General features: G+C 37.8%; 1 protein-coding gene across 2 annotated transcripts; it reads left to right on the plus strand.

The window, feature by feature from the left end:
* The first annotated feature begins 6,681 nt into the window (after positions 1–6,681).
* Positions 6,682–225,146, plus strand: LOC104146894 (potassium/sodium hyperpolarization-activated cyclic nucleotide-gated channel 1). 2 transcript variants are annotated; one of them, XM_068925895.1, is made up of 8 exons: positions 6,682–7,106; positions 29,348–29,771; positions 118,077–118,238; positions 140,124–140,342; positions 175,847–175,993; positions 200,874–201,114; positions 218,985–219,149; positions 221,584–225,146. In XM_068925895.1, exons 1-8 carry the CDS (start codon positions 6,733–6,735, stop codon positions 222,408–222,410), a joined length of 2,559 nt encoding a protein of 852 aa, XP_068781996.1. In that variant the 5' UTR covers positions 6,682–6,732; the 3' UTR covers positions 222,411–225,146. The 2 variants fall into 2 exon arrangements, with proteins under 2 accessions (XP_068781996.1, XP_068781998.1); XM_068925897.1 differs by lacking the exon at positions 118,077–118,238.
* Positions 225,147–288,358: the final 63,212 nt, after the last annotated feature.

The raw sequence follows: 288,358 nt of genomic DNA on the forward strand, positions 1-288,358 counted from the left end.
GTCAGCAGCAGGACACTTTCCAGCCATCTCAAAAAGCACCTTAACAATTCTGTTAACCTGAGCAAAGTTAGGATGCAAAGATAAACAAGATTGTTGATTTCTGAGAAATAAGACCTAGAGAAAGAAAATATTTAAAAGACAATGTAGTATCTGTCATAATATGCACACATCACAGCCAAATATTTGACAATATATACTTAGTTATTCTGTTTTATGCTCATAGTCACACGCTATTAAAATATACTACTGTAAAAAGCATTTATTTGGTCCTGAAAGTTTCAAAAGAAAGAAGATTAAAATCACAAGAACTTGATTCTGTGGAAGGATTATACTATTACGCAGTAACATTATATGCAACAGGAGGAAAAAGCTATTGTTAATGTGAAGTTGCACTCCAGAAGAATTAAAGGTATTTACATTTTTAGAGAAATAGTATATATTTTCACATATTACACAGAAGGAATTAGAGAAGCCTGAAAATACCTGCTGCCCAACATAGTATTTACCAGTCTGAAGAGTGTCATGTGACCTGTCACAGGTGTATGCACTGATTTTAGAACTGTTCATAGGATTAGGCCTTGGATTAAATAGGGTATCATGTTACATATAGAAATTATTCAGAAACATCTACGTATTTGTTGTGTCAAATTTTACTTTTTTCAAACCTATAAAATCATAACACAAATATTATTTTAAACAAAGATAAAATTAACATGGAATCCACTTACATATGAACTAATTGAAAAAAACAACGATTTTTATCATATTAAAAATTCAAAGGGCACTGTTGAAGCCATTTAGCTGGTCAGTTGAACATTTGTCAGGAAGTGATTTCTTAATGATTTCTAAAGCACTGCAAGTATCTGAAAATGCATAAGGTAGTTAAATTTAATAAACAATTACCATACACCAACTACTACAAAAATTCAGTTAGAATTTATTTTCCATCTTTTACTCTGATTTCATGGCAGTGTGGTCTCTAGAAAGATTGGGTAAAGATGTGGCAGGTTATTAAACAGGTAACAAACAGCAGCATTAAAATATTGCTCTTCAAAAAACAGAAGCATTCAGAGCACACAAATATTCTACCAAATTTAAAAGTGATTTACCTAAGTAAGAGACGTATCAGAGAGCTGGCAGCATTTTCTGTGCTTTAATTTCACCCTTAATTAAAGGGCGAAATTAGGTGAAAAGGGTGAAATTCCCATGTCCCAGGGTCTGGGACATGGGAAACAGTATAACCTTCCTGCCTCACCTTATCAGTTTTTGTTCTGAAGCACTACACTTAGCCGCTGCAGTAGGGCTTCTACTGCATTCAGCACTGGGCTAGAGGTGAATGTCAAGACTTTCTGAGAGGTGAAAGACTGCTGTGACTTTCGGTAAATAAAAGAGCTTGTAGTTCTGCAGTGTTATTGTAACTGAGAAGACCACCGAGTAGATACCAGTTCACGATAATTATTTTTTCTTCAGTACGAGAGTTTCCTGCTACCCAGTAGATCATCCATAGGAAGACTATACTTCTGCTTATATGTGCCACCGTGTGTTCATATCTGTACACAGAAGCATGTCCTGAACCCCAGATCATGTTTCAGAATCATTTCGTATTCATCCTGGTTTTGATGTAGGCATCTTCTTCAGAAGTTCTACAGAACATACACCACTGCTTAGATTTCCTTTTAGATTTCGCTCTTAACTGTCTGCGAGAGAACCATTTCCCACAAATCTTGGCCCTGGAAAACCTCAGAGCACTGCTTTTGGGAACAGGCAACAGGGAAGGGGCTCTTTTTCATACTTTGCTGCAGATTTGGGTCTCAATTAATTGGGTAGGCAATTCGAAATCTCAGAGGTTCAGCACATCTGCTCATGATGATCTTTACAAAAAATACTGAATAAGTCACTGTAGTCATATTTACTTCAGCATTCACTGTGAATGATTCAGAATGGACAACAGGGCAAAAAACACATAAATATGTGCACAGATACCATGCAACATTCATGCCTCCTTCAGTAAGTGCACACACTTTGTGCTAGTTTTCGTCAAGAGCTACTAATGATTACCAAAGTATGATTATTCCATTTTCATAAATACTATGCAACATTTCTGTAAAATTTATTGGCAAACATTTGTTGCTAGTAAATGCACATGACTGAATATTCATGGAAAATAACATAAGCAGGGTGGGTTCATATCAAAATGATTTTATTGCAAACTTCAAGATATGCAAAATGCCACACATTATGAATTTGGATTAATCCTCAGTTTATCTTGCACAGCTACTGCTATTATTGTAAAAATTATCTTGCTAATCCAGCTTCAGTGTTTGACTTGATGGTGATCTCCAGCTGAGAAATAATCTTAAATAAATAACTTAATAGGGCATGCAACTAAACCTTGAGAGACAATATCTTTGTTCTGCAGCTAGGCACATCTTACCGTATGGTCCCATGTAAGTCCTCTTACTTCTCTGTGTCCCAGTTTCCTCACTGAAAAAGCCACATGTGCTTCAAGACCTTTGGTGCTATTTTTTTCAGCTCTACAGCTGAACTGTACTGGATCTATTCAGGTAAACCCCAAATATATAGTACGAGATAACAGGAGAAGAAGGGGGACTGTATTTACCACAGACACAGTGAACAAAAAAGTTACTACACTTGGCAGAAGAGAAGAAAATCCATTTGGGGGTTTATATATTTAATATTAGAGTTTTATAGTGCTATCAACCACTGGCACTAATGGAGTTATAATAGTTTGATGGAGTCCAGTAAGTAATCAAAATAATTCAGTACAAAAACGTGAAAGAATCTACTACATTTTTAGTAGTGATCCAGTAATATAGGCACAGAAAAGAGGTATTAAAGAAAAATGTTATTTTTCTTGTTCTGCTACCACTAATTTCTTGGAAATAGTTTATCAGTTTTTCTCAGTTTTTCAGTGTCTCTTCTAACATAGAATCACAAATAAAATCAAAATCAAGTAAATAAAATAAAAAATTTAGCTATACCTTTAGCTAAAGTGAGACTGACCTTTCTGCCACACAAAGGGTCTTCAGAACTGGGTGGGGACACCCACACAGGGTGGGTTCTTCAGAACTATTCACACATGCAATGCTCCATTACTTGTCTTTCATGTGTCTTCTATCTATAAAGCCCAAATTCTATCATCTAAACTAACATGTTACCCTGAGCTGTAGGAAAGGTCAATTTTCTGCTCTACAAAAAAAATTAAGTTATTCTGACATGGAGAGGAATCCATTATCTTACAAAAAAACTACAGATTATGAAAATTCTCTATCACATCCTTCTGATCTCAGGATTATGGTTAAAAATTGTAAGATGCTTAGATGTTAAGGCAACTGAGACCATGAAAATTGCAAGACCTGAATATACACAAATAAGTATACACTTATTTTAGGCAGAAAAAAAAAAATCTGAGATTTGATCACAGGAAGTACATAATATCAACATTTCAGTTTTAGAAAGAAACTTGTACCTGTGTAGTTTATATATATGATGTATATGAGAAGCATACAGAGAATGTGTTACATATGTTGAAGGTTATTTTCTCTTATTCACATGTTCTCTAAAATTATAGGACATTCTGATGTAATAAACCACCTTCTGATAAATATAATGCCACCAAAGGAAACAAAATATTGCCAGATTCTTGCAGTGTAAAAAGATGGGGCAACTAGGCAGGAGTATTCATTCTGGTAGCTGTGCAGTCCATGCTAAGTAAGGACAGATAAACATTGACAAAATGAGACATTAAATACAAGCAAAAGCAAAATTTCAAAAAATAAGAAACTGCATGTTCTTTTTGCGTACAATTTTCATGACCCAGCAATGGAGGACTGCCACTCCTAATACTAGCCACTTTTCCTCCAATTAAAAGGATGTACATCAGAATCTCCTTACTGTAACAGTAAACATCTCCATTTCAACACTCTGGATTTACTCCACTGCAAGACTATTTCTCCTGTGCATGACTAGTTGTTTAGCATATGCTGGGAGAGACCATTCTGGTCAAGAGCTGTGTGCAAAAGACCTCTGAAATGATGAGCAAAGAGGAAAATTCCTTCTCTTAGAAAGAAAAGTTAACGTTGCAAAGTACTCACGACTGAAGTGTGGGAACTGTCACAGTGGTAAACTGTGCAACTAAGCAGAAGAACATAGTATGATGTAGCCCTTTTATCCCTGGCCTTTGTGGGTTTTTGTCTATCGTGATGTGAGCTAATTCTTTCACAAAGCTGTAAAAAAATAATAATTTCTTACTTTTTAATTATCATTTGGTGGCAGGCATTGGATGAGGGAAGGAGGCAGACAACATCTAGGGATAAACCAGTAAGAGGGTTTTGTCTATTAGCAGCTGTGAATGAGCCATCAGCAGCTCACGCTCTTCACTGTTTTAGGATAAAAATCACACAGAAAAGTATCACTCCAGATAACGAAGGTTTATGTATGTCAGCCCTCAACCAATCATGCTGCAAGCACGTACCTTCCTATGCAGGTCCATGCCCAGCCCCCATAAATCCATCCCAGTGTGTCTACACTCACCATCCTCTTCCACATTAACATCACGTTAATGTTAAGATCTTCCACTTTTGACAACGCTATCAGCACCTGAACCTATCGGGTCTGAGCACGCTAAGCATAAACAGTCTGTTACAGCTGCAATTGCTGATAGAAGTCCCTAAATCTAGTACTGAAACACAGTTCCCCAGTGCACCAGATTTGTACTGGTAGACCCATTTCTCTGTGAAGTCTTGTTTAAACAGAGGCATCAGATAACAATGAAGTGACAAAGAACATTGAAAATACAGGAGCCAAGCTTTACTAATTTTTTCTGAATATATTTTAACAGGCAAAACGAAAAGTGTAAAAATGTGTAAAAAACGAAATGGTCAAACTTAACTGGACCCCGAGACGTACACATATGCTTTAATACATACCTTCATACTTATGCTGGTTTATTTATAGATACTGTTATAATTCCTGCCATACCATCTGTGGACATTGATTCTCCTCCATTCTACAAGCCAAAAAAACTCATCACTGTTAGGGTTAAGTATCTACATCTTCCACTTTTCAGAGCAGAGACTAAAACCCTCTCCTTTGCTCACCGCTTGCAAACAGTTTTTTACCAGTGCTGCCCTCCACTGGAGAATGGGAAATACCTGATGCCTTCTCAGATGTCACCTCACTCCGTAACTCCCCCAAAATTATACACTAGCATTTGTGTACACCTCTGGAATCTGCATATTTTTCCAACCTCTCTTCCAGATGTCCCCAAGATTCTTTGTGTAGAGATGCCCAAAACAATACAAATCCTATTTCCGTTGAGTTTAATCTCATAGTATTTGGGAGCTAGCGATACCTCCTGCCTCCTGTCCACCAGGCCTTGCTCTGCCACGTATCTCCTGGAGGCCTCCTCGCCGTAACTCACACTCTTGGATTTGAGGTGGAAAGAGCTGAATGGGGACTCCTGATCCCTGTTTGCACAAAAACAACAACAAAAAAATCACCTCTTGGCATATGCACACAGCTTACTGTATGCACACGTGTACATCTACCATTTCATGCCTACAACTAAAGTTGAGTTGCAGGTAGGCACATCTTGGTCGCAACGCAGCGCGCCAGCCCCCGACCGCGCTCTCCCAGGAGGAGCTGCAGCCCTGCACGTTCGGTCGGACGCACAAAAGCCTACGTGCCACACGCTTACACACTTTCGCACTCTGCAGCGCGTCTTCAGTCAGCGTAACATTCACGGCAACAGCCGCTCAGTGGTAGTTAAATACTATCTCACCAGAGTGAACTATTTTGTGTGTGAAAACATATGTCAGTCAAATCCGGCCTTCTTTCCTCCCGCCCCCTCTTCCCTCCTTCCCCGCGCACCACAAGCACCGCAGAGCAAAGGGCTGGTTCTGATTTCATTTTCAGTGGTATATATGCAAAATACCTCCGCTATCTTCAGCGCTGTCACTGGGCTACAGGCAGACCCCCGCTTCTTGCTCTCTTCCAGCCAGGCTGCAATCTTATTTCGTGCCAAGACTCGGCGAGCACAGACTGTGCGCGAAGGCCCGGCCACGCAGCCCCCTCCGGAGTTTCCTCTCGGGCCGTTACTGCCCACTCGGGGTCGCGAGGCAAGTGACCACCCAGCCTCCTGCCTTCTTTCCGCCCGAGCCTAACACGGGCTCACCCACTTACTTCGCTTCTGTCGGAAAACCGTCCGACCCTGCGGGCGCTGCCCCCCGCGCCCGCGGCCAGGGCCAGGGCCAGGGCAGCCGCTCCCGTCGCCATGTGGCGAGGCCCCCGCCTGACCCAGCCGCCATGTGGCGGCGCCGCCGCCCCGCCGCGCCCGCTGCCCCGAGCCTCGCGCCAACGCCCGCCGCCGCCGCGGAAGGCAGAGCCGCCCGCTGCCGCTGCCGCTGCCACCGCCCCGCCCCGCCCCGCCCCGCTCCCCGCCGCCGGGCGCCTCAGCCCCTCAAGGACTCCGGGGCGCTCAATGTCAGGCGGCGCGGCCGCCGGCAGGGGGCGGGCGAGGGGCAGCGGTGCCAGCCCTGCGCGGGAGCGCGGCTCAGTGTCGGCGGCGCTGGCCATGCCGGGCGGCGCGGCGGCGCGGAGCTGAGCCCAGCGCGGCCGAGCCGAGCCGCGCCGATCCGCGCCGCTGAAGGGCACCGGCGGGGCGAGGGTCCCCCGCGCTTCCCCGCGGCCGGGGCGCGCCCGCCCCGCAGCATGGAGGCTGGGAAGCGCAGCTCCTCTCCCAGCAGCCGGGACGATGGCAGCGCTAACGCCTTCCCAGCCAAGCCGGCGGAGAAAGCCCAGAGCAGCGCCGGCGGCGGGGGCAGCGGCGGCGTGAAGGAGCATGGCAACTCGGTGTGCTTCAAAGTGGACGGTGGTGGGGCGGAGGAGCCGGTGGTGGGTTTCGAGGATGCCGAGGGTCCCCGGCGGCAGTACGGCTTCATGCAGCGGCAGTTCACCTCCATGCTGCAGCCCGGGGTCAACAAATTCTCCCTCCGCATGTTCGGGAGCCAGAAGGCGGTGGAGAAGGAGCAGGAAAGGGTTAAAACTGCGGGGTTCTGGATCATACACCCCTACAGCGACTTCAGGTGAGTGCGGGGCTCCGCCGCCCGCCTTCCGCGGCCGCGCTGCGCGGCTGCCCGCACCGCCGTCCGGCCCCGGCGGGGGCAGCGGGGCGGCCGCGGCCCGCTCCGGCCTCGCCCCGAGAAACTTGGGCGCAAGACGGCGCTGCCGGTGGCGCCGCGGCTGCCGGCCGGGGCCCCTCGTCCGTGGCTTCGGGGCGGCTGGCGGCGGCAGGCGCGCCCGCCCGCGAGGGCGAGCCTGGCTTCACGCTGTCGCCGCAGCGCCCCGCCGGCCGGCTTCGCGGCTCAAACTTTGCCTCTCGCCCTTCCCGTCCCCGTCTGTGCTGTGGGGCTGGGACCTCCCGGAGGGGGCGGGGGGGGGGGGCTACCCCGGTCTCCGCGGGGCCGACGCAGTAGGCGTGGGGCAGAGCTCCGCGCGGTAGGCGGGGGGGGAAGGGGTCCGCCGGGCCGGTCACTCGGGCAAGAAGCGGTTGGGGTGTCCCGGGAGGCGGGCGGCGACCCCCGGGCTGGGCCCGGCCCGGCCCGACGCGGCGCGGCGCTCTCCAGCGTGCTGCTGCTGGCGGCGTCGCCGGCCGCGCCGCCCCCGAGGGCCCCGCGCGGGCCGCGCCGCGCCGCCGGCCGAGCCGAGCCGAGCCGCTCACCTCCGCCCGGTCCCGCGGGGCCGCCGCGCCCGTCGGGTCGGTGAGGCGGTGGGAGACGCACGGGCAGAGGCCCCGGGAGCCGCCGGCGGAGCGGGGGTGGCGCGGGCCAAGCGTGGGCGAGCTCGTGGCGCTGCGCTCGTGCGCCGTGGCGCCAGCAGAAAGCTTAGTGTCACGTTCGGTTGGACACGCTCCTGGACACCGAGTAGTTATTTATGATTGACTTAGGATAACATCAGGGAAGCGCTTTTTTTTTTTTTTTTGTCAGAGTTTAAGTAAAATAACTTTAGCCAAAGTAGAGCTGTGTACGAAGCTGTGTTTTTTTTTTTTTTATTGCAAATAAACCAGTAAATGTCATGCTAAATTAGATTATTACTTTCACGACGAGCTGGATGTATGTAAAACTGGAATAGTCTCATGAGAGGCAGTGCAAGGAAATTCCCAAGGAGAGAGGTTTCCGTTTAAAAATGTATTTTAAACGAAGAGTTATTTCACTTCACTGTGTGTGTGAACTTTGTAAATTGAATGCTCTCTGTGATATTTACTGAAGAAATTTCAGTGTTAAGCATATTTGCTCAACGGATTCAATTGAGCAGTCTACATATATGTGATAAAAAATGAATCAGATTGGAGACCATTTTAAAAAAAGAAAATCCAGAACATTCAATAGTTACATGGATCTTTTAAGAAAAAGTAGGTTAAAGAGAACCTGTTTCAGAAAGAAATGAAAGGAAATACTTTTAAAGCCTGAGTTTCTTTGGGACTGTTCAGAGTGAGGTGTTACGCAGCGAGTTGTGCTAGCACCTTGCAGTCAAGCCTGAGAGCTGTACAGCTACTAGTACAGAGTAGGGCAGGCACTCAATTATGACTCAAAATCATGCTTCAAATCCCTGCTTTTTCCTAGCTCCCTAGAGGCAATAAACTGTACTAGTTCTTTTCCTGGAGTACCTTTTCCCCCTTGCATGCCAGCTCAGCTGCACTAGCAGGTGCATTAAGGGGGAGAGAGCCAAGAGTCCACCCCCTCCCTTTCTGCCAGCAGGAGAGGGGAACTAGCAGGTCACATCTGGTGTGTGGCTAGCATGCGTAGGGGATTAGGGGTGTCTGATAGCCTCTGACTTTCCTGCCCATGTACATGAGTAACTTTATTCATGTGAGGATTCCATTAAAATGAATGAGATTATTCTTGTGAGTTAATTCACTGTTTTCATTGTAAGCTTAGATTCTGAGCGCAGTACACAACAGAACAATATTTCAGGCAATATGAGATTATGAATCATATTTTGAGCCATGTAACTTTTAAAGCTGATATATAAAATAGGTGATAAAAGTATTGATTCTGTTTTGTTACACAAATATCTTCTAATTCTATCCTAATTCCTCCTGTGGGAAGGTTTACAGATCATAGCTTATGTTTATTTATTTTTCAGTAGAAGTAAATGACACTCTGCAGGTCTAAGGTCTGCCTCTTCTTAAATTAACTGTATTTTGTGGGTTTGCTTAATGTATTTTTCTTTTAATTAGTTTTTTTTTTTTTTTTGAAGAATAAAGATGAAGCTCACAGTTTTTCATTGGTCTTGATCCAGGCCTGATCCAGAGACTATTTTTTGCCATTAGGACTGTTTCAGTGAGAAATGCAAGACACTTATGTTGTTTCTCCTGAAACAATTTTAATTGTATAATAGAATTACCCTTTTTGGGTAGAAGTATTTATAGAAACAGAGGAAGTCATAATATATAGTTTATTCATCTTCTGGTATACCAGAGTAAATACATATATAAGGTTGGAGTTGTTCTCATTTATTTTTGCACGTAATCTTGTAATGATGCAATGTTTGCGTGTAGATAAGCTGTAAAGATTCCAAAGAGGTATTCTAGCTTCACCAGTATTTTAATAACACCAAGGGTAAGAATTACATTTACTATCAAAACAACAACAAAAAGGTAAAAAGCTGAATATTTTACAGTATCCAAATGGGAACAGTAAGGGTAAGTTTGTAAATGTAACTATTATTAGGGTATTTATAGCACATGTGAAAACTGACATCACCATCAATTCTGAGTAGATGTACACTTAGGAGAATATTGGGTTAACCAAGTAAGGTATGAGAAAATTCTGATATAGATTCTTGTAGAATTTAATTTATCTTCCTGTTTTTCTAGTCCTGAATACTTACCTGCTGAATAGGTTGAATACTTTGATGCATTGGGTTACATTAATCGACCACATTCACTCATGGTTTGTATGAAATTTTGTATGTTAATCTACGCACTGAAAAACATTTTGGTGTGTAGTTTGAGGAAAGGGTGCTCCTTCTTATAGTTTTTCACCCTGCTTTCTTTTTTGGTATGAACAGAAGAGTGGAAAAATGTGTGTATAAACTCAGTATTCCATGAATTGGTTGATAACATCCTTACTGGTTTTGATATCTAGTTTTATGATTCTTCGGTCTGTTTCTGCTTCAGAGAAGAATTTGCTTTTTGTCAGATACATATATCCTTGGAGAAATAAATTCCATAAGCATTACATATTTTTTCCATAAGAGGACTATTTCGTTCCTGGTTGTCCTTTACCAATCTTCTGAGGTTAACGTCCAATCTGAAAACTTTTATTGTTTTTGATGTGCATTAGGTGCTCAGCTTACATAACAGAGCTCTGTTTATTTCTTCACAGCTGTGATTACTGAGTCTATAAACTTTGACAAGAATTCCTTGTAACTGTATGACTCACAAAAGTGAATTTATCATAAGAGTTTTGTTTAGAGTTTGCTGAAGTCCTGCATGCTTTCTGTGAGATACCAAGTGCCTTCAGCTGGATCCACTCACAAGTATAAGAACAACCGCACAAGGAAGCGTTACAGAACTGGCCCCTTGGTCTCGCAGCCACAAAATGAAAACAGCAGAAAGACGATGAGACCGCCAAGTAACTGCAAATGATTCTTCTGCTTTCATACGTGTTTCTGTCATTTTGTAGCAGACCGATGATGGGCCTGGGGTTTGGGTGACATGTATGTTCTTGCTTTCTAAGTATGAGTGAAACTGTATGTGCCTGATTTGTCAAGTGAACACCTGCCAATTAATTACTCGGTATCCTTAGACACATCACTAGTTCCACTAACTTTCAGTGGTCTCGTTTATGTGTGTCTGGACTATTGGGTCCAGCCCTATGGCATCTCCCTCCCTGCCTGCCTGCGAGTACATGGATAAACTCGCGTTTCCGTAGAAATCTTGTGTTTATACCGCATCAATCAGGTCATCTGTAGTATGTGATCTAAAAAGAAAACAGAGATGTTACCTCCAAAGACACAAGAGAGAGGCACTTTTTAAAGAGAGAGAGCAATCTGAGAAAGAAGAATTGGGAATAAAACATGTGTAAAGAAATGTAGCCTTTACGCTCTGATGGTTACAGATGGTCTTTAATTTGATGTTTGGGAACAGACTTTATGTGAAAGTGGTGACAAAAGAATTTAACTGGTTTCAAGATGAAGTAAAATAAGACTATGAAATGCAGTTGTCTGACAGTGGTGGATAAGAAGGTGCAATGCAGGTGATACTAGAAGTCTTTCCTATACAGAACATTACAAAGCATGAACTGCTTTGCAACAGTAACAATAATCTATTGCCATTTTATATTGAGAGAATCGCTCTGGGTAACTTCTTATGTTTGAAGAGCATAGTGATAACAAAAGTATAAATAGAGCTAATTTTAAAACTTGAACAGAAATGTTTGGAGTATAGTCAATAGTAAAGCTGTGCTAGATTTAAAACTTGAATACCATGCATCTTAAAAAACATATTTTATATGCATTTTAGGATTATATAAACCTTTATCGATACTCTACTTATTATACCTATAGTTTAAATTTTAAGAAGCTTAGGGTAAGCACTCTGTCCCTCTCTTATCACGTCTGTAATGTCTCAGTTGAAGCTAATGAGATTTATCTTTTTGTGAGCTGTTACATACTTAAATTTACACAGAATAGTAGAGTTTGAAAGTAATTCTATTTGTGATTAGAATGAAATTTATTATATCATATTTTATATAATTTATATAGCTATAGGAATGTAAAATTAAGTATATAAGTCATGTTGTTTTATATTAAATAGTTCAGTTACAAATTGGTGTCGTTTTATAGTGCATACAATATGTCACTGGTAGTGTAGGTGTCTGAAATATCTGTAGTTTTGAATCCGGAAGGTAGTCATCTCAAAGTCTTGTTACATATTCAGGATTTGTGATAAGGTTCTCTTCCAGTATTCATACTTTTGAATTATTTCTAACATACTGATTATCAGGCATTTATAGCTATACTGTATCCATTCTTTGCACAAACCAATTTATTTTTATGACTGTGAAGCACGTTTTAGCTAGGGCTGTCCTTCATATATCTTTTTTTAAGTACTCTTGTGACAACAACCACTTTTATTTGTATTCAAATGCCCTGAAGCATAAAATGACAAATTTGTACCATTAATCTATCTTAATTCATTTTTAATATCAGAAAATTCATTCTGACAATTAGTTCTATTACATTTTATATTAGTTCTCCAGGTAAAACACAACTCCCATAAAGGTAAGCATTTTAAAGTAAATTGGACAGCAACAAAATGTTTTACTGAAAATGCTTTGATGTGGAAGATGGGCCAGAAGAGCATTAGATCCTTTTCATCTCGTTTCTATAATTTTTAATACTGCATAATGCCTTATGATTGTCTGCCACTGCTTGATTTGTTATGAAATCTAGTTGCCCAAAGCTAGCTACTGGCAGTTCTTTTTGTACCAGTTGTAAGCATGGATGTGTGAAAATGGATATTTAGATGCGTATGATGTGCTTCGAGGGCCATGAGGATCCTGTATTCTTGTCCCCTGTGTGATTTTCTTCCAGAACTGCAAAGGAAATCCTGCTGAGTCCATGCGAGGTCAGTGCAGGAGCCACTTACCTTCTGGGCCTCCACAGATTATGGGAAGGAGTATGCCTTTATTTGTGTAAAGAAAGCGATTCATTTTATTAATAAGTATCCTTCTATCTCTAGATAATATAGAGTTAGAATGCATGGCTTGAGCTTGCATATCTGTCTGATATTTCACAGATTTTATTGTGTCTGCTTTAATCATGGAATAACAGTCCAACAAACTAGTCTTTTACGGAGTTCATGTACGCAAAGTAATATTTACAGCAGAGAAAGCTCAGTAAGCTTAACTCAAATAAATAACTTCCCAGTTCTCTGGTGACCTTTTAGTTTAACTTGGAATGTTCTGAACATCACCTGCAGCACCTGTGAATAAGTACACAAGACATACTATTTTTCTGCAGGGTGCTTGCTTTAGAAGAGTCAATTTCTTTACAATCTAAATAAAGGCAAATGTGTGTGTCATTGCTTTGGGTCATGTTTAAAAAAAAAAAAAAAAGAAAAAAACAGCAAACCATAATGAAATGTCATAGAAATCCTATGATTAATTTAAAAGATGATGGAGAAGGGTTTATATTTGAGTCTTCAAACTTTCACCCAGGATGCTCAATAACATCAGACTCCCTTTCAGTTTTCTGATTTTGTTTTGACAATGGTGGGGAAAAAACTGCTTAATTATTATTATCTAGACATGTACTTACTGAAATTTAGACTTCATAACAGCAGCATCATACTTAGGCTCATGGGGAAAAAGTACTAATTCTGTTAGTCACATTGTTTTAGCAGGATTAAACATTTTTGAATGTTTACTGTCAGTTTATTTTTTAGCTAATCAAGTGATATAATTAGGTCAGTGCAAGGATGTTTTATTTTAGGTTTCTTGGACATGAGTATATGAAGGGAACTATATATTAGAATATGATGTAAAAGTATGGCATAGTAAAAAAAAAGTCTGGATCTAGGATTTTGTTTGGGGTTTTGGTGTTTAAAAAGCTGCATAAAATAAACACAGTGTTTGAGTTGCTTAGCTTTTTAAAAATATGAAGTCTTATTTAAATTTGGGTAGCTCAGTTTCTGATTATTCAGTCTAGGGTAGATTTTTCGAGGTACCCAGAAACAGAGACCTATGAAATAAGTCCCTTAAAAAGTATGAATCTTTATTTCAGTTTACCTAAGATAGGTGACATTGTAAAATCTAATTAAACTTTGTCAGTTTATTTTGAGAGGCTTGATTTGAAGGTACTGTAAGACAAAATAATATTTTTAGAGAGGATGGTATGATATGAAATTCAGTAGACAAACTTACTTCCTTTGATTGTAAATAGCAGTATCCATTCTCATCCGTGCTTTCACTCAGCAGAATGCTTGAGAGCCTTCTGTGTCAACATATAATTTTGAGAGAGAAGAAACTCTTAACCTACTTTACAATGTTTAATTTTTAACCTGACAGTACCGTTCTCGTTAATTGCTTGAAAGTCCTTTAGCTGTCTATTCCCTGATTCTTTCCCAGAGGCATGATTTAATTTTAAAAATCATAGTATATTCAGCTCTAATTATTGGATGGCTCATTCTAGACACATAGCAAGGCATGTTAATGACCAAAAAATGTATCAGCTGGAGTCAATGTCAGTACTACCTCAAGGACACTGTCATTTAGCTTCCATAAAATCTCTCTTAATATCTTTTAATCTGATGATAGTCAGATTCAGGCAAGCTGCATGATATTTTGATAGTCTTTTCTATTACTGCCTTGGTTAGCAATGCAACTGGAACGAGGCTGGAGTAAACTTATGCTCAGAAAATGTTCACTTGATTATCAAAGAAGTGCAATCTGTTCCCACTGTAAGACCACCATAAGACTAAAAGATTGTTCTTATTTATGCCAGTGAAATTCCCACAATTAGAGTTACAGCGTGTAGCTAAGAACAGAATTTCGTTCTTGTGTTAACTTCTGTTCTCCTTATGAGGATGTCTTATCTAATGAATCGTGTTATTTAACAAATAATCTAATGTGCTACTGGAATTTAGCATACTGCTGATATATTAACAAATATTAAAATCCTAAAGAAACATCATAATAAGAATAAGATTTTTTTGAAATAAATAAGATATTTCATTGTCAGCTGAAAAAGCACAGGTTCCTTTATGCTCACAGTCATAGCTAGTTTAATATATAAAATGAGTTGAGTCTCACACTATCAGGAATAAATCTTTTTTGAAATGATGTAATTTAAAATAACCAATCAAAAAAAAAAAAAGAGTCAAAACTTTTTTTAATATTTTATTATTTTTTAATCCAATTCTTTAGTCTAAATCTACTGAAGCTTATGCCTATGCTAAACTTTGAGGATGTGAAGAGCCCTATGAAAATAAAACATGCCCACAGCATTCATGAATTTGAGGATCAGATCTCCCAATTCTATACACAGCATGTGCTGGTTACCTCCAGACTTTTTTCTCCTGTCAGCAAAGTATTAAAGTATTAAAAGCATTAATGCTTCCTTGGCTAGTTGTGTAGTATCTTGCAGTACCTTATCAGATCCTCAAGGAAGCAGCTTTTTGTGGCATGACTGCAGCACTGGAAAGTGTTATTTTGATATGATCTGAACTTTGAGCAAGTCTGTAAATCACAGTAAATTTAGGGGAATATTTCATAGGCTCTAAATGTTAAGTGATTGTTCTAACTTGCTCTGGATCAAAGCTATGGGAGGTAGAGAAACTTTATGGTATACAGTAAGATCTATGCAACCTTGTACCCAGGAGATGGAATAAATGGCATAGATGGAAAACCATGGGGAAGTAATCAAGTTTTCACATGACTGCTGTGAGATTTTTCTCTCAGGCCATAACGTGTCTTCTGTCTGTCTTTTTACTCCGGGAAGACTTAGCTAGGAGATATTGAGCTCCTATGCTAACTTCTCCCTGGTGTCCAGTAGAGAAATTACTGCAAAACCAACACAACTAGGCAGTACTATCCTCTAAAACATCTTGTTACTGCCTGGCAGACTTGCAGGCTTCTGGGTTCCCCAAACACATCATGGACTATAGGTGCCTTGAGAAGTCTGTACATGTTCTTTGTTTGCATTTGATTCCTCTGTGAAAATAACACATAGGTAGTTTATCTGTCGTTCTGGTTGACCTTTTCTTTAGTGCCGGACAAACTCGGTAGCAAAACAAAGGTTTCTTTGCTAAGATTTAGGATTAGTCTTTAAGACGTAAAAAAACTGGGAAACAAAACATCAGTACTAAAATAAATAAAGCATATAACTCAAATTAATAGTTGGATGTCTTTCTAGTTATTTAGCTCACCAAAAATACTTCAGAGATGTTCCATTTTTCAGAGCTGTATGCCCAGTGTTTATAGAAACCTTGTTATCTAGATGACTCCCTAAATAGTGAATCCTGCTTTTTCTGTCACTTATTTATATAGTCTCTGATGGTCTAGTTTTCAGGTAGTGAAATCCCGCGACAGACACCTTGCAGTTCTTATTGCAAGAGTTTGCAATAAGAGTTTGCAAGAGCATGGAGATGTAGTCCCTGACAGATCATTTGGATAGTCTTTTTCTTTCTTTCTTTCTTTTTTTTTTTTGAACTTATTTCCCTCGTTCTCTTTTTCCCTCATTCTTTTTCCTTCCCTATCCCTTCCTAGAGATACAAGGTGGTTTGAATCCATTTACACAAGTGTAAATGTTATTTTGATGGTTTATTTAGATTTAGCTCTGCTATGTGGTTTTCCATCCTCGTTGAGCCTGTTAGCTAGGAGATATTGAGCTCCTAGGCTAACTTCTCCCAGGTAGTTTGAACTAGGTATTCTCCTGAGTGTCTTGAAGTTTGCAAATGTATACCCTATACAATTAAAACACTTAATTGTATGCACATTGTGTATTGCCCGTGATTTGGGCACATCAGCAGCTTTATATTCGGAACGTGTCTGATGCGATTGAAAGTGCTATTAACATAGACCTGGTAACAAGATACTGTGGCCAAATTGTCCATTCAAAGCATTTATTGACAGCTTGGGGGTTCTTGTGTTGCATACATCTATCGTATTAAAGATATAATTAAAGGAGCACACTTGCTGTAATATAAAGGGAGTGTAATGTCAAGAATAAGCAGCGCCAGATGGTAGGCAATCTAACAGAGCATTTTAAAAGGGTCAAAATATGAAAATGTCTGAAATCGAAAGGCTTATTAAGCAATAGACTTTGCATGTGTGGGACAAGTGAGATAAGTAACCTAATTTAGATGCCCACATGACCAAAATCAGCTTTTAATTGCATATATTCTGTCAGTGAATATCTGAAGTGTATGTTTTTATTTACTTATAGGTGTTTATTAAAATTAGAGCAGAGTATTAAATGTAATGATATATATTACATTACTCGGGTGCTGAAAAATTGAGTAGGACTTGTATGTGTATTTATTGTGTATTTATGGAAGCAGTGAATGTATTATGATGGCTGATCTCTCTGAAACAAAAGAAAAAAAATGCTGAAAACAATTTCAAAGTGTTTAATATTGAAAAGAATCAAATCTGATTCTTTCTTATGACTGTCTTATTTTGTGTGCATTCTGGTAATGTGGTAACTATAGAATGTGCATCCACCTCAAAACATATTACTTATATAGACATAAACTAAATAGAACACAAAGAATTGAATCCAGTTAAACGTCCTACTTCTTAGTGTGATATTTAAGGTTATTACCTATAAGTTTTAATTTTTTGGGGTGCTCTTTTAAACTGAAGATGAGAACTTGCTCTTGTTTCCTAAAGGTAACGTTTTTCCTAGAGCACAGCATATAGGCAGACTATGTCTTTTGCATGCAGGCTAATTTTCTTTTGGTAACAGATGATTCTCATTAGAACAGGTCTTTGAAATACTCTGTCAGTATACTGTCCGTCAATGATAGTCAGTGATTTCTACCTATCTCCCCCCCATTCCTGAGGACTATATTAACACTGCTTTCTTTATATGACCATGGTTGTTTCTAACACTTCTAAGCTGCAGCCAACTTTTTACATCCTAGGCAGGATAAATTAAACTTATCTTTCTGTAGAAGGGATGGATGAGCTGCAGTGAACTTCCCCTCCCACACTTCTTCCTCGTAGCACAACATGGTTCAGCTGTGTTTCAAGGGATGAGAGCTATTGAACTGGGAAGGCCAATAGGACCAGGAGGTACAATTAGTCTGCCTAAAATGGTAGCAGATGTTACTGCTGTGGCTACTGACTTGAAGCCTCTGTCGTACCTTTTTTAAATCTAGTAATTCCACCAAGTGTCACTGAATTACAGCTCATCTTAACGTCGAATGGATGTGCTGATTTTATGCCACCGGCAAAATGACTGAACAGAAAAAGATACTTAACTTGATTTGATATTTCCAGGACAAAATCCTCTGTTTCTGGGAAGGCTTTGAAAATATACATTTTACCTGGTGCTCTGCACACAATGTGCAGATCTTTATCTAACATCCTATAGAATTTAGAAGCCTATCTATCTGTCTTCAGATGTCAGGGGAAATTTAGGGCGTGGATAATTGTAAGCATCTGGTCTCAGTGCCTAAATACCTTCTAGAATTCTAGCCATAAGGAGTCTTAAATGATATAACTGTTTTAAAAATAATATCACTCATGGTTTATGCATTTTTCTGAATTAGTATTAGCATACTGTGGATATGCTTCATGTTCCGTGTCAGTCAGATCATATATTTTGATTTTGCAGTTTATAGAGCAATACTTTTTTCTAAGATTCTGATGATAACTTTTCACCTTCACTTTCTTGCTTTTTTTTCCCGCTAATGAATTATTAACCTTTATTTGAGTTTTCTAATTATTGTACATCTTTAGCTTAAATCTGTTTGAATGGTTCATAATTCTGTCTTCCAAAAATTAAACATAAATATTTGGCTAAATTAATCCTTGTCTTTCTGAGGGAATATTGGCTTGTGGCTAAAACCTCTTCTCCAATCTCCAAAGTACAAAGTTTTGATTTGCTGGAAGATAGAACCTCTTTATTACCTATTTTGAGTGAATATGGATAGAAGATAAAGATAGACATCTGATGTTTATCCACGATGGTAAAGGGAATAGCTTTTTTTGTTTTGGTTTATCAGAGTATCTTAATATAGACAGTATCATCTGTCTATATGGTAGTAAATAGCTTTCTTGTTACTTTTTCCTGTTGTTTATAGTTAAGGTCATAGGTCCCTGACCAAATTTTCTTCAAGTGCTTTTTTTAGAGCAGCTTATCAGTTGCTACAATTACGGCTAACTTTACTTGCAGGCAGACACTTCCCCTTGTCACCCTTAACCTGTGCTCTGTGTCACTAATCCAGAGAACTAGCACGGGAGCTGTGCAGAGTTATTAAGGAATATGGAATCCTTTGTTTGAACTCTCAAAGGCTGGAGAAAGAATTTTTCTACCAAGAGACTTCAAAGTCAATTGTGAAAAACAAAACACTCTACCAAAATATAGATCTTGCTAGTGGAGAAGTGAATTATTAAATAATTCTCTTTTATATTTTTTTCTCATAAATATTTATAGGTGAAGCATGTAACAAAGCCTGTGGTTAAGTTTGAGCTAGTTTTCAGGTCTTAACATCTTTTATCAATCTTTTATTTTTCAGGCTGAAAACTGACATGTTTCTTTGCATTTTGAAGTGATTTACTCTCTTTTTTTATTAAAAAAAAAAAGCATATGTGGGCGAAAAACTTTTGTCTGATATACATATTTTGTATAACGACTTTACTTTAGATGGTTCTATCTCAATGAATATAGAATAGAAACTTAAATTTTAAGTAAATTGATATGTTGGTAGCAAATATCTTCCAGTGGTATAACAAACATTTCATTTGACTAAGTTAAAACAGAATAGTTAACAAATATATCTCAAGCCTATAATCTGCCACAATTCAGTAAGTACTTTCAATACATATGTTTATAAATGTAATACAGATTATGTTTTTAGAAATAGATCGTGACCATACATTGCGGTATTGCATATACCTGTAACAAGCTGTAATAGAATCTAATTTTTAAATTGGAGCCATGCAAAGGATATGACTAGCAATGCTTCTGTTGGCAAAGGTACTGGAAGGAGAAAAGGCAGGGCAGAATTTTGTCACTTTGAATACAACAGCTTCTTTGTAGTCTATCAGGAGCACCTAACCTTGCAGTTTATCTCAGTTTTTTGTTGAAGAGGGGAGGGTTGTGGGGAAGGGGACTTTGTTGGAGGGAGTGATTTGTTGTTGTTTTCCCAAGACATTCGTTTGTTTGCTTTTTTTTGTAAGAACAACCAAAGCTGTTCCAATGAAAAAACCCTCTTGTTTCCTTATATTTAATTAAATTGTAAAAGAGCTATTCAGAAATAGCATTCCACTGCACTAGCTACTGTGTCAGAGACAGATTCTATATCCCCAGAAACTTAGTTTACACTCCAAACCTCCAGCCTTTGCTGGAGCTTTGGACATGAGCTTTCGCTCCGACCGTTCTGCATGAAGATTGCTGGAGCATTAGAAGGTAAATACCCTGGAAAGAAGACGAGGAGCAGAGGTAAAACTAAGAAGGTCACAGTTACTTAGGCCAATAACTAGAACATCTTTGAACATCATATATGCTTTCTTGTTTGCTTTGTTTACTTTTCTAGGTTTTCCTTTTTATTTTAAACAAGTGAATATTAGGTCTAGCTATGACTGTTCTGCCTAGCTACATGATTAGTTGATTTGTTTTGGCAATGCAGGCAGAAAGCTATGCTGTCAAAAGGATGGTAAATTGGAGTATGCACTATGCAAACTGGGAAAATTTAAAGAAATGTTAAAATTGCTAAGCAGAGGAAACAATTCTTCATTGCATCTGTTTAAATACTGTGCAAGGCAAATGGCTAGCAGAGAGACCAGGATACAAGATGAATAATGAAAAAGGTAGGGATTTGTGAATGTGATTAGAGTAAGGAAGAGAAACCTATAACAGCTACTTTTCATTTTTGGTGAGGGCAGGCATTTTCAGTGTATGAAGTAAGAAATTTTGTTTTGAAAGATGATGGTGACACTGGATATTGAACTTCAATGAATATTGAGCATTTTTCTTCCTGTCTGATCATTAATACAGAATTCTTAAGGTGTGTCACCATGTAAAGGGTATCATAATAAATATACATGGGGAAACATGTAAGGTGGCTTGGGGGAAGATTGCGAGACTCATTTCTTAAGATGTTTTGTGTGGTATACATTGTATTTTCAGTCAATGGATATTTTATATATATAAATAAATAAATTCAGTTAATATTAACTGAAATTAATACAATTTTCAGCTCATATGTTTGAGCATGTATACTCATCTTTCCTTTCATCCATCGCATCAGGAAGTAAAACTACTGAGCTCAGGCATCAGAAATGCAGACTCATTTCCATCCTCTGCTGGAAAGGATTTGCATAGCACTTCTGGTGTTGATTCTTTCAGTGTCACCTCTCAGAGTTGTTCTGCTTTGACAGAGCAAAACTTGAGAAGAACTCTCTAGTCCAATGGTTAACTTACTCATCCGGGAAGAAGATTATGATTTCCATTGTAGTCTGCATTTGTTTAAGCAAAGGAGAACATGTCAGCAGAGTACCTCACTTCAGGAGATACTGCATGCCTTAGGGCTCATGAATTTTGTGCTTAACTGGCTACAGATAGATGAAGAAAAGTGATACTTGTTTCTTAGACTTTGGTCGGTGTTCCTGGTATTGAGCTTTTTTGTGAAAGGGGGATGCATGTGGCATTGCCTCAGTGGCTTCTTATCTAGCTATCTTGTGAATATGATCTTTTCTTTTCCTTTGCTTTTCTAAAAAGGGTCTGAAATGTATTTTAATTCTTTTTTATCCAAGTAAAAGTAAAAATGAACAAAACCATTATTTTGGTTTGATCATAACCAACTATTTATTTTCCAAGTTATTTTCACAAGAAGCACAAGAGTTCTTAAAATATCATTTTAGTAATATATTATTTTAAAATGCTATTTTAATTATATTTAATTGCCTTTTGAAGCAAATTGTTTTATTATAATCCATAGATTTGGCTGCAGTAAACCATCTACAGAGTCTTAAAACAACACTTTCACTTATTTTAAAGAAGGAATTGACAATATTGTTCCATTCTTGACACTTACTTTCCTATTTGAAGAAACAGGGGCTTTGGAATCAAAGATCAGCCACAAACGTTTCTAAAGTGGAATAATAATTTAACTTGTGTATACATGCTATCTTGATTGCTTATACTTGTGTTAGAATTTTGAACATCTGAGTAGATATGTAAGAGGTGTATAAATATTCGGTCATGTATATTTTTCTTCACTGATGATGTAGTAAACAAAAAAAGTCTTCATACATAATCCATCAACTTATTCCATACCTACTTGTAATTCTTTTTCTCCTTCCCCCTATCTCTGTGGTGTTTTTCCCTTCAAAATACTTGAAGATTTCTTCATTTTTTTAGCTTAAATATAGTGTATTAATTCATGTCTGACTGTAGGCCTAGTCTTACTTGCAATGATCTTTTTTCAAGAAATGCTATACCGTATTTTACCAACGGAAAATTCATGTCTGAGGTTGCTTGTCAGTTCCTACTGTAGCTATACAGTTATATGCGTGGAGATAGTTTTTCACTTCCAAGTGACAGAACTAAATTATTATTAGTAATAGTAGGTATGTGAAATCCTAGAAATTTTAGTGGCTGATAAACTAAGTTGAAGGTCTTAGTCTTTTTTCTTATTGTGAGAAACATTCACCTCACTAAATTCATTTTACAAATCATTTGGTGATCATAGGCCCTTCTCCTTACCTGTCCCCATGAGAGGTACTGGTAGCTACTGAGGAGTGCCTTTCCCTGTCATCTTCTCTCCTGTCTCTGAGGATAAACAGAGAACGTGGACTTTCCCCCATCAGCAGAAACTTTAAAGATTACACTGATACTTGAGGAATTGACTCAATTAAAAAAATCTATTAAAGAACATTACTAACTTCTGTTATTCTGAGATAAACCAGTGAGTTAACATATTAATTGGCATGTTAGCCATAAGGCTTTGGCAGATTTCTGCCATTTTGTAGGAATTTTTAAGGTCCAAAAAAACCCCTCAAAACCTTTTTTCTTCTCTTTTTTTTTTGAGGGAGTCTAGGTTAAATTACCTTCCTTTTCACAGGATGTTTCGTTGAGAGAAACCTTCTGTAATCCATGCCAATGTAAGTTTTTTCAATTTCTGCTTAATATAGAGGCATCCTAAATATGATATTCCTAAACAGTACTTTTAAAATTAAAATCACTACACAATTCTTAATTAATGCATATGTTCCAGCATGAGAAATCACAGTATTTTGCAGATGAGGTATTTTTAGATCTGTCTCTTTCAAGCTATTCCTGATGCTTGTAAATTGGTCATTTCTAATCTGAGAATATGAATGCTTTTTTACAAGTGTGCTACAGAAAGTTTACTGTCACTTAAAAGAATTGATATGCTGGCAAGTCGTGTTTGGTTCAAGGGTTGGTAATACGAAATTGAAACAAATCAGTTAGAGTACCCACGCAAGACAGTGCCTCATATTGAGGGGTTGTAGTCTAACAGTTTGAGAAGATGGGATAAATTTCAAGGAAACACATTACTTGTGCTGTGAGGCATGCTGATGCGGAAGCAATTTTTGACAATCTGAAATATTTCTGTTTTGATCAGAATACAGGTCAGTGTAGAAAGTTTCAAATTTTTCCAGCATAAAACCCATTTGTCTGTTCTCACTGTTCCTCAACAGTTTTTCCTAGTCGGTAGCTGCCTGGCCAGGAGCACTACCCTGTATTTTGCTGAGGAGTGGGGCTAGAGAAAGAAGGAATTGTGTGACTGGGGAATTCCAGAGTAGTTTCAGAAATGCACTGAGAATAATACACTATTCTTGCCCAAGGTTAAGTGGAAGTCAGGCTTTAATTTTTCTACTGTAGTTTAATAAGTTTCTCTGGGTGAAAAGCAACTGCAAACATCAGATGTATTCAAGCACTGATGGTAGCGAGTTATTGGCTAAAACCAAAGAGTCACTTTATTAAATAATAATGGCATACTGCATAGTTTTCTCTTTGCTCTCTCCATCCTCCTCTCCCATATGCAGTGAGGGCAATATTAATCCCCTGCATTTTAGTTTTCCACTTCAGGAATCTAAGACTTAATTTGTGTAAAATATTTTTATGACTTTGGACAAAAGGTATTGCATGAGTACAAATAATGACAAATTGTTTGATGAAACATGCACTGATTGAATATTAGTAGAGTTTACTGAAAAATATGTATGTATTTGTTTAATGGTAATCAGTTGATTTTAAAGTCACTTTCTGTGGGCAGTACTATGATTTTCTTTTCTAGTAATTAAAAAAAACCCCAAAAAACTGTGAAGCATTCAAGCTTTAAACTTTGTGGTGGCCCTAACCAAATTCCATAACCAAAGCCTTTTGAAAGTAGTAAATTGATGTTCACTGGCTTCGCTGGGCTCTGATCAGGTCTCCCTGAGCATTGCATTCATCTAGTCATCTGCTTTATGCATATAATCACAACTGAGCAACACATTGCAAATCTCCATGGCTAAGTGTTGAACAAAAAACTATGTGTTTTTTCATCAGTTAAAGCTAATTTAAAAAAATCTGAAATTATAAAACTTGCTAATTTTTACAGATAAAATTTGTACAGCTATTGTTTAGATACTATATATATACATATATATATATGTATGTGCTCTTGTGGCCAAGAAGGCCAATGGGATCCTGGGCTGCATTAGGCAGAGTGTTGCCAGCAGGTGGAGGGAGGTGATCCTGCCCCTCCACTCAGCCCTGGGGAGGCCCCACCTGGAGTACTGTGTCCAGTTCTGGGCTCCGCAGGACAAGAGAGACATGGAGCTACTGGAGAGAGTCCAGCGGAGGGCTGCCAAGATGATGAGGGGACTGGAGCACCTCTCCTATGAAGAAAGGCTGAGGGAGCTGGGCCTGTTCAGCCTGGAGAAGAGAAGACTGAGAGGGGATCTCACCCATGTGTACAAGTATCTGAAGGGGGAGTGTCGAGAAGATGAGGCCAGACTCTTCTCTGTGGTGCCCAGCAACAGGACAAGAGGCAACGGGCAGAAACTGAAGCACAGGCAGTTCCATCTGAACCTGAGAAAAAACTTCTTCACTGTGAGGGTGACAGAGCATTGGAGCAAGTTACCCAGAGAGGTGGTGGAGTCTCCTTCGCTGGAGATATTCAAAACCCATCTGGATGTGATCCTGGGCAATATGCTCTAGAGGACCCTGCCTTGAGCAGGGAGGCTGGACTAGATGATCTCCAGAGGTCTCTTCTAACCTTGGCCATTCTATGATTCTGTTATTCTGTAATGTATGTGACTAAATTTCCTGAAGTTTTACTGGTATGTTTTTCTCTTTACAAAAAAAAAAAAAAAGGTTTTGTAGAATTCAGACAACTGTGGTTTTAAGCAAAACCCTGTAGCCTCAAGTCATGCAACCAGTGCCTTAGTGAGAGATGCACTTGATGTGCTTCACTGTGCTGGTGTGATTGGTGAGACCATTGACTTCTGCTAGATCTGTCTGGACGTGCCGTAAGACTAATAATATATCAAAAAAACAGTGATTCAAGGATATTGTGACTATTTCCCCATCCATGCTGTGTCAGTGGGCAGCAACCAGGAAGTAATAGGAAAAGCAAATAAAAATGACTTTTTATGCTGTTGTATATATGGTAAATTATGCAGCAAATTAACTAATTTAGAGCTGAAACTTCTTTCTTTAAAAATCACTTTTCTCAGTGTTGGATGTATAAGGTAGAAAATAAAATGCTTCTTAGAATTTGTAGTGGCTTACATTATTAAGCTTGGTACAAACATTAACTCATGAGTACTAGATAGTTCTTTATCACTGCTTGGGAAGGGACTCATTTTAAACACACTGTTCATCCTATCTAGGATAGCCTGTGGCAACAAATAAACCACCAAAACTTCAGTGTGTTCCCAAGGTATAAAAAGCACTGTTGTCAGTAAATTTTGAAAGCATAATAGATGTGAGTGAAAACGTCAGTGTGAGAGGACTGAGTCAAAATAGTTTTATTTGAAAATGTCAGTGTAATAATTACTGTGATCTTTTTATTTTTATGTAAAATGATTTTGTAACATATATATGTAAAGAAAAAAAGATTTCTTAAAGCTATCTTTGAAAACTTTTTTTCAATATTTATTAGACTTGCTTTCACCTGGAGATATTAGGACTGTCATTTAGAATCATTTAAAATTTTTCAATAATACTAACTCAATGCAGATTACCGTGTTGACCTCTGTTACTCTACTTAGCACAGCAACCAATAGTAGCAGTAGTGATTTAGCTTCAGAGGAACAGTAAGCTCTAGAGCTGTTTGCTAAGGGGAGAAAAATGATGGAGTTAGTTCTTAATTTTTGCGTCATTCCCTACAAGTCTTTCATAGGCCTTCTCTTCCTTACTTATTGTCAATGTTTTGTAATACCTTACAAAAATCTGGAACTTTGAGGTTCTGAGTTTTAAATTTACAATCATCCTTGTTTAAACAAAAATAGCAAACATAAATAAACAGGGCTAAAGTAGTTTGAAACACAGGGCTACTTCTGTGTCTCAGTAGCAGCTCATTGCACTGCCCCAGTGCTGAAGCATTTCAGCTTTCTCTCAGTTACATGAATAGGAGAATGTTCTGAACAGAGAGTCAGGGAACGCATTGTATTACTTTCTCTGCACAGGTCACAGAAGGGCAATACAGGGAGTTACATCTAGTTTTTCTCACCTGAAAGAAAAATATCGTGCAAGATTGCCAACAGGATGACATTTAGAAACATTTTTATGAAGGAAAAGTAATGATTCATTTTAAAATGAAGAATGAATCATAATGCAATAAGACTTTTTCTTACTAACAAATCAAATTGTACTATATTTTGGACTAAAATATAAACACAAAACTGATGCAATCTCATAGGCCTTAGCGTTCAATTACTGAAGCCCTAGCTTTAATATAAATTGCACTGACACTCAACATCAGGAAGTGCAGTGTGTTTTGTATAATCACAGTACATAATGATCCTTTAAGCATTGGGTTATCATAGGATAAAATCACCTGGTGTAGTGTTTTATTTTATTTTGGTTGAGTGGTTGGTTTTTGTTTGGCTTTGATTAGCCTTAGTAACCTAACTAGTCTCTGTGCTGGTTAAACTTAAAGGTCAATCTGAAGTCAAGCAATACTTTGATTAGGAGTGAGCCACAGATGGATGTACTTATCTCTTGTGATTAGTATTCTAGTTCTTTTCCATTCATTTTTAAGGTTCCTTGGAGAATTGTATTCTTCCAAATCACATTGACGAAATATTTTGATTGATAGCATTGTAAAAGTGTTTGTGGTAATTGTAACTATGGATCATAGTAGCAGTGATACATGAATGCAACTATTCCTTCTGTATGGTAATTCTAGGTTATTGAAAAAGAATCTGGTAAAGCAGTAAGCCTGTTAAATGAAATAAATAAATGACAAGCGAAATCTGGACATTTTTGCCGGTACACAGATATGATAATTAAAAATGCATACAGTCTAGATAAAACTCTGAATATTCATAGCAATTAGTCTTCACATTTATAGTAGGACTGAAAATGTACAAGACAGAAAGCACATTGCTTGTGCTACACAAGGAAGTACTTGTAAAGTCTATTTTATGAATACCAGTTAAAAGTACTTTGCTATCTACGCTTTCAAATGATAGTAAAGCCTCTTTAGATTTACCTTGGAGTAAAGAGTTTTAAAACTGAAAATTCTAATGCCACTTTCAATCCTATGTAACACTATGTTTTAGTGTTGTACAGTTACAGTTGTGTATATTCTCAGATCAGTTATCTCTAAACCGATAAATTTTTTCAGGAATAAACTTGAAACAAATCGAGTTTATAAACCTGGACTGTTTGAAGACTATAAGAAGTAGTTTATGGAATATAATATAATCCATATGTTGTGTACAAGTCAAGTGGTTCATGAAACTAAACTAGTGGTTCTGAAACTTTCTGAGGCCAATTAAACTATTATCTTCTCTCAATATTTCTTGCCAATTGCCACAGACGTTTATCCAGATGGGATGTCAGTGTCATGCCAGAAGGCTCACACTGGTATGGTGAAAGTTGGCTGGAAGTCAGTGCCAGGGTGCTGTGCTGGTAGCGTGTTCACTGCCTGGGCTCTGCTGTGATTAGTCACATCTTTGTGAAGCTCTTCCTGCCCTCTGGGCTTCTAGAAAGGGTAGTGAATCTGCAGAGAACAGTTGTTGATTTGTTTCTGTGTCTTCCCAGATCAAGTGTAGCTGAACAAATCATGTTGCCCTGCTGACCTTGAGCGCTGAGTGTGTATAGATCTCATGATATCTCCATTAGTAAATAAGATCTCAGTATTTTTTTATGGAGTTGTTCAAGCAACACAAAAACAAGGAAACTTTTCACAGAAATTTATTAGAAGTCATAGAATTTTAGGTTGGAAGGAACCACTGGAGGCCATCCAGTCCAACTGCCTGCTTTGTGTAAGACTACAAAGTTAGACCAGTTCTGAAATAGAACAAGAGGTCATCCTTTGTGTTTGTGTTTTCTAAGGTTCACTTCGATTCCTTTTGTTAAATAGTACCTTTCCATGATAATTTATTGTTTAGGAATTATCATCATTCATTAAAATCTGTTGGGTGTATATTACCGTCTCCTTGAAATCTTTCATCAGGATGGATGTGTATTCTATATAATAGACAGCCTTACTCACCATTTCTATAGTAGATACTAAAGTTGTGAGTCTGGCTCTTTACCATCTGTATTAAGCTCTGTTGTCAGCAGGGTTCAGAGGGGAGCCTTAGATACTTCTGCAACAGAACAGGGAAATACAGTATCCATTTCTTACTGTGAAAGTTATAACTATTATTATTCAGACCTCTTAGCTCTAAAAGCAGACAGGCTATCCAGGTTGTAAAAATGTATGAAAGTTCAATTGACGTTGTAAAAGTGGATGAAGGTTTTGATGTTATCTAATTTTTGCTTCTATTTTTTGCTTCAGTGCTTTTTTCCACTTCCTATAATTTTATTCCAGCACAGTAATGGTATGAGTACATTTGCAAAGAGGTGCTTACGTTTAATATGTTATCTGTTAGAAATTTGGGTTTCCATTTGGATAGAAGCCATGAAAAAAAAAATTAATCACATTGCTAAAGCACTTGGGATTGGCACTAGACATCAATTTTACTTATATAAACACTCTAATAGGTTTTGACAGGAGTTTGGAGAAGGCGTACCTTTCAGACATGCACCTTTCAGATATGCCCTGGAGTGATAAGCCATGGTACTGACTTTATCCTAGATGTATATCCTTGAGAAGACATATAATGAAATGTTTAAATTACTTTGTCTTCTCTACTGACTTTGAATATATCAAATAAGTTAAAGAGTTTTCTTAGAGTTAACAAAATATATGAGCATCCTCATCTATCTTGTGCCTCTGTACAACAGCCTAGCACAACTACTAACCTGCTATGCATCTTAAGGCAAAACTGACCCTGAGTTACAGTATAGTAATTAATTTGTATAAAACCAAAAAGGTAAAGTTGAGAGAGATAGAGACCATTTTTCTAAGCAAGTTACACCACATTACATCAGCCATTCTGTTTCTTCCTTTTTTTAGGTTTTACTGGGACTTAATCATGCTCATAATGATGGTTGGAAACCTTGTCATTATACCAGTTGGAATCACATTCTTCACAGAGCAAACAACAACACCATGGATTATTTTCAATGTGGCATCAGACACTGTTTTTCTATTGGACTTGATCATGAATTTTAGAACTGGAACTGTTAATGAAGACAGCTCTGAAATAATACTGGACCCTAAAGTCATTAAGATGAATTACTTAAAAAGCTGGTTTGTGGTTGACTTCATCTCATCAATACCAGTGGATTATATCTTTCTTATTGTAGAAAAAGGAATGGATTCAGAGGTTTACAAGACAGCAAGAGCACTTCGTATCGTGAGATTTACAAAAATCCTCAGCCTGTTACGTTTATTACGACTTTCGAGACTGATCAGGTACATACACCAGTGGGAAGAGGTAAGATATGTTATGTTTATATTTTTACTCACTAAGATCTTATTTTTCTAGATATAATAGTTGGGTCTCTCCAAAGAGCTACAATCCAGAATGGAATCAAAGGTTTTTACTTGCTAGCTGCTGTAGATACATATGGGTGCTAGTGGAAAGTCCTCTTTTGAAGAAAGCACGGAGGAGTTACCAACTTAGTCTGTTAACCATAGAGACAGAAAATACTGAAAAACACAATGGACATAAGCTCATACGGAGAATTAGTCAGTGATTTTAGGAGTTAGCTAAAGCTGCCTGTGAGTTTAGTGAATAGCACTTAGAATTGTGAATTAAATACTTCCGTAATCAAAGAGAACTTAAAATGCATGCTCATGTGTTTCTATTACAGGAGAAATTGAATCCATTTATAATTGAGTAGATTTCCTAGAACACTCATTGTCTGAAGGCTTCTATGTAGGTTGAATGTATAGAATACATAGTTAAAAAAGAAAAAAGTGGTTCAAATTTTGAGTCATTTCCTTCTAAACTGTCAGCTCCACTATTTCCAGACGTGACCTTATGCTGCCTGCCAACTTGGCACGGTGACATTTCCATGAAATTATGGCATTCCCTAATTTGGCATGCTCAGGGCTAGGAAGTATTTGAAACTCTTGCACATATTACCATGATTCAGTCATTTCATTTCTTGCCTGTCCCCGTTTCTGTAATTCTAAATATCATAATGTATTTTAAAAGGAAGCGCTAAAATACAGAAAAAAAATAACTGCTGATTTTTAAGCCTTTCATGCAACTAAGCATACTGAGAATTATTCTGTGAAGCTTTTTCACTGACACCATTAAAAATAGACTTGCATAAATTTATTTACTTATTTTAATTTTTTAAAATGAAATTAATATCGAAAGATTACTTGGTACCCTTTCTGGTGATTTTCTGCTGGTTATGTCCCTTTTAAAGCATCACATTGGCCTTTTACGGAAACCTAAATGCTAAGCTTTCTCACAAATAAAATCAGATTGTATTAAAAAGGCCTGGTCCTGCATGATACTCAACAACCTCCTGGAATCAGTCATTATTTTTATTATTATTTTTTGTAACTTCTACATCTTTTTACCTCTTGTGACGCAGTGTAGCTATATTTTTGACACAGAAATAGAGCATGGCAGTTTTGTACTCAGTTTAACTAAGGCAAATGATTAGGAACATCTTGCAGTTCTACCATAAAGCTGTGCTTTTGTCTCCTCTGTTCTTTGCAGAGAGACAACCTTCTGAAATGTGTTCAATGACATTATTTTCAGTCAGCTTGAGATAATAGCTTGCCACGATAAAACTCAACTAAGCAGTGAAATGAATACAGATCTTTTTTTTTCCCTGTTGTCTCTGTTGTCAAAGCTAAATCAAGTATTCTAAATCAACAATAGCTGAATCTAGCACTAAATGGGACTAGAAGCAACCAGAGGATCTAATCCGAACCTGTGATGCTTTCTTTGCCAAGTATTAACACACAAGTTGAGTCCCTGATTTCAGATTTGATAACATGTTATCATGCTCCCTGGATATTCTCAGGAAGGTGAAGGAGGATCTGAAGTAATACTCTTCCTTTTTTGTTTCTGAACCTCTAATAAAGCAACTATAAGCTTGTTGGCTTCTTTTAAAAAGAGGTTTTGATGACCATGGGAACATGCAAGTGCAGTGATAAAATGGATGAGATTTTGATAAATCCCCAAAAGAAATGTATGCAATGATAATCTCTTTAGCTCCTTTGAAATTTCAGAAATAAAGGCAGTCATACGCATTTTCATGTTTGACTTTTGCTATCACAATAGTTTATTATTATTTTGAATGTAGGGTATGAAATTGTTCTGCATGGCGATCCGTTTCAACTTCTGAGAAATTGTATGTTATAGCTCTGTAATGTTTTAAAATAGCAAAGCCAGGTAGGGATGAACTTTACTGGATTTTAAAACAATAGTTGGATTGTCCCATGGTGATAGTCAGTGAAACCTTTGATATTAATCTTTTCCGTGTTGTGGGTGTTTGTACGTGCAGAACAGAGAGCAACTGTTAACTAATTTGTTGATGACACAAAACTGGACCCTATTTATCTGTGTGTGGTTAAAAGGATGTAGTATTTTCTACATATGGGCTAACGTGGGTTTTAAATGTAATGCAGATTAATCTGAAATACTGCATATTTGGATCCAGAATAATGAGCGTTATGTCAAAAATATTGAGAGGACAATCAGCAAGCTCATTCTTTATAAATTGCCAAGAGGATACTTCCTGGAAAACTGATCGCTGAACAAACAAGGTTCAAAGCTCTTATCCCACGGTGGTGTTTTTAGGTCCTTAAACAGAAAAGACAGGTTGAAATTTTCTGGGCTTTTCCTTCCTTAGTCTCACGCTCTCTGAACTTTAAGATGAGTAGGCAACAATTTTAAGGCTTTTTATGTTATATTTTTGAAAACATATTTCCTTTTCTGTCTTTATTTGCACATTATTTCAATTCGTTGAAACAGTAACAAGCTGCTAACAGTCATTGACGTAAATTGTGCATTCCATATATATAATATAGTATGTATGTATATTGAGGTAAAAATGTATGCATCCCAGATAGATATAGATATCGATAGATATATATAGATATAGGTATATAATGCATAACGTATGTATTCCAGAAGCTTTCTATTTAATGGTTATGAGGGAACCGAGTTATAGCATGCAGTGCAAGATATATATAAAATCTGACTGATATATTCATATTAGTCTGAAGTTAATAGTTTATCCAAACAAATGACAGTGGAAGTGAGAAGAAACATTTAAACAAAGATACAGGAGATATTTTTGTAGGAATTCATTTACTGAATTTTCAAATTCACATTGTTCTTGACTTATTTTTTTTTGACAATATCTAATATGCTAGTCTTTTATCAACCCAGATATCAAGAAATAGATGATGTACTCATTTAAATAAAATTATATAATTTAGTATGCAACAAAAATTAGCTATTTAAATTGCTATTTGAAGAAATTATATTTTAGCAATAACTTTTTACAGTGGGTTTGTTTTTTATTCGGATAGATTCCTGAGAAAAATATTGAATAGGAAGTACTGGATCTACTTATTACTTAGCATAACTTTATTAAATTCAGAGAATCTCACATGAGAGAACTAGTACTGTTTGTCTGACGTGATCAGCAAGTGAATATGCAGAGAACAAGCCAGTGGATAACTTAAAATCAAACCCAGTAGAAGAAAATATATTTGCTTTAAATACAATAACAATAGAATATTGAATATTCTAATTCACAATTGTTTTTTGTAAAATGCTTCTAAGAGAGATTGTGACTGTTTAAGCTGCTGACCCCTGAACATTTCATATGGGCTTGCATGCAGCTAGTTAGCTATTAGTAGCTGCCTGTGCTTTTAGGCAACTAAACAATAAAAAATAAAAGATGTGAATAATGAAGAGGAAATATATTGTTATAATGAACTCATTTACATTTTAAAATAGAAATTTTTCATTTTTTCCCTTTGAATATCAATTAAGAGATCTCAAATGATATGCCATTTTTGCTTTACATTTACCTGAAATATAAATTTACTGATTCTTTCAAATCACAATATTTTTCAAAAGCTGCATGAAAAATAGAGTTTAGCCTAGCTTAAACTGTTATAATCGCAGGGCAGGAGGGAGTAGATGTATAAATGAATAAAATCTGTACTCCTGAAACTATACCCTAAATCTTAGCAGTTCTGAGATGCCTGGTAATTTAGAATTAGAACAGAATTTAAACTGACTGAATGCGAGAGGTGCAAAGAAGGTTATGTTTTGTAAAATATACAATGATTGTAAATTCCAGCCATATCTTATTTTGATTCGACCTGTACTGAAAACTGGTTTTCACTTTACCTAACCTTTTTAAGGTTGATGAACCTACATTGATGTCCGTTCTAGCCTTTGGTAACCCTCAGGTGGTTAATGCATCACGTTCCCAGAATTTCTGAGCATATCACACAAAAGTGTCTTATTCTACTTTTACTGTTTTATTCCCAGTCATCACAATAATACTGATCCAGCAAAGCTCATAAGTATAAGCTTGATTGAAAGCTAAGTCCCACTGAAGTGCTTAAAAATTAAACAAGTATGTAAGGGCAATACCAAATCAGATATTGTATTAAAAATTTCATTTGTTGCTTATGGGAGATATTATCCAATCATAATTATCACAGATCACCACCAGGTGTCCTCTCTTTTTTGTTCCTCTTCTACTTACTGCTAACAGTACAAAAATCCATATTATTTATATGCTGAGTTATTAATTTCTGCTTAAATAAAAATATCGTTACAGAATGCTTGTGTTACCTGAATAACAGAAGACTCTTGTCAGTCTCATGGGGAGTGGGGGGAGGAAATGTGAGTAAACATTTCCAAGAGCAAAGACGACCTAGGAGAGTCTTTTAAAAGTCTCTGGTGTTCTGTAACAAGGTCTCCATTTGATGTCTTCTGCCCTTCTACCATTGAGAGATGTGAAGTTGGAGAAAATTGCTATTTCCAGCCAATTTCTACAGGAAAGAAACAGAAAACCAACATAAGCTTTCCTTTCTTTCAAAAAGGCGTGCTTGGAAAATGCATTATGTATAAATTAGTGATTTACTGAAGTAGTGAATTTGTGAGGTTGTGTGGATCATTGAGGAAAATCAAAACCCTCAGTTATTTGGCTTTCATTTCATTTCATTTCATTTCATTTCATTTCATTTCATTTTTTTGAACAGGACTAAGTAAATATATAAATCGTGATGAGTTAGTCGAGTTGTTTCATGTGTGGATCCTTGTTTGCATATCTAAATCTTATACAGCTGATTTGCAATTTATGCTGTGCTGTATATCGGATAGCTGCAGTGTTTGGATGTAGCTTCTTCCTTACTCTGAAGTAAGGATGAAGCTGTTGTCACATGGGCTTGAGACATGGTGGCTAGCTCTACCTATGGTAGAAGACCTCTAACTTCATCCCAGCACTGAGGCCCGTTCCTATCACGTGGCTGCTTCTTTTAGCTGTTCTGGGTTACATGGTCTCATAGAGAGACCTCCGCTTTTGAGAAGGAAGGCATTTAAGAGGCTTATCGTTCGTTTTCAGCCCAAGGCCTGATGGCTCTGAAGTAGGTTTGTATTCTGCTATTAAGTGACATCGGCCAGTGGTTTACCTTTGGGTTTTTGTTTTCTTCTCAAGCCAAGAGTAATGTGTTGGTCTGTTAAAAATCAGTACAATCGGTAGTGTGTAGACTGGGGAAAGCACTGATAAACTATTTCAGTGTCCTTGCTTTGAAGGATTTTCTTATTTTGGATATGATGTTTTATGCAGCCTTAAAATCCACTTTTGGCCCCTGCGTTTGATTGGAAGGTTGTAGTCTTTCTGTTTGGGTGTGAGCTAGTGCATGGCACTCAATCAGGACTGAGCTATTAGAGTGTTTCTGCTTCAAGCTATACAAGTTGATCATTTAGAAATGTCAAATAGCATGTAGCACAGGATTGCTTAGCTTAGTTCCCCAGAGCGAACACGTTCCTTTTGTTCCTGTGAGTTGCACTAGCTGTCATTTCATTACTGGGTACGATCCACAGTGTTGGTAATCCTCGGTAATTCGATTGGGGTGTTGGCTAATGGACCATCTGTCTCTGTGACAGCATCTGAGACTAAGGTATTTTATCTGTAAACTCTGATCCTATAAAGCCAGAACCCTGACTACTAGTCCTTTTCCTCTCTCCACTCAAAATTAGAGACTGATTTTTTTTTTAAGCTAGGTGTGTGATGAAGAGAGTTGATACTCTGTTTTGATGTCTATTTTGAGTTTACTAAATATAATCGGTTTGTGATTTTAAATGGCACATATGTATAAAACTGAAATGATGTAAAAGATACATGACACAAATTACAATATAAGGCATTATAAGAGCAAAAATCAGTCTCATGATATATATGTCTATGCAAGTCTCAGTGTTATTATTAAACAATATTTTTTCTTGTCATGTGATTTACAAGCTTTCTCTCTGCTTTTTGCTAAATAGAGCGTGTCATATAGTCTTTTCTTAATTAGTAGTGTTCCAAATGGGAAATTATAATGGATCTCATTTCCCACAAAATTTTGCATTTCTATGGAACTGTCCATATTTTAACATTGGGTGGGTAGATTCTGCTCACAGTTATGCCAGTGCTTTCTCATTCAAATCAGTGAAAATTACGTGTTTGAGAAGAGTATGTATCATCCTAGCTAAAACCATGAAATATCACTGGTGTAGATGATGGAGCATGTTTTGCTGTGATGGTTTTGTTTGTTCATTTTATTAAATCCTGAATAACAACAGGAAAATATACATAACTAATAGAGATAATTAGAAAGCATTATGATTCATGTTTTCCTAATAATAGAATACTAATTGCCAAAAAGAACAGCAAATTTGTAGTGCAGGCAATTACTGAAATGCAAGCAAGGTATAATAGTCTGTTTTTTTTTTTTTTAATTTCCTACTCTATGATCTAAACACAATCACTTTCATGGAAAGAATAATCCTTTTCGCTGTAGAATAACTATAAGTGTTATGAGCGTAAAGTTTCTCATTTAATCTCATCACCCCCTTTTTAAGACTGCGGACTGAGCTTTCATGTGTGCATACACCCAGAAGAGTGTGGTGATGATGTTCTACGTGGTTCATGTGCTAGGGGAAACATGACCTAAGATAATTTTCCCTGAACTCGAATGCTGGAAGGTAATATTTCTTTCTTTACATGTGTATTTGTATGGCTTATATAGTAACAGGCATATTGCTGGTTGTCTAGGGTTTGCTACTTTGTGTCACTAAGAAGATAATGTCTTCACCCCTGCAGTAGCATTTCTTAGTGATTCCAGTCAATAGCTTTTGAAAATGATAGTACTGTGTCAGCTGGTCTTTTATGTTGAAATGTAACACAACTTTTTAAAAAAGAAGTTTTTGTAGTCTAATTTGTTGTTCATTAATTTTTAAGCCTTTCTGGAGATAATTCCTATTTTGCACGTGCTAGAACATGTATCCGTTATTCCTGGCAGCAAATTTGGAAGAGTGGGAACTCTCTCAACTTAAACTTTTAATACAGGTAAAAAGCTTCCTTGGCTGTGCTTTCAGGGAACTTTTTATGGGAGTTGCTGAACAGTGTATTAAAAACACTTATAGAAGAGTGATTTTCATTAAGAATTATGTTATTAAGTGTAATGTTTATGGAATTACATACAAAATGAACTGTGAGTTTCTAGTTTTAAAGTGGAAGAGACCTATAAAGTGGAAAATTTATCAGACAGTAGTATTTTAAAACAACATATATTATTGTAGTACTTCTAAATTCAAGAGTTGAAAAATGCATGAAAATGGCTTTTTATTAGACTGAGGAGCTTTAAGTTTTTAGGGTTCATGCTTGTAAACGTTTTGTCTATGATTAAGAAGCTTGGAAACTCACAAACAAAACAGAGCATCCAATATCCTGAATTCCTTGAGGAATTTTAGCCAGTGATGACAGCAATGCCCAGAGCATTGTCTTTCTCTTATTACTTGCTTTGATGTATGCCCATCACAAATCTAACAGGCCACCTTTTTCCTCTGCCTAACTGACTTTCTTGTTGCACAAAGGTACCTGCCTTAATGAAACGAGACAGGTCCTGGGAATACCACGTCCTGGGAATACCTTTATTATGAAGTCAAAGCATGTGTCTCCTGGCATGCGACAAGGCACGTCATCCTGTGGCAGATGACTGAACCTCCAGGCGCCTCCAGGGTGGCCACAAACCATGTCTGGACATAGGCCTATTGTGTGCCTGGTTTGCAGCCCGGGGGTTGACAGAGTAGTGGCATGCAGGATACACCCCACGCTAAGCATGAGACAGGCAGGGGACTTCGGCTGTCCCACGAGTCAGAGCTGCCAGCTGCCCACCAGGTTGTCCTGCTCCTGACCTAGAGCTGAAGAACTGTCAGAAAAGGTGGTTGCTGGAAAAGAGCTGTTTGGGCAGGCCGAGGTCTTGTTTGTGGTTTGTGGTTCGGGCAGTGCGATACCAGCGTTCCTTCCTATAGTGAGCATCTATATTTATATATGCACGTGCTTCCTCTGGTTCTCTGCAGTGATGAGGTAAGCATGGGAATCCGCAAATTGTTTCCAGATGTTTTCAATGTATTATAGCAAGAACAACCATTTTAGGGTTTGTTTTTTGGAGACTAAACACAATCCATTCATGTATCTCTCAGTTTTAATCTTTGTATTAATTGTGACCAGTCCAGAATGACTTCTAAATTTTTCAGCAACAGTAACTTGGCTAAAAGATATCCTCTGGTTGTCACTAATACCTTGTTAAGCACTTTCTTCTCTGTTTTTGTTTCTGTAATGCCAATTCTGGATAGATTTTTGCATGTAAAGAAGTCAATTGAATAAACATCTTAGATTTGAGCCCAGATTTTTCTACCTCTTCTTCTTTATGTAGCTACCAGGACAAGTCATTTTTAGGTATTGTCAGGGTTACGTTATGGCCATTTAATAGTGTCTTAAATAGTCTTACCTTTTAAATTAGTTTTTGGAAGACAAACTTGTAGTTGGGTGCCCAGATTACATGGTAAAATATGCCTAGTTATCAATTAAAATGGGAGATTCGTAATCCATTCAAACATACCTAATACAATTTTTTTTTTTAAAGAAAGCAGCAAGATGTGCTTCCAAGTCATCATCACTAAATGAAAATTGAGGGACAAATTATACAAATTATATTTTTTTTTTTATCTAATAAAAAAGTCAATATATTCCTCCCTTTTTATCATCTGCAGAGAGCAGCATGCTGGTGAAACTGCAGGTTTTAATTCAGGTATGTAGATTTCATGGGAGAGAATAGCCTCAGTTATCTCAGAAAGGTCTAAGAGGTAGAAAAGTGATACATCTAGAGAACTTGTGCTCTGCTGTGCTGGATAGACCATCTGTGCTCTATTGCCTGTGTTTATTCTCTCAATCTGTCATGTTCCTTATCTCAGGGCATTTGATCAAACAAGACTAGGACTGATATGATGCAGAATTCACTGCATATTAACAGCTTGAGGATCATTTTCTGATTATGATAGAATTTGACTAGCTTCTAATATAATAAAAAGCCTGGGACACTACTTGTTTAAAGAAGTTTCTATTGTTATTGCTGTCATTAACGACAATGGAATAGAAGTTTAATACCTGATTAGGAAGAAGGGTCTATTTTAAAAGGATAAAATAGTCTGAATTAACCGTTTATGGCATAAGATGCTACAGTATAATCCTACTTAGAGACTGCTGAGGAACATGTGGAAAGGCAGTGTAGAAATGGCTTTTCCAGCTACAAATTATATTTTATGAGTTATTTCTAACCTGAATCTTAGGGAGTTTATTCCAGGTAAGCACGACATTATCCTACGTGAGTAATAACATAATCGAAATATAGTTGTGACCTGAGAAGAACGGGAAAAATACCTGATACAGAGCGCACTGGTCCCCTTTGCTTCCAAGGAGAAATTAAGGGTTTGACTGTACTATTTACACTCCTCACCATACTCCACTAAGAATGTGCTCTTTCTCACTATTTTCATCTTCCTTAAACCAGTCCTGTGCCATGCCATAGACTTCCCATGCTACTAGGCTCATTGCGTTTTCCTCTTTATTACTTATTGTTACCTCAGAACAGTTTTTTTCCAGTCTCTTTGCTTTCAGAATCAAGGGAAACAAGCCTATATCGGCTTGCCTGGAAATGGTATCTTGTAATTGAACTCTCTTTCTTTCCAGTAAATGTTGCAACTCTTGTTATTGATCTGACAAGAACTGCTGTCATACAGTGCATCTGTATCACTTCAATCCTGGTTTTGTGTGATAAAATGTCTTATGATATGGAACATTGTAGATATCACTGTTCATCCACATGGGTATTACTAGGTGAGTAGTTGAGACACTAAAGCCTGTATAGTAAGATACATAGGAGAAACCATCTGGAAGAAGGTGAAAGCGGGTGAATAGCTAATTATGGTACAACTACAGTGATCTTGTCAGAGCCATAGGTGTCATGCAATTGGACTGCCTATAGAAGACAAGAAAGATTAAACTATCAAAAAGAAAAAAGTAGGAAAACCAAAGCAATGTGCATGTGCATATTTATGTTAATATTCCTCCAAGTGTGAGCACTTCTAAGAATAATCTATGCAGGTATGAATAGAAACAAAACAAAACCCTTCTATCTGCAGTCTTTTCCCATCTCTTATTTATTTTCCCTATGTTAAAATCAATCTGGAGTATCATAAATATTTACATTCTCTTTATCCTTTTTATTATGTTACATTTTTAGTAGTTTGCTGCACATCTTAGTCCTATGTGAATTTTTACCTGCATTTCTGTTAATTTTTGAATATTACAAATATGTATATTTATTGTTCTTTTCAAAATAGTAGAAAAAAATTTCAATCTGTTTATTGAGGCTATTAACAGAGCAAATGGCAGAGTAACTGCCAGATGCTGGAAATGAAGATGTCAAAATACTTTGCATGAGCATGAATACAGTTAACTGACCCTGCAACGTTTTTATCAAAACAAATCAATGAAAAGATGGCTTATTTTTGAAATAATTATAAAACAAGTTATAGTAGAACTTCACTCCTTTTCATTTAAGTGTCCCATTATTATTCCCATGAAAGCTAATAGAAATAAAATTAATCAAACCTCATATTTTTATATTTAATATTTTTCTGTTTATTAAAATAATGGATTATGAACTTACTAGTTCTTACCAACTCTTGTTTTACCATTAAGTCACTTTATATTTGAGGTAAGAGCATTTCTTTTCCTGATCAGAACAGCTAATACTATGTACTTTCTTATGACGTAGCAATTCCCATTCAGTCCACTGTAGCTGATTACCAGTGCTCTAAGGGATGATAAAGTAATTTTGACAACTTCGGATTTTGCCTTTGGGAAATTTTCTCTCCCCCTTTTTAGATGTGTATGGATCCTTTTCGTAAAGTGAACATGATCTAAATACCAACTTAATGCATGAACTCTTTCAGCTACCTGATAATTTTAAAACCACGTATGTCTAGGTTTAAAAACCTATAGAGAGCTGAGAATTGAAAGTAACTGTGATAGCTCCTGAGCTTGAATTTTGCATATTTGGTACAGAGATATGTGAACAACTTATTGTTTGACCTCTCAACTTTTTAAAGATGCTTTTAGTAAATCTGTTTCTTTCTCATTTCCTTGGACAGGCAGTGAAATAAAAATTATCATTTAAATATTTGGGTCACAAATTCAGAACTAAAATGCCAAAAGAAATGCCTAAAGTTCAGATTTTTAGTCCTATGTAAGTTATGTGAATGAGGAATTATATTTCTTGCCTCATTTAAACACTTCTGGACGTAGAGACCTAAATGAGTCATGAGCATGGTCCTATGGATTTCCTTCCTGTCTCTCTAAACGTTTTCATGTGAAAATGATAAAAGTGATGGAGTTGAAGGTAGCATAGACCTTTGAGTTCAGTCCACTACAGTGATAGATAGTTTGTGGTTGTAAGTTCAGTACTCAATTCATTTCTCCTCTGATTGTGTTCTTGCCATTTCAAACATTCAGAAGAATCAGTAAGTTGAAAAAGAAACAAGATTGTTTGCGGGGAAAGGCTAATAACTCACAAGACAATGTGTCTCTGAATTTCTAAGAAAAAGAGCATATTCAATTTAACTTCTAGTTAATCTGCTAAAAAATGCTTTTATGAATTTTGTCTGGAAATATTTTTGTTTTAACTATACATTCATGTTTGTCAGTGTGGAAAGGATGGCTTATCTCTGTGAAAATTACGACTATATTAGAACTATGCCTGATCAGTTTAGACAGCTAAGACATTGAGGGAATTTACACTGAAAATCATAATGTCTGATATTTTCTCTCAAGACTGTTTGAAGGTTTACTAGTCTTTAACTAGCCTCAACTTAGCTTTTTAAAAAATCTTTCCTTAACATTTGTCATCTTTTAATTTGCATTTACATTCTTGTGACTCCAGTTTTGACTGACATCTCCAGCATTGCTATAATATTTTCATGTAATAATGTTATTAATCAGTTAATTATGAAGGAATATTCTTGCTGGTCGTGCAGTTTGGTTGTCTTGTGGGTGTCCATCAGTCTTTGGTAATTGGACTGCTTAGATTGCAGCAGTTCAGGCAGATACAGAACCAGGATTCTGGCTACCTAAAAAAGTTTAGAGTCACACCTCTTTAGGCTTAGGCAATGGTTCAACTGGACTGTGGTGTTCACTACACTTTGGACTTAAGTGCCTCAAATTCACCTATCTTCTGCTTTAATAGCTGTAGTCATAAGTGTTTGCAATCTTTGCATCATTTCACCTCTCACCTCTTTGCATCAACCTACAATATTTGCATCATTTCACCTCTCTCTTTGCCTGTAAATAATATTTTCTGTTTCCAATATTCCAGTTGATTAACAGAACAGAGAGAAAATATTGTGGGATCCCAACTGTGTTCTTTTTGCTCGATGATTTGTACTTGAAAATTTATCTGATTTAGCAACACAGAGATTTTATTAAACAAGACATAAACACAGAGATTTTATTAAATATTTCCTAGCTTTTTCATGTTTCTGTTATTTTATATTGATAAGGTTTATCAAACCATAATTTATTAAGTTTGCTGCAGATATACTCAAGTAACCTCCAGCTGTTTTTTCACACTGGAAAACATGCCCCCAGACATTTATTCTGCAACATCTTTTCAGATATCCAGCTCTTGCTTTATTTTGTGGAAATATCTTAGCAAGACAGAAAGCCTGTATTCTGCACTCACAAGCAATAGCTGTGAAATGGCAAAAACTGTATAGAGGCTGTTACAGAATTTATTATTCTTCATCCTTCAATCCCATTCCATAGTTGAAAATACAAGACAAGACAAGTTTTAGGTGACATTTTTTAATTAAATTAACACAAATAAGCATACCAAGAAGGCATACTCTGCAGTTTCTTTTATATATATATACAGTTTGAAGCCAAAGAGAGAAAACCAGTTGCCTAAACTTTTTGTCATATTTGCTTAGTTAAATAGAATATTTTTACAGGCCATTCCCAATGAAAGATGCAGAATGTAGAGTTGTTAAAATTATCAATTTAATTCCTTGTTAAACATTACATTTTCCCCATAATAGCACTCTTTTGTTTTAAAAAGGGGAACAAAAACAAAAAAATCCACCTGTTATATGGTAGTGTCTTGAGGACAGAAAGTAGGAAACCTAAAATTCATTCCCTCCTCACCCTTATGGCAGAATTGGCCTGGTAAAAGGTTTGCTGCATCTTTTCTTGGCATTGGCACGCTTCCTTAGCTGAGCATACCAGGTTCACTGAGCCTAATGGAGGGCATGCCTCTGTCCTAATGGTGAGAGCGCTCCTATTAAAGGAGAGGTATCGTGTATATATATATATATATATATATGTACTTTTTTTTTTTTTTTTAATGGAATGACTGTTTCATGACACATATAGAAGGGGCAATGCCTCCACCCGACATTTCCAGCTGGCTAGCTGTAGGTAGATGTGTGTTCCCCATTATGACTCTGCCACCACCATTATCAACTCTGAATTTCTGAAGCGTCCATCTCTTCCCAAAATTTGGGCAGGGAGCCCAGACACTCATTAAGCACTGGAGAGTAAACATCTCAAAATAAGCTACCTATGGTCCTTCTGAAATTTGGCTATTTGAGCTACTCTCAAGGTTCTAGCCAGTGCTAGCATTGAGAATTTGCTTGTACACAGAAGAAATAAGACCTGGAGAAGAATGAAAAGATGAAGCTTATTTATTTTTGTCATATCACATTCTAAATTCTGTTCATCTCAACTGAATTCAACAAGGCCACCAGTTTAAATCAGAGGAGAATTTTGCCAGCTGCTGATAGAAAGTCTTGATTCTCCTCAAGATTTGCCTTGCTGACCTGCTTCGTTCATTTGCAAGATGAAAAATAGATGTCTGCTGAAAAGCTCTTTCAACTGTGGAACAGAGAGAACAGATCTAACCTTTGTGAACTTTTCTTTTTAAGTTGCTCTTGTGTTTAAGTAAAGTGTAAAGTAGGTAACTGGCAAAGTCTATTTCAGTCCTCAAATTATGTTACAGAGCTTTATGGTGATACTGCTATCATGCAATTCACTTGGATGATGTCTCAGAATATTTCTAAACTAGCAGACAAAAGAGCAATTAGGAAGAATTTTGTCACTTTACACTCTTTTTCATAGCAGATCAAGTATTTGTACTTGTAAAAACAGGGTTTTGTATTATGCTTTATGTAGTTTAAGAGAATTAAAAGGGAGCCCAGGTCGTTTTCTCCTCAGTCTTGCCTGTGAGGGGAAAGGATGGGAGGAAGAGTAGACGAGTTTTCCAAGTGAACAACTGGCTGCGCCACTGGTGTTTGCAACAGGGCTTTGGTTTCTATGACCATGGGACCCTGTTTGAAGATCAACAGCTGATGGGGAGCGATGGGATCCACCTTAGCAAGCGGGGCATGCGCGTCTTTGCCAACAGATTGGCCAGCCTGGTACGGAGGGCTTTAAACTCGGCAAGATGGGGGAAGGGGAGTGGTATAGTGGCAGGAGAGTCAGTAAAACACTGCTCAAGTCAGGATGCCTCCGGCGGGTGCATACAGCCAGGGGAGACAGCATGCAACATGGCTATGGAGGATCCTCTTGCACCTCTCCTGGGAAGCCTGCATGCTCAATTGGGTCTCTGAAATGCCTGTACACCAATGCACGCAGCATGGGGAATAAGCAGGAAGAGTTACAGATCTGTGTGCGGTCGCAGGGCCACGATCTCATTGCAGTTACAGAGACATGGTGGGATAGCTCACGTGACTGGAATGCTGTCATGGATGGCTACGTGCTTTTTAGGAAAGACAGGCCAGGAAGGCGAGGGGATGGAGTTGCCCTTTATGTGAGGGAGCAACTAGAATGTGTGGAGCTCTGCCTCGGGGTGGATGAAGAGCAAGGTGAGAGCCTATGGGTAAGGATTAAAGGGCAGGCTAACATGGGTGACACGGTGGTGGGGGTTTACTACAGGCCACCTGATCAGGAGGAAGTCATCGATGAGGCCTTCTACAGACAGCTGGAAGTAGCCTCACGATCACAGGCCCTGGTTCTCATGGGGGACTTCAACCACCCTGACATCTGCTGGGAAGACAGCACAGCTAGGCACAAACAGTCCAGGAGGGTCCTGCAGAGCACTGAGGACAACTTTTTGACCCAGGTGGTGGAGACGCCAACGAGGAGAGATGTAATGCTAGACCTTGTACTAACAAACAAAGAAGGTCTGGTTGGAGATGTGAAGGCTGGGGGCAGCCTTGGCTGCAGTGACTGTGAGAGGGTGGAGGTCAGGATCCTACGAGGAGGGAGCAGGGCTACGAGTAGGATTGCAAGCCTGGACTTCGGGAGAGCTAACTTTGGCCTCTTCAGGGACCTACTTAGGGGAATCTCATGGGGTAGGGCCCTAGAAGGAAGAGGGGTCCAAGAAAGCAGGTGAATATTCAAGCACCACTTCCTCCAAGCTCAAGATGCGTGCAAGTCCAGCAAAGCGGGCAGGAGACCTGCATGGATGAGCAAGGAACTCCTGGCCAAACTCCAACAGAAGAAGGAAGTGTACAGAATGTGGAAAAGGGAACAGGCCACTTGGGAGGAATACAGGGACGTTGTCAGAACGTGCAGGGATGGGATGAGGAAGGCTAAGGCCCAGTTGGAATTAAATCTGGCAAGGGATGTCAAGGACAACAAGAAGGGCTTCTTCAAATACATCAAGAGCAAAAGGAAGACTAGGGAAAACGTGGACCCACTGCTGAAAGCTGTGCTGCCATTCAGAGGGACCTGGACAGGCTGGAGAGTTGGGCGGAGAGGAACTTCATGAACTTCAACAAAGGCAAGTGCAGCGTCCTGCACCTGGGGAGGAATAACCCCAGGCACCAGGACAGGCTGGGGGCTGACCTGCTGGAAAGCAGCTCTGCAGAGAAGGACCTGGGAGTCCTGGTGGACAAGTTAAGCATGAGCCAGCCATGTGCCCTTGTGGCCAAGAAGGCCAATGGGATCCTGGGCTGCATTAGGCAGAGTGTTGCCAGCAGGTGGAGGGAGGTGATCCTGCCCCTCCACTCAGCCCTGGGGAGGCCTCACCGGGAGTACTGTGTCCAGTTCTGGGCTCCCCAGTACAAGAGGGACATGGCACTCCTGGAGAGAGTCCAGCGGAGGGCTACAAAGATGATGAGGGGACTGGAGCACCTCTCCTATGAAGAAAGGCTGAGGGAGCTGGGCCTGTTCAGCCTGGAGAAGAGAAGATTGAGAGGCGATCTCATCAATGTGTACAAGTATCTGAAGGGGGAGTGTCGAGAGGATGAGGCCAGTCTCTTCTCTGTGGTGCCCAGCGACAGGACAAGAGGCAATGGGCAGAAACTGAAGCACAGGCAGTTCCATCTGAACCTGAGAAAAAACTTCTTCACTGTGAGGGTGACAGAGCACTGGACCAGGTTGCCCAGAGAGGCTGTGGAGTCTCCTTCGCTGGAGATATTCAAAAGCCGTCTGGATGTGATCCTGGGCAATATGCTGTAGGTGACCCTGCTTGAGCAGGGAGGTTGGACTAGATGATCTCCAGAGGTCCCTTCCAACCTAAACAATTCTGTGGTTCTGTAATTACTATAGATTTTTTGGGTATGTGGAGAAGAGTTCATTCGATCACTAATCTTGTTGATGAATACATAGGTAGAAAAAAAATCCATTAAATGAACTCTTAAACATATAAAGAGGTATCAAAATCATCAGATGATTTGGCCAATGTTATTAGACTTTCAGTCTTGTAAACTAGACATAGTAAGCAGAAAAAAGAGTATTTCTGTTGGTGAATAAAGCACATTTTACTAAGCCTTTTATCCTTAAGTGCTCAATGTGAAGTGTTACGATAATGCATAGAAAAGCATGTCTCTGAAGGAGCTTGATGACTTAATCTACCCCCTGGTTGAAGTGTGATGAGATAAACTATCAGTAATTGAAAAATGAGATAAAAGGTGGACTAATGCTAACACAGATCTGCTACCTCAATGGCTAATCAGTATAAGGACAAGCAGTGAGCCATAATGGCTCAGAAAAATAGAGTATTATATTCAAAGGGCTAATGTAGAATCTGCCCACCTTAAGTACAATGCCTGGCATGGCATATCTTTTATTTCATACAGTTCTTCAAAACTGTATTTCCACTCTAAATATCAGCTTTGTGATTTCTCTTTGCTGGCGTGTAGAACTATTGCAGTCACCCTGTCAGCTTTCTCGCTGCACCAGCATTAGTAGAGGCTGCTAATCTGTTGTAAGTTAATATTTCTTTCACTATTTACAATTTCTTGCATTGAAATCCAGTTTCAAATTCAGTTTCTATCAGAACATGATTGCGCGCCCCTCTCCTATGTGTCCTTGGATGATTTTGCTTGTGCTATGCACCTTTTTTTTTTTTTTTTTTAATTTCCCTTTTCCCCAACAGTGGCATCTGTTCTGGGCTCCTGACTTGTAACTTCTTTGCTTGATTTCTTAAAGGAGTGAAATATGAGCTGTCTCAAAGTGGACTTCCAAACCTGAGATTTCTTAAATATGTAGCCAGCTGAAAATTTCTCTTCCTTCCATAGTTCTTTGTTTCCTGTGGTGTCCTTGACACATCTCTAAGACACAGGTTAGTACTGTCCTGTCTCAGCCAATTCCTAGACAGTCAGCAGTTTTTAAATTTGTAACCAGTTGGAGTTTGGCATGCTTAGGGTAATGTGAGCATAACCTTGGCGTAGTTGACAGCAACCCAGAATGGTATTTAATATATGCCAATGTTTACATTTAATACTGTTGTAAGTGATTTCCCTAGTGCTATCGCACCATTCTTCAACAAACTACTACAAAATTATTTTGTTCTTTACATTTTAGGTGTGTCACCAATAAAAGGTTGTGAGAATCTGCACTGATCAAAAAGGTTCACTACTTTGAAGTACTCTTTCTTTGTAGTGCGGGTTGGCTGTCACGGATCCTTGATCCAGCAGTGCACACACGTCTGTATCCTTTTAGCCTGCTTACTCCAGTAGCATCAGTGAGGTCTCTTTCAGCAAACTGTATATCTAAGAGTAAAGAGGTTTTTAAGAACTTAAACAGACTGTTAAAGATGAGTCCTTTTAGATGCTCTGTTGGTCTTATTCCCTCATCCCCATGCCAAATCTAGGGTTAAATGTGCCCCACATCTGTGGATTTGATATTGCTGCAGTTTTAGGCAAGTAGATATGTGCTGTTGTTGAGTGTGAGTACACCTGATAGGGAACTGCTGCGGGCTGCAGAGATTACTTACTCCTTTCTATTAATGTTCCTGTGAGCACAGTCTAATGCTAGTCAATTAAATGCTGTTACCTAAGTCTTAAGTTACTTAGAACTAATTTCTTTGATCTTTTTTCTCAGACAAGCTGTGTGTAAAATAAAGTATTTTATCTTAGGACAGTTTCTTACTGTACTTTTCTAAAGTTTTTTTAAGGAAAAGCAAGTTTTATCGATGTCATGAAACATTCAGTTCTGCTAAAGGGACACGGTTGTTTTCTGTGGTCTTCATTTTGAACTATTTGACAGACTTTTAGGTTTCAGGGCCTAAGACATGGAATATTTTGACGATAACTTGAAGCTATTTGAATCTTAACGTAGCAAACTCTGAAGAGAAGATAGGTTTCATGTGCTTGGGGGACATGCCAAGTGTCACTATTTGGAAAAAAGCTGATCAGAATTTTCCAACAAAGCAAGATTTTGTTCAGTATGGATTCTTTTTTCTTCATAATGTTTTCAATTCAGTGATTCACTGTGTTCAAGACATAAGGGAATCTCATGAATAGGTTTTTGTGGAGGGAGAGGAGACTGGAAAGGTAGCAGTGCTGTCTGCCATAACACCCTGCTAGAGTGGGGAAACTCCAGGATTTCCTTAAAGCTGCTTCCTGATATGAGTTTTTCTTTTCTTTTCCATTACTAATATGACAGTAATGGCAAATGCAACAGATGTGTTACAGAAAGAAAGCCAGAGAGCTTCAGTTTCTTGAAGAATGTATTTAATTTTTTTAATATTATTTCAGTCCAATATGAACTACATGTTTCATGTATATAATTTTTTTAGGCCTAGAGGTTATTTTGTCCACCTTCTTGTTTTCTTTGGGAGAAAGAAGTAGGGAAAGTACTGTAACTAGCAAAAGGAAAATCCTACTGCTAAATTATTTGTGATTGTTAAATATATTTTCAATACCAATTGGTAGGGATTTTGTTTTTTGCTTTCTTTTTTCCCCGCTATTCTTATGCATCAGACAATTCCTGTTCCAGCAGTAACAATGTCTGACCTTGTATCATGACACAGAAAAGTTACATGCAATCTTGTCTTAATTCTGGCAGTGGTAATTTAAGACTGTGAGATAATTAAAACTGGCATTTTCTGCAAATATGAGCTTTCAACACAGGATGCCAATTCACAGATGTCAAAAAAAAAAAAAAGTGGTAGGAAGGTGGAAAGGTACAATGACTACTCTTCAATAGGGGAAAACCTTCTCAGATCTGAATATTTCTGATCAAAGTAGAAGAGGGAGAAAGAGAGAGATGCCAAAGAGAACAATGTTCAGTAAATGAGAAAACTCATCTAGAATGCAGGAGGATCAGATAAAGTCCATCCCTGGCTATGTTCCTGAACCCCCAAGTTAGTAGTCCTAATTATCAGATGATTCTCTACTCTCTTTCTGATCTTTCCTGTCACTAGACAAGTATTTAGGAGTTAATTCATCTTTTTCTTATCTAAGATTGGTGAACTGGCCTCCAGGCTACTTGGAAAGAAATATCTTTTTGTTTTATTTTGTTGAAAAAATGTCTTGGACTTGTTACGATGTCCATAGAACTATATCTGTTTTTTGTTTGAAATTCTAGACACTCTTTGGATGAGGAAAACATTTTCTGTTCCTTTCTAAAGTTAGTCAGATAAGCAGATGTTATATCTGTATCCTATTTCAAAATTTCAGTATGAAATTTAAATTAATATATGTAATAATTTTTCTGCACTGGTATTTCCATTTCATATGCATTGAAAACTAACTTTTCTCCATTTGTCTTCCTCAGCTTTGCCAGTTGTCACATATCTGTAAGATGTTTGTAACCACCAGTGACAGAAGAGGTGGAAGCAGTTGCTTTTAAAGTGTCAGTGCTGGCAGCTCATGAAAAGATAATACTAGCACTGTTACAAGATGGCTGTTAATTGCTGGGAAAATGGTCAATGCCAATGTACTGTAGTAGTTCTAATTGTCTTTTTTATCAGTGAACTCTCTGTAAAGTGACTCAGCTTTATGATATATTTTGTACTGAAATGTTTGCTTGCTAATAGCCTTTCATATCATATCATATAATAGCCCATCATATCATATTCATTGTCTACCTGGACTTCAGCAAGGCTTTTGACACTGTCTCCCATCACTTCCTCATAGACAAGCTCACGAAGTGTGGGTTGGATGAGTGGAGAGAGAGGTGGATTTTGAGAACTGGCTGGATGGCAGAGCTCAGAGGGTTGTGGTCAGTGGTGCAGAGTCTAGTTGGAGGCCTGTGGCTAGCGGTGTCCCCCGGGGGTCAGTCCTGGGTCCGGTCTTGTTCAACGTATTCATCAGTGATGTGGATGAAGGCGCAGAGTGCACTCTCAGCAAGTTTGCTGATGGTATTAAACTGGGGGGAGTGGCTGACACACCAGAAGGCTGTGCTGCCATTCAGAGGGACCTGGACAGGCTGGAGAGTTGGGTGGGGAGGAACCTCCTGAAGTTCAACAAAGGCAAGTGCAGTGTCCTGCACCTAGGGAGGAATAACCCCAGGCACCAGGACAGGCTGGGGGTTGACCTGCTGGAAAGCAGCTCTGCAGAGAAGGACCTGGGAGTGCTGGTGGACAAGAAGTTAAACATGAGCCAGCCATGTGCCCTTGTGGCCAAGAAGGCCAATGGTATGCTGGGCTGCATTAGGCAGAGTGTTGCCAGCAGGTGGAGGGAGGTGATCCTGTCCCTCTCCTCAGCCCTGGTGAGGCCCCACCTGGAGTACTGTGTCCAGTTCTGGGCTCCCCGGGACAAGAGAGACATGGAGCTCCTGGAGAGAGTCCAGCGGAGGGCTACAAAGATGATGAGGGGACTGGAGCACCTCTCCTATGAAGAAAGACTGAGGGAGCTGGGCCTGTTCAGCCTGGAGAAGAGAAGACTGAGAGGTGATCTCATCAACGTGTACAAGTATCCGAAGGGGGAGTGTCGAGAGGATGAGGCCAGCCTCTTCTCCGTGGAGCTCAGCGACAGGACAAGAGGCAATGGGCAGAAACTGAAGCACAGGCAGTTCCATCTGAACCTGAGGCAAAACTTCTTTCCTGTGAGGGTGACGGAGCACTGGCAGAGGTTGCCCAGAGGGGTAGTGGAGTCTCCTTCGCTGGAGATATTCAAAACCCGTCTGGATGTGATCCTGGGCAACATGCTCTAGAGGACCCTGCCTTGAGCAGGGAGGTTGGACTAGATGATCTCCAGAGGTCCCTTCCAACCTTGGCCATTCTATGATTCTGAGATATCTAAGCAAGCTGACATCCAGAAAAATTTGATCATTGTATTTTTTATAAGATTTTGAAGACAATACACGAATTCCACTGAGTTTGATGTTGCTTGATTTCTGGTAGGAAAGAGATATGAGGTAGAAATATATTGGCAACTTTGAAAAGTCAGAATAGATTCCATCTGCTTTCCTCAGCCTGCAGCTAAAGAAAGGAATTGGGAAACGTGCTTCAACCTGTTTCACTGGGAGATATGTCATTTGTCATGAAAAATAACAAGAACCAGAGCCTCAATCCTTACGGCAGCTTTGACTGTTCTATTTTTCTTTTTCTTTCCGTTTTTTCTTTTTTTTCCCCTCGCATTCCAGTTATTGCTTTCCTTTCTCTCTTCTTTTATGAGGTAAGAGATAATGTACTAAATCATTTTGTTACTTAGGAAAAGTCAATTAATGGATTTTTTTTCTCTTTATTTATCTACAGCTAAGAGACATATGTATGTATGATGTGTGTGTATGTTTGCATAGATCTAGAGTGCAGTCTGACCGTGACAGAAGAGAATATAGAAACAAATTTTATGACACTTTGAAATGGATTGATTTCTCAGTGCAGATTTACCACGATTTATTAATTCAACTCATGCCGAGTTAAGTTATTCACTTCTGCTTTTGAAAATCTTTGCTTTTTGTATTTAGATGAGGATGACAAAGAAGTTGTAATGAAGATAGGACGACAAATTGATCTCTGTGTTCAGAATGTGCCTTTTAGGAGACAGTAGGTATAGTTGCACTCACAATGTCTTGTTCAGCAACTCTGTCTTGTGAAGGATTTTATGATTTTGAGATTTTCTTTGCCTCAGTAAAGAATAAAATGTGGAAATTTCCATTTTACCAACAGGAAGATTCAAGAAGAATATTCTTTGGTTCAGCTAGAATATTTTATTTTGACAAAAACAAATCATTTTGATTTCACCTTTATTTTTCATTTGCTTTGTGATAATATATTGTGAGGTTATTACAATTTTAGTTTTAATTGTGAGACAGGGCATTTCAGCATTATCAACACCTTAATTCCTCCTCCCGCTGCTCCTTCAGAAAATGTTCAAAAAGGTGTTGGTCTTTCACTTCTAAAGAAATTTATTTCCCAATATGAAAGAATTTTGTAATTTTTTAATCAGATATACTCCTGAGTCACACACAGTTGCATAAACCATAACATTTTTGTGCAGACTGATATTGGTGAGCATGCATTTGCTGAATTACAATGACTCATTTTCAGGAACAGATACAACCGATACTGCCTGGAACAGTTTTGATGCTGTCTGGCTTTTACTTTTCAATTATAGCATGCATTATTTAATACTTTTGTCATCTTAAGGGCTATATACCTTCTCTGCTCTTTGCAACCATGAAAAGCTAGTGACATGGAAAGCCTAACATTTACCATGCAAATGACATTTACAGAGAACTACTGGTGCCCAGTGTTTATGTCATTAATTTACCCATGGAATCTCTTACCTATAAATACCTGAACAGGTATTATTGTACTTTGAGGTGGGATTTTGCTGTTTACAGTCTGGACATGTGAGTGAGTGTGACTAAGAAAGTATCAGTGTTTTACTTTCCATTCATTGTTTTTGTAACTGATTACTCTTTTCGTAAGTGTTGGATTTTTTTTTCTTTTTCCTATTAATTCAGTTAATACTGCATCCTCTTGAAAGAAAGAATTCTCTGGACCATTAATATTATTAGTAGGGAGATAAAATAAAAGATTTTGATGTCTGCAGTTTAGGATTATCAAATGCTAGTCTTTCTTATTTATATTCTGGAATCCAGGATACCTTGTTGAGGGTATAGGTTCTCTATACAGTGTATGAGTAAAATGAAGTATTTCAGAGCAGGATTCAAAACAGTCCTAAAAGGTGAGCTCCCAAACATGTACGTTCAGCTTGACTCAGATGCAACTGGATAAATAATATAAAACACAGAGGACAGAGTAATGCAGAATATAGTCTGTAATATAGTCTTCAATATAGTCTGTAACGTGGTGGTAAAGGCTTATATTCTGTGAGGTGGAGGCAGATGTCAGCCTGAAAAGGGGATCCACCTCTATCTTCATGAAATAATCAGTCTACTAAGATACATCATTACTAAAACTAGTGCCATTATTAGCCACAATTTAATTCTGCGTGGAGCTGACTCCTGGTAGTTTGAATTAGGCTGCTTTGAGAACACCAATCTAATTGGCCTTCAGAGACTTAGGAGAAGAGATAGCTAGTATTTTTTCAAAATATTCAGAAGTATCAAGTTGAAAGGCAGCATTAAGCTGCACAGGCTGCTGCAGATCTGTACATAACTTTACATTTTATTATTAGCTTCAAAGAACCTAAGGCAATGGACAGCAGCTTTAGTGAGCCTTTATCCGTCATACATTTATACTACAGTTTGCATTTTATATCTCATTCAAAACCACACTTAATTTTATTTCAATTAAAATGACAACAAAACCATGCCACCCCACAGCTGTATGGAATTTCTAGAGCATGCTCTCCACCCTGTTATTAATTTTGACATCACAGCAAATAACACTGAAAATGATTTCAGGTTGGAGAAGTAAGGTCTATGTTTAGCTAAGGTTACATGATGTGTTTATTAACCCACCTGCTGTGCTTTGAATTCAGTCAGTTCCTACTTTACCGTGTTCTACTTGACACTAGGTATCCCATCATCTCAATATTATTTTCAGATTTGTCCTTTAAATTGCCTTTGAATACATTTTATCTGCATGGAACAAGAGATTACACTGTTATCAGAAAAAAAGTTTGATTATATGGGAAAACAACTTACTGGAAAAAGAGTGCCTTGGGAAATATATAGTGCTTCAAAGGTGTAGGTACATAAGCAGAGGTATTCCACAGGATCCTGTCCTGGGTCTGTCCAGGTCATATAAGTGAGGTAGGTGTAGATAATCCTATCTTGAGACAGACTGATCTCTTGGAGTCTTTCCAACCCATTACTCCTGTGACACAATGAGACTCATATCCTGAACCTGAGCTTTGAGTTTACATCTTTGTCCCTTTTTGCCATTAATCTCAGGCTGATTTTGAGTGTTTGGGCTTTCTACTGGCTTAAATTTCTTTGTTTCATTATTATAGTAATAATAGAATTTCAAATATTTCTACACTGTGTTTTGTTTCATTATTATATTAAGAATAGAATTTCAAATATTTCTACACTATATTTTTTTCATATTTTCTTTATTCTATCCTCTCTACTTCCTCCTTCACTTTCACCAGAAAGTTCATTGTCTTGAAAGGCAGGAGCTACTGTTTGTAGCTCCTAATATGACTCTTCACTGATATGACTTCTCTGTATACTATGAGGCTGTGGAGAAGAAGCGTATGATCTTTGATTTACAACTAATACAAGTCAGTGAAAAAGGGTAAGCCTATTTGACTGTGTCTGTAAAGAGTTTTTGTGAAATGGACCCGTTACTGGTTGTAAGATCTTTTTTTAGTAGTTCAATATTCATTTAACATTGAGCTCCATTCACTTCTCTATTAAGCAGCTAAACTAATCCTGAAATGCAGTAACTAAAGATTGGTATTTTTAAATTAATAAAATGGAAGCTGTTCATGAAGATAGCAACATGAAAGCTTTGGGGAAAATACATTGTCTTGATTTCTCTAGAGTAAGCAATTTGGTGTCATTAGACATTTAATATATACGGCCAAATTTTGTCACATCCATTACTTGAGTCATGAACTCCATGATTCATCTGTTTTCCAATAAATGGAGTAAAGTCTTTATGTTTTGATCTGGTGGATGAGCAAGTGAAATTGATATGAATAAACTGAACAAACTCATCAGTCGTTTCACAGGAGTAACTAAAAAGTTACATTAGCTCATTAAGAGCAATTTGAGAGAATCAGAATATCTAGTTTTAGTACTGCCTGATTCAAATGGTTGAATAAAATCTACCCCCCCCAAATCATGATATTCTAGTCTAATAATAAATTTAAATACAGTATCATAAGACTGCAAGATGAAAAATAGCTAATATCACAAGCAGCGCAGTTAAATTGCAAGAGCTGGCATCAAAGACTTGCTTCAGTTTTTGTATTATAATGGATAATACAATCTATGCCCTTGTCTCAGCTAAGTAGGACAGAGACATTCGCATCTTATACAATACATTGACAAGTTCATAAGCAATCTTGCATCAAATAGAATTCTGTATTTGTTCATTAATTGCACTATAGTGCTACCTGAAATACTCTGTTTGATGTTGAAAGTCACATTGTTTCTGATGCAGCATGAGTCTGCCCAAGGTTGTTAGCCGCTAGAGAAGTGAATGGAGGGCTCATTGGCCTATTTAGTTCACTGTAAAGTTGTTTTTCAGTACCTCCAAATTTTTCCTTAATATACTTCTGATATTCCTATTTATATACAGTATTACAAGTTAGACTGAATATATCAAGTCTATTAAATATTAGCAATTGCAGGCAAAGCTACTTAAAAGAAGCGTATTTATAAAGCAGCACAGAACAACGAAGAGAGAACACTGGCTGGAAGCGTACCAACAGCTGAAATATATGCCTCTTGATAAATTTACTTGTTGGGTCAATGGAATGCTACATATAAGGCTTATCACTGCTCAGTGGAGATGGAGAAGTTATGTATCAATTTCATTTCCATTTTTAATAAGGAGTAACAAACACAAGGTCAGATTCCAGCAAGAACTTTGAAGGAACAGTGCTAGTAATTTACTCCATGTGAGAGTTATCTTTTCCTACAAGTATTTTATTCAGTGATCCACTAGAGTGTCAGAATAATGTAGACTTCTGCTTTTCTAGGCTAACAACATAAGAAATGTAAGGAAAGTGACTGTTTATTTTCAGGCCAGGAACTACTGTGGTTTTCTTACACGTGAGAGGGAAAGGAAAAAGTAGGTAGCATATTGTAGGCAAATAATTCTGTTAGGTAGTGTCAACAAATTGAAATGAATTCCTATAATTTACATTTAGAATAAATAAATACATAAATGTTATCTCTGAAGTTTATTGAATACTCTCACTTATTTTCCAGTGTATGCCCTGAATTTCCTTTTATTGACTAATACTTCAAATCATATGTGAAGTTACGGTATTGGTATTCTGCAATTACTACTTGCAAAGTTTTTTGACATGAAATAAGACTTTAAAAGGTATATTATTCTGTTCTGAGAAGTAAATGTGTTTTCCTGATTTTGAAAGCAGCTCTAGGTAATTTTCTAAACAATCCTGAGTTTATCATTAAAAAAGAAGAATAAAATAACTTAGTTGGAGAACGCATGCATGAACAGAGTTTGCAGTGGGATTCTGAGCATTGTAGCCGAGCTAGTTTCTTCTGTTGTGAATTTGCTTAGTAAGTGGGATGCTCGCTGATGCTTAGTTTTTTGGATAAGGCAATACATGTGTGGTCTGGAGGACTGCTCTCAGTGCTGCGGCTTCACGTACTGCAACAAACTTAATCCCACAAAATCTGTTCTCTCTTCTCTGCTCGTGAAAATCTTACACAATAACTAAGCCATCCTAATAGTGCAGATCCAGCTGCCATCCTTTGCTGTACCTTCTTTTTTCCTTCCTAGTCTTCCCTTTGCTCTCTCCTTCTGGCTTCAGATGGCAATGCTGCTGCGTCTTGTAGGGACACTATTGCCCTAACATCCTTGTGATCGTTATAGGAGTTTCTCACAATCAATCCCATTTCCAGCCTGAGTGACAAGGACATTAAATTCCCTCTCTCAAGTGACTGGGGTGGATTCTAGACAGCTGTGTGGCTTTGAGCTCTGGGGAGATGGTCTTAAAGAATTAGCCATGAAAACCTTCTGCTGACCCACACTTCATGTGAACAACCAGAGCAAAGGCATTTGAGAAAACAATAAAGTTTTTGGCCCTGTCAGGAGTAAGATATGTATCACTAAGTGACACATCTTGTCCTGACTTAGTGTGGTGGGAAAGCGCCGTGTCTGCCTTGATGGGAGGAGAGCACTTCTGCTCTTCTTTGCTCTACTAGCTCATATACAGTGTAATGGATGCAGATGAGCCTTTGGCTAGACCAAGAAAAGACCTAAATTTAGACTGGCTGTAAATAAAGGAGGTGGCCCATGTGCACCATGTTCTGAGTGCTTGATCAGGTGTAAGGAGGAGGGAATGGTTATCACCGGGAGGCTAAAGAATCTCACAAATAAAGATTGCCTCACCTTGGAAGAGGTGTTGCTCGCAGACTCTAATATGGAGGAGTCAACAGGAGAATTATGGAGGAATATGCATGTCTGTATCACAGGAAAGAGCTGGGCAAGATGTAGTGATAACCTGGTGAGCAGGCTGCTTGCTTATTGCTATGCCTGAGTCAAGCCAAAGCTCCTCTTCTTCAGACATACTCAATTCACTCATAGTATCTTAGTATCAACAGTGTAGGTTTCCAAGCTGTAGAACTATAAATTACCTTTCACCCCTACTGTTTGTGTTGTTACATTGTAGTCTCTTATTACCTCAGAGGTATTTTACAGAAACTCTGTTTTCACATGGAATAATTCTTGGGTTCTTTATTGCTTCCTTGAGTAAATGTAATTGATTCTAGAAATACTGGTTTCCTTATTTGATCCCTGACTGTGCTTAGGTATACTACAGCGCAAATTTGAAGTTACCAAGATATGCAGCTAATAAATGAGATCAGAAATGTTGAAATTTGAAGAACTGTTGTATTACACTGTAAGCATGTCAGTTTGTTTAAAGATTCTAACAAAGAGATTAGTCAGTTGTTCATAAATATTAATATTAAGCATTCAAAAATCTTTTTTTTCCTGGTCACTTTTTATATGGCATTTTCCCAAATTTACTGTATAGAGACTGTTTCCCAGATTATTTCTGAAAACAATTATTCATCTGCAAGAACTGAAAGTGAAGCTGGCCTTCAAATTTCAGCTGATTTTCACTGAACAAATGGGTAACATGCTCCTGTGCTCCCTGGCCAGAAAAATGTAAAATTTTCAGTCATATTTCTGCTACAAGTATTCACAGCTATAAATAACAATTCTGTTTTCTAATGTCCTCTAGAAGGAATTTAGAATGCCCTGATACTGCAGATTATTCCTGCAATGCAAAAAGATGGTTGTGAATAGAAATGAAATGGATTTGACTGAAAAGCAACAGCAATATTCACTGAAATTATTTTTCAGTATTCACCTGCTTACAGACTTAATGTTCTTCTTCTCTCATTCATTTATAATTGCCTTTTTAATCCTTGTGGCACCACATTAATGTAGTCACTTCACTAACCATTTCGGAACCACTTCAGTTTTTGAAATAGTGAACAAAAAACCTAAACTAATTCCATTTACTCTACTCTGACATCTCATTCCAAAAACAATCGTTGGGAAAGGGCACTTGGAGGAATACTATCATAATCAGTGTTTCTCTTGCATTGTGCCATGAAAGAATGCCATCTGTGGAGCTGGGGAGGGTATTTCAAGAATGTCGTAATAAAATTTGGGGTAAAACAGAAACTGTGCATAGAAGAGTACTGGCACTACCTGAAGTTACACAGATTTTCTGGAATAGGATAATTCTCATGTTTTATTCTGTTTTGACTCCACTTCTTGACAGTTTTTCTTTTCTTTCTAATTTGATTATGCAAATGAACACCTGAGTCTCCAGCTACTCTGCTAAACTTGATGTTTTATTGCCGACTCACCATTCTGACTCACCTTTGATCCAGCAGTCTGTTTTGTCCATTTATTGTGAATTATCTAAATTTTAGATTTTGAATTCTCTGTAGCAGGGACTGTCTTCTTTTATTGTCTAAAATACTAGCACTGTTGTGTATTGGTTCTCTGCTGGGGTTTGCATGGACTAACATAATATAATTAATAACTGCTATTAATAACTTAATCTGCATTCCAATGGCTTACTCTTTGAGATACTGCTGTAGCCTTCAAGGTTAGTAATTGTTACCATTTATTTTCCATTTCTCTCGGGGCCTAGAGACTCAAACCAAGATCAAAGTTGTGTGGACACACAAGGGATAGAATTCATCTGATTAAATGTAGATGTCTGTATCAGGGAAGCCTCCAGCTTTCTACATAATAAAATAATCATAAGAAAATATTTGAGATTTTGCTATGTGTGAATTGTCGAAGTCACTACTTTTCATCCTTTTTTTTAACCATGACTTCCATCTGCTTTCCTTAAGCATATTTACTTTAATTTAGTTATTTCTGAAAGAAAAAAATGAAGTTGCAATTTTTAATGGAAAATGTGAGAAGTGTAATTATGGAGCTTTTAAGGTAAGGGCACTCTGTTTCAAGGCAATTTCTGATAGAAAGTTTCACAGTTGATTTTTTCCTTGTGTTGCTAATTGTGATCTAATTTCCTATTTAGTAAATCTAACTGTTCTTATTACGGATAGTAGTGGATAATAGATGTTAGAAAGTGACTCTTGCAAAGCACTGAGTACTCTGCCATCGATTTAGGCAGAAAGATGAATTTAAAATGTGGGTAAGCCACAGTTTATACAGCAGCATCATGATCTTTGTTTTGGTCTCCCTTCCTTTCTCAATAACGTCCAACAAATAATATACTGTTTTAACCAGTGCTGAGCATTAAACTTTTCTTTTCATGGGACTATCATCACCCAAGATCTTGCTCCTGAGATGTAATAGTTAGCTCAGCACCCATTGTTTTGGATGGGAGGTTAATACTTTTTGTGTATGTGTGTGTCGCTTTACGCTTACATTGAAATTCTCCTCTCATTTCATGGCTCATCATTACAACATTCTTCTGCAATTCTTCTCAACCTGTCCTATTATCATAACTAATTATTATTAGCAAACTTTGTCAGCTCTTTTTCCTGGGGACCAGCACAGGCTTCAGTGCAGATGGTAGCCCCTCTCCACCATGAGAACTGAGCATTTCTCCCAGACAGAGACGGGCTCAACTGGCATCATGCAGCCCTGTCCTCACTGAGGGCCTGTCCTTGACTTTAGGCACCTGAATTAGTTCTGTCCAGCTTCGAGGCACTTGAGGCAGAAGCTAGGCCTAGATTTTATGCTAAGCGTTAGATTATTTACATGTTAAATTTGGGTTCGATCCTGCAAAAGCTTGTGTTTTGTTAAGACTGTATAGCACTTCAAAAAAGCATAACACTGAAGACCATGGAGTAAATTTTCTTCCTGGGTTTCATACTGTTAGGCCTTTTCCCTCTTTGAAGATGTTAAATGTGAAAACTGCAGAAACAAGCTGCAGTAGAATTTAGCAAGTATATGTTGCTTTGCATATGAACAGTTCTTCAATGTTGCTTAATTTTGATCTTATCTGTTTAGTGCACATTTAAATGTAGCCAATAGCAGTTGGAATTAAGATATTGTTTATCTTCTTTCAGAATTGCCTCAGGCTTTGTGAAGGAGAACATAATGCTGTAGTTACATATGCCTTAATGTTTTAGAAGACAAGCCATTAATGGTATACTTATGAAACTGCATTTTAAACCACAACCAATATTTTTACAGGACAAGTAAAGAGATTTGTTTAATCTGCCCTATTTTTAAAGTGCTATTGCCATGTGACATAGGGTATTACTGTTAGAGAACTAGATAAACACATTATAGTAATTAACCTTCCTGGAAAGAGGGAGCTTCTACTTAAACAAACAGTACTAAAAAATAGTCACTATTGAATTATCAGCATCTGCTGGATAAAGACTAATGATCTCATTATCATTTCTTGTAAGAATATTGGACTGAATTCATTTGGAGGCAAGTGAATTGAATGCATATGAAATCAAGGGAGCTGACTCAGTCTTTTTATACCAGAACTGAATTTGGCATGTTTTTTCCCCATCTATACTTTTTATTAGCTCTATTACAAAGCAATAAGCTGCAAACAACTGAGCATCAGAATTTAGTCACAGAAATCTTAGCAAAAGAAGAACATTGTGCAGTTGTTTAAGATGTGATATTTAAAGTGTGACATTTCTGCTTTTTGATTCAATAAAATAATGTAGCTCTTTACAGCTTCTCTGACTCAAGAGCAGCTTGACATAAAGCAGTTGACATTTTCAAATGACTTCTCGGTCAAAGTTTTTGTTACATCATCATACTGATGAACTAGAATAAAATAGTCTTTTCTGAGACTGAAAATATTTTCAAAGTCTCATGTTGCCTTTGTAATTGTTCCAGTGTCACCTTTCCCCAAAACAATTGACTTGAAGTAGCATTGTTCTTGATGCCCATCTAAAGAATGAATGTTATGTTATTAAGATGAGCCTATTAAATGTGGGATGTGACAATGCAACAACTATTTCAATATTTGGAATGAAATGTAATCTCTTCCTCCTCTTCTTCCTCCTTTATTCTCTAACTTTTGTGTATGCTGTATTGTATCAACGAGGTAGCAGTTGAATAAAATATTTTCTCTCAATACCCTGTAGTTCCTTAGAAAGTTGCTTAACTGCTGCAGAGATTTTGCAGCTTTAGTGTCTCATTAATGTAGATCTCCATCAAGACTGAGTGAACCTCTGATGAAAACTGAACTTGAAACTGGCTAATGTGACTACACTGCTGCTTTTCTGAGTGTGAGTGCCACTGCTCTGTTAAAAAATGTAGCTATAAAAACTAACTGAGTGGGAAGTAACCTCACTGTGAAAAATGAAGGAAGAGCTCAATATCAGGTTGCATACAACAGACTGTTATGAATTTTTTTAAAAATAAAAAAAAAAGTGTAACATTGATGTTTATTAATTCATTTTTGGAGAGTTGTTTTTTAGGATTTTTTAAGATAAAGATTAATATCATGACATTATTTTAAACTTGACGAGCTGCTCTAGGTTTTATAGAGATGAAATATAACTTCACAGAGTGTTGATAAGCCAGAATGACCTTCTTTTAAGTTGTCACACAGCAGGACAGTAAGGTGCGTGAATATTAAGTGTTAAAATTGCTAAAAATTAATGGAGAAATCTTTTATTTTGGTCTTGGAAACACCTGATAAAATGTAGCATCATTAACCTGAAAGCTTCCAGCACATGGACACTCTCCTTCCTTCACCAGCATTTAAGTGGAAAATAAAGACTCAGTCGAAGCTAATAAATGAAAAAGTGGTAAGTCCTCCTTCCCAAATCATATAGTTAAAGGCTTTGTTCATATATTATTTTGCATATGCAAATATATTCAAATGCATGAATTGAATGAACAGTTTAATCATCCTTTCTCTGAATCTGTCAAATAAATGACACCTTCAAATACAAATTAATTCAATAATTTAATTGCAATGCAGTAGTTTTGGGCTACACGAGTTACAAATAGAGTAATAATAAGCATGAGGAGCATCCCAAGTATGAACTCATATGTTTCTGAGCAATGTGTTAAAGATGTCACTATTAGACTTAAAGCACATTCCAGATGGTGATTACAGCTGATTCGTTTTGGCAGTGAATTGATATTAGACTCAGGCTTGACAGGAAAATATTTAAGCCTTTCGACCTAACATGTAGTACACTCTGTTCTGTCTCTGTTACCATGGAGAAAATAAATGAAAAATGTAAACATCTGTTCAGGCATAGTTGGGAATCATCTTGCTATCTTTCCCTCAAAAAATGTTCCCAGAATTTTTCTCTAACTAAGGGTAGGATGTGGCTGGAATTTTTGTTTAATATGGGTACAGAATACTGCTTTACTACATGGAGTTCAAAGTTAAAATTAAGACAAATTTTATCAGTGTCACTGTAAATGTATGTGCACACCATTCCTGTCTGGCTGCCTGGCAATTTGCCTCTGTACACGGTCTTAGAGATGCACAACAAGCTCTAAAGGGTCATTTCCCTGCTAGGTCTCATAACAGCTGGTACATTCTGAATAGTTAACACATAAGTGTTTTATTAATGTAAAACTAAAGGATGCCAGGAATAAAGGATGTAATCCCTAGATGTATTTTTTGCAGTAAACAAATCAGAAAACAATAAATCCTCAGCACTCTGCTAAGTCTCTTGCTGGACAGGTTCTTCTCCCCACCCACCTTTAAAGACCTAGTTGGTAGTCATAACCTTAAGAAGAAAGAGTGTCCTCCATAAAAGGAGTTAACTGAGCATAAGTGTTTGCTCTGTTTCACTCTTGGCATTTACTTCTTCAGCTCATAGGAGTAAATATTTGCAAACCTTGATCTTTGCTTTACTTTACTTCTCTCCAAAAATATCTTCCTTTTCAGTTGGGTCTGTCCATAAGGTACGATTTCATCTGTAATTTTTTTAGTTGCCAATGTTGATACAGTTCTGATCTTTCCACTGCTATGTCTGTTAATTCTTTGAAGTGTGGTGATCCTCTGCTGACAGAGTGTTTATGTATTGCTAGATGTACTTAAACTTCTCCCTCAACTGTTTTTTAATCCTATGTTTTAAAAGATGTAGGTTAGCCCAATAATGTCAGCTTTTTCCCCGATACTGCTGTGAACTGCATTGGCTGTGCATGCAAGAGTCCAGGCTGGGCAGGAACTGCTTGGGGAGCAGCTCTGCAGAAATGCCCCAGGGTCCTGGGGGGCAGCGAGCTGCACAAGAGCCAGCCGGGGACCCTTATGGCAACAAAGACAAACCATGTCCTGGGCAGTAGTAACAGGATGGTAGCCAGGAGATTGGGGGAAGTGACCCTTCATCTCTATTTGGCACCTCTGTGACCGCATCCGGAATACTGTATCCAGTATTGAGCTCCCCAGTACCAGAAAACATTGATGTACTGGAGCGAGTCCAGAGGATGGCCACCAAGATGGCTGGGGGCTGAAGCGCATGATATACAAGAAGAGGCTGAGGCACTGGGCATAGTTCAGATTTTGAGGGACCTCATTGCTGTCTATGACTTCCTAATGGGAGGGGCTTTAGGAAGATGAGAGCCAACTGTTCTCAGAGGTGCACAGGATAGAATGAAGGGCAATGGATGCAAATTGCGCAAAGAGGAATCCAGATTATGTATTAACATTTTTTTTTACTTTTTTAACGATGCGGCTGGTCAAATACTGGATGAGGGCTCTCAGGAGTTTGTGGCATCTCATTCCCTTGAGATGTTCAGAACTTGACTGGACACATCCCTGAGCAACCTTATCAAAGTTAACCCTTCTTTCAGCTGAGGGTTCCTATGGAGGTACCTACTTACTAATATGATTTTCTGAACTCTATTTTTCTAGTTAGCTTTTTGTTTATATGCCATTAGTACATGCCCAAAGTTTACTCTCTAATAGAGACATGCCCATTTACTCTAACAGTTAAACTTGTCATGGCAAAATGCTTTCTTATGCATCTTTGTCCAATTGAAAATTTAAAAATGTTTTGTGCTTTCAGACTGATACCAATTTTTCTTCACTAATGCAATAGACAAAATCACAACAGATGATGTACTTTGGTCTTCTTGTCCCTTCTTGCAAGCTTGCAAAGCAATATAAATTTTTCCTTTCCTTGCATATTTCCACATAAGATAGGCATCATATTTTATACTGCGTTGGTTGCTACAACAATGTATGCATTTGTGTGTTGTGGGGTAGATTTCAGCTTTGGATTCCAGAGGCCTCTCTGTCTTTCAGTATTTTGGATTCTTTAAAATATCTGTTGTGTCAGAACACTGCCTACACATCATGAGCCTCCTCTCCCCCCACTCTTTTCAAGAATATGCCAGACTGGTTCTTCAGCTTTTAACCAGTCATAAGCTCTTTTATGTTTCCCTTCTTTTTATATTCTTTTTTAAAAATGTATTGATAACATTTCATTTTTATGCTGAGTGCTGTACGTCTCAAATGTTTCCTGTGTGGGACTATGCTGGCCTCCTCTTCCTGAGTTAACTTAAAACTATAACAAACATTAAAATTTACAGAAACAGCTACTGAGAAATAATTTTCTGTGTGTCTTCTTTTTGCTGCTATCTATTGCATGCAGGTATGCAGTGAATCTGCTCCTCCCCCCTTCCCCTCCCTCCCCAAAATGTCCAGAGAGTTTCAACTCTGGGACTTTTCCTGCTTGGTCTTCAGTATTTTCCTAATGTTCAGGTTCTTATCTCAATGCAAGTAAAAACTCATTATTTATAGGCATGCAATGACTGCGCATATCTATTGTTACGTTGAATAAGCTGACAAGAGTTACAAAACCATTATACCTGAAAGACATTTCATCATATGTCTAGGGCATGCATTCCCCATATTCCTGGTACTATGGGATGTCCAGTCATGACTCAGAGGGAAAGAGGAAAGATGCTTTAAGAGGCATTGGGGTCAGAGCAGAGCAGCTATCCTGAAGGATCTCAGAATTCAAGCAGTGTAACTTGAAGAACTTTTAAGCTCTGGTTTAAAATGTTTCTTAAACTCTGTACAGTTAGTTGTCATTTTAAAGAGAAGTTGTTTAGATAATGATTTGAAGTTGATGATAAAGATGGATACAGCTTGAAATAACTAACTCACTTGGTACAATCAGAGAATTTATTTGCATGTAGGTCTCTTGAATTGCACAGTCTCAGTTTTTCTTTGTCCCCACACAACTGATGTGAGAAGATAATGCTCAGATAATTTAAATATTTCATCAACATTCAGAAACATGAGACAGTGAAGAACAATATATTTTAAAAAAGTATATTTAAATAAAACTGTGAAGGAAAGATGATGCTAACTGTAATTTTGGTTTGCAAGGTTCAGTTCCAAAACAATCTTTCACACACCAATTGAGTAACCTAATTTGGGACTGTTAATATTCTGGCTTCATCTACTCCATCTGGTGGCTGTTGTTTTTTTTCTTTACATTGTTTGTTTCTTTTAAACAAACTATAATTTTTCTTTCAATACAAAATTAAATAATTCTTAAAATCTCAACATTTTTCATGAAATTTAATATTCTTGTTCCAGACCAGATCTTCAGTAGTCTATGCTTGCCTTCTGTTCAAGAATTAATCAGTTTAATGCAGTACTTTTTAATTTTGTTGGAGACTTCTTATTTTTGAGAGCATTTTACCAGATTTGAGTTCTAACAATTCATGTTCAGTGAATGATAAATGAAAAAAATTACAGAAAACTAAAAAATGTTTGTATATTTTTCCCATTTTCTCATTGGAGGAAATTTGGGCTCAATAATAATAAAAAGCATCTAATAATAAGTTCTGTTACGTTTTAGAGCAGTATCTCATGAGAGAAATGATAAATGTGACATTGTTAATGTCATTTTGACAGACTATCCAAAAAAAAACGAAAATACATCAGGACAAAAAGTGTCAATTAGCAAAAAAAGGTCTCTGAAACATAAGTGGATTTTCTTTCTCTAGATTTTAGACATCTATGTATGTGAGGGTGTTCATATCATATGACAGAAAGCAAACTTGAAACTTGAACTTATTAATATGCAGTGGTGCACATTAAAGGGAAGGTGTTTTTTCCTGACCATGAAAAAAATTATATGTGACAGATTAATGTTGCAATAAAGCATATACAACTATAAAAAACTGATTACCTGAGACCAGAACATGTGTATCAAAGAATAACATACACAGTATGATATGCCACTTCTGCACATTTCCAGTATTTGCATACCTTTGTTATGTTTCATTTTAAGGGGTGACAAAAAATAATCATTGTAAAGTGATATCTGTGAAATAGTCCCAGAACAGTAATTCTAGATGGCTAGTACTCCCCTAAACTGTACTTTTTATAAAAATGTGACTGTTATTATGGTGGTATCACACCATTGATTCTGACTAAAACCAGAACTGATCAGATGGCATTATAGTAGCCATTCATATTTTCCTGTCATACAGCAATAATATTTCTTGAATTTCAGCTGCTGAAAATCTTGATATTTAATGGGACAAATTTTCTCTGTAAAGGTTGGCTGCAGAAAAAGAAACACCAGCCTAATTGTCTTTTTCTTTTCTTTTAAATTATACTCATTCAGTTTCAAAATTCATATTTTTTGACCTCATGCTTTTCTAAAGTAATATTCCATCCTTGTTGTTCATTTCTGCTGCTAAGAATAGATGCACAATTGTCACATCCTTTGGCAGTTTCTCTGCTCTCTGTTGCTCATTCCCCATTCTCTATTTCTCAAGTGCACCAGCTTACGCAGCTCACAGCAATTACAAATTACCCAAGCAAGTCTAAGCCCCCACGCACTCCATTGTACTTTCCACAGCAAGATGTTGTGTATCAGAGAAGGGTACCCTGATTCCCTCAGTACCAGATATGATCAGCTAGTGGCTCAGCATTTCCTGTGTGGCTACACAGGGCTTTAAGGAAGTAAATATGCTCTGAATTTAGGTTTTCTACAGCAAAATGCAGACCTACTAATGTTCTGTTGTTAAATTCTACACAGAGTTTCTCTTTCAGGACAATTTTCAACTACTCTAGCTCAAAGGTAATCAAAGTAGAATTTAAGCTTAATTATGATAGTTCGACAATGAAAGACGTAGGAATTTCCTACATTTCCAGATGTAGGAAAATGGAGAAGGTGATAATTGAAAATGATCTGTAATCTATATAATCAAGATAATATGATTTTTAAAATTGGATTGAAATATTATTCCCTTGTCCTTCTTCACCCAATAATATTTGGGGGAAAAAAAAGCATTAGCTGTTTTAGAGACATTATTTCTACTGCTTTGTCTCTGTTAATATTTAATTGTATTTTTGTCTTGTTTAACTTCAGCATTTCAGAGTTTGCTTAGTTTGTACATCACATGGTTTTCTAAAATGAATACTTGTTTTTCTCACTTAGGGTATAAAAAGTTCTTAAAGCCTTCTGACATTACTTTGACCATTTTAAATGAGATATATTTAGAAAACTGCAATAACATTTACAGTTGACAGTTGAAATAAATAAGTAAACATCAAAGCACTGCAGTTTTGGTGTAGAACTACAAATAGAGAACCAACTTCTTATGCCTGTAATGGATGCATGTAATCACTAAAATTAATTTAGTATTTTTTTCCCCTAACATGAAGCTTTTCCTGAGTCTGAAAAGCTCTGTTTATTTCGTAAAAACAAATAAATATAAAGAAGGACTATGTTGAGAAGTAGGGAATGATGATAGTCTTAGTGCTTATGAAATAAAAGATTAATTAATTAGTATTAAACAGTTATTCTTTCAGCTTTGTTGCTATCAGAAAAGAAAATGTGTAATCTCATCTGAGCTAAGCTTGGAGAAGGATTTTTAAGGCTTCCCTCTTATTTCTTGGTATTGCTGAAAATCACTGAATCAAACAAAAAAAAAAAAAGGAGGAAAATTGTATATTTGCTCCTGGGAAGAAGAGCACTTGTTTTCTTAATTTGTGCATCTCAGCTTTTGCATTGCAGTTAACATCAGATAAGATGGCACATCTCGTAAAACCATTGCCATTAACTTGGGTGACCAGCCTCACTTAGGTACAGCAGTTGTAGGCTTGCTTGAGGGCTGGAGCTAAAGGAAGTATCCAATAGAAAATCTACCCTCAGCAGGATCTACCAGAACTATGAAATCCTCTTTGTCATCCTCCGTTCTAGGAGAGAAATAGTGGAGGAAGTGGAAAGTCGATCCACAATTGCTTTCCTTGCTCCTCGCAAGTAGCTGTTTCAGAGATTTCTAATTCAGGCTGCCACTCCCCCCTCCCTTTCTCTCTGTGTTTGAGGGTTATAGGAGACAGGCCGTCATCCCAAAGAGCCAGCTGAGATTTTTTGTTTTAGGAATTTGTTTGCATGAGCTCCATATATCCCTTTGAATTTTCATGGATGTTTCTAGATGGGCACAACGCACAACAGTCATGATTTGTATATCTTACCAGTTTATCTATCTTCTTCATTCAGTTTAAAGAAGGTTCATTGAATTAGGGGAGCTTTTTGTCCTTCACTACTTTTGTTACTCCTATTTTACTGTATTTTTTCTACGAGTCACAGACAAGTCTTTTTTTGACTTTTTGCTGTGCAAAATATTGCCCAAGGGAAGGAAAGCTACCGTATGTGTGAACTCATGCCTGAAGGCTGCATTATCAAATCACCGTTATTATGCCACAGAATGTTATCACACTCTTAGTAATGACTATATTTCTTTGCAGCAGGTGGGAATAAGCATTTACAACTCAAATGCTTGTCTTGAATGCATTTACATATATATACCAATATATATTATTGGTACTAATGTCTCATAAGTGTTGAAAGTTGTTTTTAAATGTAATTAATCAAAGATTTGTATTCAGACTAATTGCTAAGGAACTTTACTACGCTGTATTTTTTACCTGAACACTCAAAGTGAAATAACCAAGCTAATTTATTAAACATAGAAGAGAAAAAAAACATACATACAATTGGAAAAATACTATTTCAGTATAGAAAAATATTAAATATTTTACTGGTTTTCTTATGACATCTGACCTCAAATTTTACATTTCAAGTAAGATTGTCTGTAAAATGTCTCTTTAACTACAGGGCACATTGAAGTTAACAGAAGCTGAACTATTGATTTCAATGGACTCAGAAGCAAACTATATTGTTAACTGAAGGGTAATAAGAGCAGAAAATTGTTGGTTAGTCTGACAGTAGAGTTCATGCTGCTTCCTCTTTAGTTTAACATTTTCTGTCTAGATCAGATACAGTATGAACATGTTTGATAAATTAGAATAGCTGCAGCATGGAATGATCCCTTCTTGCTATGTGAAAACACAGAGGAGCCTTAGGAAATGAATGAGATTAGCACACTGAGTGACATATTCTGAAGGGCAGTAGGTGTAAATTGGAAAACTGCCTGTACTTTTATGCTAGAACAATTAGCAGGTAATGGAAGACCAAAATCTGAGTAGAGTAGAAAATAAATGCCTTTTTTTTGTGAATTTAAAAGGTTGTAAGAAATTATATTTTCATTAATACTGTATTTTAACACTGAATGATGATGGCTTGAAATTTCCTAATGAAAACTTTAACTCCTTCTTCTTGGATTAAACTGGGATCTGTTAAAGAACGGTGTACTGAACTTCTCCTTTAGATGCTTACCTGTGTGCTGTTAATATGTGTGTAGGCATAATTCTGCATCGTTTGAAATCCAAAATATTCTCCTAGACATCAAAATCAAAAAGTTGTTTCCTTCAAAATGAGAACAGGACTTATTACTTTCTTTTAAATTGAAGCCAGAGGAGACTGAGGTGCCAGAATTTTTCAGCTATATCTTAGTGGTTAGAGATCTCACCTAGATAATATGACCCAGGGTCCAAGGAGATACATACTGATAACTATCATTTTTCCAAAGAGTATTTTCCTGGCCTGGCATGAGGTACAGAGAGATATCATCAATTTTACCTAATATTCAAATTGCCTTATGTTTTTTTTAGGTGGCTACCTTTTGGAATTTAAATCTGAAAATACTGACTATCGTGATTTCTGTGCCTGTCACTCTCTACAAGATAGTGTAGGGACACTGTAGGTTTTATTTTATGAAAATTATTAAGGTCTCTGAGATTGCATCTCAATTTTTAGATCATACTAAATACCAAAGTATTCAAAAGCTCTGTATTCATATATATAATTCGGGTTGGTTTGGGTTGGGCTTGTTTTTCCTCAAGTACCAGTTAATCCTTTACACCACAGTCTTTCTTTGAAATAAGGCAATTCAGATTTATGAAGTCTGCATTTTATGAACAACCTGCAAACGCTTTTGTCAGGAGTAAGCATATGTCAAACTGCCATAAAAGTTCTGTTCCATTCTTTCATGAGTATCACTCTTGCAGCTGGAGCTGCAGAGCACTAAAATTTCATATTTCCCTGTTGCTTGTACACTTTCTTCCAACCACAGGTAACAATAACTCATCACTCGGTTCCACGGCTAGCAGGCAGTATAAAGAGATATATATTTAGAATATTAGAGTACTTGAAAACCTCCAGATGCACTATATGAAGGCTATTTGAAATGAAGAATAGAAATGGTAAGCAAAACAGCTGTGAACCAGAGAAAGGCAAAACTATTAGGAAATAATTAGCAAACAGTAGTTTAACTATTAAGAGTGCCTTTTTATCTAAGCTTTAGTATTTACACAGGACCCAACATTTGCACTAATTAGCAAATCATATGTCTTTGTAAAGTAGAGTGTCTCTAGTAGGACAATATGTTTCATCAGCATCTGTCCCCATATTGCCACACAATGTCTCAAGCCTATTGGTAGTTACTTACTTCTTTCTGATATGCAGTATTAATCTAAGCTTGTCTTATATAAAGCTTTAAACAGCATCCTCTTTGGAAAATACATCATAAATAAGTAAGATGGGATTGAAAGAGTAGCTGGTCCTTGCTGATCCGATACAGATGCTGAAATATGTGAAAGCTGAGCTGACTTTAAGCTCTATTTGTTATAAAACAAGAACAAATGTGTCAGTTACATCCTTCCCAGGCTGCCTTCTGTAATTTTTCTCCTGTTTTTGTCTTTTGCCCGTCACTCTTAGAGGTTCCTTGGCACAAGCATTCACAGGAGCTGCTCAAGATGGTAATTTGTCATTGGTATTAATCATTCACAAGTTTCTGTCTGTTGCAAGATCAGATGTTTTTCTGCTTTTCAGGCTTCTGCTTCCTCTGAACTGCCACCCTTTTCTCTGCACAGAGCCAGCTTCTCCTTAGCAGCCTGGAAAGCCTCCTCCCAAGCCCTGTCTATCTGTTCTCTCTTGCGCTGTTCCCTCTGCCTGGCATGGCACACATTTATCATATAAAAGAGCATGCAACTTCAATTTCTTTGGTCAGCAAGCACAGCTGTGCTCTTAAATGCGTTTCTGCCATATGCCAATAGCCTCTACTTGGCTGCCTGGTCTTCACATTAGGAGTGATACTTTTTCCACTAGCAGAGCCTTCTTTTAAATAGCGTTAATGTTATATAGTTAAGGCCTCAATTTTTTTGCGCCAGCAAGAGTGCCATATGCAAACTTACAAGTTCTGAAAGTACAAAATACTATTGAGTATTGAGAATCTTTTTCCGCTTCAGCCGAAGGACTGATTATTGTTGTCCTGGTACAATCCTTGGAAAAAAAAAAGAAAAGGAAAGGAAAAAAACCCACCTTCCTGTGATTTTTGAAAGTTTTACATGCCAAAGGGTCTGACAGGCTTTGACCTCATCGGTTCCAGATTTTCTGTGTGCTGGAAAATTTTTTAGTTTTTTTGATCTATTCATTTTCACAATGATGAGAAAAAAGCTTATGTTTTCATGCAATGTCATTTCTCTGGTAATTGGACACAGTATGCATATGCATGTGCATGGCACAGAAGAGGGTATGTTGGGGGGATTCACTTATTTCTTGCCTGACTATTTTGAAATTTTTGAGAGCTGTTTCATTTTAGGTCAGATTTTCTATCTAGATTATAACATAATGCTTAAAATAGTAATCAGTAAATATATTTTGTGTTCTGTGACAAATTTTTTTTTAATTAATGAAGAAGGGAAATTTTTCCTCTTCCTCCTCCTCTTATGCATTTCAGAATGAGAAGAAAGTATCATAGGATAAGAGGATAAATAAATATTGCTTTTTTAATCTATACTGTTCATCTAATTGCAGTAGAATTGAGATAAGCTTGCAATAGATCATAACTCCTCTAGATTTGGTGTGGCAAGTTAATGTATTTGTTGTTATATACTGCTTTCTGCTAAAAAGTAAACTTGAAGATGACTACTACAGCATATGCCATTTAGCTGTCAATCACTGTCAATCAGAGAGAGTGAAAGCAGGAGTGGACAGAAGCAATCATTTGGTGAGCTGAGAACAGAAACTGCACTTCTCAGAAAAAGATAGTGGTCTCTACTGGTCTCTCACTTATAAAACAGAAAGCTTGTTCAGTATTGCAAGGATAAAAATATTTGAATAGTTATAGGATTGTTCAGTTACTCATAACTTTATTAAGACTTAGTTCTACCAGTAGGACAGTAGGAGGGCAGTTTGGAGACTAAATGTTCCTCAAAAAAAGCATTTATGTTTCAGCTTTTTTGTAGAAATTCTGCACTTTTTTAGTATTTTTAAACAAAAATGTTTTTAATTTTTTTTGTTTTAGTAGGAGGTGAAGGGTTTTGGGGATTGCTTTATAATTCAAGATTCTTTTAATCCCAATAATGAAAATTTGGAAGGAGAAGTAATTGAGAATATTTTAGATCATTACAGAATGTCAGTGGAAATGCACAGTGTTACATAGTGATGGTACTTAAAAATTTCTAGGAAGGTTAATTGATATATTAGAACATATAATGTAGCCTAAATTAGAAATTAGACTGACTTAAACTTTGATGAAATTTGTACAGCTTTGTATGGGAATTTTGATGGAAAAGATGTAACATATCTCCAGGTTACATTTAGGTTGACCCTCAAATATATTTGGAAAATGTGACTCCACAACTAGGACAGATATTTTGATGGTGAAATCAGTCGCATTATAAGCAAGTGTTTTGGGATAGCATCATCTCTGAAGGAAGGAAGTTTTTACACTGTGCATTATATCTTACTTGAGTAAGTCCATCTGCACGGGAGACTCCACTGTTGCTTGATATTCAGCTGCCTTTTGATGTGCTGTTTCCTTCCTTTGTATTTTCAGTACTGACTCCAAAAGACAAGCTGGGCTGCTGTTTGATCAATGTTGGGGGTAAAAAAAAGCATATCGACAGAATAATTACTCAGGGCTGTATTTTAAAAGGTATTTTAACAGTTTCCTCTGAAAAGTTAAAAAAAAACCTAGATGTCTATGAAAGCAGTTTTTAAAATTCTTTATTCTCCACAAATCCATATAACTTTCTCCATAGTAGTTTTTACCAAGACAGATGAATAGCAGCTGTAACTGGACCTGTCACCTGTCCTGTGCTTATCTGATAAGAGGTCACTCTGTCTTTTTCTCATATGTTCCTTGCCCCAGATTAAATAAAGTAATGTATGTCTTATTTTGAGTGTTCTATAGTACTTTCCAATATTTTGACATTAATTTGATTTGCAATACATTGATTTTCCCTAAGCTTTGTGTATTATACCATACACATACTGATTTTTATGAGATATGAAAAAATCAAAAACTTTGTTTTGTTTTTAGATTGTCACTCAATCTTGTGAACTGTCACTTTATAACACACACAAAGCATATCACCACAATTTATTAGAACCATATTTTCTTTTCATTTTAAATCTTTATTAGTCTTTGTTTAAATTGCAGTGGTTTTTTTTAGATTTGGGATCTTTTTTCCTAATTTATCAGGACTTCATACTGGGGATAATTAATTCTTGAACATTTCTTACTCTGTGTTGATAGAATACAATTATCTACATAAAGTTCAATCATTTGGTATATTCGTTTTCTTTAATGTGAGATGGTTATAATCTGAACTGAAAAAGGCTGCCATTTTCCTCCTCACTTGAAAGCCCTTGCTACATTTCTCACTTCAGTTTTGAATTTGTATTACTTTGGCGAAAGTCTGGTCCTGCTGGAGTCAGCAGGTATCCTGCCATTGACTGTGATAAAGCTATGATTCAAACCTCTTTTCTCCTGGGTCAGTATTGCCCCAGGATAGACCCCAAAGCTATCAAATGACCTAGTGTTAATTACCTTTTTACATTCCTTTAAACAATCTCCACATAAATCTCGTTGTTAAGCATGCATCTATATTGTGGAAAGTTTTTCTTATTCCTAAGCACTAACTGAAAACCATTTCTCAACTAATATACACATATTTATTTTAAGCAATATTTATTGAAGCATCCTGAATAGTCTGTGTTTGGATGAAATGCTAATTTGATGTCAAACACTACAGTCTAGCAATTCTATTAATGATTTTTTACAAAAATAAGATTCCCACTCCTCCTCCCTATTGCCAAGTATTTTATTTGGATTTATTATTTGGATAGCTGTCACCCACAGTTGTTAATAAAATGTTTATAAAAGCAGGACAATTTTGGCAGGGAAAGATATGTTGCGTAATTGCGAACTGCAGATTTAAGGCCCTGACCCTGTCAGACTGAGACATGTACACTTTGAACATGCATTTGGATTGTTTTCATGTTGTTATTTGTATAGCGTGAATAAGAGCAGCAGCTTAGTGCTGAAGATGTGATATTGTCCTAACCTCTTCCACAAATGAAACACATGTTTCCTAGTGGGTTTAATGGAGCTTAATATGCCAACAAACTTACTACTGTAGTGCTAACAAGAAGCTACACAATATCATCACAGCTCCGCAGATGTTGATAGTGACTTTGCTAATGATTTCAATGAGGTCAGAATATAAGCCAAGATTGAAAATTCAAGTGAAACAAGCCCCATTTGACAGCATAAATTTACAGACTGAAAAACTGTAAACTTACTCAACCAAGATTAAGGTGAATTTATAGTGTAACTTTTCTCAGAAGCTCAAAAACAAGAAGTCAGGATCCAAAAGATACTCAAATACTTTTCAGCTCAGAAAGACACACACCCCTCTCTGCCCATTTTATTCCTGCATGAATCATCTCTAGTCATTAGCTGTTCTTCTCTAAAATGTTGGAAAATGAAGGAGACAGCCCACACTTCATTTCAGAAAAAAGAAAGTAAAAACACTAGCTTTCTCTAGCTTTTTGCACTGGAAGACTAGTGGAGTGGTGTGGTGGAGTTTCTTGTTCTTTTCATTCTTTCATGGCTGTCTTATCCAAACATAAATATTCATATCCATCCATTCATTCATATCCATCCTGTGCAAGAATTAGGAAGTATGCATGCAGGGAAGAAAGACAGTAGAATAATCACTGTCAGTCAAGTTCAAATCTGTATTTTAGACTGCCTAAAAATATGGAACAACTGGAGGTAAGAGAGTTTTTTGACCCAGCTGTGCAATTTAAATCAAGTTTTAAGTTAGTGTTCAAATCTCTCAAGCTTTACCATTATCATATCTAGAGTTTGTTCAGAGCAAAGTAGATATTTGGTGATTGGATATTGGGTTGGTTATTTGCAGGAAGATAATTACCTGAGAATTACTTTCAGGAAAAGTTAATTGATATGGGATTAATAACCTTTAAAGAGAATTTGTAGAAGTCAGGAATCACTAGGGTAACATTTTTTTACTTGACTAGCTTAGGAAGAATCACATTACTCAATGTTTTGATGATAAAAGCTGTCCCACAACAGCATTTTACATTATTTTAATTGTTGCCTTGTATGCAGTTCAATGCAGATTTAAAAACTATTAGAAAATTCTGTGGCTGTAGAGATGAAAATGTAAGCCTTAGACCCATCTTGATGGAAGATATTTTGACTAAACTTTGTCTTTTGAAAACTCAGCGTATAGTTTAATGACTATTCAATTCTTATTTCTTGTTATGCTTTCTTCATTCTGCCTCAAATAAACAAATTTATTAATAGATTAACTTTTACAATTATTTCAAGACCTCAAATTTCATGAGCACTTTTTTCCTCCTCAGTGAACCACACTATTTTCACCTGCAGAAAGATAATAAAAGGAGCTGTCATTGTAGCCCCTTCTATAAAAGAACTTGAAATATGCAGAGGCCTCTTAACCAGTCAACAAGTTAATTTGGATAACCTTAAAGAAACCTAGTGTTAGCACAAAGGAGAGAAGTTAGCCGTATGAGGCTGTCACTGATTCAAGTTGGAAAGTATGGATGAAATAAATCTAGGCCAAGCTTGAAGGTATAAAATGTTTATTAATAAAGAATAAGATGCTGCAGGTGAGGGAAACAGAAGGTCATATTTCAGGGATCTGGTCTTTGTTAACAATTCAGGTCTCTTGAGTAAGTGAGCTTGCATATCAAAGACAACTTTTTCAGTAGTACTATTACTGTTGATGACTTATTGTAGCACACAGCCATTCCAGTCCAAGAAGAATGCAACTTGTTGACAAATGAGGAAGACTGTCTGTGTCCCTCTGAGTTTGCAGTCTACAAATTAATACTGGAAACAGAAGACAGAAACTAACATAAAGATTTCTATACACGGAGCAGCATCCCAAATATTGCTGAAAACACTACTTGAAAAACAATAATTCAGACTGCTCAGTGATAACTACATTTTCTGACCTAAAGGATATGTGGCCTGACCATGCTGCTCCCTGCTGATCTATGAGATGCTGTAGCCAACTTCCGTAGGAAGGGATCAAACACAAAGAAGAAAAGAAGATAAGACCTAAAAAGAAGCAAAGATTATCATTTTAGCCCAATGTCTGTGCAACAGCAAAGAATAGAAGAGAGGTAGTTAGTAGGACTGAAAAAAGCCCTTTTTGCTGACACAGAGGCCAGAAGTGCGGTTTTATGTCTGGCTAACCTGTGTGTTGATCTATACATTATAATAAATCTTTTATTGTCTTGAGATTCTAGGTCAGCCAAGGTCTCCTGGAGAAAGTGAACAACACAGAGAATAAAATCATGGAAAATTAAAGGAAGATGAAAGTTTTACACTTTAATTTCAGTCCAAAGCAAGAGAATCTGACTACTCAAGAAGTCTGAAGTTTCTTTTTTTATGCTGTAGAATAGGACAAACAGCTAATTCTGTGTCCATAATGTTAGGACAATTATGTAAACAACTTTTTTTCTCCACTTTGTTCACCGAAAGAAGGGCAGTGACCAAGGTCAGTTTAGAATGCAAGGTACTGTTCTGTTACTGTGGGGTTATGTATTTGAAACTGCTGTTTTTTCTGTACATATGGGTAGCATTTTGGCTAAGTATATTCTTGAAATGTTTGCATTTGTCAGTGTATGGAAATACTGACGGAAAAGAAATTCACCCTAAAAGCAGTTAGGACTCTGAAATGGTAAGTTAAGTGAACTACGCTTTAAATAGCTTGAGAATAAAGAGAAAAATGTTTGTTTGCAAGTATGTGGGACCACCTCAGCTACTTTAATAATGATGCTAAGGAAGTAGATAGATTTCTGTATCTGTGCTTTGTTCTTTCTGCTGATAGTTGTAGACTGTCAAAATGCAAATCAATGAGAACAATGCTATGGAGAGCTGTTAGCATTAAATTCTGGTCTTGAAATGCAAACATTACACGTCAGAGTTATTAACAGAGGCAGGTGGCAAAATCGATGCTTTCTACTTCTGCTTCTGGCTGGGTAGCATAATAGCAGTGAAAAAACATGAACCTACGAACAAATTTCCTGAATGATTATGATACTTTTGGGTAGAGAGAGGGACTCAACTTGATAAGAATAAAAGTTTCCTCTCCTACCACTAAATGTCTTCTGTCTTGAGGTTGGAGAAGGAAGAGGCTGTGGGCAGCATACCTGTTCTTACATCTGTCATGAATCCAAATAATCTAGTGTGGATTGTAATTTGGAGACCCCTCATTATGATACTGCTTTGAGTGCTCTCTGGGTGTATGAAATGGTGGTATGAAACGTAAGAACTTTTACATTCCTCTTATTTGAGCTAGTAGATTTCTCCCATAGAAAGATGAATGAGCCTGATGAGTGAAGAGCAAGCCAAAAGAAAAGTTCTACGAGCAGTTTAAGAACAGATCTTATACAGGAAGAGATAACTAGGTAATGACATAATGGACTTCTAGGGCAGGTGCTTGAGGTGATAGATCGGCTGTCTTCTTGGTAAGCTGCTCTAACACCAAAAGCTTTAGCATCCATGGAAGACAAATGCATTAAGAGGGCTGTGTAATTCTAACTGCAAGTATCTTGTGAACTTTGGAAGGAATGGAATAAAGCAGAGTAAGCTCAGTTTTTGCCAGCTTACAAAATTAACAAACTGCGTTCAATGGAGCGTTTGGTACAAAATACTTGGAAGCTTTCTGACACTCAGGACATAGCCATACAGAGAAGTACAGTGAAGAGATAATTTATTGGTGCGGACTGCATTTCTGGATCTGTGTGAAATACTATGTTCTATTCTTTCTATACATGAAGTAGAAAAACTGAGCATTTATCTTTCATTTAAGGTAGACATAAAGAGAAAAAAAAGCAAGTTTCCATTTTAGAACTCCTTACTTGTTCTTAGTTGGTTCTGCTAAGCACTTTTATACGTTCTTCATGGTGGGAAGTGAGAAATAAAGAAAGCAATACCATATTTAAAAATGTATAACAAAGAAGAATGTAGGGCAAAAATGTTCAGTGACATAGCTGCATTTACAAATTGGTGAACAGAAGTAAAAATGCATTGAAAACAATTGTAAGTCAACAGGTCCTGAAGCAGACAGGACAGCTGGATATGGAAGTGTGAGCAAAGCAGCATCTTGATTTTAGAAGCAGCAACAAAACTCTACAATTAGTTACCTTGCCTAAAACTGAGAAGCTTCAGGGCAATAATAATTGATCTGTATTTCACTTTTTCTGTCTTTGATGTCAGTCATCGGGGGCTGAGTTTATAAATCCTTCTATACCCCATGGAGGTATCGCCTGGAAGCTGATATGACTGCATGGCTGAACATACAGAATTATTGCTAAGAGTTCAAAGTTCATGAGTTATACCCCTCAAAGATGATGAAATTTCCCTTAAGAAAAATTGTTGCCTTTGAATTTTGAGCCTCTGAGACTATTATTTTTCGAGGTTTGCATAAACCTAATAGAAATGAATGTAAAAGGAGCATAATTCCAGAGCATGTCATTAGGATATGAGGCTTAAAGGAGTGATAGCTATTAGACTCATGACGACTGTGACTTCTGGGAATGCCGAAGCCAGTCAGGAGAATGGCTGCTGGATCAGGCCCCTAATCAGCTTGATAAACTTCACTTGTATTTTCTTTTTTTGAAAAGATCACAGAGGAGCAGTAATCTGCTAAAGAAGTAAAATTTGTGAATTATGTTAGTATTATTAATCCTATAATCAAATGTAAACATTAAAATAAAAATTGTTATCCTCTTCTTTAAAACAAGGCCTAGTGCGCACTTGAAAATCTAGGGTTAATAAAATCCAGGATATGCTTGTACATCCGTTAGATTTGTTGAATCTAAGTTTATAGTGTTCCTTTAGTGTTCCTGTAAGTGTTTCTAATGGCTGGAAATGCTGGCCATCCACATCTGCACTGCTTCTGTTGTCTGCAAGGTAAAGTAGCAGATCTCAGATATAAAAGAGGAATTGTGCCACAGCTGGATATAATGGAGATGTCAGGTTTAATAATTTGACTTTGCAGACTGAGAATGTGATAGATTTCAGTGAGGTTATTTATAGAATTCAGTCTCACTGGCACAGAGTTGGGAGTTTCGGACATATTTTCCTTGGCAAGCAAGTTTTCTTTTGCATAGAAGGACCGCTAAGACTGTGAGCCTCAGGAGAGACTAATTAAATTGAGGAAGAAATGTCAAAGGAAGGAGAATTAAACTCATAATGAATGTCTTCTTACTTGGTTTGGTAATCTCTTTTTCTTCCTTCCAGTCTCCCTTCCAGCAACGTCACCTCCTTTATAGTTTTATACACCATCCGTTGAAATGTGTCAATTTGGGGAAAAAGCATGGGGAAAAGACAAATTCAGCAGGTCTCCATATTAAACATTGGCTGCTCTATGGTTTGTTTTCCATTTGAAATCTAAAGACAAACAGCTGTTAGCAAGCTTTTCAGAGTAAGCCTGAATTGTTAGTTTACATCTATAGTGGCCAACTTTCCCAATCTTCTTTGAGTATCTGAGTGGCACCAAAAGAAAATATAATTGTCAGTAATGTAGCTGTCAGTAATGTACATTATGGCAGAGCAAAAGGAGTGTCCTGTACCAGTCATACTTAATATTAATTCATTACTGAGAGTACAAGTACATATTAATATTCTTTTAACAAAGAAGAGTTAGGAGGCCTAGCTACACTTTCAAGTAAGGAGGTTTCAGATTGCTTGCTCTAATGGAAAATAAACAGTGAATTTTAGAAGCCATGTAGGAAAAAAAACTTATTTCATTTTTATCTGCTGCTGTTCTGGGTACAAAGCATTAAGCTTGGGCGCTCTGACTAGACAAGATCAACAGTGAACTCCTATCTTAATTCTTCCAAAGTCAATTGCAATTCCAGTTGTAGTACTGAACATTATCACTTATTGTACTGAGAAGGCAGGATTGAGGTTTTAATCAAAACTGTAGTTGCAGTTTATAAATTCACGGAACAGCAGACTGTCTTTTTGTCCTTCAACAAATTTTTACCTGGATTGATCCAATCCACTTCACTTGGATTGATACTGGCTGGACTGAAATTCCATGTTCTGTTAGGGTCCAAACTTCTAAAATACTAGCAGTTATTCAACTAGATTTCTGTTCCTGAAAAGCTGCTTTACAGTGTTCTCATCAAAATTACCAAATAAATTGCCAGAAAATAATGTGTCTTGTATCTCATTCTCAGTAATAAAATAAGGAAGGCATCATACATAGGTAGGCACTGCAGAGATTCATCATGCATTAATCTAACAATCCCTAGTTTAGTAGATTAACAGAATCTACTACAGAATCTCTACAACGGAATCTTGTGTTAACAGAATAAATTAATCTCCAGTTAATCAATGACCTTAATCTATAATCGATAGATCAGGTTGACCAGAGAGGTTGTGAAGTTTCCATTCTTGTAGATATTCTGAACCCGATGGGACACGGTCCTAGGTAGCCTGCTCTAAGTGACCCTGCTTGAGCACAAGGCTGGACTATGCGATCTCCAGAGATGCCTTCCAGCCTCAGCCCTTCTGTGATTCTGTGATGCTGTCAGTAATAAGTAACCCAAGAAAACTTTCTCAGAGTTTCTCAGAAGGACAGGTAAACTATCATCTTAGAGGAGAAAATCCTGTACCAAAAAAGAAGGGAGTAACTCAATATTGGACATCACTCTGAAGAGTTAATTATGGAATCTAAAAAATAGTCAGTGTGCAAATTCTAGTGATTGTCATTTAGCTATATTTTCCATGTGCGAACAAGACCATCAGAATTTAGGCCTTTATGAGGCTAGTCTTCTAAAACAGAAGTCTATCAATACACAGATCAGGAATATGCATTTAAGTTAAGGGAAATCTTAATGAAGACTAAAAACTGTTAAAGGACATCTTCCTGAATACCCAGAAAGCCATGATTCCACATTTATTCAGACCTGAACGGGTCAGAAAACGTCTAGGTCAAAAGGAGGTATGAAATCAGTGATATATGTATTTTGTGAATAAATATGTAAGTAGAAGGAAAAAAAGGAAGGCATTGAATAAAAATCTCAAGTTAAATAGCTGGAAACTGATAGGCAGGTCTGAAGAAATCATGGCTAATAGGGTTAAACATAATAAATATTCTTTGAAAATTTAGAAAAAGAAAAGTAATATAACTCAGTAAATTAATAGCATATCTGTTCTTTGTTCACTGCTGCTTAATATATTTATTAACAACTTGGATGAAGATATAAAACTTTGGCTTATAAACTTGCTGATGAAACAAAAATGATCGGAATACTATAAAATTAATTTTAATACTGCAATAGGGAATGTAATTGACCTGGAAACAGAGAACATCTACTACTACAGAGATTATATACCCCTATAGAATGGAAGGATTTCTTCTCAAAAGCTGCTGCAGGTAGACTTTTGAGAACATATCCTCCATTAGAAAAAGTGGTTTGAGGTGCCTGCCTTGACCTTTTTTACCTGACTTTACCTCATCAGTTGTGCCAGCGTGGGAGTTTGTCCTGTCACTCTGTAAAGCAGATGAGTGAAAAGATCCAAGCTCAAAACCAAAATAGACTTTCTATCATTTTTTTAACCCAGATCATCTCCCCGATCCATTTTATGGCAATGCCGACCAGTTCTCATGAAAAAAACATCAAAAAACAAAAAACAAAAAAAAAAGCAGGAACAAGTAAGTACTGTAGAAAGCCTTCCACTTATTGTGTACCCTCCAGAACAGGAAAGGACAGGAGGATTCCTTGAGCTATTTGGAAATGTTTGGTTAATAGTGTACCTTTGCAGTTATTTATTTCTTTCCTCTATTTTTTTCCTCTAACATAAAAACATTATCTGTCATGGCTCTTTCTGACATCTTTTTTCTCACCTAATGTAGGTTTCATGATTGTATATGGTAGGTGAGTATTTTCTGGACATCAGTCTCACTTGTAGACAACTGTAGTTGTCTCATCTATAGTTTTTGTCTTACACCATTGTTTAAAAAACATTCTTTTCAGGGCTTCAGGATCAGTCTCTCATGTAATTATTATCTTTTGCTTCCCAAGACTTCAGAGTTTAGAATAAGGTGATCATGAGTTTGTTTATGCATATCTACAATAACACAGAAATTATTTGTAAGTAGGACAGTCATGAAGACAGCAATTTGTGTAAAGTCTAAAGTGCAAGGGAGCCTTAGAATAGAAACATGACGCCACAGTCCTTTTCCAGGAGTATCAGAAAGTGCTGGCAATTAGATCTAACAAGGGAATGTTTGTAACTAACAGTAGAGAGGAAAGATGATCGGAATCTACATGAGCTGTAGATTTTGCACAAAAAGCAAAAAATAAGGTAGAAAACCCGCCAACAACTGTTAAACTGAATGGTTTCACTTTTGTCCTGAGCTACTGAGATGCACTTGTTTCTGGCACAAGGCAAGGAGATCTATGTTTTGTACTCTTCTGGAAAGACTTCTGTAGGTTCATTGGACACTTAGTTCTGCTTCAGTGCAAGTCAGCAAGCTGTCTCAGCAGTTTGTATTTCAGTCTACTCTCAAAGTAGAACCAGGCTACAGCATCCCCAACACTCTTGGCATTTACATTTTTTACACATTAGCTTTTTGTGCTTCTCAGTGTCTCAGTGTTCTGTGTCTCAGTGAAAAATCTTTACCTATAGCAGAGGGGAAAAATCTCTAGCACACTTTAATTTAAAATTCAGATAGAATAGGGAATTGCAACATTATAAGAAGTAGAGACAAGCTCCCTCAACCTTTTTAGAATTGCCTATTATGGCATAATTTCAGTGATACAGGACCTGGAAGCAGATGTGGCATCACAGATGCCCAGTTTTCTCCTCCATTCACAATGCAATTGCGTCCAGCTTTTAGCCACTCTTTCAATTTGTCTTTGAGGTATGGTTCTTTTTTGGATTCTTAACGTAAACCTCCAAACCAGAGCTACAGGGTCACAAGACAACACCTTATTCTACTGCTGCCTCTCTGTCACTGTCATCAAAGTGACATTCATCCAAAAACACCTAAAAAACTCAGCAGCAGTGTCCATGCTGGTTGCCAACTTGAAACTGAACTGTCTCACTGGTAAACCCTCTCCTTCTTCTCAGTTTACAAAGTTTGTTTATAGTCCATGGCAAAGGCATTAAGCTTCGGAGAGCATGTGATTGAAACTAAATTATAAGAAACATGTCTCTACATATATAATTGTGAAAAAGAGAAGGTATCATAATATTCATGTCTAATCGTCAGAGAGAAAGAGTTTTATTACAAGCATCTCCTCAAAGTGAGGAGGAGAGAGGAGTGACAAAGGAAGCTGGTCAAAGTCTCTGAAGAGCAAAAGCATATCTAGGGTGTTATGGGGCCCCTGTTGTGCTTCCCAGTTTCAGTGTCCTTTAGGAGCCGAATGGAGTGGTTGGTAATTTCTGCACTGAGAGCATTTGCGTTTACAAGATTATGCATGTACGGCCTTGCTGTTACCTCATCACTAGCAATTATTTTCATACTTATCTAACCTATCCTGGTTGCAAGGTAATCAAAATGCACAGTTATTTTGGAATTAGATATGTTGAGGTGTGGAAGCAGAATAACCCTGTTTGTATGGGGTTAAGTTTATGAGCCTTAATAAGCCTTATATGTATGTATTGGATACAGCATCACACAAACCTTTGTTGCTTCTAGATGTAAGCTTATATGTTTGCATAACACAGCTCAGCATTGTATGAATTCACTAGCTTGAGTACATGATACTTTGGAGTTGATCTGCCCCCTATACCTATATTGAGGTGTATAAAGACTACCTTTAAAGAAACAGAGAAACTTTAGGTGAGCATTTTGCATCACAATATGTAATTTATGGTATTTAAAGAAAATTTTGCATTTTCTGTGAAATGATAAGGTTGCTCTATTCTTATTTCTTCTCTGTCCTTGAGATGGCACATAGCATTCATTTGTGTGTGCTCTGCAATTCCCCACAATCATGATGTTTAAAAATGAGTTTGATGGCCATTGTTCATGCAATGTATACCATCTTTTTTCTTAGACCTCTCCAGTTCTCTTGAATAAAGGAGCAAATTTCTTCCAGCTCAGCAAAGTGTACGTTTGCAACCTGCTGTCATTAAACTGATAAAGCTGAATCACGGGAACTTTAGTGTCCCAGTCCCTGTCACTATTCTCTTATTCTACAGCTACAAAGAACATTGTTATATAACTAACATAATTTTTAGTGTCACAGCAGGCAGCTAGCAAAATGGAAATTGAGAACTGGGTTATTTTAGTTAGGAAATAGAATGAATATATGAGATTATTCAGATCTACTCTATTTACAAATATAAAAGTTTCAGATTTTGAAGAGCTTTGAAGAGGAGTTGTTCTCAGAAGCAAAATTCTCACTAACTCATTTAGGACAATAGGAAGTGTCACAACCCAGCTATCTCTAATTCTACTCTTCTGTTTTTGTGACTTTATTAACAAATTACAGTCTTTATCTCATAACCCCATGGCAGAACTTTTGGCTATAGTTTTTAAACACAGATGCTTAAAGTGGTGATGCTATATTCACATGTAGGCACCTAAATAGAAATGTCCTGATTTGCAGAGGTGTGATCAATTCTAGGTCCTATTGAAATCAATGGGAACTGATGAGTACTCAGTTCTTTTGAAAACCAGGCCATTTATATATAGGTGCCTAAATATGGCACCCAATTTTGAAAAGCCTAGCTTTAAGATCATATACCATCTTTCTTCTTTTGGTATCTGGGTCCCTGCTGCAAGGAAGGGTAAACGGGTAATGAAGAAACAATTGTAATGAAAAGAAGACTTATCGGAGCACACAGGAATATTTTTGTTTAGTTAGTACCCTGTAATTATAAAAATAATTTTGTTAAATCACTAAGAACTAGTTTCCACTGGTGTAAAATTTCCTCTCCTGTGTATTGAGAAGACAAAACAAAAGTGAATTGCTTCTCCTGTGCATCACTATCTGGTAATTATATTCATAATAAAGTAAAATTTAGATGGACGATATAGACCCAAAAAGCAACTAATTCCAGAAGAATACTTCTCTACAGATTTCTTTTTTCACTTCTGATTTCCAAAAGAAAAATAGATACTGGAGATGCATTTGCATACAAATGCTCACTCATTGACTCTCTTGCTTTCAACAGTATCATGAAAGCAACTTTCCTTAAAAAGTAGTTCCATTTTTCACCAATTTTTACTAGCGTCTTTAAATTTTTCACTCAGTGTCCTGCAAAACCGGAGAAGAATTATGAACTGTTATCACAATAAAAGCTCTGCTAGATAATATGGTTACAGATTTTTGTAAAGTTGACAACATTCTGAGGAACTCATTTCAGTAGTTCCATTAGCGTGCTCCCGAGGAAAGCATTCATAGCCTTTAGGCCAGATTTTATTCTCAGTTACACAACTATATGAAATAGCATATAACTGATTCAAGAAACTGAACACAAGCTGAAGCATTAAAAACAATCATTTGTCATGTAGGGCTTGTAAGATTCCAAAAAGAAATCATTTGGGGTTTATGTCAGGTTCTGTGAGCCTGCAGGGTTTGTGTTTCTCTACGTTTTTCAGTGCAGTCATGAGAACAAGTTACTTGCCTTTCTCAGGTTGTAGTTTGGAACACAGTGAAATTTATGAAATCTGTTTTCCTGTGGCTTTGCTTCATATATGTGGATTCTCCTACGTTTAATAAGGTGTGATCTCTGAAACTTTTTGGAGGTGAAGACTTCTCTTATGGACTTTACTAATATCTAATAATGTTTGCAGCCTTGTAGCCTTCCTCTTGGAGAAGGAGGAGAGATGGGAAAGAAAAGGTAAACTGCCTTCTTTTTCCAGCTAGCCATTTGCCTGACAGGTGTAGGAAACTGATATACTAAGACGTGTCCTTTTGTTTCCTCTTGTTGGATTTTGGCTAAAAATAGGGGACAAAGGGGAACAAAAAGATATACTAAAAAAATTACTACTTTTTTTCTTCAGGAAACTAAGCTAAAGTAGAATTTGATTATCATATTAACACCTGATTCTAGGAGGTGGGGTTTTGAGAAGAAATGTTGCATTGGTTGTGTTTTTTGTTGTTGGTGTCTTTTTAATCAAATGGCAAGGATTGAGAACACTTTAATAACATTCCTAAGAATTTTTCTCTCTTCTAACTCCAACTGTCTCTTCTGTTTTCTTTACAAATCACTCTTTGGACAAGGATGGAAAAAGTTCCTTTCAAAGGCAGAAGTACATATTTTTCCCTTATGGTAGGAGGCAAATTTTGAGACTGAATCACAATTCATTCCTGGGTAGAATGTTTAATCAGTACTGCCTATTTCAAGCTGAGCCTACCTATATATTAGGTTGGCATGGGCTTATGTAAAGCTTACAGCAGTGATGTAAGGATCATTTAATTAATTTCTGTAAAGTGCAGTCAGATATAAAACAAAACCTTTTTTTCAGTGTAAATACCACCCTTGAAGTAGGGTCTAGAAGATGGAAGTGAGGTCCATCTCAGTTTAAGGGCCAGTGACAAATGTTTTACTCTTGTCAGCAGCTGTGCCATGTTTGATAGCATACATGTATTTTTACCATTGCATCCCTTTCTCAAACAGTATAACGATGAACTTCAATGAAGTCAGTGGGAATTCAGTAATTTAGAGGAGGAAGGAAAAGGCTTGTTGTCCTTCTGATATACTTTGGAGCCTGGGAATATCCAGACACTATTGTAGGTATTTTTAATGGGTTACATGTTTTAATGGGTAAAATATAGACTACTTTCTGGAGAAAATAAAGCCAAGAAAGATAATGAAACAATGAGGTAACAAATTTCACATAAACTACCTGGACTATATTCATTCAAAGACCTCAACACTTCTGAGGAATCTGGAGTTCTTTCACTATATGAGGGTTGTTTGTGGAAGATGGGTTGTTATCTGATAAACTTAAGTAGTTATGTGAACTTTGCTGTTTCAGGACACATTTTCCTTTTCTCTCCTGGCCAAATCTTCTTGTTCAGAACAAATCGTGCATTGCTTTTCCAGAACAGGCTGGTCAGTAAGTGACCCTGTCATTTCTGTTAAGAGAAGGGCTGATCTCAGTTCAGACCTGCTAAGGAGATCACAACGAACTGCAGGAGGCTGCCATCTAAAACCTCAGCCTGGAGGGAGCAGCTGGTAGGATTCTGCCCTGAGAAAGGTGACAGCTAGCAGCCTGAGAAATTAAGTGAATGCCCTTGGGGAGGCCAGGTGGAGCTGAGAAATAAAATGATTCAAGAAATGTCAGGCTCACCACTTCCATAGGAAGATCCTTTAGTTGGCTATTTTACTTATCTGATAGAATTATCTTCTTATTCACTAAGGTCAAGCAGGAGATTCGATGGCATAATATTAAATGGAATATAGATAGAACTACAGGCGCTTTTACAGTTTTAATGTAGTCTCACTTATCTTCTGTGGTATGCCTTGGAATGCTAGTTATATAAAAGCAAAGTGAAGATACTGGAATCCCAAATTCTCTTTTGTGGGGTTAACTGAGAGAAAAGGAAGTATATTGACATTGGAGAGACCTTGGCAGTGTAGATTAATCTTAGGACATGTAACCATTTTTAGATTTAGAGATTGTTAATGGGGATATTGTCATTCTATAACATCCCTCCAGACCACACAGATGCTTAGCTCTCTTTGACTTTCTCACAGAAAATCTATTCTCTGTGCTTTGCCTCTCTAAGCCTCTCTGTTATTGTCATTGTCTTCAGCTGTAATACTGCCCTCGGAACTTGATTAGTTTCAGTGTCACATTGAAAGCTTATACATGTTTATGATATGTATTACTTGGAGAAACAGGTTCTTTATGCAGATAACATTGTTGTTTTAGGACTTATAACAATTTATAATGACAGGACTGCATGTCCAAAAGCTTGTCTGCCTTTCCAGCAGTATCAGCTAGTCTGCAATCCTTGTATTTCTTGTATCATTATATATTGCATCACAGCTGCAGCAAAATATGTGTTAAGCTATTTTAATTCAGTTAGAGTGGTGCATAACAATACTTTGGGAATACATATTTGTGTCTGTAACGTTTGTTAGAAGTTGCCAGATCTGGTAGCCTGGAAGAGGCAAGACTGCTGCAGCTCCTTGTCCCCAGGTCCAGTTTGTAGCAAGGCTGAGCGTGTATTCTCAATGGGTACACATGCACACAGGCACAAAAATCTTATATACCCATACACATGACCAGCCACACGAATCAACACAGACCGAAAGTGCAGCACTCACTGCGAAAGTGAAGCACCAACAGCACCAGTGGCCTTATGCTGTTACCCTCACTGGCTGATCAGGATGTAAGCCTATTATGGAAAATACATGCATATATGTACTCATATACAATATGAATCCCTCCCGTAGATGGTCTTAGACACTCAGTCTATCCAGTAACGGGCCCTTGCATCCCCCAGTCTCCCCAGTTGCAGGCAGCTGGGCACATAACCCCCTAAAGCCAGCACACCCAGTCCCGCTGCTGGTACAAACCCCTCACTCGCACACACGCATGCACACACACTGTGGATCCTGCAGTAACTGCTCTTAGACACTTAGTCTACCCAGCTGGCCCCTGGATCTCTGTCTCCCAGGTGACTCATGCACAGACACACACACATGCAAACATGTTTCCTTGGTACCCGGTCCAGACTTATGACCTTATCAGCGGTTGACCACCAGACCACATGGTCTCTCCAGCAGCTGCTGGGACCCCCTGATCCCTCCAGTAGCCTATGCACATGCCCTCTGGTCTCTCCAGTATTGAGTCCAGACCTATGGCTTCTTCGATACCTGGCTTCTCAGCCTCTTATCCAACTTGCTGGCTAGTCAAGCTCCATGTCCTGTAGCGATCGCACACTGACCTGCACACGCATGCAACCTACATGCTGGTATCCCCAGTTGTGGGCACCCCAGGCACACGGGCCTGATGACCCACGGTCCAACCCCAGGTGCTGGCACTCAAGACCTCCATGCACACACATGCACACAGAACAGAAAGCCCCGTCACCCAGGAAAATAGCTAGAAATTGAGTTTAATGAGAAGACAGAACAGACTGAGGTGATAAGGTGCAGGACATGGCCAGACAAGTGTATTGACCAACAAACTGTTTATTCATGGCTGGCCCCTTTTATTCCTTTATCCCTCTAGTTTCCTACCCTTGTTCCTTCCCAATCCCCCTTGATCCCTTCCTTTCCCTACCCTAAAGGCTCCTCCTCTAAACATCCCATAATAAGTCTTGTGCAATCCCCAAAAGCTGTTCCTCCCATCCCATAATGACTCAATTCGTCCAGGCAGTGGCCCTGGTCTGTACAGCAATGCTGCTGTGGCTCATGGCAGCTCACAGGTCTCCCGACCCAAGGGCTGATGCTCCCTTAGGAGAGCCTAGGCGAGGGCTGGGGCTCGTGTCTCTGCTGGGGTTGTTGGGGTTTCCCTGCCTGCCCTCGTGCCTCTGTACTCCTTTCTTTCATCACATCACCTAACATTGTTACTTTAAAAAATCTCAGTTTAACATCCATATATTCCTCATATCCACAGCACATTCAGCAAGGAGCACTCTAACCATTAGAACCTGTATCCGTCTTTCCTTTATTGATGCTGCAGGAAACAGAGCAAGGAGGCTCTGTAAATATTCCTTTTTCTTTGTAGGTGAGCCATGAAGCTTAAAGCATAATAATAGTGAAAGAGCCAAAGACCATTTGGATTACATTAGGAGAAGGATTTTTTCAACAGACTTAGATGAAAGTCTTCAAAACCTTTGAAGGTAGCACACTGAAAAGTATATATTATTCCGGACACCTGAGGAGGGGAAATTAGGAATGGCTAGGAATCAGAAAAAAAGGAAGAAAAAATCACTTTTAACCAACAGGAAATATCTGGGGTGGAAAACCCTGCTTCAAAAGTGATGTGGGAAAAGTGAATTAAATCAAAAAAGTGATTCTTCCTCCAAAATTTATATCCAATTTAGAAGCAACTCTGATGTGATCAGAGTAAGTATTCAGTATGGCATTCAAAACATTCTGTATAGCATTCTGAAGCCAGTTTTGTCTTACAAAAATTAAACATGCTTTTTAAAGAAATGTGTAGCTGGTTAGCACTTTTGAAAGATTTATTCCTTCTTAAAACTGCCACTGCTTTACAAAGAATTATTTGGAAGTTGCAGAAGTAAAAATCCCAATGGAAGGGGGAGAATATTTACCTACTTCCTCTATTGGCCTCTTGGGAAGAGAAGTCTGTGTGAAATTGTGAGTAAAATGGATTTCTCTACCCTCTTCACTTGTTTTGTTGGTCACTGAACTGTGAGGATATTCCTCCCTTCTCTCTCTTGCAACCTCATAGTTAAGTTACGAATACACAAACCACAAATGAAATATGTGTGCATGGAGTCATCTTTGTCATGTTGTCCTCCATAGCTTTCCCAATGATGGTAATGAGCAGGGCATCTATAGGAATCTTCTTATGATTGAAAAGAAGTAAGAGATAGTGTATCTGAACAGAAAAATGCCAAATATTCATTAAAAACACTAGAATAATCTAATAATAGTGTAAATATATTCAAAGTGAAATTAAATAAGTAATATTTCAAATGAATGACTGCAATATTATTCATATGGTTGTTCCTGAGAAACTGGACTTCATTAGTTAATACCTTAATGTCAAGCATGAATAAATTACGGTCAAATTTTAGTGCAAAATTATCTCTTGTGCACAAAAAGATGATACCAATGTATCTTAATAATAATGTTGCTTAATCTGGTGCTTCAGTGTGAGGTAATTGTGAGTTCAGAATAATGAGACATCATAAAAAGGGTCATTTTCAAGTTTTGGAGGGGATTTAGAGCAAGACAACATAAAATATAAGACAGTGATTGTTCAAGTGAAAGTGATTGTGTATATGATCTTGAATATTATATATGAGTTAGCAAAATTTAGTATATTTCACTGATTTTTTAATCCAAGTTCCATTGTCCTGACTGTCTTAATTGTTATAGATTAGAATGCATATTCTCCGATCCTGGAAAGGAGCTTTACCCTGTAACTACAACTTCTGAAGTAGAAAATATAATAGAGTTCTAAAAATTACCAGCAGATTTATTGGAATGTCTTATCCTGATTCCATTTCAAATCAGTTTGCTCTGCTGTGTCAGATGCATTTGAATTTGTTTAAAAGCCATTAGCCATTAGGTTATTTTATAGCGTCACGGTTATGAGAGATAACAAGTCGGTCCAAAGGTCATTTTGTGTATATTCCTGCCTGCAAAGCATTTTCTCATGACTCATAGTTTTAGTACATCGTGTGCATTTGTGTGTGAAGATATAGGCCTGCTCACAGCACACTGCTTTAAACTCTACTGTGTGTTCCAGAGCATGTGTGTGTGTGTGTGTGCATGCACGCGTGTGTGTGTGTGTGTGTGTGTGTGTGTGTGTGTGTGTGTGTGTGTGTGTGTGTGTGCACGTGTGTGCGCGCGTGCGTGTGTGTGCGCGTGCGTGTGTGTGTGCGCGTGCACGTACGTGTGTGTGTGTCTGTGTGTTCATATAGAGATACCCAGTGGAGCATACATGGTGAGCAAAAGTTATGTAACATTTAATGAGGAGCCTGCCTCTTACCTTCCCCAATTTTCTCTTCTTCTCTCCTCCTTTTGGGTCATTTGCTCACAAGAGAGCAGTGAGCAGCACTGCTGCCTGCATGACTTGGCTCTGGGTATACTTAAGGGATTCTCTGGCTCTTCTGTTTCCTTGCATGATAGGAAAAGTTCTATATTTATCTCTATTCTCCACTCTAAAGGTATCATTTATCCTGTCAAAGGGTAAACCTTCCGGATCAGGGGTTTATTCTGATTAATATATCACAGTGGTGTTCTGTGGTAATCCAGATTATAATAACATCCTGCTTCAGTGAAACAGAATCCAGATATATTGTTTTCCATATTACCAGAGGCATAGTAGGGAGTCAATGAACTATATGATGAGCAACTTAGGAAGTTAACTTAGAATGTGGTTGTGTTCTATGTAAAATGTTTGATACGTTTCTAAGTGCAAACTGTAAGTCTGTTTGAAAGATTAATGTTGAGGTTGCAGTTGAGAATTTTTTTTTTCCTTTTTTTTGGCTATGTGTCTTGAGGCTGGATTTTGAATTACTTGTAGTCTACTAATCGGCTTTATTGGTAGACGTGCTGAGAAAGCATTACAGTGGCCCAGGCAAGACATAAGAAACAAATGTATGGATTAGATTTCTGAACAATTTTGGGACACAGGCAGTTTGGATCTGTGAGGACTGTTTCATAAGCGTTGACAAGCATATTTAACTGCAGCAGTAATGAGCTAAGAACCAAAAGTCAATTATTTTTTCTTTCCTATTTATTTTGAGATCTCTACTTTTAATTTGTTAATTTTGTTAGACCTGGATATAAGGAGTATTTGGTATCAGCTTCCAGTGTCTGATATTTGTGGATCAATATGTGAATTTAGCTATGCTTTTTATTTCCATGTCAAAACACCTGGAGACTCCACCAGATAGGTTTGTATATGAATTTTTTTTTATGAGACCATTCCATTAAAACCTTCAAATGACCTGGGAGTCCAATGCAAGTGCCAAAGCTGCTTTATATATTTATTCTAAGTGTAATTAATTCAGAAGTGTTTATACCAGTTTTGAAATGAAACTAAGAATCATAATTCACAATATATTTTAGATTTTCCAGGGACTTCTGCATAGGATAATGGAAAGTGAAGTGCTAGTGTGGAATCCTATTTTCCTGCCATCTGAGGCTGGGTGAACTGACGGTAGAAAAAGAGGAGCTCTCTGCTGGTGTCTGCGACTGACTGTCCAGGGCTTTCTGACAACTCTGTGAAAACAGGGGATTCCTAATAAGGATATAAGAACTCCTTATACCACTTTGTGACTGGCTGGAGACAACCTAGATCTCTACAGGAGAGCGAAAAAAAATATTTGGCTGAAACTTGGTGCTAAATCCTTTATTTTGGACAAAGGACCCTGAAATTATTTTAGCATGAAAGCAGCTGGCTCCATACAATAGCAAAATAAGCGTTTAGCCACAGATCAGACATAAGGCATCTTCACTGGCTCTGCCCTCACGTTTTAGCAGATTACTAGGTATCTACGAAGTAGTGAATCCAGAGCTGAGATATTCCCTGTTGTTCAGGAGCAGCAGCTTACTCACTGATTCTTCATGTAGTCTGCAAGAAGGGTTAAGACAAGCAGGATTTATTTTGTCCTGTCCCAATCAGAACGTATATTGATATTGCTAAATACCATTGCCTGCTGCCCCAGTCCTTGAAATTTTATCTGGAAGGGCTTAACTTGACTCCTCGTATGTTTTGCCCCATCCTGCCTTACTGTACTGACATTTTTTTTATTAGGCTCTCCATTGTTGTTTATAGGCATTCATTGTTTCATCCATGCAGATCTGCAAGATTCATGTGCTTTGCCTTCTGCCACTTTTCAGTTTGGTCTGAGTATGGATCCCATTGAGAATGATAAGGAATAGATTACATATAAGAAAAAAAATCACAAAGCTTGTAACAAATTCTTTTCTTTTTTATATGAGGAGGGAGGAATTCTGGATGTGATCAGTGCCACAGGGTCTCAGAGCATAGGCTGTGAATAAATAAATAAACAGATGCATAAAATGCATTAAATAGTCAAAATTAGTCAAAAGGGAGGAGGACATGGCTTAGAGCACTACTTCAGAAAATGATTTTCGATGTGAAACTGTGCTACGTTGTCCCTATAGACCAGAAAAAGGAACAAACGGCATACTGAGCAGATTGACCGTACAGAACATGGTATTAAATTGAGACCACTGTATAACTATCAGGCCATATTGAAAAAATGACAATTTTGGAATGTGATGGAAACAGGCTAGCCTAGATTGTCTCTTTATAACCCTAAGAATTTCACTTTGGAAAAAATGAAGCCAATAATTCATTAGAAAAAAATTACCCTCTAAATATTTTTAATGAAAGAGAAGGTTGATTAGCAATATATTAAGGAGAGGTCCTGTCTTTCCCTGTAGTTTTAGGGCTTTCTGTCACTCAAAGAGATCAGCTCATCAAAGTCTTAGTTATTGAACATAATTTCAAATGTTGTTTTCCATTTATCACTTACAGTAATTTTAATTGGCCTTAACTGTTTTTATCTTTCAGTGTAGGGGAAAATTGGCCCTAAGAGAATAAAGGGAGGTTTTGTATAGATGATTAAACTGTTCCACTAGAAAATCAAATTGGTTTGGAATGATATACAGCTATAGAAATGCCATTACTTTAGTGAATTTTATGCAGAAACCCTCATACAAGGGCATAATTGGATTTGCAGGATATAGATGCAAAAGTACTGAGCCATTCAAAGAAGAGAAATAATGTAATTGAAGAGGCTTTCTAGATTGGTAGATGATGTAAAGTTTGGAGTCCTCTAAGATATATAACAGAGCCAGCTAACAGTACTTCAAACAGTGTGGATTTACATTTTAACGGGTGACAAGGCAACTTTCCAGTGATGCTAACCTAATAAACTAAGTTAAAATGATGGACAGACCCTGCTTTTTTTCCCCACTGAATCAACAGAACTGCTCATATGCTTAAAATAAGGTACTTGTTAAGTGCTTTCCTGGATTACGACCAGGGAACCCAGCTTTTTGCAGGATCAATGTCCTGTATAGCATCTGAAAAAGCCAATATTGCCAGGGACTATCAGTTAACTAGCCTTTTCCCCTCTTTTTAGCAGTATCTTGATTAATAGGATTTTAGTGCATTAATGTTGCTGTGTCATCTGAGTGCTTAATAATATAATATGAAGGTTCTCCTAAATGGCTCCACGTTCCCCATTTGCACTGACATTAGTGCTTTAAATTAAGACTTAAATCCTCTGTCTCATGCATATGCTTCTAGTTTCTTCTTTTCCAGCTTCTTTGGAGAAATTCATTATAATGCACTGTTTATGAGTAATGCTTCTGCTTCCTAAATAATCCATACAATTTCACAGATTTTTCAAACTTCACAGACATTCTGGTAATGTCTTTGAATTTCTTGAGCATGGAGATGAGTGGGTTGTGCTTGATAGAAAGGAAGAAACTGAGAAAAAAAACTATGTAGAACACAGATCATTTGTTAAATGACTTGTCTTGTTTTCTCATACTTTGCACTGAATAGACTCTGCCACTTCTACACTTAGAAATGGGATTTTTGGGGTTATATCCCCAAAAAATGAATGACTGCTACAACGCTGTGATCCAGTATGACTGAAATCAGGTAGACTAAATATCTATGATAAAATCATTCAGAATGTTAACACCAGCCTTTCTTGTTCCTGTGGTGTTTGTGAAAGTGATATCAGGATATTTTGGAGAAGAAGTGGCATTTTAGAATGGCACTGACACTGCCCTGTGTGGTATCTAACAAAAGTGATAGCACAGAGAGAGAGAGCAATGATGGCAAAAGTGATGATGAGGGCTTTTAAAATCTAGGTATAACAGAGGGCAAAAAAAGCTCATACCACACCGTTTGAAAATGCATGTTTTGCTATGGAACAAATTAATGTATTAAAGTTCTAGCTTGGTGAGACGCTGGACTGTTTTTGTGGGGGTGGATCCATACCATGTTCATAAATGTCATTGAGTGTGATGGGGTGAAGGCATTTCACATGCTAAAGCAGCCTGCTTGAAATGTTTTCATGAGTGTGGTCTGTTTGGTCATCCTAAGTTGAAAACAATAGAAAGAGTGAGTTCTGTGTTTATATTACATGTGTGCATACTGCAGTGTTTGCTATACAAAATCTGTCTGAAAAACGAAACAAACTTTGTCTGTAATTAAATCAGGGTTATATAGAACATTAAAGGCTCATTTTGGAAGTAGTGCACTTTTGATCAATTAACTGTATCTGAAAGCAGCCTTAAATAGATTAAGCCACCTTTCTATCCACAGTCTTTCCAGAATAATTCCAATACACCTCTTTTTTACCCAATTTAGAAAGCAAGGAAAAAAAACCCAAGAATTAAAAACTGAAGTGACTAAGTGTTGTCATTGACTTGCAGTCCAGCTTCTGAAGTGCTGAGGAATCCTTCCGCCTCTCCAATCTCCTGTTGCACGGGAGGAAATGAAATGTAAACTCAAGCATCTGAAATGGGGTTGCACATATCAGATATAGCCAGTTAAAATAATTCTTAGTTTTTCCACTGTTTTAGTAAGGTGGGAGTTTTGAGGCAGGAGGAGTTGTTTTTTCTGACTATTTATGTATAGCTTACTTTGTAATTTCCTGTGAGAGCAAGTGGTTTTAGAGTTATTGGCTGAAACAGAGGAAAGAACTTAATTTCATTGTGTTCCTGGAATTAGCATATGCCATGATCTCAGACTGGCAAAGCAGAATTACATAAATGTCCTTTTATATAGATATATATAGATATATATATATTGTGGAATGCAGTTAGGAAAAATAAACCTAATTCAGAATATTTGAGCTGTCAAAAGTTCAAACTCACAAGCTTATAAATACCCCTAGGTGGCACTACATGCTTTTTTTGTTCTAAAGTAAATCAAATACTTGATATGTAAACAAAAGGGAAATTATAACAGCTTAATACACCTGATGTTCTCTAAAATGTCAATTGTATAATAGATTCCATATTTTCTCTAGTAAAAGTGTTTAACAAGTCTTTTTATAACCTAAGAAATAAAACTGCTCTTTGTGAGGTGTGAGAATTGCCTGATACTATACTAGAGATTATTTAGAATTTTGTTATGAAAAATATTCATAGATAGTTGAATACAGTCTTCTTTAAAAAGTGTAGATATTTCACTAAAATATATTTATATTTGTTATTTGTATCATTTAAAAACACTTTTAAATTTCCCTGCTAAATCCATGCCAATAGTGATGGTAGAGAAAAATAGGAATGGACTGGATTTGAATAGTTTAGAAAAAGGTAAACCATTAGCATTAATTTATCTGTTTCATAAGAATTCAGGCTCTTACAATAAATTTCAGATAATACAAATTTAAAAATTACAAAGACATTGTGTCTTTTACTACATAATATGACAGCCATATGGCTCAAGATGTTAAGGCATTCAGCAGAATTTAAAGAAATATAGACTTTTTGAAGGTAAATAACAGGAGTTATATAAGACAAGGCTAGTTGCACTATATGAAGATCAATATGAAATAAACAAACTGTTTAATTGGTGAATCTAGAATAAATTGCCCTAGTGTTACTATTATTTGTATATGTATTTCTTTACATAAATATTTAGGTTTCTTAATGGAAATTTGCACATCATGAGTGGATTAATCCTTTCTGTCACAGCTAGTGACAGGATAGGAGTGTAGTATGTTAATTACTGTGTTCTTGTTTTTCATCTGTGACTTCATTCATTTTAATGAGGATCTATCCTAAAAAAAACTCTGGGCATGATTGCCCTTGGGTTTGTATGGAGATGATCCTTTTGAGTTTCCGTCAGCTTTGCATACGCTGAAAACATGAAGCAATGCAGCACCAGGACGTTGCTTCAGGTAAGTACCCAGACTGGCTTATTACTCGCATCTCTGTGGCACAGTCTAGCTGTCAAAAGAGAGTTTTGTCAACCAAGCACAGAAGCTAAATCTATTGTTTCTTCTCCTCTCAATCCGCCATAACAAGGAAAAAATCCCTTTACAGATTAGTGCAGCCTGAGTGAGACTCCTTTGGATCGCCTTTTGCGTGGAGCGAAGAACCTGCTGGGGCTTCGAGAATGAAGAGCAACAAACCCAACCAGTCTAGTAAAAGAGTCTCAAAAAACCTCTGTATGATGATCTTAGATAGGGCATTTTGATGCTAAGGATAGAACATTAGTCTTCCTAGATGTCTTTCAAATTTAGTGAAACAGAGACTTCCAGAAGGCAGTTTACATCATGCGACTTAGTTTCCCCCTCTAGCATCACTAGAGGATTTTTCTGTTGTTGAGTACCTAGTTGGCTCATTTAATGAGAATGGCAGGAGGATTAGGATTGGTCTGCATGTAAGATATTACAGAAGATACAGAACAGAGAGGTCATCTTTGGTCTTCTCCTTTGCTTTTTGTACAGAGATGTCCTCCATATGAATAGCTGTTATCACTGAACTCTGATTGTTAAATGATATATAGAGGTATAGATCTACATAAACATTGACATGGGACTTTCCAGTGTGATCACAGACATCAGCTATATTAATAAGCTTCAGAAGGTAAAGCATGACAGCTGAACTGTTAGTGAAAACAATAAGTAATCTCTATAAGCAGCATTTTGTAGCAGTCATTAGTAGTTTGTGACACCTGGGCCATTGTTGAATTAGCAGTGGTGATGGCTTTCCATTCAGTCCCCTTTCTTGGGGATAATCATTTCTATGACATCTGTTATAGAAGAACTGAAGTAATCAAAGCTGAAAAAGACAAATTAGTTTTATCTAAGTGGTTAATATTAGTCACAAGGCACTTCTGCAACTAATGCAGTCTTTAAAAAGAGTGTATGTGGGACCTTTGTCACACCACGTGCAATAATGGAAAAATAATTCTGAAAAATAAAGGTGATTAAAAAAAAAAACCTCCTGGATTAAAATGAAATAGACTATGTTTTGGAGGAGAACAAAATGTTCAGACATTCTGGGTGTTCGTTTTGTGCATTAAGCTGCATGGTATTTTTTCGGAATCCTTAATTAGCCACGTCTAGGTGATGCTGCAAGTTGGTTTAGCCGAACAGGTGTTATACCTTTGCCAAAGTTGGTGTAAAATAAGTAATAACACTGCAAGGAAACTTTGTTCTGTACCAGGCATAATGGACTGTAATTTAACTCTTGGGTTTCTGTACCCAGATTTAATAGGCAACAGTGTCCCTTTCCTCTCACATTTTTATGGAAAATAGTGTTTAGTTTAGGTCCACAGTACAAATAAAACAGTCTCAGTTTATTTTCTCTTAAATCACTAGGTAAAGATACAGGACTAGTAAGTACCCACATGACAATAGTCTCCAATTGGTTAGATAATATTGTGTCTCCCTGTTAATCCTATGTAAACTGCAAAAGATGCAAAATCTAATAATTTATCCCTAGTTTGCTTTTCAGAAAAGAACATGTTCACCATTATGGGCAATTTCACTGCTACAGATAAAATAAATGCAAGAAGAACATGTAGTATATAGAGTGGTATAATATTGGTGTCTAATGACAACAAGGAAATGTGTACAGTCTTAGTGCCAGGAGCAGGAACTCACACAAATGAAACTTGAGCTTTGATTTATTTTGATGTAGAAGACATATGAGGAAGGCAGTGAACTATAGTTTTGCTATTTTAGGCATAAATATAAAATATGCTACATTTAATAAAATAAGAAAAATTCTTAAGAAGAACTCAAATGCATATCAACCACAATTCTTTCATTTCTGCTCTCTGTGAGGCTGGCATCTTTACCATACAGTTGCCTGTTTCCCTCTTGCCTGCCTGTCAAATTCATCTCTTGCAGATCCCTTCTCCTCTAGTAACTGGGACATACTGACTGCCATTTAACTTGATTGAGCCACAAGAGGACAGGGAAAGTGAAATCCTGGATCCAGTGGGAGCAAATCCTATTGAATCAAATTCCTATTGAATCTGGGAGACATAGATTTCCCTTTCTGTATCTATTCTTTGTATTTTTTTAAATGTATGTACATCCTCGGAAGGAGCTCTGTGCATTCATGTAAAGTGTTTTTGGAAAGAGAAGAAAACACAGGAGAGGGAGGAAAAGAATCGTGTGTATTGAGTATGGAATCAAGCTGGTACTACATTTCTACATAGAAACAGTGTATTTGGCGAAACTCTGTTGAGGAAAGTGTGGCTATAGTAGCAGATTGGTTTCTGATTGCTTTAGAGCTTATGGCATGTATATAAAGCTGGGTGTTACTTCTAATAGATCTACACACATCACTGTCATACATCATCTTTATACATATTTTTACATGCATACATGCCACATATATATATAGAGAGAGAGCATATATATGCATTATATCCAGCATCAGAAAAAAAATTGTGCACTGTTTTTTCATTTTAAAGGTTATACTTATACAAAAGGTAAAGATCTAACAGTGCACTAATGGAATAACATTCCGATTATACTTTTATTGTTGCTGTTGTAGCTAACAGGGAAATACTAGGAGAGTAGATAATTGTTTTATAATTGTGTTTCCTAAAAAAGAAAGAATCAATAATCACTGAAGTGTAAAGGGAAGACAAATCAATTGAAAGGAAAACTAAAGTTTGAAAGGAGGACGTTGGAGAGATCTGATTGTGATTTATAGGGTTTAGTCTGTGATTACAAATGTTCTCTGTCTTTTGAAAATAATGATGCACTTAGATGGTTAGTTATTTATTTTTACTTTTAGAGCTACCGTTCATTTTACTCTTACCCTGATGCAATAAATGCTTTGATTGTTGAAAAAAGATTTAACTAGTTATTTATGCTTTTTTATATAAATAACATTTATCACTGTTTCCTAAGGCCTTTTTTAGTCCCCTGCATGATAAATGTAACGACACCAAGTGCTAACACTCCATAATCTTACAGGATTACAGGGGATGAGTATTAAATGCATTTACAGTGTGGGAAAAGTACCACCTCCTTGTGCTGGGTGCACAGGAAAGGATGTAGCAACCCCCAGAGGGATTTTAACTCTGCTATGCAGCTACTTTTGTTCCAAACAGTCAGTAGGGAGTCACGGGAAGAACCATAATGTCAGTATCTTTTGCTTTTCAGGAATAAACAGTTCTGCAATTGATATTATAAAGATGTGTGAATGAACAGAGTATATGGAGATCTTAATCATACTGTGCAGAGCATAATCTGAGTGCTTAACATGAGATATGTTAAAAAAGCAAGGTAATCACTTTATTTATTTATTTATTTTAAATGTGTTTATTCCAGAAATAGAAGTCAGATAGCAGCCAATCTGACTCTAAAGGTTTTCCCAGAATGATCATGATGATTTGTTTCTATTCAGCTATGACATTTTAATGTCTATAAAATACTTGAGTGACCCAGCAATGATTATTACTTGTTCTGGACACCAGATAGGGAATATTTAAAGGAAGGAGGAGAAAAAAAAGTACTTGGCATGTTGCTTTACAAAGAATGGTAGTTGTTTATTGTTGCTTCTAGGGCAGGGAATAATAGAGCAAGTTCCAGGCAGATGGACTAGCCAAGTGACAGGGTCGTATGGACAGGTGATAAATAGTCCAGAGTAATATCAAAATTGTACTTCAGGGAATATTGCCTGGTAGAGAATAGAGTAAGTGCTACTCTACATTCAGCAGTCTTTTAGAAAGCATCCTGTGGCTTGTTTTCATTGTTTATGGCCTTTGTCTGCAGGGCAAGGACCAAACAGACAAATGGTTCTCACAGCTCTGTAAAATCACAGCTTCTCCTTCTCTCCTTCCTTTCTGCCTTCTAGCAACACCACACACATGCACACACACACCCCACTCCCTGTAGAGGTACAACACTTATGCAGCTGGAAAACTATTCAGAGATAAAACAGTATGTAAGTTCAGCGCAGGGTCGCTCCGGAGCTCCTAGTATCTTGCTTTACTGCCTTGCTAGAAATAAGAGGGGCTGGTAATAAAGGAATCTGCCACTGTCGCCATGCAAATACTTCGAAACACCGTGACACTGTATGTAAAGGGTTTAACTTACTTGCTCAGTCATGGCACATGGGCAAACATTGTTGGCTGGAAAAAAAAGACAAATAACAAGTGTACTGGCATTATTAGCATATTACACAATGTTAGAACAAGATAATTGTCAACCTTAAGCCCCATTTACTGCTGTTCACTTGTACTTCGAGCAGTGCCTTTGATGGTAGGGCACACGCTTCAGTCTGCCTTTTTTTTCTGACCATCTTGACCACATGTTGGATGCTGTCACCCAGTTGTCTAACTGTGGTACTGTGCAGATGTCGTGCAATCTACCTGAGCCCATTTTTGCCACGTCCAAGTTGTTTTTCATAAATGCTAGTTACAATTACCTTCCTCTCTCCTGTCACTTTTGTGTTGTTTATCTTTCTCTTCCGAGGTTATTAGCTCTATAAAGTGCGAAACAGGCCTCTTGAAAGATTCAAAGCAGCTACTGCTTAGCTGATTCTGCCAAACAGTGATAAAAATAACTCTCCATTTCACTGTCACTCGGCAGTTGCGTAAACAGTGTTCTTGCTATTCAGTTTCGGTCACAGAACTGCCCCAGTGATGCAAACTGCAGCACTAAGAGTATATAGGATAAATATTTCCGGGATATTACCTTCTGTAAACTTAGGACTAAGTTAGTAAAAGTAGGATGACTAGAAAACATTTGCAGTTTTGCCAACTCTTCGAGTGATTGTGGGCCTTACAGTACTGCTTTTCTCTCTCACTCCCGGGTCCTGGAGTTGTGTAACTTTGTAAGCATCTCAGGTTTATTACTGCTTTTCTGTTCTTATAGCTATTTTTAGACTCCCACCAATTTCTGAGGGAAGCGTGATAATTTGGATCCTACAAGCTCAAACATAGGCACACAAATATGGACAACCCAAATCCTATTTTTAAATTAATCACAGGTTTTATGAGGTCACCTCGATCACAATTATATTTGCTTGGAGTTGGTGATACTGCCACTATGTGGTAGTTAATATGAAATACTAACTTCTCATTGGCAGCCACTGGATACAATTGCTATCAAAAATGATGAACAGAATTACTTGGCCTAAATTTGAGAGCCTTCTCTGGATGTTATTGGGATGTAAAGTTTATGCTCTTTGTGGGAGCACATAAAAAAGGAAAAGAGGATAGGGCGTGAGAACAGTGTATAGAAAAATCAGAACATTGTGAATGGACGGACTGAAAATGTACCGCAGAGATACTCTGAGGAACAAGAATAAGAATAAGAAAATGCACAGAAACCAGAGAGAAATTCTGGTCTAATTACTGCAGGTAAATCCTTTTCCTCCAGATGTTTGGTAACAGAAGGGTCTGACTTTGTAAACATAAGTGAGTCAGAATCTCAACACCAATTTAAAATTTTTGTAAATCCACAAAAAAAAGTGAGGATACTTTTATTTTCTTTAAAAAATGACATGATCCTGCTTTAGCGTGACCTTTCTTTTGTTTCAGATGTGATCTAAATATAAAAAGCAGAAAGGAAAAATGTAGGGAGGTTATTGCGCTTTGTATGCAATAACTCTCCCGAATAATGGATTGGATATTTACAAGTTAAAAACAAATACCAGATGTAAGGGAAATGGCTAGAGACTATCATTCTTAAAACTCATATAGCCTTAAAAATCAATTTTAAATGCTCTTTTCCCAAACTAATGCTTGTCCTAATGTTTATGTCACCATTGACACTATTTGTATGCATACTGTGGGCTCACAATTTAATACTGCAGAATGATGCTGGCTTTTTTGTTAACTTGAAGCCCAAAAGCAGAATAAAACAAGAAATACTAACATTCACATAGCTAAGATGCTGTTATCCATAATTAATGTTTGAGACAGAAGATTCAGCCTTCCTATATAAGGCCTACATAGGAACAAACCGATATAGAATAAAAGCATAAAATCGCAACCTATATTGTAGAGTAATGCACATGAATGGCAACAAGAAAACTCTCCATCTTTTAACAGCAATGTAAAGGGAATGGAAAATAAAACTATTAAACATCCCAAAGGAAATGATCTAAAGTTTTGTTTCTGTTCAAGGAAGAATAAAAATACGCAGGGGTATATGTGATAGTTGAGGATACAGAGACTTTCGGTGAAGAAGAGGGTATTTGCTTTAAGTTCACCCACTCAAGGTTTGCTTCAGTATACATCCTCCTCAGTGGCTGCCAGTCACTTAACTGTCATATGTGAGTTATGCTTTTGATCAATAACCGTTTTGATTCCAGATGGATTAGGGAGTCAGCTTCAGTGTCAGCGGACAGACAAAGTAGAAACATTAGATTGGAAATAAACTGTGGCGTTGCATACTGAAACCAGTCGGAAGCCAACAGGCAAATGTGGTCTGTTAAGGAAATATGAAACAGAAATAGGAAATATGAATAAGGAAATATGAAACAAAAAAATGTTTTTTGCTTTTTACAGCTGACAAACGAAAGTATTGCTCAGTGTTGCACAGCAGGACAGAACAGGCTGTACACTTAATCTCAGTACAACACGGAGTATCCTCAGCAGGAAAGAGGAGAGAGCACAGTTCCTGTGGGCCCCGGCTTTTTGTAGAGTAAAAGGACAGTATTTCACAGAAAGAGATCCACAAAGTGGAAGACAAAGTAAAATATCCATGTGCAATCCCTGAGTCACAATAATCTTATGAACTAAAAGAATAAATTATCAGGCCTGAAAAGAAGAGGCACTGTTACGCATCTTGGAAAAAGCAAGGGATATCACAGTAGAGAAGAGAAAACCAAGCCACTGAACACAGCACTGAAACGTAGTCTGTAATGTCAAGGAAGAGGTAGTGCTAACACCAGCCTGCAATAACAACTACCATGGTATGGGAGTGCTTTAATTGCTAGTAAAGTTGTAACAGATACAATATGAAGATGAGAGTCAGACAGTAAAAAGCTAGGTGAAGTGCTCTTGAGAGCAGATAAAATTCTGTCGCTTTTGCTTTTGTACACAATGGACCTGTAATTTGATAATAAGCCATAAGAAAGCAGAATTAGAAAGTGACCACTGAATTCATCTATGCAACCTAAATTACTAAGCCTTCAGCAATGCGTTCTGAAAGTAGGATACGACCCAATAAAGCTCACCATGAGTGTCCAAGCCTTTAAAGAAGGCACTTTCCTGAACCCAGTATAATCATGCTCTGTGGCACAAAAGGCAATAGAGTTTTTGGATGTACATTTGCATCTGTGGCAGAGGGCAGGAGACAGTCCAGCAGACAAACCTCTGGCAGTAGATCAGTTCACACCCCTATGTAGACCAGATCGCAAGGAATGAGTGCGCAGAGGACTGATCCTGGTACCAAGTGAAGGATGAACTTAAATATTGTTCTAAAGGAGGATTTTGCAACAACATTAACTAGCAGAAATGTTGATCTCCTAAATCAAAATACGTGACAGGAGAGAGATATTCCTGGGACAAATCAGTAGGTATATTATCTGGCCCAACCATGAATGGCCAGCTGGAGCAATACACAGAAATAGCACTAATTGTGTTAAAGATGTTTACTTGTATAATGTTCAACAACAGATCTCTCAAAAGTCATCAAACTTATACCTCATACAACCTCTGAGATGATGACTGCAATTTCAGCAAGAACTGCAGTAGGAAATTGAAGTCAGTCTTTGCAAGTGGACATCCTGTGCTTAGAAAGTGGGACAAAATACTCTGCAGGAAAACTCAAGTGATTTATAGCCAAACAAGAATTTGGGAACAAGACACTTTCATCTGATCAGCTAGAAAATAATAGAAAGTCACTGTTAACAGCTAAGAGAGCCAAAAAAATAACGGCAAAGAGACAAATAGAGATCCATATCTGGACATGATGGGCCGTCACAGTACATCCTCAGCAATAATAAACCAAACACGGAGTTTGCTAGATAAGCTTCCCATGAGAGGTTATTTGCTGTGACCCAACAGAGAAAAGCAGGACAAGGCTAGTTAAGCAGGCAGCTTGTTACACAAACGAGTCAGGACAAAGAGCACACAGGAGCAGATCCGTGCTGAACAGTCGCATAGCATGAAGAGCAGTGACAAAAGCTGACAGGTCGGAGAGGGAGTGTCATATTGGCGTGGCCAGAGATTCGGGAGAGGGGTGAACATCTTGCAGGTCTTTTCCTGACATGCCAAGAGTGACAGAAAAGGGAAAAAAAAGGGAGGGGGGGAGAGGGAGTAAGGAGGGAAGGAATATTTAATTAGAATGAGAAGAAATTATGTGGTATAGTTACTTTTCAGTGGAGCTTTCAGACCAGGATTCCCACTTTTTTGTGCAATTTCTAATTTATTGTTTATGAGTCTTAGTAAGTAATTATTCTATCTATATTAGTCATATTTTAGTATACATTTCAAATTCATAGGCTAACATGTTGTGTCCTTTATAAAGCAATCTGTCATGTTCTGCTATTCATCTGGCAAACTACAGGTTGACGTTGTATTTAATGAGGTACTATTTAGAAAGTATGTATGACCAAATGTAAACTCTTTTTGAAGAAACTACATAGTAAAAAGTACTGTGAGAGATACTACATTTTTACACATTAGGCTGCCTGTACGCTAACAGTTTTCTTCCTCAAATTACCTTAACATAACCAAAAATCTAATAATTCTATTAGTTTATGTTCTCAAAAAATAATGCCAAAAGAAATCAATCCAGGCACAATGTTTGCTCTTCAGCTCTTTAGCCTTATAACCGATAGCATTAAAACAAAATCCAGAATGATCATTTACTCAGTCCTCAGAAATGTTACCCATCAGAAGGAAGTAGCATTTGAAATAAAATTTTGGATATAGGCAGGAATCAAAGAACTCTAATAATACTCAAAAAGAATACTTCTTTCTTCTTACAGTAGTTCCTCTTTTCTGATATTACTTATATGACTTGTATTACTTGTATGTCTCTCCTTTGCAAACTCTCCCTTTTTCGTAGACTATCTGTAGAGATTTGTGGTAATACTTTTTAACTTGACTGTTCAGAATTTGTTGTAAATTATATTTGTGGATTTGTAAGCGTACACACACTCTTCATAGTGATAGTCATGTGTTTACCAAATGTTTAACACAGTTACAAAAATAGAATAATTTAGCATCTGAAATTTCTACACAAGGTAGTTTTATATGCTAAACCATATGAACATGATATTTTACATGAAAGGGTATTGTATGCAAATCTCCAAAGTAATTTGTTTAAAGCTGTAATATTTTGCTGACAGCATGAAAATTTTAGTAGACCTCTGAACTCTTAGTCTTATTTTTTTATAAAGATCAACCTATTTTTACTTTTAGATGACTGGAAAAATTTATATTCTAATAAATTTGGAATTTTTATGGAATTTATTTTTAAGGAATTTAATGTATTTCATTTATGGATTATATTTAATCTTAAGAACATAAATATATAACTATTAGAATATAACAATTCATGAAAACATGTTCTGAGGATTATTAAAAGGAAGATATTAAATGCTATTAAAATAAAGCATTCTGAATCGATTTGGTTCAGAATTTCCATTCCACAAGAAATTTAACATTAAGACTTTTATTTCAATTCCTTGTATATTTCTTGCACATTCTTTCCATGCTTTAGAAGATTAATCTCAGAAGCTTCAGTGAGATATCAACTTTTTTCCTTTAAATGTCCCAGAAGAAATATTCCTCATTATTTCAGTTGTTTACTGTGAGACCATTATGTTGCCATATTATAAATAGAAGAACTAATTTGAAGCTTAGAAATGCAAGAGTCATGCCTGCGTCAGAGGAGGCATCATATAAAAAGAACTGGTGGTTTTAGAACTTGAATGAATCATCCTTAAGGCTCAAATTGATTCTTTTTGAGGTTTAGGATGATGAGAGAGAAATTTTTCTTCTGCTTTTTATTCACACATTTTCATTTATTTCATAAGTCTAGTTCTGGCTGACATAAGAGAAGTTCCGTGACATATATGTGGCCTGTCATGACATACTGGAAATTTAGTGAAAAGGAAAAATGTTGAGAGGATTGTTTTACAGAGGCAATAGGTTCAGATAATTATTTTATAAACATGCAAACTTTCAGTTTCCGTGTGCCTCCAAATTTCTACGGTTTCTTCTACTTTCAAAAAGTACCTGATTTCTTCTCATATTCACGGAGTTTTGACATTAAAACGTAACTAAAAAAAAATCTACCTGAAGCTTAGGAAAAGATTAACGTTGAAAGTAGTTGGTTGTCCGTGTCCCATTGGTACGATGTTGATTGGATAATCTGTTGTTCTGTTAAATTATATGTATTTTTCAATACTTTCTGCAGCATATCAGCTTTGTGTTTATTCATTTTGACTGAATTTGAGTATAAATCTTTCTTTTTCTCCTGCTATGGCTGTTCCAGGTTGTTCCTAAAAACATGCTGCTCTTTAGATGCTGTTGTGTACCAAAGTCTATTCTTTGAAATATCCTGGGATGCATTTCATATTCAGGTAGCTTCCAGAGACAAGCATAGCTCATAGGCACAGCAGCTGGAGCTCGGGAGTCTGGAAGGGATCACAGGAAACAGTGTGCGTGCTCTGTTTTACTGTTAGATCAGTGCAACCAGATTGTGTTCTCGCCTGCCCATTCCTATATTTTAAATGCGTGAGCCAAAGGAACAGACCTTGCATGCTTTACAAACAGAAATTAAAAGGGCCTAGGGTTTCTGAGCTGAATAATCAAAAATGGTGTGAAATGCCATTTTATCTGACATGACTCTTTTTGTGAAGATTTTGGTACTTTTTAAGGATCTCCCTAAATTGTTTCATCACTTATAACACATTCTGTGGTAGACTTCTTTATAAAGTACATGCCTGATATTTACTATTTCTATTGTTTTATTTCACATTTAATAAGAATTAAAACGGGTTAAATAAATATTTTAAAACCTGAGAGCTTAGGCTTCTGAAGCTCATATTAATACCTAAAAATGCAGTCAGGTATCTGACTTCATGCACTTTTATTTGAAACATTGCAGGCAGTAATATTTTTCAGGATTTATGTTGCTCATTCTGTTGCCCTTTTCAGACCTGTGGGAGTCCCTGCCTTGGCCTTTCTGTGAGAGGATGAGCAAGAGAAAATAACTTATTTCTTTTCTCTTGTCGCTGCCAGAGTGCAGCTGCACATTAATATGAGAAACAGTTGCTCAAAATAAATCATAAATAATATTTTTAGGCACTTAGCGACGGCTAAGATAGGCTCTTCTAGAGCCTATCTTCCTTGTAGGATATAAGTAATTATATAAGATAATAAATGAAATGTTGCTTCTAGCTCAACTCCACTCACAAAAGTCTCTAGCTTGAATTCAGCGGTGCTTTCACTTCAGTTACGTGGCCCGTCAAGAAGCTTGAGCTGAAGTTCAGGTGATGCTGATAGTTGAAATAAAGTTGTATTGGAGCCTGAGGTATAATCCAAGGTAGCATACTGCACAACTCTCAACCTCTCTGCTCATGTACAGTGCAAGTATTTTTTTTGCCATACGGTCACTCTCAGTTAGATACCATAACTTAAGGATAATAACTTCAGCTAAATATTGTCATGGAGACAAGCTGTTAGTGTTGCATATTTGCTTGTTTCTCACAGCTATGAACTTTTTTTTAACTTTGCTTCACTTCAGCAATAAAGACAAAGGCTTAGGCTAGTAAGGTACATTCTGTCATCAAAATAAATAGAGAATGTGACCTCCTCCTCTGCAAAAACACAGTGAAGGTTAGCACTGTATTTTTTATTGGAGGATCCTAAGACTGGGTCAGCGTTGGCATGTTTTCTTCACTGTTGCACTGAAGTGACTGTTCCTCACTGCTTTGGTATCCAGATAGGTCACATTCATTAATCACAACAGGCTAATAAAAATACACATTTTGGCAGCGAAGTCTTGCCCTCTATGTGAAAGGTAATATATTAGTATGGCACTGGCAAATTCACAGTAGAAAATATATATGGCAGAATTTATATATAGCAAATAAATGTTGCTTCCTAGTTATACCTGACCTTTCCAAGGCTTGCCTAATTCTTCCTTCAGCAAAGTGGTTTTATTAATGCTTTTAGGTTTAACCTGGACTTAGCACAGTCACATTTAAATGTTGTTGAGCTGTTCTTTTTGCTTCACAGAAGCTAGCTTCCATTTGTATATGCCTTGAAGTGGAATAAATGGGTCTTCTATTATAAAACCTAATGTCAGAATGACTGCATCTAGAAAATAACAATTTTTAAAGGTCATATAAAATAGGCCACTCTCGGCTCTTTTTTCCAGATATGTTTGATTAAAACTGGTTTGTTCTGTTTATTAAATTACTGATGTTTTCCCTCCAGGGTCAACTAAAGCAAATGCAGATCTTTACATTTGTCGTCAGCTTAAGGTCACAAATACAACTAGATTAAATAGTGCTATATACCTTTCCCCACTACTGAATTATCAACTATGAATTATTTATTATAAAATTAACCATATATATCAGGAGTCAGTAGAGTGTAAAATGTTACCCTGTAGGCATAGCCAGGCATTTCAATCAATAGGCATTTCCATCTACTTTTGCAGATAGATTTTCATGGTAGAGTGTAATAATCTGCAACTCCCAAAGAAATTGGCTTTAGTAGAAGTTAGGTCATATCTATAGTGTCCCAAATGATATTTACAAAAAATGTCTTCTGAAATCGATTTGTAGAACATGAAATGGCTAGACAGAGAGTCATGCATGGCTTTCACTGGTTAGGGTAGATTGAGAGAGGGATGCTCAAAAAGGGAGGTTTTGAGCTCTCCTCCTTCTTCTGTATTATTTTATTTCCTGGGGACTGTATTACCACCACTATCTTAGAAGTGAAAATTTAGCTCAGGTAGGAAAGTTTGCATCCCATAATTTATAATCCTTGTCTAGTTGGTGCCGAAAAGGATAAGCCCAATAATTCTGAACTGACCTAGTGAATGAACCAAAAAACCCTTGTAATTTTTATTACTGTTATTTTTCCCCTGCAGTCTAGCCTGAAATTCTGTTGTTGTACTTCATACGGCTTTCAGGATGATCTCAAGAATCTCAGTACCTATGCAACTATTTCTGTCTCCCCACAGTGGCTATTTAATATTTCAGGCTCCACATAGCTTCCTTTAGTTTGAGCGTCATTTCATATTGCCTGAGGCACAATGCAAATCATAATTTGAGGATTAAGCCTGAGCTAGCTTTATGATCCTGAGCACCCTTAGTAGCTCTGAGAGGTTGCAAAGAAGGGGTATGTGAATGAACTCTGTGATGTGAGTTTTTAATACATTTTCCAGAAAGTCCTGAGATTTCCTTTTTTTTTCAGAAATAATTAAATTCTAGTTTTAAATCAATTTATATAAAAAGAACCTAAAAAATCAAATTGAATTAAAAATCATAACTCAACAAATATTAAATTCCAATATCAGAAGGCAAAAGAGGTAACCTAGTGTATTCCATGACAGCAGTTCCACAAATTTGGTATTCATTCTAGTTAAACTGTATGTGCACTGTTAACTTACTATGACAGCCCTCAAATGTTATTAAGCAAGTGGGCTGGCAAAACTGAAATAAGTTTTTCTGTCTCAGGCTCAAAAATCAGAGTTAGCAGGACCAATGTAAAGTATACACTGCATTATAAATGTGAGGAAGGAATAGTCTGCTTCCTGCTTCACACATGGGAATAAAAAGAGTCATTAATAAAGTGTGAGCAGAAACTGAGATAAAACATGTGAACTCTGACTTATGAGCAATTTCATACTGTCTGTGAGCAATATTTTGCCAAAACATTCGAAACTGTTAATCTACATTTCAGCCATTGTCAGAGGCATTGCTGGCTTTCTGGGCAAATATTTAAGGTTTCCAGGGTATTGAAAGAAGAGTATAAAAATAATAGAGGAAGATATTTTATGAGTTTTCAGAAATGAATTCATCAATCAGAATTTATTATTAAACACTATTTTGAAGTGTATGGAAACGATGAATGCTAACATTATTCCAGTGAAGAAAAAACAAGCACATCATACTAATGAAAACTATCAAGTGTAATTCAAATGAAATTGAGAAGTGAATAAAAAGCAGAGATATCTATTGAATATTTTCTATTATGTGAAATAATAATGTGGAGAGAGTTAGTTCTCAAGGGAATTTTAAATTGTTCTCAGTTGCAGGGTTGTAAAGTAACTCTAGTAATTTTTTTTTAATGTGTTGCCCAAAAGTTGCATATCTTGATGGCCAAGCTGAATATTTAGGTGTGGAGTTAAGAGTCTAAATAAAATAGCCACGTTTTCAAATCTGTTGTATATCTGCAGCTCCTGCTCACTTGCATAGAATTTATGGATAGTGAGCATTTAATGAAAATCAGGCTACTTATATTCAGGTATATTCAGGTACCTGATAATGAGTTTAAGAGCCTAATTTTAGGTCTGTGCAGGTGTTGGAATTTATTTTATTATGAATATTATCTTGATAAGACATCCCCTCCAACAAAGAGATTTGTCTTCGATATACAGGACAGCTGTACTGTGAAATAAAGACATTTGAATCAATCTGTGATTTCCAATTTCTTCCTGTCCTACTGGTCACCTACTGGCAAGTCACTACTTATTCAAATGAGTGGTATTAACCTCTTAACTTTCTATGTTCCGATTCTCTAAACAAACAATGTTTCACATACCTCCTTGGAGTTTTAATAAGGATTAATTCATTAATGGAGCCACTGTAATTTATATAGTTCCAAAAAGAAAATGCTATAAAAATAAGACTTCTTTTGTTACTCTTTGTTTGAATGTATCACAGTTGTTTCAGAAATGGAAAAACATAAAAGATTAAACATACAATGTATGATGTCAACTAAGCACATATTTCCATGGTAAGTTCCTTTTAGGAAAAAAATACCAAACTTCTTTTATTTACTGGGAGGATATTTGAATATGCTACCTAAAAGATTTTTCAACATTTACTTAAGATTTTTCCAATGAAGTAATTTTCTGTAATATGTATTTATCAATTATTAGAATAGGCTATACAAATATTGGGCTATATAAGCAAAAGATGAGCAATGAAACACTGCAATTAATGGGTGTTATTGCAGAAATGCTCATATAATATTACCATTCCCGAAAGTATCTAGAATATCTGTATGCATTTTTAATAATACTTACTGATACTGAATGCTAAGCCTCACAGAAGCTATTTCTTGAGTGAAAGTTTTCACAAATGATGAAAGGTTGCAGTGTCATATACTGACTGTTATAGACTTTTCCTTTACTGGATTTGGTTTCACATAAAATTTTCAACATATTATTGTTCTCTCAGTACATGGTTGTTACTACAAAGGCATATTCACAGAATCACAGAATCGCAGAATGGCCGAGGTTGGAAGGGACCTCTGGAGATGGTCCTCTAGCGCACATTGCACAGGATCGCATCCAGGCGGGTTTTGAATATCTCCAGGGAAGGAGACTCCACTACCTCTCTGGGCAACCTGTGCCAGTGCTCTGTCACCCTCACAGGAAAGAAGTTCTGCCTCATGTTCAGCCAGAACTGTCTGTGTTTCTTGTCCTGTCACTGGGCGCCGCGGAGAAGAGTCTGGCGCCATCCTCTTGACACCCTCCCTTCAGCTACTTGTACACATTGATCAGGTCACCTCTCAGTCTTCTCTTCTCCAGGCTGAACAGGCCCAGCTCCCTCAGCCTTTCTTCATAGGAGAGGTGCACCAGTCCCCTCATCATCTTTGTAGCCCTCCACTGGACTCTCTCCAGTAGCTCTTTGTCTCTCTTGTCCTGGGGAGCCCAGAACTGGACACAGGACTCCAGGTGGGGCCTCCCCAGGGCTGAGTAGAAGGGGAGGATTGTCCTTGGTAATGAAAAGGCAGATGCTGCTTTGAAGAAAAAACAACAATTACTCAGAATTCTATCCTGTATAACAGGATAGAATAATCCTTCCAAAGCCCAAACTCAACCCGCAGACCTCTTTGACTTGGCAGCGCCCTTTAATTTGAGCACAGTGCCGCAGCTGTTTGTTTGGTTTGAATTCTAGTCTTTCTTTGTAATAGATTTTTTGGTATGCTAGATCTAATGGCTCATTTGGGGAGCCTTACCGAGTCATCCCACAGTTTCACAGGGTAGGCAGGACGTGATAGATCCTTAAGAGCCAGGCAAGATCTCTGTAATGCTTAAATAAATACATCAGCAAATTCAATCACCCACATATTTTTTTCAGTGCATATTACCTAATTAAATAATGTGGAGCTTTTAAGATTTGTAATAAATATGTACCAGCACAAAAGGCTCTAAAAATGTAGGAAATCCTATATGAAGATACGAACTTTGCAATTCAAACCATCTCTCTAATCTGGATCTATGCCAAAAATGAGCTCCATCTAAGTGAAAGAGCTACACAATGGTCATTTTTCTGCAGCTATGATCACAGTATACATGCACAATATTTCATATTGCCTAAACCTGTAGTTACACAAGCAGGATGGGGATTCACGAGTCCTCTGTCTCTGAAAGTGTTGTTTTGTGGACTTTGAGATGTTTCGCAGAACCAGATTTCGCATGCTTGTCAGAAACACTTAGGTGCATGTTTTCAGAAACATTCTGTTTCTAAGTAATTATAGGAATGAAGGTGTTAGTGCTCAGTGTAGCTCTGATCATCATATTTGTGATTGATTTAAAAAAAAAAAAAACCACTCAGTATCCAATTCAGTGAATTATTCTGAAAATCTGATCTCTTACAGAAAAGCCTAATGAGAAGCTTGAGGCAGTATGAAAATTCTGTGGATAAGAACTGAGATGACCTTTGATTTTTATCCAGCTGTATTGTATAGATGTTATAACTTGCTTTTCTGGAGCAACAGGAAATTCTTCATGAAGTTGTGATCTCTGTGTAAAATATGTATAATTTCTGTCTAATCTTCTTAACTTTTACAGATACATATTCTACTGGAAATCCTACTTTCAGTGACAAAACTTCTGCTACTTTTCATGTCATCAGGACTGTATCTGCACTTTGTGGGTGCAGTAAACTATCCATGCAAATAAAGAGTAACCCAAATGAAACTGTGTTTTAGTGTTCCAAAACAGTGCCAGTCCTTGCTTTTTTTTTCTACTTATTTAAATAAAATTATTTCAGTTTTACATTTCTAATCTCTGAATTAATATCATGCTACTATAGCTATGAAAATAGCTATAACATACATTTCTAAACAGCACAGATTTATAATGGTGGTAGTTTTCTGTTTATTTTCATTTACAATAACTTCTAAGCATTAGTATCATCCCCTCAATTTTAACAGGAGTTAAATGGTATTTGGATAACACATGACATTTTGAATAATGTTACAAGCCTTTGTTTGCAACCTCTGTCAAACTGGCATTTGGAATGCATGCTCTTAAAATGCCCTAGCTTCAAAAAAATGCTTTGCACATAATTTAACATCTAGATATGTTTCTACTAAACATGTTTTATATTTTGGGTCTCAAAAATATGCCATTATTTTCAAACAAGCACAAACTGCCACTAACAGCAAATGATGTTGAAAGGTACCTTAACGTGGTCTCCAAATTAGCACTTGCACTCATTTACGGTGTGGATATGTAATTTTGGCTTTCAGTTTAGATTTGTAAAAGTCAGGATAGAAAAATTCCCTCTTCAGTATGTGAACTCTTTTTGTTTACAAAGGCCAAATGGCATGTGCAGATATGGAAGTCATTTATTATATAAAAGAATTTTAATTTCTATGATAAATGTTTTGTAAAGGCAAAGAGGGCTGTTGCAACTACCTAGATACTGCAGTATGCCAATGCCACAACTGATCTTCGTTTTTATTATTTGACCTAATATTGACCTCTCACAAGTGGTACAGCCTATCAGGAATGCAGTGTTGCTGTTAATGTCTCTTCACTTAACTGCCTTTATCTTTGGGGATTTTTTGCTGCCTTTTCTTCACACCTATAGAAAGTGTCAGTTTTTCTACCTCTAGGAATCTGATGTGCTTTTCAGCGCTAAGGGCTCTAAATTTCTATGTCAGTCTGTACAGTTAAATAGTATTTTCTACTTAAAATTCCATGAAATATCAACTGGACAAAACATTCTTCATATTCTAACTTGAACTCCTGGATACTAATAATTATGCTTATTGAAATATAATATACTATAAGAGTTTATGTGTAGTTTTTGCTGTAAGAGACGTTCAGATGCAAAGATTTTCGTCCAAGAATGGAACAATATATTGAAATCCAAATTATTATGGCAGTTTGACATAAACTTAGCTGCTACAGGTGTTCAGGATTCTTAACGTTTTAGGAAAATTGTCGATGATTTAAAGAAGTGAAATACTTCTGTGTCGTTTTGCTTGGTGAACTGATATTTGCAAATGGGATTAATAAAGACATATTACAGAAATAGTAGTTCAGAAATTTTGACAATTATTTATATTGTTTCCTCACTCAGAATTTGGTTCTCTCAAGCAGGTGAGAAATGTGAGAGTGAACCTTTCAGTCTGGGGCACTGAATTTGTGTCTGCCACATCTTTGTGAATATTTTAGTTCACCCAATTAGCAGACTAGTAGTGGTCTCACTACCTTTAAGAAGCTTCCCCACATTTTTTTTTAAGTTGTGAGACTTACTCCCTTTGAAAGGAATGGTAGGCTCTAAGAAAGTACTGTAGTTGGTGCGTTCTGATCCAAAATAAGCACTTTTCAGCAGCCTCCGTGACAATGGTATGCACCAAAGAGTCAGTTAGGTTAGCGCGGCTCTGCGCTCAACTTAGTGTGCCCAAATTAATGAACCTTACTGAGAGATCTGTACTATTTTAGAACTTCAGCACAATACTTCCTTGTCTTTAACCTGCCTGGATGAGAATAAATGATTTGGATTTATGTTTTTAACATGTTTCATCATGTAAATCATCCATCATTTTTGTCTACAGATATTCCACATGACATATGATCTGGCCAGTGCTGTGGTGAGAATCTTTAATCTGATTGGAATGATGTTGCTGCTTTGCCACTGGGATGGTTGTCTTCAGTTTTTAGTACCATTACTCCAGGATTTCCCACCAGATTGCTGGGTGTCCCTAAACGGTATGGTTGTAAGTATTGTTCATTTTTCATTGTGCTTTTTAAACATTATTTTTCTAAACAGTTAGCTTCAGGCTTAAGTGTAACAATACATACCTAGTAATACACACTGCTCTGCAATTTATTCAAGGTTGCTTTTTGGTTTTGTTGGTTGGCTTGCTAATAAACTATTGTTTGCTTTGTAGCCCTCATCACCAATAACATTATATTGAATCATTCTCAGTAAATGAACCAAATATTTTCATTGCAATTTATCAGTCCTCATTCTCTCAAAAAAAGCCACAAAAATAAATTTGGAAAGAGTTGACCAGTGCTGTGAATTTTGGTTGTAGTTTCACAGTACTCATGAAAGTATATTATCTGTATTTGTTTGATTGAATTTTGTCCTCAATTTGTTTTGTCAAGTAACTTCTGGGTTATCTCATGAAGCCATTTACCAAGTTTTTCCAGACTTAACTGTCCACATGAGCTTTTTCTAAGTAAACTATGGGAACTATAGATTTACTTGTGTGATATTTTTGTGTGTGAGTGAACAGTTCAAGGGCAGAATTTCGCTGCCTGCGGGGTATGCCATATTCATAAAGAAGGTAAACAATTTTGTAGTTGTTTGACATGTGGCTTAGAGATAAATGACTGTGAAGAATTAGGTAGTTATTAAGAAGTCAGATGATGAGGTAATACAGAGAACATTATAGTGGGAAGTACACTGATAAAGTTGTTGAAATGTGCTTATGCCAAAAATAAAACCAAAAACAACTGTCTAATATATTCCAGACACATTCACCAGAAGCTCTTTTCTTCTTCCATACTAAAATGCAAGGAAAAAAGAGAAACAGATAAAAAAACCCAAACATAGAAATGAGGCAAATTGAGCACCTAAAAAAAATTTTCCAGTTTTTACAATTTTAGAATGCATGAAACAGTACCTTTACTCCCATCAAAAGTAGATGGGTAACTTGCTCAGTCTCACATATTTCTGTTGTAGAAACATCATAATATTTTTTCCTTTTGGAATATGGTACTGCACATTACTGTGGGAGCTCGTTGACTAGGAGTGTCAGTCATACAGACAAGTATTTGCAGTCATCAAGTAACATCTTTAATGATAAGCAGCATGTTTGCTGACACCTCATTGTGCAGCTCTCCCCAAAAAGTAGTGGCATATCTTCAAAAATGGAATTGCTGTAATAAAAGTAGGTCACCAGGATGCTGACTGGCACATCTTTGCATTCTGCTGCATTCTGGATTCTGCTTTGTAATATCTTTCATTCACATTTAGAAAGGGTACGTTTTCTACCAGGCTGCCAAAGATCTGGATGATAATCATGCTAGAGAGTGAGAGGAAGTAAGCCTTGTATTGCACATGGTTGAAATATTTAACTTTTAAAGAAAATGTAACTATTAAATTGTCTCTCTTCCATAAAAAGAGTTACATTTAGTCTAAGAAGGCAGTGCACATTCACATGGAGACCCCTCTTTCTGCCTGCTCCCACTCAGTTTTTTATGGAAACAATACTCTCTCCTTACTGGCCACATACTGTTGGACAGATCCTCTTTCAAACTTACACGCTTTTTTCTCTGGCAGCTGAATGTGTTGCTGTTAATGAACACTGTGGGGTCATTTGAAAACTGAGAGGGATGATTGTGTGCGCAGCATGTGCATTCTTCTAGTCATACAGCAAGAGAAAGTGTTGTAGCCTGACAGCCTGGAATCGGGAGCATATCTAAGGCCGCTGTCAGGGTAGAACAATTGGACCTTTTTTCTGACCTCGGTAAGATGTTAGGAGACATTTCCTGGTTGTTTTCCAGACTCTGGAAGTAAATTCCTTAGAACTGAATACAGCCAAAGAAGCAATCAAGGAGTGTCAGTCCTCTGAAATGATAGAGGGAGTAGAAGGAAATAATAATAATAACAATAGTAATTATTGTTGTTGTTGTTGTTGTTGTTATCGTTGTTGTTGTTGTTGTTATTGTATGCCTTACTAGTGCATTCAGAGTCATACTGACTGCTAACTTTGGAATTTGGAAAAGTATCACATTCTTGATATTACAAGAACTTTGTGAAGTAGGGTATCATACTTCCCTGGTATGCTGTAGCATATAACAATTTAATCTGATCTGAATTTGAACACTTCTCTTACTAAAATGACTGCATTTAATACTAGGGTTTGGACTAGAACGCTGCTGATACAGAAAGTGGTATAAAACATCTTACTATTTCTTCTGGCCTGAACTGGTGATGATGGCCACCAAAGGGCAATTCTGCCAGAAACAGGAGATCTGCCTGTAACTACAGCAAACGTACCTTTCTATCAATGTATTCTCTTCTATTTACGGATTTTCCTCAGAGGTTTTAGTGGATTAGTAAGTTAAGGTAACTGCTTGCATCTAAACATTTGGAGTTTGGTTCAAATGTCTGTCTGACTCAGTTGTGAAATACGACTACTCTGAGAAAGGCAAAATTGACCCTCTTTTGAGTTTTTTTTCTTCTATGGAGTAAGGGAGGTTTTGTGAGGGCATTTCCTGGGCTTCACACTGTGGGTCCAATGTACATTCCTCAGAGTGATGTCATTGCAAGGGCTGACCTCCGGCTAGTACACCAAGCTTGCTTTGAAGTGAAATTTTAATAGTTAACTAAAGCATTGGCTTAAAGACTCATTTAAACCAATGTGGGCTGAGCCAGAAAAAGTTATTTTTTGATATGCAGCAGGACCAGTGGTCAATTGCAAGCCGGAGCCTTTGCAGATAATTTGATGGCAAAGGAAGTAAGGATGTCGTGAGGATGACATGCTGTCTCTTAAATCCGGAAAATATAATGTACTCTTCCAGCCCTAGTGGTCTCCTGTGTGCCTTGTGCATTAGTTGCTTTCAGCCTGCACAGTGCAAGAACTTTTTCTGAAAGCCTCTGCCTGAAAGCTATTTCTTCTGTAGGAGCTGAAAGCTATTTCTTCTCTAGGAGCTGATATTTGAAGATGTTCAAATTCCACAGGCATGCTCAGATTTTACTTTGGTAGTACTGTTAAGAAAAATAACATAGGTTAAGTGGAGGAGAGCCTAAGAAACTTAACTTCACAAGGCATTAAGGGCATTAAGCTGCATTTTGCTTACTGCCTTTGTGAACAATGAGACTGAATGCAGTTAAAGAAAAACAAATAGTTTGGATTTTCATCTTCGAAAGTATGATAAAAATGTCACAGTGGACTTAGAAGTAGACGATGAAATGAAAGAGAAAGCCTCCTCTGTGGAAGGAAATATGGTCACCATTGGCTAATACTGTACCGGCCTGCAGCCCAAGTAATTAAAAAAAAAAGTTCAGATGGCATTGAGATATCATCATCAATAATAATAATGAACCTAATTTGTATTTGTGCTCTCTAATGCTATTCCGTTTTCTTCCTTACCATTGGCCTTACAGTATTACCATAATCATGTTGTTACTAGAAGAAAGCCAGAGATGATATCTTCCTTTATTTTTCTAGATGTGCTCCCACTGGCCTGCAGCCTCACGCATCTTTCATACCATTTGACTGTACTGACCAATGCCCTCATTAATGCTGAGTTATAACTGACAGGTGGGATCATTTACTCTTCCAGAATATCATTGCACTTCTCTTTAAAAACAAGAAAAGCAGTAAATAATATGAAGGTTAGCCACAGATCTTCCCCCTTGCCAATTTTTTCTGCCCACCTTATGTCATGTTCCAGCTTATCCCTTATGGACAAAATAGTAGTTAATTATTTCTGCATGGGTCTGTCTCTGATGTAGGTGCTATTTTTTTTTTAAGTAGGATTGTGCATTTCATTCCTAAAAAAGAAGATCTTTTCTGATGAGGAAGTTTTACAGAGTGTCTGAATATCGCTTAATTTCTCCTTGGCTCAGAATGTTTAATATCTGCAGCTCCTTGTAATTTGTCCTAGGCTTTCTGATTTGCATTGCCTTAGACTAGTGTACTTTCATAGTGATTCATAGACCAAACGTCTTTATTGTGTCTCAGTTTGAGCCAATGGTTGTTTTGTAAATCAGGATTAACTGAGGCACAAGAATAGAAACCCCTCCAATCTTATCTTATAGTCAGCCTGTACCAGCTGAGATTCTGTATTTTGCATTGTTTCAGTTACACTGACTTACAAAAACACAGCATGTAAGTCATAAATGATGAAAAATTATAGCGAAGCCTTATCTGGGACAGAGTTTCCAAGCCAGCAGTGATGAAAGACGACATTTTTGCCACTGATGCCATCTGGCCACCTAAGCATGGTTGCCTGCAGTAGAGAAAGCATCCCTTGCACTAGATTAATTTTTCTTGTATGAAAAGTTTGTTCTTGCTTTTCATATTACCTATGACAAAGTCTCAAAGGTGTCTCTGAAGTAACAGTATCCAAAGACCCACAACCTCTTATTTTCCTATATGTGTTTGCAGTAATTGGTTGTACAGCTAGGAAAATATATGATCCTTTAAGCAGATATTTACCTGAAATTTCCATTTTTCCATTTTTTTGGCATATAATGTTCAGATAAAAGTCTCTCATGGAAGTATAGAATTTACCTGGAAGTATAGAATTTAACTTGGAGGTAGAGTTTTAAAAGCCAAAAGAGATTATTAAGCTTTTGAAAAGGGCTTGCTTTGCTGGCATTTCTCATGGCAATCAGCCGGTGTTTGCTCAGCAAAAACCCTTGAGGTATTCTTGTTTCTTTCTTTTGGCTTTTCCTTTCTGTCCTTGTAGTCAGATTGCTTCAACTCATGGGTTTTTTTAGGTTTTGAATTTGTTAGGAGGAGGGGTTGCATTATCTTAATTGCCCTTTGTGTGCGCATTCGCTCAAGGGCAAGGGAAGCCCAAAGTTAGTTAGTTACTTTATATTCTTCTCTGACAGTATCGCCATTGCAATAAGAGGGGTTTGGGAACTTCTACTGTCAAGTCTGAAAGCTTTTCCTATTAAATGAATTGTTTAACTGAAGACTTGATAGGGAAATTCATAATGCAGGAGATGATCAGTGTTTACATTGTGCTAAGATTTATGCTAACATATATATAGTATGCAAAAAAACTAATAACAGTAGACAGAATATTAATTCAACTTTAATTCTAAACATTTCTTAAGAATTAAAAGAATTAAATAAATATTTTGATAAGGTTTCACTTGGAGCGAAGGGCAATGAACACCATTTTCAATTATATGAGCCTGTAATTTTTTTCAGTAGAATCTCTGCTTCAGTCAGTGGAGCTGAAGGAATGGATCAGTCACTTGATGAGTTATTCAACATCTGATTTTCTCCTTTTTGATAATGTATTGGCTTAGCAACTTCTTCACTATGGTTGGCCATTAAGAGAACCAAGAAAACCTCATGATAACATTATAAGATTTTTCTGCATTTGATCATTTCATGATGGTCATCTTTTAATGCTTCTTAGATATGTTTAGAGTACCTTAATGTTATATGGCACAATACCTTAGAGCCATGTTTAAAACATAGATTCACTTGATTTCATTTGCAACGTTGAGAAATAAATCCTGACGTAAATCAAATCCCATGATCTGAAACTGAGTGCTCAGAAAACATGGAACATACAAGACCCCTTCCAGCTTTCCAGTCAATCTGCTTTATACACATGCAGACATTTAAGCAGATTAAACCTGAAGTAATTCAATAACCTGAAGTAATTCAATAACGGATGTAAAACTTTCAGAAAATTATGTAAATAATGTGTTTTCATAAAATAGTGTAATTGAATACAAGGAATGGAAAGGATTTTCTATAGGAGAAATACAGTAATATTCCACAAGATTTACAGCATAATCTGGAATGTGCAGCATCTTATTGTACATTACAGAACATACAGTACCTCATACGTATCATTGTACACATACAATATACATTATATATACATGATACAATATGCTGTATGTTATAGGCATTACATATTATACAAATAATTTATATTTGATTATAGGTGCATTATACAATATACATTATAGACAGCATTGTATATATATACAATATCATTATACAATATTCTTCATGAGTAAAGTTTGAAGAACATCTTCTAGATAGTCTTTGTACAGATATCTACATGTTACCTAAATAAGCAAGCTGTGAACAGTTTCTTGGATCAGTTTCTTGCAAACTTTAAACATCAAATGCCTCTTTCAAATATATTTTGCTTTTTTTCTACGCGAAAGAAGTTTATATCAGTTTCATTTTCCGCATGGGCAATACTATTGATAACATAATGAAAAAAACCCACTGTGATGGAGACCATCTCCAGTTCGTATACCACTTATCATAATTTGCAATGCTTTTTTCTCATGCAGGAGGAGCAATCTTGGCATTAAAAATCGGTATAAAATAGTTAATGTATTTTATCTAGCTATGAAAAAAAAAATATATTCCCTAGATTTTCCAGAAAATATTAGTGAAATTTTCTTAGTTGTTTCTTTCTCTTTGTTTTGCATGGCTGTAATTTATTACAAAAATTCATGACAATCTCATGTGAGCAGAATTGGAGTGGACAGGGATGTACACTTTCAGGTCTAGTTCATTAACACAATTTTACCTAAATTATACACTAGTACCAGTAATACAGTGCTGAGAGAGAATTACTTTGAAACAATCTTTTTGATAATCACCAAACTTAAATATTCTTTGGCACTTGAATGAATCAAGAAAATAGTTCCCATATTCTGCATAGATGACTCACCTTTTCCGCTCCATCTCATGCCTCATTTTAGTCCATCCAAGATGCCTTAATATGTAATAGAATGTGAGAATGTACATTTCTGTATTGCATTTCCATAAAATATTCTGATCCTTTTTCAATATTTTAATCAAAAATTTATGAGTGTGGTTCCTGTATTTTGCTGTTTTGTATTTGGGAGGGGAAAAAGTTAACTTGCATTTGAGGGTGGCCTAGCACTAAGGTCTAATATTAGTGCATATGATCCAAACAGAATTATCTGGATTGGTAGAAGCAGGAGATTGTATGACACTGTGTTATATGACACTTTCTCCTCAGTAGTGATATTTTCATACAGTCTACTCAGATTGCTAATTCAGTTTTAGGAAGGGTAATTGAGTAGTGGTCAGAAATAAAGGCATAGCAACAGCTGTATGTCAGTCTTTGCCATAATCCCTAATTTCCCTATCCATATCCTAATAATAAAAAACTATTTAATTTATCTCTTAGATACAACTAGAAATGGTATGCCCAGTCTAAACTCAGTTAAAACGGCAAACAGTATTATTGCTAAAACAAAATAGATGGAAGGATATTTGTGGCCTTTTTCTATTTATTTTGAATGCTTTTTTTTTTGCAGATGTTCAGAAATAAAGTTTATGGTGCATGATATAAACCTTTAGTTGAAATAAAATATGAATTTAATTCAAATTTACGTGAAGAGAAAATGCTGGCGCTCACCTTGAAAAAGTACAGTCATGGACAACGGACAGGAATGCTCAGTTTTCAATAGGCCAGATTTAGTTCTAGAATTTTAGTACCAGTTCAAACATCTCTCTATAAGCTCTCATGACCAGTGCCATTCACCTAAGGCTGTCTGACCCTTACCCTCATCTCTGTATATTAAATGGAGATGCAACACAGAACATATCAAAAGAAGTGCTTTTAGTTTCCTGTTATTCTCTAACATGGTTTTACGGTTGCAACAGTGCCTTTCTACTGCTATATATCCCCTCATTTCTGACTAAAGGAGTATAAAACTTAATCTAAAAGAAATGAATTAATTTCTGAATTGCATAAATTTGCAGGAGTGAGCTTAGGCTTTTGCAATCAGTATCTTTACAAACCAGCTGTTTATGGAGAGGATACCATACAAATGCTGACAGGAAGTACAGGTTGGAAATGCCACATGTCCTCAGAAATAATAGTATAACTTCAGTGCTCCTAGCTGAATGTATCTTGCAGATCAATGAGATATATTAACTCTAAACCAGCTTAGTTGAATTGTGAAGGCAAAATACAAAAAATATTTTATTTTACCCCAAAAAGAATTTGAGGAAGGAGAAAGAAATTATGAGGCATGTTTAAGAGAAATGTAACACCTGAAGCCCAAATGTCTTTTCTAAAACTATGAGACAATGTACTCACCCATCTCAAGATGATTTGAGGAAATAAAAGGTTGGCATGTGTGCAAATATATAAAAGCTAAAGGAGTTCTAGAGCTTAACAAAGGTTCTTGGTTTTCCTGCTTTGATTTTAAAATCTTTCAGACCTCAAGACAAAAAAACTTCATTTAAAAGATTCAGTGACAGTACTAACACTGAATGTGAATGAACAATTACATATGTGTGATATCAATGAAAAACTCGCCCAAACACAATATAACCTGTGTTTATAATCAGTAATGACTATCAGTTTTATTGTAAAAGACAGTGGAAAAACATGACCTGTTGTTATTTTGAAGAATGAATGCGCCTTTGATATACTTCCCTACATATAGTGCTTTTGTTCCTTTTCGTAGACTTGTTTTAAAGTTTAAGTCTGAAAAATGCATTTATATATATTTGTATATATATATGTATATATGTATATATATATATATAAAGATTTGTGTTCTTTGCAGTTTGGGAGTGCTGGCTGGCGTTTGTATTGCTAAGGAAGACTGGCCTCTTATCTGCAGGAAATTCACAAAAAGGATGTATTGAAACTCAGAAATAGTTGTTTTTGCAGCACTGCAATCACTAATTCCTAGCTTTAATTATAAAGAACAGAAACAAAACATTCTCTTAAAAATAAAAGAAAGGAATTTTTACTGCAAAATTTAGAAGTAGAAAATAGCCATATAAAGCGATTCTGTTCAACACCATTTTAAACCTAATTTCAATGAAATGAGAACGTCAATCTTAATAACTTTTTGGTGGGAATTATCTCATCTAACCTATTCTGTTTGAAAGTCAGCTAAAAGTTACCTGTATTTATATGCTTAGAGCATGCAAAAATGGTTATGCAATAAAAGTGATTGCTGTTTATCGCTCTTCAAACCTGATGCCATACATAATGCTTTTCCAGAGAGAGATGTGGTTAGCCAGATTATTAACATAATCAAACATTGACATGGTATTAGTTTCAAGTCAAACTGAACTGAATTTCTCTGAAGCGAATGATTTGATTACTTTGTTTCAGTGGATTAACTAAAAGTAAAACAGACTTCATTTGATTATAACTAAGCATATAATAGATACACAGCAGATGATTATTCGATTTTTCCAAGCAATGTTGTCATTTACCAGGTGCCCAGTAAATAAAAAGCTTCCAGTTAAGAAAGGTTTCCAAACATCTGCAAGTCAGATAACACAATCTTATGGTAATTATACACTATTATCACTAGAATATGAGTCCTTTAAGATGTTGCCAATTCAACATCCTTCTCAACCTTTTTTTAGGCAAAGCAAATGACATGTCTTCAAGATCTGAATATTCAAATATGTGGCATGAATCCAATAACTCTTCCTCTCGTTTTGTGCTCTCTATAACTTTATCCATATAATTGAATAATTATAAAGTTCATATTCTGAGCATTCTTGTGTTCTCATTAGATAGCTTTCTGTGTCTCAATTGCTCCTTCATGTGGTTTATTATACCATCTCAATTTATTACGTATTAAAGCCACAGTGCTGGAACTGAATTCACGTAGACAAATCCCCAGCACCCCTTACAGAGTCCCACTGGCTTCCCTGAGCCTTTGCATTGGCAATCTCATATCCCAGTCCAAATGTGAGATTCAATTGCAAGAGCAAACCTTAGATTGTAAGATAAAACCATAGCTTCAGAGAAGAGTCTGTCCTTAGGAATTTTGCTTTCATCACTGGGTAAGAGCAAGGAAGAGACTGGAAAATATGGCTGTCCATGAACTCACAAGAAGGGGAGCTTTAGGAAGCTAATGGAGGTGGCTTTAGCTGAATAGGATCCTGCTGCAGTTGATGGAGAGAAAAAAAATATCTGCTGGAGGTGATAAAGAGCACCTGCATTAAGCTTCTACACTGATTCACCGTCTGCAGGAGTTTAATTTTTTTGCTGACTGTGTTGGGAGCCCAGGGTCACTAGCCAACTGACTTAGGTGCCCAAGTCAGATAATGCAAGATTTTATTATGCCTTCCTCCGTGACTATCCGTTCTGTCAAACAAAACACAGGACAAGTTAGACCACTGGTTGCTGCAGCTACATGTATGTAAATAACATTAAATGCAAAGCACTGTTACTAATCCTCTCCATCCTCCATTGCTTATGGACCACTATGTTCTTCCTTTCCTCTCACCTTCAAAAATCAATCATACAGCTCCTGTGACTGACCTCCCCCAGTGCTTGTCCTGAGGGCTAGGTCATCTGCTTCAGTGTTACCTGTTTAAGTTAGAGCACTTTCATCTTTGGTATCTAGACTTAGAAACCTGAATTTCTTTAAACTACTCAGCAGGTGGATGTTACAGTTGCTCTGCAGGACAGTTTTGTAGATCTTCCTGTGATCAAAGGAGTACAGTTTAAATTTGTAAATGTAGAGAGATACTTTCTTACTTGTTATGTTACAGCTGTGAAGGTATTCCCTATTGCTTTCAAAGCATTTCTCTACAGTTAAATCGCATTACCACTGTTCTGTGAATGCTATCTCATAAATACTTATATAAATTATAAGTATTAATAAATTATATAAATTATAAGCAAGATTATAAAATCTTGCTGGAAGTAGATAATTTAGAAGTAGGAATGAATGTATTTGAAATGCTGTTTCTCTGATCAGCAACAAGGAACATATTCATTTGAAAACTATATATGATAGTGAAGAAAGTTGTAACCCACATGATAACTCTTCAGTTAAAAATAAAGCATCCTCTAGTGAAACAGTTCTATACAAAAGGTGGATATGAGATTATAATTAGAATTATGCATCAGTGGTTTTAGAGCAGCTTACTCTCAGATGGAGAATGCAAGAGGTTTGGAGAGAAGAGACAGGAAGGAGAGGAGGAAGAAGAGAAGAATACACAGAAGACAAAACAAAACAATACAAAACCTCTTTTGTCTTTGCATCCCAGGACCCAGGAAGCGTACCCAACTCCCAAGAGAGAGATTCCAAAATGCTAGTGGAAATTTGTTTGCTGTACAGTTCATACAGCACAGCACTATGCCAAGATGCTAAAGCGAGTCCTGAAAGCAGTATAAATACTTCTGTAAGGCTGCACTCAAGTTAATGAGCCCTGCTAAAGATTCAGCTGTTGTGAATTCATTCACATAAGAATGCAAGATTGACAGAATGGCCATATGGAGTCAGATCTATGGTCTGTCTGGCCCAAGCTCCCATTTTCAAGAGTGGCAAAGAGCAGATTCCTAGGTAAGATTATATCAAAACAAGCACAGAGTGATGTTTCCTTAACATATACTACAAGCTTCCAGAAATTTTCGGTTCAGGGACTTCTGAAGTCAGAACTGGTATCTTTGTGTTTAGCAGCCATTAATATGTATTTCTTCCTTTAATTTGTCTAATTACTTTTTTTTCCATAGAAATTTTATTTTTAGGCCAGAATTCTGCACATAGTTTCATAGTGTTGTGACTCTGCTATACTACTCTGCTTTTGAAGCTAGCCTTGTTGACTGTAGTTTGGAGTCCTTTGCATTGCACACTACACTAAGAGTGCCTAAGAGTGATAGAGTGAGCACAGGCTACTGATTATACAGTAGCATGACAGTTAGACCCTTTCATTCCTTTCAGAAGTTTGAAAATTTTATGATTTTTCATGTCTACTGGTTCTTCAAATGAGGCAAAAGGCAGCTTTTGAGGTATAAAGAGAGGAAGAGGAAGAGGAACTTACTCAGACATTGGAAAGGAGAGAAGGAAAAGGAAACAAAGTTTCCTCCAGAAGTAATTTAATTAGCTATATAGTTTTGAATATTCGAATGCAAAAGGTTATAACACTTTTTGCTTGTCACTGATGTTTTATTTGTTTTTGTTTCAAGTGTAGCTTTTACAAAAAGACAGTAATTCAGTACCAAAAGTTTGATCATGAGTTAGAGCATTCAACTTGCCCTCCAACCCCCATCTCTCAGCTTGGAAGAGAGTGCTCTAACTGCCCAGCAATAGGCATTTAGTTATGATTGCACTGGTATGAAGCTACCCACTTTACAGAAAAGAACTATTGTGGCAGGGAAAGTAAAGAAGAGCGAGCATCACATTTGGCCTAATTTGTAGGGCACTCATGTATTCCAGTTCCTGAACCCCAGACTGTTTCTCAGAGGTAGCCTTGGGTAATGTACAGAATCTATTTTTAGAGCAGAAGCTGGACCCTAGAAACCCCCAACGTCTCAGATGAGTGCTACAGGGTCATGCTCGCTCTGGTGCTCTGTCAATTCTTTCAAGGACAGCCGAAGAGCTTTAACACGGATAAGGAATGTGTTCCTCTCCTTCCAATTCAGAGTTTCAATAGTTGGTAGCCTGAAAGTTAGGACATTCTTCTATGATTTAGGTTAAACCTCCTCTGGTAGAGGAGGGAACTGAATTTTTAATAATTCCCCAATCTTTTTTTTTTAAATGAATAGCAATTATTTTGGGGTGGGGTTTAAGCTACTAAATCATTTTGTCTTTTTATTCATTATTATCTTGAAAGTCTTCCAAACACTGGAAGTACCTGCAATTTTAGGACATGTGAATGTAAGAACAGCTCATAGTGAAACTCAGTTGAGTTCTCAGTGAAAGAACAGCCTCTGACCTAGATCCAGCCTGGTTACTTTGACACCGTGATTTATTCTTTTTGTAGAGCCAAAATAGGATTTCAACTGTAAAACTCCTTTGCTTCATGCTGTCACTTCCTAATAAAATAATTCACAGTTTTATCTAGGACTATTTGATGAAGGACTGCAGTTTACCAAAAAGCAGTCTGGCCTCTTGAGGGCTCAGGTATTTAGTGAATTAATTTTCATGAAGAACTATGCACTAACTAGGGATAGCCTAAACTCTCAAAGGCATCTGATTCGGAAATAAATTGAAAAACTGACAAGAAAAGTGTTGCCTTTAATACCAGCTAACTGGAGAAAAACTCTTAAGATCTTAAAAACAGCACTGAATCTGTGCCTTAAAAACTATGTTACTTAAAGGGAAAACAGAATATAATAAAAATTATTTCTTTAGATTAAAGAGAAAATTGTTTGAATTTGCCTATGTGATACAGAACATCAACTTGCCTTGGAAAGAATCTATTTTTTAAAGCATAATGTAGTAAACTGGAACTCCCTGAATCCTAGTCGCAACTCTTATGTTGATTCTCGGTGTGAAAGTAGCACTGATTCACCTCAATTCATTTTTAAGCCTATTAAAGCATATTCAGACCCTGCATAGACACATTTGGTTTTATGAGTAGATTATATTAGTCCATTTTAATCTACTGTAATCTACAATTAAATATATATTTTTTAATTTCTAAGGACATGTTCCTAAAAATACTTACAAAAAAGATTACTTTGCCTGAATATATGTGTATATAGAACATGGATGAAAGTGCTTCTAGGGGAGTCAGATAGCAGGCTTTGAATATTATGAGAAGTTCTTAGTGAGATAGCATTGTGATATTATAATTTTATGTCTATCTGTGTTTATCTGTCTATCTACCTTTCAAATGGTGTATCAACAGTTTTCCTGACCTTTTGCTAATAATGGACTTCCCTGCAACTTCTTAAGTTAGTAGTTTTCTTCATTGCTTTTACATAGCTTTAAAATCATTCCGATTCACAGAGAATGGCAATAGCACTCAGAACGCTAAATGTGCACTCCCAAAAACATTTTATTTTCAATTGTTATTTTATTATTTGGGATCAGACAGTTCATATATTTTGCTGTCTAGTGTGAGTTGTCAATGGAATACAGAGATGCAATTTCTTCTGCTGAGTTCCCTTTTCTAAACTGGTTGCAAATATCATCTATGACAATGGAAATTCTACTTTATACTTCTTACTAAAGCAGCATACTGTGGAGTCACGAGTCAGGTTTATGTCACTGCACTCCTTCAGCTGTCTCCCAGAACTGTGCTATATTAAGCTCGCTTTATCATCTGCCTATTCTTGACTATCAGATAACTACTGTTGAAAATTCAAAGCTTTTCTCGGTGGTTGCATTGTAAAAGAATTTCATAAATGGCTGGATTCCGTGCTCAAGGTTTGTTAAGTAAACATATCCATCTCCTTTCGCCAACTGAAAAGAGCAGAAAAAAAGATATGGTATCTTTAATGCACTCAGAAATTGTAAATCTCTTGAACAGTGTTATTTCATATGATTTCAGTTTCTCATCTAAAAGATTTCTTGCAGGATTTACATATTCTCTCATTAGATGCACCATTGTTTTGTAATACTTTTTAAAGGAAAAGAAAAAAGAGTCATCTCTGGGATGCAGCTCGTGTTTGCAAAGCAAAACTGTGTTTAATGAAAACTTGGAGATGTACTTATTTTTTGTTATCACTTATAATAAAACCTTTTGAGATCTTTTGGGAAAGTTTCTGGTTCTTGCTTTCTATATTATCACGTTCATCGACAATGTGTATCTTTTTCACTCAGTCTCTTGTTTAAAGCAATGACTAAGCTTATTTCAGGATCAAAAAATAGCGTGATATAAACTTAATCAAACTTTGAATGAGAGGAAGCCAAATGCTAAATGTCTTCATCAGGTTATTACATTATTTGATAAATTTTGAAAAACAGATCTTGAAGAAGAAAGTGCAGCATAGGATGCTGTTATAATATCTTCAGTTTCAATTATAAGAATTTGAAAAAAACTTTTTTTTAATATTATGTAAAAATTAATGAACTTAATTGGAAGGGAGGAGGGGTGCTCTACAGTGATAGTAATGGCTACTAAAAAGTATCCCATCTACTATGTAGTTTGAAAATGGATGTATAAAAAGGTTACAACTACTGGGCAAGGCCTACAGCATTTCAATGTTCAAATTGCAGAAGCAGTTAGCATTCTAAGTGCTTAAAGAAACTGAAATACAACCCTTATTTTAAAAATAGCCAAACTGCTTCACTGCATTCTGATCTCACGTTTTGTGCAGAAGGGTATGAGAGAGAGGTAGAGGTACATTTTAGGAGCTTCCTTTGCTAGTATTTGTGTCTCACTTTGTTACTGACTCATAGACATAGGGGCTATATTAATACTAGTAAATTAAACATGCCTAAGTCTCTTTACTGTCATGGAGGCCGCTTGAATCCATAGCCTGCTTCCATACAATTGAACTTGTTTAGGTACCAAGACAAGATGGCCTCAAGTGAACTGCTAAATAGGAATCATCCATGACCTAACGCGCCTAAGCTGAGAGTGCTAACTGTCATGCTGGGCCCGGGAATTGTTTTGGAGAGTATTAATAGATCTAGCACAAAACCACAACTGTCTGAAAAGTTACAAGAACAGACAAACAAGTTCTAGCACAGGAGAATGTTTCCTGCCACTATTAATTTTGCTGTTAAATTTTCACATGGGAAAAAGAAATAGTCTTGTGCTTTTAACCATTTTATTTTCAACTTTACAAAAGCTTTGTTACAGAGCCTTTAAAAACTCTTATTAAAATAATATTTTTGTAATAGAATATTATTTTAAATAGGATTCATGCATCAAGAATTTTCTTCTGTAGTCTTCTGTGTTCGGTTAGGAAAAGAAGGTGTCCAGATAAAAGGGTGAATCAGAGAGAGCTGATTCATGGAGAAAAAAATAGAAAAAGTGTTTTTCCCATAAGGTTTAATTTATTATTTTGAGACTTTGTAGGAATTTCTGATTGTATCTCTGATTATATCTGTGAAAACAGAGCAGTATTGGGCAATGTACAGGGAAGCCTCCCCTGTAAGCCTGTGAGCATATGCATGTCTTCTCATAGGAGCAGTCTTTTTGAATGTAATTGGCCTGTTCAAATGAACATGGTAACTGATATATATGCGCAAGACCAGGCTGTATGCATAAGCCAAATGTTTGCACTTCTGTTGCTATTTATGAATTACCGCACTGCTTCCACAAAGAAAATTATTATTTCTTGCTACAAAAAAGTGATCACAGGTAGATATTCTTGCTGCTTGTTTTTAACAGGGGAATGAATGCATTGGGGGATAAACATTCAATTTCTTCTGTATCAAGAAAAATAATCAAAAGAGCAACAAAGATCTGTTATGATACTGTGTTTTTGTTTGAAGGCTGGTGCCAAAAACATAGCACCAAAACATGAATGAGCTGTAATGACAGTAAAGTCGTGTAACAACTCTCAAAAAAGGATATATATAGTATTTAGTCATTGCTTCTTCAGTCAAACCTCTTTTTTTTGTGAAATGTAATGCCAAACACTTTTTAAATTTTTTCTCCTCATACTGGTCTTGAAAGTATATGCTGAGTCATTTGCACCATCTGTTATCTATGCAAGTATTAGCAGAGAGAAATGTTGAGAAGGTTCTGAAGACATCTGTTTATTCCGTGGAGTTTAACAATCCAGATTTTTTTCCTTAAATCCCATGTACATGCACAGTTCCTAAAATACATGCTTCTTCCTGGAACTTCTTAAGATTTTTAGAATAACAGAGAATTTTTAGTCTCCCAAGTCTGATTTTGCCTTGCCTTTGTCTACGTTTTAGAAGACAACACGAGATTCTAAGTAGTAGTAGCTGTGATAAGGAATATAGGTTTGGCATGGTAGTAGATTCACTGATTCACCATTGCATAAATTTTGAAACAATAAAAACTGCAAAACTTCTCCATTGGCTGACTTGATTATTCATTGTGATATTCAAACAACTTCTTTGAAAGTTGAAATATATAGGTAATATTTTGGTGTCATTTGTTGTCTGAGATTACAGTGTCTTTCTGAGGTACTGTATAAAACCAGAGGCAGTAAATTATGTAACTGATTGATGAACAACTATGTAAGCTGTATATCCGTATCAAAATATATATATGAGTGAATGTTGAAAAGATAGGTTTTGTATAAGGGCCAGATTCTAATCTGATGTTAGCATTATATATGTATGTACATGGACATAACTAATGGACATAACTGCTATTCTGAAAAACAGGAGAGCAGAATCAGTTTTTGTAGACATGTAGACGGCAAACCAGAATGTGAGAATCTTTTGAGGTCAAAACTTTTATGGAAAGTTAAATGTAACGGTTGGGAAGATTTGTCCAGTGAAGTTAGTTGATGCAGGATTTGATAAGAAACACAGTTTCTTGCCCATATCAACTCCCCAGTAGGTTTGGTATTACTTGACCAACACCATGCCAGGGGCCTTTCCTGCGGTACACCGAGTTAGAGCTTCAAAATGCTCTCTGATACTTTCAATTTTACTAGCGTAGACATAGACTCTCTATATCCTGCCAAGATTAGCAGCTGTCTTCCCTTCTTCAGATCTCACTCACTTGCATGAGGACCCAAAGGCTACAGTGGACTTCTCTGGACGTGTACCATTGATAACAAGGAAAGCTCTTTAGGGTAGGGAATGGCTGCTGCAAGTCTGCAAAGGAGAGTCAGAATTCTGGGTCCAGGATCATTTCATTTAATTCCTAAGTCAGTCTTTGCTCCACAATTGTAAAGCATGCCCCTATAAACTGAGCAGAGTGTCTGCGACACATGCAGCTACTGTGATGTGAAAGGAAAAAGGAACCTGGTCAAAATTTGGAAACCACTACCGTTCCTGTAATAGCTTCCCTGTTACAAGATTTTTAAATCAACTTATATCTCAGTGCAAGGGTATGACTGAGGGAAGATAAGCTGTGCCTGAGGGAATTACTGCAGAGTGGGAGTAGAATTGATTTGTCTGACGACGACAAAAATCTCCTAGTAATAACCTCCATAGATTACAGTAACGTAGAAACACTTTCATATTGCAGCTGAGAAAAATAATTTACCTTTTCTTTTTGCCCCTTAAAAGGTCCCATTTGGCCTTTTTGTGATTTATTTCTTATGACCTGAAAAGTTAATGTTACAAAAAGGTATTTGTAACGGGTTTATGTGAAATTATGAGGTAAAAGATAACGTCGTCCAATCAGGGAAGAGGCTTGGAAACAGGCCCTTAAAAATCAAGAGTGCCCTGTGATGAATGTATTTGTTTGGATAACTGCTAAATTAATGCATATACTTACAAAACTAATTGCAAATGATCGGTGATTGCTGTTTCTACAAATGTGAGGATTTCTTAATGTCATCAAGCTAGATTATATAATCAATTCTTGGATAAACAGCTTTAGTATTTCTCACAATTATGGTCTTTAATAGTTTTTCCAAATTAATGTCATTTCATTTAGAACATTTAAAACTGATTACTGCTAATCTGGAACCAGTGATCAGCCTGTTGTCAACCAAGAAATTAAATGCTCCATTTTACAGAATGGTTGGGATTTTTTTTCATCTCATAGATTGTTTTTAATCTATACATTAGAAACAAAACATGACCATTTAGGGAGATACTTAATATACAATATATTTACATAATAAATATTACAATTATGTTAAAGAAAAGCTGAACATGTAAACACAGCAGTCTCTATTTCATAAGATGGGTTCCAGGTAATAAAAGGATATTATCTGTGAATGTGTTATGTAGAAATCACCTTATAAGGCAAGTGCAAAAATGCTTCATAATGAAAAAATCTCTGTATGCTAGTAACAGAGAAACGGTAACACCTCACTTTCATATAGCAAAGAACAGCACATTGGAGTCCAGTTGTGGAAAATTCCAACCTGTCACATTGAACAATTTTAAACTTGCTCTTGCCAAACCCTTAGGTTATACAACACAAACTGAAAAATACTGAAATAATTGTTATTCTTATTTTGTATTGTAAAATAGGTAGTAGCATACATGATTTATAGAATTTGACATTAGAAAGAATATTCTTTTTAAGTTATTTCTGTACTTTTATCAGCAAAAAAACAAGTAAATACTGAAATTTGTACCTTTCACACCAGTGTTCATTCACATCACATTTTAAAAAATCCCCTTAGAAACTAAAAAGACCAATGTTTGAGACTAACTCCACAAGAACCGATTGATTTGGGGGGGAAAAAAGAAATCAAAAAACATTGACAAATATTTTCAGCAACAAGATCCCCAGGCAGATCCAAGCAGAATTTAAATGATTTGTCAGTCCTTTTCACCAGGTCTTTTTCTTCTCCTGCTAAGCCCTTTCTACCCATCTGAGGACCAGCTCCTCAGGACCATCTCCTCTCAGATATCTGAAATGTGATTAGCCTGTACGGAGATAATAGCTAATGCTGACTATGTAACGAAATGGCTATTTGAGATGGCCCTAATGTGCAATCTGGATTCAGCTGTAATTCATGACTCTTGAGTTGTGGGATCCTACTTTGGATTATATATATATATATATAGATCGGTGTATGGTTGGATACACATCCATTTGTTTGGTCGTACAACTTTAGTTGTTTTTCTTCTGTCATTGCAGTTCCCTTATTCACTCATGCCACTACTTTTCAAGTAATATTTCATTTATTTTTCACTCACCTGATATATTTGTAGTAGAAATACTCACTGCCATTTTCTTATTCTCTCTTAAAGACGACAGTATTTTACTTAATATTGTAACTCATAAATTTGGAAAGGATCTCAGTCAAGAAATAAAATGAACCAGCTTTTGTATTAAATCAAAGACTTTGATGTAAAGGTTTAATTTCATTAAAAGAACTTTATTTGAGATTTATCATACACAGATATGATGGAAAAAATTAATAGACAAGATCAAGATCAGCTTAATTTTTTAAAATATTTTTAATATAGTAATGCTAAGAAGCACAGTTTAGGAGCAAGATCCACTGTATGGAGCTGTGCAAGAACTAAGTCATGATCTTCCAACCTCTTGAATGCTGTGGCTTTAATAACACCACTTGTAGCCTCCAAGTAGCGCAATCTTTTTTTTTTCCAGCAAGTATTTTGCCCAATTTAGTGTACATGAAGCTGCAACAGTCAGCTGCAATGAATTTGGTATAGTTCTGTAACAATTCCCATATTAATTACTTTCATCCAAATGAGACTGATACAAGCTGGAAGGAAATCCCTTCAAAATACACTATACCTCGATCATTATAAAGGTAATTTTCTTAGGAGAATGGGGATCTGGACTAAAATACCTGCCCTGACCAAGAAAGAGAGGAGGTTTCTTGTACTCCATCTGGGTATCTGAATCCCAAACTGGAGATTTTAAAGGGAAGCATCTCCAGTTCTTTCATTTTCTGAGTGTTTTTTACAGCTCCAGACCAAAAGGAAATTTATTTCGTCATTACCCAATGAAACCCATACCACTCTCAACAGTTATAGTTTAATCTAAGATAATTCTTTTTGTTGGTAGAGACACTGAAAAACTATCCTTTAGCAGTATTTACAACATAAGTTTCCTTTGTAAGGACAGAAGCAATTCACAAATCTGAAAAGCTTATAAACTTAGAAAATGAAACAAATGTAAACAGAGGAGTCACTGATTTGTAAATTGTTATATCAGTGAATAAATATTAATTTTGTCATCTGCATTCCAAGAATTGTTAGCTTATTCCCTGCTACCAGTTATTTTAGCTGATAGGGGTCTAGAAAAAGCATAGATGAAAAGAACAAGAGTAATTAATATCCCTGGCATTTAAGATGGCAAGAGAGAAAGCCTGAAGCTGTTTCAGAAGTGAAAAAAATATGAGCAAAGCTTTTATGGGTAGAACAGAGATACAAGTACTGATATTTTAAATGCACGTTTTATATATAAATGCGATTTGGAGATTTGTTTATGTATACAGGATTGTTACTTTTTTGTCCTGTATATTGTACGCTATAGTAGGTAACTGTTCAATCTTATTAATGCTATCCTTCTTCACTTCTTCATTTCTGAAATTGTTCTCAGTTGTCTGTGATAAATACTATGTTTTCTCATGTACACAGTGTGCCTCCAAGCACAATTTATTTTCCTGGGCAATGGGTTGATAAACAGCTATAAAACTGTTCCCATTTCATTCCTTTGGCAAAGGAAAATAGAAAAAGAAAATCTAACAAGCACTCCCACGGCTTTTTGGAATGTGTTAAAATACCTGCTTTCCTCTGGGAACAGCCCCTTTTACTGACTCTGTGTAAAGCTAAAGGAGGATGTTGACAGCATCTTTGCAGTTTTAAAAGCCTGTGAATGGGCTGCAGGGTCCTTCTGATCTCCTAGAAAGAATCCAAAAGGGGTGGCTAAATATCAAGATTGCAGGACCTAGGAATTTACCTGTTCTTTTGAGATGTGTTTCACAAACCGTGGCTATGAACATGGGTTGAACAAGAAGAACACATAGAGTTCTTTTGAATTGAGGTATTTCTGGTATAGACAAAGTATTACAAGAAGAACAGGATAAACCGGACAAACAACAGATAACATTACAGCAATTAACAACAAGTGTAGATTCAAGGAGGGTTTTTTATCTGCTTAGGAAGTAAAGCAGCTGATAAGATGAAATGTGGTTGTATATTAAAATGGACAGCTCTTTGAAGAGAAAGAAATGGGGCCATAGGACTATGTTCATGCATATTAAAACAAAGTGCCACCTTCACACACTTGATAAGTCTGCATGCTCAGCTTTTTCTAATCCTTCCTGCTTTGGAGTGTAAAATAAAATTGACCTTTAACCTCCCTGTAATTAGGTTAACACCCAAGTTTAAGAAAACAATCATGTATTAAAAATAGTCAATTTTATTTCTTGTCACTGTGCTAAGTACTATCTGACAGAATCTCTGATACTTTATCTAGTAATTAATTTAGAAGGAATATCTCTTCTCATGCACAGAGGATGCATTACCAGGCTGTTCCTTCAGAGCCTGTAATCTAAATGCCTACTGTATAGGTACAAAAGTATTTTTTCCTTCAGCTGCTTGCTGGCTCAGTCACTTGTCTCTTTTCTTGCAGAATGATTCCTGGGGAAAGCAGTACTCCTATGCGCTCTTCAAAGCCATGAGCCATATGCTCTGCATTGGTTATGGAGCCCGTGCCCCTGTCAGCATGTCCGATCTCTGGATAACCATGTTGAGTATGATTGTGGGGGCTACTTGTTATGCAATGTTTGTTGGTCACGCAACTGCCCTAATTCAATCTCTGGATTCTTCACGACGACAATATCAAGAGAAGGTAATTCATTTTAATGCAACTTTTTAAAGTTTTAAAATAGATTAATGAGATGTTTTAAATGTGGAAAAAGCTTTACAATTTTGCATGAAATAATCTAGAAGCATCTGAATCCTGCGGCAAATTTCACTGAACATGAAATAACTCAGAGAACACCATGGGCTAAATGTATTCCTACATGAACCTCGATTACTTAGGGAGCAGACAGTTCCGTGTGTCGCATGCACTGAATGAAATTTTGAATGTGAAATTTGCTTTAAGTTCTGTAAAACATGATGTAAAAACTCCATCTCCTGGTCCAGACTGTGCTTTACTCTGTAGGAACTTGAACTAGGTAGCTTGAATGAGGAACTTGAAATAGGTACCGTGGGTTTGTCTGTAGAGGTTACTGTCATTCCTTTGGACTGCAATATAGGAATAAACTTGAACTTGTCATAAGAATGGCCTTTAAATGAGGACCAGGCCCAATCAATTAGTGTTGCCTGGAACTACCTTAGAGAAGTGCTTAAAAGAAGTCTTTATTTACCTTATCAGAAAAGTGTTTACGCTATTATCCATGATGTGCTAGGTTCTCTGCAAGGACTGAAGAACACTAGCCTAAAAAGGAAAAGCAAAAGCAGCCAAAAGATAGAAAAGTAGAGACAGTTTAGGGGAAGAAAGAAATAGAGAGTTCTTTAAGAAAGAGAAAGAAAATTTGAGTTTGTTAGATTCCTTGTAGGCATGAGTGGAAATGAAAAGACATAAATGGGTACAGGGTGGGAACTTTCTGGAAGGAGCACAAAGATGCACGAATTAACATTGTCAATTCTCTGAACAAAGGCAGTGGCAAGTGTGGATGAATTTATGAAACCAGGTGCTGATGGTCAGAATGGTGGTATGAGGAAGAAGGGATGAGGATGGAACTCAGCAAAGGACAATAAGGATGTGCAGAGTTACTGAGGTGCTTAAAAGAAGCCAAAACTGGATGTTATAGTAAATGGGGAACTGGAGAGGACATGCCAGGAGAGAGGTCAGCTGAGCAAACTAGTCAAATCAGAGAGTTCAAAGGAGAGTTCAAATCAGCAAGTAAGAAACATGGCCTGAGCAACAGTATTTGGCATGCATCAAAAAGGGAATCCAGAAAGGCAAACTGGGCAGAAATCTCAGTGTGATGTAACACAAACCTGGCAGGAGTTATGTAGAGGAGAAGGTGACCCTTGCATGTGCTGAAGATGAAGAGGAATGGCCTGAGTTTGATGGGCAAGAAAAGATGCGAAATCCAAAAAGACCTGAGAGTAGAAAGGATTGTGATGTTTTCTTCGCAGGCAGGCAAAGGGAAGAGCAGATAAGAGCGTATCAGAGAAAAGTTTACATTCAGTTTTGTTAAGCTGAAGTCGCAGTAGGACAACTGGAGGCAGTAGCTCAGAGACAGGGAGAGATAAGGGATGTGATAGAAGGCCAGTAACAGAAAAATTAGCTAGTAGTTAACACATCAATCTCACGGTTGTTTAAAACCGAAGATTGCAAACACAGAGTTATCTTGAACGATAAGTGAAGATGAGAGGTTTAGAAAGAGAGGCTGAGTGAGCATCAGAGCCTTGAGAAATCTGAGTTCTGTCAGTGGCCATGTGAAAGCTCCATTTCAATGTACAATCCAGGGGCTAATCCTGCTACGTGATTTAATCGAACTGACTTGTTGGGACTACTCACATGGTCTCTTCTGCCATCTCAGAGGGAAGCAATTTTACCGGAACGGGACATTTATAAGGAGCTGTGGGATAGAAACAATTTAACCATAATGGAAAACGTAAAGAAGGAAACCTTAGACCTAGTATAACAGCTGTTTCGTTAGAGGTTAGGATCGACATATGTACACAAACATACACAGACATATGAAATCAGCATCAGCCTGAAAGCTTATCGTATTTGTTATCCTCAGACCTTCATTGTAATATCACAATGTTCTTTCCTAAAAAATCTGCCTGGTTACTGGCATGGTTACCTAAAAAATTCGAAGGGTATTGCTGTTTTAAACATTTTATGTAGTTCAAGAGGGAATCTAAGAAAAAGAAATCCATAAACAAGGAGAAGTCTATTATTTGTATAAATATTTTATTTGAATTTTTAACTCATAAGCACATTTATATCTGAAAACTAATGATATAGAACTCATTATTCTCAAAAATATTCATTTGTTCATATGGTAAGTTTGTAGATACATACATTTTTGAGTTTCAGAAATATTTTAAATGTATAAAAATATGCATATATTTAAAATTGTGTTAAGTAAAGTCAGTTTCATTTAGGGGTTATTGTGTAAATTAAAATCCAGGGAGCAGTCACGTGCTGTTGCACTTCTCATATTTTCATATAACAGCAAACAAAGCATTATATTTTGTTTTATTCTGGTTTTTTGCATACATTTTATTAAACATAGCGTGGAAATGTCTGGCATTTTTCACTTCCTGCAGTTTTGAACATTTGCATTCTCTTTGTTTTCATTTCTTATTTCCCATTGGTTTCCTGACATCGTAGTCCTAAGCCTAACATGGCATCCACAGTCGAGAATTAAAGAAATGAGCAAGAAGTTGTATGTTTCTATTTTATAGAAAAAAATTTCTCTGTCACTTTGGCCATCTTTTGCACGGCAATTATTATGTCCTAGGGCTAAAGCATATTGTAATTAAAGAAAATTTTCTACTGATTTCTGAGGCCCTGAAATCATTTGTATAGTATCAGTCATAACTACTATACTGACATATTTGCATGTTCTTACCCATTAATTTATCAGAATTTAATCAGATATTTTGAAATAAATCTATGAATATAGTCTAAAAATTATGAAACCATTACTATAAACTGCCGAAGAATATTGTCTATACATCTGATACTGTTTCTTTATTTTGAAAATTAGACAAATGGTTGTTTCAAAGACCATTTTGTGCTACTCGTTTTGTCAGCATATTTTCTAAGTTACTGGCAGATAAAAGTAGCTTAGATTTCACTTAACAGAAACTTGAGAAAAAGGTAAATCGAATCTTCAACCACAGGTTTCAGATTTTTTAATATAAACACAAAAATATATTTTTACTTAGTGCATTACTTTCTCTTCTCCTGGAATTCAAAATTGGATAAATCAGGAGGGAGTGACTACTTAGATTTCTTGGGCTTAAATGCTAGTATCTTTTTTTTTTTTTTTGCTGTTATTCTTAAATATGTAACACTGATTCTTAAATATGTAACACTGTGTATTTCATGGTTCCATGTTTCTGTAATAAGAGATACTGAAAATAATGGAATTAGCATGAATTGCTAGAGAATGTAGAATGACACCAGAGATGAAGAGGGAAGATGTTCTAAAATTCTCCTCTGGGTCAGATCATGCTAAAATCTTATTCTCCTTTTTTTTTTTTCCAACTGATTCTTCTGCTGTAGCTAAGATGACATTTCATAAATGTGTCTGTAATACCCAACTATGAAAGGATAGTTCTGGTGCTTCTTAAAATGAAAGTAGCTTAAAGTAACATATTTGCTGAAAACCCCACATCTTCCCTGTTCAGATCCTTCCAAAGCTCAGGCTATGCAAAACTAGAAAAAGCATTACAATTCAAAATGGAAGAACACAGGAAGGCAAGAAAGAGTTTTTGTTAAGCCAGATATGCCAAACACCGTCCAAGAGCACCAACTAAGAATTTTACCTGTGCCAAGCATTGCATACTGAGAGAAATCAAAGTATGGTTAAGAAAGCAAATATTACTCCACTGGGTTTACTGTTATGGGCCAAAGATATAATTTATAAGAGGAAATTAACAGTTATTATTAGCTGCCAAATGCAGAGGGGGGACAGTAAAATCACATATCAAGAACTGCTGTAAAAAAGGACAGATTGCTACATTCTGCTCACTTTGAGGAGCACTTCACAGATTTTTCCACTGAAGTGAATGGAAATATTCTTGGAGAAAAATATCTCTCAGAGTGAATAAGTATGTCAGAACATGGTCTCAGTGAGTGAAGTGCCAGTGCCTGACAGAGGAGAAAGACATGTCCAAGTCAGGTATATTCAATCCACATTCCCTTTTCGGTAAGAAAATCTGATAGACCATTCTACCTTAAAAAAGGACAGAAGAAATCAATGGCATCCTAGCATTCTCCCTCCGCAGTCTTTGGTATAAACTAGAGATGGATGCAATAGTAAATAGAAGTCATATTTCAATAATAACTGTTTTAACATTTTCTAATATCCAGGAAGTAACAAAGCATCTCAAAAAAATGTTTGTCTCTATTAAGGTAACATTTGAAAAAAAACTGAAATGCATATGCAGAATTTGTTAACCAAGTACTGTAAAAGAAAGCAGCCAAATAAACAGTCACTTGACACCATTGAAGTCACTTGAAGACCATTAGTAAAATACCTCTTCATTTGAATGTTTATAGTTTTTAATAGGAAAATAGTCACCTAATGCTTTGGATACTATTGAATAAGCTTAACAAAGATTGGTTAAAATTTCCTTTGTTCCAGTCTGTTGTAGTAGTACAAAACATCCAGGAACTAAGTCACAAACAAGCTAATAGAGTTGTAGTAGCATACAGATTGTGTCATATCCAAAGAGATTTTACAATTGTCTTGATAAAATGATAGCTATTAAATGCATTTTCATTAGGCTATCATTTTATATATTTTGACTGTTCTTTATTGGTAAGCAAGTCTAACAACCACACAAGGTTTCAAAAACAGAAGAAACACATAAAGCAGTTTTACCAGTTGCAAGTAGTAAACAGGCACAAAATTCATCCATCTGCATTTCATGAGAAATGGAAAAAATAGGAGATGCTGTCCTACTCTTGGGAAGATGCGTTAAGTCATTATTAAACATGAGGAAGTGTTCTGGACTTGACATCAACTTTAAATATCCCAAAAGACATCTCTTTCTAACCCTAAACTATGCTTTTAGCTTATCTCTTAATTTATAGTCTTTTAGCACATCTTCTGTTAAGTCAGTCACTAGACTCAAAGAGAGTACATCTTTTTAGATCTCAAAGAGAGGAAAAGATCTAAAGTGCTTTTCTACAGAGAAAAAGCATTAATTGCATGCGAAGATAATTTAAAAGCAACTTACTAATTGGTGTTGGGTATTTTTACTTAGACACCATGGTGATTTGAAGCACAGATTGCTCATTTTTAGTTTTCTTTTTAAGCATGCAAGTAAATGTTTACAAGCGAATAGCATAGGATTAAGGCAGGAAGACAGTTTTAGATTTTGCAGCACAAAGGCTTGCACCAGCTTTTCGAGTCTGCTGCGCACAGCTCTGTTTTGGAGATCTAAATTCTGCATATAGCGGATGGGGAGAGGCAGACTCTCCACAGTTCATACACAAGAGCCAGAAAGCTCGGTGAGCTGGTTTGAAGGAGCAATGACTGAAGTGTATTTCCATTTTCCCCGTTTTCCCCCATGCCTTCCCCTCCATGCGGCTGAGGCACATACTCCAGGCAGCTTACGCAGTTAGACATCTAAGCTCCTTTTCTCAAAACGGCAAGGAGGGATCACCTTTCGTTTCAGAGGCAGCCAGAAGAGCAGATGGCGGTTCCTCCCCTGTCGGTGTATCACCCTGGAGAGAGGAAACTCTTCCCAGAAGCAGCAAAAGCAGGTTCAGAGCCAACAGCTGCCTGAACCGTTCATACAGGAGTACGACCCTACCGCCACACACCAGGCTTTTTGTGCTGCCACAAGATGAAGCAAATGGAAAGGAAAGTGAAGAGGAGACTTCTCACCTCACTTCACCTCCCTTCACCTCATCTCACCCGTTCAAACTGCACTGCTTCACCAAAAAGTACAAAACGTTCATTGCGCCCGAGAGGGTTAAGGCAAATGAACGTGACTCTGTAGGGGACAACATGCGTGAGTCCCACCCCATTTCCAGGGGGACATTCATAAGTGGTTCCTAAGAAGCTCACAGGCAGTGCTGGTAGTGGGAACAAAACCTTAGTTTCCCTTTTTTCAGATGAATGCCTTAAATGCTGGGATGGAGAGTCATGCTTCTTTCTCTCTCTACTCGATGATTTTAGTGTGCAGCCGAGAGGGCCAAAGGCAGTGAAGTGCACTCTGCCATGAGCTACGACTTGGTATCCTAACACTCATCTGGGAGGTGATGTCTCTGCATTTTCTTATGAACACATCTTCTATGTTTTCTAAGTTTCAAATGCTTTGTGGTCAAAGACGAGCTGGAACAAGATAGACATCAGGCTCTTGATATGCTCATTAGTAGAGCTTTGATGCCTAGGAGACTTTTCTGGAAAATCTTAGACAGCTGTGAATAACAGGGATCTACAGATGAGCAAGAGTTTAGGAAGTGGCAGTTCTGGTATTAGGTCATCGTGTAAACACGTAGAAAGGGAGGAGGGGTGTCAAAAAACAGGGCCACATCAGTGTTTAATTAGGCTTGTACCCACTTTTGGTACATTTCTATGTACATATACATATACATATACATATATGCGTATTTTTGTCAGGTTTTGTCTTCCCTTGTTGGAGTCCAGAGATGGATGAGATGGAATGACTGTGAAGCAGATAACATAAAGCAGAATTTCTGATGCCTACATTTTTTATGTACAATTCATGAAGTAAGAATCTTTGAATTTCCAGTTGTTCTGGTGGTTTTGAATGCAAGAAACAGAAAGAGCATAATTTGAATTTTACACATCCAGATGAAGTCGAGATACTGGAATTTTAACATGTAGTGCATTGATCTGATCTGATAAGAAAAGATTCCCAAGAAATACTGGTTTGCTTAATAAGTTCGATTTTCATGCTGTTCACTTTTTTTTTTTTTTTAATTGACATCTTTCTTTTCTGTTGCTGCAAGTGATTTAGGAAAGCTTGAAAATAGTGTAACACAAAACTATTATCTGATTGGTCTCAACTCCTTTTCTTAACAATAGCACATTTTCCTGTATGCAGCATAATAGGTCATTTTATGTTCTGATTGCTGGAGTAGGTGAGCCATTTTGAAGATAAATCTTATCTTTTCCATGCAGTTGTGCTACAGTATATATTCCACCCCAAAATAATTATTTATTTTGGAGAATGAGGTATGGTTTACTATGACTCACAAGAAAAAAAAAGGAGGGTGAAATCTTGTCACTGAATATCAGCTTGTAATTTTGCAAGCTTTTATAAAATTTCATTAGCTTGCACAGATTTATATCAGATTTAGCTTCATCACAGTGCGATATTTTAAATAGTAAGCAATTTTTCATCAGTATTATGAGTGATCAAGTACAAGAATTGTTAAAAGTTTCCTATAGCTTCATACCTCCAGGATTAATTGAGTATTGACTGTGCTAAGAGCATTATAGTTATCATAATACTGAGAAGAGGAAAGTTCACTATTATTCTCTAAATATTTAGGAAAAAGTAATTGCATGAGCTTTTTTGGCTTGTTTCTGGTAATGGTAATTCTTCTTGGCTTTTTTAATTTTCATTGGAAATTCAGAGGGTCTTATAGTTACAAAAGAGTCTGGAAATCTTGACTTTTGGATTATTTATGTCTATCTGTCTGATGCACTATATCATCTTTTGCGGCTTTTGTGACCATCAGATGTCAGACTGCTAAATGGGTAGAGGCTTTCTGTCTTCTGTGAGCATTATTCATCTTTGTAGAAGGTACTGGGATTTCTTAGATTAGAGCAAATTATTAAAATATATTTGATAACTGTGGAATTACAAAACATTCCAAACGAAAATGAACGAAAGGCCACAGTTCAGAAAAGAACAACCGTTTAAGATATTCTATTTCAAAGGGTGCCTCCTGGTGTTCAAAAGGATATGCTTGTATCACTTGTTGATATGTTAATTCTTCTGTGTTAATTCTTCTACCATCATGAACTCAATCCTCTGACATATAAATGAATATGTAAACACAGCTACTAGAGCTCAAGTGCAGAGAGAGACATATTGAATGTGAAAATGTTGGCTGTGTCAGGATAGGGCCTTTACTAGCATCACTTGCTTTCTCTTTCTGTCAGCTCATTTATTATAATTACTTGAATTTTTGCTGGGCATAGTTGTGATATTTAATTTGACCCTAACCTTCTGAAAATTTGAAATGGAGAACAGCAGTAGATATTATTGCAACAAGTAAGGCCATTCCTCCCCCCACTGCGCAAACAATAATCAGAAGTTATTTACCTTAAAAAACACAGTAATAAAAAAAAAAGTGAAAACAAAATAAACAATTTCTTTCAAATGGAAATGAATAGTACACTCTGTTAGAGGGAACGGCTTTAGGAAAGGAATATAAATCAATGAGAATGTTCTTACTACACTGGTCTCCCATTTTGTCCAGATTCTTCATTATTGTGTTTCAGCTTCTCGTTACACTCGATCTTGCTGGAGTAATCAGGCTGGCTATTTTTGACTTGTATCTTTAAAAAGGCAGTTGGTTCCTCCCAATAGCATGTGCTGTGCAAGCCAACTGCTATCCATCCGGCTGCATCATACCTGTGCCAAACTGTAATAGACTCCCACTGCTTCTAAAATGACAGATGGGACTTACTTTGATTTATTGCTGTGTTGTGGGTAATTTACCTATAAAGTGTTCTGCTGTCTTGCATTATGAATTAGGTTTCTAACAGTTTTCCATATGAAAATGCAGCGCAAGCTCATTACAATTTCAGCCGTGTTCATGATGACTATATAAAATTAGCTCTGAAGATATGAAGTTACACCAGCATCAGATTTTATGAACAAACAGCTTTCTTTTTGTAGTAATTATTGTAGGGTAGGTTACATACTTAAAAAAGAAAAAGAAAAAGAAAAAAAAAGAAACAGAAACAGAAAAAGAAACAGAAACAAACGCTAAGAAACAAACTTTTGTTTTTCAAAGTCTGTGTTGGAATATAGCACAAATTACCTTTTAACAGGAGAGACTGTGTGATTCACACCAGATGGAGATAACTGGTAGCAATTATCCGAGTTACACTAGAATGATTCTGCTTGTTTCCTGTATGTGTAGAAGGAAATAATGCTCAATAATATATAACATAATATTATGGGTGAGAAAATAATCCTTGCTATGCCAATTCTTTTATTTCCTGTGTCTTGTAGGGGAAAAGGGGAAGAGGAAAGGATTGATTACTTTTATCTTCTACTTTTAAATCATAATTCTCTCCCTACTTCACCCTGTTTCCTGGGGTCTGAGTAATTAAAGCTGCAGCACATCTGCCTTGAAAACATTGCAATTTGTATAACCAAGACATGCAATATAGATTTATAAAGATTATGGAGTGCACAAGACAGCAGAAGGAGTGAAACCTTTTCTCTACAAAAGAATGTTTTACAGAGTCATCTAGATTCTAGTGTATGCTAAATTACTAGATTTGTCCAAGTGGTTAGTAACCTTGAAAAAATATTGTAATACTAATTTAAGAAGCATCTATTAGAGCAGAGAGTCAGTACTAAACATAAAAGTAAAATATTTTTATCTCCATGTGCTTTCATAATATTCCGTAGATTTACCTTTTCCAGCAGATTGCTGTAACTGGAAAAAAAAGCAACCCATCCTTTAGAACACATTTTTGTACACACTAAATATTTATTAAAAGCATAATGAAAGCAGCTCTTTCCATAAAAGCGCACAATACTATGAATTAGCATTGCACCATTCTTGGATAGGGAAACGTCATTTTCACATAATTATTTATATAATTTTCTTTTTTAAAAAGTATTTCTTCATTGACTGTTTTTAGTATAGGCAGAGCTGGCCACAGATATTTCTTCACTGCAGAGTTTGATGAAAACATAAAAATCATGTTTCATAAAAAATATTGTCCAATTTTAAAATGAAAAATGAAAGCAATTCTTTGGGTGGTTTTTTTTTTTTACACATTTGATAGGAACTGATAACAAGAGTTTAATGAAGTTAATTCCTTTAGTTAAGATACCTCCCTACCCTTTCTCCTTCCTCAACATGTTTTTTTTCTTCTTCTTCTTCTTTTCCCAGCATATGCTTTTCTTTTGACCTTGGAGAGAACTTAAGGGAGCAGATAATAGGAGAGGATTATCACCTGGCAGAATAGTCTAGCTGTCTTTATTGATGCTTCACTCTTGTCTAGCACCAAGATTTTTTCAGTATTTGTTTGGGTAGCATCAGGGTAGCCTCAGCAGATGAACACAGACCTCAGCAAGGAGTACCACCAGCACCAGAGGCAGTCCAGAAGGCTAACACAAAGGAAAATTGAGACAGGAGTACAAAGAGAGTGTAACTGGCATCTGTGCCTGTAGGAAGGCATCTGTGACTTCTGCCAGTGGTATAACTGTGGGGGAAAAGGGCACTAAAAGTAGCAGGAGCCAAAGATTATGTGAAGTGGGAAAAGTGGAAGGATGAAGAGGGGAAAGAACTGGGAGCTGCAGCAGGGGAGAGGCTGTTGGGTTATTTTGAGGGAGAATTGTGATAGAAGTAGGAGCTTGTAGTGGAAGACTTATTGATGGGCAATGAATTCATTTCCTGAGGAAAGCCTCAGGCTGGACAGTACATGACCTTATCTAGAAGAAATTCAGAAATGATTTGGTATGTATGTATGTCCTCTGTTTTTTTGTGGAAGGGGACAGAGATGAGCCTTTTATTTCCATCTGTGTTTTCCTCCCTTATTTTGAGCATCATCAGCTTCTAAAAGTGGGCAGTGCAATAAAATAGCAGAAGAGACTTCAAGTGAGACTGCTCAACAAAATGGTTAGAATTACCTAAACACTGACTTAACTCAATCAGCAGACAGTGAGATTTTGGGTTGCTTGTGATATGAGATATGAGAGATATCAGCTGATATCAGCTGATAGTCTGTGCTCTGTCAGATGGATTTGTAAGACAGCACCAACAGTATTTACTATTCAGACAGTTTTGCTAGAAGTCTGAAAAAACTGAAAGAAACTGAGAGAAGAACTATAAGAAGGGAAAAAGAGCTTACGAAATCTAAAGGACTATATTGGATCATTAATTTTAAAGCAAAATCTAAAAATCAGTAAGTGATTCTGAAACACAAGGGCACAATAAAACCACTAATATATGTAACTCAATAAATGAAGATATTCTATAATTCTTTATTACTGGAAGATCACATCATATATTAAATTTCTCTTTCCAACATACTTAAGAAACTGGTTCCTCCTCCACAGAGCTCATAGTTTGGGGAAGTTAGCAAAGATCAGTGTAAGCCTGCAAAACAGTTCCAGGCCCGGAAATGATTTGGGACAGTAGGAAAATGTCATCTTGCTTTCCAGTTGAAACCTCAAGAGATAAACCTCAGCTCTCCCCACTTTTTTTACTTTAGCTAGCCTTTATTTTCTTTCACAGTTTCTCAGCTTACCATTCCTCATCCCCAATCCCTATGCCTTTATCCAAGCTAGTCTGTGCATCTCGCAGAGAACACATGTCCTCTGAGAACACTATTTTTTGTCACAACCCTCCATAGAAACCATCTGTTTTATGGGGTTTGGAGAAGATAGGGCCATCATCTAAACCTTCCACCCAGTCCTGCCATGACAGGAGAAGAAAGCTTTCGCTGTTATTACGAATGCTGTGCCACTTATGCCAATGAAATGAGAGCTTCCCTAGGGTGCAGCAGTAAAATTAAATGGAATAATGTGAAAAAGCAGGAAAAAGCAAGAAAAAAAAGTGAATAATGAAAGCATTGTATTATGGAATATTCCATTAATATTAGATGTATGCCCCATTGCACGAAACATTTAAATCTGCAATACAGTTATCAATAGAGTAGGGCACAATGCTGTGGCAGATTGAGAAAACGACCTGTCTTTCTATCCCCAGTGTCTGAAGACAATGTACCTCAGTGAAATGACCTGGCTTTCCATTTAACGCCATTACTAAATGCGTGAAACTACTCAAAACAGAATTTAACTTTATGACTTACATTAAATACAACTTTAAACATACTTTCACTTGGTGGCATAGAGCACTTCTGTGTCAGCCATCAATTCGAAAAAAATGTAAATTGCAAACATGAAAAAGAAAAGAAAACATGAGCTTGCACTTGACTTTACTGCTGTTCTTGCTCTTAAAATCCTTAGATTACCACAGATATTTATTAATTACTCAACTTTAATTACTTACTCAAGTTATACCTAAAGAAATATTCTGTTCCATGGAATTAGCATTGGATAGCCCAAGTACTGTGTTTGATTGTTACCACTCAAAATAGTATTTCACTGTCTGTGCATGTTTAAAACACATTGATTTATACTGAAGATTGTACAAGATAAACTCTATGGAAGTTATATAAACAGTATGATAACTTCAGGGTTGATCATTTTTGCATTTTGACTCATTTTTCATTTTGCCTGCATACAGAAAACCATATGGCCCTACTTATGCACATGTGTAGAAACTCTCCTGTAAACCTGGAGCATGATCAACATGGATATTGGATCCTTGAGGATCTTACTAAAGGTCATTTCTTACTAAAATCCAAGTCTTTGTAAAGCACATATGAACAGCAGTGTTCTAATCAAAAGTTCTAAAAGTTCTAAAGTTTTGATTGAATTTTATAAGAATGACGAAAAAAAAAGTCCCTAGAAGAAACTTCTGGCATTGCCAAGCTCCAAGACTTTCCCTGAAAATATCAGGATGGTAGGACTTGCAAGTTTATTTTATTTTAATTGTTCTTTTAATGTTGATAAAGCACTGCATTTTCCTGCTACACTGCTTTATTCTCACAAACAGTAGAACCATTCCAACTGACATCTTCTTCTACATGAGACAGACACCTGACATGGCATATTTCACATAAAACAATTGAAGTTTAATTAAGTTATGAATATCTGTAAGCAGAAGCTTATTATGAGAAGTTTTGAACATCCTTAATAGGCATAGCTGTCAGCTCAGTATCTTTGACCTTACAATCAGAGCATAGCTTTGTCCTTGCCTCAACTTTCTGGCTTTGCTACATGCAATTGCTCTCCTAGTGCTAGTGTATTATAGTATTGTACTTATTTGTCTGTGAATATGACAGTAGTTATGCTGTGATTGCTATCTTAGAAATTACCGTAGGGTTTGTATTGTGTCAGGTCATGACTAACACCTGACTGATATCTGGAGGCGGTAATGAATTTTCAGTGATTGTGTAGCGTGTGTACTCCACTTCTGTGCCATTTACAAAAGGCTGTTTTATGCTGTGTTTGACATACACACTACTAATATTCACATTGTACTTTATAAGAGTTGATAACATGACAGGAGAAAAAAAGCCAGTTTTCTATGTTTATTCAAATAGAGAACGAAGGAATCTTTAATATTCATACATGGTTGAGAAACAAAATACAAGCAAAAGGTCCTGCCTTGCCTCAACAACTCATTATCTGTCTTTTTTTCACAGGTTGTGCAGTGCTTACCCTACACAGGATGCAATACTGTTCTCTTGGGAAGGTTCCCCTAATTCTGTTCCATTGCTGTTGCATGCAACTTTGCAGTCTAGACCACAGTGTCCCTTGAAAAAGGGTCTGGTGATCTTTCATGTACCTATTGCATGATTAACAAATAAGCCTCTTTCAAAACAAAAAAGTTCTTTTAAACAAAAAGAGACGTGAAAGTGCTGGGTTGGCATGCTGGTAGACCTGTTACCCCAGAGCTAACTGCACGAACTGCATTGCATTGCCAGCCTGCAAGGATCACCCTCAGCGAGGCTCCTTGACCTGCGGGTTGTCTTCTTTGGTCTGAAGCCTTTCAGTGAGATGTCACTGTCATTGCTGATAATGATAGCACAAAACAAAACTGGACAAAGATTGTCAATTTCATATATGAAACAAATAGCCATCAGAGGCTGTTGTTAGAACCACTGTTATTACAGTGCAAATTATTTTTCTTGCTGTGGAAGAAAATGGCTTCTTTATTCTAGTCTAAAAGGAGCTAAAATTTCTGCTGCTGTGCAGAGTTCTCCTAAAAATACATAAGATACCAAACAATTACCTAAATCTGATTTTTATTAAGTCTAAAAAAATTTAAGTAATCCTTAGATATTTTTGACTTTAGAATTGTTCTTAGATTTTTTTTAGAACCCTTTCACAACTTTTATGTTTTTATAGCCTCTTCTAGATATTTTTCTCACTCACAGAATCACAGAATGGTTTAGGTTGGAAGGGACCTCTGGAGATCATCTAGTCCAGCCCCCCTGCTCAAGGCAGGGTCCTCTAGAGCATATTGCCCAGGATCACATCCAGACGGCTTTTGAATATCTCCAAGCGAAGGAGACTCCACTACCTCTCTGGGCAACCTGTTCCAATGCTCTGTCACCCTCACAGTGAAGAAGTTTTTTCTCAGGTTCAGATGGAACTGCCTGTGCTTCAGTTTCTGCCCGTTGCCTCTTGTCCTGTCGCTGGGCACCACGGAGAAGAGTCTGGCCTCATCCTCTCGACACTCCCCCTTCAGATACTTGTACACATTGATGAGATCCCCTCTCAATCTTCTCTTCTGCAGGCTGAACAGGCCCAGCTCTCGCAATCTTTCTTCATAGGAGAGGTGCTCCAGTCCCCTCATCATCTTTGTAGCCCTCCGCTGGACTCTCTCCAGGAGTGCCATGTCTCTCTTGTACTGGGGAGCCCAGAACCAGACACAGTACTCCAGGTGAGGCCTCCCCAGGGCTGAATAGAGGGGGAGGATCACATCCCTCCACCTGCTGGCAACACTCTGCCTAATGCACCCCTGGATCCCATTGGCCTTCTTGGCCACAAGGGCACACTGCTGGCTCATGTTTAACTTGTTGTCCACCAGCACTCCCAGGTCCTTCTCTGCAGAGCTGCTTTCCAGCAGGTCAGTCCCCAGCCTGTCCTGGTGCCTGGGGTTATTCCTCCCTAGGTGCAGGACGCTGCACTTGCCTTTGTTGAAGTTCATGAAGTTCCTCTCTGCCCACCTCTCCAGCCTGTCCAGGTCCCTCTGAATGGCAGCACAGTCTTCTGGTGTGTCAGCCACTCCCCCCAGTTTAATACCATCAGCAAACTTGCTGAGAGTGCACTCTGCGCCTTCATCCACATCACTGATGAATACGTTGAACAAGACCGAACCCAGGACTGACCCCTGGGGGACACCGCTAACTACAGGCCTCCAACTTGACTCTGCGCCACTGACCACAACCCTCTGAGCTCTGCCATCCAGCCAGTTCTCAAAATCCACCTCACTGTCCACTCATCTAGCCCACACTTCCTGAGCTTACCTAGGAGGATGTGATGGGAGACAGTGTCAAAAGCCTTGCTGAAGTCCAGGTAGACAACATCCACTGCTCTGCCCTCATCTCCCCAGCCAGTCATTCCGTCATAGAAGGCTATCAGATTGGTCAAGCATGATTTCCCTTTGGTGAATGCATGCTGACTACTCCTGATCACCTTCTTGTCCTCCACATGCTTAGAGATGACCTCCAGGAGGAGCTGTTCCATCACCTTTCCAGGAATGGAGGTGAGGCTGACAGGCCTGGAGTTTCCTGGCTCCTCCTTCTTGCCCTTTTGGAAGACTGGAGTGACATTGGCTTTCTTCCAGTCCTCGGGCACCTCTCCTGATCTCCAGGACCTTTCCAAGATGATGGAGAGTGGCCTAGCGATAACATCCGCCAGCTCCCTCAGCACTCGTGGGTGCATCCCATCAGGGCCCATGGATCTGTGGATGTCAAGTTTGGACAAAAGATCTCTAACCTGATCCTCCTCCACCAAGGGAGAGTCTTCCTTTCTCCAGACTTCCTCTCTTGTCTCCAAGGTCTGGAATTCCTCAGGACTGGCCTTAGCAGTGAAGACGGAAGCAAAGAAGGCATTCAATAACTCTGCCTTCTCTATATCCTTTGTCACCAGGGCACCCGCCCCATTCAGCAGTCGGCCCACGTTTTCCCTAGTCTTCCTTTTGCTATTGATATATTTGTATTTGAAGAAGGCCTTCTTGTTGTCCTTGACATCCCTTGCCAGATTTAATTCCAACTGGGCCTTAGCCTTCCTCGTCACATCCCTGCACACTCTGACAACGTCCCTGTATTCCTCCCAAGTGGCCTGTCCCCTTTTCCACATTCTGTAGACTTCCTTCTTCTGTTGGAGTTTGGCCAGGAGTTCCTTGCTCATCCATGCAGGTCTCCTGCCCGCTTTGCTCGACCTCCCACTCAGAGGGATGCACCAATCTTGAGCCTGGAGGAAGTGATACTTGAATATCAACCAGCTTTCTTGGACCCCTCTTCCTTCTAGGGCCCTGCCCCAGGAGATTCCCCTAAGTAGGTCCCTGAAGAGGCCAAAGTTAGCTCTCCTGAAGTCCAGGGTTGCAATCCTACTCATTGCCCTGCTCCCTCCTCGTAGGATCCTGACCTCCACCCTCTCACAGTCACTGCAGCCAAGGCTGCCCCCAGCCTTCACATCTCCAACCAGACCTTCTTTGTTTGTTAGTACAAGGTCTAGCGTTGCACCTCTCCTCGTTGGCGTCTCCACCACCTGGGTCAAAAAGTTGTCCTCAGTGCTCTGCAGGACCCTCCTGGACTGTTTGTGCCTAGCTGTGCTGTCTTCCCAGCAGATGTCAGGGTGGTTGAAGTCCCCCATGAGAACCAGGGCCTGTGATCGTGAGGCTACTTCCAGCTGTCTGTAGAAGGCTTCATCGATGACTTCATCCTGATCAGGTGGCCTGTAGTAAACCCCCACCACCGTGTCACCCATGTTAGCCTGCCCTTTAATCCTAACCCATAGGCTCTCACCTTGCTCTTCATCCACCCCGAGGCAGAGCTCCACACATTCTAGTTGCTCCCTCACATAAAGGGCAACTCCACCACCTCGCCTTCCTGGCCTGTCTTTCCTAAAAAGCACCTAGCCATCCATGACAGCATCCCAGTCACGTGAGCTATCCCACCATGTCTCTGTGATTGCAACGAGATCATGGCTCTGCGACCGCACACAGATCTCTAATTTTTCCTGCTTATTCCCCATGCTGCGTGCATTGGTGTACAGGCATTTCAGAGACCCAATTGAGCATGCAGGCTTCTCAGGAGAGGTGCAAGGGGATCCTCCATAGCCATGTCTCGTGCTGTCTCCCCTGGCTTCATGCACCCACTGGAGGCATTCTGACTTGAGCAGCGTTTTACTGACTACCCTGTCTCTATAACTCTCCCCTTCCCTCATCTTTCCTAGTTTAAAGCTTTCCTTACCAGGCTAGCCAACCTGTTGGCAAAGTCACGTGCACCCTGCTTAGTGAGGTGGACCTCAACAAACAGGGTCCCATGGTCATGGAAACCAAAACCCTGCTGCCAACACCAGCAGCACAGCTAGTTATTACCTTGGAAAATCCATCTGCTCCTCCTCCTGTCCTTCCCCCTCACAGGCAGGATTGAGGCGAAAATGACCTGGGCTCCCAGGCCCTTGATCACCATCCCCAGAGCTCTGAAATCCTGTTTGATGGTATGCAGTTTGCCCTTGGTGTCATTAGGGCACACATGGAAGAGCAGCAGAGGGTAATAGTCCAATGCATGGACAAGTCTTGGCAGTCTTTTCATGACATCTCGTATTTGAGCCTCTGGCAGGTAGCAAACCTCTCTGGACAAGAGGTCAGGTCAGCAGAGAGGTGCCTCTGACCCCTGCAACAGGTAGTCACTCACAACAATCAGTCACCGCTTCTTCTTGGTTTTCCCACATGACACAGGGTCTGTCAGGCTAGTTGCTTCCCTTGAAGCCATGCCCAGCTCCTCCTCAGCCTGGAGAGCACTAAAACTGTTCCTCAAAGGCAAGTCTTCAGGAGGAGCAAGAGCCTTTCTCCTTCTACAAGAGGTGACCAGTTTCCAGCCTTCTTCTACAGTGTTATGATGTACTTTTTCACACAGCAGATTACAGATATTTTGTAAGAATGGATGAAACAGAATCCCTGGGATCATGACATGCAGCCTATTGGAGGCTGTTGCAGTTGTTGGTGTAGAAAGCTCAGAATCATAAGTACCAGTTAATATTGTGTGTTAACCTCAGTGATTTTAGTGAAAGCGAAAGACTTTTAAGAGAGTCTGATAAACAACTGAAGATGATCTGAAAGCATGAATAATAACCTCCAAGTCATCTTTATAGTAAAAGTGCTCTTTGCATCATGAAGTATGCAGAAGGGATTCAGACTACATGTATTAAACAATATTTCATAAATTAATAATACTTATTATTATGAAAGTTCCTGCTAGAATAGAGTTCTTCTGGTCTCCTTTAATTCTGCGGATTCTTTAAAAGATCTTAGTACAGCAGCCATCTAACACTGACTCAAGTGTTTACATTTTAAATGCCTGCAATAAGGTCGATTAATTCTGTCCAATGGCTCTTCTCTTCTGAGACAGGATGAGTCTTTGTCAGTATTTCCTACCACCTTGATTCTGTGTAAGTGGTTATAATTTTACTGAAAAAGTGAGGTGACATTTCATCATTTACAGTCCTATTTCTACTCCCATGAAGAACAAGAAACTTTCTTCCTCTCCCTCTCTCTCTAGCTTGAAACACATTTATTATACAAAGTAGAAGAGGTGTTGAGAGATGCCCAGCCTAGAACAGCAATTTCCTGATCAATATGACTCTGCATTGAAATGAGGGAAGTCCAGGCTCAGGTCATTTATTGGAAGTACAGAAAAGCAATACATCTGTAACTGAGCAACTGGGCTGTCTTTGCTTACTGAAGGATCTCTTTCTCTCTCCCTTTGCCTTTGGACAGATGTTTCTTGGCGTGATAAACATATTGCCGTGCGAGTTTTGAAATGGATCCATTTAAAAAGCAGGTTCTTTTGGATGAATTGGCATTTTCACTAAGTAATACAAAAAAGCTGGCAAGCTACAATTAGGCCTTATCAGAGCCAGAATTTCCGGGATCAGCAGCTGTATTGTGCCACTGTTTCTGTCTTACTCATGCTGGTACTACTAGTAGCATAGATGTTGGCACAACACCAAGCAGCTGTAACAATTACAGTGCTAATAAAACATTGTTTTTTTTCTTTTCATTACAACTATTTAACAATAGATATAAAGTAACCTAATTTCAACCTAATTATTTCCTTTTGTATATTCCTTTTTTAAATTACTGCTTTAAATTACTTCATGAGATAACTGGATCTCTGTGCAAGATGCTAATCAATTAAGCATGCAGATTTAGCTAAAGGCACTGTAGCAGGTGCCCAATTTAGTTTCATGCAATGTTTCTATATTATAGGATTGATAGGGTAAGGTCAAAGACGTGCCACAGTAAATCATGGTTCATGATAGGCAGACATAATAGGCATTTCTAAAAACCCGATTCAAAATAAAGGTGGTAGTTGACGCTTTTCACCCCGTGTTCAGAGTCTAAGCCAAAAGTAGCTGTAGTCTGCATTCAATTCCTGTGGACAGATGCCCACATCACAGGTACTTCAGCCAGCACAAATTCAGATTCATGCCAGTAACTGAACTGAGCAACTGACTGAACAGACACGAGCTGACCTCTTTTACCCCTATGATCCCCTTTCAGAGTGCATGCGGCTGTGGGATGGTTAGTTCTCCGTCATCTCCCCTCACTCCAGGCCCTTTTTTTAATCTATATTCGTTTTTTTGCAGGCACAGGCAAATTGAAAAGAAAAAAAAAAGTCCAAAACATTCCAAAGATGAGGAAAATTGCACAAAATGACTAGATAGGTATTAAATTTCACTTCAAAATTGACAACTTGAGAAGAGGCCATTACAGTATATCTGATATTTTTAAATAAGCTGTCATCTGTACAGTATTTTTCTCATTAAGAAAGAAAATCATCCTGCCTTAGACTTTATACAATTTCACCTATCGTAGCGTGGAGAAGAGATGCTTGTCCTTTCATTCCTGGGGCTTTGATGCTTGTTTCATTAAATCAGAAAGAGTTCTGTCATTGCCTCTCTGAAGAGAAGAAATAAGCTTGATTTTCACGATCCTTCCCTCCCCTCCTGTTTTTAAAACAGTAAAAAGCAAATTTGCACAAGATAAAAAACAGACTAAGAAAACAAATCTTATTCAGAAAATTCACTATAACTTAATCAATTTCCCAATTACACTAATTGAAAAGAACAATAATAAGAGGCTATGTATTTTGTGGCAGTCAAAAGGAAATGTTTAATTACTGTGTGCATGTAAAATGACAGCTTAAAGCATTCTTTAAGCAACAGTGCTCTTTGCGGGGTAATTAGTGAAAAAATAGAGAATAAACAGATGATAGCTTTTAGGCTAAACAAATTCATTTCAATTCCGGTCAGTGATAAATAACTATAAAGTGAACTATCACATCATCCAACAGGAAACTTTATATTTCAGTCTATAATTATTATGAACTATGTTTTCTTCTATGAATATATCCGTTTACTAAGCAGAGTAGCAGTAAAGAAAGCAGGCTGTAGTGTAGAATCAGGCTCTGGTTTCTTAGCAGATACCGCCATTTAAGTTCTTGACTATGTGATGAACAGGTCAGCTTATTATTTTGCTACTACCAAAATAAGATAACTAGGTGATTTTCAGGTTCACTATTTAGTGCCTTTTCTGAAGAAGCATCAGTGCATATTCATTTTTGGTTCATACAACTATAACCTCAGTTTACTGTTGTATGAGTAAATTTTTCAGTTAGTTCTAAGTTGATGAAGTATTCTCTTAGAGACTGTCTCTTTGTGCTCCAGCAGTCAGATCTTCGCTTCAGCTGGCTCATGAAATAGCCTGCCATTGTAGTCCAAAGGGCTACGCAAAATTGCAGAGGTGTATGAAATGGAAGGCATTTCATTTGGGAATGTCGCTGGGGAACTCATTCAAGAAATGAACAGGGATTTGAGTCTTGTCCTCGCCTGGAACAGGAAGATATTAGAACGTTCAAAACTTTCCTTTTTTTCCCCAACTCAGTTTCTAATAATCATCTAATAATCTGAGTCAATGCTTGGATGAAAGAGATTTTGATAGGATGACATGTACAAACACCGAATGTACAGTAACCCTTAAAAGTGGTATAGCAATATTTATTGATTCCTGTTAGAATTTTCAGTAGAGGACATAAGTCCCTTTTGGCCAATTGTATGGAAGCTCTCTGCAATCCTTTACTAAATAGGAAACAGGAGCTTTAAGGTTTTTTTTTAGTGGTAGGACAGAATCAATGAGTCTTCTCCTGTACAAATGAAATAACCATGCTGATAGGGAAGAAAACATGCAACGTACACTGCGATTTGCAAATATGGAGTAGCAGCTACTGAAGGTAATGCTTTCAAATGTGAAGTGAGACTAAATAGATTTTAAGCTTAAATACTTTGGGTTTTTTTGTCTAGAATTCCTTACAGGTTGGGAAGATTTTTTTTTTTGACCATTCCCCCATATCTGTCCTCTAGTAATCTAAAAACCATTCAGGTGCTCAACTAAGTGCAATAAATACAATTTTAGACCTATGTTGTGTTAATATAACATGATGGTCGTGCAATAACAAGGAATGCTTGCTATGGAGTTAGGATTCTATTGCTAGAGAAGATAGCTTATCAGTGAGCATGTTCTCCCCTTTTTCTAACTACCTGTACCTGAGGCTCCAGGCTAGAGACTTGGCATGAGCACACTAATACAGTGCAACAGACCCAGTATATTATTCTTTGGTTCTGTACCTGTGAGTCAAGGAGTACAAACAGTTTGTGAATGGTTTGTATGACTGACAACAATTGCAGAGAGGAGATAATAACTTTGGAGACTTTAGATCACCCAGCTGACAGGTACATTAAATAGCACTGTTTGCAGTTTGAGGTAGAAAAGATGCATGTAAAAGTATCCCGCAGTATCTACATGCCCAGGCCAAACTCTAGTAGTCAAAATATAAATGGGCCAAAAATAGGGGTTCTACATCTTTTGTAAGAATACTATTTTTACCTCATTTACAACACTGTATATCAGGAATAACGCTTGCAATTGGTGCGACATTTAAGGAGTTAAAGGAGAGAAAAATAACAGCTTCTTGAAAGAAAAGTGACAAAAGAAAATTGGGCAAATATAAGCAATGCAGTTCTTCTCATTTCTTTACCATTAGCCATAACTTAATGTTTTTTATTATTATTTTAAAAAAGAACCGACTTACGAGTTTAAACTGGAAGTTCTTGCGAAAAGAAAAAATATATAGCCTGCTGCTGTCTATGATTATCTCATAATATTCAGTTTCTTCCTGGGAGAATCACACCTTGTGGATTTTTTTCAGACATTATTTTTATTTATGCAGATTGGATTATTTATTCAGCAAATAGTCATGTGATATTTAGACACACACCATGCAGCTCAGCTAGTGGGTTGGGATTATAGAAATCGTGAGCTAAGAGTTCATTTTAAAAGTTTGTAAACAATCTATTATCTAATTTCTTAAATTAAATGAATGAGTGAAAAAAAGCAAATGAATATGTTATGTCCTATGACATATGATGGGGAGATACATAGCATAAAATGGGGGAAATGTGCCAAGTAAAATTACTTATTCATTTTTCCGCCGTCTAGTTTATACATACCACTTAATGGCAATGCATAACAGAATATTTAGACCTTAATGGAAACAGCTTAGAAAGTATTTTAGCAAAGCAGCTGCTTTCCAACTGAACTCCCATGTAAAGATAATGAACTTTCACAGGGATTTAAAAAGCAGGAAAATTGTTTCATAACATGGTAAACTGTATTTTTATAGAAACAATGTACCAAGATAAAACTACTCGAATAATCTAAAAATATTTAGGCTATTTCTTTTTATCCAACACTCACTTGAAAACCTATTAAGATGATCTGGTTTTTGAAATGTCATACAATCTGCCAGGCAAGATAAGGCCAAGAAATCTGAGTCAAGGGTAAAATCAACACTGAAAAGCTAGATAAAGGATAAAAATTTAATTTATACTGCTTTATAAAAATCAAATCTTTTCTACTCCAAACTCTTCTGTACTCCCATGGATTTTGTTAGTCTTTATTCATTAAAGTGTCAGTCTACTAACTGCATTTGCCTTACTTTGATTCAGAGATAACCTCATGTAGAACAGCTGTCTGTTTTTCCATAGGGAATTTGAAACACAAATATAAAATCCTTACCTGGCATTTTATGACTAAAGATTACTCAGTGCTTTCCTTTAGCATTTACTTTCTTCTTTTGATAACCAAGTTTATTAAATTTATTAAGTTTAATGATCTAACTTAAAATTTTAAAACACAATCATAAGGGCAAATGATTGAACTTGAAAGTAACCCATTAATAGTATTTTCCTATTAGATCACATACTTTATATATGTGTATCACGATAGAAGGCTTTGTATTTTATAATCTAGGATCTTTAAATAGATTTGAATTTTAAAATGTACATTTACAGTTAAAGTTGTGAATTCTTTCCACAGATGTAGGAGTCATTTCACCTAACATAGGTAATCAGTCAATGTTAGTCATTTAGACCTCATCTAAATGTCAATGGAGAGAGAAATAAACATGACAGAGGGGAGTTTATTCCAGTAATGCAGGACATCAATTTTAGAATGAGATGGATTGCCCCCTTTTATCTCTCTCCACTGACAGCAGGAAGTTTGGATAACTGGGTTAAATTAGACACTTGACTTTTAGAAAACAGAACTTCGGTATAACTTCGCAGTCGTTGTTGTCAGTTCACATTTTTCAAGACTGTTTAGCACAGACGGAGAGTGGTCTTAATTTTGTAATTCTGTAAGTTTCTGCTTAAAGCCCAATTTGGTGGTTCTCAAATCTGCTGCCTTTTGATTTGCTTGATTTGTTGAATGTAGTATTAGATAAACATTTACAAAGATTAAAATCATTTAAGAATTATTATGTGTAGGTTAAGGTTTCTGGAATCTTGTCTATGTGACACCTACTACATAGAGCATAACTTTTCATCTACAGAAAGCTGATGTGCTTTTGGGAATGCAGACCTCATCCTGTTCTCACCTGTTTAAAGGCAGCAGTTTTCTCTGCTTTCACCTGTACTATTGCCAGTCCTTCCCCCAGTTAGATTATGGTCTCATCACAGTGTTTTCCAGATATCAAGCTGGAGCAAGTTTAGTAGAAAGATGCCTTAAGGAATAATGCAGTGAATAGGCCTGTGTAAATCTTTAGGAGTGTGATGAGTTCAGTGACAATATAAAGCATAGAATGCTATAGAAAGATCAAAAAAACTATACCCAAAGAATCAGATGACCTTTGAAAGGTGAAGTAGTAGGAATAGGATGAAGTTCAGTAACTCAAAATGCAAGGTTTCCGGAGCTAATGCAAGCTTTTGCTATAAACTAGAAGATGATGGGTGCGGCATTTGCAAGTGGCAAGGGAAAAAGAGTAATCTGGGTGGTGAAGCTGATCATACCATGACTGCAAGCCACCATTTCAATGCACTAGGGAATGTCATCATAGGATGTTGGGGAAGAGATTTTTCAGTAGAAAGAAAAGAAATAACGGCACAAGGCAAGACAGTGGTGAGGCATCCTCTGAAATGTTGTGTACAATCCTAGTTATTCAAGTTGGATACAGATGAACTCAAACCAGGATAGATGAAAAAGAAAATAGCTAGTATGGTGTCTTCTGAGAGAAAAGCAAAAATGTACTTAGTCGAGACTGAGAAGAGATATGATTCCCATCTGTAAAAACACTGAGGCGAAATACTAAAAACAGAAAAGAGCTTTTAGAGATGCTGGATATTTTTTTCCTAAGCATTGGTTGATTTAAACTGTCTCCAAGTGTATTTTTACTGAAACTTAGAATAAGATTCAGAACTGTTAGTTCAGCGAGGTTTCTGAAACAATATTCTTAAAGAATAAACAGAGAGAGAAATCTAACTGTTCTTGAGATGATTTGATCAGTTTGTATATATCAGTTCTATGATCAGGGTTTGGCCACAGCAGGGGAATAAATTCAATAACTCAGGAGTCCTATTTGCCTAATGTAGTCTAAAATCCATGCAGATTTGTGATGGTTCCTCATTTGACATTCATTATTCAGAAGGGCCTCATCTTCATCAAATTACCTCCTGCTCTTTTTCAGTAAGTTGCTAATACCCATCTCATGCATATTATAATGCTACTTAGATTCTCCTTTTATACATGGCAGACAGGTATTCTCAAACAGTTTTAAGAACCCTGATATATTTGTTGCATCTAAATTGTAGGATAAAACTTGCTTAATTTAGCAGAAGGATTTTACAAATGATTTCTGATTTCTTTTTACCGTTGTAATCATTAAACAGGATTTGTTTTGCATATATCATCAAAATATTCATATTTGTAAGGCTGCGACTCTGACTAGATATAATTCTTCAATAAAGTAAAGCTCTATTTTGTCTTTCTTCTAACCTGTCTTTACATTAACCTCTTACATGGTATGTTAAAAATATAATTAATATTTTAAATATGTTTTGCTAATATACTCCAAGGATCAGGATTACATTTGTCCTAAAAGGAAAGAGAATTAACCTGAACATCAACATTTTTACATTTTTACAGACGTTTGTAGTTTCCTTGGGGGAACTTTTCTTAGAGAGAGGGAGAGGCCCAATTAGCAAGGACAAAATCATTGCTAACAGTCATGTACAACATGTAAAAGGTGTATAATTCAAGCTGGATTTTCAAGTAAAGGTTTAGATGGGAGACCCTAGGTCTCATAAAAAACTAATCAGTTATCAGAACTGTTGAGTGTTGAAATTTTGGAATAATCTGACTTTGGCACTTGGTCCTGCAGGGAATTGAAGCAGTTTGGGTGTGAACAGGTACTAGTAAGGTACAGGTGCCATACCCGTAAGTGTATGCTAACACTGAGTATGTCATTAGTTCCATGGTTTTCAACTGATACTATTCGTGTATCAGAGCGAATCAGAGCGCAGCCAACAGAGGCAGCCAACAGAGGCAGCGAACAGACGCAGCAGTTTGCGCAGCAGTTCGCGCAGAAGGGCGCCAGAAGGCAAAGAAGGCATCTCTCCATTTTGCACATTTTGCACAGTGGTGTGTCCTTCCCCGGGGCATGGTCATGACACGCCGCAGAGCACGTTCCCCAATGGCTGCGGGAGGTGCTGCATTGGCTGTGTCTGAGGCCTCAAGCCAGACAGACCCTCAGACAGCAGATGCAGCTCTGCAGGTGTCAGGCTGCAGGGAGTGCCTGGGGCCTCTCCGTGAGGCCTGGACTGACAGACAGCTCTCCTGTGTGAGGTGTGCTGTGGTTGACCAGTTGCGTCACCAGATAAAGGAGTTACGGGAGGAGGTTAGTAGGCTGCGTAGCATCCGAGAGGATGAGCGGGAGATTGACAGGGCGTTCTCGGAGACTGTTCAGCTCCGGAAGTCCCCTGCCCCCACTGCAGTGGAGTTGTCAGAGGGCTCAGCACCGTGTGTAAAGGTGCATCATAACGCTGTTGAAGAGGGCTGGAAGCTGGTGACCTCTCGTAGAAGGAGAAAGGCTCTTGCTCCTCCTCAAGAGTTGCCTGTGAAGAACAAGTTTAGCGCCCTCCAAGCCGAGGAGGAGCTGGGCATGGCTCCAAGAGAGGCAACTGGCCTGGCAGACCCTGTGCCGTGCAGGAACCCCCAGAAGAAACGGCGAGTGATTGTTGTGGGTGACTCCCTGCTGCAGGGGACAGAGGCACCTCTCTGCCGACCTGATCTCTTGTCCAGAGAGCTTTGCTGCCTGCCAGGGGCTCGGATAAGAGATGTCGTGGAAAGACTGCCAAGGCTTGTCCACGTGTCGGACTACTACCCTCTGCTGATCTTCCATGTGGGTGCTAACGACACGAAAGGCAAACTGCAAACCATCAAACGGGACTTCACAGCTCTGGGAATGGTGGTGAAGGGTCTGGGAGCCCAGGTCGTTTTCTCCTCAATCTTGCCTGTGAGGGGAAAGGACAGGAGGAGAAGTAGACGAGTTTTCCAAGTTAACAGCTGGCTGCGCCGCTGGTGTTGGCAACAGGGCTTTGGTTTCTATGACCATGGGACCCTGTTTGAAGATCAACAGCTGATGGGGAGCGATGGGATCCACCTTACCAAGCGGGGCACGCGTGTCTTTGCCAACAGATTGGCCAGCCTGGTACGGAGGGCTTTAAACTCGGCAAGATGGGGGAAGGGGAGTGGTATAGTGGCAGGGGAGTCAGTAAAACACCGCTCAAGTCAGGATGCCTCCAGTGGGTGCATACAACCAGGGGAGACAGCATGGGACATGGCTATGGAGATTCTTCTTGCACCTCTTCTGGGAAGCCTGCGTGCTTGACTGGCTCTCTCAAATGCCTGTATACCAATGCACGCAGCATGGGGAATAAGCAGGAAGAGTTAGAGATCTGTGTGCGGTCACAGGGCCATGATCTCATTGCAGTGACAGAGACATGGTGGGATAGTTCACATGACTGGGATGCTGTCATGGATGGCTAGGTGCTTTTTAGGAAAGACAGGCCAGGAAGGCGAGGTGGTGGAGTTGCTCTTTATGTGAGGGAGCAGCTAGAATGTGTGGAGCTCTGCCTCAGGGTGGATGAAGAGCAAGGTGAGAGCCTATGGGTAAGGATTAAAGGGCAGGCTAACATGGGTGACACTGTTGTGGGGGTTTACTACAGGCCACCTGATCAGGAGGAAGTCATCGAGGAGGCCTTCTACAGACAGCTGGAAGAAGCCTTACGCTCACAGGCCCTGGTTCTCATGGGGGACTTCAACCACCCTGACATCTGCTGGGAAGACAGCACAGCTAGGCACAAACAGTCCAGGAGGGTCCTGCAGAGGATTGATGATAATTTCTTGACTCAGGTGGTGGAGATGCCGACGAGGAGAGGTGTGCTGCTAGACCTTGTACTAACGAACAAAGAGGGTCTAGTTGGAGATGTGAAGGTTGGGGGCAGCCTTGGCTGCAGTGACCGTGAGATGGTGGAGTTGAGGATCCTGCAAGGAGGGAGCAGGGCAATGAGTAGGATTGCAACGCTGGACTTCAGGAGAGCTAACTTTGGCCTCTTCAGGGACCTACTTAGGGGAATCTCCTGGGGCAGGGCCCTAGAAGGAAGAGGGGTCCAAGAAAGCTGGTTAATATTCAAGCATCACCTCCTCCAGGCTCAGGATCAGTGCATCCCTCTGAGGAAGAAGTCCAGCAAAGCGGGCAGGAGACCTGCATGGATGAGCAAGGAACTCCTGGCAAAGCTCCAGCAGAAGAAGGAAGTGTACAGAATGTGGAAAAGGGGACAGGCCACTTGGGAGGAATACAGGGACATTGTCAGAGCGTGCAGGGATGCGACGAGGAAGGCTAAGGCCCAGTTGGAATTAAATCTGGCAAGGGATGTCAAGGACAACAAGAAGGCCTTCTTCAAATACAAATACATCAAGAGCAAAAGGAAGACTAGGGAAAACGTGGGCCGACTGCTGAATGGGGCGGGTGCCCTGGTGACAAAGGATATAGAGAAGGCAGAGTTATTGAATGCCTTCTTTGCTTCCGTCTTCACTGCTAAGGCCAGTCCTGAGGAATTCCAGACCTTGGAGACAAGAGAGGAAGTCTGGAGAAAGGAAGACTCTCCCTTGGTGGAGGAGGATCAGGTTAGAGATCTTTTGTCCAAACTTGACATCCACAAATCCATGGGCCCCGATGGGATGCACCCACGAGTGCTGAGGGAGCTGGCGGATGTTATCGCTAGGCCACTCTCCATCATCTTGGAAAGGTCCTGGAGATCAGGAGAGGTGCCTGAGGACTGGAAGAAAGCCAATGTCACTCCAGTCTTCAAAAAGGGCAAGAAGGAGGAGCCAGGAAACTCCAGGCCTGTCAGCCGCACCTCCATCCCTGGAAAGGTGATGGAACAGCTCCTCTTGAAGGTCATCACTAAGCATGTGGAGGACAAGAAGGTGATCAGGAGTAGTCAGCATGCATTCACCAAAGGGAAATCATGCTTGACCAATCTGATAGACTTCTCTGATGGAATGACTGGCTTGGTAGATGAGGGCAGAGCAGTGGATGTTGCCTCCCTGGACTTCAGCAAGGCTTTTGACACTGTCTCCCATCACATCCTCCTAGGTAAGCTCAGGAAGTGTGGGCTAGATGAGTGGACAGTGAGGTGGATTTTGAGAACTGGCTGGATGGCAGAGCTCAGAGGGTTGTGGTCAGTGGCGCAGAGTCAAGTTGGAGGCCTGTGGCTAGTGGTGTCCCACAGGGGTCAGTCCTGGGTCCAGTCTTGTTCAATATATTCATCAATGACCTGGAGGAAGGCGCAGAGTGCACCCTCAGCAAGTTTGCTGATGATACTAAACTGGGGGGAGAGGCTAACACACCAGAAGACTGTGCTGCCATTCAGAGGGACCTGGACAGGCTGGAGAGGTGGGCGGAGAGGAACCTCCTGAAGTTCAACAAAGGCAAGTGCAAGGTCCTGCACCTCGGGAGAAATAACCCCAGGCACCAGTACAGGCTGGGGACTGACCTGCTGGAAAGCAGCTCTGCAGAGAAGGACCTGGGAGTGCTGGTGGACAACAAGTTAAACATGAGCCAGCAGTGTGCCCTTGTGGCCAAGAAGGCCAATGGGATCCAGGGGTGCATTAGGCAGAGTGTTGCCAGCAGGTGGAGGGAGGTGATCCTACCCCTCTATTCAGCCCTGGTGAGGCCTCACCTGGAGTACTGTGTCCAGTTCTGGGCTCCCCAGGACAAGAGAGACATGGCACTCCTGGAGAGAGTCCAGCGGAGGGCTACCAAGATGATTAGAGGGCTGGAGCACCTCTCCTATGAAGAAAGACTGCAAGAGCTGGGCCTGTTCAGCCTGGAGAAGAGAAGATTGAGAGGGGATCTCATCAACGTGTACAAGTATCTGAAGGGGGAGTGTCGAGAGGATGAGGCCAGCCTCTTCTCCGTGGTGCCCAGCGACAGGACAAGAGGCAACGGGCAGAAACTGAAGCACAGGCAGTTCCATCTGAACCTGAGAAAAAACTTCTTCACTGTGAGGGTGACAGAGCATTGGACCAGGTTGCCCAGAGAGGTGGTGGAGTCTCCTTCGCTGGAGATATTCAAAAGCCGTCTGGATGTGATCCTGGGCAATATGCTCTAGAGGTGACCCTGCTTGAGCAGGGAGGTTGGACTAGATGATCTCCAGAGGTCCCTTCCAACCTAAACGATTCTGTGATTCTGTGATTCTGTGTATTTCATATCTTTATATGGTTTACTGTGTCAGGGGCTGAGTGTTGAGCTGTAAAGATTATTAGCACACTCTGAATTTTTTTCACTTGAAAATGCCAACGTGATAGTTATCCGATATCATGAGGAAAGGACCTGGTAAGCTCATTTTACATACTACAGTCTTATGAGAGTTCAACATTTAGTTTACATTTGTTTCACTGGGATATTGCCTGCTTTGGCGTACTGTTTTCATTTTAAAATACTCCCCCCACTTTGACTGGACATCATTACGAAAAAATAAAGACCCTAGTCCTCTCCCTTGCCCTGTTTTTCTGGGAGTTTTTTTTGTTTTTTTTTTAGGGGGCGGGAGGTTGCGTAACTATTATTTTCTAACCAACTCTGCTAAGGACCTCATATGATTGATGTTAGATTACTCACCTTTTGCTAGAGAAACACATGAGCAAAATTTTACTAAATACAATAAGCATATGAACATTTTATGGCTGAGAGAGCAAGAAGCAGTTATTACTGGATAGTTCTTTTGGTAAAAAATTGTGAAATATTATTTAACTTTGAAATCCACTTAGCTTTTGCCTATTTTGGCAATTTTATTTGTTAATTGTGCCGCATTTATGAACATTTGAATTTTAGAGAGGAATATGAAACACTGGGATAGAAATTTCTTAAATGATAGTAGCATAATATATAAATCAAATTAGTTTACATACTCATTTTAGGACAAACGGTTCAGTATTCACCTAAAAAAAGAGAGCTGTGGTCAGAAGAATAGTATTTCTTCCGTTCAGTGAGATACTGAAAATACAGGAATGCTTGTTTGTAACAGGTCCAAAACACAGCATTCCAAAATACTGTGGGTTTTTTTTTTTTCCCAAAGTATAAGACAAAAGTATGAGACAGGAAAACTAAAGTACTAAAAAAATACGCTCTTTGTACATGCAAAAAATATGTAGAATTTAATGAGGCAAGATACTATAGAAGCACAGTGGGATACAAAAATAGGTATTTATATGGGTAATAAAAGCATTTCAAATTGCATAAAGTAGAATATATAAGGCTTCTGATCTCCATACTTTGGCGTATGAGCCAACTGAGTCAGGGAAAAGAAATAAAGATGACAATCTTCTGATTTATAGCGGTCAGTTACATAATTGTGCATTAAGAGTTTTTTTAAAGCAGTCTGAAATCATTTGATTTCAATAAAACATACTGAAATTAACTGGACCACACTTACAGTTTTACCCATGCTTGGATGTAGTAATATTAGACCAAACAATGATTCTCATTTTAAAAGGTTTGTCCTACCTTTCTTTTGTCTTGGCATGTCTTCATGGAGCACAGGCTCTGCTGAAGAGCCTGGATGCCTCTTATTTCTCTCCTCAGTACCCTGGAATCAAAGGTAGAGTTCATCCCTGCCTTTTGAGGCCTCTAACATCCCATTTCTAAAGAATGTGAAGCAGAGTCTACCTGGGAAATCTGCATATGCAGAATCCCTTACTTCTTACTCCCTGGAGAATCTAGTTCTCTGCAGTGTCAGGTAGGAGCAAGGCTGAAAAGGCAACTTAAGATTAAAGAATAAAAAAGATTTAACACAATCATTTAGATGTTTAATGTTGTCTTTCCAGTGACTGGAGGTTCCCATGTAGCATGAGAAAAGCCAAAAGAAGAAAGTATTGTCAGTTTTGAGGGAACTTGCTGTGGTATTGAAATTATTTCACATAAGAGTAAAAAAAGGGCTTGAGGCACTTCTGCAAATGGGTAATTAAGATGTCACTTTCCTGAATAAACTAAAACAAAAAAATCCAAGCAAAATAAAATTTTCAGTCTGGGAGGGAAAAGATGCAGTGTGAGAAGAAGAGTCATTAGTGACAAATGATTCCATTCACATATGAAGACCCAGGTTCAAGTGTCAGGTCTCATGGGTGATTTGGAATCAGGCATAGGTCTTTTAAATCGATCTCAAATATAAAACTTGTGAATACACTGAATTTCTCTGACAAATTATCAACTTTAGATGTAAAATCTTGCTCAGACAAACCATGAGGAGTGATTGAATTTTCATATTTATTTAAAGAGTTCATGGTGCTAGTGAGAATTTTTAAATCTTTTTTGACATTGAATTTGAAATGAAAAAGATCATGAAAAAGCAGAATAAATATTTAAAAGTAAAAATGTCTCCACATCTACTGTTTTTAGTGTCAATGGTACCTAGTAAGAAAGATTTCTTCAAAATTAGCTTTAAACAAATGGACATTTTATTACCCAGAATGAACAAAACCATATTAATTTTGCGCTATCTTTGTATCTTCATTTTAGCACATGCTTTGCTACTAGTGTGTGAGATACCACACACACTTAGTGACAGCTAAGCTGGCAAATCCTCAGTATTGTCAACAACATACAATATGTTGAATAACATTAAATGTGCTTAGTATTCTAGAACTAAAAAGCAATCATGACTGGGATTTAGTTAGTGACAGATATCAGTTGCTGAAAAGAAAAGAACAAGTTAAAAGCTTTTGAGGAAACACCTTACATTAGTACTGTGGTAGAACGTAAAGAAGCAGGGAGAAGTAGCAGGAATGATACAGCCTGAGAGTCAGAATCACACTGAAAACGATTAGGCAAAGATTCTTTTCAGAACGGTAGTGATAGTATACTGTACACTCACAGGGTCGGATTTGGACATAGAAAGAGACCTTGATAGTATTTCAGATAGGTAAATATTTCTGGGAACAACTTCCTAGTTGTAGAATGGAAAACAAATGTTGCTTATAAACAGAAGTCCCTATTGTTCCATGTGCTATTAATTTGGAAACATTTTTGAGACCCAGTAGTAAAAGGCACTGGATTCATATTATTCTTATTATTTCTGTTTCCCTAAAATTCTCTTATGCAAGCATAATCTCTGGTAGAGAAAAGAGCTAGGCTGTGTGAGAGCAAGCACCTATTCAAATAGCAAATTGCTTTTAGCAGTTCTTCCTCAAGGTTATTTTGATATGAAAGTCCTTTGCAACTCTTGCAGTATATCCTGTATATCTCAGATTAATGTATATTTTTGATTAACAAAGATTATTCTTTTTAAGCATTGCTCAAGCATATCAGAATGCAAATAAATTAGGGTAGAGGGGTGGAGCTCCTGTGTGAAGGAGCATATTGCAGTCTTTACCTTCTCATTCATCCGGTTGTGCCCTTGTGTTACTCCACATGATATACTACTTGTCCTTCAGCAATGGAAGGCCGGACACAAGCATGAAGTAGGCATTGTGCAGTGCAGCATCTTCTCTTTGGCTTTGGTTTGAAGAAGCTGCAGAAAAGCCAGAGCACTGCACATTTTCTGGGATTTTTTTCACCACCTCAGTGAGATAATAAAGAGTACTGGGACATCTAAAATCCCTTCCCTCCAAGTAAATCCATGCCTAGTTTAGCTGCATAATTTTAGAAGCGATAACGTTGTTTATGCTAAGACATGACTGTCTTCTGGAGTCCCAGAACTGCCATTCTGTGTAACCATACACACAGCATGTATGGTTAAATTTCTCCTTATCAGAGCAGAAACCAATGATGAGCTCACAAATTTAAATCTTACTTTTAAAGTAGGGGGAAGAGTTCTTGCTTTAGACGTGCAAAATGGCAGTACAGGTTAAACCAGGTTTATGTACTCCTAATACATTGTTAAATAGTTAGTCTCATGCAAAATTACTTTCTTCTCATTTAGGGAATGCATGTTGTACATATGGCTCCACCTAATCTTATGCCACTTTGCAAAGCAAAAACTAATCTTAATTCCAGAGGACTCAATAGCCTTCAATTATACAAGTTTAAAGATCTCTGCTACAGTTCATAAAGACTGCATGTACATTATAAATTCATTTAATTGCTCTACAGAGATGCTGATCCTAATTAAGGCTTCATTGGTTTCTTTATTGAAAACAGACTTGAAATTGCCTAATTAAGCATGGAAAAAAAAAATTAGATGAAGACTGTTTACATAAGGGAACTAAGTGTCTGCCAAGCTTTAACTCACCTGTAAGCCTGGAAGGGATTTTCTTTTTCTACATCTCAGTACCTTATCTCCTTTGAGTGAGTCACAGATGGGGGGGACTGCGAGGCAAAATTCTTGTTCGGGTGGTATTTCTCAATTTGCAGTTAAGTTCTCCATTTTGCAGTTCTCCATTTTCTGGATCTCAGATATATCATACAATTTGTGTTGTACTGTACAGTACAACTCTGTGTATGTTAGCTTGGGGCTATCTTTTCTGCAAATTGTGCTTTTCAAGAGGTCTTCTGAAGCAGGCCAGCAGCTTTGGGAGCAAACAAAACAGGAGACAGGGCAGAAGACTGGTACAGACAAGGAAGCATAACACGGGTGAGGCAAATAGAGTGGGGTTCTCTGACTCTCTTGGGTCCTGTCATCTCTGTTTTACCCCACGTTTTTTTTTCTTAATGCCATGCCTAGTTTTCAGCACTTACCTCTATCTTCCCCTCATTCTCCTGAGGGAGTGCTTTCTACATTGTTAACTACATAGATTTTAATGTTGTTCTTATAAATAACCTTAACAAAACATACTTGTTTCTTGAAATTTCACACTTTAAACTCTGAATGCAGTACTAGAGAAGTAGATAAACATCATATTCAGTTTCCTTGTCTGCTGCCTGTAATGAGCTAAAAATGGTGTTTATATAGTTTTAGAACTGTATATAGCTGGGAATTTAGGGAACACATGACAAGTGTGAGGGTTTGGCTTCTAAGACTCATATATATTAATGTGGTTATTACCATCACCACTAAAAGTGATTTCCATTATTTTCGGTTGTTGTGTTGCTACCTGAGCAAAAGTAATACTAAAGTAACTGACCTTTTTGTAAGGGTCCTCTGATGTATATATATAAAGTTATCTTTATAAGTGTTCAGCACTGATAATTGCCATTTACCACCAAAATGTTCAAGCAGATCTGTCTCATTAATGTTGCTTTTGCAAACCCAAAGTCCTGATAACATAGGTTATACTCCTTACTATAAACCAACTGGTTATATTACATTTGTTTAGAATGGAAATTTTATAGTAATAGGAAAAGTTTCTATTTACTTAATTTCTTGGTTTCATGAAATTCCCTATAGCTATCCTCTTCTCACATTTCTGCATACTGTGCATATTGCAACTGTTTCTCCTTTTGTTGTAATCTTCTGAAATGGCTTTCTGATAGATTTGTTTTTATATTGCACCTTATCAAACATGTAACAGTATTTCTAGGTGTTCGTGTTTGAAATCAGCAAACTTGACTTTGCTGTTTCCTGACTTTCATGAACGTTCTGAATTCTGGATATATTAGAAAGGTTTTGAAATTTGCATTTCTTAAATGGATGCATGAATGAACTTGCATTTTGTAGATGCCTGTAGAAAAACTAAAAAGTTTTTCTGTTTTCTGATTTTTCTTTTTATTTTCCTAATAGTACAAACAAGTGGAACAGTACATGTCATTCCACAAGTTACCTGCTGAAATGCGCCAGAAGATCCACGATTACTACGAGCACCGCTACCAAGGCAAGATTTTTGATGAAGAAAATATTCTTAATGAGCTCAATGATCCCCTTAGGGAGGTAAGATTGAAGCGTCCGAGCAGTTCTTCATGGTATGCAAAGCTTTCATGTCTTTGCTGTTTCTATGTTAAAATGCTATTTCTGTTTCTATTCGGTAATATTTTAATCGCATTTGATCACCTGCCTGGTCATTAAATGACCAGGAGAATGAGCTTTGTGTTAGATTGGATTGATACAAAGAAATACACATCTTCACACCCTGCTCTGAACCAGTCTGTCAGTCATTGCCACACAAGGATGTAACAGAGAGTGAAATCCCATTCTTAGTTGTTGAGGCTAACCTCAGGTTACATGTTGCTCAGATTTCTCTTTACCCTCTTCCTCTTCTGTCATTCTTTAAAATAGAGAGAGATCAGACTAGAATGTCCTTGAATGAAAGCTTTGTTCTACACTCCCTTCTTGCTAACTAGAATATCAGTACAGGTGAGAGCAATGAAAGCCACCAGTCAAGGGAGAGCTGATTTATATTATTCGATGAGGCAGCATCCTTGGCTAAGAAGGTCTTTACTTGAGACCAGGAAGCTGAAAATAATAATATGAGGTACAATCCATCAAAACCATCTGTTTTATTAAAAATCCAATCTGTATTCTGTTTTTTTTTTTTTAATTATTATTTTCTGTTGTGTGGAAGCAGTTGGAATTTTCTTTCATAAGGTGTTTGTATGGGAGGAAGGCAAGGTTCATCTCGCTGAAACAGAGCTACCTACTTAATGGAAATACAGATCTGACTATCTTCTGTTGGGTGGTACTCATGCCTAACCTATTCAGGGATGTTATTTTGTGTTGTCAGTTGGCCGATATATTCCACTGAAGGGAGGAGAAAAAAGCAGAGGTAAAAAACAAAGTTGAAAGAGAGGAGAAGGCATAAACAAGGAAAAGAAAAGAAACAAGAAAAGGGGAAAAAAGAGGAGGAGTGTGATGAATCCTGTGTAATTTTCAGTGACGCCAAGTAGTGCCTTTTAATATCCCTGCCATGAGAGGGATGGTGCTGAATATGTGCATATATAACTCCCAACAGAGTGGGGGACGACATCTGTACTTTTAACTCCCTACAGAGCACAGGATGACATCTTTACTTTTGGAAAGATATGTGAGGGTTTATTCTTTTTTAGCAAGGTTTGCAGAATAATAAGAACATAAGTCTGTAGGGGATGGTCTGCACTGTTGAATCCAGATCTTTGTTGTGAAAAGGAAACATATCATATAATCCAATTCCAAACCCAATCAAATTCCATATTTAAAATAGTTGGCATATTAAAGCTATATCTATAAGAAATAATGCCATGCCTGTTCACAGGCTCTGAGGCCAGCTGGCACAGTTTGACCGTGTCCATGTTATTAAAGTCTCATAGTGGCCTCCCTCCCTACAAACTGCCAATTGGAAATAGTGAACAGTGCCCAAAATTGTTGGGTCAGTGCTAGATGGTCCAAGTCAAAATCAGACCAAACCGTGACTGTTCACAGTTTAACAGTTTAGATGATTGAATTCCAGTGCCTGGGCCCATTTAATTCCCTAACGTAGAGGTAGCCCCAGAGTTCTCTCTTTATTATTATATTGTGGATTTGTAAGTGTTTTGTAGAGGAGATGGAGGGCTCTGGGTTTTGCACTGCCTCTGTCAATTTACCCTGAGCTGCCCTTGGTGTCTTTTGAAATATCATATGAGAAAACAAGAGGAGAATGTACCATAAAAATCTGTCACGTAGGAGAGAAAAAGAAAGCCCAGAAACTATCCCTAGAGTATAGCAACAGTCAAAACATGAATCTTGGCCTCTTAAGAAAGTGGATGTATGTACAGACTTGGCAGTGACAGACATCAGAAAAAAAGTTTAATCTATATACTCTTTTAAGGAAAGTATTTCTCTGTAAATTCTAGTGCAAGATCTTTTACTGGCAACAATTTTCAAATGCACCACTAATTTTCTTTCTTTGCCTTCCATCTATTCTCCTTCCCTCCTTCCTTCCTTCCTCTTTCTCTTTTGTTTTTTTTCTTTCTTTTTCTTTTTTCCTCTTTCTTTCTCTCTCTCTTTCTCTCTTTCTCTATTTTTTCATATTAAGAATAGCAAGGCAAATTTGGTCAAGCATAAAAAACAAAAATAACTTCTGGGGAGAGATCAAGCATGGAAAATTTCAAAAACTAATGAGCCATTAAAACCATGGAATAAGAATTGAATTTCACTGAAAGAATGGCTTTTGGTTTTACTATGATTATGCTGTACTTACCATGATTCCTTTGTTTTCTGTATTGTACAGTAAGAATTTATCCCCCCAGCTTTCCTCAGAAGTTACAATCAGGTTGCACGCTGCCCTGATGACAACATAGTGGTTGTTCTAGAAAAATATCAAGAAAAAAGAAGTCTGGACAGTAGCAGTGACAGACAGAAGAGATTTCCCAAGGATTCTGTCTGAATCCTGGCAGCGGCTCGTGCAATGTGCCCTGAAAACACCACTTAGGTGTTTGCTTAGTTTAGCAGTTCCAAATCCTATTTATTATGCACACTTTTGTAGTGCCGGTAGTGACCTTTTGGTGTGACTAATCAATAATAAATTAAACCCTTTTAAAGACAGAGCACAATTCTTCTTGATCTTGGACAGCATGTCTAATGTTCCAATAACTGCATGAGGCTATAACATCCAGCTGATAGCACAGATATCCTAATTACATCATTCAAGAATAAATATTTTCTGCATTTCTTAAGTTCTTAATGAATTGTATATTGTGTTATACCTTCAGTTTAGTGTGGCAGTGAGAATTAAACATTCAGAGTCTTCATGGGGCATACTTAGCATGATGAATGCGGTTTCTGATGAAGATATTCAACTGAAACCATTATTTCCTCACTTACAATAAGCAGAGCAAAAGAAACTACGCAAACTACTTAATAGTTATAGCATGAATATCACCAAAAGCTATAAAAAAGTTGCAGTATTTTCTATTCTCTTTGTTCTCAGCCATTCAAGTTTAGTGTTTGGGCTGAAATTTCCCGCAGCTAGTCTCTCTTTAGAAGTGTGACTTTTTTTGTCCATGTTTTAAAAACTTGGCTTACTCATTTTAGTACAAAAGTAAGCAGGAAAATAATTATGCATTATATAAATAAGATCTTCCAGCTATTAAAAAAATTAGTTAAAGGCATGGAATTAGGAGTAGAAATCTGTGGTAAAATTAATTGTTACATGATAAACACTACTATTACAGCTGTATATACTTACAGCAGAGGTACGACTTTTTTCTGTAAAAGAGGATCGATGGTCATTTGACTGAGCTTTTGAAAATTTCATATGGAATATAATACATTTGATGAATGAAATAATAATAAGGTGAAAAAGGAGTGCTGCATATGTGTGAGTGGATAACTTTATTTAGTAGCCAAAAATATAGTCATGTTTATTATGGAGAATTACCTAGGGCTTCATACTGAAAAGGAGAAAGGACCTTGGACATTTCTAAATTTTGAAGTAGAAAAATAAATTTCCAAGGTGTTCATATTCTTCAGGTGTTTCATATTTGAGCAAAGCATACGTTTCCTAAGTAGTGACTGACCTGTATCATTTAAGGATAAGCCTGAACTAACAAAGAAACTCCCCTTAATAGCTGGGAACAAAGGTAGGCATTTATTAGAAAAGGGGACTTTAAAACCTTATCTTCACCGTAATTAAGTTAGTTGCACAAATTGAGTATGTTGGTCACATGGTAATGTAGCTAATTGGATAGTCTCCGCTCTACACACTCAAACTGTATGACCCACACATTGCCATGCGTGCTGTGCTGCTACCTGCTTGTAATAATTAAATATCTTTTCATTAAATTTAAAAATTTTGCTCTTACTGAAAAGCTTTTGCCTTTATTCACAGGTAGACTTCTCTGATAATAACTGTCTAGCATTTCTGAGAGTCAAATAGTCAGGAAACTCCTGGCAGTTACTTATTCTGTACAGATAGATAATTTAAAAATTGCTTTAGCCAGGCCATGCAAGGCTGTATTCTTCTGGCATAGCTTTAGCTATGTAAAAGTTCAGCATCAAGCCTAAGCTAATCATCTAGGCTCACTCTGCACCTCCCTCTCCCCTACTTACTGTAGAGAAAACCTAGATGACTAGCTTAGAGGAAAGGCTGCATCTTTAAACACCTGATGGTGTGATAAAAACCATTTTTGCTAACATTTGCAATTATCTCCCTCCCTCATTTCTTAAGGTAGCAACTAGCAATTGGTAACAATTTGCATGTTTCTCTCATATATATTTATATATATAGTCTTTGGTTCTACAGCAGACAGAGATACCTGTGAAGTTTTTTAGAGCTTCTCATTTCTTAACTGTGAGTTCTTGCAGCATACATGTTTGAAAATCATTTGGCATCACAAGGTCTTAGTCCCAAATGAGATCTTTGTAACTGTCATAACACAAATAAGAGATGGGACAGATGATGAGAAACGAACCATAGCTAAGAGAAATCTCTTCCAAAGTGGTACTTGAATTACAAGGATTAAAAGACACATATCACACGTAAGCAGTTTCACCTAAGAACAGAACATAAGAAGAATCAAACTCGTTTGGATTCAGGGTCCATCTAACCCAATAGCCTCCCTCCAGCAGTGGCAGGAAGTGGATACCCGGAGAAGAACAGGAAAAGGGAGAGTGTAATATTTCCCTTGATTACTCTCCTACACTCCAACTATTTTCAGCTCAAGGGATTTTATGTGGCTGATGTGGTTTCTCTATTTAGTATTCCTTGAAGTGTGCCTTCCAATTAAATATTTACTCTCTTCCAGAATCCATGTAATCTTTGTGCATCCACAATGTCCTTTGGCAAGGATTTGTGCAAGTTTATACCCTGCTGCATGAGAAACTGCCTCCTTTTCTTGGATATGAACCTCGCTTCCTCTGTCTTTTTTGGGTTTGATTCTTGGTACCAAAAGTGATGGTGCAGTCAATTCTTATCCACCCGTTGCCTGCTAGTCATGATGTTGTAGTTTTCTATGGTATCCCTCTTTGTTTTGTATTTTTGAGGCAAAAGAGTCCTATTCTATGTAATCTTTCCTTGCACAGAAGCCAGTTCATCTCCATGATCACCCTTGTTGCCATTTTCTAATGGCAGCTCTACTATAGCCTTTTTGAGATGAGACCACCAGATCTGCACCTACTATAATGATGTTGTAATAATATGAATTATTTTTACCTAATAATTCCTAACATTAATTTGCTGTTTTAAATCACTGCCATGCATTGAGATTACATTTTAATTGAACTATTATAACTGTAAGAGCTAAGTCCTAAGTGGTAATGGATATATAACTGTATGTTTTTGCCTATGTGCATCACTCAACATTCCTTTCCATCAGTAATTTCCAACTAGCCTATAAGAAGCCCATTTTAGTTTCTTTTAGCAAGCTTCAGTTGTACACACTGCCCTTTCTGAAGTCAAGCGCTGAAGTTCTTGGCCTTTATTGTTCCCATAGGGATAGTGAATGTAAGTACATTATGTTACCTGTTACAGACTGATGAATCAGGTATAAAATTCTGAAAAAGATCCAGCACACTGCTTAGTATCACATCAAGAGTTGCGTTTTGTGACGGTCCTTGTAAGAAACATACTCTCATAACAAGATAGTGCAAACCTTTCATTATTGGATTTACGATTTGCTAACAGTAATTGCATCTAAGTGAAAATAGGACTAAAAACAGATCAGTTTGGTACATGTGGACAAGTATATTTTTATAGAAAGTATTTAGTACTCTTAAAATTAATTTTAAAAATGGTCAGTTCAGTAAATTCACTATTCTTCCCAATTAATTAACTTTCTCATTTTCCCCATAAAAACTCACTTCCTTTTATAATATCTTTCTTTCTGTTTCATATTTATTTTTAGAAATCACAAAACTTTATAGTTTCATTGGAACTCTATGTCATGATCCTGTGAGCAAAGGATGAGACGTCTCCAGAGTTAATAGTATGAAGCCAAAATGTGTTGTGATTACAGCATAGTAAACATCAATCTTTTTTAATAGTGCAGTCATCATGTTTTTTGGACACAGGCCATCAAACATTAAAATAACAATAGAAAATCAAATGAGTTTATTAAAAAACAATGAAGTATCAGAGTCAATATTAAATTATTGGAAATTTCAAATACTTTGCTTCTATAATAACTTATGTCCATAAATTTAAGGTCATAGAAGACTGAGAGGTAATTGTTTCATTATAATCCACTGTACTTTTATGCTTTTTTTATATTCACTGAAGCTTGTGTGGGAGGCTTGAAGAGGAGAAGAATGTAAAACGCATCAGAATTAGAGATGTAGTCGCAGAGGAACTCATTTGGGTATATCTTTATACAGCTATACAGAGAGAGTGAATACCTCTTTATGTAGAACATTAAAGCTTTTTCACATAGATGCAGATAAAACATAGCTTTAGTCTGTGCTCTGGAGCACTGAAATCATGAATGAACTATGCAACACATGAATCTTGCAAAACAAATGATGATTTACTCCAGCGTTATTTATTCCATAAAAGCTAAAAAAACAACTATGCAATTTTTCTGTGTATGGTATGTCCAAATAATAATCAATATATACAAGGCTTAAACAAAGCCCCAAAAACCTCTTAGAAAAGACAATGATTAAGTTTTGTAAATTACAAAAAAAATTAAATAGGCCATTTTAATTTTGGAAATGGGCAGATGATCAGCAGTGGTTGAATTATTGTGTTTTAAGATGCTGTGTCCCACCAGGTGTGACATGATACCAAAGTGTACATTTCAAACATGACAATTCTTTCATGAGCTCCTTAAATATACTAATCAAAATCAAATCCAGAAATGTTAGTGCAGTAGTTGATTTGTTTCTTAAACGGGTAAATTATCTGAGAAAAGTGCCAGAAGAGTTAGATGCAGAATGCTAGTTAAGTACACCAAGCTGTGAGAGACATCAAAGACAGTTGTAGAAAAATAAGTCCAGTCTGTATCTGCTACTGTATGATCTGCTAGTCAGGCATCTGAAGAGCAGAATCAGAAAGAAAGGCCATCGCGGGCAACAATTACTGTTTTGTTCAGAGAGCAACAGCTAATGCCACAGGCGTGTTGTCCCACCGGGGAGAATTTCTCACCGCTGCCTCATTCAGCTCAGGATCACACTTCCCAGTGCCTGTCATGTCTCCATTGTTAAGGAAGTGAAAGACTGTTCCTGTAGCTGCTACCCAGATAATGTTAGGGGGAGGGGATGGGAAGAGGCAGGCATCTTTTTTTTTTTTTTTTTTTTTTCTCATTTAGCTTCTGCTAAAAGCAAGGAAAAGTTAATAGGTATTAGACAGTACTTACTGCAGCATATTCATTCCTATAAGAATTGAATGTACTATTGCAATTATAAATGGAATTGCTGATTTTCAAGAGTTTAAAAATAATAACAAAGGACTTTAGATGTCTTCTGATTTAGCTTTCTTTATGAAAACACATTCTGTTTTAACACTGTGCTTGCTTTTTCTTTGGCTAGTGTTCTCTCTAGTAGGATTTAGAAATTTTTGGTTTATTCAGCTAATACTCTACGATCTCTGCCCTAATCCCTGAATTATGACTATGAGTCCTTTCGTGAAAATGGAACAGAAGTTAACAAATGTTTCTCTGAATCCTTTAGGAAAATAATTGTAAACCCTTCTTGATCCAGTATCTGAAACTACATATGTTTTAATTCAAGATTAGGAGCTGCAGGATCTAGCTACAAGATAGAGATCTAATATTGTGCATCAGTAGTACCTGCCAAGGTTCTGCATTTTCCCCTAGTGTGCTTCTGAAGTAAAAAATCTTCATACCTGTGTAAGGGGAGTGTGGGCAGGGGAAGGGGGGAGCATCTTGCAAGTGGTGCAGAAGGGAAGGATGCAGCCCTGATCTGAGTGGGAAGCTGCTGTGCAGACAGGGCAGGGATGTGTGGCAGGAACGTGCCCTTGTCCCTTTCCAGTAAATCTCCTTAATGGAGATGGTGGGAAGGAACATCTTTTCCTTTTGTTTTCACTGTGAAATTTAAATTGTGATCCCAGATGCAAGGTTAAATTCTTTTTGCACCTTATTTGTTTAGAGTTGGTAAGAGTGCATTGGGGATCATTTAATACAGATGTTTCTGTGTTGAGTGGGCACCCTTAGAAGACGCTAGTGTCCATGAAAGTCACCATAAAAAAAGGTTAGTGTTGGAGCTTACCAGCAAGAGGAAATAAATGTGCCATGAACTGTCTGATATAGAAGAAAATGCATGTGCCTATTTTTATGCACTCACCGTGTTATGTTACTCAGCTCACATTAGGAAATGGTAGTAACAGCGTATAGAAAGGTTCACAGCATTTCTCATGCATAAATTTGGAGTTCCCTTTAAAAGCTTACGGCCTTAAATAAAGGCAAGGCAAAGAGAACAAAAAACAATAGAGCATAAAATCTTTTCTGAATGCACACTGATGGACCTATTTTCCGCTAGATACGCTGGTGATTTAAGAAGTTAAATCTTGTTAAAGCTGTGGGAGATATCCAAGTTAAAGCATTGCACAGCATGGCAATGCTAGATCCTTGTTTTGCTATTTTTCTAGTTTTATTTGAACAAAAAACAGTGCATTTTTCTAGAACCAGCACAAAACTCAGTGTCTAAACCATAGCTTTGAACTGTTGTAGTATAACATAAACAAATATTTCCAATTTTTCTCCAAAAACTGTCTTACTTCCAGGTAAGCAAAAGGTGGAGTACTGATTTTTTTTTTTTTTCTTAGCTCTTACTACCCGAAAAAGCAGGGGTTCTCCTCCTCAATGACAAAACATAATGTTTTTAAAGTGTAATATGCATATAAAGTCCTCTTTTGCTGAAATGTCTTTATATAAGAGATAAAATAGACATGGGGATGGAAAAAAATGGTTTTGTTTATTCACAAGGTGTGAATAAACTCTAACATTGCACCTTGGCTTTTCAATGAGCTGGTCTGTATTTCCTTTAATAGTGCTTGAAATAACTTGTAAATGGACAGGTAATGAAACATAGTGTAGATCTTGCTGCACAAGGTATTGAATTACACTTGTTTAAAGATAAGTATCTAACACTGAAGGAATTTAGTGTTTGATATTTCCAGTGATTAACAAGAATCACTCTTACCTTGGTGCTAAACTACTGTGATACACTACTGTTAGAGAGTACAGAATTAAAAGCTGGTGCAAAATGTGGAATCTGACGCTATGAATACAGGTACAAGCTTCCCATTAGTTCCTAGGCTGAGTTTAAGGTAATGGTTTTTATCTGTTGTGTCTCTGCCTTCAGTCATAGGCAGTGGTAACAGTGGATCTTAACCTGGCCTCGACTCCCAGCCTGTTCTGCTAGAGTCTGTTTGTTAATTTTCTAGTGAAAAAGTCAACTTTCCGTTTCCTTTTTTGTCAAAATTGAAAACTGTGGAACTATTGTGTGAAAGGATAATAATAAAGTGAGTAGAACACATACAGTTAGAAGTTTTATGAGCTGATCATTGCATGTTTGTGTGTTTTGGTTACTGCAGCACATTTGCAGCAATGGATGGTGCCTTACTGAAAGACTAAATTATTTTGTGCTTCATTGTAAAGTAATACCTTTGTGATTATATATATTATAAAGAAAAGGTTCCTTCTTTATAATTGACAATTTTCCTTTTAGCCTGGATTGTTTCAGCCAATTATTGATTAACTGTGCAATTAATGCTATTTAGCTATTTTCTCTTAGCTGTAGTCTCATGAATGTCACTTATATGTATTAAAATTAAGTTTACTATGTAGTGAAAAATTGTTTTCTCTACTAAACTGAAAAATCAAACTGAAAATCAAAGATGAATGTGTGCGTGCATGCATGCGTGTGTGTGTGTGTATTTTTTTCCTGAGAAGAAAATGTAAGAAAATAATAGAACTTGGAATCACTGGAAAAATATACCTGATCAGGGCGTATTCTATGGCAGCTGGATAACAGATTGTTTGGGAAATGTGATGGGTAATACAGGCATCCACAATCTCCATAACAACACTGTAGTTTCTCATCTATCACTCATTGCTACATGTTGTATAAATACTTGCATATTTATGTAAACACGAGTTTTCATAGTAAGACACATTTTACGAAGGGTAGAATGTCTCCCATCAGTAGGATCTGAAAATAAAATAGCTTGTGATTATTAGCATGTAGCACAAAATAAGGCACTACCAAGACAGAGTGAAATGCTGGCAATATTATGTGTAAATGCCTTAAAATATGATAGCCCTTTGAAAGGAAATAAAAGGCAATGATATCTGCAGAGATGTTGAGCAGAACTGGAGGGATGTGTAGCTTGCTTTGTCATTCTCTAACACCAGATACATTCTGTATAATATTGATACTTACAGCACTGTGACAAACTTAGAATGTGAGAAAGAGGTTAATACCCTTCCTGAGCCATTATTTAAAGTTCATAGCTGGCCTATTTTTAGGCCACCGTGTGAGAAGATGTTAGCTGAAAATAGATACAGATCATGTGTCCTTGCAGAATATAGAACATCAGGACATTTCATTTCCAAAGAGCATAATTGGGACTGGGAGCAGAATCTTCTTTCCTCTCACCTTTTTGCTTGTAGATTATAACTTTAGTTATACAAGTGCACACTTTTACATGAGTTATATTAACCTCTAAAATATTTAACTGAAATTAATTTCAAATGTAGTTCTAATGGGACACATTATGTTAAAAATTCAATTTGGACCAAAAAGTTGAGCCCTGACCAAATGTACACATGTAAATATATTGATAGGTCTATGTATATATTCGTAGATAATTAAATAGATAGATAAAGGGATATACACACATACATACACATCCATGCAAAACACGTGTATAAAATCTGTATATGGAAAAAAATGAGAATCCTATTACTATATAATAATCTGTCAATACATTTGCATAGTACTCTGTAAGTACATAGGTTACATTCCATACAACTGTGTGGTCATTATATTTCTAACTGTCACAGTGTATCTCCATACACATTTACTATGCCACCAATCTGTGGTTATCACATATGACCTTATGAAGAATGATAATGATAAGGCTCTTAAGGGCTTTCCTATGAAATAAAATCAATATAGTTAAAAGAATTTATAAAAGCAAAGATTAAGATATAGTCTTAAGATAATTTGAAAATCTTTCTGAATAAATTATAGGAACATATTTCTTATGGAAATAATCCTCGGCCTATATTTAATTCATGAAGTGGGTAATGTGCTAATACTTAAATACTATTAACAGTTAAATAAATGTTAAATTTTAGACCAGCAGATGAAGTAAAATTGTTTTTAAAAAAGAATATTTGACTGATATAAAAAGTGTGCTACTGCATATTCACTTACTTCCTGTGGTTGGCGAGTATCATGCATATGAGCTAATCAGAGTTTCTGAGAGCACTGTTATCATTAGGGTCCCTCGATTCTAGTGCGCGTCTAGTCCTGGAAGGAAAGCACAGGTGCAAATATTTAAGGTATTGGTGATTACATGCCGAGAGGAAGCACAGCATAGTTACTAAATATGGATGATAGAAAGGTACTGGTTTCTCGCCTGGCTTCTTGGATATATTATTTACATAGCCATTTCCTTTCTTGCTCTTTAGAAGAATGTAGTCAGAATCTACAGATACTAAGGATGTGTCCCCATGCATCCTTGATCTGTCAAGTCTTGACTGTAATTTGGCTGCTAGTTTTAACAAAACTCTTTCTTTGTTACTCTCATACCATACACTCTCATTTATCTTGTTTACGTTTTACACTAAATGGAGTTAGCGTCTCAAACATCTACCTAAAATTACTTCAACAGTTGTATTCTCTGAAGGCTTTTTTTAAACTTTTAATTTAGGGTATTTCACTATGGTACCTGTTCTACAGCTAATGCTATCCCCAATTTAAATATCTTTTTTCAAGATCAATTAACCATCCCAAGATTTGCCATTCTTAAGCTTGTCTGCTTACCAGATATTTAAAGAATCTGATGCATTACTTTTATTCTGGCTGCTTTTACTAATTCACATAGAAGGCAGGAGTAAACTAGTCTTTCTTCCACGTGGTCTGCTATTGAGGCTGTTCTTGCTTCACCATTCTTTACACCTCCTCTGCTGCTCATGCATCTCTTTTTCCTGCAGCTACCAATATTAGAATTTGCTTAAGAGTGCCACTTTTACTATCTTCAGGACTCTCTGGCTGTCACTCTATTAAGATATTCCCAGAGACTTCATCAGCATCTTTACCACCTAATTATCTGTCTTCTGGGGCCAGCTCTCCATGTCTCACCCTTTCATTTATAACTAATCAGCATCCCCATGTATAGCTAGAAAACTGGGCCCCAGATTCTGTGCTTTCGTTATTTTACTACTTTTGCAAGCTTGCAGTCCAGCACAGTGGCTGAATTTGGGTCATGACTTCCTTACATTTCTATCACAAGTTACTTACAAAGTAATATCACTGAGCCCCTGTGTCTGATCCTACTCTAGTACCCTTTTCAGTAACTTCATTCAGAAGGCAAATTAAAATGGTCTCATAATTAGCTTGTCCCTGTTCACATAGTAAACCAGTGATGAAGGCTGGATTCAGAATTAAAAAGGGATTGTGCATCCACTTTGTCTTTCTGTTTGTATCCTTCTGATATATATAGATATGTACATCTGATATATATAGATATGTACATATATAGCTGACATTGTAAATCTACTGAATTCTAACACACATACAACAGTCATTCAGGGTTCTGTCACACATCTCTCTAAGAAATCTAAATAAATCTTCAATTGTTTATAAATATTTTTCCCCACTTTAAGATGCTATTTATACATAAAGTAGCAATGTTTAGATTTTTGTGCATGTTAGAAAAAGCTAGGAGTTTGTTTATCCTGTGTCATAATATACAGTAGGTTTTCATTGAATACTTACAAATCAAATTAGAGGCAAACAGAAATTACCAAAAAACTGTGAACATAATTTCAGAGTGGATATTTCAAGCTTAGCTATCTGATTTGTCCAGTATAATCAGTAAAATTTAATTTAAGCCACTTAATCATTTTATAGAGGCTTTGAACCAATGAGCTTTTAATTCATAATAAGAAGTAACTGTTAACCAAGCAATTAAGAAGATAACAGTATTTCTGTTCCAGAGCTCTTAGAGTGCTTTAAAATAACTCATTGAACAAATCACCACTGATTTTTAAATAACTGTTTGCCTGGTTGTTGTTATTGTGACAGCTAAACTCTATATATATGGCCTAGATACAGTACATTCTCTTGAGAGCTACCTCAGTTACTGACTCAATTATTTTGGCTGTTCAGGTTGCAGTACACAGAGTTGGAGGAGGAAGAAGACAAAGAGGGAGAGATAAGATGGCAGAAAGAATTTCTTGCTGTTGCTGTAGAGTATATGATATAAATTCTCAGGGGCAGTATTCCTAGCATCAAATCCTGCTTTTGATTAAACAAGTACAAATTAGAATTCATCAACACACAAATTTATAGCCAGGCCATATCTTTGTATTTCTCCTAAGGCATGTTGAGCTTTTCCTGCCACCCAGTTCTTTTTTGCAGGATTGTATTTTACCCCCCAGTCTTTCCCCTACTGCCTTCAAACACAGACTTTGCATCCCTACCTTCTTCCATGCATTATTTTCTTCATAGCCTTCTCTTTCCTCAGCAAGGCAAACTAGATTGTTGAGCTATCACTTGCTGTTTTGCATTCTAACTGAAATATTTCTACACAACAAAGCAACCAAATCAAATATATTACATTTTGCTTAATATAAGTCACATAAATGTAAGTGTAACTGGATGCCTTTGCACAATTCTTTCTCTCTCTTTTCCCCCTCCCCTTGTCTCATTCTTTCTCTTATATGCAACTACTTTTCATTGCAATCAGGTGAGTCAAGCACTATCCTGAGAATAGCAGCACTTTTTTCTGCACGTTTCTAAAACAAAATAATTTTATTCTGGCAATTGGATGAAACCTCATTGACTTTGGTGGATATAATAAGTACTCTTTGTTCAGAATAGCTATAAGTAGCATTTGCTCTTCTTTTTGGAATAATATAGTAGAAAAAACAGTAGCTGACACAAGTTGCATACAAGGTCAATCACAAATTGACTGATGTTAGCAAATTATTTCATCATCGTTTCAGTACAAATGGACAAGAATGAATATGGTTTCCAGAATCATCAGATTGCCAGATAAAAGAGGTGACTGGAAGCTTCAGAGACAGTGGAAAAACAATGCTGTGAATTACATAAACCCATGAGCAAAGCAGACTAGACAGAGTTTTGCAATTAGCAAAGCCAGCTGTCTCCTGTTCCTTAGTCATTGTTTCAGAAGAACAGCAGGTTTTCTTCATTCGTTGCACAAGAAACATGATGACTAATTCACACCCTTCTTCTGTGTACTAACACAAGTTTCTGGAACAGAAAGGTACCAATAGGATTTTGTAAACTCTGCATCAATCAGCATTCACCTTTCTGCCACAATTTAACAAAACATATGTTTAAATATGTAGTCTCTTGTAACTTAATGGAACAACTTGAACATTCAGAATGCTTTGCTAAAACAGGACTTCATTGTCAAGTGTCATCTGCCCAAGATAGTGTTCAGTAAATATAGTGTTAGTGAGTATCACACACACAAACACACACGAGAGTGAAGATGTTATTCTGTGACAGAAAGCTGAAATAGTGATCATTATATTCATTTGCAAATTGCAATTTATTTATTCAGTTAACAAAAGAGAGCGGTTTCTGTAGCAACTGTTATATCACACAGCTCTAATTTCATATTACCTTATGTAATGAACTGTGGGTGATTTTTGTCTAAGCGCAGTTAGGAAATTTGTTAGCAGTAGTCACTGTGAGTGTTATAAATGGTAAAGGAAAAACTTCAAGAGGTAGAGTCTGGTGAACTAGCCCAAACTTTAGGTCCTTATCTGAATTATCAGAACTGTAGAGGCTTTCGAAATAAGCTAGCTATCTCACAATTACACATTTTCTTAAAATGTTGCCTGTATTTCTGTTCTCATTTTGATACTTCTTGTCCTTTTCCCTGCTGGAAACCAAAATTAAAAGCCATAGAACATTTCAGAACATTAAAAAAGATTAATGCTGAATTCACTTAAAAATTAGCCTAGTTCAGGAATGTATGGATGGTCGGAGGATTGAAAGGGTAGTTGGGTGCTATCTTTTTTCTTTTCTTTCTTTCTTTCTTTCGCTCTTATTTAATCTTCTAAATACATTAGAAGATCCAGAGAAAAGAAACATAAGATGCTCAGAACTGCTCCTCCATAAGCTCAATTAAATCAATTAACAAGCTGAGAAAAAGATGGATATCCTTCATCAGACTGACTTTATTGAAGGTTTGGCTGAACTATATATTCTCAAAAGGATTATCCTGTCAGCATTTGAATTTAATATAATAATAATTCTGAAGCATAAAAAGTGCCTATAGGGAGTTGAATAGAAAATTCTAATCCAGTAGGGAATGATAGAAAAGTATGCAGAAGGCCAACATTTAATCAAAGAAGCCAGGAAAACAATTGGTCAAACCTATATCCCTTCAGCTTGCAAATGCATAAAAAAGACTACTTTCTCTTAGGCAACAGCAATACCACCATATGTACTTTTTAAGGCTGACTTCTCTTTAGTTGAGGTGAAGAGATCAAGACAGAAAAAAATATCAACCAGTCTCAACTCAGCTCTGTCAGCATCCAAGCAGGAGATTTCATTCAACATTTGGCTGGAAAGCATATTTATTCTCCTCTTTCTTTTGTCTGTCTAAGTCAGTTAATCTCACAGCTGGCTGTAAGGTTTTCCGCATTGGGGAAACCTCTATGTGGATACGCTAAGGGTCTTGGGGACCTCAGGGGTTTGAGAATGTAAATACACAGGCTGTCCAGTGGTTTTCAAGGTAGCCAAGATTACATGGATTGCCTTTGCCCTGGAGATCACTGTGTTTTCAGGATCTGCGCTTTGTCTGTAGGTCAGACATGTAGGTTACCTCAGATCAGAGAATTCTTCGTCTTCTAAGATATAGCCACAGGGTAGCCATGTGCCTTGAAGCTAGAGGGCAAGGTCTTCCAAAGCCCAGATGCCCGCATTATGCAGCTATATTAACCAAGTATCAAAATATGAAAATCCTGAAGAAAAGAGAATTGTGTTTTTCAGTGTAACTATAGACATAAAACACAGAATCACAGAATGGCCACGGTTGGAAGGGACCTCTGGAGATCATCTAGTCCAGCCCCCCTGCTCAAGGCAGGGTCCTCTAGAACACGTTGCCCAGGATCACATCCAGACGGGTTTTGACTATCTCCAAGCGAAGGAGACTCCACTACCTCTCTGGGCAACCTGGTCCAATGCTCTGTCACCCTCACAGTGAAGAAGTTTTTTCTCAGGTTCAGATGGAACTGCCTGTGCTTCAGTTTCTGCCCGTTGCCTCTTGTCCTGTCGCTGGGCACCACGGAGAAGAGACTGGCCTCATCCTCTCGACACTCCCCCTTCAGATACTTGTACACATGGATGAGATCCCCTCTCAGTCTTTTCTGCAGGCTGAACAGGCCCAGCTCTTGCAGTCTTTCTTCATAGGAGAGGTGCTCCAGCCCTCTAATCATCTTGGTAGCCCTCCGCTGGACTCTCTCCAGGAGTGCCATGTCTCTCTTGGACTGGGGAGCCCAGAACTGGACACAGTACTCCAGGTGAGGCCTCACCAGGGCTGAATAGAGGGGTAGGATCACATCCCTCGACCTGCTGGCAACACTCTGCCTAATGCACCCCTGGATCCCATTGGCCTTCTTGGCCACAAGGGCACACTGCTGGCTCATGTTTAACTTGTTGTCCACCAGCACTCCCAGGTCCTTCTCTGCAGAGCTGCTTTCCAGCAGGTCAGTCCCCAGCCTGTCCTGGTGCCTGGGGTTATTCCTCCCCAGGTGCAGGACGCTGCACTTGCCTTTGTTGAAGTTCATGAAGTTCCTCTCTGCCCAACTCTCCAGCCTGTCCAGGTCCCTCTGAATGGCAGCACAGCTTTCAGCAGCGGGTCCACATTTTCCCTAGTCTTCCTTTTGCTCTTGATGTGTTTGTATTTGAAGAAGGCCTTCTTGTTGTCCTTGACATCCCTTGCCAGATTTAATTCCAACTGGGCCTTAGCCTTCCTCGTCACATCCCTGCACGCTCTGGCAACGTCTCTGTATTCCTCCCAAGTGGCCTGTCCCCTTTTCCACATTCTGTAGACTTCCTTCTTCTGTTGGAGTTTTGCCAGGAGTTCCTTGCTCATCCATGCAGGTCTCCTGCCGCTTTGCTGGACTTGCACGCATCTTGAGCTTGGAGGAAGTGGTGCTTGAATATTCACCAGCTTTCTTGGACCCCTCTTCCTTCTAGGGCCCTACCCCATGAGATTCCCCTAAGTAGGTCCCTGAAGAGGCCAAAGTTAGCTCTCCCGAAGTCCAGGCTTGCAATCCTACTCGTAGCCCTGCTCCCTCCTCGTAGGATCCTGACCTCCACCCTCTCACAGTCACTGCAGCCAAGGCTGCCCCCAGCCTTCACATCTCCAACCAGACCTTCTTTGTTTGTTAGTACAAGGTCTAGCGTTGCACCTCTCCTCGTTGGCGTCTCCACCACCTGGGTCAAAAAGTTGTCCTCAGTGCTCTGCAGGACCCTCCTGGACTGTTTGTGCCTAGCTGTGCTGTCTTCCCAGCAGATGTCAGGGTGGTTGAAGTCCCCCATGAGAACCAGGGCCTGTGATCGTGAGGCTACTTCCAGCTGTCTGTAGAAGGCTTCATCGATGACTTCCTCCTGATCAGGTGGCCTGTAGTAAACCCCCACCACCGTGTCACCCATGTTAGCCTGCCCTTTAATCCTAACCCATAGGCTCTCACCTTGCTCTTCATCCACCCTGAGGCAGAGCTCCATACATTCTAGTTGCTCCCTCACATAAAGGGCAACTCCATCCCCTCGCCTTCCTGGCCTGTCTTTCCTAAAAAGCACCTAGCCATCCATGACAGCATCCCAGTCACGTGAGCTATCCCACCATGTCTCTGTGATTGCAACGAGATCATGGCTCTGCGACCGCACACAGATCTCTAATTCTTCCTGCTTATTCCCCATGCTGCGTGCATTGGTGTACAGGCATTTCAGAGACCCAATTGAGCATGCAGGCTTCTCAGGAGAGGTGCAAGGCCATGTCCCGTGCTGTCTCCCCTGGCTGTATGCACCCGCTGGAGGCATCCTGACTTGAGCAGTGGATGGTATCCAAATGATGGTATCCAAGTTGATGGAGTACCCTATTGCCAGTGGAGTCCAAGTAAGGTGTCCATGTTAAAAGTGCCCTTGTTCCAGTAGGCGGATAGAAGGTTTATATCAAGAACTCAACTTGGCCACAAGTGAAGCACTAGCACTGCAGAGAGCTCTAGAGGAAGATTAATGTAACTGCAAAATGAAAAAGTCGTGGAAATGCCATTCAGAAAGAAATAAGGACATATGTCACTGAATGCCTCTGAGCAAAGCATTTTTAAGTGATGTAGTCTGTATAGATGATTAAATGCAGTGTATCAAAGCAAATTGAATAAAAAATTTCAGGTGCACCAGGAATTAAGAATATTGTATCCCATTGCTCCGTGTGGATTTTCTGGCATTAAACAAGTTGTGAGTTGTGTAGTCATTCCCTCAATAAGGATACTAATCCTAGTCCTCCTGACAGCTTATTGTCATAAAAATTGTAGAACTTAGTAGTGAGATGCCTCCTTTCTGATGAATTTGACTGTAATTGACCAATGGATTAAAAAGTGACAGGAAAGCATGAAGACGTACCGAGTATGTCACCTTAAGAACCAGCTTAAATATATTTAACCTGCTCATATACACCCAAATCCGTCAATATCGTGCTTTTTCCCATAGTTCCCCCTTACTCACTTTCTCAATAGTTTTTCCTTTGTGAATTATTGCTAGGAGAAAAAATAGCTTTCTGAATAAGCTGACTTACTCCTTTCAGTGACCAGGAACGTAAGACTGCTTTAGTTTCTTATTCAGTTCTTTCTCCTTTTAAAGCAGAGTGTAAAGGAGGGACACTCAGAAAAAAATTGCATTGTTAAAGTTATGCACCAGATTTTCACAGTACTATGTAGAAATGACCTAATGAAACTACTTTGCTGTGGCTACGTGTTTGATGGCCTACACATAAGAAGGACGTGGTTTGTTGTTGGAAGTAGTGGCTTTTATTTAATCAACTGGAATAGTGGACAACCTTTCAGACACACAAGTCTTTCAAGAACTTTGTCTACTTTTTTGAGCTACAACTTGTTCCAGTCAGTCTTGAAGTCCTATCTCAATCAAAAAATTTTGTCCTGAAGAAAGCATCACAAAAACTCTTACAGATGCCATCAGAGAAGTAGTACTTGGAAGGGCATAGTGTCTACCAAAAGAGTGTGTTTGTGATTAATTATTTTGTCACGCATAAACAAATTATCATGTGTTCTGCAATAAACAAACTCTTGATTTAGCAAATATCTTCTGTATTGCGTGTTTGCTTGCATTAAATCCATTTGAGATAGCGTACCGTGATACATAGGACAGGAGAGTTTAGCAGCCCATATTTCTATAGGAAAACAGTTTAAAAATATACTCTGTGTGCCTAGACCAAAATCACAGAATGGCATATCCTCCTAACAGTTTACCTTTCCTGATCTTTTCTCTGTAGTATCCTTTTTTGTTCTGATTCCTTCATTCCTTAAATCTGTAACAGCTAGGATCTGTGCAAGATCCTAAGAACTTAGGAGGAAGTTGTCCATGTCATTTTTCTGTTCTTGTAAATCTGGATCAGCTTGAACAGATTGAACAAAGCACCGATGTGGACAGGTATGGGCATAAAGCTGTTCTGGTCGGTGTCAGCCACATGCATCTTCTGTGGGATGCTCTTTTGACTGTGGGTTGCCAGAACACATCCCAGCCCAGTTCCCCTTTCTACATCCCTGTTACTCTCTTTCCTTGCCCCAGCTGCAGGGGAGACCAGTGTGAGCACTCCCCTGGCCCATGCCTGGCTCCCGTCCGCAGCAGCCTTCCCTCCAGCTCTCTAGCACTCTTGTACCAGGAGGCACAGCGTCAGCCAGGGTCATGTCCTGGTTACAGCTAAGACAGCCTTGTGACTGCCCCTGTACATGTCAGTCTTGAGACACGGTGGAGCAGTTGTCCAGAAATGGTAGGTGTACTGAAGCCATGCAAAATGATGATTTTTGATGATTTAATATCACCTAGGGAAAATGGTCAGGAACCCCAAGATGAGTAGTAAAGGTAGAAGGAGTGTAATTACCTGTCTTAATCTCTTACATAAAGCAAACCATAGCACCTCCTATTTAGTTTTTATGTAACAGAGATCAGTATTTGAACTAGATCAACACTCACTCCATTTAGGTCTGAATCACTCTTTCCCTTTAACCACTTTAGCAATATAATGCATTCCTAATCCTTTCCTAAGACTTCACTTGGTATTTTCTTGGTGTAGGGGTGAAGACGAAAGCTTTATTATTTGTTCTAATAAAGACATCATATTGTGGAGCATAAGCTAGTTGCAGTCTGGCACCAAAGAATTAACTCAAAGAAAATATGGATGAAAGATTTTTTTTTGCACAGAAAAAAGTCAACTTTTATCTTGATAGTTTGTTCTTCTGTTACCTTTGTTTTAAAACACCAAGCTGTTTCTTCTAGAGCTTTCTGAATTACATAAAACATGGATAATAATCTTTACTGTTTCTTTCTCCCTAAGATGGTATTTAAAGTAATATATGAGAACTTGAAATTGCAGTACTTCTTGTGATTAAGACTCACAGAAATGTTTTTTACTTGCTCTGTATGGTCTTATATTTAAATAAAAGAACACTATAGAAAAACAAAGCACTTAAAAATGACACATTTCCCTCTCCCTCAGTAATTTTCCACCTTCTAACATCTTAAATAAGGAAAGTTTGTACTTTAGCATAAACTTTCACAGAAAACTAATCAATAAAATCAGTGCATTACTAGACTATAATGGCTGAAATTACCACAGCAGGGTGGTTATACAGCTATGCTGGTAGTTTCATTGGGCAACTCAGACTGAGCAGATAAGGTGTGTGTATACATGCATGTATCTCAATATAGCTTATATAGGAAGAGAGTAAGATGGATGGAAGCTGTATCCTTAAGAGGAAATGCGATTCCAAAGGTGAAATGCCTGTGACTAGTGTATTTTGCTGTGTTTCTGCAGAAGAGAGCAATTCCTTTCCTTCTGGGTTTGGATGGGTCTGTGCAGGCCTGAATTCTCACCTCTGTGCTCTGCTATGAAGTTATTAAAATGTTACTTATAACTTATCTTTTTCTCCAATTTCCCTTTTTGTGTTCTTCATCCACTCCAGCTTTCAGTTTTTATTCTAAACATCTGTTGTCCAGTTTCTGTACTCCCATGCTCTTACTCTTTCAGGAACTTCTTTGAAGTCAACCTTACCGTCTCTTATTGCCGATTGTTTTAGGTCCTTTGCATTTCTTCTTTTTGTTTTCGTTCCATTCTCTGTCTCTCAATAACACTCCACCTAGTTTTGTTTTTTCTTTCTTTCTGATCATGACTGTAGTTGAACTTTTCACTCTCCCTGCCTTTTATGCGTTTATTCAGCAGCTTCTATACCATTTCAACTCAATTCTTCCTTTCATTACTGACTTCCTTTCTCTGCCTCCTAGATGTGCGAGAGGGAGGTTCTTCACTTCCAGAAATAGAAAACAAGCAGCAAGTCTACTCAAAAGTCCCTGAGCAAGGCAAGAAAAGTAATAGTTATTGGCAGCTTTCTAGCATCAGCCAAGACCACAGATAGGCAGTCTCATACAGAACCGAGAATGTAGTATAGGACTCCTGTGCAATGCCACCATACTGTGAGCAGTGGGAGCAGAGAATAACCTTTCCTTGTCAGAGAACCAGAGGCTGAAGCTTTAACTGGGAAAAGAAGTTCCTTGTTACTTATTTAGATTAGAAAGAGAACATCCCTTCCTCATCCCTTAGAAAGACAAGCAAGTCAGGTTGGATCTCTTTTTAATATTTGTCCTATCATACAGCATTTATATAAAGGGGTAACCTGAGACTACTCCTCTGGACTTAAAGAGTCAACAGAATTCACGGATTATAAATGCCAGTGACACATATCAGGTAGTTCAAACCTTGCAGAGCTATTGTCTGAGATTATTTTCAGATTCAGGCAAACAGCACCACATCTTGCCTCTATTTTTCTGCCTATTTTTACAAATAAGAAGACTCGCCCCCCCCCCCTTTTTTTTTAAGCTGACATTCTGATGTCATGTATGTAGTAGTAGTACCATACTATCTAGTAGCACCAGGAGCAGTCGTGTCTTTGTCTGTGCTCAGTGGGAGTCATAGCCACTGTTCCTTTCTATAACTAGGAGCCTCTGAGTTTTTACAAATCTCAGTGCTCTTTTCCTCCCATCTTTTCTGACTTCCATTCCGGCCATGTATTCTCTACATTTCAACTTTCTTGTAGCCCTGAAGAAGTATATTCTTGTCTCACATCCTTCTCATCTTGTCTTAATCCAACATCTTTACAATTAGCTGTGCAGTCTATACATTGTGCGGTGTTTCAGGCATGATGAAACACTCATAAGAAGGGGAACTATGGCAATCTGAGAGGGTGAAAGAGAGAGGCAGGACAGTGAAAAGTGATGAAAGGGGAGTGTTGTTCTATTTCCATTGCTCATAAATAATTCTCATATAAAATGTTCTTGATGAAGTCATATTCCCACTGAATTCAATTGGAGTTTAGTGATTGACTTCAAAGATGTAACATCTTACTCTTCATTCACTCTATCTTTAACCCAATAATTCTGGAATTAAATCTGCCTTAAATGATAATTATATAAAATTATATAATTTATGTATGTCCTTGGCTCATTCCAGAGGGAAAAAAAAAAGGAAGAAAAAAGGCATATATAGTGTGTATCTCAGTAGAGAGATGTGATGCTATTGAGAGACCAAGGTCAAAGGGAATCGCTCTATTGCTCTTTGTCAAAAGTCAATGTTCACTTCTGCTTAAAGACACTTCTATTTCCACGTTGTCATTATATAATAACACTTCCTTGAGGGACTGTCAGAAGATGTCATAAGTCTCTCCTAGGAGTAGCAAAAGGAAGTAATTTTTACCGTTTTTTTTTTTTTAATGGAAAATAAGTCATTGCTAGAGATAACTGCTTTCTGCTTCCCAGGTGCCTGGTGGTACATTTTGCTTCACATTATTTTTCCAGGTTCCACTGGATTTTTTTTGAAAGGGCATAATTTCTCTGGGAAAGGTGGTTGTCTCTTCACTCTTATATCATCTCCATGCTTCTTAAATGCCTTAGTAGCCAATGGCTTCCCTTCAAAGGGAGATCTCCACCTCCTTCCCTGATGGAAGGGGACTGAATTGAAGAACCCATTAAGCTTTTGTTCTTATGCTTAAAAATCTGTGGAATTATCTACATTTTTCCATCATGTCTGCTAGCCTGATATCAAACCGGAGTACAAGGAGAAGGAAGGAATTTATCTGAATTGTGGACAAGTGTATCTGAGTTTGCTGCACAGAGAGCAGGCTGCGTGGGATGTTTGTGATATATAAGCATGGGATAGTAGATGCATAGAAAGAGCAACGTCCAAGATGAACGTGAGGAGGCTTAAAGAGTCTCAGTTCGGGTGGGTGAGAGCGCTGGTAGCTGGGATGCCTCCTTTGCATCTGTCGCCAAGGCTTTGTTTGGTGTAAGAAATGCTAAGCATACTCTGCTGACACTGAAACAATATTTAGGTTTCCAGAGCAGTTAGGTGACTTCTGGCTGTATGTTTATTTTATTTTGTCTCTGAATTTATATGCAGATTATCATATATGCTCTTCCTGTCATGTTGTGGTTGCTAATTAAACTCAGTAGCTGTTGCTTGTCCAAACTCCTCTTGCAATATAATACCGATTAGTCCTAGTTCTTCAGTGCCCTCTTTACAGCTGTATAACAACTGACCATGTTCATTTTCCTAGGATACAGTAAGGTCTGCAAGATTAAATTTAAAATTCTTTCAGGAATTGTTCATTTTTTGGTTTAAGGTAGGAAGAACATTTGTAACTGTTTGGTGCTACTCTCACATAGATGCGCTCATACTTAGCTCTGTGAATATTAATAGTCTTGGTGGGAAACACCCTGTATTTGTAGCACCTAGGAAGGTTGTTCCTAGGACCTGTAGCAGGCATAGGAAGACAGTAGTGCTTTCTGGTCTACTGTATGTTCATTTCTTTGAAGGACAAGAGTGTATTTCTCTGTGCTTAGTGATATGAATTAAACACCAGGATGGAAATTTTTCTGTTGATTTCAGTTGGCTCTGCAGCCAACTATAATGTACATTTATACTACCACTGCAGTTGTGACTATCAATCAGAAGGACGTTACTGGTGTGATATTTAAAAACATGAGGCTAAACTTTCTACTTATATAACTTTAATCACTTAATAGAACTACTGCAGCACAATCTTATCCATATTCTTTTACAAGTTAGCAGCCAGTGTAATTCCTATTAAATTTTTATCTTTCTGTCACTTTTTTCCTTGAAAACCAAGGAGAATATTAAATAACCTGTGAAAATCACCTGAAAAAGACAACATTTGACCTTATTAAAACAAATCATTACTGCGCTATTGTTTCAGTCACTTCACTAGAAACAGAGATGAAAATTTAATGACAAGACTGAAAATTAGGCACAGAAAAACAGAAGAATCCAATATGTACATAAAAAACTTATTTGTGAAAACAGCAGAAAGTCTTTTTTCATTGCCCATCATACGTATATATTTGCTGACTATTATTATTTTGTTTCCTTCCCATTTAGGAGATTGTCAACTTCAATTGTCGCAAGCTGGTTGCTACAATGCCTCTTTTCGCTAATGCAGACCCAAATTTTGTGACTGCTATGCTGAGCAAGCTGCGATTTGAGGTGTTCCAACCTGGCGATTATATTATCCGAGAAGGGGCTGTGGGTAAAAAGATGTATTTCATTCAGCACGGTGTCGCAGGTGTCATCACCAAATCCAACAAGGAGTTGAAGCTGACAGATGGCTCTTACTTTGGAGGTGAGTAGGAAGAAGATGAATGATAACATTCAAGTGAACGCACTAGAATAAAACTTGTTCAAATGTCAGACATATAGAGACATCAGAATAAGTCTGCTGAATATCTGTTGCCTGGGTAATTCCAAAGGCGGGGAAGAGTGCATTAAGTATTTCTGAGTAATACATTTCAAGTCTGCTTACTATTGAAAGGATAGCTATTGAGGATACAGATAACCTTCCTGAAATATTTCCTTTGGTTAAATTGTCCTGAATTTTGAAGTGATTTTGAATTAAGAGTGCTGTTATTTAACAGGCTTTAATTTTGATAAAAATACAATAATTTGCACAGTAACCTTAAAAGTAAAATAAATAGGATTGAAAAGGGATACAAATTTTCAGTCATGAATATAAAGTACTTTTGAAAAGTAAAAATCACTGTAAAATTTACAAAATTAGACAGTGGATAAAAGACCATAGACCATTTTTTATATGGGATATTTTGGTATTTTTCGTGGATGTTTCAGACTGTTATTAGTGCTTTTTCATTGAATCTTAGCATGCTGTATTGATTAGCCTTCCAGTTAAAGAAAGTATAAGAAACTGCACTCCCTCTTTGACTAGATAGCTCTCTGACAGAAGTGTATTAAGGAGAAGCAGACATGAATTTTGGTCCAAATTAAATTCATCCAGGAATCCAAATAAAAAAAGATTTTCATTTAGGTGAAGGTAGCTGAAAATTCATATTTGAATGAAAGTAATCATTTATTTTACATATAGCAATTGACCAGTATGAAATTTATGTTCCTGTGATGGTGAATTATCTTTGTGAAATAGAATAGGTGTCTGCATCTTACAGTAGCAGCAAGGCTGGTTTCCAGAACCTGATTGAATGTTTGTGTGTACTGCCCATGACGGTTACAGTTAGTTGATTTTTTTGTTAATTTTCTGTTGAATACCATGAATCATCCCAGAATTGAGTCAAAAGCCTTTCAGAAAATGTTAAATTGGAAGCCTAATCAGTGGCATTTAGCTGGAACACTGAAGTGGAGAGCTTAGAAAAGTGAATTGGGCTCAGTTCGTGTTTGAATTGGGCTGTGGAGTTACTCAGCTAATCCCATTTTAGAATAATATACTGAAGCAACTCTTAATGATCTGACCAACAGGCCTTGTCACTCTGCAGTACCCTTTGCAAGGTGATTTGTACCAGTACTTGTAGAAGCACTTTGATAAAGAAGTCTTGTGCTTATTCCATGGGCTTAAACTGTAGATGCTGAAGAGAGGAGATTAAGGAGAAAGAGAAGGTAAATGCTGAGGATGAAGGAACAGAGCAACCTTGGTCTTGGTCCCCTATATGTTTAGCAGTGCCCCAGTTTATGAAAATGAGTTTACGAGAGCCTGTATTCTGAATCTGGCTATAATACCCTTCTGAACCAGCAGAGGATCAGAGGAGATTGCCACGTGAAAGTATTTTACATAACTGTCAGCCTGTTGTTACAGTCCAAATGACTACTCAGCTCATCCTGTTCATCCACTACCTTTCTTAACAGGAATGCATACAAAAAAATAAGCCATTTGCAATATCCAGGCACCACAAGAACTTATTACGCTGTGTACTGAAGTAGCATTGCTCTTGCAAACTGCAGAGACACCGAGTGCAAAAATGAGGGCAAATGCATCTGATACATCTGAAATGGGAATAGCTACTGCTGGATGTAGCTGGAGAGGAGAAGGGAGGAAGGGCAAGCATATGGGGAGAAAAAACCTGAGAAAGAAAGTGCCCTAAATCCTAATTCTCTCTGGAGAACTGTGTATCGGAGTCTAAGGGGAGCTTCCTGACCCGAGTAGCCAAGGATAGGTCTAAACAGCATTGTCAGTACCAGACAAAGCATGCACACTGGACAGACACAAGAAATGCTGCACAGTGGAACAATAACAAGCCGGAAGAACCTGTCTGTGTTCAAATTCTAAGATTGGTGACCCCTTTTTTGCCTAATGAAGACATGCAAAGTCTGAACCTGAGATACCATTTAAGCAGCTGCGGCTTATAACTTCAAGTTACTACTTACAGCCCCCAGCTGTTACCCAGTAAACATATATAAACACTCCAGCTCTCCAGCATGAGAAGATCAGACGGGGGGGGGGGGGGGGATGTTCAGACCTGAGCAGGTTTTTTTCAGTTTAAACATTTCCTGTAAAATGGAAGTGCCCAGAACCTATTGCGCAGAGACATTAAGTATTGGATGTTGGGCATGTCCCAGAGCATGGGCTTCCTAGGGAGCCTGGATCTGGGGAAGATTTCAGAAGGGTCAGGTTTCCCTGAGAAATCACATAGGGTGCCACAAATATCCCACCTTGCATTTGGAATATGTTTATTACTTTTCAATATTTTAAACTTTTAGGACTGACATCATTGTATCAACTCTAACACCCTGGTGTTGTTGAAAAACTGGAGGTTAATGTGAAAGCCAAGAGCCAAAGCAGTGTTAGCAAAATTTGGGAGAGATTTGAATGGAGACTTTCAGGAGGGTGAGAGCCTGGAAAATCGAAAGTTGCAGTAATAAAGAGGGAAACTAGTTGGAAGTTTGAGGACTGAGATGCTGATGAACACTTAAATTCTCTGGTCTAATCTTTTTTCTTAATTAAAAGCCACTCTTCCCTATGGATCTGGGTGTTTTAACAGTCTCATATGAAACTAGCTAAGTCTTACAATTGCTTGGAAATTCTCCTCAGAAAGAATGTGTCTGGCTAACCATTAATGGAAATGATTAATCAAATTACGTTTCAGCTTTGCTTTAGATTCTCAGTTGATTTTTGAGGGAAGTGCAGGGTGGTGCCTCCAGAGAGCCCTTCAGGGATCTGGGCTTGACTACCGTCAGTCCCTGTCCTCATCTGGGTTCAATGGGTTCTCCTGTGTGGAGGGAAGGAGTAAGTACAGGCGGCAGCCGTAGAGACAAACCACATTTGTTCCTTGGCATTGCTGTGGGAAGAGCATCCCTTAACCTTTAAGTGCTTTCACAAATCTAATCTTGAGCTTTGTATACAGGAGCATTTTTGGCCCGGCACAATGTAGGATGCTGATTTTCATCCCAACAGTTATTTTTTCTGCTGCTAATGGAAGGATATAATCATCCTTCAAATCTATTCCATTTGCAAGTATGAATTCAGAAGAAATTTCTGGTATGATTCTTTTTGCTCGGCTGTCTCTGTCCTCCCCCTGCTCCTCACTTTTGATGGAATATACAAAGCAGGCATCGGGGAAAACTGCCTTGAGTAAGGCAGAAAGGTTGACTGATCTACGTTCCACAAATCTGCAGTCAAGATACCAAAAAAAGATCTGCTAATCATTGGAGTAGCAAAGTAGATGATAAATATATTCAGAAAAAAAGTGTGATTTGAGTTTGGTTATGTTCTTTTAAATACTTGCAGTAATGACCACAAAAATCTTTTAAAGAGATTATCATAAATTATGTATTGAATAGACATGGATCAGTGGAAGGATTGTTTCATAAAGATTTAGGAGAGTCCATTTTCCTTTGCCTTTTGCTATCATTTAAAAAAACAGTAACTTTAATTCTTCAATGCCCTTCCTTATAAGCTCTGCCCTCCCATGGCATGCTTGCCTGAGTTTTTGTAGAAGGGACAAGAAATGGGCAATGGAGTACATGATACTAATTTTTGCTACATTGTTCAGTTATAGTTATTTCTTCATCAACGAAATGGTGTAGACCGTAGGCAACAGCGGAGCATTCCAGGTTAACACTCTATACCTCTTCTCCTTGATACGGCATTTCCACGTCTTGTTATTTTCAAGCAAATACAGCAATTTTCGGTTTTCCTAAAGATCTTTGTGAATTTCTGATGACTTCTTTCACTTTTCTCCTCTATTTTCTAGTGGCTTCCACTTCCCCAGTATTAACAATGGGACTGGTGCTACTATCAGCAAAGCAGTAAATATGTCTTTTCTCTTTATAAATCAGAGGAAATGGAACATCTGTCACCGAGAGTGACACGGTTTGCAGCTGCGGTCAAACAAGGTGGCCACCTTGAAATGAAAATATGAAAATTATAACCTTCACTTTTAGCTGTTTGTGTAGGACACGCACAGACAGAAAAATGTGAATGAAAAGGGTCAGGAGAGAGTCAAAGGTCAGGAGAAAGTGGGCTGTGTTAACACACAGGAGAAATCAATAGCGGAGGTCAAAAGAGACTGGGGAGTGGGTTGGGGTCAACAGAGAGATGAGGACTGTGTAGGTAGACGTCAAGTGGTAAGGGATGCAAAGAAATTAGAGAGAGAGAAAGCAGGAGTACAGGGTAATGTGGTGGGCATGAGGTTGATGGAAAAGAGAAGAAAACGCAAAGAGCAAGAAAGCGGGTGAATAGGGCTAAAGCATCCAGATGACAGAAAGCTGGTCATCTGCTTGTCACTTAAGAGTTGATGAAGGAGCAGGAGGTTGCTTATACCTACCCCTTTCAAATGGCAAACAGAGATACCTGACTGTATGTGTGTTTATAACTAGCTGAATTGTAAACCTGAATTCGATGCTCCTGTGAAGAAGAATCAGGAGGCACGTGAAAAGCTATGAGCAAATGTATTTTGAGGATGTTGTGACTGCTAAATTATTTATTTGTTTTTGTCATCTGGTCCATGATTTTGAATATGTGGAGTTTAAAATACTCAAAATGTGAAGTATTTATTAAGTATAGAGCAGTGGAGAATGAGACCCCAAATCTTTTTATTCTGTCTGTTTGTTTCAATACATGTTTCTCTTTCTCCTCTTTAATACCTGAGTATTTCAAACTTCTTCACTGTATAATTATGGTAGAAAATGGTAGGGAGGAAATTGCTGGGTTTTGGTTTTATTGAATCTTTTGAATGCCAGATAATTGTATTAGAAATTACTAAAAGACCTTTTTGTATTAGGAGGAGAGACTGGACAGATTGTGTATTTCTTCCTCATTAGACGAATACCAAATTGATAAAAGGCAAAGATTTTGAAGTCTTTACAGATGAAGCCCACAAATATGAGTCATTTACTTATAGAGAAGCATACAGTACATAATTTACCTTGGTTTTACAGAGCAGAAATAATATTTTAATATATCTAATGAGCCTAATACTAATCTCATTTACATTCATTGGTATAAACTGGTGTGATACCACTGATACCAGTGAGTTCTCTTTTTTGCTGGAGTCAATGTTATCAGAATGACTGCATAATAATATTATATATGTTGATGATTCAAAGCATCTTATGATTAATAGCAACAACAAACAAGGGAGAGTGACTCACTAACTAAACAGAAATTTGTTTTGGTAAAAGAATTTCTTGCTAAGAATTCCTTCCTCTTACTCAGTTTGTTCCCCATTTGAGCTCCTTTCATTCTATATTCTTAGGGCTCCGTTAGTCATCACAATAAGATTTTGTCTTCCGGATGCAGATACTTTTCCAGTGAATAAATAGTGTCAAAATCTGTAACTTAATGTACCTTCTCAGCTGTAGTTGCAACAAGTATGTAAAATAGCACAATCTTTCCTCTCTTTATCATACTCACTTTTTGTTGTAGAGAACCAAGGCCACAGACAGTTTGGTCTAGTTCAGTAGAAAACACAGCCAGTTTCTGAAAATGTGATAAAAACTGGCCTTTCCCTGTAAAATTGGGCTTTGCACAGCTGCTTCTCACTGCCCTGTGACTGTTCTGCTTGTTCATGGCTCGAAATGTTCTGTTTCCATCTTCCCTTCCTGCCAGTGAGATGGTGAGATGGAGAATGAGAATAGGTACTCTATGCCATTTTATGACTTGCCTGATTGTTACCACTGTGAGCTGGCATAAAGGTTAAAAGCTGTCCCAAAGCTACTGGAAAGTACTTTGATGAACAGCACTGGTCTCATGATGCCCCATTCCCCTTCAGCTGCCAGCTCTGTGGAATCAAAGGAAATAATCTGAGCATGCGGACCTGATCCACTTAAGTATGGCCTGAACTGCATTTTGTGCTTAAATGGCACATTAGATTGGGGCCGACACTCCTAAAAAGAGAAAAAAGAAATAAAACCACCGCTTTCCAACCAGTGAGCCTTAAGCAGAACTTCCAAAAGGAGGATTTCTGGGAACACATTCAGGTCTCTGTTGTCACTGTGTTTGCTTTCTTGCTGGTGGACAGGTGTCTGACTATTCACTGTGGGTCTCATCCTGCTCATCCTACTCTTGCTGAAGTCTCTGGCAAAACTTCCTTCCCCCCGAAGGGACATAAGATAAGGCTTGTGTCCCTACTATCTTTTCCATTCTCCATCTGTTTTCCCACCTGTGTTTATACAGGATTTCCTTCATACGATATTTTTCTGTTTTTAACAGAGCTAAGGGAATGCTGATATTGCCAGGAAAATCCAAACTGATTCCTTCCTTCGGTATTTTGTAGTTACAAGTAGGTGAAAGAGTGCGTAGGAAGTGTAGGTACATTTTTAGCAATTATCTTAGCTCTGGGGGCCCCATGAAGTACCCAGCTTGTGACATGTCTGTTGGGGTTCTCTCTCCCCATTATTTTTTCTTTTTTTTCACCCAGTGAGGATCTCAGCGGTATTATGCCACTTGGAGTAGCTCAATAAACCAGTCTGTAGACTAAGAAAAACCCACATTGCTAAGAAAGATTTTTTTCTAAGAGCTTCCACATATGTTGAAAATGAGGAAGTACATGTGATTTTTAAAAAATTTTTATGATAACTTGTACGAGAGTTGCTGAATGTCAATTTGAATATGTAATGATCCACTTCTTGCATTGTAATAGGAGAAAATATATGGTTTATTTTATTCTTTCAGAGGAAGATATTAGGAACTCTGCTGTATATCATTCTTTATGCAGCAAAATTAAATATAAAGCAGATTTTCACCCCTACTTCATAGAATTTGGAGACATACTACAGCATCTTTTCTTTTTCTGGTTATTTATTTTAACATTGGTATGTCCATGTAGTTCATGGAATACTTTAAATTTTTAAATATTTTAATTTTTTTGCTTAAATTATTGAATACTGTTTTAACAGTTATCCTTCCATACTTGAAATTCTAATAAATTGTATCTTGGATTTGCTTCAGTTTGTAGAAGACCAATTAGACCGAACTACTTTGACCTACCTATTATTTATGGAGCTTTTCCCTATTTCAGAACAGCAACTGTCAGTATATTTTAGACCAGTGCAGTGGAAAATAATACCATGGGAAATGTTGAGTCACTTCAAATTATATTTTGCCACTTCTTTTCTTCTAGGTACACTGTAGGTACTTCCTTTTGCTGAGCTACTTTTAAACATTTGCAGTATAATATTGATTACAGACAGAGAAAATGCTGTTAAAGTGCCCTATTACTCACTGCTTTGCACCTTGTAATTTTTACCTGGACAATACAATATGATACAGTTTTACATTTTGCAAAAATAGTGTATATGGCTACTCATTACCTAAAGTGGTGATGAATTAAGTCTCTCAGTATTCATACCCCAATCTAGCACCGTATTGAAATACATAATTAATTATAAGCGTTTTTTCTGAAGTGTGATTATTCATATTCTTAATGGCAAGCACATAGTTAAATGCTTTAAGGTAGGAGGATGTCATATCTCCATACCAACTCATTCATAAAATAGTTTTCAGGTGAACAATATTGATTTCTAAATCACTGAAATTTTTCTAAAAGTTTTTTTTTTTTCTAAAAGCCTGCATGAGGTCCTAAACATGAAATGCGTTTTTGGCACAGACTAGTCTGCCATTCTGGTAATACAACTTCTTTAGCACCATCATGGTATAGCACAATTCCTTGTGCTGCATCAGGACATTTTTTAACATAACAGTTTATACAAAAAATAACATGCAATCGGAAGAACTTTTTGCTATTTGGAAAGATTACTGTTCTGAAAGTCTAAGACACATTCTAAAAATTCAGAATGAAAATAATGTACTCTGCAGTGCCAGAAGGTAGAAGTTGATTTAGTTTTAAGAGTTCTATTAATTAGCAATAATTAAAACTTGTATTTAACAATATTAATAATAGTAACAATGCTAATGGTAACGTATACTATCTATATAAGACACACTTCAGCCCAAATTATAGTTCTAATTCTGCAAAATCGTAAGTAGTGTAAATGACTTTTAATTTGGTCTTTATGAGTAAGACACAACCAAAATGTCACATCAGTGTACCTTGGAAATCTGAGGTGACAAATATAGATAATGCAGAAGAATATTTTGCAAGTGCCTTCCACTTTTGCACAAAAGAATTCAATCTAAATATTTGTCTCCAGAATTCAGAACTGACAGCCTCTTATCATTTGTCTAATAATTTAATGAAAAAGAAAATGAAGTGCAATATTTTTACGGTCCACTTAAATTCAACTTGAATTGTTTAATTTGTAACTCTTGTTGTTTGCCAGAATCAAGATGAATATGGCATAGTACTGAATACATAAGGAATTCAGTGGCTGTTTTCAACAGGGAACAGGCATCCATCTGTACAAAAGTAGGCACAGATGAATGGAACAAAGTAACTTTGGGCCTTTGACTCAGCCAATACTATACCTATGTTTTCATTTAGGCACTTAGTTATGTTAAGCTTAACATTTTAAAAACATTTTGAAGATACAATGAATATCAGCCAAATTGTGAATTTTTCAAGATTAGTAAAAGAATCCTTTGATAAAGCAGAATGGGAACGTATGGATGCCCTATTATGTATGGCATTTGAGGTAGAATAAGGACTTGCATTTCTGCTTTGTTTAATGATCCTAAGTTTGTCTTCTATCAAACAACTTTCTCAAAAGGCTTGGAGAAAATAGGTAGGATATAAGAAACGTTGCTGCCTCTGTTTACTTTAGTCATGAAACATGTGGCCACAGCTATTTGAAGTATCTTCAGAGAGAAAGAATAAAAGGCAAGTCAGGAAAAAACGTAAAATAGCTCTTTAGGCAGACAATATGCCACTTTTTATAAATGCAATTATATTTTAACCATGTGTATTTGGCTCACTTTCTTGATGTAAAAGTAATTACAACTACCTTTCTGGAAAAAAAAATTATACTGTCAAGCTATATTAAGCAGATTACACTGAAATAAAATATATCAGTATTTACATAGAGGAAGTATGAGGACTTCCTCATACTTCCAAAAAATCCAAATCAGTCTTGTCAAAAATTATAGAAGTCATTACAGAATGGCTAAAAATGGGTGGGCTTATGGCATTCTTACCCATCTTGAAAATTAATTTATGCTCAAAATATCTTTTTCTGTATCAAAATTTATCTATATCACATTAAGTAATATTTTAAAGGCTCTATCAGTTGTTTTAATGAATTTCAGATGGTAGTAATGATGCCTGTGCTGAGTAAGTCTCAAAATATCCAGATTAGCATGTTATAATGCTGCTTTTCTCAGAGCTACTACAAAGTCATGTCTTAAGCTTTATTCATGGAAATCGACTGATATAAGACTTATTTGAAGAAACAGGCTTCTCAGAGGTTGGTGGCATAAAAGACAAATTTGGATCAAAATAATGAAACCAGCAAACTTTCAGGCTTATTGTCAAACTCCAAGTAAATATGAAAGGTTGCTTACCCGTTAATAGGCATTTAATTTAAACAATAAGAATTCCCCCATAAATCCTATCAAAGTTGTGGTTTGGTTTAGGTTAATGAACATTAAGTAATTCTTTTCAGAAGAATGATTTTTTTCCTCAGAAAACTGGTGATATCTCAATAAAATGAATGGAACTCTCTGCCAATGTAAATGCTACCAGAAAAGATAAGAATAGACTCTCTCTAGTTAGACCCTTTACCGTACTAAGCCTTTGATATATACACAAAGGTTAAGCAAATGAGGGCTTGTGAGAGAAACATGGAGGGAAAAGAGTAATGGAAAGAAATATAGCAAAAGAGCAGAACATCCTCCACCCATATGTTAGATCAGAAACATTGTTGAGAAATGCCCTTAAAGGCTACCTATCTCCAGCAGCTTCTAATTCATGTCTGAATGAAGTCTTCTGAAGGTTCCTTCTTCTCTCAGAGCAGCTTTGGAGACAAAACCTCTTTTTTTTCCACATGGTGATTGTGTCCATAGGACACATCTTTCTGGATGAAAGGGACCAATACAATACTTTTTGTGGGAGCTGATATTCCGTTTCATAACAGGAATAAAAAGAATAAAAAGCCTAGTATTACTTACCTAGTATTACTTACTGACTATTACTTGGTAGCGTAAGTATTCCTCCAACTTTGAAGCAAACATTCTCTTCAGTCCTCGTTTCACTCTCTTCCTCTCTTCAGATATATGACATGATAAATATGGAACATTCTCATGACGGAGAAATTATCTCAGCTGGTAAGGTTGCTGGCAGGGAGGGACAGATGTTTGCGGAGAGGAGTTGCATTCCTAACTTGCAATGAGGAGAGAATTCCACAAGTCAGTAAGCATGAATCTGTAGCTTACTGAATGCGATAAAGTTTTGCATTTTTTGTATATAATCACTATATTGTTAGGGATGTAATTCACCTCTTTGTAATCTTTTTCTATTACAACCTTCCTGATTAGGGCACATCTTCTATTTCTTTTATTTGCCCCATTAAAATAAATAAAAAAATAGACAATGAACATGCTTAGAGCTCATGTGTCAAGGACTTGAGAGCCAGAAATTTCAAATGATTGAGAACAAGCAATAAAAAAGTGAAAGAAACTAACCCATTTTCTTTTCTTGAGTTGGATGACTATATAAGGGCAACAACCTTCACAAATAGTTAAATGTAAGTTAGATTTAGGTAAAGAGTTCAAAAAGTGACAGGAGACTGAAACTGAAGCTTTAAGGAAGTTGTTCTGGATCCTTAATTGTAATTGGTTATGTTCAGTTCCCCCTCAAAATAGTAACAACTCAGAGCGCTATATCCAGACCTCCTTTATGAACTCTCTCTTCAGTTGAGGAGCCCTTGTATCTGAAGGCAATCATCATGATTTACAGACAATTGTGGTTGACAGGTTTAAAATGAAAAGGGTCATGCAGGCAGCATGTGCTATTGCTCACTCTAACAAACTCAGACTCTCTTGTGTGTAGCTCCATATTTAGTAGCGTTGGAGAAGGTATAGCTTTTGCAAACCTTCCTTTCCTCTCAACTTTTTCAGACAGTCCAGATTAAAGACCTGACTTCAAACAGCAGGAATTGTCTTCCTTCTTTCTTAGGTTCTCTCCTTTGCTGCAGTAATGTTCTTATTATGGAGTGATTGTATTTTAAGGTTTCTTAAGTAGAGGACTGAACACATGCATATATTTAGCCAAGGGTTACCTGAGCCTTTTCATTTCCATCCACTGTATAGATGTGGACTTGGGGGATGTCAATCACTTTTTTATCACCATAATCTTGATTACTGTGAATGTCAATGTTGTTTTACAAAACAAATGCAAAAGAAAATCTGCACAGTTATCTAGCATAGCATTTAATCATTATTTTGGAGAAAATAAATCACTGGTACTCATTAATTGGTGTAAGCTACATTCTAACTGTAATCAGAAGACCTGCTGTTAGTCACATTAAGTGTCTATAATGAAGGGCAGCATATCCCTAGGTTTTCCATTTTGTGCACTAGTGATGCTATATTAGAAGACAAAAAGAATATCTTAAAAGGTTAGAAAAACATAAAGATAGATATATTTGATGTTTTCCGGAACTTAAAAAGAAAAAAGAGGCAGGCATACAGAAGTACCTATTAAAGCAATCAAATTTTTATCATAGGAAACAGCTTTTGTGTTTCTATATTAGAGATGGTTAAGTCAACACAGAACTGGGAAATAGTTCCATTTCTGAAGAATGTGGTATCTCAGGAAAATTATTCATTAAATTTTCTTGAATAGATTGAAATTTATGTAGTCCTTTGCTAAAGAAAGAGAGTCTCTCTCACCTTACCTATGTTAAAGCTGGAATCAGAGTACCCCAGGCTAAAAGTTAGAGTCCCTTCCTGCGACCCTCTTGCAAGAAAGTGCCATTTAGCTAGTTTGTGGTCAGTGGACAACTTCAGAAGCTTGAAGGAAGAACTATTGGTCTTAGCACCATACTAAAGAGTTGCTGTTATGAAGGGTTAGGTTAGAAAGGCAGAATAACCTAAACCTGGTAGTTCTGGGAAACTTGCTCTGAAGACATACAGGACTTGCTATAAAAAGGCATAAAAGCATGGGTGAATCAAACGAACCATCATACATCAAAGTTCTGTCCGTAATACTTTAGTAACTTACTTTTTCTATAAAATAAATAGAAGAAATCTAATCCGCTGTCCTGTTCCCTTAAAATATTCCCTAATGGATTAGACCGGACTGACCCAAACCTTTAAATGGCTTTGATTTTCTATCTTTCTTCTGCTGCTGAAAGTTGCCAGATGGTCAAAATAGTTGCTTGCCCATTTACACAGCAATGGGTATGCCTGCTACACGATGAAACAGGAGTTCCCTGCTGAGGAACTGAAACAATAGGCAGCTGTCCTCAGCTGGATATATCCTGTAATGTTAAGTCTGTGACAGATGATAAGAAACCTGCTATAGCTTTAAAAAGGTACAAAGCTCTTAAGAAATTTCTGGGGTTCACGAACTCATAGAAACTGCTAATTACTTTTATGTTATTTCAATATGGAGAGCAGTATAAGACTAATATAGTAGTTAACAAATTTATTTATTACTACAACACATTAATTGCTGCACCTAGTAAAGTGAACTTTTGCTTTAATTCTATTCTTTGTGTCCTTGCAGAACAAAGCTGTGCATACAATATTAATTCACTGTATTTCTTAATTTTCTACATATTACTGTATACCATCCTAAACTAAGAAATCTGTTCCGTGCAGACAGGACCAATTTGGTATCCTTTAATGAACCAGCTAACTACTTGACTCTAACTGTTTCCTAAATCAGCACAATTTATCTGTTTGTGGACACATTTTGTCTGCAAGGCAAATGTTTATTGTTATTTTGGGTTTTTTTGGAGTTTATTTTCAATCTCTAATCAAACACGAATGTGACACAGAAAGTTGAATAATTACATTTGGAGTGTAATTTATATAGGAAATGAACTGAGAGTTAATGGATAGAAGTCACATTGACAGCTAAGCTGTACTGCTTCCCAGAGGAAAAAATTTTTTTCATAGATCTTTATAAACTGGAAACAGGAAATTGTTGCTAGGGCAGCCAGTCCAGGTAGACATCCAGCAAAGACTGATAAACTGATGCAATATCGCAAACGGTGCCAGAGTTGAGCTGCTCCTACACGCTCAGTTGTTTTCTCCAAATCAAAAATGTTTAGGGATCACACAGCAACAGGGGGAAAACTTACAGTGGCATATTGATACATTTAAGAACTGCGAAATTCATCTTGGTACCAAAACTCTTGCCCTTACAAAGGGCCAACTAATGCTAATTCCTCAAAAGTTATCATATGGGTTATGTCATTCATCCTCATGCAGTTCTCCCAAATCAGTCTTCCTCAGGTCTGTCTTTCAGGCATGTAGAACTTCCTGTCCGGAGTATTCTATCACCCTAATGCAGTAATAAAATGCAATCTATAGGGGCCCCATTTTACATGATAGAGGTATGAACAGTCATCTCTGGAAATTCATTCCGTTCCAAAACCTGAACCTAATGTTCCTGTGGAAATACTGCCACATATGTGTGCAACTGGTATGTTATTGATCAGTTTTGATTATTAGGCTAATAACCTTCCAAACAGGCTTAACTTCAAACTTCATCATTGCAGTTGTTACTTCAGTGTCTTGACAGCAGAACGTACTTGGAAATTGAGCCATTTTCCTTATTCTTTGAGAGCTACATTGTTATACAGAAAAGGTCTGATGCTAGCAGAACACAAATTGTGATTTTTACATATAAATTAATTGCATTTGTATAAAATATGGACCGTAGGAACAAATGAATATTTTTAGCATTGTTTACTGCTTTCAAATAGCCATTTCCGATAACACAGAGATTGACATTCATTTTAGAACGTTCCAGGGAACAGTTGTCCAAAGAGATTATGTAATTAAAGAAAAACATGTATAGGAGTTGAATTACAGGTTCATTGCAGACTCGCACGTAATTACTAATTGCAATTGAAGACATTTTTACTTTTGGAAAGGAAAGAGAAAAGTGTTTGACACTTCATGTCAGCTTGAAGGCAATGCACCATGCCAACCACAGATGGGAATATTAGTGAGTAATATGCTACAGCCACTTTCTTTTTATGCTAATAAAGAGCCTTGTTTGTCCAAGCTGTTTGAAAATAGTCCATGCCCTTTGTGTTTCACTGCACACTCCTGTGCCATTGTTTGTCTTTCCTAGTCCATTTAAATCAATTGAACATTGAGAGCATAACTGTTGAGGGCGCCTGGTGTACTTGATGCCATCATGGATATTTTCATTACTCTAGTCTCTTCAAAAAGCCTTTTTTTTTAAATTATTTTGATTTACTTAAAAGAACACAAGTGTTCGATAGGAACAAACATTTTGGCATTTTGTGTTCTTGCTCTCCAGTTCAAGTAAATGAGATTTTATATATTATCTGTTTTATTATGCTTGAGAGTTTCTCCCAAGCAAATAGCTAATAAGATTAAATGAACTCAAACGCCGAACACAAACAATTAACAAGCTCATTAGCACTAAACAATGCTAAACAAGCACACAGTGCAAATTATATCATTGATATATATATCAATGCAATATAGATGATGTATCAGAGACTACAATAAAACTCAAATCTGTCAAGAAACATTGCCAGAAAAGCATTTCATGGATTTTCATCTCATGATGCTTCTTCTGTTGGAAGGAAGTAGTTCATCTATTGATAGATATTATTCAACTACAGCGGAAAACCTGAAGCTCTCCCTCCTTCATGAATGGGCAGGCTCCACAGTGGCGCTCTCTGATCAGACTGTTCTGGATAGTTTTCATATCCCAATATAATTCGCTTACCTATTCTGACCCACTGTATTATTTGTTATTATTGTATCTAACTAAAAGACTTTAAAATAGGTATTAGAAGCCTTCCTAAAAGATATTCTCCAACCATAAGTTGTGGGTTGACATAGGATTCTCAGGACAGTGATTCTTTCAAGTCTGATTACTTGAAAAGAATAACAAAAGAGGAACAAAATAATGATATTTATTGCAATAGCATCCACAGATTTCACTGTCCCATGTTCAAATCCAGAACTGTTTCCTATGGTTTCCTTCCAGTCTTGTTATTCCTGAAGTCATCTAAAATACAGTGATCCTTGAACAACAATGATGAAACCAGTAGTTTCTGCGTTACTTTTTACACTCCACAAAATGCTTGGGATCCACGGACAGCATTTGCTTTATTTTTTGCATGCAATCTATTTTAAACTCAAGGAATTTTATTTGCTGAGTACAGCAAAAGACACCTCCATATGTCTTTAGTATTGCCTGCAGCTATTTTAAATGAATAAAGCTGAAAATCAAGAGGTCATTATTAGTCACACAGATTTTCCAGCTAGTTATCCATAAATTCAACCATGAATTGTAAAACTTTATTCTGCGTGAGATCTAAAGAATATCTTAGGAAATGGAGCAGACATTTGCTGCTTTTAAATGCTTCTTTTGGGCAAAATGGTCCTTTTCCCTCCTGTAACTAGAATACGGTGCTTGCAATCAAAGGAGCTAAATCAGTCTGATTTAGGGAAGGGAAGAGGAAAGTACTGACTTCTGTTTGACCTGGCTGGTTCTTTACAGTAAACTGTCTGTAGCTGTTTCACGGGAATCAGGTTTTGTGGGGTCAAGACTCTAATAGTAGCCATTAGTCTTTATAACTTCTTCCCAAAGCTATAGGAGTTTCTAAGTATATTGAATGATAGTACCAGTCCCCCATTAATGTACTTTGATTTATCCACTATTATTTAAGCATCCTATCCCCCAAGCCTTCAGAGCTGAGTAGCTTGTGGGCAGGAAAGTATCAAACCTCCACTCTAGTATACAAGGTAGGATGAAATATACTCTTTTCTCATCGCAGCTGGAAGAACCCACACTTCTTGGGGAGATGAATGCGTGTTAGATTATACATAGAATGCGTGTGCATGTTCCATATAGCTTTCTTCAAAGCTCATAGAAGCTAATTAGAATGTTTTTTTAGATTTCAGAGGATTTTGGAACTGCAACTTTGGTATGCAAAATCTGCACAGTTTTGACAAAGATACTTTCTAGAGGAAATTCTTCAACAAGAAGTATGAGACCAAAAACCATGAGGGTTCTTTAGAGTCTGGATTAATAAAAATGTATTTTATTAAGAACATTCAAAGAAAGAATGAAATAACACTTTACATTTGAACAAAAGCCTGCAGAATTCCTTATTTTGCTAATTAAGAGTATTTGTATTTCCACACTTTCTGGAAAATTACAGTTTCTGATAGATATATAAGCAGGAAACAGTCTCCTAGCACACTCCTAGTATCCTAGTACTTAAACAGCTGTGACCAAACATGAAGTCATGGCTCTTAACCACTAGAACTGCGTAGGGAAACTATTTCCCACCCTGTCTGAAGCCTAGAATTCCTGATGCATCTCGCGTTTTCTCAGTCCGAAACCTGAAAACGGGATTGACTCAAACATTTCCTTTTGCAAATGACTTTTTAATTTTGTTTTGTTCTTTAATATAAAATAACTTAAATATTTAAATAAAATACCCATTGCGATCCAAAAGAAAACATTTTATTTTACTTTTTAGGGAGTAAGCATAAATAGACAATTTGAACGAAGTTTCCGAATTGTTTTTAATTGCGGAGTTTCCTGCAAACGGCTTCACTTTTAGCTAACTGGAATATCTGATGAAATATACTTCTGACTTTACCTTAAATAGCATTGTTTTGAACATGATTGTTATTTTAGGCAATACTAAACTTCACTGAACTTTTCTAATGTAAATTTTCATTGAAAAGAGAGGGGAAGGTGAGAAGAATTCTATATGTAAAAGGTTGCATATCAGCAATACTGTGAGTTGGTCAACTTTATAGACATGTGAGGACTAATAATTATATAACATGTCTGATTTTTGAACACTTTAACTGGAAAACTTCCCTAAGAGGAATTCATGCATCTCTCTTAATTCCACCCTAAATGTTTTGTTGTAATCCTATGATGCTGACTTTGGACTTTATCCAGTGGGTCTTCGTGTGGGTTCAAGAATCAACAATTGCAAGATTGGGGCAGGTTTTGGGGGACTTTGTGTATGGCCATGGTAACCTCTGTTCCAGAATGATGAATTCCAGTTGGAAGCATTTGCAGGGAAAGTCTACTAGACTGGTCAAATGAGAAAAAAAGTCTAAAATGATAAGCTTACTCTCCCAAAATACCTAGGGCATAAAAACCAACGAGTGAAGGCACTTCCATGCTGAATATATTTTTTCTCAGAATAGTTCTTATATTCAAACATCATTATATGATATGTTAGATAAGTTTAGTAACGCTGGTGAATGATTAAAGGAATTGGTCTTTTATGTCAGCTGACTATTTCCAACAAAATCAAGAGAATCACTTGGGTTAATTGGGTCAGCAAACCATGTTTGACAGCTGATAGATTATTTCTTACAACTCAAAGAAAAATTATTTTTAAAAAGTTTGATAAAATCATAGTCTAGACTGAGAAAAACGATAAGCCGATATCTTAAAGTAGATTCATTATTTTTTCAGAGTAGCAAAACTAGAATCAAACACCTTTCAGAACTGCCGCTGCAACATTACCTAAACAGTAGTAGAAAAATTGTCACGGAGTACTGCATTATTATTTGTTAGCACTGAATCTCTTCCTAGCTGTTAAGTTTCACATGGTTCACTAACCTCTTTGTTTCCTGAATGTGTTGAATTTTTATCTCCCCAGAGATTTGCCTTTTGACCAAGGGCCGTCGAACTGCCAGTGTACGAGCTGACACATACTGTCGCCTGTACTCCCTCTCGGTGGACAACTTCAATGAGGTTTTGGAAGAGTACCCCATGATGAGAAGGGCCTTTGAAACAGTAGCAATTGATAGACTGGACAGGATAGGTATTATTGTTTTTCTGTAACTGGAATTCTTAAAACCTTTTTACCTTCTCTTTTCCTTGAGTTGAAAGATAATGCTTGGATTAAACCCTTCTTTAAAATTTCAGTTCTGTTACACTAAAGTAAAAATTCTGTTGATCTATGAATAAGACATATCCAAAGAAGAAATTCTGCAAGATCACTTTTAAATAATATAAAACTTTGAATCTTAGAAAGCTCTCATACTTCTCAGACGTTTATTATTTTATACTGTCATAGTCCTCAGAGGTTTATTTTGTATACTTTAATAACAATTGATACTGTTTATTAATACTGTTTATTTATTTTGCTACTTCATACTTCATTGGGTTTATGCAGTTTGAGTGAGAAGCAGATGACTTTTTCCTACATAAATAGTTTACAGATGATGTCTGTAACGCTGGGAAGAGGTGACGTTTCTCAGCACTCACAAAACCCGTGTTTGTTGAAGTGAATTAATCTTTTGCAGCAGAGCTCTCATTTTCCTCACAACACGGGCACTGTTAGCATTGATGACTGCACACTGGAGCTACTCAGATCTGCTTGCAATCAAAAAAGCAGGCCAAAGATATCCAGGTGAACCACAGAATGATATAGTGGATTATCAAAACAGGGTGTGTAAAGTCTGCTTTTGTGCAAACAGACATTCTGGATCTCTCTAACAGGACATACTAGATAAAACACATGGGCTTTGGTAGGCAGAAGTGCACACTGGTCATAATTATTGATTCTGGTTTTTAAATGCACCTTTGCAGAAAAAATCGTTCATCCTGCATGATGCTGATTCCTCAACTTCACAAGTAAATTCCAGTATGAAATTTTAACAGCAGTTCCCCAACAGAGCAATGCAACACTATAGCCTGAGCAACACCTCCTCACACGCATGCATACATACAAACATAGGTACATTAGTGTAGCAGCCAAAAGAATAAAATCATGGCAGATTTTGTCTACACTGCTAATGGAGTGTGTTGTGATTCTCACTACTAACTTGAGTTTTTCTAATGTAAATTTTCATTGAAAAGAGAGGGGAAGGTGAGAAGAATTCTATATGTAAAAGGTTGTATATCAGCAATACTATGAGTTGGTCAACTTTATAGACATGTGAGGACTAATAATTATATAACATGTCTGATTTTTGAACACTTTAACTGGAAAACTTCCCACATCACTCTCTTTTCAATACAAATGTTTGCAGTAAAGAATTGCATGACACTGCTATTGTGCTGTTGCTGCTAAGCAGAAAAAGTAGGTTTAGTAGAAGAAATATTGGTGTTTTATTTAACATAGAAAGAATAAAGAAATCAAATGTGTATATACAGTTTCTAATATTTAATAGATTTAGGGCAGTATTTTGCAGATCATGAACACTCGGTGCATTAAGTTTTCTAATCAAGACTATTCAAACTCTTATAATGTGTCTCTCGAAACTCTCTGGAAAGGTAGACCAATCCTAAGAAATACATATTTAAAAAATATTAGTAGTAAAGTCCAGTCTGCTCTTGGAGCAGTAATCCAATCTGAAGTGCTGTGGTTACAATAAGAAATCTAGACAGGACAAAAAAATAAAATGTAAACTGTCTTATCTAAAAAAAACCCCAATTCAGTGGAATTGTATTCCTGTGTGTTTGATGACACAGAAAAGTATCTGCCTCTTGCAGATACTGAGAGTCATCAAGCAAACACCATCCTTAGAGAAAACATCAGGACAGAGCTTACAGCAATCTTTATTGTGCAGCCAGGTGTCACATTAGCAGTGAATTCAGATTAGTTTGCCAGCATTTAAAAAGGTGATTTCTTGCAAGCTAGTGGTCATTAGTTACTAATGTCTAATAATTAGTTCCAGGGAATGTCCTAAATGGCAGCTGTATTTATAACTTATGTAACAGCTTAGTGTGCAGGGAATTAGGATGGTTTTGTAATGGAAGAGAAAGATGTTACACATGCAGAGCCTGGTCGCTTTTTCCACCCTGTTGTTCAGTAAATTACCATGGTTACATTTTCAGAATAATTGTAGTAACAGTGTGCACTATAAGTGAAGAGTCACAGAAAGTTCAGGTATCTTTGAACATAATGGTGCTATTAATGCACGCAGTTCTGGTGCAGAGAGAGCAGGAATGAGCTGTGCTTGAAGGCCAGCGGGTGAGAGCTGCGTTTGCAGCGTGCGCTCCCCTGGCGAGGCTCGGCAGTGAGGGACCGGTTCTTTGATGCCGGACACCTGGGAAGATCGGTGTCACACAGCCTGCCCGAGCAAGCTCATTGCCATCCTGGGTTATGCTCTGTGCCCAGGGCTCGGCTTGGTGTTTTCCCAGGCTTTTAAGCTGCTGACATACCCCTCAGTAATAGGAGTGAAAATGCAAAATAAGTGTGAGAATCCGCCCCTGTGCTTCAGGCTTGCTAACTCTGCTTCTTTGTAAAGGAAAGAAGAATTCAATCCTGCTGCAGAAGTTCCAGAAAGATCTCAATACCGGCGTTTTCAACAATCAGGAGAACGAGATCTTGAAGCAGATAGTGAAGCACGACCGAGAGATGGTGCAGACTATCGCCCCGGTGAGCTTGCAGCAGCTGCCGGCGCTGAACGCTAGCACCTCCGCTGCGGCATCGTCATCACGCGTCAGGACGCAGTCTCCCCCCGTATATACCGCCAGCAGCCTCTCCCACGGGAACCTGCACTCTCCCTCGCCGAGCACGCAGACCCCCCAGCAAGCTGTCATCCTCTCGCCGTGCTCCTACACCACGGCCGTCTGCAGCCCCCCCGTACAGAGCCCGCTGGCAGGTCGAACTTTCCAGTACGCCTCCCCGACCGCTTCGCAGCTCTCCCTGATGCAGCAGCAGCAGCAGCAGCAGCAGCCGCCGCCGCCGCCGCCGCCCAGCTCGTCGCAGAAGAACGAGGTTCACAAGAGCACGCAAGCCCTCCACAACACTAACCTGACGCGGGAGGTGCGGCCCCTCTCTGCCTCGCAGCCTTCGTTGCCCCACGAGATTTCCACTCTGCTCGCCAGGCCGCACCCCACGGTGGGAGAGTCCCTCGCCTCCCTGCCGCAGCCGGCCCCGGCCGCCAGCCTGCCCCCGGCCGCCCGGGCCACCGTGCCCCAGCGGGTCGCTCTCTTCCGACAGATGTCGTCGGGAGCCATCCCCCCGAACCGGGGGGCCGCGCCGCCCCCGGCTCCTCTGCCAAGGGATTCTTCCACAGTCTTAAGCACAGATCCCGAGGGAGACAAACCACGTTTTGCGTCAAACTTATGATCCCTGGTGACTGTGAAAAACAGACTTTGTAATGAACTGAGAATCGTCCCAGGAACTGTTTTAGCCTATTTCCTGATGTACCCCAGCAGTCTACTATGAAAAAAATACTTTAGACAGCTTTGCCCTACATAACGAATGTAAAAATTATATATATATATATATATATACACATATATATATATATAAAATATATATGTATATCCAAAAAAAGGAGTTAAGAAAACCTATTTGAATTCATGTCTTCCTTTCTCATAACCATTAAAGGAGTCTAAATTCTGCTGTAATATTATTTGTTTTTAATGTGTCAACTTTAAATCAGTCTAACAGATTTCTCTATTTATGGAAAGGTTTCCTGTTTTCATGGGGAAATTGTCAACACAGTAACAAACTTCAAACAAGTACAAAAAACAAAAAAAGATCTAACTAAAACATAGCGCTAACTGAGTAATACTCTGAAACCTTCATTCTTTCGTTTATTCGTACACATTGTTAATACTTTCTTGTGAAGGATTCAGTTATTTCCCATTGCATTTCATATTTTAGTGATTTCCATTCAGGATTAGATTGAAAAATATATATTGCAGACATCTGCAGTCAAAAGGCTGGCATGAGCACTCCTCTGGATAGACTGTAATCGGAAAACATGTAAACCGTTCTGTTGTTTCAGAAAACTGGGTGGACTTCAATCTTCACATTGCTAAAGACTTTTACAAAGACTATAAATAATTGCCACTGTAAATAACTTTTTAGACCCAAACAAAAATAGCTGCTGTGTGGTGTACCATTACAAAGTCTTTGTTTAGGAATTTAGGTTCAGCTCTTCACTTCACAATTTACAGTTTTAAAATTTGTTGAAGCTAAGTGCAACACAACTGTTAAATTGTAATGCAATGGCTTAAAACCTACAATGTTACTTTTACATGCAACGTTTTATGCAAAATTGTACGCTTGATCCTGCAAACCGCTTGTACTTCACCAGTACCATCACTTTTCTCCTCCTTGCCCTAAATAGCATCTGAAAATATTCCATGCATGCTTTGAAAAAAAAAAAAAAGACTATAAAAATAGGTTCAGTCAGCCATTGTAGGAAAAGGCTTTATGGTATCTTAGAAAATAATGAACATTCATTAATTGTGTCTACTTTAAAATTCCTATAATGCTGACTTTGAATCTCTGGTTTAAGTCTAGAAGTGAGGTTTTTCATTTAAAGGATTATTTGTAAACCACAGCTTGATTTAGGCTTTCAGGTGCTTTCTGTGTCTTCACTGTAGTTTTGTAGTTGACTGTGGTGTTAATTTAAAAAAAATAAATATAATATAGCATCAAAGTCTGTCTGGAAATGCACGATTTGCTCTGTGTATATTGTAATTAAATGGATAGTATATCCTAAGGCATGTAGTGTCAAACATAGCCCATAGATATGAGATTTATTATTTTTTATGTCTTCAAAACAGAAAGGAAATGGTGACAGAAAGCAGGGTTAAAGCATACCGTTTTGTGAACTGTTTATTTTGTTTGCTCAAATCTTTGCATTATCTTATCCACAAAACAAGTCTTTTCATAATCATTTGTGCCTGATTTGTCACACTGAATAGAAATTGAAACTAAGTGTGTCATAATTTAACTCACTGAAAAATCAGCATTATGGCTACGATGCAAGCACATATTCTGTTCTTTAAAACCCAACTGACTCATGTTAGGGAAATAAATGCAAAAGAGTTCTTCTTTTCCTATTAATGCTGAGCTTAATGATGCATGAAAAAATTAAATAACATCACAAACTACGTAATGCAGTGAATCCAGATGTACTTGAGAGCCAAGTAAATATTCAGAGCTAACAGAGCTTGAACCCATGCTGCCTGTTACACCTTTTACTAAAGTGGTACATCAAATAAAAATTTTAAAAAATATTTCACCAGTTTTTGCTGACTCCCACTCACCAGTACAAATCAATGTAAAATTAACCCATTGATATGCTGCTGCCATTAATCCGAGTGGCCCAGAGTAGTATATGAGGAAGCAATTGTTTAAAAATGTTTAGGACATTATGGATACGCTGCAAGACCATTTATTTATCAGTACAATATCCCTCATTTTGTTTTAGTACTAACAAATTCTGTCAGTTAATTAAGATCATATTCTGATCTTGCAAACTGTTTAAGGTTTACATTTGATAGGAATAATGGGGTTAGTAGCGAAATATTTTTATATATATTTTTATTTTATTTTAAGCACTATAAAGAAATATTAACTCACATGGTCTTTCAGTGAAACCATAAATAATTTTTAATGACTTTGTAATAGAGTGGACAATATCTAGGATTTGTATGTTAATTCAACAAAAATGGTACAGGGTATAAAATTATATACGTATATATATATATATGTATGTATGAATGTATATATACTTAGATTAAGAAACAAACGATTCACATTCCTGTAATATAAAGGTCCATTGCTAGTTTCAGAATTGAATTATTTTCTCTGTACATAAGTAAGCCCATAAGTATGGAATCTCACATCTGTACAGGATGAAATGTATTAATGAAAAAGGTTGGATCTTACTGCTGCTGGGAAGACTATAGATCTGATTCTTACAATAACTGTATGATCAGGGATGAGTTAGATTTTTTCTTTTGTCTTTGCTCAAAGCCATAAATAAATATATATAAAAGATTATTAATAAATTGAAGAAAATATATAAAAAATAAAACCATGAATATTTTTTGGGTCCAATATGTTTATAACTGAGCAGGTTTCGCTTTACCATGAAAGAACTACTTGCTTTTGTCTTTTCACTGTCCTTAGGCCCAAATTTATATGCGCTAGGTATGGGGAGGTGAGGAGAAAACTGCCAGAGTAATTATGTGCAGTAATTGTGGGATGTTCTTTTGCCTCCTTGCAGGTGATACTGTATTTCTCACTATTCTCCAGTTTTACATATCAGATTTGCATTATGATTCCCCCTAGGCTCCAGTTGGAAGACAGCATGCCGTGCTAAGGTAGTTCCTGCTGAAAGGACAGTGGCAAAATTGGATTGAGCAAAACTGCAGAGAACAGGTACAGAAGATGCCAAATGCCAAGCCTACAATCATTTTTCAAATTAGCCTGTACATGAAAGGTACTTTTACCATCTCTCCCCCAAGTCTCCAGAACCCTACAGAGATCCTGATACTGAATCATGGTGCTCAGCAACCCAAGGTCCAAGCGAAAACACATCTCCAGTGTTGGCTGCTTCTGGATTCCACAGTTACTGAAAAGTTTAAATGGCCATAGGCAATAATTCACATAGCTAGGAATCTCATCCTACATTACTGACTGATCTTACATTTACTGACTGCTCTTTATAGGTTCCATACTGTGCTTGTCAGCACAAAATCTGAGACCTCCACTGAGCAATACAGGAGAGCATAAGCATTGTTCATGAATTTACTTTCACCTTTTCTTTAGGGAGCCAAATGTGTGCAGTCAGTATCCTGTTTTGTTCGTATGGTGTAAGGGTTTTAAAGGGAGAGACTTGCCGTTGAAGTAAGGAACAGACAGTCTTCAACTTTCTTGTCAAAAGCTGCAGTGTATCAGAGGTCGATAAGGGTAGACTTCAGTCTTCACTCTGGACAGTTAGTCATTTTTGAGTGTTCTAGACTCAGGCCTTGTGTGAATTTGATTTTTATTTCTCTACGAAGTCAACATACACAATGGATTTGTCGTGCTTGTTACACCACCAACATAGTCTGCATTGTTGAGGAGATGCCTGCAGCATTTTATATTAATTGGTTTTGTTCTAAGTGCTAGAAGATTTATGTCCGATTATTCCTCTAGTCCAGCCAAGATGTGATGTAGGCATTAATAACTGGTGCCAAGTCATTGTCACCAGAACAAACAATCTTCTAGTTAAGTAGAAAAGACAGGCAACAATATTAGAATGGTCTTACAGAGAACCCTAAGTATTGCTAAATATGACCTGAACTGATCAACTGGCATCTGAAGCCTTCATCAAAGGAGATTATATTGCTGTTGCAAAATTTTGATTTTTTTTTCTCTTGCAACCAGTGCCCTTGCTGCTTATGATTGTCTTCATCCAACACAGAGTCATTTTTGCAACAGAGATGTGTACCAATATTTGGCGACAGCGCTGTATTTCAAATGTATTTCGTTCATTCTCGCTGATATCTGCACGCTGATGTTGAAGAAAGATTAAGAAAAAAAAGTTTTTTTCTAATAACCTTATAAAGGAAGTGGTTCATTTTACCAATTGCTATTATGCTGATGCCTTCCTCCAAGGTCTTCAATAATTTTAATAATTCACTTGGACTTTTGGTCTTATCTCTCAAATATTGGTCTCCTGGCCAGAAATGGTGAATGCTGTCAAAAAATCCAAAAGAATAAATTAGATTTCTACTTTCTTTTCTCCAGTACCAAGAAGTCATTCATTAGATTCACCAGACATTTCAGAATATAGGTTGGCTGTCTCGAGGCTTTTGCTTCTGTTTGTATCTCCTTTTTAAGATAAAAAGATGTGGACACAATTTGTATGTCACAATTAAACTCTTGATTGAACTAATCAATTACCACACAGAGAAATAAACTCCCTATTTAAAGCATATGATAATCTTATGTCATCTGGCACATAACATCAAAAAAAAAAAGCTTTTAGATAGTGGCGAAAGGAAAAAATTCATTTATGACCATTGTATAAGTGAATGAAGATAGTATGTGTCCTTGATCCCTGTGTAATAACAATGTGGGTTAGAAGAAAGATAACCTATGAGCCAGCAAGTGAGAAACTGTATCTTTGGGTTTTTCATTTCCTTTTTTATTTGTATACATTAAAATGTCCCAGAGCAACAAATCTGATTACAAATATAGTATCTGTGACTTTATGAACCCTTTAGGTTTTGATCATCTATAAGTAAGATCTACAACTACATTGTTTTTGGTTCTTATGAGAGCTGAATTAGTCTGAATGAAGATGTCTCACATAAGACATCTCCCAGATATGGAGTTTGGTAAGATGAATATATTATAACTTTTGTTTTCTTGTGCAGATCTATGATTGTACAGCTTGCTAACAAATAGGAGGCTTGGCATTGTTAATAGTTGGCTAAAACTGACGTATCTGGGGTGAACTTCCACGGTGTAGGCCGTGTTATTACAGAAGGTAGCACTGAGCACAGAACACCATATGCCTGGGTCCCAGTTACCCTAGTTATTTCAAAACTATTGTTGCCAATGAGGTCATGTATTGTTTATTATAATGCTATTCTGGGTCACTTCTTGCTCCCTCATCCTGATCCTAGTAGTCCTGTGCAAGACAGAGGTATGGGATATCTGAAACTTGCAGAAAATTTTCTGCCTTAAAACAGCTTCTCATAATTTCAGCTGTGCTAAGTGGTAAGATACATTGTGCCAAGTGGAATGATTGTCCTCTTTTTTCCCAAGGTGGTCTCTCACATATTTGGGGGATGACTTCTCAGTAGTAATGGGACATACGGAAGTCATTGCCAAAGAGCAATGCAAAGAGCAAAAGTGACAATAACAGCGAGTAGAAGAAAGGCAAAGAGAAGTGCCAGGAGCAGAATGATCTCCTTGAAATAAGGCATTTGTGCTGCGATTCCCTGAAGGACATGAAAGGGACAGGGGAGGGAAGATAACAAGGCTGCCAAGGAGCTCTGTCATGAGAGTAACAATATAAGCGCGAGGAACTGGAGAATAGTCAGTCTTTCCTGTGCTTCTGTCACAAATACATGGACTTCTTTTAGGAAATTTTTTTCATTTCCCTTGAGAACTTAAAGCAAATAGAGCCTTGTTCCTGGTTGCTTCTGTTGATATCAGAGATGGGTATTCTGGATGCTTTTCATCCCTGACCCCATGCACCCTTGTAGCATGTTTGATGGAAGTTGAAAAAGGCTGTGGTAAATTTTTTATCATGTTATAATAGCATTACACTCTATGTCTAACAATTACTTTTATAGACATGGAAAATATGCTCAAGCGTTGTCCACAGAGTTAATTAAACTTCATGGTAAGCTGATGCAAGACGACTATGAATGCGTACAAACACCTTAGAAATGACAAAAAATACTGCTTATCCGGATTTGGTGGAGGCTGTGACGCAGTATAACCAGCATGTAAGATTTCCAAAGATGTGTCTTCCAAAGATCTGTTCTAACTCAGAAGAAATCTTACCCTCCCACACATTCCCTATCTTCCACATTTGCTGTGGCCAGCTTATCTCTCATTTCTTTTTTTGCACATCCTGTAAGTCATTTCTTGGCTTCTGGGAGTGAAGCCAAAACGTCACTGAACTGGTGGTGAAAGACAACAAATCATGACAGTACTCCACAAAGCTATGATAATCTTCAGAGTCTTGGGCAGCCACAGAATATAATCAGAGCAGGTGAGTTGTCTGCTTCATAGTGTGCCCTGCATATATTAGGGCTAAACAGAGTCATGCATTATTTTGAAATCCATCTAGAAAACAACATCCAGAATATGATTGAATTCTATCTGTTTGTACATTAGGTTTTATTTTAACTCTACAGTTGGGGGAAAAGGGAATTCATTATAGATAATAACAGCAAGTGTAATAGAAGTAAATTTACTACCACTGACTATATTTACCACCCTAGAACAAATGAATACTGGGATGAAAAGAGGTGTGAACTCACTTAACATCTAAGAACACTCATACACATTCTATTTTGTGATAGAACATCTTACATTGATAAACATCATGAAAACTTGTTAAAAGTGTATTGGCACTAGCGCTCCGAAGCTATGCCCTTACAGCAAAATGATGAGAAGGTATTCAGTAGTGTATAAAGAAAAAAAATTAAAGATAATGAATTAAACAAAACTGAAACACAGTCACTAACATAAACCTAAAATTCCTCCATCGGCTTTTATGCAGACAGCACCGCAGCCCAGCCTTCTCCATCTTGAGTGTGAAGAATACACATTAGGTGGGTTGTTACAACTATCTCTGATCTTCAGCCTTTGCTAAGTAGATGCAATACCAGTCTCAGTGGCTGACAAGACAGTTTGTCAGCCAGCAGAAGAATGCTGAAAATCAAAACTATTGATTCCAAATTTTAGGCCTAGGGAAATATTTTAGCCAAAAGTATTTGCTAATCTTAAGTTGTTGCCAGGTATTAAAATATTAAATATAATAGTTTAGACACCTCATTTTAGATTTTTTTCAGCAAGTAGTATCTATCACCCTCATTTTTTCCATATACTAAGATTGAAATCCCATCAATATGGATTTCTCATATTTCCTTTTGGCACTAGACAGTACTGTTTAAACAAATACAACAAAAAATCCTTAGCTGATAGAACTGAACAGAGAGATTTCTTTAAGAGACAGAATAAAGAAATCTGACACTCTTCCATGCACTAGCAACAGCACTTCACATCTGCTCTCACAGACTCACTACGGTACCAGCCCTTCAGCTTTGGTGCATCTGCCATGCACAGGTTTACTTTATCCACTAGCCCTTTCTCCAGCCTTCCAAATTCCAGCTTGACTTTTGATTCTCTCTCCAGGACAAATGCAGGATATGCACAGTGATTATGTGCATTTTCACACGCTTCAAATGATGCATGTACATACTCTGTGTGGATTGTGGGATAGGTGCACAGTCCAGCTGGTGGCCAGTATCTCATGGTGTCCCTCAGGGATCAATACTGGGATCAATACTGTTTAAGGTCTTCATTAATAAGACCTTAATAAGACCTTACACTGGTAGTGGGATAGAGTGCATTCTCAGCACATTTTTCAAAAGCCCCTATCTGAGGCAGGAGTGGGAACCAATATGCTGCAGGGCAGGAATGCTGTGCAGAGGGACTGGAAAAACGGGCTGGTGGGAACCTCATGAAGATCAACAAGAACAAATGCGAAGTCTTGCAGCTAAGGTGGAATAACCCTAAGCAACTATAGGCTGGAGACTGACTGCTGACTGTAGCAAACAGCTGTGCAGAAAATGCCCTCAGGGTCTTGGTGGACAACAAGCTGAACTTGAGCCAGGGTTGCACACTGACAACAAAGACAGCAAATGGCATACTAGGCTGTTTTAGCAAGAGCATAGCCAGCAGGCAGAGGAGAGTGATCCTTCTCCTCTATTCAGCACTTGTGAGACTGAATCAGGAGTACTGTGTCCAGTTTTGGGCCCGTCAACACAAGAAAGCCATTGACAAAGTGGAGTGAGTCAAGCAAAGGACCACCAAGCTGATCAGGGGGCCAGGGTAAGTGCTGTGCAAGGAGAGATTGAGAAAGCTGGGCTTGTTCAGTCTTGAGAAGGGAAGGCTCATGGGAAACCTTACTGCTCTCTCAAATTACCTGATTAGAGGATGCAGAGAAGTGGAGCTGGACTCTACTTGCAGGTGCACAGTGATAAGACAAGAGGCGATGGACATAAGCTGGAACTTAGGATATTCCAATTAGATATACAGAAAAACATTTTTACTACGAGGGTAGTCAAACACTGGAATAGGGACACACAGAGGCTGTAGGATCTCTGTCCACAGAGGTGTTCAAGACTCAGCTGAATATGGTCCTGAGCTAATTAGCCCTGCTTTGAGCAGGTGGTGGGACTGGATGAGTTCTGGAGATCCCTTCCAACCTAAATTATTCTATGATTCTCTGATTGTAATCTGCTTGCCGCCAGCACCAGCCAGACAGTCTGAACAAGCTTGGTTCCAATGGCCTATGCCACAAGTTACCCCCACACCTTCTTTGTCATTAATATGGAGCCTTTTCCGGGCATGGAGGTAGTAGAGCAGTCCTCGTATAAGGAGCTTTAGACAAAGCGGACTTCCACGAAATCTCACTTTTATGTAAAAGAAAGAGAGAACAAGAAGGATGTGAAAGAGTAGAGAAAAGGAAAAGGCAATAAACAAAATGTCTCAGGTAATATAGTGTCCTTCATGCTGAAAAATGCTTAAGTAAAACTGTCAATTCTTTCCTCAGGCGGTGTAATTTCTTCATGCAGTCATGCCTCTTCTATTCACTTTACTGACAAGTATCTTTACTATCTCTCACACTTAACACTACAGTACCAGCAGGCTGGTCTGCATTCTGTTCTGTCTCCTGTTACAAACCAGACCCAAAACTGTCAGCAAACGTGTGATTATAAAGCCAAAACTCAGTCTTCATTTGTAGCAGCTGTGCCACAGTCAAAATTAAAGCTGAAGTAAGCATTTTTTTTATAAAATATGCTTCTGTAAGGGTTGTAACCTAGTGTTCTCATGTGTGGTACAGAAACCAGTGTAAACATTCACTGTCACTGTTTGCACGCAAGTTGAATATGGCCCTGCAAATTTGTTTGGTATATGGAGTGAAATGAACTATTTTGTTCAGCTACAAATCAAATTGATTTTGTGTGTGAATAGATTATTTGTGGCCCAGAAGCACTGAAAAATTAAAGATAGGGAGATAAGGGGAGCTAATATCTGTTTTACATGGGGACAAGACTTCTGCTGGTCCTATGCTTCTTCCAGGTATGCCTGGATTGTGTTTCAGCTATTGCACTTCATTCAGACAGTGGCTCCCTTTAGGCTTCAGAATACTTGGTTATCAACTATGTTTCATGCTTGAGGATAAAAGCTGTCTCCTGGTTGATGGGCTTTGCTAGCTGAGTGGCATCCTAGTGGTTTCCATAGATGGAAGTAGTCTTAATTACTGTGATAGCTTTCTCATTTCAGAGGATGGACACGTAACATTTTGGAAAGTTTCCGTTCAGTCCTCAGAACTCGCAGCCAGATACACTTGGTAGTTCACAATATCTGAGCTGGCTGAGAAGAATTCCAGAGACGAACAGCTGCCTGCTGCAATTGCAGATTGCTGTTGGTAGCATCTCATTTAATTAGGAGGTTAAATATTCATTGGTTATTTACATCAAGCAGTGGTTTATTTTGTGTTGCTGCAAGTTTATTTTGTATTTCAAACCTGGTGGTAGACTCTCTTCATCAGGGAGGCCTCAGTCATTGTTAGGTCTCCACAGCATAATTCAGTACTCACACTCAAGTAACTCATTTAGTTACTGAGTGTATAACCATGATAACCGTATAACATTTTAACACTTGCCTTCAGCAGATCTAGTTAGCCAGGTGAAATGCCGCACTACTGTTCATTCAGAGTGAGCTCCAGATACCTTTGCAGAGTGTTACATTGTGCCGTGGCTGAACATTTTCTACAAGTAGCCAGAAAGAAATGTCTGCTATATTCCTGTTGGCTTGTGTATCATATCAGAAATATGGATTCAAATGAATCATCTTTCTGAGGATGATACATAAGCCAAAAGGAGCAGAGCAGAAGTTTCTTATCCCAAAGGGAAGACTTCAGGCAATGTATCTGGAAGGGAAAAAAACAACTTGTGCTTTGCACAAATGTGATTTATAGTCATTGAGACACATGAGATGCAGAGTCTCACACAGCCTAATTTTTACAGGCACTTTTTTGGTGTAGAATTACTCTTCCAAGAATGCTAGGGTTGCCCAGTCAGTTACATCTCTGACTAGGTGGAATCTGCATTTATTACAGCCTACCAGTAACTGCAGAGCACTCTGTTACACTCCCTGGTCCCAGGTAGGAATTTTTCATTTCACAGAGCCCACAGTGGTCAGCTTGCTTTAATTTGAGCAATAAAAATTTGAGGATAAACTGAAAATTAAAATAATAAAATTATTTGTGTATCTTGTCACAAATGTTAACTTTATGTATGTAGACTGCTGAAATTTGGAGATCTGTCTTCATAAACTTCAAGATATATGTGTAGGGAGAAGCATACTATTGGTGGGCAGGTTAGAATGAAGACACTACCAATCTCTTATTTACGATTTCTTTTTCCGTGCTTGTCTGGTGTGGCTGTCACCCTTGACTTAATTTCGTTCTTCTTTCTGTAAGTTAGCAATAATATCCTCTTTCATTGCCTTTAATTGCTTTATTTTGTCATAAACCTGTGCTATTGGTTATTAAGTTCATTTTTTCTTAACAGGTACTCAATGATTTACTTTATTTAAGACTAACCTTACATCTGTGAGGATAATTTGCAAGCCTTTGTGATTAGTCAAAATTTCAGATCAATCTGGTGATTTTATTCATTGTCATCAGCTTTACTGATTCTGCTTAGCCTTAAATACATTGTTAGCGCACTGATGCCAAAATAGAGGCATCTTAATAGTTCTCCTGGCCCAGGTGCAGGCAATTAGAGTCTTTACTCAAAAAAAAAAAAAAAAAAAAGCCATCTGCCTTAACTGCTGATGTACAGGAAACAATTTATTCTGTGATGTGAGAGCTGCCCTGGAACTTTTACTTCTATAGCTTCCATCATATGCAACGTTCTGAAAGCAAATCCTTTTAACTATATAGATGCTGATGAGGGCGTGTGGACTTTTTGGTTTTCCTGTGGTAAGATTATGAGATTACCAACAGTTCCTAAAACTGGAATGTGAAAGAGGAAATGGGAAATGTCAATTTTACTGTCAATTTTGTCTGTTATGTAAGTGTGAGTGGATGTTGTATACATCTGCACTGAAAGGTAAATATAGTCTCCCAGGAAAATGCTTTAGGTGGGAAAGATACAGTTTCTGTCTATACAGTCAGTGGATTGTTCATCCTATGAATGAGATGAGCTACCCTGCTAACAGAAGAGTTTTATTTCTTAATTTTTTCTACATGAGAGACCCTACAACTTAGGGCTGCATTGCTACCTATCCCTGTTCCAGCAGTATCAACCGAAGCCTGTCATGCAAGCCTAGGAAACAAATGATATATGGAATTTTAGTCACTGTATTTTAACTTGCAGAATCAACCACTTGAACAAACTTCCTAGCAGAAAATGTTTCGTGAGTAAATCTGAAGTTGTGCATAGTTTGTTTCTAGTAAAACATCAACCTTTAATTTGGCATGAAAATTCTTGTTGGAAGAACAGTATAAAACTTTGAAGCTGCACAAAGAAAGGAAAATTGTGACATAAAACAAAATGTTTGTGAAAATGGCTGTGTCCGTTCTAGGTGAAATAGAAGTCAAGCAGTGAGTTAATTACGTATCAGGCACAGTTCATATCAGTGAAAGAACAGTTTAGTGTTGAAAAAGCAGCATCAGCAAAGACCTGTTAGTGCAATGGAAACTGAGAAGCTGGGTGTGATTAACTCAGAAAATATTGCTGTCCTTTCTCCTAATTGCCCTCTCTGTGAATTACAGGTGGATCATATCTTCAATGTTTTTTGTAGCATCATTGAAGTCTCATTATGGCAGCAAGTGTGGGCACTGGCTTTAGTGATAGGACAGGCAGTATTGAGATTTGAGGTTTCTAAAACTGAAGAGAGATGAGTTAAAGTGATATTTAAATTTCTTTTTAGTTCTTGGTAATTTTTTTTCCTCTGTAAAATAGCAACAGAGAAACAAAGTTGCTTGTCAACTCTATATGATTAAAATATATATATTCTGATATAATTTCCATTTGTGTCACCCAAGAAAACTGCAGGAAGTGGTGTAAGTTTTTTCCTCTCTTCACATTGGATTCATTTCTTTTTTTCAAAACACGTTTAAATGGTGCTTTGGGGCACTAACGATGGTGCCAAATGGCATGCACTCTGCTGCTTATAAGGCATTTCTCTTACTTGAAGAAGTATGTTGTCAGCTAATTAGTTTATAGTTAATCAGGATTCTCTTCAGGGATATATAGGTGGCTATCTTGAAATAAAAAAGGAAAACTATGCACAGGAAAGTATAAAATACACATTACCCAGGCCCAGCAATTTGAGGGGAAAAGGACTGATGAGATAGCTGCATTTTTTTAACATATAAAAACGAGATTAGAGGAGATCTCCTTTACCCCGAGGTGTGTGTCCTGTTGAGTCACTTTATTAGTTAGGGGCTTTATCCCTAACTCTTCCTATTGAAAGACCATCGTAGAATTTCACACATGTGATGTTTAGAAACCTCCATCTAATATCTATCCTACAGTTCTTTCCAGACAGTTTATATATTGTGAAGTTCCTTTTTGTTTTACAGATAAAACTTAATATTTTCCCAGCTAGTCAACTTAACTAACAAAGAAAATACTCCCAGAATAATCTGTGAGACAAGGAAACATCATTACCATCAACTTACAGATGAGGAAAGTGAGGAACAGAGTAATAGGACTAGAAACTGTTGTCAGAGTCAGGAGTTAAACCACGTCTTTGCTTCTGAGAGAGCAATAAGTTCACGTTGTCTCAGACATTTCAGGAGGCTTTTACTATAGCAGCGTTGCTAACGGGTATCATACACCTTCCCCAGAACTCAGTCTGTTGCCCCCCCCATCCCCCAAAAAGTTAGTTTGTGATGTAAACCCTGAAGATCATTCTGCTTTTGTGATGGTGGTATACCAAATATGAAGCCCCTGGGAGAAAAATAGGGAAGATGATAATAGATACGGAGTCTCTCAAAAGGAATTCATCTGAAGAGCAAAGCAACAGTTTTGTGAGCCATTTGAATTTGAAGTTACCAGACTCCAATATAAAATACCACAAGGAATAATAATTAACTGAATGTGCATACATTAAGAACAATAATAAATTAATTTCTGGTGCCTGTTAAATGTTAAACACATCTGCTTAAATGCAGCCAGAATTATCTACATGGATGTAAATAATGTAATTAAGATCATGTAACTAGACAGTTTATGTTAGGAAATTCAGAGTTTGATGTCAGTTAGGTACCACATGTGCCCCATATTTCACGGCATGATGCTAAGTGGAAGGAATAGCTTTTAACATTTCCCCTAAAATACATTTATCATCTTGAAACAGTAAAATGAACTCCTCAGGCCCAGATGCCCCCTTGGATTTAGGCAGCTGATTCCAGCCAAAAATCAGCTCAAGAGGCAAAAGGCATTTAAATAGGATCATCTAGTAATAAATAAATAAAATATACATAAGTAGTGATAGTAAAATAATAATCATGGCTAAACATACTTAGTACCATTATTCCAAGCTGCAAAGGAGTAACTGCTTTGCAGAAGAGAATTAGGAGATAGTAATTTATTGTTTATCAGATTAACTTGGATGTTTGAAGAACAAGGTGTCTTTCACTAGTACTCCTTATTAACCATGGCGTATATCAACCACATTTGAGATCTAGCAACATAAAAGGAAACCGTGCAAGCAGAGCACAGGGAAGCACCTCCTTGCCTTTCAGCCGCTTCTGTCAATTCACACCAATGCTCTGCTGTGTCACTTGTCAGTTCTGTGCCTCTGACATGGTGTTAGGCTACCTACCAAGAGCATGAAGACTAAAGAATCACTCGTCAGTGAAAACTGATATGTCAAAACTATCAACAACGTCCAGAGCTATCTTGCTTCCCTTCTGCATCTTGATTTTAGAGTTCCCATTTTAGATCACACTCTGCAAGACATTTTGGTGAAGAGGAAGGTGAAAAGCAGTCTTTCAACAAGAGAATAAGTAGCTGCTTAGAAAATTTTTAAGTAATGGCTTAAAGCAATTTTTTTGTGTTTAGTCAAAACCTTTTGCTATTTTGAATCTTCCTAGAGAATTAGTGACAGCTGTATATGCCTGCATTTTATACCTAAATGGATTCCTTTTTAATTCAAACAGAATCTGAAAGGATATGAAACATATACTTAATGGAAGTTCTTATAAATTTTTTATGCAAATAACATTACCCACTAGTGTTCATTATAGTCTTCCTACTATGATACAATGTTATTGGTCATCACTACTTTGAATCTTGTGATGTCTTGCTTTTTTAACAGCTCCAAAACTTAGATTCATGAATCTATCAGAATTCCAGCTTCACTAAATGTGTATACATATATATATATATATATGTACGTACATATTTATATACACGCAAGCAAACTAACTCTTACTGTTCTTGAATTGAGCTCATATATGTGCAGGGAAACAAAAGGAGCTCTGAATGTGTTATAGGCAGTGTCATGATTCTTTAGATTCTAACATCTAATATATAGATTTTAAAAACCTAAATTTAGTACTACCTGTCTTATTTGAAGGCACCAAAAGCCTAATAAAGACTTCCGAACCTAGTTATTCGCTGACTGCAATGAGGCCTGCACAGTAGTAGAAGGAGAGGAAGCCAGAGTAGCTTTCGCCTTTGCCCCTGACTGCTTTGCTTCGCAGAATGACGGAATGGCCGAGGTTAGAAGGGACCTCTGGAGATCACCTAGTCCAACCCCTCTACTCAAGCAGGGTCATCTAGAGCACATTGCCCAGGATAGCGTCCAGGCGGGTTTTGAATATCTCCAGAGAAGGAGATTCCAGGAGCACCATGTCTCTCTTATATTGGGGAGCCCAGAACTGGACACAGTACTCCAGGTGTGGCCTCACCAGAGCTGAGTAGAGGGGGGAGGATCACCTCCCTCGACCTGCTGGCAACACTCTGCCTAACGCACCCCAGGATCCCATTGGCCTTCTTGGCCACAAGGGCACATGGCTGGCTCGTGGTTAACTTGGTGTCCACCAGGACTCCCAGGTCCTTCTCCACAGAGCTGCTTTCCAGCAGGACACCAGCCTGTCTTCAGTATGGTGCTTCCTGAGAATTATTGCCTATTTTGGAGCCCTGATATGATCTGATTCTTTAAACTCTGGCTATAGACTGATAAAAGGTTATATTTTTGTCATATCTTGGGCTTGGCATTCAACCATTTACTACTTTTGCACTAATTTGATTAAATGTGCATTTGCTGCAGTAAGAGAAAATTCAGCATTATTAATGGATGACAGAGAAACTCCTTAACTGCTTGCTGCAGCAAATCTGCAGCTGATAAGGATGTAAGCAGCTATCACATTCTAAATTCAAATTATTTTAATAGTCTAAAGAACCAAAATATCTGTGAAAAGGAAAAATATCCTTTAATTATATTCAGTGCATTATCTTGATCTGTGTTTACTTTTCAGTGAAAAAAAAATTGATCTTTTTTATTACCACTGGATAAATAAAGGGGGACTTTAATAGAAGGCCTAGTCTACAGAGTTGTTATATACATATTATATACGTTATCAGAGGATGAAAGTTTGTAAACGATGACATTATTTTGACATATTTCCTTGAATTTTTTTTTAATGAAAATGCAATTATTTGCAAGGCAATATTAATCTTTATAGATAGCCATGTTCTAGGTCATTCATACAAGGTATTCCAGGCCTCCACATGCTGTGCTCTGTTGTAATGTAAGGGTCTCATCCATTGTTGACTGACTTGACTAGGACAGCTCCCGATTAATTCAATGAGAGCTGAACTGAGTCTACAAAAGGTTGGATTTATTCCCTTACAGTAAGGAAGCAAACAAGATTTACATAACCTGTATTTCATGAGCATTGGGAGAAGAAAAATAATATGCACACACACATATGTGTGTGTACACTGAGTACATGTAACCGCTTCTTGCCTACTGTTTTGGTTCCTTATTCCTCCTCAGAAATGCCTTCCTTATTCCTAGAGATAAGTGAGATGAAGATGTTAATGACAAGCAGATTTGTTTCCTCAGAGGTTTCACACTTACTATTTTACTACTATCTTCTGAAAGAATAAAACCATTCCTGACTCTGCTGTCTGAAGTTTAGGCTGTGCTTACACATTACCGGTTTTGCTCGGAGCAATTGTTTTGAAGTGAGCCCCTGATCATCTGCTGTACTGGTTCATTTGCAGAAGGGTACATCCAGACTGAACTCTGGGCGCTAGCACCAGCTGCTTCAATATCCTGATCTGCTTCTGCTGTATCAAATTCCTTGTTTCATGCAGATACAGCCTTTGGGGTGAAAAGGGATTGGGTGGCCTCTTTTACTTTTTCAGTCTTTTATCCTTGGACATATCACATTCAGTCATACTGGGATGAATACTTCTGTTCTTTGGTTTTTGGTATCTGACTTCAGATACCGGGGCCAGTACTGTTTAACATCTTCAGTAATGGGACAATGGCTTATGGGACAGAGTGCACCCTCAACAAGTTTGCAGATGATGCAAGGTTAGAAGGAGTGCCTGACAGACCAGATGGTGGTACTGCCATTCAGAGGGACCTCAACAGATTGGAGAAATGGGATGATAGGAATCTCATGGCAGTCAAAAGAGGGAAATGCAAAGTCCTGCACCAGGTAGGAAAAAACCCTGCACCGGTACCGGCTGGGAACTGACCACGTAGAAAGCAGCTTTGCTGGAAAAGGCCTGGAGGGCCTGATGGACAGGAAGCTAAACATGAGCCAGTAATGCACACTTGAGGCTGGGAAGGCCAAAGGCCCCCCTAGGTTGCATTAGGAAGAACACTCTATTAAGCACTGATGAGGCCATATCTGGAGTGTTGGGTCCAGTTCTGGGCTCCACAATACAAGACAGACATGGAATTACTGGAGTGAGTCCAGCAAGGGGCCACAAAGATGATTGAGGGACTGGAGTGTCTGCCATGCAAGGAGAAACTGAGAGATCTAGGACTCTTAGCCTGGAGAAGAGAAGGTTCAGCAGGGATCTTACCCCTGGGAGATGTAAAGGAGGCAAAGGCAGACTCTTCTGACTTGTGCCCCATGGCAAGACAAGAGGCAACGGGCACAAACTGAAACACAGGAAATTCTGTCTGAACATAAGAAAATAGTTCTTTACTGTGAGGGTGACTGAGCACTGGAGCAGGTTGCTTGGAGAGGCTGTGGAGTATCCATCCTTGGAAATACTCAAAACTCAGCTGGACTTGGTCCTGGGCAGCCTGCTCTAGCTGACCCTGCTTGAGCCGGCAATTGGACTAGATGATCTCCAGAGGTGCTTCCATCCTCAACTATTCTGCAATCTTGGCATGGAAAAGGTACTTCAAACTTCCCCTTCCGGCTCTGGAGCAGATATTTCATTTTTCCTCATCTCCTCTCCTTTTATGCTCAAGGGCACTGATACTCCAATGCCAGTTCATCATGAGCAGACATATCAAATCCATCTTCACTTTTGGATGCCAGGTAAGAATTCTAGTATTAGAGTCATGGAACAAAAATGCATCTCTGCCTATACATCACTCAAAATAAATTGAAATTGATCATAAACTTTTAATTTCGTAGTGTCACAGTAACAGGCATTTTTCTGGCTCAGAATATCACTTTTCAGTTATAAGCTGCAGGGAACCTTTTTAGCTCGATATCTTTATATCTCTATATCTTTAAATTCTGCCTGCAGTCTGGCAAGACTCACTGAACATGTTCCTAGTCCTCCAGCTCAGAGGAGCTGAAGGGGAGCACAGGGAGAGCTGCCCTCAGTTTGGGCAGCAGCCAAGGTGGAGGAAGACCTGAGGGATGCCGCTGCTGCGGAGACAGAATAGGCTGCAGCCATCTGAGAGGCAGCCGGTCGCAGTGGGTAACAGCCATAATCCTTGAACGCAGGCTGCCGCAGAATGCAAACTCCTCTGAGGGCCTTCTAATCCCTTCCCTTTTCTTACTCAGAGTAAAAGTGTAATAGATTTTTCTTGATGGATTTAAAGGTGTCTTGTAGGCAATAAGTCATACGACTGTATTGACAAGCCAAGAGCCTGCAAAGTGCTTCACAGTTCCTTGATGAGCATCTTAGAGAGCCAAACCTAAATATCATTTCCAGAAGCCATTATATACTTCCACCCTAACATTTGGAGACACTGAGTGACTGTGTCTTGGCAGAAGATCCCGAACATTTATTTACATTAATTGCAATAGTTCCTAGGTTGCAGATGGGTAATGCATGATTTTTCCTCAAAAATATGCACATTTTAGGAAATGCCTGCTCTCAAGACCAGACAGCTTCTCCTAAGTGAGTCACCTATGCCTCAACCAGAGCAATGCTCTCAATTTTCTTAGTAGTACTCAGCTCTAACATGGAATTCATTCTTGAGGACACATTCGAAATACAAAACAGCAAAGTCAGAAGCACAGCTGATGAAAGTCTACAGCTCAGGTGCTAACAAGCCATATGTTATCTTCACAGACAAGTCAGTGCTTTATGGGGCCAACCCTGACTCAGGCTCTGTCACACACACACTGTAGCGCAAGCCCATGGCGGATCATCAGATCTACAAAATTGACACAATGTGGGCATGGCCACGGCAAGAAGTCACTGCAGTGCAGCGCTGCTGACGCAGTTTCGTGTCGGCAGCTCTGTGGTAACTTAATCTCACCCCTTGGTAAAGTCAAAGGAATGCCCCCCTCAGTGAAAAATGGAAGACGATATCTCTCACCATAGGGTAGGAATGTGCACACAGACATAGCTGAGACAGTGTCAATTCATATCTTGTCCTCGCTCATGATAACACGTTTGCGTGCGTGTCTCCTGCAGTGCACTGAGGAGGCTGCTCGCACTGCAGAGACACAGCCCAGAGCATCCCACTTCATCTCCTTGTCTAGTCTCTTTGTGGTGTCTGTGTCTGTGTGTGCCTGCATGCACTCCCTTCCAGCTTAACCAAAGAAAAGCTTTTAACAATTTAGCTAGATACAGCTCCATATAAAAATAGTCTGCGCTAGCTTAAACCAGGCTTCTGTCACTGAAGTGTGCATCAGTAACATACAGAGTCCCAGGAAAATGTATAAACAGGATTTGGGGGGTATGCATACCTGTATCTCTGTTTTATTTAAATATTTAATATTTAAATGCATATGTATTGTTGGTTTAAAAATATTAATACTGAAGAAAATGTAATCATTGCAGACTGTCATGTTAATAGATTATGGAACTGTTATCTATTGTTCAATTAGTAAAATTTTCTAAAAAGCTCAACATGCTGACCTCCGAGTTACTGCAAAAATATAGTTCTGCATATCAAAAAGAGAGCTGGCTGCTTTAGAAAATTTGGTCTTTCTTAGTTATTGCAGTAAAACCCTTCAAAAATCTAGCCTGGAACATTCTGAAAATCTGACTCTCCTACTGTAAAGAGGGGTGAGTGATCTTAATCTAGTATAGTGAATTTAAGTTAGAACAAGAAAGGACGTATGTCTGTGCTGGGATCCTAAGCGAGACTAGGGTGACTTTGATACATACTGGTTTGTATAATGCATAACTCAGGTCTCCATTTTTTACCACAGAGGTTCATTTTTCCCTGTAGTAACAGTGGTTGTCTAATATCACTGTTTTTCATCATCATTGATGTCCTTTACGAAAAAATAAATATATACTGTTGGGAGTGGTATTGATTTAATGGAATAAAGTTGATTAAAGGACAAGCAATGATTCAAAGTGTTGGCAATGAGTAGATGTGTGGGATATAGTGGGGAGATGTTTGAGCAAAAATGAATTGCTGAGGAATATTTTAAAATGTGCCAGGACTGTTTTGAAATTGGTGAAATCATAAATAAACTAACAAAACAGAATGGCCCTCTTTAATACTAAGATTGAATGTTAACAGGCAACAGGCAGGAGGAGACTGCTTTCACGACAGTACTGGAGGGAGGCAGTTAGAAGGTAAGTAGTTATCAGCATTCCTGGAGGTTTAGATGCTGTTTCCCTTGGGCTTGATCCATGGTCAAAAGGAAATTTCCATTGACTTCAATAGACCTGTCCTCTTTTAATAATCTATTGGGTTTTTTAATTCACCATATGGCTGTTAATAACCAGATCACTACTAATAAAGCTCAGAAATTATATTAGGAATTCAACCGCCAAATTAGATGCAGCCAGCTAAGTTAGAAGTAGAACAACAATTAACAAAATATTAGTAAATGTAAATCACGGAGAATCTTGTAATACCTTTACACTCTGCCAAAAGCACAGAATCTTCATTTCCTTTTATTAAAAGCCTCTTGTGGTAAACAACTAAAGAGCGCCAGCAATTCCTTTACTCCAGCTGTCTTCCTGATGACATGAATACTTGGGAACTGACACCTAATCTCAGTGCCATCCAACTGTAAACAAATTGTGAAACCTTTATGCCTGTGCAATAGTACATAGTCATCTCTATGCAGGCAGATATCCAGATTGTGTGAGTCTTGCCCCTTTAAACTAGTATGGTTTTGGCCAGATATAGAAGAGTGCAGAACAAACTCAGGAATTTGAAATAATTTTCCTGTGTTTCTTTTTGGGTCAGTAATAACAGCTTAGAGTACTCTGAGTGTTAGAATGTGAATAATAATGCTGATTCCCAGCATTCATGTTTTTTCTTTGCTCCTTTCCCCTCCCTCCTATTTCACTCCTCATGAAATAGGATTTCACTCACTCTTGTCTGAATAGATCAGACAGCTTTGTCATGTTCAAACATAAGACTACGGGTACATCTTAAAAATCTGTTTCTAATGTCCATTCAAGGTTGCCTGTTAATTTTGTGTGTGAGGAACCGATGAAACTTCCATTGACTATGTTCCTTATTCAGCATTTAATATTCTATATGTCAGCTAAAATTAGAGGTTTTGACACACATTTTTCATTAGTATCAAGCATGATTGCGACACAGCTAAAACTTTGTAGTCCCTTCCAATCTTCAGTTTTCAAAAAGCTGTCTACTTGGGTGATTTTGCTATTTTTGGAACTCCTTTCTCCCAGCATTCTAAGACTCGTATTTAAAAACCCAAATAGATAAAAGTCTAAGTAATGAAGGTTTATTTACATGAGGTGAATTGGTCAAATTCAGACTCCTTCCCTGCTGTAAATATTCTAAGTGTATTTTTTAATATGCGTTATCCCTATATCTTTTAGAAACCATACCTTCAATAGGCTGAGAAAGTGCGATATTTATTGGCATTGATTTCATTAGCAATCTAAATCACTTTAGTTGACATGTTTTGGCACTGACTCTTGAAAACTCCTCAGGGTGATCTCACTGAGAAGGAAACAAGCACTGTTAACTCACTGTTTTAGGCCGACCTTCACAGAATTCACCTTGACTGGGCTGCCTTGTCGTGTATGAGGAGAGTTAGGTGCCTAGGAATAGGCTCCAGTTCAGCCCATGACTGAGCAGAGGGAGGCTTGACCCAACAGAAAATTTCAAGGAGAAAAGAGAGCCAAAGCGCTCCTCAGAGAAAGCGATGCTGAGCCGCATATTTCTTTCTAGGCCAAATAGAAGCATTTTCCCCCATTCAGGATTCATAGCTGAGAACCCTCATCTGGCACCTATACAAAGACAGGCCTTCATTTCTGGCTGAAGACTAGGGCTTTCTGCCAGATAAATGAATAAAAAATCATCTATAAAGGACTCCAGCTCCTCTAATTGGACAGCAGCATGACGGAGATGTTCTGCTTCACAGGATAACCCTGAGCACCTCTATCCCCGGGGTATTGCATCGTGAGATTTTCTTAATACTTCTATCTGAAGCTGGTCCATTGTGTTTATCTCATAGCCTGCTACATAAGGTATTTTCCTAGAAGGAGATGCAAGATCTAGATTAAAATCCCTGTTTCAAGGGAAATGCAGAGACTGGCTTTCCCACATCCCAGGCAGGCGCTTGTGCACACTACATGGAGGAGTATACGCACAGGCAGCGACGGCCTCCCTCTACTTTCTGGACTGTGCTGTGCAATTTTGTTGCTGATCTCTTAGGGCTGAAGTGTGAATTAGATGCATAGCCTATCTGCTTAGTTGTAGTTAATGTTAGGCGCTGTGCTTCCCCATCACCAGGAATTTATTCACTGGGGAAAATAAGCAAGGAAAGCCTAAGAGTCTAGAAACCTTACATGTGTGGAATAGCTAAGAGGTTAAAGCAGGGCTCCTGTGGATACCACCAAGGTCCATGTGTAGGACCTGGGCACCTCTATTCCCCTTGGGAGTCTAACCCCGTGCTCTTCAGGCACAGTTTAGAAGTCAGAATGAGTTTTAACAAACACATTTTTTCTGCGTAAGTCATTATCAATTCTTCACAAATGATAAATAATGGATCCTTATACTTCTTTGTAAGGGGTTCTGATCAGCCAGTGGCCATCTCTGTGTGCAGCAATATCTCTTCTTAGTGGATGTTAAGCTCTTGATTACTGCTTCTTTTTTAGTTTTCTGTTTTCCATGTCCTATCTTCTGTGGCAAAACTGTATTTTAATGTGCCAATGCTGCAAAATACTTGATCCAAAGTGACAGTTGTCAAAAAGCAGGCAATTTTTTTCTGATTTGAAGGCTTCAATTAACAGCATTATAGGTAAACTATTACTTCATCAGGCATTCAGAGATATTGCCCTCATTGGCTACATGACATAATATGCTTGGACAGGACTTGAACTCTGATTTTTCCTAACACATAGCTGAGCTAACTGTTGCTAGTGGCTTTTGATTCAGTACAATTTACAGATTTTAGTGATGATAAAGCCATCTCATCATCTTTTTTCTATTTTCTCTTTGTTCACAATGATTTCCTGCTGGTTTATGACTTGCTGGATTTTTATATCACTCCTTTTTTATGTCAGGTTTTATGTGTTCCGTGTGAATAGGCTTTGCATGGAAAGTTTCCCAGGCTTTAATAGCTCTGAATGTTCAATGTTAATGGCTGTTTGCTTTGCGTTATCTTATTATCTACAGTTGATGCGCCTTGAACTATAAAAGCCAGCATCTCCTTTGAGATGTATATTTCAAATATATGTGCAGAAAAATAGCTTGTCTCCTTTAGTTGTAATTTTGGTGAATGCTGCTGAGTGAGTATTTCTCTCAGTTACATTTGTTTGACTAGTGCTCAAAATAAGACAACCCACAGAACAGAAAAAGAATATTCCCTTCATTTCTTTCCTTGAATGATGTGGTTGATTCTGAACAGAATTTCAATCTGAAACATGGACAATGCCTATGACTGATTCAGATTTGGAGATCTGCTCCAGATTAGCATTCAAGAGCGTGGTGCACAATGCAGGGTGTCTGTACCTTAAGGCCTGCCTGGCACCTAGAAACTCTGACTAAATAACATGTGGGCTGGCGTAAGCCGCCCAGCACAGGAGCATGCGCAGCGCGGCTGCTGTGACGCCTGGGAGCTGCGCCGGGGGCAGAGCTCAGAGGACACACATCAGCCGTGCCTGCAGGGGAGGACTGCCCGTGGGCTGGGAAATCTGTCTGCCTAGCAGCCAGTGGTGCTCACCTGCACAGCAGCATTAGCAATTGTAGGTGAGGTCCAGCTCATGAGCAGGCAGTGCTCTGTGCATCAGCCTGAATCTGACGGAGCATCTGGGGACTGTAGCCCACGGGCTGTGATAAATGTCAGTAATGAGACCTCAGATTCATTGAGTGCAAGTTTTGTCAAAGACTCTCTTGTTTTTCTTGCTCCCTTATGCACATAAACAATACCTACCTCTTACATTTTGCCAAACTTTTAAGAAAAGAGAGCTTAAACCACTCTTAGTGGTGTTGACTCTTAAAAGCCATGTTCTGCTTCACTAATTCACATCTATTTTCTGCTGCCCTGATTTTTGCCTTACTCGTTTTCATCCTTGCTGTATGAGCATATATCAACTTTTCACTCTCAGTTATCTGAAGCTATTTTTTAAAGAATTTTTTTGACCATCTTGATAGAACAATTTGTTCGGTAAGAGAAAGACCACACTGATGTATACATACAAGTCATTTGAATAAAATGACATGTTATTACATAGTATTTATGACTCATTTTATCCATTTCTTCTTGATATTTGTATAAAGAGCTCTCCTATTCATGACACATTCACAGAAAATGGGCAGTTACTCTTACTAATGTGTATGCCTAAAGCTTTGCAAGATTTCCTTGAAATGCCTAATTTCCTCTCCTTATTAATAAAATCTTTTGTCATTAAATTGTAGAACAGAAACGAAACAGAGAGATTTCGATGATCGATCTTTGCTAGAAAATAAAAATAGCACTGTTACTGATTTTTTCAGATGAAGTTTCCTCTGAATTTTCCTTGATCTTTAAAGAAGAAATTAGGTCCATTTCCCAGAACTCCTTTGTTTGTACAATTTTGTATCTTCCACGAAATTAAGTGAGAATTCTGTGTACTTGAATGAGGACAGATGCCAAATGCTTGTAACTGAGGGAGTTTTCATAGCAGTATTAAGAAAAGTGTCATCATCATTATTTTGCCAGGCAGTAACACACCACTCATCATTAAACTATTCACAATTAATGACAACATGTTTAACTGGAATAAAGAAAATAGTATACTTTTGGACTAAGCAATGATCCTCAAGCTACTTAGTAGTGCATAAAATGCGCTGCTTCAATGAAAAATAGTTACAGATAAATCCTTGCACCAATTCTAATTCCAGCTCTGACTACTGGCCACTTATGTGGGTTTTTTGACAAGCACTTTGCCTTTTGTCCCTACACAGTTAAAAATAGCTGTTTCTGTCTCTGCTTCTTCAGTCTATACTGCTGTATTTGTCCTCCCACAGTGTCATCAGAGGATGAGCACATACATTTTTCACAATGTTTTATAACATCAAACTCTAACTCAAGTATCAGCTACATTTATAAAACCAAGTTACAGTTAATTAGGATTGCATGAGAAGTAAGAATAGAATTCGCATGTCTTTTCACCAGTAAAAAAAGAATCTTTGGTTTTATATTGAGTTAGTTAACATCTGGCAGTTCATATAAGATCCTAAAGAAGACAAGAGGATCAGCAGTTTTCAGAAAAGTTGCCATTCAAGAAAATATCATAATTTATTTTAGAACTTTATTTCACTATCTTCACTAGGATTTTAATTATTAGTATTGGTTAACCTCAGTAAAAAGTGCACCTTTCTCCTAGGAGAGAAGAGGCCTGAGATATAATTGCACCTTAACTAGAATCTAAGTGAAGCTGTTAGAACATAATTTTAGTATGAAGGATGAAGGTCTGAGAATGATCTGACAAGTTCCACTGTTCTTACCTGGCTTAGTGAGGAATTATGGCAAAGATAATGTGCAGCATTACATGCATTCAATTTATTCTCCTTCTAAGAAAAATGAGGATAGACAAGGAAAAGCAGAAACTACTTTATATCTCTTCTTAAGCGTTAGTGAGACTTTGCCATTAACAGGCTTTCTCTCCTCGGGAGTGTTCTTCAGTAAATATGAACTATAAGTACTGTATTCTGTGTGTGTTCATTGTGCATATCACATTTAGGCTCTAATAATCTATGCCTCTCTGATACAAATGTCATAAGATTGGAGAAAATTAATGTACTAAATAGTTTTTATTTTGTTCATGTACAGATTCCTCGTCTGTCAACAAAGCTGCAGTAAAATTAAATATAAAATACTTGACAGAGTAATAACGTTTTATTTCTGCTGCAAGTATCTTTTACCTGCAGAAATATGTACTTCTTTTCAGGAGTAAAGATAATAGCCAAAATCTCTTATCTTAGTGTAATCTGAGAATAGAATTTGGTTTTAGTTATTAAAGAGGGCATATAAATGCTCTTATTATTTATGACTGTTTACCTAGTGTTGAATCAGATAGGCCAGTTAATAGATTTTGAAACTTATGAGCATTGAAAAAATGCTTTTTCATACTTTAATTGTTCCGTATTTCATCTGCTATACATCTCCTGTTATTTCTAAATATTTCCACGTCCACTGTTTCCATAGATATCTCTTTTGACCTTGATATTCTTGGCTTCCTGTTGTGTCATCTTTTTCAGGTGTAATTTACCTCTGCACCTACTTCAGGCAAGGTGAATTTTAGTGTTCACATATATCCTTTGATTTAATAGCACAGAACTGGACAAATTGCTTGTTACAGTATAATCTGTCTCTTCTGTGTTGTTGTGTGTGCTGTCACTGAAGAGCACAGGCACCCTGGAATGAAGGGCAATGCAGACAGAAACGTGTTTTCAGCACTGGACAGTAGGCAAGTTGAACTAGATGACACGGTGTCCAGGTCTGGAAGGACCTGCTACCTCGATGCACAGGTGGGTCTAAACCATGCAACACAGAAAAGCCCGTGAGCGGATGGTTTGCATATTCTTATAGGTGGACTGTTACATGGGGGCATAATTGATGTATATGTACAAATCTTACTCACTAGGTAAATCAGCACAGGGACAGGCCAATGTGATCATGAGCTTTTGCTTGTTTCTTTTTCTGTTGCATTTACCAGATTTCCTTGTGTGTGTGCGTGCGTGTGTGTGCGTGTGTGCCTGTGTGTTGCCTTCTATTTGTTCATTACTCTGCTCTTTACCGTGAAACTAATCTTTGCCTTCAGACACACAGTGGGGAAAGGTGAGCAGCCTGATGGACCCTTTCTCAGGAACATGTTCAGCAGTGGTGGAATCCACTTGGTGACATTGTTCTAATTCCTAATGACCTCCTCTCCCCTCTGTTGTTTTTATTATCTCCCTCCTTTTCAGTGGCCTTGAGAAGCTTTAGGCATTTATCATATAAGAGAATTAGGATGAACCTGAGCCAAGCATAGGTGGGGGGAGGGGGAGAGGAGAGGTGAGGAAGGGAAAGTTACTCCAAAGACTGCTATAACCGGTAAAGATTCCTTTGATTTTTTTTTTCTCATTCTTACAAAGACAGGATTTTTTTTAATGATCAGGGATTTTGTAGGGGAATTTGTCTTTTAGGTTCAGTGTTGCTCTATACATTTTAAATTGATAATTTTAAAAATTGTCTATGGTGACAGACCTGAGCAGGTCAGCTGATCTTCAGCTTCACTGAAGACATACCAGTGACATGTGATTTAGCCACATTCAGGTTTTTCCTCTTAAAATAGGACTCAAATGTAACAAGTTAATAACCAGATGTCCTTATCCAGGAAGCACTCCAAAAGATGAATGATTTCAGTGCAAGCACTTAAAGAGATTGGGGCTAAAGCCACGATTTTTATTTATCAGATGATCTGGCTCAAGAAAGACGAGCTAAAATAGTAACAGTATTGAGGACTAGGTCTGGCTTAGTAATTACTTTCATCTTTCTATAGCAATTTACAAGGCATGTATCCTCCCCCCTCTCCTACAGTGACATAAAGGTCTAGAGAGCATGTGGCAGCTTTCACAATGCAATCCAGCCCTCAGATCAACCAGCCGAAGTCTTTTTCTGAACATCCATTTCATCCCTAACATTAACAAAATAATTAAATCTATTTGAACAAATGACTTCATGAGATTTTATTTTAAAAAATCCAATTACATATATCTTAGAGTTTTTAAGCCTTTGCCTTTTTCAGCCCCCCAGCCTGGGAAATATTGAAAATGTTTGTGTGGTTACCAAAAAAATTATTAACGATAAAAGAATTTTACAGGGTAGTTAACAACTTTCTTATCTAACTTTTGCATGCACCTGCCTTTGATATTGTACTACGAGTCAGCAGAAAAAACTGCAACACTGCAAATTTATTTTAGCACTTAAAACAAGACACATCTGGGACAACGCACACCAGTGTAAAGTATCAAATGTTATGAGACTCCCAAACAGCAGTACTTGCAAAACGAGAAATAGAAATAGGCTGGGATCATTAAAGAGCAAAATTATCCTAGAACAGTTACACAAGTAGGAAACTGTTACTTTTTTGCACACTGGGCACTTATTCATTTGTTTATCATGCTTTTTTAAGTGGATTCATTAAGCTTTTGCCTGCATTTCTGGGAATGAATTGATCTTTTGTCACTGAACTGAAGGTTGTACTTATTAGGGAAAAACTAATCAAAATTTACGTCTAAATCATTCCTCTTAAATCTCGGTGAGGCTTCAGCCTCGTGTGTACGACCCTGTGCTGGTGAGATGCTGTACATCGTAGAGGGAATGCTCAGTCATTAGGTGGTGCAACGTGGCACTGAAAAACACCAAGCCTTCTTACTAGAGGTTGTACTATGTTTTTAATCCATGCATAATCCAGCTAGCATTAGCACTGCTTCTAATTAATTGAAATTAAATGCACAGATGCAAGAAAAGATTCATGCTGCTTAAACACATGGTAACACAAATACATGTCATAGTCTGAAAAAAGCATACAGATTAATGAATGCCTTAAATTTTAGAAGGTCATGATACACTGTGCCCTCCTCCGCAAACATCCAAGCTAACAAGGAGGCAGAGTGAGTGTGTTTTCGCTGTCTTGACTTTGAAGTGTTGTGAAGGGGATATGAGTCCCCTGACTAATGCAGCATCCTGCTTTGAAGTAAATCCCTGTTAAACACGTAGTCAAGAAATGACCAGCTTTAAAGTCCCTCGTCTTGGAGAGTACTCTGTAACCACTGGCAGTACAGCAGCAGCAGCAGCAGCAGCAGCAGCAGCAGCAGCAGCAGCAGTCAATTGATCCCACAGTCATTGCAAAGGACTAAAAGGGGGAATTGTATTTTTGTGCCTCCCCATCATTTCTGTGTAGCACTGGGACCATTATGCCCTGTGAGAGGAAAAACTGTTCAGCCAACTGTATAGCCTCATCCAATTCCCAGAAATCTTTTCAGTAGGCTATTAACACATATCATCATACATGAGCAAAGATACCCTGTGCTCAAAACCATATGTCAAGGGTGCATGGCTTTAAAATAAGAGACAGTATAGTTATGAGGTTTACAGAATTAAATAATTCCCTTGCCCAGAATCAGTGAGAGGTTCTGGAAATTTGCCTGAAAGCTTATTTCAGCTGCAAATGCTCTCAGTTACTGGTTTTCCAACAGTGGCCTGCTCCACCTAGTCAGAGACTTACTAACTTACCTGCATGTGGAAAATATTTCCCTGATGTGCACTAGATGGATTAATTGATTCACTTGGTTAACTTCTTTAGAGAAAATTTGATAAAAGTAAACAAAAGCCACAAGAAATCAGTTGCAGAGAACTTCAGCTAATATCTCATCATGAAGGGGCATAAGCATTGAAGCAGGCAGCTTGTATGAGCTGTTATTCTCACTGACTTCAACTACCTACAGGTAGTAAATAAAATATACCATCTTAGCTCATCCCTGGGTTATGTCTAGACCAGGAAACAGATTATCTTTTGAAATATGTTAGCTCATTCATTTCACAAAATTAATTTTTTAGAGGTCAGGTTAGAGGCCTGTGGCTAGTGGTGTCCCCCAGGGGTCAGTCCTGGGTCCAGTCTTGTTCAATGTATTCATCAATGACCTGGAGGAAGGCACAGAGTGCACCCTCAGCAAGTTTGCTGATGATACTAAACTGGGGGGAGAGGCTAACACACCAGAAGACTGTGCTGCCATTCAGAGGGACCTGGACAGGCTGGAGAGGTGGGCGGAGAGGAACCTCATGAAGTTCAACAAAGGCAAGTGCAAGGTCCTGCACCTAGGCAGGAATAATCCCATGCAGCAGTACAGGCTGGGGACTGACCTGTTGGAAAGTAGCTCTGCCGAGAAGGACCTGGGAGTGCTGGTGGACAAGAAGTTAAACATGAGCCAGCAGTGTGCCCTTGTGGCCAAGAAGGCCAATGGGATCCAGGGGTGCATTAGGCAGAGTGTTGCCAGCAGGTGGAGGGAGGTGATCCTGCCCCTCCACTCAGCCCTGGGGAGGCCACACCTGGAGTACTGTGTCCACTGCTGGGCTCCCCAGTCCAAGAGAGACATGGCACTCCTGGAGAGAGTCCAGCGGAGGGCTACCAAGATGATGAAGGGACTGGAGCACCTCTCCTATGAAGAAAGGCTGAGGGAGCTGGGCCTGTTCAGCCTGGAGAAGAGAAGATTGAGAGGGGATCTCATCAACGTGTATAAGTATCTGAAGGGGGAGTGTCGAGAAGATGAGGCCAGACTGTTCTCAGTGGTGCCCAGCAACAGGACAAGAGGCAACGGGCAGAAACTGAAGCACAGGCAGTTCCACCTGAACCTGAGAAAAAACTTCTTCACTGTGAGGGTGACAGAGCATTGGAACAGGTTGCCCAGAGGGGTAGTGGAGTCTCCTTCGCTGGAGATAGTCAAAACCCGTCTGGATGTGTTCCTGGGCAATATGCTCTAGAGGTCCCTGCTTGAGCAGGGAGGTTGGACTAGATGATCTCCAGAGGTCCCTTCCAACCTAAACGATTCTGTGATTCTGTGATTCTGTGATTTTATACTAAGTGTGTTTAAGACAACCTATACCTAAAGGTGTGAACTTTTATGTATGTAGCTTTTATAATAAGCTACATTCGGAGAGATTCCTCTCTCATATGTTGAACAGTATCTGTCCTGCCCGTAGAGCCTTGTGCCTGATTTCATCCTGCCTTACTCTGTTAGAACTTAATTGGTATAGTTGCATCATATTAACGTATTGAGGCAAACCTACCGGCAAGTAAGAAAGTGATAAATGCATCTGTGACAAAGATCAGTAATGGAATAGCTATCGGCTGTAGACTGGTAATGCAGTGAACAAAAATCTCCGCTTCAGTTTCATCTACCTTTGCTGACAAATTATAAATAATGTCAATTATCATACTAGAGCAAACAAAGAATGATTTGGACTTTGTAAAATCTGCTCTGTGTAGCAATAACTGGTTTAAGGATAAGCTACCGGCATCCATCCAAATATATTTGTAACTATTGTCGACAGGAAAGCACAAATCTACTACATTTCATTTGAACAGAGGTAATTGCAACATACGTCTTAGATATTCTAGAAGTCTTAAGCTCTTCGAATACTAAATAGAGTTTCAGTGAGCTGGAACCGCGCTTTGAATCTTATCACAATTCAATCATTATGCTTCTAGCTTTTACATATCTAGCAGGGTCAAAAGTACATACTGAGGTGTACATGACTAGTTCTTTAATTTTTTCCAAATTAAACTTCTATTTCCATTTTTTCCACACCTAAAGCAGAAATATTCTTGCAAATGGTCCATACCATTGGTGCTGAGCTTAGACGTTATGCATTGTAGTATGAGTGTTGCACTTCACAGAAAGTCCTCTTCATGGAACAAAAAATGCAACGATGTGTGAATTACAGCCCCAAAGCTATATAATTTTACAGTGAATGCAGACTGCAGTTTTCCAATTGGCCAAAGGAGGCGACCAGTTGTAGCAGAGAGCGTGAAATAAATTACTCCTTCCCCTAAAATCAGTATCTTCAAGCCGCTGGTCATTATTTAGTCTACTGAGGAAAATGAACTACAAAAGCACTGACTGTGCTGGTATTATTGGAGTCTGAAGATCTGTTTGTACCTCCACATTAGTACCTTGTACAGTTTCTGAAGAACTTCCAGTAGGACAGTGTCTCTATGATTTTTACTTCTGAAGATAGTAGCATGAACTCTTTTTCTGAGTAGTTGTACTGAAATTTGTAATGCTGGGGATTCACAATCTTTGTTAAATTTTACTCTTGTCATTTTCAGCAGATGCCAGATCTGAAAATTCATGTTTTAATTTTGGGATACCATAATGAGACTATGTAGATAAAATAGGAAGGCTTTATTCCACATTTATTTGGAGATACTTACCCACAATTAATCTTTGAGTTAAACTGAGAAGCTGAGCTTCTAAGGTAACTTATTTCACTCCATCTTATTAACTCATTTATTTAATTTACCACCTCCTTCCCCTTTTGCTAACACCTCCAAAATGTAACTGAGTTAAGGTAGCATCTATTTTATACTGAGTGCTCGTTCTTTCCAAGAGAGTTGGAGATGAAAATTATACAAATGAGATGTAAACTACTTAACTGGGTTTATTTAAACAAAAAAGGTCACTCCTGCTTAGTTTCTAGCACTTTCTCCAGTTTCTTAGTGTGCAGTAGTAGTCAGAAAAGTGTGTGCAAAATGCTGCCATCAGGTGGCTTCATTTTTATGTTATCATTTGTCTCAGTGAACATCTTCCACCCTCCCTCTCCTTCCCCCTACCCCAAATTGATTGGTTGGAGCAGTAGCTCCCAATGCAAGCAAGAGTTGCTACATGTTAGGTCAGCAATCTCACACCTTCTTGAAAGACATGACAGTCATTGCATGCTAAATAAGGAAATAAATAAATTGCCCTATGTCTAGTGACTGAAGGAACTGTGAATATGCACCCAGAATCTGCAGACATAGGCAGTGGCCAAGCCTTCCTTCTAAGCTTAAGAGATCTAATTTTAAAAAAGCAAAGAGTAAGTGATTGATTGATTTGCTCACAGCTGCATGTCTGGGGAAAAAATGGCAAATCACCACAGAAAAAAAGACTTACAAAAAAAGCTGCCAAGAAAATGCAAAGGAAAGAATTAGAAACATGGCTCTAAAAGCAGAAGAGCAGAGCTTTTTGTCTGAGTGCTAGCTGGAAGGCCTCTTGGATCAACTAGCAAAGAAAGAGCTTCCTGCTGTTCGAGCCCTGCCATATTGCAAGGGCTGCAAGTCTGGGAGATCAGCATGGGGCAGAGTTGCAGGGCAGGGTCCATTCCCCCATTCCAAGTCAGGATCAGCTCATCCGTAAAACAACCCTGGCAGATGTTATTTTAGCTGCGTCTTAAAAACATCTAGAGATTGTGATTCTGCAGCCTCACCCTGGCAGATGTTATTTTAGCTGCGTCTTAAAAACATCTAGAAATTGTGATTCTGCAGCCTCTCTCTGTCAAGCAGTCTATATCCAGTGCTACAGTAGCTAACTCACCCTTCCTTTTTGTAATTGCAAACCTAAGCTTCCATTGGTGTTATTTAATACTGGTGCTTCCTGTCCAATTCCCAAAGGCTGTAGCATATTTAGCTCTTGATTTTCGTTGTCACCTTTGCTTGATCATCTCTTCTCTCTCGAAACTACCCCAGGATCTTCAGTCTGTTCTTGTAGGTCATATTGTGTAATTTCTTCTACTGTTTTTTTTTTTTTTTGCATAACTATGTTCTTTTGCAGACAGGATGTTGTATATAGTCAGCATAAATATTTTTGCATCAGTCTGATGTCCACATCAATATTTATTCCTAACATATCTGCAACAGATGCAGAAATGCAGGATACCAAACCCAGTACACATTCATGGCTCAGAGGGCCTTGTAACCTCCAATGCAAGATTTTGCTCATAGTGAGAGAGCTGGAGAAACTACAAAATAACAATAACGTACTGAATTTCCAGTCTAGTTATACAATAGGCCTTGGTCTTTTCATCTGACTCTCAGTGTAATACTCCCTATGACTGTTAGCTGGTTGATACTGGGGTCACCTTGATCAAAAAAAAAAAAAAAGAAAGAAAAAAAATCCAAAGCCCTTCTTCTCTATCCTCCTCTATCTTTAGAGTAATCAAAAATATGATGCATTGCTTTATCTTATTCATTCTATGGGTATAAATGCGTGAAAATATTACTGAAAAAGTAAGCTGTAATGTGAGTTCTTAACTATTCCACAGTAATGGCCTATGTGCAGTCTCTTCTCTCCTGGCAAATGTGAGGTCTCCTTCTACTTGATGAAAGAGAATTACAGTATCTTGCGCTTTGTGAAACATGTGCATGTGTGCTTACCGGATGCTGTACGGACTTAATAACGTTTTCCAGTAATTCGATAATTCTGTACTGAATTCACTTTCAGCCCTTGACTCAGAATCCTTTCAGGTAAAAGAATGTATGCACTGGGTACGGGCCTTGACCTTGAGCTCACCGCAGTTGTAAGATCTTTCTTCTTGTGACCCCCCCTAATGCCATCCTGGATGACAGCCAGACAGTTTTAAAACTATATGCATGTTTTTTTTCCTTTAGAACCTCAAATGCAGGCTCTGATGATACTTTTTTGCTTTTCTATTTGGATTCTATCATAATAAATTGGTATGTAGGAGACTGCTTAAGGAGTTTATAAAATTTCCATCACTGGAGCTTTTTAAGAACAGTCTAGGTATAGTCTGTCAGGAGTGGTTAGGTACAGCTGATGTAACCTGGAGATAAAATAGGTGACCTTTATAGTCCATTTCCTCCCCCTTCTTCTGTGATTCTATAATTGGCTGCTGTGAATAAGAAAGTCAGTGACTTTATTTTTCAGTACAAACTTTTCTTCCCAAAACTAAACTAAAATGCATTTGTTCATTTGTTTGTTTTTCCCTATGGGTAATTTGAAGTGTCAGGATATTTTGTTCCAGCAGTTTTCAGCTACAAACTCCACCTGGGATATTTTTGGCACGATCAACATTTTCCATGATGATTTCCAACCCTCATATAATATGGGCACAGCCAGTTTCCACATATTAATCATTTGCAAAATAGTGCAAAAAAAAGGAGCACATCTTTTTTGCATCTACCTTACCCTACTGGATCTCTTCTACATTGCAAAAATGGAAATAAAATTAGAAGAGAAAAGCAATTAAAGCAAACTGACCTCTAGCTCAGCACAGGCTTAATACCAAAGCAGAAACTACATGCAAATAACCTTAGGTAAAAATTACTGCTGCCTTCAGTGCACCAAAGAGAGTTTATTTTTGTGTATGCAAACTTGAGTTACTACGTGCATACCAGCTTTAGGGTTATCTGAGATCAAAGTAGCTCATAATTTAAGAACACTTTGCCTCAAACCTAAGTTTTTATAAAATAAAATATAAAACAATGAAGAAGACTATCCCTTGCTAAGGATTTCAGGACTGGAAAATGTGCATTAAGTATTTGACTAGGAAGTTATGAAGGACTTTTTGGATCAAGAACAGACTTCTGCTCATCTTGCTCATACAATGACAGTATTCAGAGAAAAATTGAGTTGGTTTCTTCCTAGATAACATGTAAATGCTCTAATCAGTCTAACTGAGGTAATAAAATATCTTGAAAATGTCTTGAACTACTATTTGTAAAGTAGATCTTATATAAGGGCACAAGCATCTTTCTAAATCTTTTTTGTATATTGTTACTACAAATAAGATACAATCATTATAAATGAGGAATTTAGGAAAAGTTAAACTGTTTGTCGTGGGAACCTAGTTTAGCCAAAGTGCTGCAGTGGATTTGCCTACAATTTTCCCTTTAATTGAGTGTGCTGCAACCACTTGCTTGGAGTCTCTTGAAGTCAGACTTTCTCAGTAGAAATATACTAGAAGAAGGTCACCTTTTAAAAGGGAGAAAGTTCAATCTTCCTAGTAAAAAAGGGTTCATATCAAAAAGTTTCAAAAAAAAATCTCCCCTGCCTGGTGTTGGATCCTTTACCCTTGATCTTAGCCCAGCAACTTTCCTGGGCTTCCTTGGTTGCTTGAAACCCTGCATAGTCCCTGTGGGTCACTAAGGAAAGTTTCTTTTTTCCTCCTCACCCCGAGCTTGCCTGTGTACCTGCTCCTTCCAGGTAAGGCAGGCCCAAGGCAGGCTCAGCCCTTCCCGGCCCCCAACCCTTTAGGCCAGTTCCCACAGTTCCACCCCGCGGGCAGCTCTCTGGAGCGGCTGAATAGACAGATTTCTGCCTCACCACACACACTCAACCAATCAGCGAGCAACAAAGAAATAAAACAGATAGGATTCATTATATTGTTTTTGTTTTCCCCCCCCAGGCCATCTCACTTGTACTCCCATTTATGTGGCTTCTCAGTTGCAAAACTGAAGGTGAGAAAGATGCTTCTGTGTAACAGGTGAATCAGTAAGTATTTGCAAAGTCTTGGCCTTGTGACTATTCGACTTTAAGGAGAAACATACATTCAAGTTGGAAACGTTTTTTAAAGGGGTCATTTGCTTGCCATAAGAAATGATGAGAGGTGAGAAACTTCTCAGATTTTGTACAAAAGAGCACATCAAGTATCAACTATGGAAACAAAAATCAGAAAACATTCTCAACATTGGAAGTTTGTGTGTGCCTTATTCTTACCCAATCATGCAATTAAACATTGCAATGATGTCCAAGGAAATATATTTAGTAATCTCTAAAACTGAGCCAGCTATCTTACTTTACATAGTTTACTTCATGTCAATTAAAAGTGTAACTCCTGATGGCCTTCATAATCTTAAAGTTAACAGAACTGAGAGATTTCTCAACCAAGAAAAACAAGCATCTCCAGAGACTTGCTAAAATAAGTGCCTAAAATAGATAGGATGAATCACTGCTTGGACGTGACTGTTTTTCTTCTTTGATGAGAGATGGAGCATAAACCACTAGCGTCGGTTTAGGCATCTTTAGATATTTCACATTAGTTGAGATGAATTCTATCCTAGATGTTCCCAACAGATGATACACAGATGTTCCCAAAGATACGTTTCAGCTTTGATTTTTCTAGGTGGAATGTTACTGTCATTCTTAACATACAGATGTTCAATGTGGGGGACTGAAATCCACACCAGAGGTGACATTAAATGCAGTATAAACACAAAGCAAAAAAATTTTTTTTTGCTTGCAGAATTCTATTTTTCAGATTTCAATTTTAGAAGAAAGAAGCAAGAGCATGGAAGGAGATCCTAAAGTAATGCATTTCCTCTCCAGCTTAGCTTGATTGATTTTATGTATGAGGCTTCTGTGACTTGAAGGAGACATCAGAAAAATCCAGAGAAACAAAATCACCTTTGAACAAAATATGAGGGTCCTGGAGACAACAATATGGTGCCATAGAGTACCAGAGACAAGGAGCTTGTGGCTTCAATTTCTCAGAAGGAAAGTTTAGTAATTGTTAAAAATATCCTGGGATTCTGGGATCACATCTTAAATAACTTATCTTGTCTATTTTGGTTTCTGGGATCTTTTCATCCTTCATACGTCAAGCACTCAGCATTCAGCCCAGCGTGCTTGTTATTGATCTATGAAAAATCTTGCCAATTAGCTAGAATATTTGTGGAAGCATATTTTAATACATTTTTAACATTAGCATCCATGTCCCTGGGCAGGAAGGCAGATATGAGAGCCACCAGAGGCTAGGGTAGATCAAGGTCAGCCTTTATAACTTTTGTAATGAATTCTGGAACTTGTACACAGAACTTTTTAACCAAGGGGCAATCATAAATTAAGGGAGTTAAAACTTGAAAATAACTTATGTCCAACAAAAGGCTCTTTATAACTTGATTCTTCTTTAGGGAACACAGAGACGGTTACATAACAGCAGACTAAGATGTTAAAAGAAAGTTTTCCCAAACCAATTTTCCCATGATCTAGCAATATGATATCTGTGACTCCAGCCATCACTCTAACACTCTAGTTATAAACTGGTTTTATTAGGCCTTTGAGCAGTTATACTAATACAGAAGTTGGACAAAACTACATGAAGCAAGTTTTACATTTCCTTTTTACTCCAGGCAAAAAAAATAACAAACATTTTAGATGTATGTTTTCTGAGAGAGTACAAGAATAATGTAAACATTGAAAAGAATTTCTGACCATTTTTCCAGTATTTAAGATAGAATATTCAGAAAGATCCAGACTTTGCCTTTGACGAAGTAATTAGATTTGGCAAGCAAAGGAATTTTTTCCATTTAGTCTGATGTTTATAAGGACAGATAGTGGTTTTGCAGTTTGGACATGAGAGAGAATACAAAATGAGAAAGAAAAGAGACCTGAGGGACAAAGCCGCGTACTGTTCAAACTCAGAACCGACAAAATCAGTACAAGGAGTTGTTCATGCTGTAGCATAAAATGCAAGATAAAACAATGCCCAGAAGCATTACTGTACAATGGTTTATCTACCACAGTACTTGCAAAAACAGTGGCAATATATTCAGTTAAAGAACTAGTTTGGTCCTCAGGCACTGGCATAAATAATTTTCATGTCTTTGCATATTGGACGTCAATACTGGCTAAACGTAAACCACTTATCCCCATGGCTAAAAGGGTTTTAACCAAAACAGAAAACCCTCCAAGGAATTTAGTCCTTGTTTGTTTTCAGATGCAATTATATGATTTGCAGATTGGGCACAAACCTGGAAGAGATCTGTTTGATCCTGACACTCCTTCTAGAGCAGCTGACAAAAACAAAGTGAGACAAAGTCAACTGTTTGCGCATGTAATGGAGAGTAGATCTTATTTGTTCTCAGTGTTTCTTTCCTTTACTGTATGTTCTGGTTAAATGATGTGATTGAGCAATGACAAAGAGAGCTACCTGCTTGTCTTGCCCAGGCTGCTGCACACAGTGCCAGACATAACCCCCGGAGGAAGGGGCTGATCGCCCTGGCCCTTGCTGCAATGCCAGACAGAGCAGAGAGACATCGTCAACCACAGGTCGGCCATTCGTGACGAGGTGGAAGGGCTCCCAGCAGAGCAAAGAGCAGTCACCAAGCCAGCGGTCAGAGGCAGTGGAAGGGAGAAGTCTCAATGGGCCTATAGAGGATTATATAGATTTATAGAGCAACTAAGAGTTGCTTTGAAGGAAGGGAGCTATCTCTGCAACAACCCATTTTATTTCGACCTATTTAACCCTATTTTAACCTATTTAATCCCAATTTTATTCTAGTGTGTGTTCTAAAAAAAAAATTCAGCTTTATTGATTCAAAGATCTGGGAAGGTTTTGGGTGTATTCACTTAGAAAAAATAATGCAAACAGTTCCACTTCAGAGAGCTGCCCAACTCAAGAGTCTCATCATAGCATGCCAACCAGTTTAAAAAAGGAAGAACAAAACCTACCTTTCCAGCACTGGAGGAAAAGCAGATTGTGATTGGTCAAACTATTGCTGAGAATAAGACAAGCAAAAAATTACTAAGAGTATCTGGGACAGTGTAATCATAGCCTTCATTACTCTGAGAGAAAGAGAGTTGCCAGGAAAAGCTGGGATTTGGTTAAACATTTCTAAGTAGTTCTTTCTAAAGTGAAACAAACTTATGTTTAATGAACACACACAGGTCATTTGGGAGCAGAAATATATGAAATATGGTAAAGATGGTTTATATAGGCCTCAAATATATAGTGATATTGAGAAACACTCATAACAACTGACCTTACTAGTAAGTTAGTGATAAGTTCACGTGTGGGACTGGATGAGCTGGAATCAAATGAGGTATTTGTTCAAGACATTATATAATTGCCTTATTTTATATTGACTAACTGATATTATACATAAGTAGGTGACTATGAAATTTACACCTAGTTTCTTAACATAAGCCTTCCATTTCAATGTTTGACAATGAACCAAGGACATGACTTTAAGCTGGTCATGGTGAGACTGGATATACATGTATATTGTAAGTCCCAGCTGGTCCAAGACGCTAATTGAAACAATAATGCTGCCGCTGCTTACAAGGCCGCAGAGATGATGTGTACCCTGTCACAATGTACATGGACTAGGGCCAAGAAGAAGGGGATGCGGCATAGGTCTGATATTTTATTCTGTCAAAAATCAAGAACGGGAATTGCTAGCACTACTGCTGCCTGATATGAAATCCACCGTGGACTTGCAGATACAAAAGAGAACAGAGAAAAAGCATCCAATTTATTGCCTGGAGCTGGCACAGCTCCCAAAAAGAAGACATTGTACCTATTTTCATGATGGGAAGGAATGGCACAGCCCCTTGTGACATCAAAAGGGACGGAGTTTGAATTAACTCTTCCTTTGCACACAGAGATAAATGAAAAAATGGGCAACTTCTCCCAGTGCAATAATAGCAGAAGAAAAGAAGTCTGAGTTGTCTATTTTGCCTGCAGAGATTGAAACCAGAAACAGCTCTAGCAGCTTGAAATAGCTGAGCCTTGGGGAATGCCATTACCAGAGTCAGTGGCCCGACTGCTCCAGGCAGCTACTGTGCTGACATCTTTGGACAGCTTCAGCGAACTGTGTGATAGCACAGCACAGCGTGGAATTTAATAAAACCTTCCATTTAGACTATTCAAGAACTTAGCAGTAGGTCCCCAGTTTTAAAATCTGTGTCTGCTAGTTATGTTTTGCTTATGTTAAGCTGAGAAAATAAGGTAAAGGAAATGGTGTATTTAAGAAGTTCTGGTATGAGCTATTTGGAACTGCAGTCATTAACAACACTTCTTGGTGCGACCTAAGCCACTGAGGGAGGCAGACTTACCTCTGTCAGTCATCTTAGTGCTGAGTGGTTTCTGAATGCTCAGCAGACTCAGCTCAAGGTCATGAAGTTAGGCCCTGTAGCTCTACTGCACTGTGGTACTATTTGTTTGCTAGAAAAGACTTTGAGGTCTGCTGGCATCTAGTCCCAGTTGCCTCACGACCTGTCAGGCTTCCTGAGGCTTTATTCGGGGTAGCTACAAGAATTAAAGGAATTAGTCCTCTATCTCTGTTGCTACATGGCTGTGCTAAGGGGTTTGCAGAAATGTAGCCTCCGCCCAGAGCTGATGTAAATTTCTGACGAATGCATCAAAACCCCAGTTGTGTCAGCACAGCTGCACGTGAGATAATTAGCCTGTGTGTGACAGGCTGCAAACTAAACAGAGCTGAGGTTCGGGTTCTAGCTCCGGCTCCCAGTTGTTCATTTTGCTTAACAGTCATGCTGAGGTGAAATATTACAGGTCAGAGACTATTCTCACTTCTCAGTATGGATCAGGCCACTTTGCACACCAGGTATGCACTGGTATGCACAGGACACTTGCCCTTAGGCCACAGACCCTCCTGGTTTTTATCTACCTGAACATCCCTGTGTCTAATTTCACCATGAGGGCTGCATGTCTGTGTGAGGCTGGACAGACACTAGATCAGTACTAAAGAGCTGCTATACCTTTACAGAAAGGTCTGTTTTTCAGTAGTCCTCCAAAATGGCTGGCTGGCTGCCAGCTGTCCAGTTCCAATGCTTCCTGCCTAGGTTTTTCCTTCTTCCCACAGATCCCCAGTGCCTAATGAATTTAAACTCATCCTGCTCTCTTTCATCCACATGTATCGACCCCATAAATCTCACTATCTAGTCAGATTTATGCTATCATATTTGTTACCATAATGAGTCAATGATGACCACTCTTAGATTGTACATATTAACTGCCAGATAAAACATTTAAGCACTTTTCTTAACAAGCCTCTTGCTTTGAGGCCAGGGTAACAATGGATCGGTAGGGCAAGCTTTGCCAAAACACACTCTAAAGCTCCAATATTGCACAATGGTGATAAAGCATTTATCGGATGATTTTAAATGATGATGATGATCATCTACTTTGTTCAACACATTTATTAGAATTACTGTTCAACCATTAACTAGCTGGGTCTCTAATACAGAAAGATAAAGATTCATTTAAACATTAAAATGTTGGAATGAGGCCATAATGACCGAGGAGGAAGACAAATCTTATAGCTACTGAAACAGCGGTGAAGAGAAATATTTGAACCCATGGGGTTATTAAGATGTCTTAATAAGGTGCTTGTTTTCCAGCCATGTTTTCATTTATTGTGTATCAGTGAGGATGCTTAATATTTATCCTTATTCAGGAAGTTCAGAGGCAATCATCTGGAAATAGTCTTTTTTTTCCCTTGAATTGTTTACCAAATTGTAGGTAATTAGAATCGAATGTGGGGTTATCTGTTTCCTCCAATTTCCTGCTGCTCAGTACCATCTACTAGTTAGTGGAGGATATAATTATAACTAGAGAGTGCTTGAATGACTTCTGGTAATTGGAGTTTCAGTAAACCTTGCCAGGTCACCCAGCAATATTAGACAGACATTTAAGTTATTACTCTCTTGACAATCAGCTGACTTTTTTCAGATGGTAAAGTCACTAGATGAGTTCACATGTTTCTTATGATGTGGTAAGGATATCTTATTTTAAATTCCTGAGATACTTACTATTTTATACTCCTATGACTGTTAATGCATACAGCAGTACTATAAATCTTCTGGAAGTCTTGAAAATACTTGGTTATTTTCTTGAGAATATAGAACTATATTACATTTCTACTTTAGCTATCTTTTCTGGAGTGTATGCAAGTTACGGTATAAAAGAAGCCTTTATACAAACACATTTAATAAAATAAGCAAACCTTTTAAAGATTGTCATTAAAACAAGTACTGAGTCCTAAGAGATCCTCATTCAGGGCATTATCTGCTTTGATGTTAGCACATCTTGGTCTCAGTTCTATTGCGCTCTTTTGTGATTCCTGCCTTGAGATGGCTTGCATTAGCTCGGATTCATGAAAATTCATGGTCTTTGACTGACTATCCATAGGTAAGACTGCTTGGGGCTTTCTATAGTTCTGCCATCACACATCTGCCAGCTGCATTTCTGCCTGACTGTTGGGAGAGGTACTGAGGCCCATGGTGAATCTTGCATGGTAATACTTTTCGTTCATTTCTACAGAAAATCTGTTTGTATCAAGGGCATGGCCACACATCAAAATAAAGGTGCAATAGAGGCATGAAGGAGGTGGGTTTAACCTTTCTAGCACAGAGATGATGTGGCTTCAAGTGTGACACAGCCTTCTGGGGACACTGGGTATCTGTTCCTATGTCTGGTTCGGGCTGAAAGGCACGCCGCAGTTTCTTTGTACCAAGATTATTATTTCATCTACCAAGATTAAAATTAGCACACTATTTAAACCACTATTTAAACAGCACACTATTTAAACCACCTATTTAAACCACCAATCATTTTGTGGCCTACAAAGGGGGAAGAAAAGAGAAAAGGCTTTGTGTAATTCGTTAATAACTAAAATTCATTCAGATAGCTATTTCCAACAACGTTGAGCCTCTTTCAGCTTTACCAAAAGTATATTGGCAATTAAGAAAAAGACCTTTAAAAAGCAAAGGCTCTAAACATTTATCTCCACATTGTGCTTCTGTGTCTGACAATGCATTTTTATAATTTTTCTTTCCGATTAGTTGTGGCTGGCAGCTAACAAAACCAACAGCAGTAAATGCTTAAGTAATGCAGGAATCACATGTATCACAAGGAAACCTGCAAGTTTAATGTATATCCGTTTTCTGATAATATTATGTGTATGCTGTGTTCTTTCATGTATCTTATATATGCAATATGTACGTCAATAGGTATCAAAGACAATAATTAATGTATGTATAATAATTGACAATAATTAATTGTATGACACAAATACACAGTACTTTCAAGAATCTAGTATATAAATAAGATAATTGTAACACAGTCAGGATGGATAATTTAATTTTTTAATGTCTTCTGTCAGTGAAAATACTTTGTTAAACTTTCTATGATCTGAGTACTGATGATGATCATTTTTTCAATTAATTTCAATTAATATTTAAAGCAAACTGACTAATAGTGCCTAAATTCCATTCTAATGTTATCCCATGAGTTATTTTAGCTGGTTAGAATAACCAGAGTACCTTGGTCAGCATAATATGTAGGCCTCTTACAGCTGACAAGTAAAACAGTATTCCTTTGGAAGACTTTTTCTTATTTGTGTTGCAAATATGCTGAGTACTCACTTATGACTTAGAGATAAGACCCTAAAATCTCTCTCTCCTTCGTGCTACCTAATGCTTTCTTCTAAGAGGTTTGCTTTCCTCTTCCTCTGTGGTCAGTAATTTGCTCTCCTCAGACATCGGGAACAACAAGCTTGCAAAGTACAGCACTGGTAAAAGACAGTAAGCTGTAATAAGTAGAATCCAGAATAAAAAGGGAGGACTTTGTTTGATTTGGCGTAGAAGAGTGTCCTGTGTACTTCAGCGCTTGCCTAAAGGGTCTGGCCTGTACTAGGTGCAGCTGACTAAAAGAGTAACAGTAAGGAAACTCCTTCCAGTTGCTTGATCCTAAAACACCCTCTGTATTTGCTTCAGTGTTAATTACAGCAACCTGGGGCTACTCTAAATTAACGAAAATTTGGCTGTGATCCCACAGGAGCCATGTAGGTTCACCTAAAACCCAGTGTACTCTGGCCTGCAGAAGTCTGTGAGGGAAGAGCTGTAGGAGACAGCTGTGTAAGTGGAGATTTACCTTCTGGGATTTGGGGGATTCCCTAGCAGGGGATTTCTGGTTGAGCAGCGCTGTAGAGATAATATGGTTGTATGTAAAGGAGCGCTAATGTTAAGTTACTTGCTTGATTTTGAAATTTTACTGAGCTCTGTTGTGCTTTTCCTGATTTCTTAGAGCTCCAGTCACATATGTTCTTCAGTTGTACCAGGCGAGCTGTGTTCCAGCATGAGGACATTTTATTTGTTTTTCTCTTTGTGGGGAGGATGGGTAAAAGGATGTTTATTCTTTCTTGGAAGGTATATATGTATTCCTTGCTTTGAAGCAGAAGAGGGACAGTGAGATCTGGCTGAGATATAAATATGCTATTGAGGAAAAAGCATCATTTATTGCGGAAATAGATAATTGCATAGGAAAGTTCCATCAAAATGAAAATTAGTTATTTTGAAGCCTCTGGTTTACTCTAATCCAACATGATGGATGAAAAAAATGACTTAAAAGGACATTTTTGCCATAAGTTTGAAAAAAATATGTGTGAGGTTTAACATTATATATAAATGAAATAAAGATACGCCTCACAGGTACCAGTAGCTGCTTAGGGGGAAAAAAAAAAAAAAGAGATGTACCTTTGAGGAAAAAAAAATTCTTTGTGCTTTATATATGTACCGTAACCTGCTCTCAGACAAAAAGCTGAGCTGTCCTGAAAAGCTGTGGTGTGTTTGGCATGCAGATGTTTCCATTGATTGGTTTTATTCTCTTGGTAATATCTACTTTTCTAATTCCCCTCGGTAATGCTTATGGTATTTCAGGAAGCTGAACGGTAATCTCAGTGTCTAAACTTGCTATTAATTATGTGCCATAATGTTTGAAACTACTGTGACACTGATGTAAAAAAAAAATCACAATAATGCTAAACATTTTTGACAAGAAATCAGTGGAGTTTTATGTGGCTATGTGTAGGACTAACTGCCTCTTGGCCCTCTTTCCTAGCTTCCAGCCAACACGGTCTTGCTGAGACCACAGCAGCTTTCCCAGGGTGGCTTCACTAGCTCTTCCCAATCCTACAGTTTTGCTCCAAATAACTGTCTGAGGCAGGTTCAGGACCTCTTGTTTATGGAAGTATAGTGAGATGCTGGGGTTATCCATCGAGAAACCCTGGTTTGGGACAGGTGCTAGGAGAATCTTCCTAGAAGATATATTTAGGTACAGGAAGCCTTCTGTGAGAAGGCAGCTATTCTTGATGCAGTAGGAATGCGAGTGACTGATGCTCAGAAGATGCCTGGAAGGGTTGCAGTGCAGATAAGGACATGCACCCTTGGTGTTGGGCTCTTTGTGAGCTATCTAGCAAAGTGGCACAGGAGTAGGCTTAGAGGGTGCCTTGCTTGGGAACAAGAAGCTGTATGCTTAGGTCTGCCAGCTTGCCCATACTAAGTTGCAAAGACTTTAATGAAAGGTAGATTGTGCTGTTTTTACCATAAGCATTTAAGTCCATATGTCCTTGGAACCAAAATTCCTTATGTCATTGGATCAAGTCTTCCACCAGCTGATTAAAGCCATGATGCTGCAAATGCATGAATACTTAAGTGCAGTGTGTTTGGCCCCAGTCAATATAACTAGATGTTCTGAGAAGTACAAATACTGTTTAATGTTTCCTAAACTGCTTTTCAAGCCACATCCTTTTGTTAGGGCACTGAACCCTTAACACTGAGCTGTTTTCAAGGATTAGCCCTCAAATTTCCTGTCCCCATGTAGCATGTTTAACTGTAAATGAACCAGAGTCCTCCAAAGTGCTGGAGAAGAATTAGGACTGCCCAGTCATTTAGAAGTTTAAGCCAAAAAATCAAATCCAGAGGAAAAGAAGAAGGGAATAGCTGCCTCTCTGAGGCAGGAAATTACCTCTGGGGTGAGCTTTGCCCAAGTGAAATTTCTCTGGGTTTTCAGGCAGTGTTAAACAGGATGAAGTGGTGGCTGTTTTGGGCAGGCAATGGATGCTCACGTGCTTCTTCCCTGGCTGGAATTTATGTATGTGACCTTATGTGTTTCGATCACATCCCCAAGATTTGTGATTTACGCGAGAGACCCATTTTGGATGTGGTTCTGTATTTAAAAGTAGTCCTGCTTAAGCTAAATGATAAACTTCCACGATTATTTTGCATCTGTCTCAGCTTCTCATCCACTTCACCCCATAACTACCGAAGGACTCATGAAAGCATCACACAGAGATGGGAGAGAGGTCAGAGAAGAACAGGGAAGGTGCACTGACTTATAACTGCACTACCACCAGAAAGCTGTTGAAGAACTTTGCCTTGGGGTTTTGACAAAAGCCACTTCTTCTCTGTGCTTGCACTGCTTTTCCAGGGCTCAGTGACAGAAATATAGGTTGTAACTACACTGTATACAGGAAAACAAAACCACAAGTTGTGTGACAGAGGTATTTAGTGTCCAAAGTCCTATTTGTAGCTCAGGCTGTCTCAATTCAAACGAAAGATTGTGTGGCAAAATTAATACAAATGCCTAGCCGTATCAACAGATACCTAGTATACATCACTGCACTGCCCTCCTCATACCAGAAAAATATTAATTCTCATTAACTTTTTCATCACTGTTAATCACCTCAATGCTAGTTTTCATTTGACTATTAACATTTAAATTATATTCTGAGGTATTTAAGATAGGTTGTGAGAAGTAATACCTTTTGTTGAATCAATGAGAATCTCAACAATAGACAAGCTTTCTAATTTTTAAAGCTTCTTTTAGTCTGAAACAGAAGTAGTAAGATGCAAGCTGAGATCAGACTGAGAACAGTTTTGCTTAGAATTTAATTTAATATTAATTTACTCTTTTAGAATTTGAGCAGAACTTTGCTTGTGAGCTCACAGATGAGCTCTCACAAGCTTGAGAGTAAGATGATGGCAGGGATGCAAAGAAGAATTGCACAAAAGCTATCTGTGGTGTTCAAAAAAACACACTATTACACTGTATGGTTACACATTATCCTATGCATATAAAGATATCATGTGGGCACATAAGGTAGGACCCCAGAAAAATTGGTATATTTCAGGAGACTGGATTACAGGCACTCAAATCTAATTTTACAATTTTAATCCTAATTGAACAGGGGGCAGATAAAGATTTGAATCAACAGTATTTGAATCATTTCAAAAAAATATTTCATGAACATCTCTTAAAGAATGTCATATTAGAAATGCCCTTTTTAGAACTTTCTGTAACAAAAAAAAACCTGTTTGAATTTGAGTGGCTGATACCTTTTTTTTGTGATTAATGATGCAAGAGTGTTTAATGCCTTTCTCCAGGTACCTGTAGAAATGACTTTCCATGAGCATTGTTGGTCATGATGCAAAAACTGTATCTGCTAAATATTCATTTTATCAGATTATTCCACAATGAAGCACTGAAATCTCTATCTTTTTTATGAGATGACATGTCTACAGAGTACAGTGATTTCAAGTGTAGAAGAAACTAAGATATTTTTATACACAGTGGATGTGCTAATTAGCAACAATCACACAGTTGAACAGGCAGGTTTTTTTCAGGCTAATTAGCAGACAAAGGCCATTTTGGTCTGCTTCTGTTTCCAGTCCTGGCTAAGGCGCACCCCTCCCTGCCCAGCCCTACACAGGGCCCTATACAGATATCCCTCAAACAAAGCAATATTAGCATAAATACTCAAAAGCACATAGTCTCCTGAAGATACTGAAACCTAAATCTTCAAAGCTACCACTTCTTTAGCACCAAATTCACTGTGTTCAGTCAATCTTCCTAGAAGAGAAATGGGCCATTTATTTCACAGAACAATCACATAATATTATATAAAATGGGATCTTTTATAGATAATTCTGACCTTTCCAACAGATTTTAGTAAATGTGAAGTTCCTGTTGTGGGCACTCATCTAGTGTACGATAAATATATGGAATTTGGGGGGAAAAAAGCAAGATGCACTCTATAAATGTGCTTTTTTTGTTTCGTCTCCCCTACAACTCTTTTTAAGAGTTTAAGAATAACCAGAAAGCTTTCAGAAAGTGCTGACAGCTCTTGAAAGAAAAGACCTGTCTGAATGCAGCATGATGAAACGCACAAAAGCAAATGACAGGAATAAAGCATCCTTGGTTTAAAGGTGGTGGAAAGATTCTGGGACTTAAGAGCCGGATCCTTAGCTGGCATATGTCAACAAAAGTCCAGTGGTTCTACAGGGGTACAGTCATGTACCTCATGCCAGTCTCTTAACAAGATTAACATTAATTGCTGATATCTGGGGAAAAAAAAAAAAGAAACATGGAAGATTAAAAAACAAAACAAAACAGACACCAGATCCTAACGTGGATCTGGGATCATGTTTTCCAATGACCCAGGAGCTAAAGCTATAACTTTTTGCATTTAATACTTCTGACTTGGAGCAATTTGTACTGTACTATAGAACTCTAGCACTTTTTTTCCCCAGTGTTTAGTAGTTTTATTTTTCACAGGACTGAAAGAGCTAGTAGCAGAGATGTAGGTCTCCTAGTTTGAGTGCAACTAATTAAATCAGTATTAATATTTAAGGAATTTATGTTGTATTAGCCCATATCAAACAACTGGAAAAATAGTGATAGGATACAGTTAATCTTATGGTTCATTTGAGCAATGAAATGAGGAAAACATTCTCTTAACAACAGACTATTCTGTTGGTATACGAGATATACAGAAATGAAAGGAAAACTTTGAAGCCAAGTGTCCAGGTAAGAAGAAACGAATTCTGAGAGCAAGGGTGTTAGATGTTTATCTTTGGAGAGGTGAGGGAACACGCACACACCACTAGCTCTCAGTTCAGTCCTGGAAAAGATAGGGGATGATCAAGCGGTGTGAAGCACAAGCAAGACCTAATTTGGCTTGCTATTCCTGAGAATGCTTTCATAGTAAGATGAAGAATGACTACACGCTTCACAAACGATCCATGTGACCCATCCCACACCTCTCAAAGCTTTGTATCAAGCTCTTAGGGAGATTTTTTTTTTATTGTAGTTCCTCCTTTGAAGTGGTGAATCTATAAGTATTCCCGGAAATACAGGTGGATAGATGGGCTTCCTCCTTCTAATTAAAATGAGTCTGGGGTAGTGGCCTCTTTATTTGAATTGGAAAAAGGAACAAAAGAAAAGCCCTTCTGTTTAGCCACATGGAGTTGACATTTTCCTAGCAAGAATTTCATATCAAGGCCTTTAAATCTCTGGACAACGCAGGCAGATTTAAGACAAGGGCATTAAGTGAGATAAGGCTTTGTCTGTCCATCTTACTTAGCTTAAAATCAGCCTAATGCTAGGAGCCAAAACATTATTTCCAGAATGTTGGACACACTCCAACATTTACTGAGGCTCCTTGCCCAGGAACAGGCTTTATTTAACATAAGAATATCCATTTCTTAGCTGAAAATAAGCTTTGCACCTAGCACAACAAATGATCCTTAATGTTATAAACAAGTTGTCCTGCTGGAAACACCAGAGGAGGAAGGAGCCCTGGAACTCCTCCAAAGGTCAAAACAGATATGGGCCTTGGGTCTTGCTCGCTTATTAACAACAAGCTCTTTGCTATGCTGCCTGATGAGTAAAGTCAAACCATATTCAGATCTAAAAAAATGCCCTTAGCTGATTGGCTATATTCCCAGATACAGCATACTAATCAAAATTTGCCTTTCATACAAAAATAATGGATACAAATAATTTTAACTGTTAGTGGATTTCACCTGCTGGTGATGGCAAAACAAACTGTTGTCAAGCTCAACAAGAGTTTACATACTTAAGGAAAGGTTCTGCTTGGAGTTGCTCAGTGTTCCATTAGATCTAGAAAAATCTGTTATCTTGGTAAATCAGTTGCCCATTAACTAACATGGGAAGAATATAGCAAATCAACACAATAGAGAAGAATTAGAGTTTATGTATTACTTGTTCTCCTTTAAGATATAAGTGAAATGGGTTTTACCTTGAACCGCTTTCCTCCCCTTCACACTGGCAACTTAAGGAATGTAGAAATCTAACAACGCAGAATAAGACAAAGTTTCACTTGAGCAATACAACTGATGAGTTGACTAGACCCAGACAGAATAAAATCTACAACATGATAAGCAGAATAGAAGGATCACAGGTCTCAAAAATGATGTCTTTAACTCCATCTCTTTTATATGGTAAGAAGGCATAGGCATGATAAAGTATAAATGTTTATTTGCTTTACCCACAAGCTGCTTAGGAAAGCAGATAGTGATATTTTGTATTTTTTTTTTACTATCTTCTTATTTTTTAGCAGATAATACATAGTGGCCATAGTTTTTTCATGCCAACGGACTTGGCTGATTACCCGTTGGCATATGGTGGGAGAACAGTCTGACAATTCATGTCAAGAGACCTTAGACACATCATGTACCTATGTTCACAAAAGAAAAAAACCCAAAAAAGCTAAGATTATGAAGCTATTTGGAGCACAGATAAATAAAAAAGCAGAAAGGTGGAGCATTTTCCTCCCTCAACTACTTCAAAAACTAGGACACCTATGAATTTGTCTTTGCAGCCTCTCCTCTCCGGCACATTAGGATAACTCTAGCCATAATCCTAACATTGTCCATAAACTACACATGCACATCAACCATAAAATTCAGGATTGGCCTTTCAAATTAAAGATAGCAGCTCTGCACCAGCAAGCCATAGTGGATGAAGCCAAATTAGTACATCCCTTGTTTCTGCGCCAGGGACCGTATACTTCTGAAACTAATGGATGTGTCACTCAAAAAACTTTGAATTTACATACCTAATATTTTAGTCTGGGCTGTTTTCACTTGAGATATCCAGATGTTTTTCTCTTTGGGTGAAGCCATGACACTGTCATTTACCTGATATAGGTAGGAGTTACAGCCCTGCATATTTTATGGCCCTTGACTTTTCAGGCTACCATTCTTCAATACGTCCTCTTTGGGATGAGGCCTTCTGGGACTCATATTCCTGCTTCTGCAGTGGAAAATGGGAGGACTGTGGCTCAAGGCCAAGTGGTTGGAGTAGGTGTAAGTGGAGTGCACTCCCTAGAGCTTCCTCATGCTACAGTGCAGCAGGTTCAGTGGTTGTGGCTCTGCTAAGCTGTAGTTTGAGGGTTTTCTGAAGGCTATCAGCTTTGACAGAGATAAGCACCATTTCCTGTGCAGGAAAGTCAAGGATGGGTAACTTCTCCACATGTTCTCTAGGAGCATTGACAAAGTTTCACATCATATTGAAAGTGACTGACTGGTTACAGTCTAGTCATAAGCTGGAAGAAAAACTGCAAACTTTTGCCAGGATGATGGTGATAGACTACTTACACTCAAAGAGGTGGTGACACTGGTGATTGTTTGGGTATGAGCCAGTCTCAGGGAATATCATGCCCATATTTGGGGATGGTCTTGATGTCAAGAAGGAATTTATCTTTCAGGCAGGTCAGTGAATCTAGATCTGGGCCAGCAAGTTGTGGGATATGTGAGGTGTGTGCTATTTCCTTCTACTTTTCGTCTCTCAAATGAAGCAAGTGCTCTGTGGTGCAACCACACGTTGCTTCAGACAGCCTTGCTTGTCATTGTCTCACAACTTCATGCAACTACAACTCATGTGGAAATGAACGTCAAGAAGTATGAAATGTAGGATGCTGCAGATGTCGATCTGAGTGTATTGCCTATGTTCAGGAGCATTGCTAAAAATATTCCTGAAAACATACATACAGCCTTCATGTCTGCTAGATGACTGTATTGTTCCATAACTGTGCAGTCAGGTAGTAAATAGGAATCACTTTAAAGCACTGGGATGCCTAATGGTGCTGCAGATTTTAAATTAGAAAACTTGCACACGTGGCCACCCAGAAATTCAGTACCAGACACTAGACTCCACTGCTTGAGACTTAAACTTATCTCTGTCCTAGAACACATTCTGCAAGAAATTTAACTTTTCAGACCCTGTTCTCACAAAACAGATGCCTCTTCCCCCACGACCCGCATCTTCATGATTAGACATTGAAATCAATTAAGAGCCACTCTCAGGCTACCACCAAAGGGCAATGGAGATCGGTTCTGCAACTGAACGATCGCAGCCCTAATCTTAATCCCTGCCCGAGCCTTGGCTGTACCCTAGACAACTAGTAGGGCTGAAAAGTCAGCCTAAGGCATTTAAATCTGGCAATTAAAGAACCCCCAAAGGCTTAACAGCCATATGGACTTACAAATATTTGTGTGTGTATGTATGCACATACGTGTATACTTCCAAACAGAACATGGAAGGTTCAGTAACACATGGCAGGTTCAGTACAACAGAGACTAACTATAATTAGTGTCATATAACAATGCAGTATCTAGAAAAAGGATCAAAAAAAAAAAAACCAGATACTATCTGAAAGTAAGTGGCTTGTCTAAGTTTGCATTATTGATGGGAGGCTATAGAAAATATAATAAAGGTAATGTAAGAACTTATATTTTAGGTATAGAGACTTTTCCAGATGAAGAATACTTATAAAATCATCTTTGTGTGTGTGTGTAAGGGCAGAGAGAGCAATATATGTGTGTGAAAAATAGGGTTTTTTTTTTAACAAAAAGAATTGTTTTTTTTTCTGATGCTAACTAGAGTTGAAAATAGATTTCATATTAGGTAACCATGTTGCTTTACACACTAGAACAAAATTCCTACATGTTCCTGTAGTGATGAGCTTGGATTAATCATAGGAGTATCCTAGATTCTACTTGAATTATGATCCTCCAAAAATATAAAACACTTTTTTCAGCAAGTGCCCCTTTAAATAGTATAGCTTCCTCTTTTATTTTTATTTTTTTCACATGGCTTCAATTTCTGATGATAACATTCTGATCTCTCCATATTCTCCCAATTCTCCAAAGGCAATTTCAGCACGGCTGTAGGATTAAACAAAAAATGTCAACTAACATCTGTCCTGTATGAATTCATAAATACAGGAATAATCAATAGCCAACTACATAGAGTTCTAAATGTCACTGCTCTGCACTCATAGCATTCAAATTTGTAATGGGGGAGGTTGCAAAGATCAAGACAGTTGTGCTCAGAACAGCTAAGACTGTATGTGTTGCCAAGAATATTGAAGAGACATTTCCAGTACTGTCATAAAAGACTCATTGATTTGTCATTATTTTTGCATGGTGGCTAAAAAAAAATGAGTAGACACTTTTAGATATGCTTCCTTGTAAATCCTACACAAATTGAAGTTGTTCCCTGAAGAAATACTTTCCAGCCCTTTCGTGATTTGGGAGTAGGCTAAACAGCATTAATAGGGATTAAGCTTGTAAAATCACTAGGCCCAGATAACTTGAAGTCAGGAATTCTAATGGTACTGAAGACCTGCCCTGACCTGTTCGTTCAAGTGTCTGCATGTAAACAGCAGAAATACTAGAAGATTGGAAGGATGCTGACATTACAACAGGGCAACAGGATGATTCTGTAGGCCAGTTAGGGTGAAATCTGTCCTAGACAACATAATGAAAAAGTTGTGTGGGATTCATCTAATAAGCAATTAAACATGAAGAATATAATTAATCTCAATTAACAGTATTTTTTGTCAAAGAAACCGAATTCTCTAAAGAGACAGAAACTTAGATTAATAAAAGTAGCTTTATAGATAATAATATACTTAAAACTTTAAATGGGACTGGATAATATCCTAACTGAAAGTTTTGCACATTTAATTAAGTAGTAACCAGCTAACTTAAAGAGCTTAGAAAGGAACTGTCAATAAAAAACAATAGCTGAAGTGGAATTTTTCAAATGGAATTTCTCAGAGATCAGATGTCTGTGCTAGAATACATTTTTGACATGGTTAAGGAAAAATATAAAAATAGTGGAAATTCAATCTCAAAGGAAATTGAAAAATACATATATTTTTAATTTTGAATAAAAATAAACATAATCTGCAAACTTGTCCACAAAGAAAAAAGATTTTTTTTTTTAACTTGATCTAGACTTGATTAGAAAATGGAGTTACCTTCAAGAAAAGAAAATAACCTCTTCAACCTCATATAATTCTAGGCCTCAGATGTGCTAAGTTGAGACCAGGCAAATTCAAATAAAAATAAGACACACACTTTTAAGAGTGCAGGTGCTCAGTCACCAGATCAACCAATGAGAAAAGCAATAATTTTCAACAAACAACTTCTTACACTTTATAAAAAACACAAATTACTGGAGTCAGTACAGAAGTGTATTACATATTAATTACCTATGATTTATGAAAAACAGGCTAATGGTTCTAATGGCCCTTTTGGATTCTGAAGCCATCTGTTGCTATCCAGATGTATCTATTTTTTTATGCTGCTTAACTGAAAGAGGTAATAATTTATGCAGCTTATACTCAGACTTTTATCCTTTTATCTCACCCTGGCAATTAAGATCCTCACATCAAAGATTTCTTTTTATTTATTTCTGAAATCAGGAAAGAGGAGGAATCTCATTTTGTAGACTCAAGTTCACACTGTACAGAAGAAAGGACCTTATAATGGAATGAGTTTCATTCACTGGCAAGAGGACCTAAATAATGGTCTTTCTCTTATTTGCAAAACCAGAATATTTATAATATTTTCTAATCCCAGTTCAACTTTGCTGTTGATACTTCGGATAATTTGTGAGTACCTCTCTTTGCTTCCAGAAAAGTGCAAAAGCTCTAACAACAAAAAGGGGAAAAAAATCAAAATAATTGGAACAGCTGTTCCTTAGTACTAGAGGGGAAAAAAAAAGCTACTACAAAGTGTATTTTACTCTTAGATGCTCTGATCTTTTGTAATCAGTTGCTGTGTACTTCCATATGATGTTGAACACCTATTGTATCTTTGCTGCTCATAGAAATGGCAAGTGAGTGTCAAGAAAGTTGAAAAGTGTAGGAAAATATATGCATCCCTAATCTGATTTTTTTCTTCTAGAGAGCTGCATTGTGACAGTTTAGTGTCCACAATAATAATTATGTTGGTGCAGAGGAATCCAAGATCAAAGCCCCTGAAGAGCTTATGCATATAACTACTGTAAAATCATTACAATCCTTTGCAAAAATAGTTCCTCAAAGCTTGCCAAGAAAAGCTACATGTATATATTAGAACTTCTTCCAGCACTCTTTCCCTTACTTTCAGCTTTTCATTACCATTTTTAATATACAAATTCTATAATACTAGCAGAATTTATATCCGCTATTGGTATTATATGCACATATAGAGTATAATTTTATTCAGTAAAGTTTGCTGAATATTTAAGTTAATTCTAAAATATCCAAACATTAAAATTTACAGTGACAAGAGGGACAATATGTAGACTGATCTGAAAGAAATGACAAGTCAAGCAGTATTGTCTTCAGTTGAGCATTGTGAAGCATGCTAGATTCATTTAATGCACACTTAATAAAGATGGTGCAAGGATCAGCACTGGGCCTTCTGAAGCTCCCTGAAGCCATCACATGAGAAGCAGAAATCTAAGAGTTCTTTGTTCTTAGGCAGTGCAATTTTTGCCGTAATAGTGGAATGGGAAACTCTTCTTTCTCTAGGAATCAGAGAATTAACTATTTTCAAAAGAGATGGGTGTTATATTTTATTCTTCTGAAAAATAAAATAATAGTCTGTTTTGGATTGTCTACAGAATTTGGTTAGTTAGGTAAAGCATTTGGGAGACAGATTTTTTTTTTTGACATTTTAAGAATTTCCATTTCCACTGTTATTGTATACATGTTTTTCATTAACTAGAATTTTTTCTTTTCCACTAAATGTAGGTACTAGTAACAGGAAATAGAAAACAGTTTGACCAGGGATTCTTTGGAGTGGAAGTCATTGCTTTTCTCTGCATGTGATGTTTGCAGATTAGACTGGGATCCACGGCATCATTTTTCAGTTGGCTGGACACAAAAAGCTAAAAAATTAATGTAATTTTTTAGTTGCAACCCAGTTAAATCACCATGAGCCACAAAGCCAAAATGTTCTCTTTTACATTCCCTTCCCATCAGTGGCACATGGATAGAATGCCAGGATTCTTTCCTGCAAAAAGAAACAGAATCTCATCAGAAAATGTTTAATCTATGCTCACACATAATGCACATATTAAATGTCCTGGCCTGAATCAGTGGTAAGTAGCGAACAACTTGGAAAACGCAAGACCATTACTTTATCAGTTTCCATACAGTAAGGCTGATCTCTGTCAAACTAGCACCTACACCTCTCACCCTGAAATTATTCATTTTTACTTATTGAAAATATGTATGCCTAAGGAAGAAAAGAAAGAATGCTAGCCTGAGTCAGTCTCCCACTATTGACTTTGGAGCCCATGATTGTCTCACTTAAACCCATTCAACATTTATATTTTCCAGGCTATCATCCACCAGGAGAGAAGTGTACTCCCAGAGTACCCATGGACAAACAGCATGTACAGATAGCAGAATATTATGTCCAGCGGCAAGTATAGGATTAATTTCGATCAGACCTCAGCGCTTAGGATGAACAACATCTGTATAAATCACTTTTGTGCAAAGCCTTTTTTACCTTTCCCTCACTAGATAAAGTGCAGCTGTTTTTCTCTTACGGCTTAATCTGTAATTTCTGTTCTTGGCAATTTGTGATGGATTGCAATGTCCTTTTCTCCAGACATGCCCTGATGAGCAGTCAATGACTTTCTTCATTTTAAAAAACAGTTCTTTAAAAAATACTTTCTAAACTATTGGTGTATTAGTTGCCGTTTGAGCCTGAAGCAGCTAATAAATTCATCTCTAAGTACTTTCTTTCAAGGACTCCTGTTACATCTTCTATAAAGTGTACAAGATTGCAATTGATTGATTGTATGGGAAGTTTTGGACTCACTCTGACTGGAAGTGAAGTCCTCACTGCAACCGGAAACAAGCAACAGTGACATTTTATAAACCAATAAAAAAAAAATATGGGAAATAATGTTATTAAAATGAAATTTATGATAAATGTCTACTGAAACCTAAATTAATTTCAATTATCAGTCTCAGGTTCAGCCTATGAGTTGGGGCTGAAAAGAGAAATGTTACTTGCAGTTGCCTAGGAATGGTGAAAATTTCATGAATAACATGATGTTAAATAATGCAAAACTGATCCAAGGGTATGAGCTGAATAATCCACTTTAAGTAATTTGCTTATAAAAATGAACATATCTAAGAAAAATTTCCAGCTACATCACCTTTACTGCTCCACCATCAGGTTGACACACGCAGTGTTACTCCGAACAATTCCACAGTTAACTGCTGTAACTTAAAGAGATAGATTCAAAATAAACCTTATTTTCAGTGAAAAGAAACATAAACTTCTTTTGAGACAGAGACAAACCATGCTAGTTCTGCAGCCTGATGGCTGGTGCATTTGCCTGGAAGAGGAATGGTTTCTATAAGATACAAAAACACAGAAACGTGATCATAAAGCATATTCCTGAAAAGGAAAAATGTATCTGAAAGTAGAAATTTTATTTTACAACACTAAAAATTCTGCATGTCATTTTCAGTCTTATAAGTATGCATTTTGGGTGGTGTGTGGGTGTGTGTGAGATCATTCACAAAGACAAGAAGATGATACGGTAATGGAAGTGATACAACAAGAATGCAAAGAAACAGCCCAGACAATCATGGATTTATGTTCAAATCTTCCCTTTCATTACTTTAGGGTGCAAATCAGTATCAGCTCTACCCATTGCTTATGTATCAGATATCAGCGGGGATTAAATCAAATATCTAGAGAAAGGAAGCTATAAATCTTATCAGTTTGATCAAAAGTCACTGCTTGTATATCTGGTGGTTTTAGTAGATTACATTTTCTGTGGATCAGACAAATCATAGAAAAAATCTAGTGTTTGTTGGTTTACACCCATCCCTTGCTGAGCAGTCAGAATAATTTCTCGCTACGAGCAAGTGTGATTCAGTAGCAGAAAAGAAATTTACAGTGAAAAGAGAAAGAAGAAAAAAGAAGGCATCTGTTACTCCTGAGCGCTAAAATTTATCAGTGTTTTATTTTTGGCACTTAGCTTTGGAGCCACACAAGCATGCTGCATGGCTCTTTGTAGAGGACACTGTGAACTTGGGTGGTTTGCCATTGTTGCTGTGTTTTATAGAAAAGCCAAAGTCCTAGTCCTACCTCTACTGAAGTTGATGTTAAAACTTGATTAGCACATAAGGTTCAAGACACGACCAAAAAGGCAGAGTACTGATGAGTATCTTCAACTAATATTGAAATGTATATCCCGAAAAAACTTCAAATACAGCTCTGGGAACTTTCATTTTCATTTGAAAGAGTGCATATTCTGGGCCTCAGAATAATGATTCTCCATGTCTCATGTACCATCTATTAGCTGTGTGTGTTTTCTTCAGATTAAGAAACATAGTCCAAAAGGTCACTTATATTTTTTCTAGGCTGGCTACTTTTGTTTCTAGTCTGTCATCAACCTGAGAAGCGTGTTCTTCCTGAGATAGGTGACCTCCGTCTACAAACATGTAGCATCATTCCACTGGTCCTACAGGAGGATAAGAGAGTTTGTTAATGAAAGTCTGTGCAGGATTTTGAAAACGTAAATATATTATTGTCTAGTGCTTCAGTTGATTAAAACAGTTATGGTCCACTTGTCAACTGAAATCTACCTCACATTCTTCATAACTGATCAGTTATGAATCAAGATGGATAAGATGCAATAAACACACAGAAAAATATGATCTAGATTTAGGTTTAGCTTCAGTAGGTGACTCTTTGGGTCTATGTATATTTTTCATTGACTGCATGACCTTGTCAGGTAAGGTAGCCCCTCTTCCTTACTATTATTTAAACCTTAAGCATTTTGTCTGAATGAAAAGTATTCATTTACAAATGGATTTCAGAGGGCTCATGGGATCTGTATATAGAAAAACAAAATAGAAAAAAGAAAGTCTCTTTTCTCTTGCTGACAAGCGTGTTTAGACATTGTAGAATGTGATTAATTAATATATCTTTGTATCTCCTGGTAATGTGTAACATAAACAAATCTAATCTTTATTCTTAAAACTGTGAAAGCCCAAACTTCATAAAAATGACACCAAAAAGTACAAATTATATTTTAAAAACATTCTCCTTTACGCTTAATGCAGGTACTTCATCAGATGCTTATTAATATTAAGCTGTGCATAACTTTGCCACCATCTGAAATGAAACTTGTTTAAAATGACTGCTTCTGATACTAGTAAGAATTATTATATATTGAAACTAAAAGGCAGATTAATCATTTGAAAATACTTGAAAATGTATTCATAATACATAAGGTTCAGTTATGTAGTAATTCTGGTCTTCTCCTGTTAGGCTTGCTACTGCTCTAGCTTTGATCATACATATATTTTTCTTTAATATTATCAGGAATGGAAAAAAATATATCTCTTCACTGCAAAATAAAAGCAGAAAATAATATGACAGTGGTGCTTTCTGTGTCTTAACACCTGTGAATTCTTCTGTTTTCCTATAAATTACTACTTTTCATAGGTTTCAGTGCAGGTCAGTTTAAAAAGGATAGTTTTGAAAGATTTTTTATGACTGATTAGTAAGAATATGGAACTCAGTCCTTTTCTGATGTTCTTTCCCTTCTTAGTTTTCAAGGATGCATTTCTTCATCCATTCGTACTGTTAGCATACCATTAGTAGCTTTCTATAACCTATGCTTAATGTTACTAGGCAACCTCTCCATAGATTGTACACTATATTGTGAAAGCTGTGCTGAGTGATGCTCTGATTCTCACTTGCATATCCACCTTTTAATTTTTGGTACCAAGAGGAACCAGAAGAGGTTCACAGTACTTAAAACACAAAACCTGTCCTTTTAATGTGGATCAATAACTTCCTGGGAAAGAAACTGCTACCCCAGAGCTGTTTCTTAGAATTTTATTCAAATAATCTGAGACAATTCTGACAGAGAGCTTCCCAGCTATTTTAGGAACAATCAAAACACTTTTCTATTTCTAAACACTTTTTGCACTTTTATTCTATTGTTCTTCTGTCGCACAGATTTATTTAAGCTATTTTATTTACACCTGATAGTTACATCAACAAAAACCCTTCAGTTATTGAAGTTTCCAAGAGATAGAGAAAAGGAGAATGAAATAAAAATTTCTTGTAGAATGGGGTAACGGTCCAATGGTTACAGCTCTCAGAACACCTGTGAGGCACAATCAAATCTATCAGTATTTTAAGGGAACAAAGGCTAAGATCAGATGTTTAATGAGTGATATAATTGGAAGCAGTACAGTTGTTGAGAGACACTAGGGGAACTACTGAACTCTAAAGTAATGGAGTCATTAAATGGGTTAATATGATTCTAAGAAATATTAGAAAAGATCCTTTGCTGCCCTGAGGCAGTGATAACATGTTTTTTTGAATAATGTGTAAATTCTGGACACACTCATAAAAGAGGAGTTATGGTAAGGGCAAGTAACATGAGGAGTACAAAGGAGATCCCATCTTGCAATACTAATGCTCTGGCTTCTATAGTCCAGAAGTGAGAAGGGTATGCATTCAAAGAGGAATAACTATTCTGCAGGAACTATTAACGTTGACACACGTTTATTCCACAGTAGATGATACTACATGACGACGTTGGGTGGTCCCTAGCGCCCAATGCAACGTCCACATGAAAAGCTGACTTATGAAAATTTTTACTTTTTGAATCCTGGAAAACAAAGGCTAAGAGGAGATGTAACTATAAACGCATCTGCACTATTATTACTGGGGAGGATAAAGAGCTATTACAGTTAAAAGGCAATACTAGCACAATTACAAATGGTTATAAACTGAAGCTGAATAAGTCTAGTCTGAAGATTAAAATAGGTTTTCTAACCACCAGTGTAGTAGAACCCCTTTCTAGTGCAAGCACTGGAAACAAAAGCCCTAGCTAGTTTTTACAAGGATCTTTAATACATGTATTTCTAGGATTATACAATAAAAGTGCCTACTATAAAGAGGATTGGACTTGATGATTTAGGGATCTCCCTTCACATCCTAAAGTCTTAATTCCAAGGCAAATAATGCAGATTCTCACTATCATGAGGTGAGCATTAGAGAAGACTAAATAGGTAAATTCTATTCTAGTCCCTTTTCCAGGTAAATTCTGCCAAAGGGTCAAGTCATTGTTCTTAATTTCTCAGGTTAATGCTTGCAATTCAAACCCTCTGTGGTTCTATAAACCTTTGAGCTCTAGGATATCATCTACAGTGCCTTTTCGAACATGAGTAAGCAGTGTGCCCTTGTAGTGACAGGCTAACTGCACACCAGGCTCCATTTACGAAAGTGTAGTCATCAACTCAAGGGCAGTGATTATTACCCTGTGTTCAGCACTCAGGAAGGTGTATCTGGATTACACTGTCTACTTGGAAGCCCTTTGCTACAAAACAGAAATGACAAACTGGAGCAGAAGGCCACCAAGGTGGCTTGGGAGCTGGAGTGCATGATGCACAAGGAGATGCTGAGGGAGCCGAAGAGAGGACCTCAATGCAGTCTATCACTGCCTGCTGGGAAATTATAGAGACAGAGCCAGACTCTTCTCATACGTGCACAGCAAAAGGGCTAGTGGCAATGATCACAAGTTTCAGCAAAGAAATTCTGAAAGCCTTAAGGAAAAAAAATGCAGTGAGTTCGGTAAGCACTGGAACAGGTTACCTGCTGAGATTCTGGAACCTCCATCCTTTGAGATTTTCAAAATCAGGATGAACAAGGCCATAAGCAACCTGATCTAATTTTGGAACAATCTCTGCTTTGAGCAAAAGGTTACAATAGATGTCCCATCCAACCTAAATTTTTCCTTTTCTCACAGGGAAGAGTTTATTCCTAAATTAACTTTTACTATGATTTTTAAAAATACAAGGGTGCTTCAGTTTTCAGATGCCCAACTTAAAACACTTAACAGTATTTCCACTGTACACACTCAAATTGCCGCTTTAGCAAAGCTTACCTTCTGCACATTAGGTGTCAATTTTCTGTCTGCTGAGCCTGCTGTCTTCTTCCAAATAATTCAGCTGACAAGCATGCAGTTGTAGAACTTTGTGGTTGAATTTGATCAGATTCTACAAAATAAGCTTTCTGGTGATTTGGAAATGGTATATCTTCTTAGATGGTGTTTCTAGGCCCTTTAAAAGTTAAAAAAAATACTTAGTTTCCATGTTCCAGGTTGTATATAAGGCATCTACTAAAGTACTTTGAATACTAATAACATATTAAACATCTGTATATGTTAACTCATTTCAGTATCAGGTGTTACAGTATTTGAATAAAAAAAGAATCTTAATTTGTTAAAAACCTAGCTGTTTCTTTTTACCAGAAAGGAAGGTTATGTCACTGGCACAAGTGCCTTGTTTTTCTACAAGGACATTGTTAAACTTCTGCTACAAAATTTAAGGAAGTATTTGCATGATTCCTTTGCCTCTATTTCTCTCAGGTTATGGTAGAACCAGCTTAATGACTTAGTCTTGCATCTCGTAATGATACTTCTGAAAATAACTTATTTTTGTTTTGAGAAAGATTAAGATTGCACAAAATACTAGATATCAATAATAAATTGTGAAAAAAGAGTATGCCCAAATTCTCCGAAATGTTATGACTATCTGCCACTACGGGGTTATGTAATGACCCAGTACTCTCAGTACTATCAATATATCACAATAACTTGATTTTTTTTCCTCAAGAAAAATCTAAAGCCTGTTGAAGTCAGACTTCCATTCACTTTTGTGTTAGTCACGATCAGATTTTGGGTATGATGAGTACCATATCCTGGTGTTTTGACATTACTACATTTGCATAACCTTGAACACACACAAATTAAAGTCAGAATTGGCTCAGAATGTTTTATTTGTTGCTTTTCTCTAATTACTCAAAATATTCTACACCTAAAAAATTAACACATCACGAAATTCGATTTTGTGAGTTAGACAGTAGAGAAATAAATGCCCCATGTCAAAGTTAAATCACCTTCTGCTATATTCACCATCAAAGCTTGTAGTACTCTATGCCCACCAATTTTCAAGCCCAGGTTCTTTTCAATTTCAGAATGAAAACCTAAATGTAAAATGAAAAACTAAAAATATAAGTTGCAAAGCTAACAAAAATTCCCCCAAATATATGGACTTTTTCCTCCTTCAAATGGAAAATCTACTGATTTCCTTTTAATGATATCTCTGCCACATCTCAGGGAAGTGTGTTATCTCAAGAATATACCTTATTTCTCTTCTTTGGTCAAACTGATATTTAATTACTTATGAGCAGTGATTTAGGCACACAAGGTGTTTCACTAACAAAAGGACTGAAAAACTTAAGCCCTTAGAAATTATGTGATAGCTGAAAAAACGTGAATATGAGTCCTGCCTAAACTGCAGCCTTTGATCCCTAATGCAACAGTGATGTGTGAAAGTCCTCTTTGTAAGTCTAATCTTTGGCACCAAGGCACCTTTGAAAATCTCATTACGTAATTGCTTCTTTGGTGCTTAAATGCCTTTATAAATCTGGCCCCCAGGCTCTTATCACAAGCAAAAATCCATCAGGTGGTGGGCATGTAATTGTTACAGTTGCCTTGCCTTAATTTTTATTATAAGAATCATTCTTAAATGTCTTTAAAAGAAGGAATAAATTTGCCTTTCCTAGATATCCTATGAAATTTGGATATATCTGCTCATCTCTGCCAACTAACTCTTCCTGGTTGCTCATAGGCACATACTTTGGATGCTGCTACTGGGCTTGATTGACATAAATTTGAGGCTTCAGGTCTTCAGGTCTTATTTAATATATACATAAAAAGAGTAGATTTACTACTACTATTCATTTTCTGTCTTTAGTAGAGTTACTAATAGATTACAGTGAGGAGAAGAAGTTCACTTCACTGCTGAATATTTTAAAGTTTTAATAACATTGAATAAAGCCTCCATTACTATATGCAAAATAGTGTGAAATGGAAACTAATCTAAATTAAAAGAAATTGATTAATGCAGTTAATAGAACTAAATGGATAACCAGCTGAAGGAATATATTAATATTACATTTCTGAATCAATAAATGAAGGTGAAAAATAAATGCTACATTCTTATCGAGTGAGAACATCCCTCAAGAATTCACTTTTCTTAATAAATCCCCTAAGTACTGGAAAATTTGTGTATAAGCTTACATTAATCAATTACCACAAAGGTAATGCTGTGACTGAACATCTACTATAAAGCAAATTAAAAAAAAAAAACAGAAAAACAGCACTAGTAAAAATACATGCTCTTCTCTGATTTATCTTTGCAAAATTAGTCCAGCAATTAAAGGTGGATCCTGAGCATATTAAAGCACCTAGCATCTATAAACGCCAAGACTGGTATTGACCAATTCCAGGGCACTGTCTCTGTCTGCTCCTCACCATTCTTGAGCAAGAACAGTCCATTCTGAACAAAATAAGCTTTCATTTGGGCTACTGTCATGCCTAGATGTTCATTATCCAGCCATGTCATGTGGCTAGAGGAAGTCCATTCTGCTTTGCCTTCCTAATAAGGCTTTGTATGTTAACAACTATCACAGTTGTCCAAACCCTTCCTCTCTGCACCTAAACTGGATTATTTTTGCAATATCAGGAGCCCAAAAGGTACATTCCACATTTGCGTCAGGAGCCGCAGCACTAGAAGTATGTTCCCCACATCAAGGAATTCCACCTCCCCGCCCCCAAATATTTTAAAATTATGGTGCCACCATCACCCAATTTCCAGTTCAGACTGATCTTTGACTCTCTGGCCTACAATGTTCTCCATTTTCAGAATTAACTTTTCTGACTTAAGATCCTAAATTCCCAAAATAGGAAGCCTACTATTCCATATGGTAAAAATCTTGACTAAAAGGGAAGACACTGTGATCTTACAAAGCTGTCATGGTTTTCATATCACTTAGTATTTTACAGTACTCAAGAGTCATTCGCTATGAAAATCAAATCTGCTAACACAAGCTCAAGTTTTAACTCAAGACCAAATCAAGAATGAATTTCTGTTTTGCAGAGATCAAATCAGTGTCCCTGGTGGCCAGTCACAATTTGATATGCCTTGGATATATCCTGATTTGCCCATTTGGCTACTTTGAACAGTCAAGTAACCCTCCTCAGATTTTGACAGCTTAGTATGCAGGGTCACATCAAATACGCAGCAATTCTTTTGGTTTACAAATTGCATTTTGGGGTTTTTATGGGCAAACAGGAAACATACCTAAAGCCACAAAATTATGGTTAGTATAATTAAAGTCTTAACAGTGTAATCAATTAATTATTACTAGTGCAGATCTAAATTTTATGGAAAAAGAAAAAAAGAAAAAAAGAATACCAAAACTAACTAAAGTTTCAATAATTATACAGTTAAAATTGCTATATGCCTGCTTGCTAATATCTGTCCTAAGTCCTTCGCCAGGAGGAGGTTTGGTATGGATGGTTTCCTCTTCCTCACTTTATGGTCTAACTGGAGTTATTTTTTAGACATTTACTAACATGTTTTCTACAACTTGCT

The sequence above is a fragment of the Struthio camelus genome, chromosome W (genome assembly GCF_040807025.1).
Source record: "Struthio camelus isolate bStrCam1 chromosome W, bStrCam1.hap1, whole genome shotgun sequence".
NCBI classification, from domain to species: Eukaryota; Metazoa; Chordata; class Aves; order Struthioniformes; family Struthionidae; genus Struthio; species Struthio camelus.

Bases quoted from the DNA above. Each gene is read 5' to 3' on its own strand.
- LOC104146894 (XM_068925895.1), top strand. From the start codon at position 6,733: ATGGAGGCTGGGAAGCGCAGCTCCTCTCCCAGCAGCCGGGACGATGGC. The intron at 118,239-140,123 runs GTAAGTATTGTT...CTTTTCTTGCAG, and splicing joins TGTCCCTAAACGGTATGGTT to AATGATTCCTGGGGAAAGCA. The intron at 219,150-221,583 runs GTATTATTGTTT...TTCTTTGTAAAG, and splicing joins TGATAGACTGGACAGGATAG to GAAAGAAGAATTCAATCCTG.